Source organism: Oryx dammah, unplaced genomic scaffold, assembly GCF_014754425.2.
Source record: "Oryx dammah isolate SB20612 unplaced genomic scaffold, SCBI_Odam_1.1 HiC_scaffold_5, whole genome shotgun sequence".
Taxonomy (NCBI): Eukaryota; Metazoa; Chordata; class Mammalia; order Artiodactyla; family Bovidae; genus Oryx; species Oryx dammah.
Genome location: NW_024070189.1, coordinates 71273870 through 71521423, shown reverse-complemented (window position 1 = coordinate 71521423; position 247554 = coordinate 71273870). Strand labels below are relative to the sequence as shown.

The window sequence follows — 247554 nt, the reverse complement described above, 5'->3', positions numbered from 1 at the left end:
CAGGAGATATGCCATCTCACTTCAGGAGATATGCCATCTCACTTCAGGAGATGGCTTCAGAGAAATGTTCCCACTGGAGAACTCCTGCAAGGGGCGGGCAGGGCGGGGGGCAGGGGGGCAATGTGTTAAGGGTGCCTGTAACAGCAGAACTGGAGAGAGAGAATCCAGGGCAGGCCCAGACTTTGTGCTCCAAAGTCAAAGAAGTAAGTCTTCTGAAGGAAAGAAGTGGCAGACATGCTTGACGTGGCCCCAGAAGATGAACCCTCATTGGGAAGAGTAGAGAAGAGACATTTCTGTCCAGCAGAGCAGTTGTCCTGTCAGTGGGGTATTGCAAGGGGCCACAGACACTTGCAGGAGGGCTCCCCCACCCCACCCCCAGGGAGGATCTAGCTCCTCCTTCCTTGGAGTCTGATGCTCAAGAGTAAATCAGGTTGGAGGTATCAGGTGCCCTCTTATCTGGCCATCAAGCTTTGGGTCTGAGATGAGCCCTTCCTGGCAGCCCTCCAACCTGGATTTTTATATAGAATTCAGGTGAGACGTCTACTTGCCCATCTCCACAAGGGAATTCCTACTCCTTTTCCTGACATGGCCCTGAGTACCACTTGGAAGAGGGCAGCTGACCTAAATGACTAAAAGGAGTCCTGCACGTGAAGATCTGGGCACAGGAAGGGATGGAGGTGAGCCTGGATGCTGGAGAAACAGAAGGGAGGCCACCATGGCCAGGGCCCACACAGAGCTGCAGATAGGCAAGGGGAGGGTCGTGCTGGGGCTGGAGGCTGTGGCCATTGCTGCGGCTGCTGTGCATGTATTCCAGGAGCTGCCTTCCAGGCATGCGGTAGGTATGCACTTTCTTATCCTCTTGAGTGGGGCCATAGTTCTGGCCGTTGAATTGTGAGTGGAAGTGATGTCCTTTCTAGGCTGAGCCACTGATTGGGGGGAGGGTGTACCTCCAGAGCTCGCGTTTCCTCTCCCTCATGGGAGAGTGGCTGCTTTGTCAGCCCGAGTCCTTGAGTGAAGAAGATCTGGAGCAGTGGACCCATGAGAAATAAATCTTTGTTGACTTAAGCCACAGAGACTTGGGGGCGGTTACTACAACACAACCTAGTCTATCATGACTGCTACACACACCATCTTATTCCAGCTGAAGAGAGGGGGCCAGAACTGAATATAGAAAGAGACCCTTTCTTTTCCTGTACCCCAAACCTCATTCCCAAGTTCTCATCCCAAAGCAAAAACTGCAGGATGAAATTTAAGGAGCATGGACATTGAAATCAAACCTTGCACAGAGTCATCTCAGCTAACCTCACAATCATCGAATAAGATTGGCCCTGGGCATAGGGTTCTTTCCTCCCCCAAGCCTCAATGACCTCATCTATAAAATAGGTATAATAATGTTCATTTAATAGGATTCCTTGTCAGGATCAAAGCAAGTGTAATAGACACAGCAGAGTCTAGCACACACCATTAGGACATCATCTTATACCCTAGCCCCAATCCCAGTCTTTCATCCTCAACTACTTCCCTCCAGTACCCAAATCCTAGTCCCTAATCATCTTCCCATAATGGGGGCTGAAAATGAAGATTCTGCTATTTTTTCACCTCTCTCACCCATTTCTTTCCTGAAAGTGGGATGAGGTATAGTGTCAGAGGGAGCAGCCTGGGCACACTGCTCCCCACAACTCACACACACAGTCCTGTTGGGTAGATCAGGGCCCCGTGACACAGTCTATGCACAAGCAAATCGCAAAGCAGAGTTCAAAACCCAGAGCTGGTGGATATTTGTGGACATTTTCATCTGGGCTTACATGAAATTAATTTTTTTTTAATTTTTAGTTAAAATTTTTAAATTTAAAAAAACTTCATATACAATGGCTTCTACTGAAAATTTGGAAGATGTGGCCCCATTGGGCCCCACCCTCTCAACCTGGCACCTGGAAAAGAACCAGCTGCGCCTGGAGATGGGACCCTGTGCCCAGTCCCTCCTTGGCACTGAAGTCCAGCATCTATAGATACCTAACTGGACACTGTCTGGTGTTTTTCACAGCAGAGTTAAGAGGAAAGCAAAACATTTCTCACAACCCTTCTCTCTCAAAAGTGGGAAACAAAAGACAGACCGAGAGAGGGCCTCGTGTTTCAAGAAATATAGGAGAGCTCGTATCTCTTTGTGGAAGCGAAGACCATTCTTATGTCGCCCAGCGTGCAGCATCAATTGATTATATATCATCGACTGGCCTTTTAGAATGCCCATCGACTACAGGCATTTTAGTTTGCGACCCTGCCCTTACCCTTCTCGTTCTCCTCCCGACAGAGTAGGATCTTCTTTTTCTAACCACTCTCCTTGTGCACATGGTGCGCGTCCGTCATTTCCTTTCTCCTTCAAGGCAACCCTCTGTTTATTTAAACCCGATTAGGGTATGGGGGTGGGGGAACAGGAGGCTCCAGCAGCAGTCGTTGCTGGAGGCTCCGGGAGACACCGTGACTTGCCCAAGGTCACAGAGCTAGAAGACGGAGGCCCCTAGACTCTACCCCCAGAACTCTCTAGCTCCCAAAACCCTTCACGCCCACGTCTCCTGCGAGGTGCGCGCTCCGAACGCAAACACTGCACGTCTTGTTGATGCGCTGCGTCCTAGCGTTGTTTTCTTTAGGTAAACGGTGCCGTGGGGTTAGAGAAACCTAGGATCACTCTGAGGCCCACCTGGTTCTGTGGCTGGGACTGCGGGTGGCCCGTAGTCTGTCCTACCCGCGTACCTCTGCGCGCGGGCCAGGGCCCGGGAGCTTCCCGCAGTCCCCCTATCCGAGCCGCGGGCTGGGTGGCGTAAAGCAACACGCTGAAAGCCTCGGAGCATGGCCGGGAGGTGCGGAGTACGGTGGGGTGGGGGAGAGGGCTGCGCGGAACCGTCACCGGACACCGCTGTCCCTGGCCGCTGTCTGCAGCTTGGCGCCGCGCCGGGATCGCTGCAGCCCTGGGCCCCTCCCGGGCCACCTGTGCGCTGGCTGGCGGGCCCGGGAGAACCCGGATCCCGAGAATCGATCCACTCCGGGTTTCAGACTTTTGGCCGGTCCCTTGAGATCGCGCAGGGAGGTGGGAGGCCTCCCGCCCACCACCCCAGCCCCTCCCTGGGGGAGCCTCGGGCAACGCCGAGAGGGATCCCCAGAGCTGGGGGTGGCCCGTTCGCGCGGCGCGGGGCTGCTGGGCCCCTCCTTCCTTCCCCCGCCCCGCCCTGACGCCGCCCAGCTCCGTCGCTCCAGTCCGGGTTTTGCGGCGCCCGCCGGCCCGCTCCCCGGCTGCGGGCTCCGCGCGGCGGCTGGCTCTGTGCGCGGCGCGGCTGGCGCTGCGCTCCGCCCCGGCTGCATTGCTGCGCTCCCGGTGCCCAGGGGAGGCACGCGCCGCGTGCGCCCCGCAGCCGGCCGCCTGGAGGCAGCGCAGTCCGCTGGCATGGGCCCCGGGGGTGCCCGGGGCCGGGGCTCTGGGCTGAGGCGCTGAAAGGCGCCCTCCTGTCCGCGGGGCCCCGCGCCCGGCCCGCCCGCCTGCCCGCGGCCATGGCCGTCCTGTCCGGCCTGTGGCCAGCGCTCCTGGGCATAGTCCTCGCCGCCTGGCTCCGCGGTTCGGGTGAGTCACGCGCGCGCTCTGGGGAGGCTTGCGGGGGACCGTGCGCGCGAATGCTCGCTGCTCTAGGGGCCTCTGACCCGCGCTGCCGGACCGGGTTGGGAGCCCCCCGAGGCCAAACTTTGCGAGGCGGGACGCGGGGGCCGCCTGTCGCTGCTGCGCAGCTTCCCTGCGCGCTTCGCCGGAAGCCTGGGTTCTGCCAAGTCCAGGAGCAGCTGTCAGCGCGTGGGGCTGGCGAGTGTAGAAGCCCCACGCCTCTAGGCGGGGGAAGTTTGCTGGTTGCCCGGCCCCAGCGCAGGGTTGGGGGTTTAGATCAAAGCCCCGGGGAGTCTGGCTTGGCCGGTTAGCCGGTGAGAGGGTTTTGACCACATCCCAAGTGCCCAGGAAATTGAGGACGGGGTTTAAGATACCGTTTCCCGGCAGCATCTGCCCCAAACAGCTACTCACAATTCCCAGCTTGGCACCTGGCCGCTGCCCACGTCCGGAACACAGCGTCCTCCTCTGTCCCCGCCACACACTCTCGCACACGCGCACACTCAGGCGTGGAGGCGCAGACACCAGCCCGCGAGCCCTGGCAGTCCTGCACGGTAGAAGCACCAGGGCCCCGGGCGGCACTGTGGCTCCTGGCCTTCCTGGCGCATAGGGGCCAGAGTTGTGTGTGGGGAAGCTCTACCGCTCTCCCCACTCTGTTTCTCTGCACAACCCTTCTCCCTCCCCTCGTGTCCCTTTGGCCACCCTCACCTGCCCCATAACTCAGCCCTCAGCCCACTCCTGGGGGTGGGAGGAGTTCCCCTGCATCCTTTGTCTGCTCTCCCCGAGCTTCCTTCCACCTAGGCTGAGTTGTTGGGGCCTCCTGATGGCTGCCCGCCCCCCTGCACTTAGCAGAGCTGAGCACCTGTATGGACGGGAGGGGGTCATTTGTGTGATCAGGGGGGCATAGAGCTTGCCCTAGCAATTCTTGATTCTTGCAGCCCTGAGACCCTGGGGGCTGCCGCTGAGCCTGGCCAGGCCATTGTTAATCCCAGAGGTGTCAGAAGGGAGCACTGGGGTTCCTGAGAAAGGAAGCCAGACTGACTGGAGAGGAATGAGTGAAAGCTCAGAAAGCAGCCTGATGATTGAGGCCGATGTCCGTTTCCTTCAAGGGTCTCTGCGTAGTGCATCCTGCATCCACTGGCTAGCCGCCCTCCCCACCCTGTCCCCTTCAGTCTTCCCTCCCTCACCCCATCCACTCTCCTTTTCCATCCCCACAGCATCCCCCCACCGAATCCTCACTTTAACAAACCCCTCTGCCCATGACCTCCCCTCTGCATCTGGGAGATTGCACTACCACTGGGTGTGGGTTCCTGTTGCACACACGTGTGTGTTAGGAGTAAGTGTGCATTACTCAGGGGGCACGGGTTGAGCCACTGACTGTGGTGAGCTGGGGGGTGTTCATGCCCCGCACACGGAGGGGAGGTGTTGCTAGATACCCGGTAGGGGCCCAGGGCTTGTTTACTGAGTCAGATGCATGCGGGAAGGTTGCGTGGTCATATCTGCATGTCGCCCCCGTGAGCACGTGTGAGGGCTCTGGGCTGGCATGTGTGCCCTGGCGATGACGGGGGCTGGTGATATGTGCAGCCCGGGTATGCGTGTGGCCAGATGAGCGTGTGTGGTGGCAGGCCCGCTGCACGTGTGTGACGGTTGTGAGCAGTGGCACAGGTGAGCATGTGTAGATGAGAGGGTGATGGGTACTGGTGAGTCCGGGTGCCGCAGCCCTGGGGGGTGCTGCATGGATCCCTCAGGAGGACATAGAGTCCAGGAACCGCATCCCAGGGCCCTGGGGCACCTGTTGGGGCCTTGTGCAAGGTTGCCCAGGGCACTGGCGGGTGGGCACCAGTGCCGCAGGGCTGCCCTGGAGCAGAGCCTGCCTCCGGCATCAACCCTCAGGCCTGTGTGAGGGGCTGCTGAAAGGTACAGGGTCCTTCTTGTCATTTCGGGCTCCTTTACTGCTGGCCCCCACAGGTTCTGGGCACGTGTGCCCAGCAGGCTGGCCCTGCGCTGACCCTGGCTCCTCCCGCATCGTCCATTCAGCTCCTTGGCAACAGCAGCCAGTGAAAAATGGGTCTGAGGGAGGGACAGCCAGCCAGGCTGCAGGGGCGCTGAGGGCCAGCAGGGTCAGAGCCTCCTGCTCCCCAGGCCAGGCGCCCACCCTCTGTCTAAAGCCTGTCCCTTGGCACACTCACCCAGGCAGGTCCTCTCTGTGCCCCCACACACAGAAACCACCTGTCTCACAGGCTTTTCCCATTCATACCCGCTCACACAGCTGGCACCTGCCTCCCCGCCCCTGTGGGCTGCACACACCTGCAGGCCTCCTGGTCTCAGATCTCTGCACTCCTGAGGGGAGGGGCCCATGGGGAACTGGACCTCCTGAAGGGGGGGGGCCTGGGGGGCATCCCTGAGCCGTGGTCACTTCCTCAGCCCATCTCCCACCTAAAGGGTTGATCCAGACCCACTTTCCACCCCCCATCAGCTGGGGTCATTGGTTGCTGGGAGGAGGTCTTCATTCTTCAGGGCTAAGAGATACTCTGCTCTCACTCACCATGCCTTGGGAGGGGGGTCTGCTCTTTGGTGGCCCCCCAGGCACCCACAGGAGAGGGCTGGTCCTCTGGCCCTCCTGATTCTCCTGCCCTGTGCTGGGAGGAAATTCCTTTAGGAGCCTGGGGACTGGCACTGATGCAGGTACCAGACCCCCAACCTAGACACACTGATGGACCTGGTTCCTAGGAGCAGCCAACTTTGGCCTCAGCCAGGGGCCAGGGGACTTCCCAGGTAGCGCTAGTGGTAAAGAACTCACCTGCCAGTGCAGGAGATATAAGAGACACAAGTTTGAATCCTGGGTGGGGAAGATCCCCTGGAGAAGGGCATGGCAACCCACTCCAGTATTCTTGCCTGGATAATCCCCATGGACAGAGGAGCCTGGTGGGCTACAGTCCATGGGATCACAAAGAGTTGGACATTACTGAAGTGACTTAGCATGCATGCACAGGGGCCAGGACTCCCTTGTCTTACAACCCTTTCTCTTGCCTTGCGCTGCTCTGGGCCCCAGACCTGCAGACTGAAGCCATAAAGTCTCAGAGGCAGAAGCTGCCCTGAGCCAGGTATGAGGGATTTCTCCAGGCAAGGACCCTAGTGCTGGGCTTGGTTGCCTCCTGAGAACAAGTATACAGGCGCACACACACACACACACACACACAAACGCACACGCACACGCATGCATGCACACACACATTGTTTCGTGCACATGCCCAGACCTGCTCTTTCCAGGCCAGCCCTCTCCTGCAGTCTGTCCTCCCAGGCCCCCTCCCCCTTTCCCCCAGCCAGGGGCGGGAAACCTTCGAGCCTCTCTTGGCTCTAACCTTCTCCTTCACGCTTCATGTCTAATCTGTCACCAGGTCCTCCAGCTCAGCCCGACTTGTGACTTTGCTCATGTCCCTCTCCTCCTTTGTCCCTCCCCACCCCAGCCCTTTCCCCCTCACCTTTCTCACCTGGGCTGGTGCCGTGGCCACTCCTCACTCCCTCCCTCCTCTGCATCCTCTACCTAGACTGATGCCGCCGGTGCCCGGGCTAGAAAGCACGAGAACACCTTCTGTGGCACCCCAGTGGCAGCAGGTAAAGTCTGAACCCCGAGCCCAGGAGCCCTTAGGGAAACACCTGCAGCACACACATCCCGGGGCAGACATGTTGGCAGGTTAGGCGTCCTCCTTGACTCTGGCCATCCACACTCCCAGACAAGCTCTGGCTTCCACCCACTATATTTCCCATGCCTTGCAAAACGTGGTGCCCCCTCCCCCTACCAGCCAGCCATGATCCCCATCCTATACCCCAGCATCCTCAAATTCTGGTCAGGGCCATGCCAAGCCCTCACTGCTGCTGCCAGTCCCCACTGTGCTGTGCTCTTCTCAGCCTCCAGCTTCAATCTAGCCCCCTCCAAGAGGCCTCCCCCACTCCTCCTAAGACCTGTGAGGGGGCCATGGCCCACTGGTAAGCGCCAAGTGGGCTCCAGGACAGAGGCACTGACTCTTTAGCCCAGGAGTGGCCTGGGGCAGCTGCCAGGGGCAGCTGCCAGAGACATCTGGGGCGGGGAGGCACCTCCTCACTCGAGCCAAGGCTTCCTACAAGTATTGCCATTGTCAATGGCACCATGACCCTGTTTTCAGCCCCCAACATGCTCCAAGTCACAGCCAGTCAAATGCTTATTTCTCTCTTTATTTCCTCTGCTTGAGTTTGAGTTCTCTGGCTAGACAAGGGGGCAGTGGGATGGGCGCTGTGGCTGGGGAGTGGGGAGAAGTTTGCTCTGTCACCTCGCAGCTTTCCTCATCCCCCCCCATCTCAGTCATCCCTGTGCCTAAACACAGACTGCCCTGCTCCAGGGTGGCTGGCGATGTCTCCTGTCCAGGGCCAGGACCGGCTAGCTGATGCCCCCACACAGATGGCAAACCAGCTCCCTGGAGCCTGTGTTGTGGGTCCCTCACAGGTGCGCCCATGTCTGTGGAACAGGAACCTTGCCTGCCCCAGCCCTCCCAGGCATAGATGTTTCCAGGTCTTCTCATGTGAATAATGTAATTCTGGGTCCCAGACCTGCAAACTCCAGCCCCTGGAAGGTGGGGCTGAGAGGTTCCCCGCTCCGGTAGTACCCATACTGACCCTGACCATCTGTCCGAGTGGCCTCTTCCTCGGGCCCCACTCCAGTGCTCAGGGCTGGCATTGACACCAAGACTGGAGGTTCATTGAGCACCAAGCAGGGCTCCCAGTTCCCAGATCCAGCAGAGCCCCACCCCTGGGCCCCAGTACTCCTCACCACCCAGATGGGCACCCAGCTTCCTGCAGTCAATTCTGCTGACCCAGCTCTCCATTCCCCTTGTCTGCTCCCATGAGAGTGGCATTGAAGGGTCCTCCTGTGATTCCCTGGTGGCTCAGATGGTAAAGAGTCTGCCTGCAATGTGGGAGACCCGAGTTCCATCCCTGGGTCAGGAAGATCCCCTGGAGAAGGAAACAGCAACCCACTCAGTATTCTTGCCTGGAAAATCCCATGGCTGGAGGAGCCTGACATGCTACAGTCCATAGGTTTGCAAAGAGTCACACACGGCTGAACGACTTTACTTTTACTTGTTTTCCTGCCTCTGGGGAGCCTGTAAGGTAGAGTGGAAAGGTCAGGACTTTGGAGGCAGACAGGACAGGCCAGGTTTCAGTCTAAGCCACCTGACCTTGGATGAGAAAATTTTTTCTCCCCAGCCTGTTCCCACCTTTGGAGAATGGGGTCACCTCTGCTCCCTGGGGTTAGAGTAACGAGTTGATGGGCAACACTGAGCACCCAGGTGCACCCCAACATGGAGTGGGTACCTGTGTGCCTCCTTCCTCCATTTTCCCTGGCATTGAAGGGAAGTGAGTTAGGACAGGGTGGGGTCTTAAGCTGTGTCAGGCTACAACCTCATACATAAGAGAGAAGACCATCTCTATAAACTGTTTCACTTCTTGCTGCCCCTGGGAGAAGTCATTGCTTCTAGTTGGAAGAAGCCTCCTACCCACCCTCCATACCACCCCTTGCAGGGCACCTGCTTCAGACCCTTGATTCAAACACCAGTCCCCCCCGGGTACAAAGAACTTTGGAGTTCTGTGAAGATGGTGATTTGGGCCTAGTTTGTCCTGGATCTGCGGTGACCAGCTCTGACACACAGAACATAGCAGCAAAGCAGCGGTGGGCACCCTAGATGCAATTCAATTCTGGTTCAGACTCTGCCATTGGATTGCTGTGTGACCCTGGACAAACCACTTAACCTCTCTGGGCTGTCTTCCTCTGTATGCTAACGGGCTGGGCTAGATAACTACTGGGGGCTATGCCCAGAGAGGCTGCCTCCTGAGCCCAAGATAGACTGTGCACTCAGCAGCAGGTTCCCCCAGGAACTGTTCACACCTGCCCAGCACCTGCCAAAGCCACCAACCACGCTGGCAGCAGCTGCCTGTGTTGCCTTGGAACCAGGTGGCTGTTGCAGCAGGGCCGAAGGTGACTATGACATAGAGGTGGGAGCTGGGAGTTCCAGCGCCCTGGCAAGGAAGCCAGGTCCTGTTTAGCTGGTTGAACACCCCCCAGTGGCAAAAACAGGCCTTCGCAGGATCCCCAGAAGGTCATCGTGCCAGTGCCTGAGGCCTACCCCCTTCCCGGGGACTGACAGAAGATGCCGCAAACAGCCTTTGGCCCCCTGGGAGCCAGAACCCCAGGCATGTGTCGGAGGTGGTAGGGTGGTTGAGTTGGCAGGCTCTGGGGTCTGGGTTTGGAACAGGACTTCAACGAGGGTGAGGCAAGGGAGGGGCCTAGGATGCAAGATTTAAGTCGTGCAAGTGCAGGGTCTGACCCTGAGAGCAAAGACTTCCTTACGTCTGTGCTCTCGACACCCTCTGCCTCACCCTAGCCCTGGCCGTGGATGTAGCTCCTCCCTGTACTCCTTCATTTCTTGTCTCTAAAGTATCACGTGTGCATGCGTGCTAAGTTGCTTCAGTCGTGTCCAACTCTGTGTGACCTCGAGGACTGTAGCCCACCAGGTTTCTCTGTCCATGAGATTCTCCAGGCTGAGTGGGCTGCCATTTCCTCCTCCAGGGGATCTTCCCCACCCAGAGGTCGAACCCGCGTCTCTTATGTCTCCTGCATTGGCAGGCGGGTTCTTCACCACTAGCACCATCTGAGAATCAGCCAAAATATTATAAAAGGACCTAATTCACAGGGTCCTTGTGTGGATTAGGCAGATTGACGCATGTCCATCCTGGCATACAGGAGGTGCTCAATAAATGTGAGCAATTGAGGTGACGGATAAGGCAAAGGGCACTGTTCCTTCCTCTCCTCTTCTATAGAGAGTGGGGGAGCCCTCCCTCTTTGTGGAAGAGGGTGCAGCTAGGGGTCCAGGAAAGAGGGCAGAGGCCTGGGGATGGGGGGCTGGCCTGTTGTCTTTTCTCTGCCCCCTTTGAGGGATGACAGGGGTAGGGCGGTGATCAGAAGTCCCCTGCCCCTCTCTCTCTCCAGAGGGAGAGTGGTCATTGGCTGGGCCATCCCGGCCCTGTTTGAGATGGAGGAGACAGGGAGATTCATGGCCATCAGGAGAGGCCTAGGTGGCAGTTGTTCCCCAGAGTAGGCCACAGAGGGCATATTTGAGGTCCCACTTAGATGGGGAAGGGGACTCAACTCCCTGCCTGTCCACAGTGAGAGCACCAAGGGGCAGTGTCCTGATGGGTGAGTCCCCCAGATTCAGGCCCCTCCCCACGCCAGGATGTCAGAGCTGTGTCCCTCTGGAAGGCTCGGGGTCACCTTGAGCTCCAGGCGAATGCCTGGCTGAGGTCTGGGGAGGGGCAGTCAGTCTAGACTGATCCTTGGAGAGGGAGCTCTGGCCCCGGTAACCCACCCCTACCGTAGACCTCTCCAGCCAGGGGGGCAAGTGGGACTCCCCGTGCCGCACCCCAGCAGGTTTAGCCCAGAGCCTGCAGGGAGATACACCCCGATTTAGACCCTACCCCCTCCTTACTGGAGCACGGACCAGATGGAGTTGAGAGGCTGTTGGTTTTTCCCATATCCGCATCTTTCCAGCCCTTCTCTCCCCCTCCCCCACCAAAATAAAAAAGGGGGGTGACGGGCACTGGCAGGTAGGAATGATTCCTTATCGTCCCAGCGTGACCGGAGCCTTCCCCTCTTCCCAAACAACCCCCACCACGTTGTCCGGCATAGCTCGGCGGCCGGGGGTCCGGGGCTAGCGGCAAGCCTCCCGCTGGGCGGGCGAGCTGCGGGGCACGTGAGCGGCCTGGGGCGGCAGGTGCCCGAGCCAATGGGAACCCGAGCCCAGGGATTAGCAGTTAGACGCGGCGCCCGCCCGGGCCCTGGGGAGGGGCGCGCCCCGGGGGCCATCCTGGGAGAAGGGGCACCGCGAGTCCAGTTCCACGGCCTGGGCCCCGGCCTCCGCCCACGCCCGGCGCGGGGTAATGAGTGCGCGGTAAACTCGGCGGCCGAGCGGGGAAGGGGCGGGATCCCTCCGCCTGCCAGCCCTCCCGCGGCCGCCCGCCGGATTAGCGGCTCTTTGTTCGGGGCCTGTTAACAAGTTCCTGGCTGAGCGCTCGGCTGCCGCCCGGGGAGCAGGCGTCCAGCCTCCGGGCACGGCAGCAAGGCGGCCTCTGCGGCTCCTCGGTTCCCGCGCTCGCCCGGCTGTAGCTCTCACCCCCGCCGCTTGCTCCCGGATCGCCGGAGACGTGGCCGGGCAGTGGGCCCCTCTGGCGGCCTGGTGGGAGTAGCGCTTCCAGAGCGCTCCCCCGGCTGACCTCGTGGCGGAGAGGAGGAGATTGCTGGAGCACCTCCCGTAGGCGTGCGCCGCTGGGGTTCGTCTCATTTTCCAGATGTGGGAGGGCACGGCTTCCCGAGGTCCCGCGCTGCCATGCTAGGCAGGCCTGGGGTTTCAGGATGGGGTTCGGATGTCTCCTCCTTCTGCTAAGAGGATTTGAAGCCTGGGGCGGGAATAGGAGGAGGCTTCGGAATCAGGAACTGTCACATCGATGGTCATAATTACCTTGGTGATGGTGGCAACCTGTCCAGTGCTGGACTCTACCGGCATCTTGTGATCAGAACCGCAGGACAACCCAGGAGGTAGGTGAGGTTAGTCCCATTTGTTAGATGAGAACATTGAGCCTTAGAGAAACAGCAGAGCTGGGACTTTGTTACTGCTTGGCCTCACCTCCCCCACCCACAGCAGCAAGGAACAGAACAGAGTCCCATATGTCCATTTACTGTCAGGGCCTTGTCTGGTGTCCCGAGAGTCACAGGACCTTGCTTCTCTGCATGATCTTGGGCTAATCCGAAGTCTGCATGTGTGCTAAGTCTCTTCAATCCTGTCTGACTTTTTGTGATCCTATAAACTGTAGCCAGCCAGGCTCCTCTGTCCATGGTATTCTCCAGGCCAAGAATACTGAAGTGGATAGCCATGCCCTCCTCCAGGGGATCTTCCCAGACCGAGGATCGAACCTGCGTCTCTTAGTTCTCCTGCATTGGCAGCCAGGTTCTTTACCACTTGCTCCAGCTGGGAAGCCCTAATCCCCTGTCTCCCAGAGCCCATTTTCCCCCTACATCCTGCCTCTTCATACCACCCTGCCACCAGGGTACAGGCTCTTTCTAAACCTGGGCTGGGATGTCCAGGTCACAGGACTTTAATTATAAAAATCCCTGGGGGTCAGCTTTCCAACTTAGCCAGGGCCACACACACACAGGGTGGCTGGGACTGTTCAAAACAACTTTCTTACATAAGATGAATCTTTTGTGGGAAGCTCCCCTAGATAGTTCTTGACTTTTCCTTCTGGGGCCACAGTGGGTGGATTCTCCCTTTTCAGTTACTTAATACAAGGCCCCATCTGCCCTTTCCCAAGTCAGGCACCTCCTGTCCACTCAGCTGTTCCTCATGTAGCAGGTTCCAAGTCCCCTTCTCTATCTCCAACGTCTTTGTTAGCTTCTCTGGATATCAGTCCCAGGAGGGCATCCCACTGTGACACAATGCCCTGGCACAGACTATCGTAGGAGACTAAGTGTGTTTGTTGCAAATATTGGAAAACCCAACCCAAATGGCTTAAGCAAAAAAAGGGAGCAGGGAAGGATTTTTTGCCACGTGTAACTGAAAGGCCAGGGGTAGCTCTGGCTTCAGGCATGGTTGGATCCAGGGAAAATGTGTGACCAGGATTCACCCCTCATCTCTGCTCTGGCAGGAGAGGGAAGTGTGGCTGCCACTCTCCAAAAACCTTTCCTCTCACAGTCCCAAGATAGCTGCCAGGAATTATCAGAACTACATCCTTGCAGGCCCAATCCAGGAAAAAGTGAGAATCTCTCTTCCCTTAGCCATCCAACAAAAGTCCTAGCCTCTCCTCATTGTTCCAACTCAAATGCTGTCAGAATGAGCCAGTCCCCACAGCCAGTGGTTATGGTCGTGCAGGTTAGCTTGGGCCCAAGCCACCCATGTCGCTGTCGTATTACCAAGGCTGTTACTCACAGCTTCTTGTCCAGGGAGAAGGGATGGGCACACGATCCTCAGATTAACCAGTATGCTATCAGTGCATTTTATCCAAGTATTTAATAAAAATCCTCACTAGCTCAAAGGGCACAGCCTGAGGCTCAAAGGTGAAGACCCAACTGTGGGGCAACATTAGTCATTTAATCGGCTGTGTTAGAAAACAATGCTGGCCATTCCAAAGATTTTGCGTTCCCTTTAATGTTGTTATCACCTGGTTTGTGCATCTACATTTGCTGATCTTGAGATATGTTATCAGGTACCTGGCTGAAGTCCAGGCACACTGTCTCCAGTCCGGGCCTAACCTATCAGAGCAGTAACTCTATGATAAGGGAAGCTGGTCTGGTGTGATAGGTCTTTGGGGGTCCCAGCTTGTCTCCCACTGTCCCTTGGTCATCTGAAGCTGGCTCAGATGTGCTACCAGAACCATGCCTGGGGTCTGCATCGGGTTCACTAGGATGGGGCTGTTGCAGTGGACAACTGGTGTTGGGTTTGTATCTGTCCAGCTTCCGTTCCTGGGCCCGCAGGGACCCTCTGACCTCTCCCTTGGTATGCGCATGGTCAGTATTCAGGGGGCCAGGGCCCAGGTAAGGCAGGGTGGTAGTTTCCCTATGCTGGTTCCTTTACTGCTTCAGAGCCTGCTTTTTAAGCCTCTTTCCCCTTCTCTCAGCAACCTAGTTTCTCACTAGAACTTCCCCCTTTCTGCTTAAATCTGTAAGAATCGGTTTCTGTTGCTTGCAGTCAAAGAACATAGCTGCCGCATCCACCAAATACAGCCTTCTTGCTTCTTTGGCCACAGTCGACTCATCTGCCCCGTGACTGCTCCAGGCCTGTGCCTGGACCTGGACTGTGGTTTATTAGGACCTAGCGGCCTGAGCTCATTCACAGCAGCCACTAAGCCTGTCCTGATCTCACCTCTGGCCTTCAGTGCTTTCTTACTAGTGTTTATCCTGCCTCTCCACTTCAGTGTCCTTAGGTGTAAAATGGTGGGGTGGAGAGGCGGGCCTCCCAGCACCTCCCAACCAGTCAGAAGGCCCACCCTTTCTGGGGCCTCCTCCTCCAAGCCCCTCATGCCCCAGGTTGTGTTGGCATTTCCCACAAACCTCTGCTGGACCTAAGCATAGGCTTCCCAGCTTGGTTCTCCATTCCATGCCTCTCATCAGTGGCACTGTCCTTGGTTGGTGGCCAGCTTTCCATGTTGGGCATGTTTGGTTAGAATATACTGCCCTGACACTTTCTGAGAGTGCTTTCCTTCAGATCTTTTGGGATCACACAGCCAGAGGCCCATCTTTGAGACCCACCCTGTCCTCTCAAGACCCCTTGCTTTTAAGACTCCTGGCTGCACTGAGGGAGCTTGTCTTTGGGGTGAGTTGCCTGAAGCCTGGCACCTATAGGCTAGGATGCCCTTCGGAGGGTGGTCAGCCGCCCCTCCCCAGCAGTGATGTGCTGGTGAATGTTTAACAGTTGGCTCTCCGGGAAGGTGCAGGACAGAGCTGCCAATTTCTATGGTGTAAATACTCCCACGATGGCCTATTTCAAGCTACCAGTGTGATGTTGACCAGCTTGCAAAATTCCAGAAATTTTAACAACAGGCTCTCCTAAGCCAGAATGAGCTGGCTTCAGCATACGGCTTTCCCCTGGTCACCCCAACCCTATGAAGAAGTGGTCAGAAAAAGAGAGTGACAATGGCTCCTTGGGCCCCTCCCTGCTGGATCCATTGACCTCCCCAGCTGTTCAGTGGACTGTAGGATGGGGTGTCAGGCACTAGACGGTTAACAGTCAGGGCTCTGAAACAGAATCCTAAACTGGGTGACCTTAGATAGGTGATTTCAGCTCTCTGTGCCTCGATTTTCTCATCTAGAAACTCTGGATAATGAAAGGCTTCTACTTCGTTAAGGTTGTGAGGATTAAATGAGTTATTCTGTTTAGAACACTTAGCCCAATGCCAGACCCAGGCTGAATGTTCTATAAATGGGAGCTGCTGCCGATGCTGTGTGGACAGCGACAGGGATCTCACTCTTGGCCTCCCTCTGTGACACCCCGTTAAGTGGTGGGGGAAGCAGGTTCTTGGTTGACAACAGTGGCAGGGAGTATCGGGGCAGGACTGTGCAGATCTAGAATCTTGGGAAGGTGCTCATTCGGGGGTGATGGGCATTCATGAGGGGACCGGAGAAGGAAGGTTGATGTAGTGAGAAATGTCTCATCCAAAGGACTTGACCAGCTGAACAGCCTGGAAGCCAGGGTGGGTTCCCAGGACATGCAGAGGAGAGAGGTGGTGGGGGCCACAGCAACATTCAAGAGCCCAGACAGGCCAGGCAAGGACAGCCCATCTGCTGACCTGCAGACTAGATTGTAGCTTCAGGGCTCCCCCTGGCCACACCACTTCCTCTGTTCCCAATTGTGGGTGTCCCAAGGCCAGAGGAGGAGAGGGACTCTGCCTGAGACCTTAGCATGTGGTAGTGCTGGCCAGACAGGGAAGGGAGGGGAAAGAGCACACAGGCATTCCCTGGTGACAGCGTGTGTACAGGGGAGCCAGGAGGCGCAGCCTGGCTGAAGCAGACGGTGCCTGTGGGGGACCAGTGAGCGACAGGGCTGGCTACATCGTTGAGCTGGGGAGTGACAGGCAGTGAGCAGTGTTTAAGGAAGATTAATCTGGCAGCACATGGAGGATGGATGAGAGCAGAGAGAGGCTGGAGGCAAGGAGACCAGCCAGGAGGCTGCAGCGGTCATCCAGGCAAGAAATGACGAGGCCTCCCTTCTCAGGGATCAGGCAGTGGGGATGCAGTCAGAGAGATGGATGTGGGAGACATTTGAAGGGAGGAGCCTCTGGATGTTGCATGTAGGGGGTGAGGGATGGGAATGAGGCAGACATGATTCAGAGCTTTCAAGCCTGGGAAACTGATGTCAGAAGCAGAGCAGGCACGGGGAGCCTCAACAGGGGAGAAGCTGCAAGAGGGCTTTACAGAGCTGTGAGCTTCACCCTGCCAGGCCCTGCCTAGAGCATGGACATCAGTCAGGGACGTTGGCCACAAGTAACAGAAACTGGTTCTAGTCAGGTGAAGCAAAGAAAGTGTAACCAGGATGGTCAGGGCTGGCAGATCCAATGGGTTAACCGAGGGAGAGACAAAATCATGTCCTGGGAAAGAGGTCCTCAAAAGGTCAGGGCAATGATGGGGCGGTCCTGTGTAATGCAAGGCACTGAAGGCAGGAGGGAGACGTGGATTTGCTTTGTTCTGTATAGCCTTAGAGGGTAGGGTCAAGACCAGCAGGTCAGACATGAGAGGCTGAGAAAGACCTTCCTAACGAGCAGTGACAACTGGCCTTGGCAGGCAGGGGCTCCCCATTGGTGGGGCTGTTGAAACAGACTCTGTTGGGACCTGTCAGGGAGACTGTGGAGTGGTAGCAGGTGGCCCTGGTGAAGTCCCATAGTAAAGGGGAAAGGGTGGACTTTGGAACTGACGTGGCCCCCACCCTCAGCCCCACTCTTACTGGTTGGCCTTGAGAAGCGCCTTACCTTTGGGAACTGGGCTCTCTGGAGGGATGACCTCACCTCGTGGAATTTTGTCGTTTCTTTGGTGCTCATTGTTTTGACTACTCAACACACCGGCATAGCACTCTTCTCTAGGTGACCTCCTCTCCAACACCTTGGAGAGGTCCTGGTGGGACTGTCAATCAGGGGGCCCCACCCTCCTCCTAGAAAACACCTGACCTGGCTGGCAAATCCTAGTGGAGATCTTAGGCACGGTGATTGGTCCATAGAGGCCCTGGGACCTGGCCTAAGCCAATCAGGATCCTTCCCTTGGTTTTTCCCACCTGGCAGTGGAGGAGCCCTCCTTTTTCCCTCTGGGATCGGCAGCTGTGAAGATGCAGGCAGAGATGTTGGACCGGTGGCAGCCATTTCTCCCTTGTATGGAGAGAGCCTGGCTGCAGAGGGGAGTAAGGCCAACACACAGATACAGGTGGGAGAGGGAGCTGTCTGGTGGCCCCAGAGACTCAGGAGCCTGAAGCTTTTCCCTCAGTCCTGTGAGCTCCCCCCACCAGCCTTCCCAGTGCTTGAACCAAGAGCTTCCTGCTTTAGGCTTATGCCGCTTATGCCAACTTGGCTGGATTTCAATGTCCTATACCTGAAGGGACCCTAGCACCAGGTCTCGGGAGGAAGATATGACAATGGGGACAAAGTACCCACCCAGAGTTGGCTGGGTGGCAGTGTGCAGGGCATGGCAAACTCAAATGGCAGACAGAACATTCTAGACAATAGTAAGTTCATATACAAGTCCAGATTTGGGGATTCCCTTGAAAAGCTGGATCTGGGCGCTGAGAGCCCATTTTCCTGGGTGGGGAGGGGCTGGGACCTGGCTACCTCCTTAACTGGTGTACACCCCTGCCTTATGCACCTCCGCCCCCAGGCACCCTGAGGCTGCATTCTCACCCCGGCACAACACCAAGAAGTTGTGTACAAGCCTTCCTCCTCTCCCTTCTGACTCTAGAGCCTGCATTTGGGGCCTTAGATTTCACCTGTTCAGCAGAGGTGGCAGCAGCTAGTCTGGTGGAAGAGTCTAAAAGCTTATGGGAAACCAGGGACGGGCGCTTTGAGGGGCATGGATGGCAGGAAGTGGAGATGCAAGGCCTGTTCAGAAGGAGCTGGTCATGGTGAGCTCGAGTCCTGTTGTAAGGGGTGACTGGGGAGTGGCTGCGGCTGAGATGGAAATGGAGGATTGGGAGAGTGATTCTGAGGAAGTCAGAAGGAGGCTACAGAGAGAGCCCAGGAGTCCGGGGAGGAGTTTTGAGGACAGGGTGGCAGCTGCGAGGAGGCTGCAGGAAAAGCCCCTGCAGAAGAGGCCTGGAAAGCGTGCGTGTGCGTGCTCATGAGCAAGTGGCACCAGAAATTGGTGCCTGAGTTCCTGTGCCCAGAAGCATGAACCAGCCTTAGAGAAAGGGACAAGTCTGGTGGGCAGGGAGTAACGGCCACTTGGAATCTGAAGAGCTTCAAGAGAAGGACATTAGAAGCCAGAAAGGGATCTTTGAGGGCTTCAGAGCAGGAGCCTGGGCACCGGGATCAGGGGCTGGATGGTTGAGATTGCTTAACACTTGCAAAGCTCTTGCACACAGCTTTCTGCAGGCAGCCTCAGAGGAGAAGTGACTGCCTGAGTCACACGCAGCCACCGCAGGCCAGGTCCCAGCCCCAGCCCCTCTGAGCACAGATCTGTGCCAGGGGGTTGGGCAGAAGGCCGAGGGCCCCAGGGAGCTTTTGAGGAAAGCCAAGAGGATGGATTGGGGACAGGGCTGAGTGAAGATGCGAACACATCAGTCCTTAAGGAGGCAGTGATGCAGACCTACTGCGGACCTGTGGATACCCACTGAACAAGGCGAGCTCCATCACCACACTCATAAAAAGTAGACAGACTCAGATAATGAGGAATGCTTTCCAGGATTGGGAAGGCAGGCAGAGAGGGCCATGTAACCCGTGACCCTGGGTGAGCTAGATGCAGGCGTGTTGACTGGCATATTAGCCTGGATGGTCAGGCCTCTTCAAGGAGGTGATTGGGAGCTGAGACCCTAATGACAAGAAAGAGCCAGCCATGTGGGTAGCGCCCCAAAACTGGGAAGAGCACGATTTGTGGAGGTACACTGTGATCCAGGCACAGGAAAGTGTGGAGCTGGTTGGAGAGGAAGTGGGACTTGTCTCTGTGCTCATTTATCCCCTGTGCCCCCTCAGCTTCCCGAAAGGTGCAGTCAGAGGAGCTGAGTGATTAAAGTCCCTCTGAAGGCAGATCAAGAGAGCCCAGGCCTGGGCTGGTTGCACATCACCCTGGACTGGGAGTCAGGAGACTTGAGTCCCAGGCTGCTCTTAGTTCAGAGGGGCCCACCTTCTGCCTCATCTGAGAAATAGGGAGGATGACCTGGGCCTGGGCTGCATTGGTGCTGGACCCAAGGCCTTAGAATAGAGAGCAGGAGCCTAGTGAGGGTGGGGAGGACGGAGGATGTGGGGAGAAAGTAGGACAGGTCCCTTCACACCACCTTGCTGTCTCAAGGCCTGCAGTCCCCACTGCCTCCCAGTATCAGATATGACTCTCTAAAATGAGCTAGGGAAGTCCAATGTGGTCGAGAATCACACCCTTCTTGAGTACTTTATTATATAGAGAATCGAGGTAAAATTCATATAACATAAAATTAGCCACTTTAAAGTGCACAATTTAGTACGTTCACAATGTTATGCAGCCGTCACTTCTATCTAATTCCAAAACATTTTTATCAGCCCCAGGGGAGACCCCATTAGCTGTCACTCCCCATTCCCCCCTCTTCCCAGCCCCTAGCGAACCCCAGCTTGCTTTCTGTCACTACAGATTTGTCTATTCTGGGTATTTCATGAGAATGGAATCATACGATGTGTGTCCTTTACTATCTGGCCTCTCTGACTTAGCATGGATTTGAGGTTCATGCAGGTTGTAGCATATATCAGAGCGTCATTTCTTTTTATGACTAATTAATGTTCCATTGTATGGATAGATGGCATTTCGTTTATCCATTATCATTGGCTGATGGACATTTGGGTTGTTTCCAGTGTTGGGGCTCTTGTGAATAACGCTGCTCTGAACATTTGTGTGCGAGTATTTGTTTAAACACCCATTTTTAGTTCTCTTGGGTATATACCCAGGAGTGGAATTTGCTGGGTCATATGGTAATTCGAGGTCTCATTTCTTGAGGAATCACCAGACTGTTTTCCTCAGCACTGCACCATTTTGTGTTTCTACCAGCAGTGCATGAGGGTTCCAGTTTTCCACATACTTATGCTTATTTTTGAAATCATTAAATTCTTGCAAAGATTGTTTTTCTCCTCTCCTGGTGCCCAGCTTTGCCAGTAGCCTGAATTCATGTTTATGTTCATCAGGCTGCTGCCAGGCCAGCCAGCCCTGCCTGGTGTGGGTTACACCGCCCAGGACTGGCCTCAAAGGGCAAGTCAGGGGATTGGGACAGCTAGAGGGGGCACTTGGCCCTGCAGTGGGTCAGGCAGGCTGTCAGGGAAGGGCCAGGCCTCTCTCTGCCCTCCCGTGCTCGATCTCCCCCCACCCCCGCCTTCTTCCTCCACACACGCCCCCAGTGGGGAGCTGCCCTTGCCGCCCCTGTGCTCCGTTTTGTGTGTGTGTCTCGTCACAGGGATAAATGTAGCTACAAACAATGCGGCGGGCTGGGTGCTAATTTGTCAGACGCAGTGCGTGGCTGTGATTCCGAATACATTAACATTTTCACATGAAATCATTTCAATTTTTAGTGATTAAGAAGTATTTGTTTTAAAGCATTAGGGTGTCGACTGCAGGCCTAGGGGGCTGTTTGGGGGGGAGCCCCCAGATGTGACATCATTCATAGATACAAGCAGAGATCACATCAGTCACTGTCCCACACCCACCCGTACCCACCTTGGGTTTCCTGGGTGTGAGGCTGGAGGTGGCAAGGAAGGAGCAAGTCTCAGGACCAGGAGGTGGAAACCAGGCCCCTAACCTCAAGTAGCAGCCTGCTACCGACTTAGCTTTTTGCGGCACTTATCTGCATTGGAGGACCCTCTTTATTGGCTTGTGTACTTCTTTTCTACTTCCACCCTTATGTTAGGACATAACATTCTCCAGGGGCTGTGGCCTGCCCACTGCTCACTGTGTCCCGTGAGCCTGGAGTAATGCTGGCACTAAGTAGAAGATCAGTACGTGTCAGATGGATAGACAGGCAGGAGAGAGGACAGATAGGTGGACAAATGAAGGGGTGGGTAAATGGGTGGGTGGACGGATGGAGGGATGGGAAAGGGGAGGATAGATGATAGTTCAGGGGGCACAAAAGACCCCTCACTGTGCTGTGCATCCTGTTATCCTTGAGTCAAGCTCTGTATGGGACTTGAAGGACACCAGCCCTCTCAGGCAAGTCACCTCTGCTGTGCCAGGCTTCCAGGCACCTGGGAGGTACAAGTTCATCAGCACTAGGTCTGGTACCACAAGCCTCTGGCCCTCAACTTCCTCATCATCCCCACTCTTGAGAGCCTGTCCGTGCCTCCTTCTCCGAGTGAATGGGAACCACTGAGGGTTCCCTAGGGCTGTGGACAGACCAGCTCCTCCAGGGACCCAGCTTCTGCCCGTCTTCTTGACCAGGGACGCTCTCCTTCCCTTCCAGGGGCTTCCAAGCAGGGTGGCCCTCTCCAGAGCAACTGCGGGGGCAACTGAGGTCTGGGCATGAACAGGGACATGTGCACTGGCATGCGTGTGTGACAGGACATGCTCAGAGCCTGGCCAAGTGGAAACCAGACTCCTGCAGGCTTCACTCCGGGGGGTCACACAGGGACCCTTTGTCCCACTTGTGCACCTCCCAAACTTATGTGGTCCTGCACCCCACCCCCATACCCCTAGATCAGCAGACCCCTCCCCCACCCGCCCCAGTGAAAGGAAAATAACTGGAAGCTTTTATCGTTCAGCAGAAGCAACATCAGAAAACAATTATTGTTTTAATTACCTGCTGTCGCCGTACAAGACAGGGAGGTTGTAAAATGCGATAAAATCTTTCATGTTAATGGACTGCCAGCCTGGGCCAGGGTGCGATTTATGGGACTGCAGCTGGCAACTCCAGTCAGCTGGCATGGAGTCCCCTGAGGCTCCTTCTCCCCATCCCTGGGTCTGGGTCTCCAATGCCAGGGTGTTGTCCATCACCTTCTACTGAGACACAGCAGGGGTCCTTGCATAAAAGCCCAGGAGTGTTCAAGAGTGTCCTAGGGGCTGCATCCCCTGGAGGGCGAACCTGGTGTCAGCCCCTCTTTCCACTTCCTGGAAGCCATGCCAGTGATGGGCCAGGGCTGGCACATGGGCCTGTCTCCCTAAAATATCCTCCAGCCACGTGAGATCAGTGCCCTGGGTACCATCTTGGATTCCTGTGCTGCCCAGAGCCAGCCCTCCCCACAACCCTGCAATCTTGCACCTTCTCCTCTGCCCCCTAAGACCCCCAGAGTCTGACTGCCACCTCCTGGCAGACGTCCTCCCCCATCCTGCCCTCACCCAGCCCACCCCCACTGCTGTGCCTGCATCTTCCCAAAGCACGCTGTGGCACAGCGCTGCTCAGAAACCAGCCTGTTTTGTGCTAAACATCTTCACACATTGTCTCATCGAAGCTTCACAACCTCTGAGGAGGTGCTGTCATGATGCTCCCCATTTTACAGCCATGGAAACCAAGGCATGGACAAGTCAAGTGTTTGGCTGGCAGTCTGATTTCAGAGGGCTGGTCTAAAAGCTATGTGGAGTAGCAGTTGTGAAATGCTTGGAACAGCGCCAGGAATAGAGTTCAGGCTCCAGACGTTTTAGCTCTAATAATAATTCTTGTTGTAACATTGCCATTCAACCTGGAGCAAGTCACTTGGCTGCTTTCGTTCCACCTCACTTTCTCATCTGTACAATGGGGACAGCAATCACCTATCCTACATGATGCTATCGTGAGAGGGTGAAATAAGCCATGCGTGCGGCTCAGGGCAGAGTGTGTGATGAGAGCTCAGACCTGTTAGCTGCTGTCCTTGCCGTTGCCATGGTGACAGTGGCAGAAGTTGAGGTTGTGAAGAGGAGTTGAGTCCACATTATGCAAGGCCCCCCATGCCACACTGAGGAGTCTCTCCTCCAGCCATCCCAGAGATAGTGGGGAAGCTGCTGGAGACTCAATCCAGGAAACCACGTGATCAGGCTTTAGAAGGATCATGGTGGCCCGGTGGCAGATCATTGGGTGAGGGAGCAAAGCCCAGTACCAAGACGGTCCAAATGAGGGCTGACGAGCCCTGCACCCCAGACTCGGCAGAGAGTTCCAGCCACAGTGAAGGTGGACGGGCAGGGCTGGTCACCGCCTGGACAGAGGAGGGGTGAGAGGAGCATCAGGGGTCTGCACGGGGCTGGCCTCTGCAGAGACTCGTGCTTCTGTAGATCTCTTCTCTGCCTGGCGCCAAGCACGGGATGGCACAGCGGTGGCCACTCCCGCCTGGAGGACACGCAGTTGGTTAAGGCCCAGGGAGCAGCAGGGACAGCTGGGTAGGAAGGAGCCCGACTTGAGAGAATTTTCAGGTCATTCCCGCGGACTTGAGTGGAGCTTACTCTGGGCAGCCTCAGGGGCCTGGCGTCATCTCCAGATAGGTTTGGGTGCAGGCTGAGTGCGAATCTGCCCTGGGTGAATTTGCTCATTGATTTCTTCATTCACCCACTCATTTGTTCATTTCTCAACTCATGTCTTCAGCGAATGATTGTTGAGCATCACCTCCACTGGGGGGTGGGGGTGGGTCTGATCCAGACCCCGGGGATGCTGGGAAGTAGGGCGGAGCCATACCCACACCCTCCCAGAGCCAATGTTCTGGTGGAGGAGATGGGCCACGAGCCAGTGAACAAATGAAGAAATGAAATAATTGCACGTCATTGGGAGTGCGGAAGAGAACAAAGAAGGAGCTGAGATAATGGGTCCCCCCTCTCCTCCCTCCTTCTCTCAGGCCCTGTCCTGACTGCCTATGAGAAGTGACCCACAGCTCCCCAGCCCTGCCGAGATGCATGGCTGGCATTAGCAGGCCGTCCTGCCCGATATGTCTCCCTGTCTTCCCTGGATTACTTCCCCCATTTTGGCCATCTCTTCAGAACTCTAATATATTCCCCAGAGCCCAGGAGGGGCCATTCATTTAAAGATCTTTCTATGGAGCCTTCTCCTCAGAGGACCCTGAGGGGAAGAAAAATGCCAGGAGAGGACGAAAAAGAGAGCAAAAGGGATTTGACTTCAGAACTCCCAAGCAGCAGCACAGAGGCAGAAAGGAACAGGGCTCTGCCCGCTTAGAGACACATCTATCCCGGCATGTGAGTGCCTCTCACCCTCTTGCCCTCTACCTACACCCCTGCAGGAGTCTGAGCTCCCGCACCCTCCCCTCCACAGGAGAAGCTGTCCCCAGGTGATGGGAGATGGTTCCCTAAATACAATTCAATTCACCAGTGTCCCTCCCAGTTCTCTGAGGAGCCACATGGGTGCCATGAGGGCCCCAGTGGGGACCACCTTGGTGTGCTCCATTCCTGCAGTGGGGCCAGAGTGGCTGGCAGGCTGGGCCCACCCTGTGACAGGTGACAGTTCCAAGACAGTGCAGTGTGAAAGGTCGATGGAGGTGCTCTGGGCCCTGGTTGGTGCTCACATGACTCTCTAGGCTGGGAATTATCACCTGTTGGGGATTTCAGGGGGCAGCCACTTCTCATGAAAACATTGAGAAATTCCAAGCTCCCGCCTGGTACTGTGGGCCACCCTTGCACTCTGCAGGCACTGTGACCAGGGAGAGAGGTGATCTCAGGGTGGCATGGCTGACAGATGTTCTTGTGCCTCATGTGAGCTTGGGAATGGTGCCTGTGGCCAGGGTTGGTTTGCACACCTGGACATCAGCATTGATGTGATTGAACAAGTGTGTGCCCCTGGGTGAAGGTGCCTTCATGCATGCTTGGAATGCAGGGAGGCCTGCTCCACAAGGCCAATTCAGGGGCTACCTGCTCTTCTCAGTGTGAACGACGGCTGTCTGCCTGGTCCACTGCATACTCAGTGTATGAGACTCACAAGAACGCTCCCAGGTGGAGGCAGCTGGGCACCCTGCCCGTGGCTGAAAGAGGTCTTCATCCAGGATTCTCTAAGCACCCTGGTCCAAATTTCAGGAATTTCCCTGATCCCCTCCCAACATTTCCAGATGCTCTGGGGCCTCTGATCCATTTCTCTTATGTGTTGGCATTTCCCTGCCTGGCCCCATCCCTTTCCCTCCTGTCAAACATATGAAATCACTGGGTTTCTCAAAGAGCAGCGCCAAGTTCCTCCTCAATGTGCAGGTGTGCGAGTGAGTGCGGAGGGAAGTATGTGGGGGCAGGGTAGATACTTCTGAGCCTGAGCCTAGGTGTAGAGGCACCAGCATCAGTGTAAATAAGTGCCATGATAAATGATGTGTGTGTGTGTGTGTGTGTGTGTTCTCCAGTTGCATGTATCCTAAGTGTTCTGGAGTGTGAGTTCCACATATAAGTGTGTCTAAAAACCGGATTCATCTGGAATTTGAAGCAACTGTTTTATCATTGATAAAAAGCTGACAAAGAAGGGAAACAAAAGGTCTGAATGAAAAAACAGTCTTCTGGATAGAAAAGTGTAACATGCACTCGGCCAAGAATTGGAGCTAATCTTTTTTTTTTTTTAACATTTAAATAAAAGATCTGGAAGAGAATGTGTACAGTGAAATCACCAAGTTTGCAGTTAAATCTAAACTCTCCTGGGTAGAAGTAACATGCCAGGCTGATGAGGGATAAGCTTTAGGAAACTCTTATCTTGACAGGCAACAGGCTGGGCAGAGAATGGCCAGCAAATTTCTGTTTGGGGAAAATGATGTAGATGGTGTCTAGTGGAGGGTATTTGAAGCATCTTTCCTAAAGAGGGACTCAGAAGGGCAATAGAAGCCTGGATATGGTTGGGAAGGGAATTTGCAGTGAGCCAAAAATATCCTCTGCTCCCCACACACGAGTGAGGTATATGAGCATCCAGCACTCTGTGTGCTTGTGGTCCTGTCTCCTTAGGGGAGCACCAGCCCAAGACTGAGGGGACCCTGGGTTACAGACTGACATAGTCTGGGAAATTTATTTCTTTCCTTGACCTCAGGTTGTACCTCTGTGAAATGCAGGTAATGATCCCCAGGGCCCTCCTTCACAGAGTGGGAGAGACTGAGATCTCCCCCAGTTGATGATGTGTAGGTAACTGTAAGTTCAGTGCGACTGTGAGTGGTGGTTATTGAGAGAGTTGTGATGAGAAGGAAACTGTCATATAAAATCATTCTAGCCCACCCGGGACACCTTCAGTGTACAGAGAGAGGCTAAGAGGGAATATGGTAGAAATCTATAAAATCAGAAAGGGCATAGAGGAGGGAGTACAGCTCCTTCACTAAATCCCAGCCTGAAAGGATGAACCCCTCTCCATTGCTCACCCCCCACCAAAACACAAGAGAGGGAAGTTTAAAACCGATAACAGGAAATCCTGCTGCACTCAGCAGGGAATAAACTTTGAAAATCATTTTCCCTAGAGGTGATACAGGCTGGAAATACAAATTGCTTCCAGAAGGGTTTAGATAGGTTCATGGATAGCAGAATCAGTGTAGTTCTTGGGCAAAATTAGAATGTTTGGAGGTCTCCGCACTGTGGGGATGATGTCAGAGAGAAAGTCCCCAGCAGAGCCAAATGCCTGGGCCAGATCTAACAATACTGTCCCTGTGTGTGTGAGAGAGAGAGGGAGGGAGGGAGTCTGTGTTTAGGACTAGCTTGTTCCTCTCTCACCAGTCCACCTCTGTTCTGAAACTCCCTTTACTTCCTCCCCAGTCCATCACCCCCATTACTGTTCCGCACCCCCTATAAACTCCATCCCATGAGTTCCTTAGCCCCACTCCCAGAATTTCATTCTCACTGCTGACCTGTGTCTCTAGCTTGTCCCTGCCATCTCACCTGTCATCACACAGTACCCACCATCCTCCTCTGTGTACTGTCTCCTAGCACAGGTGCCTTGCCTGGCAGTGCCCATGAGCCAGTGAGGACTAGAGTCTCCTGCCAGACCTTCCAGTTAATGCTGTTGGCACTGCAGCTTCTCTCCCCGGCTGCCTGCCCAGAGTCCGTCTCTGCCTGGCTGCCTCTCCCTGGGTCCCCAGCAGAGGCTGGCTGAATAGAGGCTGATGTTCAGACCCTTCAGGGACCCACAACCCTGGAGAGCTTGGCCACATTAGGATGGACTGATACCTGCACTGGGGACAGGGTCACCACAAGGAACAGGCCTTCTTGGGTCTGTGCCAGGTTATCTATATTGTGCAGAAGGTCTTGGGGGACTAGGATTAGCATGGGGAGGCAAGATTATGGAGTCTTCTTCATAAGACTGTGGTTCCTAAGATTCTGTGAGCCTTTTCCAAGTCACTATGGATGGACCGAGTAAGCTAGCTGTGAGCTCTGTTTAGCACCACGGATAGCGGTCCTGGGTGCAGCAAGGATTTCAGCACCATGGACAGTCCCATGCGGTTTCTTGGCTGGCTTTCCGGGCCTGCCTCTCCAGGCTCTGCTACCCTCCTCTGCCATCTCCAGAGAAATCATTGATCCATTTGCCAAGATTCATTGGGCACCTGCCTAGTGTGTGCCAGTTTTAGATGCTGGCAACACATTAGGGGATGAAGCAAACATTTTCCCTGTGGAGACTTCATTCTCCCAGGTGTGGACACCCCACACCATAGGCTTCCACTGACGTCGCCAAAGCTTGTTCCAGGAAAGGTGGCAGTGGAGGATGAATAGATTATGCTTCTTACAGACCTGATTCTGCGGCTTAACTCTGGTGGAAGGGGGCTGGAGAGGTAGGAAATAGGGATTTGTGAGGCCAATTTAGAGGGTACTTTAGGATCTGGGAACCCAGTGTGATCTACTTGGGCCCCATGAGTCCCCAGTGCCTATGGAAATAAACGTGTCATTCAATCCATTGGTTAAATGTTCCTGATCCATCTTGCCAGTTCTATCATTTACTCTCTTTTTATGCTTCCTATACTCCAACCAAACTGGAGTCTCAGTTAAGAATCTTTTGATTATAATATGACAGAAAACTCAACTCAATACCTAAACAGTCAGTGGATGTTATTGACTCTTGTAACTGGAAAGCCCAGAAGTATGGCTTACCTTGGGGAAGGTTTGGTCCATTGACTCAAGCAATGTCACTTTGGAACTACTCTCTCCGATTCTCTACTCTGCCTTCTCTGGTGTTGGTGGCATCCTTGGCCTCCTCAGGGCAGCCCCCAACAACTCCATACTCTCCCTGTCTGGCAACAGAATGGGTGCAGCAGCCCAGCCCCTGCATCCTTGCCCCACACCATTTAGGAAAAAGCTCATTGACCAGCTTCCATGCCTCTCCCAAATGATTCCCCAGCCAGGGAAGAAAAGACAATTGGTTTAAGTCAGTCAAGGCCTACTTCCAGAGCTGGGAAGGGGGGGTCATTTCCCCCAAAACCACATGACTGAATATGGGTCAGCAGGAGATCCTCAAAAAAATAGAGCTGCTATTGGGGAAATGGGGAAGATGGAGGCTTGAAGGGCAGATAATAGGTGTCCAGTTATTGAGCATGCTATTTTTTCTGCTTTTGTGATTTTGCACCTGTTTAATCCATCTACCGATACTCTGTGCCACCTTCAAGGACCTTCCCAATTGCCCCTGCCTTCCCAACACCACTCCTGTCTCTTCCTTTGGGGAGTCACATCTACCTCTTCTGATCCCTCCCAGCGCTGTGCTTACCTCTCCCTTCTACCTGCTCACCATTCCCTGATCTGCAGGTACTGAGGGGAATGGACATGCTTCCTAGGGCACGTATGCTGGAGCTGGGTGATGGATGGCTGCTGTCACATTGGCTCAATGGGGTGAGATAACAGCATTGCTGAGCTGCCGGCTGGCTGGGGAGGGCCGGCTGGTTGGGCAGTATGGGCTGTCCCAGGTGCCGCAGCATGGGCTGTCCCAGGTGCCGCAGCATGGGCTGTCCCATGTCTTCACCCCCAGCAAAAATTTGGACTTGCCCAGTCTGCAGGAGTCCTCTCTTAGCCCCTGAACTCCCTGGCAGGGCCAGCCCAAATGTGACAAGAAAGCAGGGGACATGCATGAGGAAGGCAGACTTGCCTGAGAGTAGTGGCACTTGGGGGATGTTCAGTGGGGTCCCAAGAGAGCAGACACGAGGAGGCAGGCAGCACCCTGGGTTCCTTTTCCCACGATGCTTTCACTGCCTCCTTTTTGAAGTGTTTACCTTCTTCAGGTGTCTCTGGCCTTGCGGGGGTGAGAGAGTTGTTGAGGGAGAGGAAGCACTTGTAAAGAGCTTGTTGGTTTAAAACAGAGGAGACCAGAGCTGAGTGTCAGAGAGGGAAGACACTCAGAGGCATAGGGTGGGATGGGTAAGTGTGCGCAGGTGCAGTGATAGGGGCTGGGCTGTTAGTCTGGAGAGGGGACGGAATTATTCATTCCCACCACCGAGCCTTGCAGCTTCCCTCAGTGGGGTAACACATCAGCAGTTTTCCCTTCCATGCTCCTGTTTTAATGAAAAGTTGGGCTCAGCAGGGGAGTAGCCACATCTCCTGATCTCTTTCTCTGTTTGACAGGGATCCTCACCCTGCTCAGATGCTGATGGTCTGGAACAGAGCTCAGGGTGGCTGCGGGCTCATGTGAGGGACTAGTGGGGATTCTCTGTCCCCTGTGAGCCCTGTGAGCACTCCCTAGAGACAGCTAGTGGACAGAACAAGAGGGAAGCTTCTTGTCCCAGGCATCCCTGATGATCACCTTCTAAACCACTGACCCAGGGAATATACTAGGGCTTTCCTGGTGTCTCAGATGGTAAAGAATCTGCCTGCAATGCAGGAGATCCCAGTTCAATCCCCTGGGTTGGGAAAATCCCCTGGAGAAGGAAAGGGCAGCCCACTCCAGTATTCTTGCCTGGAGAATCCCATGGACAGAAGAGCATAGTGAGCTACCATCTTTGGGGTTGCAAAGAGACACAACTGAGTGACTAACCCTTTCAGGGGATGTATTACATCCAAGCCAACTTCAGAGAAATCGCATTCTTCGGTGAGACAAATGGGACCAGATGATGGAGAGACCTGCCCAGGTGACCCCGCATTGACAACCTTGTAAGCAGGTGGGGGTGGGACTGGGGAGAGCTTCCTGCGTCTCCATTTTTGCCCTCTTCTTGGGTGCCCCCACTGCCCTTGAGGACTGAGGAAGGGATAGCTTCTGCTCTCTGGTTTCCTCACTCTGGCTTTGGTTCCCTCCCTGGAAATCTCTGTCCGCCAGACAGAGGGCATCTCAGTCCGTTTGGGCTGCTGTAACAAAACACCACACCATGGATGGCTTGTTAGCAGAAGTTTATTTCTCACAGTTCTGAAGGGTGGGCTGTCCAAGATCAAGGCACTGGCAGATTTGGCACCTGGTAGCTTTCCTGGTGGCTCAGCTGGTAAAGAATCTGCCTGCAATGCAGGAGACCTGGGTTCAATCCCTGGGTTGGGAAGATCCCCTGAAGGAAGGCGTGGCAACCCACTCCAGTATTCTTGCCTGGAGAATCCCCATGGATGGAGGAGCCTGGCGGGTTACAGTCCATGGGGTCACAAAGAGTCAGACATGACTGAGTGACTAAGCACAGCACAGCACAAGAGCCTGTCTCCTGGTTCACAGACAGCATCTTCTTTCTGTGTCCTCACATGGTTGGAAGGGGCCAGGGAATACTCTGAGGCCCCTTTTATCCGGGCACTAATCCCATTCATGAGGCCTCCACCCTCATGACCTAATCACCTCAAAAGGCCCGCCTACTAATATCATCACACTGGGGGTTAGGATTTCAACAAACAAATTTTGAGGGATCACTTTCAGTCTATAGCAGAGGAAGATGAATGACTAGGCATTGGATGGATGCTGTGTGACTTGGTCACGTGTTGAAGTCATGGCAGGCAGTGGGTATGTCAGGAACCATTCTTGTCCCTTCTGCTGAACTTGGAATGTTCTGGGGTCAGGACAGCATGGTCATGATCACAGAGCTGGAGCTGTAGGGGGCGCCAAAGTTCTGCTCCAGTTTATTTCCTTCGAACCACAGCGCTCTCAGTGACGCAGGGTGCCACTTTTAGACACGGATCAGCCAGGGTCAGAGGGACTTGTGTGGGCATTCTACTAGCCAGACAGGGAGCTGGGACTCAGATTCCGGCCTTCAGTTCCCAGGTCAGAGATCTGCCCACCATCCCGGACCTTGCCCAGGGCTGAGCCCAGGAAAGCTCTGAGCAGCAGAATAGCCGGCGCCTTGGGGCACAGACTCTAGAGCCAGACTTCTGGTTCTGCCATCAACATTGTCATCTGAATCAGTGGTTGGTTCCCTTTCATTGCTGAGCAGTATTCCATGGTATAGATGGACTGAAACTTGTTTATCCGTTCACCGGAGCTGTTTCTAGATTTCAGGAATGACAAAGCTGCCTTTGACGGACGCGTCTTCACTTCTCATGGGAGTGGGACTGCAAAGGCAAATGGAAAGCATGCCCTTGCCAAGTTACTTCACCTCTCTGAGCTTCAGTTTTTCACCTGTGAAATGGGGATAATGATAATACCTAACTCAAAAAGTTGTTGAGGAAATTGAGATGTTATATATAAACATGTAGAATATATGTAACAAAAAGAATTTCTTATCAAGTTCAACACACACTTTCCATTTGCCTTTGTAATCCCACTCCCGTGAGAAGTGAAAACGTGCCCGCCAAAGGCAGCTTTGTCATCCCCAGAATCTAGAAACAGCTCCAGTGAATGAATAAACAAGCCACAGCCCATTCATACAATGGAATACTGCTCAGCAATCAAAAGGAACCAACCCCCGATTCAGATAACAATGTCGATGAACCTCAAAGGCATTGTGCTAAGGGAAAGAAACCAGACACAAAGGCCTACAGACTGTATAATTCCATTTCTATGAGATTCTAGAAAAGGCAGAACTATTGCGACAGAAAGCAGGTCAGTGGTTACTGAGGTTGGTAGAGAGATTGATAGCAAAGGGGCTCGGGGGACGTTTGGGGGACGACATTGTTCTATCTCTTGATTGTGGTGTTGGATACATTTGTCAGAAGTCACCAGACTGTAGATTTAAAGGGGGTGCATTTTACTTTGTGTGTCAAAATAAAAAGACAACACTGCTCTTTAAAAGCAGAGCTGGGGGGCATAGTGAACACTATACAACTGTGAGCTGCTATTATTATGATTACTGTTACAATTAGGATCACCCAGGGGAGAGCGTCCGGATCGGTCATCCATGTTCTGGATCCACCCTGGTCGTGCCCCAGCACCCACCTGCCTGCTTAGGTTGGCAGAGGATGAGCCAGGTCTTTCCTGCAGACCCGGCTCCCATGGGTGAGGACAGCCGAGGAGGGAGCTCAGAGCCAGCGCTCAGCCGTTTCCCGAGTCTGGTTTCCCTCCTGCTGATCCTGCGAGGTACTCAGTGACACGTTAGCAAGAAAGATGCCACAAGAAATAAAGTTTGTTATGAATTATTCTACTTGGGGCTAATTATAGGCACAGTGGAGAGGATTATTTACAGAGGCAGGAGACAGCAGGGAGGGAGATGGGGCCCGAAGGCGTGGAAACAAGGTGGAGGGCTGGAGAGTGAAGCCAGTGGGGAGGTGTTTGGGGGAGTAAAAGCACCTTTTAAATAAAGCTGTAACTAAATGCAGGTCCAAGCTGAAGGCAGTGTCTCAGCAGAGATCAGAGCCCTCAGGCCTTATTATGTCCTGGAGACACACTGGGGTCCCTCAGGCCACCGGGCTTTGCTGGGTGAGGTGTGTGTGAGGGCTAGCAGTGTCCCGACTGAGCTAAGTGGGTGGCTGGGGATGACCTGAGCCAGACGTGGACACCCCCTCGTTCTAGCAGGCCAAGGTAGTGGGTGGATGGCCCCACAGGGGCTGTGGTGAGCTGTGCCACGCCTGAAGAGTGTTCCCAGTGGAGGCTCCTGGACTCGAAGGCCTGGTGTGGCCCTAGCTTCTGATTCGTCAATGGGGGTAGATACCTGTGTTGGTGTGAAAATTCCTAATCTCCAAAAGTTGATTTCAACCTACAGGACACACCTAGGGGCCCGCGGACTTGCGGTCTGCAGCCTCAGAAAGCCAGCCTGGCCTCCTGTTGTTCCATTTGGAAGACAGAGGCCCAGCAGCCCAGCCCTGGGCGGCCCTGCTCACGGGGAGTCACAAGGCCAGCTCAGTCCAGCCATGGACCCCCACCCCAGGGCCCCAACGGCCAGCCATCATCACACACTTGTGTCTGTGCAGGGCGGGCTTGTGGCTCTCTCAGCTTGTCGGAGGAGCCCCACCTTTCCAGAGGACACCAATCTTGTCTCCCCCACCCCACCCCCAAGTGTGAGTAGCAGGCCAAGACTTCTCCAGTAGTGTATGCCTGGCTGCATCACCATCTACCCACTCAACCAGGAAATGACAGACTCGTCTCTGCTCCCCGCCCGCCTCCCTCCCAGCCAGGATGGTGACTCTTCTTACCCTGGCCCCCCAACCCCCAGAGGCTTTTCACATCCACTCCTGCTCTCCAGCATCCTGTTCCAAGGCAGACAGCTCCCTGCCCCCTGGTGACAGCCTTCACTCCCCTCTCTCTCCCAAACAGAGCCATCTCTCTCCTCATCTCTGATCCCATCAGCCCTGCTCCAGAACCTTCCTGGCTTTCCCAAGCTCAGTGTCCTGGTGTAGATTCACACCCTTTCTCATCCCATCCATGCTGTCACCAGATACGTTCTGCCTCAGACTCCTTACTCCTGTTGCTCCCCCAGCCCGGAATGCCTTTCCTTACTGTTCTCTCCAGCCTTTTCCCCTCCTGCCCCACCCCAGCCCTGCAGCAGGGCATGCACACTGCATTCCGTGCCCGCCCCTGGCCGAATGGTGTGTGTCCCAAAGACCCTCCATGGCCAAGACCTCAGGGCCTGGTGTGGAGCAGGTTCTCCAGAAACACAGCCATTCCTTCACTCAGAAATATGCAGTGACGGGGCCTCTGGTTCCAGGCAAACAGACAACAACAACAAAAAAAAACAAGTGAAATAGGGAACCTATCAGAGGGGTGACAAGGATGCTACCATTGATGGAGGTCGAGGGGGCACTAGGAAATGACAGGGATGCTATTTTGGCTGGGCAGCTCAGGCAAAACCGCTCCGAGCAGGTGCCATGAGCTGAGCTCTGGACAATGGAGAGTGATAGCCACAGCACCAGGGTAGCAGGAATACCAGGCACAGTGGCTCTGAGGCAGAGCTGAGCTTGGAGGGGCAGGAAAACAGATGGAAGGCTGGGTGTTGGACGATGAGTTGAAAGGACGATGGCCTGTGACATCTGAAGGGACGGGAGACCAAGAGACAGGAGAGGCAGAGCCAGCAGGTACCCAGCCAGGGCCATGACAGTGCTGTTTGTGCAGGAAGCGGGCCGTTGAGGGGCCACACAGGATGGCTGGGAGGAAGCATCCTGCAGAGACAAGCCTGAAGGTCCTGCTAGGGGATTTCGGAGTCTTCTGCTCCGACTTCCTTGTTGAAGCCTGCTGTTCTCCAGGAACGAGGAGCACACGATGAGAGGAACAGGAGGGAGGGAGGAGCCTGGGCCAAGCCCTCAAGGTGGAGGCCAAGAGGAGCTCTGGACTCAGAGGGGTTCCTTGGCAGAGGGGAGAAGTGAGGTGAGAGCCCGACTGGATGGCTGAGTTAGGAATAAGCAGGAGGGAGAGCGGAATGGGAGCCCCAAGGAGGGGGAAGAGAAGGAACCTAGGCTGCAAGGGGGCAGAAGAGTTAAACAAATGGTTTTCTTGGCTTTGATAGAGAGGAGCAGGCACCTTAGACACCCTCGGGTCTTCAAGGCATTTTACATAGCTCAGTGACACCACCTCCAGGAAGTCCTCTTGGACACCTTGGATCACACTCTCCCCCAAGTTATGTGCTCTCTTACCACCAGTGTTTCTGACTACTGGTTGTAACCTTGGACTTATGCCCCTGATATCAGGCCAGCATCTGTCTCCCACGAGTAAGCTCATAAGAGAGGGACCTGGGTTTTGCCCTTCGTGGAAAATCCAGGTTGTTACTCAAGGCCTGGCAGGAGAGGCTGAGGATGGGCAGGGGGAGCAGCTCAGCCCTGGCGGGAAGTCCCAGAGGGAGCCGAGGCTGCTGGGTGGTGAACTGGCCCAGAAAAAGGTCGCACCGACCTTCAAGTGAGCTGGCGTATCAAAAGGGGGCGGATGTGCTCCGGAGCAGGGTAGACTCAGATGCTACCAAAATGCCCTGTCTGCCGAGCTTCCACGAGACACCCACAGCCCCACCCAGACTCTCATTCCCTCTTGGCCTCCCAGCCCCTCACCATCCGTTTGTGTTGCTCTGACGGCGATGCCTGCCTTCTGGTTTGGGTGGAGATGAAGGTCGGCCTCATCCACAGCTCGCTGAAGTCAGGCCCCATCTGATTCTCCACATCCAACAGCCAGGATCCGGCCCTGGAGGGGTCTTGTTGGAAGAAAGGCTGCCTGGGTGGAACTGCCCCATTGCCAGCCTCAGAGACTGACCGGCTGTCCCTGCTGGTCCCAGCAGGAAAGCAAGTGTCTGTGACCTGGCACGCTGACCCAAGAGCCCTCCCTCCAGGGCTTCTCTTGTGGGGAGGACCCCCCCACCCAGAAACAGGCCACTGGGGGTCCCAGAGAGAGCACTGCATGGGGGCAGAAATGGGGGGCCCCTTGGCACCCACTCGTTTCCCTCAATTCATTAAGACCTGTAAATTTTCTCATTAATATACTTAAAGTTCGTTTTAAGGGAAACGAGCGCAGAGATAATTGATAATAAACCCTCGGTTAATGCCCTCGGTTTACTGTATGTAATTTATATCCGCTGATAGCGTCTCTCACTCCCAATTACCCGTTTAGCTATGGCGGTAACAGCAGTTCAGTCAGACCGATACCAACTTTTATATATTCCAGGCTGATAGCAATAAATACCCACACAGGGAAACTCACTGGGCCTACTGTATTTTTTTATTAAGATTTAAATATTCATGCAATTATTAGTGATTTATTAAGAGCTAATGACCCCTTCAAGAGGCTCTAAATATTCACCCAAAGAAGCCCTGGCCCTCCTCTCCCCCTTCTCCCCCATCTCTCCTCGCTGTCCGCCCCCCAAATCAGAGAAATGAGTGGTTCTTTCACAGCCCGGATGACATCAGAGCATCACCCATGTTGCCATGAGAGTGGCAGGTAGGTGAGGCAGAGGCCAAGGATGGGGGTCAGGCCCGGGAGGGGCTGGATTTCTTGAAGGTAGATGCCCCTGTTCCCTGCCCCATCAGATCTGGGGGACACAGGGGTAAGGAAGCCCACCAGCCCCTCTGCACCCCCACTGGTCAGTGGCCCTCCACACTGCAGCCTCCTCCAGGCTGGTCTCCAGGAGTACCCACTGCCCACTTCATTCTGCCCTTAGTGTCCCCTCACTGCCCCCTCCCCTTTTCTGTACCCCTCCAACCCTCCCGCTTGTCTGAGTCTCTGGCCATCCTGTAGGGCTCCCTTGGGAGGAAGTACACTTGCTTCTCTCCTGCTGCCCTCTCCTTCCTTTCTTTCATTTTCAAATGTTCCGCCCTGGTTACATCAAGGACAGGAGGATGTGCAGCGGTCTGGGATTCTGGGACTCAAGGCCCAGAGAGGGCAATAGCTCACCTCAGGCTGCACAGCAAGGCCCAGGGCACCTCTCCTTCCTCCACCCGACTTCCTCCAGCCCCCTCTCCTCCAGTGGCAAGACCTCCAAGCCCATTAAAGGGGCAGGAAAGATAATGAACAAACCAGGAAAACATGAAATCAATATCAGGAGAAAAAAAGTACGGCTGCAAATTAAGTGAAATAAACAAGCTGGTAATTATTTGGACAGCGGGTAATTAAAAAGGGGTAAGGGCTCATTACTGTCTTGTTGGGGTTTGATGGCTGTGGTCTAACACCCTCTTCCCAGCTCTAAGGCCATAGCCGGGCCTGAGTTCCTGCCAGCCTAGATTTGGGGGGATCGTAGCAGAGATGTTCTCTGTGGAGTGCTTACCCCCGACCTGCCTGTGATCTCATCTCCAGAAAACCTCTCTCAGTTCCCCTCTCAGGATCTGAGGCCCAGAGCAAAGGCAGGCAAGGTGGGGCAGCCCCTAACCCACCACCATCCCCACCAGGAAGCAGCTTCCTGCTGGTTCTCAGACCCCCAGGCTCTGGGAGAGAGCAGTGCCTTCAGACCTCAGCTGAGGATGACCCTTGTGATGACCCTGGGATGATAGGCGAATGACCCCTCCAGCCTCTACCAGGCCCCAGGGAAACCTCCTTTGGGAGACCTTGATGAAGGGGGGTCCCAAGGCGAAGACAGGATGATAGGGTGGATGCTGGCAAAGGTGGGAAGAGCCAGGGAGGGAAGGAAGCCAGGTAGGCAGAGTGGTGGCAGAGAGGGTGCTCCCCCTGACCCTGCTGTGACCCCAGTTCTTAGCTCTGTACTATCGAAGGAGACCTTGGACATTGTCCAGTCTGGCTTTGGCTTGCCAACTTGTTTGGCCCACACAGTGTCTAAATGTTTAAATTAGTTGTCAACATTTTAAAACAGGAAATTTCACATAAAAATGATTTCTAGCTTCTCTTGAAAGAAAAACAAAAAAAAACAAAAACAAAAACTCCAGCACCTCCTGGCTGGTCTGCCACGTGGCAGCGGTTGGCTGAGCTGAGCTGGCCCCTGGGACAGGCATCTTCACTTTCCACTTCTCCTGGGCTTCATCAGCCCCTGAAGCACTGAGTTTGCCACCCCTGATGCCGTCCCATTCCTGCTGGGGCCCAGAGAGGGCAATGACTTACCCAAGGCCACATAGCCAGGTAAAGGCAGAATGGGGACTGGCCCTGCTCCTGCCCTCAAGGAGCCCATACCCTGGGCCCATCGCTGGTAGACACACTCCAGAGCTTGCAAGTGACAAGGGAGGTCGGTTGCCGGTCGGTGCCAGAGTTGAGGCTGCCACACTGGGTGTGCAGGGGGAATGGGGGGGGGTGTCTGGGGACCCACCTTTACCCTGTGATCAGTGGGAGCTGTGGCAGGGGTTTAAAGGGCAGGATCAGATTTTCTTTCTAGAAATAGCTCTGGGTTGGCATTGTTGACAAAGCCAGGAGATGGTCACCTAAGGACAGGTTTCAGGGGCTGGGGGTGGGAGTAGCCCCAAAGTGCAAGAAAGGAAGGAGTGGGTGGGAGAGAGGTTGGGGGAAGCTAGAATGGTGGACTGTGAAGGCACGAGAAGCCCTGGCAGCCCCGCTGTGTCCCTGCCAATAGCACAGTCTCTGGGAGCAGGTTTGGGGGACCCACCAAACCCAGCTAGGGGCATGCCCAGTGTGAGGTCAAGGGGCATCCAGAGGCAGGGGAGATGTCAGCATGCAGCTCAGCTGTGAGGGGGAGTGAGGGGCCCCACTGGAGAGCAGGAGGTTGTGGGGGTGGGGAGCTATGGAAAAAGGGGGCCTCAGGAGAGGGCAGAGCACAGCCAAGCGGCTGCATGGACAAGGGACCAAGAAGGAGCTGGGCTTGCATCCACCACCTACCACCCCTGCCAATAGGAGCTGGATCTGGCATGGGTTTTCAGGTCCCTGCTGAGAATGGGGTCACTGGATGGCCTGGCCACTGGGTCACCATCCTCGTGAGGGCATCAGCCACCTGGCCGGATTTAGGCCGGAGGACAATGGGCAGTGCTGCTGTGCTCTATGCCCAGGACTTCCCACCAGGGCTGTGGCTCCTGGATGCCCCATGGGGCAGGGACAGGAGTCTGCCTGGGGCACTGCTGTGTGGCTCGTGTCCGGGGCATTTGCTGAATCAGTGTGACCTGGTCAAGGGCGTGGGGCACTGTATGGGAATCCATCCCTCAGCGTGTGTTTCCCTTGTCCCCGCCTCAGTTTTCTTGCCTGGAAATTAGAGCTTTAGCGTAGTTTGGCTCCTAGAATTGTCATGAGAACTAAATAAGAAAATCCATGTGAAGTTCACCACTGCTACTAGGGTGTGACTGTGTAAGGTGTGTGTGAGAGTGAACGTGTGTGCACGTGTGCATATATGTGTAAGAGCCTGCGTGCGTGTGCTGGGGCTGGCTGTGGTTGTGGGCGGTGTAGGGCAGATCACTGGGTGGTGCCCTGTCTCACTTCTGAGCTCCGTCTGGGGGTGCACTGTCCCGCCCTGGGCACCCTGAGCTGAGCCCTGGATGCCCTCCTGGCCCCTGCTCAGGCGGGGCTCACATTAAATCAGTGAGATATGAAACCCCACCATATCCAGGACAGGGTCTTTAATTAAATTAATTGCCGGCAACATTGTAAAAATGCTGATAGGGTCATAAACGGAGCCTCGGCAATGCCATTCATCATCTCAGACTTGAGGGGGCCATTCCTGGGCTAGGGGCAGAGGTAGCAGTGTCCTGCTGAGCACCCGGGGAGCTCAGGTGGGCAGGCCAGCCACAGGAGAGGGAAATGGGAGCAGGGGGCACAGTCGGTCTTAAGGCTGCACTCGAGAAGCGGCCACGCCCTCCTTACCTAGCCCATGTGTTTCCTTGGTGAAGGACACGGATGGAGGTGGGGTGCCCATGGAGCTGCAGGGGCTGCAGGGAGAAGGGAGCGCCTTCCAGCCTCCTGGCCAGCCGGAACCACTCTTGATCCAACCTGAGAATCTGGTCCAGCCCAGCCGCTGATGGCTCTGTGACCTTGAGCAAGTTCTTGCCCTATCTGAGCCCGTTTTCTCACTAGGAAGACAGGCAGACCCTCTCCCCACCTGCCTGCCTCCCTCATGCTCCCAGTGCCCTCCTGGCCACCCTCCCATGGCCTCCCACCTCGCAGGAAACACTTGCCAGGGAGCCTTTTGTGTCTCTTCCACCTGGAGCTGCAACAGGCCCTGACACGGCTCAGATGACTATCTCCTGCCGCCAAGCACTGGTGAGGGGCTGGGCCTGCACCCACCTGCCCACCTCTGCCAGGTGAAAGGTAGAGGAGGCCTGCCTTGCACACACACACCCCGCCACGACCACCATCGCCAGAAACACACTCACAGCCACACGCACGGCACCGGCAGAAGATTCCAAAGCAGGGAAAAGCCTTCCTTCCCTGGTTCTCTCTGGGCTGTGCGACCACATAATTACCCTGGATTCCATTCTATTTAATTGCAGCTTATTAAATTCTAACCAGCCAATTATCAGCCACAATTACAGCTTAATTCAGGGACACAATAGCTATTTTATCGTTTGTTAATCAAATGCTTATTTAGGCCTCAGCTTTATTAACTATTTCTCTGGTCCAAAGCAAGACCCTGCAGCCAGAAGGGGCCCGGGAGGGGCTCCCTGGAGGTCTATCCACCCTTCAAGCACTCTTTCCCCAGGCCCCTGATAGTTTCTAAGTCCCCTTCACGGGTGGGTTTCGGGGCTCTTAGCAATGCTCTGGACCAAAGTTGGAAGACAGAGTTTGTTCATTCATGCATTCAGCATGTGTTCATCAAACCCCAGCTGTGTGCCAGGCCTATTTGGACTATAGCTGTGAACAAGACAAGTGTGGTCTCCATTGTCATGACACCTTCCAGGGGAAGGAGACCTAGACAAAAAGCAGCACACAGGTACACTATTTCAGAGAGTGGTGGGTGCTATGAGGAAAATAGACTAGGGAAGGGGCGAGGGGCTGGTTTAGAGGGCCTACCCGAGGGACTTCCCTGGCGATCCAGTGGTTAATACTCCACACTTCCATTACTGGAGGTGTGGGTTCGATCCCTGATCAGGGAACTAAGAGTCTTCAAGCTGCATGGCACAGCCAAAAATAACAAAGGGCCTACCACAGATATGAAATTAAAAGACACTTGTTCCTTGGAAGGAAAGCTGTGACAAACCTAGACAGCATATTTAAAAGCAGAAACATCACTAGATGACAAAGGTCTGTCTAGTCAAAGCTCTGTTTTTCCAGCAGTCATGTTCGGATGTGAGAGTTGGACCATAAAGAAGGCTGAATGCCAAAGGAATTGATGATTTTGAGTTGTGGCGAAGACTCTTGAGAGTCCCTAGGACTGCAAGGAGATCAAACTAGTGAATCCTAAAAGAAATCAACCCTGATTATTCATTGGAAGGACTGATGCTGAAGCTGAAGCTCCAATACTTTGGCCACCTGATGCAAAGAGCCGACTCATTGGAAAAGACCCAGATGCTGGGAAAGATTGAAGGCAGGAAGAGAAGGGAATGACAGAGGATGAAATAGTTGGATAGCATCACCAACTCAATGGACATCAGTTTGAGTAAATTCTGGGAGTTGGTGATGGACAGGGAAGCCTGATATGCTGCAGTCCATGGGGTTGCAAAGAGTCAGACGTGACTGAGTGACTGAAAAACAGCCCCCTCAGATGTAGCAGTCAAGGATGGCCTCCTAGAGGAAGTAAAGTTGAAGATGAGACTGAGGGATTAGAGGAGGGCCCTGTGGTAGAGCAGGGGGCAGCATGTTGCAGGCAGAGGAAAGAGCTATGCAAAGGCCCTGGGGAGGGGTGAGCTTGGAGGGTTTAGAAAGCAGAGAAGGGTCAGTGTGTAAGCCAACCCTTGCTCACAAGGGGTGGTGTGATGGTGGGGGCCAGGTCTGGCTCCAGGAAAGGTCCATAACTCCTTCCCTAGGCCTGGCTTGGGTCAATGGGTGTGGAGAGCAGGCCCTCCTTCTGTGGCTATGTGACCTTAGACAAGTCCTGAGCTTCATGTTCCTTGTCTATGAAACAAGGAGGGGCTGGAAGCCACCTGAGGGCAGCCACCAGAGGTTTAAGCCTGGGCTGCAACAGCTGGTGGGCAGAGTAATCCAGTCACCCACCCCACACACATGAGGTGGCACCATGCCTAGCCCCAACTGCCTTGTTCTTTGCAGGTCAGCCCGTCTGCCCGTGCTCCCCATGACGCCTGTGTCTGTCCTTGTGACCAGGCCCCTGGAGCCCGCTGGGGAGCTGGGTGACTTTCCTCCAATCTTGGCAAGGTGGCTGCTGTCTCTGCGACACTTTCACACATGCATTACCATAGAAACCACAGTGCCACTCACACATGTGTGAGAGCAAGGGTTGGGGGATCAGCCCTTCCTTCCGAGGGACACGGCGAGGGGCTGTCACTCCAGTCTGCCACCTCCGGCATGCTCCCTGACAAGAGGGCCTGCAGTCATGCGTCCCCTCATTCACTGACCACACGCCGGGGCAGAAGAGCCTGAGCTCAGGACCATTCCTGCCGTCCGGGAAGTCCTGTGATGTTTGGAGCCACAGTCAGGGAGACAGAAGATTGAAGGAAAGACCATAGGGCCGGGAAGGGAAAGAAGAGCAGCCCTGGGGCACGCCCGGAGGCCCCAGGGGTGGTATTCCTAACCCACCTTGTCCTGGGGCCAGATCAGCACTATTTGTCCCAAATGAGGAAACTGAAGCTCAAGCACAGGGGTCTGCAGCAGGCAGTGAGCCCTAGAAGTGGCTGGTGGACAGAGCGAGGTTTTTACATGTTGGATTTAGAAAAATACTGGGGCGCACTCCCACCTTGCTGTGGCCTCGTGGCACCCCATCATCACCTCCAGGCAGGTCCGTGGCTCTGAGTTGCCACCTGGAAGCTCAGAGTCCTTCATGTAGCCCCCAGATCTGTCTCTTCATGGCCTCCCACACACCATCCCTCTACCCCGCCGCTGTGTGTGTTTCTTCAACAGCAAATGCTAACTTCACCCCTGCTTATCAGAGCCTCTGAGTGAAGTTCCCTCATCATAAAATTGCTCACATTTAAAAAATAGTAACTCACGAGGGCGTCTCTGGCTGCAGGGGTGCAGATGGGCAGGAGGGCACAAATCCCTGCTCCAGTGTGTGTCTGCACCCACTCTGCATGCTCCCCACCACTGAGGCCATGGCTCCTGCCCCTGTCTCCTCTGGACCCTGAACAACAGCTTCTCCGCTGTCCCCTGGCCCGCCTCCGCACAGTCCAGCACAGCGGGGTTCTAGAATTGACTGGAAAGAAAGCAGAGCTAGCTTCCAGACAAAGCTGAGTGTGTGTCCCCCTCGTTCAACCCTCCTTTCTGGGCTGTGGTCCCTGTCAAGGGAATCATCTTCAACATTCATTCAACAAGCACTCACTGGACACTCACTGTGTGTCAGTCCCTGGCCAGGCTCTGGGGGATGCTTAAGGGTTAGGGCGACGTCACCATTCAGTCCCTGCCCTCAAGGCACCTACAGTCTGAGTAAGGAGACAGATTCATAAAGGGTGACCACATGGTGTGGGAGGTAGTGAGGCGAGTTCAGCCAGGGCCTGTGGGAGCCCGGGGGAGGTGCGGCCAGCTCTGTCTAGGGGTCAGGGAAGGCTTCCTGGAGGAGCGGGTATTTGAGCAGGCCTAGAAGTACAAGTAGAAGTCACCCAGGCAGAGAGCAGATGGGACTGGATCAAAGCAGTGAAAGGGTCCTCACTCCAGCTGACTTCAGGCAAAGAAAGGAATCCAGGCGCAGCTCTGCCTTCCAGCTTCTTGAGACCCCAGGCTTCCCGCGGAGTGAGGAGTCGATCTCCTTTCTTCCTTGGTTGCCTCCATTCTCCAAGCCTCTGCTTCAGACCCATGAACGGCCTCCCATTTACTTGACCTCTGATGGCCTGCACAGCCAGCAGTACTGGTCCAACAGAGAGGTTCTCTCTTCCCAGCAGCCCAAACCAAATCCCAAAGTCCCATCTTTTGCAGTGGGGTGACCTGCTCATCTGGGCACCAGTTGGTGCCGCATACCTACCTCTGGGACCAGAGGTGATGTCAGCCCACCCAGACCGAATGGCCATATGGATGGAGCTGGGGGAGGGCCAGGCATTCCCTGCAGAAAATCAGACACTGTCAGCCGGACAGGGGAGGGAGACAAGGCCCTGGCCAGGATATGCGCCTGCGTTGGGAAGATCCCCTGGAGAAGCGAATGGCTCCCCACTCCAGTATTCTTGCCTGGAGAATTCCATGGACAGAGGAGCCTGGCAGGCTACAGTCCATGCAATTGCAAAGAGTCAGACATGACTGAGCAACTAACACTTTGCACAACTGCAAAGGGTCAAGATGCCAACCTACACGCTTGAAGGGAGGCCCTGGAGGCAAGGCCAGGTGGCAGCTCAGGCCCTGGGCCAATAGAGCCTCGAATGCCAGGCAAAGTGTGTGGCACATCATCCTGTGGACTCTCGTCTCCCTACCCGGGCCTGTGGAGCAGGATACCCAGGCCCCGAGCGGACCTACCAAATGCGTGTCTCCAGCTTGGAGAGACTGGGAGCACAGTGCCTATGGGTGGGGCGGGGGGGTGCAGTGCTGGGTGGACAGCCAGGAAGAGAAAGACAGAGGCTGCTAGGCCCCTAGCCCCCTCTCCTTCCTCCACCCATCTCCACACCCAGGACATTTCTCAGGGAAGTGGCAAAAGCAGGGGCTTGCCGCCCCTCCCCCTCACCACTGATGCAGGCCTGGCTGTTGGGGGGTTAAACAGGAGCAAGTTGTGGACCAGGACTGGGCCATCCACAGCTCCCAGCTGAGTGAGTCCAGATGACACCCTGCCCCCAGCCCTCCCACACTGCTCCATGGGACTGAGTCTTCACTCAGTAAATACGAGTTCATTAATTGCTTGATTAATCACACCTCATAGTTTCGTGCTGCTTTTAAAAATAAAACACTTGAAAGCACTTTCACACCCACCCTGGGCCTCAGAGTTACACGAGTAGGTCTTATCATCCCAGGCTGCTGGTGAGAAAAGGGAGGCTCAGCATCAGAGCAGCAGGATGTTGGGGTGTGGCGGGGGAAGGTTGGAATGCAGAGCCATCTCCCTTCCCACATCTCTCCCTGTGGGCCACTCTGAGCTCTCTCTGCGTCTCCCTGCAGGTCAAGAGTGAAGGGGGCCGTCCTTAGGCAAATCTGAAGTTCAAGGAGGAAAAGGGGGCAGTCAATTCAGTCACTCCACAAACACTCCAGAAATAAAGGATTCTGTAAATTGCTGAGGGTTCTGAAGCAGATAATTGTTCAATCTCTTAAGTCACGTCTGACTCTGCAACCCCATGGACTACAGCATGCAAGGCTCCTCTGTCCTTCACTGTCTCTGAGTTTGCTCAAGTTCATGTCCATTGAGTCAGTTCAGTCACTCAGTCGTGTCCGACTCTTTGCGACCCCATGGTCTGCAGCACACCAGGCCTCCCTGTCCATCACCAACTCCCGGAGTTCACTCAAACTCATGTCCATTGAGTCGGTGATGCCATCCAGCCATCTCATCCTCTGTCGTCCCCTTCTCCTTCTGCTTTCAATCTTTCCCGGCATCGGGGTCTTTTTCAATGAGTCAGCTCTTTGCATCAGGTAGCCAAAGTATTGGAACTTCAACTTCAGCATCAGTCCTTCCAATGAATATTTAGGGTTGATTTCTTTTAGGATTCACTGGTTTGATCTCCTTGCAGTCCAAGGGACTCTCAAGAGTCTTCTCCAGAACCACAATTTGAAAGCGTCAATTCCTTGGCAGTCAGCCTTCTTTATGGTCCAACTCTCACATTCATACATGACTACTGAAAAACCATAGCTTTGACTAGATGGCTTTGTCAGCAGTGTTGTCTCTTCTTAGTAATATGCTATCTAGTTTTGTCACAGCTTTCCTTCCAAGGAGCAAGCATCTTTTAATTTCATGGCTGCAGTCACCATCCCCAGTGGTTTTGGAGCCCAAGAAAATAAAGTCTGTCACTGTTTCCGTTGTTTCCGCATCTATCTGTCATAAAGTGATGGGACTAAATGCCATGATCTTAGTTTTTTGAATGTTCAGTTTCAAGCCATCTTTTTCACTCTTCTCTTTCACCCTCAAGAGACTTTAGTTCCTGTTCACTTTCTGCCATTAGGTGGTGTGATCTGCATATCTGAGGTTATTGATATTTCTCCCAGCAATCTTGATTTCAGCTTGTGATTCATCCAGCCTGGCATTTTGCATGATGTACCATGCACAAATTCAGCATATAAGTTAAATAATCAAGGTGACAGTACACAGCCTTGTCATACTCCTTTCCCAGTTTGGAAAGGAGTCCATGTCCAGTTCTAACAGTTACTTCTTGACCTGGATACAGGTTTCTTGGGAGACAGGTAAGGTGGTCTGGTCCTTCCATCTGTTTCAGAATTTCCACAGTTTGTTGTGATTCACACAGTCAAAGGCTCTAGCATAGTCAATGAAGCAGAAATAGATGTTTTTCTGGAATTTCCATCCTTTCTCCATGGTCCAATGACTGTTGACAATTTGATCTCTGGTTCCTCTGCCTTTTCCAAGTCCGGCTTATACATCTGGAAGTTCTCGGTATGTGTACTGTTGAAGCCTAAATTGAAGGATTTTGAGCATAACCTTGTTAGCATGTGAAATGAGCACAATCATGTGGTAGTTCCAACAGTTTTGGGATTGCCCTTCTCTGGGATTGTCATGAAAACTGACCTTTCTCAGCCCTGTGGCCACTGCTGAGTTTTCCAAATTTGCTGACATGAGTAGTGCAGCACTTTAACAGCATCTTTTAGGATCTTAAGTAGCTCGACTGGAGTTATGTCAGCTCCACCAGCTTTGTTCATAGTGATGCTTCCTAAGTAAGGCCTACTTGACTTCACACTCCAGGATGTCTGGCTCTGGGTGAATGACCACACCATCGTGGATATGAGGTCTTTAAGACCTTTTCCTGATATAGTTCTTCTGTGTATTCTTGTCACCTCTTGTTAATCTCTCCTGCTTTTTTTAGGTCTTCACTGTTTTTGTCCTTTATCATGCCCATCTTTGCTTGAAATGTTCCCTTGATAACTCCAATTTTCTTAAAGAGATCTCTAGTCTTTCCCATCCTATTGTTTTCCTCTATTTCTTTGCACTGATCACTGAGGAAGGCTTTCCTATCTCTCCTTGCTATTCTTTGGAACTCTGCATTCAGATGGGTATATCTTCCCCTTTCTCCCTTGCCTTTCACTTCTCTTCTTTCCTCACCTATTTATAAAACTTTCTGAGACACCACTTTACCTTCTTGCATTTTGTTTTCTTTGGGATGTTTTTGGTCACTGCCTCCTATACAATGTTAGAAGAACACATTTGTCATAGCAAACACTCTTTTCCAACAACCCAAGAGATGACTCTACACATAGATATCACCAGATGGTCAGTACCAAAATCAGACTGACTATGTTCTTTGCAGCCAAAGATGGAGAAATTCTATATAGTCAACAAAAACAAGACCTGGGGCTGACTGTGGCTCAGATCATGAGCTCCTTTTTGTAAAATTCAGACTTAAATTGAAGAAAGTAGGGCTATCCACTTGGCCATTCAGGTACAACTTAAATCAAATCCCTTATGATTATACAGTGGAAGTGATGAATAGATTAATGGGATTAGATCTGGTAAACAGAGTGCCTGCAGAACTATGGATGGAAGTTTGTAACACTGTACAGGAGGCAGTGATCAAGACAATCCCAAAGAAGCAGGTTATAGGGGTGCTAATTCAGCAAGTGTGGGTGTAAGGGCTACAAGGGACTTGGGGCAGTTCCTCTGTGAAGATCTGAGCAGAGCCCAGAGTGCCCGGGCCAGGAGGAGAAGGATTTTAGAAGAAGGAGACAGCAGAAACTGTCAGACAGGACACAGCTGGGCTTGTGTGAGGACCAAGAGCCAGGCAGCTTGTCCAGAGCAGAGGGAGTGCAGGGATGACTAGTAGGAGGTGAGTCAGAGAGGGGACAGGTGTATGTCCTCGGAGTTTGTTGGGAGGGCAGTGGGAAGCCTCTGGGGTGCTGTGTGCAGGGCAATGCAGAGATCTTCCCCGTGAGGAATGTGTGGAGGGAAGCAGGATGGCTGTAGAGGGTTGGATGGGGAGGCCTTCAGTGAAATGGGCTCTAGTGGGCTGGCCCTATGAGGTCCATCTGGAAACTCCCCCACCCAGACATCAAGTCTCAGCCAACAAGCCACCTCCTCCAGGATGCCTTCTTGGCTCCATACTCTTCATCGACTTGCTCCTGTGCCCACACTGTCCCCTGAGCCTCACTCCAGGGTATGTGCCACATTCAGGACTGGGCATGCTGCCTCCTCCACTGGACCGTGAACTCGCTCAGACAGGAGCCCAGGTCTTGCCTGGGCCAATGACAGGTAGCCCTCCTGAGATGCATGGGGGCCAGCCGGCCAGCCCCAGGGCTCACTGGAAGCAGGGTTCCCACTTCAAGGACCGAGCATCAGTAAAGCCCCATCTGCAGTTCTCAGCAACCAAGAGCCCATCAGGGATCCACTAGTAAGTGAAAGAAGTCTTCCAACTGAACTCTGAGAGGGTGGTTGGGCAAATAGGAGAGGCCTGGCCAAGGTGTGGCAGGCGGAGCTTCTGGAGAGCTGGGGGGTGAGGCTGGCGGGCCCTGCCCCTGCCTGAGGTCCCACAGCCCCAGCATCTGCATTAGGAAAGCCTTCCTCCCGTGCTCATCACCTCACAGCCAGAAGGGAGCAGGAGTGGGTACCCAAATCCTAATCCCCACTCGTCCTCCCCAGCACTAGGCAGCCTGAGCTGGGCGGCAGGGACCAGAGAAGGACAGGCTGGGAGTGGGGACAGAGGCCTTGGCCACACACTTGCTTCTCCTGTGATAACACTCCAGTGAGGATGGGTCCTAGAGGCGAAGTGGGGAAATTGGCCAGGTCGGGGAGTCCTCTTTCAGAAGAAGTGAATAGAATTGGCCCTGAGGAAAAGGTAGGAGAGAGCCAGCAGAGGAGGAAGGCGGCAGTAGGGCGTGGAGTCGTGCCTTTTTTTGTTTGTTTATTTTTTAACACCAAAACATACATTTTGTATTGGGGTATAGCCAGTTAACAATGTTGTGATGGTTTCAGGGGAACAGTGAAGGGACTCAGCCATACATGTAGTCATTCTCCCCCAAATTCTGCTCCCATCCAGGCTGGCACATGAAGTCATGTCCTTTTGAAGGCATCATGTAGCATATGACCCTGAGCAAATACAGGGTCTCATGTCAAAGGCAAAGATCTCTCGTGCTGGCAGCCTGCAATGTGGAGAGGGAGAGACCCAAGGCTCTTACTGGGCGTTAGAGAGACCTAACTGGGACGGTGAGGGGGAAAGCAGATCACAAGTGCTGACCACAAGGGTGGAGGTCACGCAGTGCACTCTGGGGCCACTGAGGGGAAACCAGCTCTGACCACCCAGGAAGCTTCCAGCAGCCCCAAGAGGGGCTGAATTTACCCCCACCCATGGCCTTACAGTGTCCTTGCCAGAGGGCATAATGCGGCCTAGAGGGGGCCCCTGGGTCCACCCAATAATGCCCCACCGGGGGCTGGGGAGGGGAGACCGTGCCCACGTGGCATGGTGGAGGCCCAGGAGAGGTGAGCTATGTCCCTTATTGGTCACAGTACATTTATTTTTCATTAGCAGTTAAATGCGGACATGAGGGATTGTGCTGGGTTCAGCGGGCGGCTGACGTGAGCAGGGCTTGGTGCAGTGATCGATAGGGAAGCTGGGGGGCCACGTGCCTTCCCCAGCCAGGACCCCTGCCCACCCAGCCCTGAGCCAGTAGGCAGAACTGGGCCATCACATCGAGCCTGTGCAAGGCGGGGCATGGGCAGACCCAGAAGCTGCTGCTCAGGTCTCTTCTGGAGCCTGTGGTGCTTGCCCCCACCTCCATGGGCTCTGCTCTGTGTGGCCTGGGGGTTTGCAGAGATGCTCTGGCTTCCCCAGTAGGCATCTAGAGAGGCTCCTGACCCACAGTGCCCCTCCTTGGGAGTCCCTCCTCCTATTCACCCTCCAGACCTTGGGAAGCCAGAGCACAGCTCAGCCTTGCCCTGGCTGAGCCTGCTGCCTGGGTCAGGGCTGCGGAGTGACAAGTGACTGTCACATTGAAGGGTCAGGATGTGGCCGCCCAGAGCCCAAGGCTGAAGCTGGGGGACAGAGTAAGTGGCTTCTCCCTCAGGCCTCAGACTCCACATCTGTAAAGTACCTGGAGGGTTCCTCCCATTTGCCAGCATCCCCAACCTTCCTCACCCTAAAACACACCTGCAGACCGGCCAAGCCCCATGGAGGTTTTTCAGGAGAGGGTGGGGCGGGACCAGAGGAGCTTGTCTTCCCAACTGCAAGTGTGGTTCCAGGCAGCTTCGCCTTCATTGCAGTGTAGCACAAAGTGCATGGAGGCGTGGGGACAGGCTGGGGATAGAGGTGGATGAGCCCACTGCTGCAGACACTGGGGGCAAGCTCTGTGCCTCAGTTTCCTCATCAGCCCTCATCCCTGAAGAGACTGCCGGGAGGGAGCTGGAGCCCTTCGCCACTGTCAGGTAAAAGCTCTGGGTGCGGATAGCAACTGACCTCGACCGAGCACTGTGCCTTTGTCCTTTGCCCCCTCACGAGAGCCCAAAGAATTGGGTACCATTCCCTGCTTTGCTGGTGGCTCAAACAGTAAACAGTCAGCAGTGCAGAAGATCCGGGTTTGATCCCTGGGTCGGGAAGATTCCCTAGAGGAAGGCATGGCAACCCACTACAGTGTTCTTGCCTGGAGAATCCCATGGACAAAGGAGTCTGGTGGGCTATAGCCCGTGGGGTCGCAGAGTCGGACGTGGCTGAGTGACTAACACACACACACACCGCAGTTTGCAGGCAGAGAAACAGCCTGGGGTTGGGGGAGTGGGGGTTACCTGCAGTCACAGCAGGTTTCTCAGCCTCTGCAGACTTTCCCAGCTCACCCCCTTGGTGCCTACTGACCAGGCACAGATCCCCTCCCCAAAATCAGTCTTGAGTGGGGGGAAGTCCCTCCTTGGAAAGAGAGGTTCCCTGTACCAGCAAGAGAGAAAAAGCAGTGTGGATGCCTCCTAGGCCCAAAGACCCAGGCCACCCATTAGAAGCCCTCCACGGGTTTTGGGCTGCAGGTGAGGAGGGTAGTGTAGCTGGGAAGCCACTGTGGGAGGCACCTCCAGACCTGCAGTGGGCAGTCAGGACCTCCACAGAAGGGGTAACTCACTCAAGGTCACCCTAGCAAGGTCTCTGAAGTCCAAGCATTTCCTTCCATATGCCCAGAGGCCCCTGTTGGTTGGGAGTGTGTGTTGGGGGAAGTGAATGCAGCCCCAAGAGAGGCCCGGCTATCAGGGGACCTGTCTGGTGGGTGTGGAGGCTGAGGCTACTCTGTCCCCCACCTCTCCCCACCCTCTCCAGGTCCTGTTGGGGGAGCAGACTGCTGAGGGTTTTACTTCCACCAAAGCCTCAGAGCCAATTACCTGTGTAATTAGCAACAAATGACTTGTGGGATAGCTGTGGTTTTCAGCTAAAATTAGAAGGAAATCCATGTTCAGTTCTCCTTAAAGAGTGAGACTTTAGGCTCAGGCTCCCAGACACGCCTTCCTGGCTCCCACCCTGCCTGAGACCCACCCACCCAGCAGCCCAGGCTCCCCCCGATTCGCCCCTCCCCACTACAGGGGCCTCACTTGTCACACTGCCATGAGCACCCCTTCACATCTGAACCTGCCACAGCCTCCCCCCACTTCATTCACGTGCTATTTTCTCAGCTCCTACTAAGTGCAGGGGCCAGGAATGGGGAGCAAGCCAGAAGCAGCCCCCCAGGCAGCCCAGCACCAGAGGAAGGGACTCTTGAGACCCCTAACCCCTGGCTGCCAGGGCCCTCTGCCTCCTCCAGCTCTCCCCTGGCACCTCCCCACATCCCTGAACTTCTACCAGGGAAGTAATGAGCCCTGACAATCGCCACAGGCTGGCACTTTCACCTTTGTCTCGTTTCAGGTCTCCACAGGTCTTCATAAGTCAGGTGTTGGGGGGTGCGGGTTGGAGAGGTGGGGAGGGCTGTTTCTCCTCCCGTTTTACACTGAGGGTTGGCGAAGGGCCCACTTAAGCAGCCCAGGTCACTGCACTGGAAGCAGCAGAGCCTGGCCCCACAGGTGTCTCCTCATGGCCTGGCCCTTGCCCCTGAGCAGGCAGGTGGCACCAAGTCCAGCAGAGCCCACCCCCTGACTCACCGGCCCTGTTTGCTCCTACCGCAGGTGCCCAGCAGAGTGCCACGGTGGCCAACCCTGTGCCCAACCCGGTGCCCGGCTCCAACCCAGACCTGCTTCCCCACTTCCTGGTGGAGCCCGAGGACGTGTACATAGTTAAGAACAAGCCGGTGCTGCTGGTGTGCAAGGCCACACCCGCCACGCAGATCTTCTTCAAGTGCAACGGGGAGTGGGTGCGCCAGGTGGACCACGTGATTGAGCGCAGCACAGATGGGAGCAGCGGTAAGGCCAGGAAGGGGTGAGGGAAGAGGGACGTGGTGGGGGGAGGGGACTTGCAGGGGGCGTCTCAGCCCCCGAGGCAGTGGAGGCTCAGAGAGGGGGCCCTGCTGCCCACCTGAGAGCGGAGGCCAGGGTGAAACTAACCAGCTCTGTGTGGGCAGGACCCCCTGTGTACACACCAAAGTCGTCTCTGGGAGGCCTACCTTCACCATTCTTCATCACTTGGTGGGGGAGTGAAAGGGAAGCCTCACACCAAAATATCCCAGGGAGCTCTGTGGATGGTGGGGCAGGTCCTGGCCGCTCCATCTGAGGGGCTGGTTGCCTGGTGAGTGGTGCCAGCAGAGAAAGGTTTGGAAAGAGTGGGTCCCAGATGACAGACGAGCTCACAGACCTCAATTCCGTGATGGTTTGTTGGTGCACTCACTCCCTGAGCAACCACTCCCCAGCTGGAGATACAACCCCGCAGAGAGGGTGGGCGGCACAGTGACCTCTCCATGAGTCCTGGGAGCTGGGGCTGCTGGGATGGGCTCTTCAGGGCAGGGACGTGTAACCCAGGTCTGGGCAAGAAGAGGGGATGGGTGTCCCAGGCGACCCAGGAAAGGATACAGCACCAACAAAGGCCTGAAGGCAGATAGGTGGATCAGGGCTCAGGGGCAAGGGGGTGGAGTGGGTGCTGGGGGCACTGGGGCCACCCAGGAGCCTCACCCATTCAGCTCTGGAGTGAGGTCACAGTGCTGTGGGATTTCAAGCTACCGAGTGACATGACTGGTGCTGTGAGTGACGCTCAGGGCCCATGTGAGGGCTGACAGGAGAGGCAGACCCAAGAAGTGCTCCTTCTGCGGGCCCCTTCATCTCTCTCCTCCAGCCCTGGGGATGGGGGCAGAGAGCCATTGTTTGGGAACCTGTGCTCCGAGAACAGGCTCAGTGGAGCTGACAACAGCCTCTCCTCCTAACTAATTGGACCCCAGTTAAGCTCATTTCTGGCCCCCTTCCCTGGTGGCTCAGACAGTAAAGAATCTGCCTGCAAGGCGGGAGACCTGGGTTCTATCTCTGGGTCCAGAAGATCCCCTGGAGGAGGGAACAGCTACCCACTCCAGTATTCTTGCCTGGAGAATTCCATGGACAGAGGAGCCTGGCGGGCTATAGTCTATGGAGTTGCAAAAAGCTGGACACAACTGAGCGACTTCACTTTGCCGTGATGCTCTGTGGAGCCCCCCACACATGCTGAGTCCTCAGGTTAAGCCCGGAGCCCCTTCCCACCTAGGCTTAGCCAGCCTGAGACACACAGCACACAGACCCTGTGCTGGGTGTGGCCACTTGAGTGAGGTCTGAGTCATAGGGCCAGCAGAGGGCACCCAGAACAACTCACAGTGATGCCAAGAGCAGGCAGGAGACCAAGGCCCAGAGCGGTGGCCCATGCTCCAGGCAGAAGAAACCGGGCAGCCCAGGAAGGAATTCCGGAGTGAGGGCTGCCTTCCATCCCCAGTCTTAAAACCACCTGGAATGTCTAGCAGGTCAAAGGACAAATGCAGGGCACAGCAGGCTGGCCAGAGGCCCAGGCCTGGGGCAGCAGAAGTGGGGGTGGAGGGGGTGGTCAGCGGGACAAGGAAGCTGCAGCCACATTGCGCTGTGGGAGGTAGGGTTGGGCAGAGGGAGGCCAGGGGACAGGGCCCTGCCCTAGTGAACATGGAAGCTTGCACAAGAATGCAGGTGTGAGCAGACAAGCCCTGAGTCTGGGCAGTGTGTGATTTAGTCCTCAGAGCCAATCTGTTGTGTTACAGATGCTCTGACTCATCCAGGGCTCCAAACAGGTCTTTTGGCCCACAGGGGTCACACGCCATCCTAACCTAGCAGGGTCAGCGGGGTCCTCAGCATGCCTTGTCCCTGAGCCTGCCTTGTCCTGGCCTTACACAGCCCTGTGCTGGCAGCAGCCTTCTTGCAGTCCTCAGGTGTCAATGGAGCACCTGCCATGTGCCAGGTCTGGGTGAGGTGCTAGGAATTTAGCCCGCAAGTCTCCTGGTGCCACTGATCCAGTTCTGCTTCCCACCCTCAGGAGGGGAACGGATAGGGTCCGTGGCCTCTCTGGCAGGTCGGTCCCCTTCCCCCATGGGCCTCAGTTTCCTTATCTGTAAAATGGGGATGAGGAGGGGCCCCTGGCAGGTTGCTGGGGACAGCTGAGAGATTTCTCATACCCAATTGGAGCCCAGCTCCAGGTCTTCCCTGTCTTCCTGCCCCATGCCCAGGGCCCAGCCTCACTTTGCAGCATCAGGAGTCCTCCTGCTGCTGAGGTAGGTCCCCCAGGGAAGGAACAGGCGAGGAAGAGGAAATCACTATAGCCTGTCTCCCTGCAGCCTTGAGGGCCTGTCCTGGAACCTCTTGGGAAGTCTCCAGGCCAGCCCCCAACTGCTCACAACCTGCTCTTTCAGGCTTCCCACATATACCCTTCCTTGTCTCCTGCCCTCGTGAGGTCTGGTATCCACGGCTTGGGCAAGACCCAGGCTCTTGCCTGCAAAGCAGTCCAGGCCAGTCCCACAAGCTCTGCTGGCCTTGCTCCCTTCAAGCCAGGCGGAGAGTAGAGCTCACAGAGACACATCCCACCCGTGGCCACCAGGGTCCCCTCCTGCTCTGAGCCTCCAACCTCAGGCCTCCCATTGCCAGCCCATTTGAATTTTCTTTGATCTTATTGACTTCTTAACCCAAAGCCGCTGAGTGCTTTGAGGCAAAGAGATCGGTTTCCCTCACCCACAAATGGATGCCCAGGCAGTGGTTGACACCCATGATACACACAAACCCAATACCCTGACCCAGGCATGCTGTGGTCAGGCAGGCATGACAGAGGCAGAGGTCAGCCCAAATCTGGAGCCCTGCATGGGGGTGGGGATGGCTGCGTGGAGAACCCAGGAGAGAGTATCTTGTCTCCCCTTTGCTTGCCCCCATTCCCCATCCAGGGGACCAGGGGGAAAGGACCAAAGCCTGAAAACTCTTAAACCCAAACCCACTGATAGTGTTAAAGTTGGAAATTTACCAAGTACTGGACTCTGGTCTGGGAGTATAATTTATTGTGTGTTAAACAAACCGACTGATTATGAAAAGCAGTTTGGTAAGAAGGTACCCTACACATTCACTTGGCCTCAGAGGCCCCCACCCCCACCCCTCCACCTCCCAGAAACACTCAGCATGCACACACCAGGGCCTCCCCACAACCCAAGCCCTCACATGCCTGCACATACCCAACATGCTCCTGGGCCTGGACCAGCAGGGACCCCCACCTTCCTGCCACCCTCCCTCAGGCTGGCATCTGCTCCCATTTACCAGGCAGGTGCAGACACAGCCGTGCCCAGAAACTGCTCCGGGGAGCCCGGCTGCTCAGCAACCTGCAGCTGGGAGGGCACAGCCCCTCACTTCAAGGCCCAGCCGGCTTGGGTCTCCCCCACCCCCAGAGCTTGTGGGGCTCAAGGGCTCTGCCTGGATCTAGAGCTCGTGGACAAACTTGGCCCTCATTTGTGGCAGCAAGAAGAAGAGGAGGAGGTGGCAGGACAGAAGAGGGAGGAGACAGGGGGGAAGAAATAGGAGCACTTTAAATTTAGTGCTGTTCTCCCTGAGCTAAGCTGCCTGGGTGGTGCGTGAGCTCCCCCCACCACCCTGGGAGACGCAGCAGTCCTTCCACAGACCTGTCCACCCAAGAGAGGAAAAGCACCTGGTTCAGAATGTTCTGCAATTCTCCCATCACTAACCCCAGAGGCTGAGAGGGAGGACCCTGTCTCCGTCCCCCAAGTAGGTACACAGCTCCTTCTCAGATGCTTGACAGAGAGCACCCCCTGTGAGGGACCCCTTCTCACCTCTCAGCCCTCACCCCACCCCTAAGGACATTCACATTCAGCACCTTAGGGTATGGGGCAGGCAGTGCCCAGAATGGAGGGATCTCCAGTGACAGTGACCTCAGCCAGAGGTGACTGCCCATCTCCTGTGAGAACTCACGGTGCAAGGGGACAAAGGTGGGTGATAGAAATATCTGGGGACCTGTGTGGGAGCTGGACAGACTCATGAGGAGGGTTCTGGGCAAGGGTCAGGGAAAGACAAGTTAGAGAAATTAAGACAGAAAACAGCCTCCTGGCTTGCCTGCTCAGCTGGGCCGCTGCTCCTCCTGCAAGGCAGCCCTAATTGAATTTCTTTGTTAACAATGGAAGCACCAGCCTCTCTCCCTCTTTCTGATAAGCCAGTGACCCGAGGGAAATTGGGGTCAGGAGGAGGAGGAATTGGAAACAAACAGTCTTTTCTCACTCCTGAGGACACTGGTTTCAGCTAAGGGCCAGGGGGCTGGAGGAGGGCTGGGGTCCCCCCTCCCTTCTGGGTCCTCAGAGGCCTGGACCCTCCCAAGACAACCCACACCTGGTTCTGGGTGTGGCAGATGTGTGGGGGCTGGGTACTGTGTCCACCCTTGAGAAGGGATCCTTCGGGCCCAGTCCATACAGGATAAAGAAGGTCCCAGACACCCTCACAGGCCAGCTTCCTCTCTGTGGGCTCTCTCCCCATCACCAGCTTTTCTCCTGGTACAAGGGGCACCCCTAGCACCCCAACCCCCGACTCCCATGAACCCTGAACACATTCTGGACTCAGACAGCTGGCAGCCCTGGGCGCCTCTGGCAAGTCACTGCCTCTATGAGCCTGTTTCCCCATCCACAGAATGGGAGCAAATACCTCCAAGGGAGCTGACTGGAGAAGATAAGCCAGCACACGGGAAACACTGTCTAAGCCCCAGGGGTCTATTATCATACTACATAATCACTGTCATTATCTTGTTAATAGCTGTTATTATATCATCACACATCAGGATCTACCTACTAACCCCAGGAGGCCAGCCAGATAACTCCGTGAAAGTGAAAGTGTTAGTCACTCAGTCCTGTCCGACTCTTTGCGACTCTGTGGAGAAGGCAATGGCACCCCACTCCAGTACTCTTGCCTGGAAAATCCCATGGACGGAGGAGCCTGGTAGGCTGCAGTCCTTGGGGTCGTGAAGAGTCGGACACGACTGAGCGACCTCACTTTCACTTTTCACTTTCATGCATTGGAGAGGAAATGGCAACCCACGCCGGGATGGGGGAGCCTGATGGGCTGCCGTCTGTGGGGTCGCACAGAGTCGGGACACGACTGAAGCAACTTAGCAGCAGCAGCAGCAGGCTCCTCTGCCCATGGGATTCTCCAGGCAAGAAAACTGGAGTGGGTAGCCATTTCCTTCTCCAGAGGATCTTCCTGACCCAGGAATCGAACCCAGGTCTCCCGCATTGCAGGCAGATCCTTTACCATCTGAGCCAACAGGGAAACCCTAAATCCCTCCTTACCTTTTGCTTTTACCCACAATGGCCCCCAGGGCTGGCCTATCTGCCTCACCCCTTCTGCCTGGGGTCCTTTAGAGGTCAGCCTCCATTGCCCCAGGTTCCTCTGTGACTATCTCTGAAAAAGCAGGAAACCCCTTTCCTGACTTTTTTTGACTCCAGGGAGACAGGCCTTGGGTGACCAAGTACTCACTCCTGACTTTCAGGAGATACAAAGGGACTTCCCCGGGAGCCCCTTCTCCAGGCAGAGGACTGCCCCCAGTGTCCGCCAGCTCTCCTGCTCAGCAGAGGGAGTGTCTGTGGTGGTGCCAGGACGCCGCAGGGGACTGGCCCATGAGGACCACATGCGAGACATGCCCTTGCTCCCCGCCCCTCCCCTCTCAGGACTGCCCTCCATGGAGGTCCGCATCAATGTGTCGAGGCAGCAGGTGGAGAAGGTGTTCGGGCTGGAGGAGTTCTGGTGCCAGTGCGTGGCGTGGAGCTCCTCGGGCACCACCAAGAGTCAGAAGGCCTATATCCGCATTGCCTGTGAGTCCGGGGCGGAGGGGCCTCAGGGTGTCACCCGGGAGGAGGTCCCATAAGAAATCCTCAGGCCCTGCCTTGACGGCTGGAGGGAGTGCTTACGGATGCCACCCAGCCACCCACTACATTCCCCCTGGGCACTGGACACTTCTTCCTGGCCTGGGCCATGGTCTCTGCAGGACCAGCGGACAGGGTCAGCCAGGCTGACCCAACTTGAGGCACTCAGCCAGGGAGACGCTTCTGTTCTGCCCCCAGATTTGCGAAAGAACTTTGAGCAGGAACCACTGGCCAAGGAGGTGTCGCTGGAGCAGGGCATCGTGCTGCCCTGCCGCCCACCGGAGGGCATCCCCCCAGCCGAGGTGAGAGGGGCTGCGGTGCTGCTCCAGGTGGGCGGTACCACTCCAGGTGGGCAGTGCTCGCAGGTCTCAGCCCCTCCCTGCCCAGCCCTCCAGGCTGATCCCCCCACCCAGGGGCCACGCTCACTCCAGGCAGGGCCAGTGCAGTCAGGCGATGCAGTGGCATGGCTCCCTCCCCCAGGTGGAGTGGCTCCGGAACGAGGACCTTGTGGACCCATCCATGGACCCCAATGTGTACATCACACGGGAGCACAGCCTGGTGGTGCGACAGGCCCGCCTGGCCGACACAGCCAACTACACCTGCGTGGCCAAGAACATCGTGGCTCGTCGCCGCAGTGCCTCCGCTGCTGTCATCGTCTATGGTGGGCCCCGGTACTGGCGGGGTGGAAGGGCTCCGGGCACAGGCGAGGCACAGGGGTGCCTTTGCGGCAACCACACATGGCTGGCTCCCTGCAGAGCCAGGACTCGGCCGACCAAGCCGTGGCCTGATGGGGGAGGATGGGGAAAGGGCTGGCTGTGGCTGTTGAGGAGCGGAAGGGCCTGTCTGGACAGAGGTGTTATTGGTGGCCAGACCATCCCTTGGCTTACCTGTGGTCAGGGGACATGGTGCAGGAGGAGATGAAGGGACAATATGGAAGTCTAAAAAAGCGACAGACCCCAGGGTGGAATTAGAGTGACCCGGGCACCCCCAGGAGCAGACAGGAGGAGGGGTGCTGGAGTCACCCTGTGAAAGGCTGGGGTTTGGGTTGGAGGAGCGTATGGGAGCTGCAGCTAGGGCTGGCTGTCTTGAGCGCCTGCAGTGCCCACCAGGAAAGAGGATGTGGAGCGGGCACTGCCAGGCCCCAGAGGGCAGAAGGGCAGAAGCGTGGCCTCCCCTCCAGGGCTTTTCTCTCAGCCCAGCTGCAGCCTGCCCACTTCCAGCTCACAACCCCTCTGTCCTGCTCTGGCCCCTGGGCCAGCGTGTCCAAGGAAGCCCCCGCTCCCTGACCCAGTCCTTCTCTGTCCGGCCAGTGAACGGTGGGTGGTCGACGTGGACTGAGTGGTCTGTCTGCAGCGCCAGCTGTGGGCGCGGCTGGCAGAAAAGGAGCCGGAGCTGCACCAACCCGGCGCCTCTCAACGGGGGCGCCTTCTGTGAGGGGCAGAATGTCCAGAAAACAGCCTGCGCCACCCTGTGCCCAGGTACCAGCGGCCGCCACCTCCCGCATCGCTCTTCACCACGCCATCTCCGTGCCCTGGCTCCATCGTGCCCACCAGCCTGCTCCCCATTGGCTCCATCCCACCCACCCGCACGCAGGGCCAGGCTCAGTCCAAGGCCAGGATGGGGTTCAGTGTGATCAGAGGCAGGGCTCAGTCTGTGTGCAGGCTCAGCCTCAGTGGAAGGGCCAAGTCAAAGGGTCTGAGGTACCATCGGGACAGGGACAGTCCATGTGGGGCAGGGCCCAGCCTGGTACTGCAGAGCCACCCGCGCCTGGGATCAAGGGGTCATCGTGCAACTGAGGACCCTCACTGCCCCAGGGCCAGGATGGCCCCTGGTGTGGGGAGAGCCGAGCAGGCCCAGCGTCATTGTGCCTCCTGTCATTAGCATGCGTCATCCAGGCCCGCTGGACACCAGAGGGCTTGCAGACTGGCAGGCTTGGCCCTGGCCCTGGCGTTGCACCAGGTCTGGCTGCCCAGCAGGACCACGCTGGCAGACAGCCTGGGCTACAGCTCCCTGGGCTGACCATGCCGTCTCCTCTCTGTCCGTGTCTATCTCATGTCTAGTGGATGGCAGCTGGAGCCCGTGGAGCAAGTGGTCAGCCTGTGGGCTCGACTGTACCCACTGGCGGAGCCGTGAGTGCTCAGACCCCGCGCCCCGCAATGGAGGCGAGGAGTGCCAAGGCACTGACCTGGATACCCGCAATTGTACCAGCGACCTCTGTGTGCACAGTGAGTCCTTTCCACCCAGGAGCCCTCTTGAGTTTGCCAGGATTGGCCCTGCCCTGCCCCGGGGCAGTGATGGCTCAGAGTCCCCTTGCCACAGGCTGCACCTTCTATTCAAAGCTCAGAACCTTTGGGGGACCCCCCATCCCTAACACACCCAACATATGCCCACATACACCCCAATACTTTCCACACCTGCCTTGAGACTTGCATACGTCGTTGGTTTTACCGTGCACACCAAGCCTCTGGGACTGTCTCCCAAACCCCTTCCCATCCTCTCCTACAGTTTTACCTCTGCCCCGTCCCCCAAGTGCACATACAAGTCCTGTGGGGACACCAGGCTTGTGAGGCCTGTTAATTACAAGGCCATAACTAACAATTAAAGATCTCTGTTGGATTTTTTTTCTTCTCTAGAACACACCCTCCCCCATTCTTTCAATTAAAAACCTAATTATCTGTGTCAATTCCTTTCTGATGGACATTTCTTTCATTATGCAAAACCCTTCTAAAATCAATATCGCTTCTTCCAGGCAGTCAATCACTCTCTCCTCAGCCCTGCCTCAGGCCTGCGGGGTAGGCAGAAGAGAAGAGCCCAGCATCCCTGCTCCTGGTCCAGGGGTTGGCCAGGAATCAGATTGGCAGAATCCCCCACCCCCACACCCCTGCCCAAGAAAGCAGATTCCCTGCTTTAGGGATCCTAGGCACTCACCCTCAGTCTCAGCTGCCCCTGGCCCCATGGCCCCAGAAGAGCCGGTTTAGCAGGGCTCCAGGCCACCCAGGGAAGTGGCTCTTCCCCACCTCCATTCTCATCAGCAGCCACTTCAGCATGAATTGAGCCAGTGAGGCATGCCGTCTGCCCGGAGTGACACAGCAAGGCGGTGGCGGGTGCAGGACTGGAATGCACGCGTTCTGACATTTCATGCCGCTGCTGCCAGCATCCCGCCACCCCCTGGTGCTGATGCCCAAGGAGCGGAGGCCCCATCCCCCTGCTGTGTAGACTGCTCACCTCTTCCTGGCCTCCTGACCCTACCCCTCTCAAGGCTGTACTCTCTCCCACAGCTGCTTCCGGTCCAGAGGACGTGGCCCTCTATGTGGGCCTCATAGCCGTGGCCGTGTGCCTCCTCTTGCTGCTGCTTGTCCTCATTCTTGTGTACTGCCGCAAGAAGGAGGGACTGGACTCGGACGTGGCCGACTCGTCCATCCTCACCTCAGGCTTCCAGCCCGTCAGCATCAAGCCCAGCAAAGCAGGTGGGGTGCCCCTGTCCCCCGCACTCGAGCCGGGGCCTCCATGCCAAGAGTCACCCACACAGGGCTGCCCCGGCAGCCCCTGTGCCACTCTGAGTCCATCTTGATCCTTGCAGACAGTCCCCATCTGCTCACCATCCAGCCAGACCTCAGCACCACCACCACCACCTACCAGGGCAGTCTGTGTCCCCGGCAAGATGGGCCCAGCCCCAAGTTCCAGCTCACCAACGGGCACCTGCTCAGCCCACTGGGCAGCGGCCGGCACACGCTGCACCACAGCTCGCCCACTTCGGAGGCGGAGGACTTCGTCTCCCGCCTCTCCACCCAGAACTACTTCCGCTCCCTGCCCCGCGGCACCAGCAACATGGCCTATGGGACCTTCAACTTCCTCGGGGGCCGGCTGATGATCCCTAATACAGGTGGGTAACACCCCTGGGTTGCCCCCAGGGAGCTCTAGGAGGCAAGACTAGCATGAGTCCCTCCTGGAGGAGGGTGGGACAGCCTTGACGTTCCTCCAGTGCCTCTCAGCCTCACCCTGAGATCTGGGCCAGCCCAGCAAGGAAAGAGGACAGAGTACTGGAGAGGATTCAGCCTCTGGGACTGGCACTGAGATGGAGGCCAGAGCTGTCTCCCTTCTGTTGCCCAAGGACACAGGACTACTGCCCATTCATCTGCACAGCCCGCCAGCCTGTGTGTGCTGGGTCCTAGGCCCCAGGGAGCTGGGGGGAACTAGTGGAGAGAGAGCAGAGGAAAAACATCCAGACGGGGGATTTTCCACCCAGCACCTCACGGAAACCCCTAGGACATCTGAGAAAGAGCCACGGTGCCTGGTGTGACTGCCTGCTCCCACCCTGACATCCTCTATTTCCTCAGTTTCAGTGACCCTGCATGGCCCAGACCTCCTCGTCCCCCTCCAGCTACTTCTGGAGCCTGCTCCCTAAACACAGGTGTTTCTCAGAGCCCCCTCCCCGGGCCCTCTCCGTGGATCTCACCCACTCCATGGCCTCAGTCGCCGTGTCTGTGTAGATCACTCCCACTCGTCCATCCCCAGCCGCGGTTCTCCTGGGTGATGGAATCGCACACCCAGCTGCCTCCTGGGCAGCTCCATCTGTATGTCTCACAACACCTTAGGTTCCTCATGCCTAAAACAGCACCGTCTCCCACCCTCCCCCAGAACCTCCTCCCTCCCCGTGTTCCCTACCTCAGGGACAGCGCAGTCAAGTTGCTCAAGACAGAAACTGGGAGTCACCTTGACCTCCTGCTCTTCTTCACTTTTGCCCCTTCACCTCCACCCCAGCTTCATTCATGCACCGATTGTATCCTTCTTTCTCCTCCACTGTGCCTGCCTCCTCCTGCTTGTGTTTCCTGTGGCCTCTCCTGGCCTAGGCCACCACACCTGCCTCTCGTCTGGTTCACAGTGGAGCCAGACTTGACCCTGTCCCTTTCTGGAGTTTCCACTTTCCCCCTCAAAGCCTGCATGACAGAACCACAAGGACTCATCCCTTGTGGCCTTCCCTCCCCCACATGCTTCTCCTGCACTTGGTAGCCTCGTTGTGCTTTCATGAACCCAAATACCCTGGGCTGCCCTTCACACACATGGCCTCTCTGCCCCCATCCACTGGCCTAACTGCTACTTCCCCTTCTGGTCTAGCAGCTTCCCCTCTCTCTCTCTGCTTCATGGTCTCCTTCAGGGGGGCTGCTAGGAGATCGTCCTTGTCAAGATCTTAGAAAAGGGCAGGCACCCAGTGGGTGCTCAGTGACCATCTGCCCCTCACTTCCCAGTGGGGTGGTGGCCGGGGTGCTGTGCACCTCTCTGCTCTCACCCAACACCCAGCACCCTTTGCTGCCGTTCACTTACCTGTTTCCCTGTGGGCTGAGCGCTCCATGAGAGCAGGGCTCATGGTTTCCCCTCAGCGTTTGCATTCGCTGAATAAGTACCAGACAGCATACCCCGCCACAGAGCACTCACACACGGGTCACTCAGACTGTCGGTCACCACCCTGGCAGCTGCACCAGGAGGCAGCACAGGAGCATGAAGAGGGCAGGAGCCACAAATCCGCCACTTCTGGCTTCACTCTCCCTCCCGGGCCCCAGCAGATGCTTTCAGATGCTGCCCCTTTAGACACTGGGACAAAGGTGAATCAGCCAGGCAGGACGCATGTGCAATGGCATCCAAACTAGGGAGGGCTGCCAAAGCTGGCAGGGTTGTTAAAGGGCCCAGCCCCACCCACAGGGGGCCGCTGCCCAGCACAGAGCAACAGAGCTGAGGTACCTGCCCAGAAGTGGCTGAGCTGAGGGGGAGGAGAGGAGCTCGGGGAGACCAGGATGATGGAGCACCCAGAGGCATAGCTAGGGGGTGGCTTCAGAACAGCAAGTGTGCAGGGCAGGCCAGGCCCAGGGCCAAGGGCCTTAACTATCAGGAGCTGGACTTATCCTGGAGGCGGGGCAGGTTTTAAGTGGGTGATGAGGGAGGGAGGTACAGCATCCAGAAGTTTCTGTACCCAGGCTAACTAGGCATGCATTGCCCACATGAGTTCCCTCAGCTTTGTGTCCACTGGCCAGCCTGGCAGTCCCAGTGGCACCTCTGTTCCCAGGCCAGGCTGGCACCAGTCAGTCCTCGGAGGGAGGCTCAGGGTGGGGCTGGCAGAGTGGGGCGTTTGGTGGCTCTGCAGCCCTAATAAACTTCAGCCCCCCCTCTGTCACAGGCATCAGCCTCCTCATCCCCCCGGACGCCATACCCCGAGGAAAGATCTACGAGATCTACCTCACACTGCACAAGCCAGAGGACGTGAGGTGTGGGCAGGGGCCCTGCCGACGGGGCTGGGTGGGCCCCTGCCCTCTCCCCCACCCAAGGTGGGGTCTGCTCTGGCCTGGCCCAAGGGAGGGCAGGGGGAGGGGTGCCACTCAACTCCTCAGCCGTCTCTCCAGGCTCCCAAGATCGTCCCCCTGACACCTTTCCCTTCCCACCCGTATTTCCCCACTTGAGGTTGCCCCTAGCTGGCTGTCAGACCCTGCTGAGTCCCATCGTTAGCTGTGGGCCCCCCGGAGTCCTGCTCACACGGCCCGTCATCCTCACCATGGACCACTGTGGGGAGCCCAGCCCCGAGAGTTGGAGCCTGCGCCTCAAAAAGCAGTCCTGCGAAGGCAGCTGGGAGGTGAGCCCGAAGCCTCCCCTGTCCCCCCAGGCTCAGAGTGGGGTCTGCCTTCCTGCCTGGCCCCCAGGCCCTGCACCCTCCCCAGTCTCTGGCCACTCCTTAGAGAGGCAGCTGGCCGCCAGCTGGCCCGTCGGGCCCTCAGAGCTGCAGCTGGCCGCCAGCTGGCCCGTCGGGCCCTCAGAGCTGCAGCTGGCCGCCAGCTGACCCGTCGGGCGCTGCCCACAGGACGTGCTGCACCTGGGGGAGGAGGCGCCCTGTCACCTCTACTACTGCCAGCTAGAGGCTGGCGTCTGCTACATCTTCACGGAGCAGCTGGGCCGCTTCGCCCTGGTGGGAGAGGCCCTCAGCGTGGCTGCCGCCAAGCGCCTCAAGCTGCTCCTGTTCGCCCCAGTGGCATGCACCTCCCTCGAGTACAACATCCGAGTCTACTGCCTGCACGACACCCACGATGCACTCAAGGTACCTGCCACACGGAGGCTGGCTCGGAGGGCTGACCACCCCTGGCCCTGGGAGGGGGGCAGTAGAGAGGGCGCCCCTGTGGGCTTGGCTGACACCCAGGGCACTGTAGGAGGTGGTACAGCTGGAGAAACAGCTGGGAGGACAGCTGATCCAGGAGCCCCGCGTCCTGCACTTCAAGGACAGCTACCACAACCTGCGCTTGTCCATCCACGATGTGCCCAGCTCCCTGTGGAAGAGCAAGCTGCTTGTCAGCTACCAGGTGAGGACGCTCGGGGTGCTTGGAGCTGGGCTCCCCCAAGCCCGCCCCCCTGACGCCGCCTCTCCGTAACCCCCCTCCCCCAGGAGATTCCCTTTTATCACATCTGGAATGGCACACAGCAGCACCTGCATTGCACTTTCACCCTGGAGCGTGTCAGCCCCAGCACCAGTGACCTGGCCTGCAAGGTGTGGGTGTGGCAGGTGGAGGGCGACGGGCAGAGCTTCGACGTCAACTTCAACATCACCAAGGTGGGCCGCATCGCATAACCTGCTCCCCACTCTGGGCCTACCTGGCCCCTCAAGCCCACCTCCTAGAAACCGTGTGGCAGCTTCCTCCAAGTGTCCCGAGGAGGGAGGTATAGATGCACATGTAGACAGAGGTAGCCAGAGACTGTGGGGCTTGGGGAGGGGGTGGAGAGGGTAGGGAAGCCACAGGATGGGAGTGGGAGACAGAGCTGGTCTGGGGGCCCTGGAGGACTTCCGTGAGAGGAGGGGCTTGTTTGGGGCTCGGAAGGATGAGTGCAAGGTAGACGAGGCAACAGTGAGGAAGCAGTGTGGAGGGTAGAGGCAGAGCAAGGAGAGCAGAGAGTTCAGTGGTCAGCAGAGGCTGGCAGGGGTGACTAGGGAGGGGTGGAGGGGGAAGGAGAATGGGGTCAGAGGCTCCTCCCCTCACTGGCTGTGTGACTTTGGGCAGGTCGCTGCACCTCCACACTCCAGGGAGCAGGAACCTGGCCCATGGTGGGTACCCACATGTGCCCTGTGATGGTCCAAGCGTTCCCCCACCCAGCATGTGGGCTGGGCTGGACAAGTTGTAACAGGTACCTCCATCCTTCCCTATTCCCAGGACACGAGATTCTCTGAGCTGCTGGTCCTGGAGAGTGAAGGGGGGGTCCCAGCCCTAGTGGGCCCCAGTGCCTTCAAGATCCCCTTCCTCATTCGGCAGAAGATCATTACCAGCCTGGACCCGCCCTGCAGTCGGGGTGCCGACTGGCGGACTCTGGCCCAGAAACTCCACCTGGACAGGTGGGTGGGAGGTGGGCAAGGAGGGGATATGAAGGCCACCTGCAGCCCAGCTTGGGCGGGGATGTGGGGCAGCAGGGGTGGGTGGACAAGATGCATGGTGGGGCCTGTGGTCCAGCCTCAGCAGCTGGGGCTTCCCCTTGGCTGACCGAAGGGAGGCCCTGTCCTCAGGTGGTCTAGGAGGGCGGAGGCGGCAGCGCCTGGTGAGGCCAGGCTGCTGACACGCTCCCCTCCCTTCTGCAGCCATCTCAGCTTCTTTGCCTCCAAGCCCAGCCCCACAGCCATGATCCTCAACCTGTGGGAGGCGCGGCACTTCCCCAACGGCAACCTCAGCCAGCTGGCGGCAGCAGTGGCGGGACTGGGCCAGCCAGATGCCGGTCTCTTCACAGTGTCAGAGGCCGAGTGCTGAGGCCGGCAAGGCCCACAACGCCTACACTCTCACCAGCTTTGGCGCCCGCCAGGAACAGGCAGAAACCAAGACAAGGCCCTTCCCCACCACCAGGGAGAGCTGCGCGGACAGGCCCCCTCCTGGCGGACGCTGTCCCCTATCACTGGCCCTTTCAGACCCTGCCCACACTCCCTCCCCTCCACGCCCTGCCCAGCCAGGCTGGCACTGCCACCTGCTCTCACTCCTCCCAGGCCCCCGGGTCCCAGGGTGGATGGCGCCTGGAGCTCAGGCTGGGCCCAGCCCATCGGTGTGTGTGTCTGTGCGTGTGATGTTACCTCTCCTCCTGCCCCAGCCAGGGGGCCACATACACACGGGCAGGCATGCACGCCATGGGCTCGGGACGTGGCCCCAGAGCTCCTGCCTGAGCTGGATCTTATGCAAACATTTCCGTGCCTGCTGGGTAGGGGCACATCTGAGGGGCTCGGCTCCAAGCCTTCGGGACTGAAGGCCACAGCTGAACAGGGGGCGGCCCCTGCATTCAGGCACACAACCACCACACGGCCATGTCCCCATGCATGTCCTGTGTGCTCCTATCACCTGTGTCCCCCTGACACGCATCTCATGCCGCACACCTAGAGGCTGCTCACGTCTCTCATGCCCGGTGTCAATCCACACCTGCCTCTCACAGGCTGTCCTTCTCCCACCTACCCAGGGACACCCAACGGCTCCTCCCTGTCCTCCCTCTCCTGCCCCCAGCCATGAGGAGCCCTGCCCAACAGGGCATGTGAATATGCAATGGGAGTCCCGGGCTGGACAATGGCAAGTGTGCGTGCCGTGGCGTGCCCATTCCTGGGGCTGGCAGGTGCCCCATGTGGGACCTGTGGTGTGAAGTTTGTGCCCTGACTCTGTTTTAAGTGCATTCGTGCACTTACACTTGGCCTTATGTACACAGCCTTGCCCGGCCGCCAGGGCACGTAGGGATTTTAGCGGACGTGAATGTAAATAAATTATATATATATATTGCTAACCCAAGTGCTCCTTCTCTCGGGGAGAACTAAGGGTCTCCCCAGCGAGGGTCACACATGACTATTCTGGAAAGTCCTGGGTGTCTGGGCCTGGCTTGGGGACAGACAGGGTCCCAGCCCTGGACCAACAGAGCTGGTTGCTAGAGACTTCTTCAGACACGGGTCCTCTGGGCAAGGCGGCAGGCAACAGCAGTGACCAGGGCTGCACCTTTGCCAGACCCATCCTCTGACTGCAGGAAGGTGACCACACAGCGAGGGGCCAGCTCCCGCACCGTGGCGGCCACCAGGCTGGAGAAGCTGTGAGGGGGAGAGGCCAATGTGAGCCTAGGTCAGTCCAGTCCCACTTGGCCGTGGCCCCCTGCCCAACCCGCCACCCAGACTCACTGAGGGTGCAGCTTGTAGAGGGTCCCATCCACCCCCACGGATATGGTCAGCTCTTCCAGGCCCCGGTTCTCACGAATCTTCTCCACCACGGCAGCCACGCCTGCCCCACAAAGCTGGGCAGCCCTCTTGGACACAGCCTGGCACACCTCCAGGACCATCAGAGCATCGTCTGAGGTCAGGGGCAGCCCCAGATCCTCCAGGATGGCTCGGACCTGTCTCAGGGCTAGGCTGTCACTAGGAACAGGAGGGAACAGAAGGGCAGGTCCTGCATGAGCACCCCCTCATTACTTTTCCATCCTCTGGGGTGGACCTCCCTCCAACCAGCATTCCACCCCAGGAAAGAGTCCTTTGGGAGGTAGAGGGACATAATATAGGCCTCAGCACCTTTCGATCTCAGAGAGAAACTTGGTCTTGAAGATGTCCTTGGTCTGAAGGCGCTGGGTCTGCTGGCCCCGGAAGAGAACTCCAAGGCTAGTCAGATGCAAGAGGATGTGGCGGACGATCTCTCCCAAGTACATGCCACTGATCATCTTCTCAAACCTGCATGAACATGTATGTGTGCCCACAGGGCTAAGGCCCCAGCCCCAGCCACCCCCAGCCACCAGCCATATCAACCAGTGCCAGCCACCACCAATCACACCTGCCTGGCCCAACCCATACCTCTGCTTGCCGGGATTGATGGATGCCTGGTCCACACAGGCATCAAATCGGGTGCTGAGCATGCTGAGAGAGCCGTCGTCCCCAAAGGCGCCCCACTCCGTGTTGATGCACATCTGGCCTGAGTCCCCATCCACACTTGTCACATTCCGGAGCTCCTCCATGTAGCAGGCATTGGTGCCTGTTCCTGCAGAGGGCTCAGATGGGGTGTCTGCATTGACTGATGCCCACAGGATCCCTTTGAGCCCCTCCCACCGAGATGGCAACATTTGCACTCATTTCCTACCCTCTCCATCTCCACATGTTCATTGGCCTGTTCCAGGGCCAGGTCAGTCCTCTTTCCTTCCTTTCTCATATCCCTTCTGCAGACCCTGCCACCACCAAGCCCTCTGGGCCTCCACTACCTCCCCTACCAGCACCACCATCAGTCCATCTCCCATGCTGCCTCAGCGTGCTCCCCAAATGCCTGTCAGTCATGTCATCTCCTGGGAGATGTATGACAGCCCTGCAGTCACACAGGTAAGAGGCCCACACCTTCTTGGACTGGCCTTCAGTCAAATAGCAGGTGCTTTAGTCAAATAGCAGGTGCTGGGCCAGGAACCAGGGACATAAAAATGAGATATGAGGAGGAGCCCCACAGTGGCCAGAGCCTGGGCAATGAGCAGCCAGCTGTGGTGCTGCCCAAACAGAGGTGCAAAGAAGAGCATCATGGAATGCCCAAGCACAGGTGAGTCTTCCTGCCTCAAAAGTTAGGAAAAACCACAGAGGGAACATGACATTTAGATATGACCTTGATGCCAAGAAGCTTACAGACAGAGGGCACACCCTGGGTAAAGGTATTTCCTTCCTCTCCCCAACACACAGTCAGCTCTAAGCAGGTGTGTTGGCCCCCGGAACTCCTCCATCCAGTTACTTATTCACACAGCAATCTGGGCCATCTCTCTCCAGCACCTCCCAGTGCCAGGCACTATGGTCAAGAAGCTCCCAGTCTCCTGTGAGGCTGCCACATACCTCTCACTCTAAGAGACGGATGTCCAAGGAGCTATGAGAGCCTTCCTCCTCCATCTAGCCAATCCCTTTTTTCAAGGCTTTCTTTTCAAAGTCTCACTCATGTTGGGACCACTTCTTTTCTGATCTTGGCTTCATTGCCCTGGCACTTAAGGTTGGGTTCAGCTCTCTCTGATGGCCAGGTGCTCTTCTGGACTCAATCCTCGCTAAACAGTCAGTTCCAAGAAGGCAGATATTTTCCCCTTCTTAATGTCTTCCTGTCCCTACATCCAGCCTCCAACTGGCCAGAGGAGAGGAGCTTAATAAAGACTTAAAATCTTGGACTTCTCAAAGGACCATCTCAACTCATTCTCTGCACACCCCCACCCCTGGGGTCCACTGCATTCCAAATACTGTGTGTGTCTTGAGCCAGGCATCCTGCTATACTTTGTCCCCTCTCATTTCATCCTCATCACCCCTTCAGACAAGGCATTGTTATGTTATCATCTCCATCTTAGAGATGAGGAAACAGAGGCTTTCGTGATTTGCCCAAAGTCATACAGGGGGAAGTGACAGAGCTAGTGTGCTGTGCTGTGCTTAGTCCCTCAGTCATGTCTGACTCTTTGTGACCCCATGGACTGTAGTCAGCCAGGCTTCTCTGCCCATGGGAATTCTCCAGGCAAGAATACTGGAGTGGGTTGCCACGCCCTCCTCCAGGGGATCTTCCCTACCCAGGGATCGAACCCTTGTCTCCTGTATTGCAGGTGGATTTTTTTTACCATCTGAGCCACCAGGGAAGCCTAAGAATACTGGAGTGGGTAGCCTATCCCTTCTCCAGGGGAACTTCCTAACCTAGGAATCAAACTGGGGTCTCCTGCATTGCAGGAGGATTCTTTACCAGCTAAGCTACCCAGGAAGCCCGACAGAGCTAGTGTTTCTACTCAAATCTGTAACATTCCAAAGCTCACATTCATTTAACAGATAAGCAAACTGAGGTTCAGAGAGCTTAAATGACTATGAGTCAGCAGTTGAGCTGGGCTAGACACCCAAGCTCCAGACTCTCAACCCAATAGTGTTCCACGGCCCCATGGGCTCAGGTTGGCATGATGCCACATCCCCAAGGTGAGGGGAACGTCCGACCTGAGGAATCAACAGGAGGCAGTAAATTAGCATCAGGCAGTAGAGGCACAAAAGGCAGGACCCTCCTCACCGACGATGAGGCCGACCTCGCAATGGGGGTCCTCGTAGCCACAGGACATCATGGTCCCCACTGTGTCATTGACAATGGCAACCACATTCAGCTCCACTGCCTGCACAAAAAAGGATGCCTCTAGTTGCTGGGCAACACGGTTGTCACAGCAACCAGCACCAGACCCAGAGGTCTCTACTGCAGAGGGCCCCCCAGCAGGCAGATGGAGACCCCTCGCTCCCTTCAAGCCCTGTTGCACCAAAGCAGCCCTGGAGACAGACTCCTTACCTGTCGGCGCCTGATGGCTTCCCGCAGCAGATACACAACGTCTTGGCCCTCGCAGTCAGATGCATTGAAACCCTTTGTCCAGTTCAGGAGGATGCCCTGGGGTGGGACCAAGGGGAGGCAGGAAGCTGGAGGCCCCCTAGAATCTCACTTTGCCTCCCCAAAGCCTGTATCCCAGCAGAATACAGTGTATAGGGTTCCCTCCCCAGTGGGAGGCTGTCTACTCTACCCATATGGCTAAGGGCCTTGCCCTCTGCCCCCTCTCAACTCCCCAGTGTGAAGAAGCCTATTAATAACCATCCAACCTACGTCTTCTATTTTTAGTGCCAGAATGCTGAGATGGTCTGAAGGTCTGGCCATTTTAAGACATCTGCCCAGAAGGAATGGTCCTTTGTAATCGGGTTAGGAATGAACAGAATGAGTGCTGTGTGTTGAGAAAGGGAAGGACAGAGAGAGGTCTAAATGACAGCAAAGTCTGCTCCTACAGAAACAACTAGCAAGAGCCACTTCAGAGGGAGAAATTCTGAGCTGAGACAGAGCTGAGTCAATGGGAGGTTCACACGCATGTTTCATCTACAAATGAGGGGTGAATGGAAGAGCCAGAAACAGACACCTGAGCAGGACAGGAGGGGACACAGCAATTCCCGGTGAGAAACTGGCCTTAAACTGTGGACTTAGTAATGGCGGCCTGGCTGTACTTGGGACTGTCCTTTTCTTATTGTGCTTCCTCTGGGAGGGATGGGGACGGGGGAACTAGTCTACCACCATTAGGAGAAATGACTGCTCTGCCCAAGTAGAAGCACGAAGAGCAGATCTGGGAATCTTGGGGCAGGAGATTTTAGAAATATTAACTGACATTTCTCCCAATAGTTTCCTTTTATTCCTTTCCCTATAGAACCACAGCTAGAGTGATCTGTGCTCATTGTTTCAAAAAGAGAAACCAGAGAGAAAGAGTGGGTAAGAGGGAGAGCCAGCTGGTGAGTAACAGCAAAGTTTCCCTGCTTCCAGATAAGAGGAAAATCCCCTGGTCAGGGGAAGGTGAGGTGGGCAGGAGTCGGAGCCAGGTTCCGGATGGCTTTCTGAGAAAGATGTCCTAAACCCTCCACCCTGGGCCTGCCACTGTAGGGGAGGGGAGGAAACAGAAGGGATTTGGATAATCTGAAAACAGAAACAGCCTCTGACCTCCTTCCATGGAGGGGAAGGTAAGGTGTCAAGAGAGATGTCAAGACCCAAGAAAGCAAGAGAGGGAGTCCAAATAGCAGGCACCTAGATGTCTCCCCAAACTCCCAGCTTGTTTGCACATTCTATACAGCAAAAGAGGAACCCCTGCCTGGATAAGGGGGGTCCCTGAATTGATTAACATTAAGTTTTCACTCCTGAAAAGAATGTTGGCTTAACATAGAAATTGAGTTCTGTTATAGAAAATGAATAGGACCGTGTTTCCTGCATGCCTGATTTTGCACACAGAGTTCTACCTGCTTCTCACACCTTTTGTTATTGTTGTTGTTGTGTCTGACTCTTTTGAGACCCCATGGACTATAGCCAAGGCTCCTCTCCAGGCAACAGTGGGATTCTCTAGGCAAGAATACTGGAGTGGCTGCTATTTCCTTCTCCAAGGGATCTTCCCGACCCGGGGATCAAACCCTTGTCTCCAGCACTGTAAGCAGATTCTTTACCACTAGGCCACATGGAAAGCCATTCTCTCTCACCTTACAAGGAATAATAAAAAAGTGCCAGGATGCTTAGACTGCAGGGAGACACAGCAGAGAGACAGGCAGACCAGCAGATAGACACTGCCCACTGCACGATCCAAAGGAAATTGGAGCACAGAGGTCCATGTCTGAGAGGTCAGAGTGCGAGCAGAGGGCAAGTGAAAATCACAGGAAGGCTGCTTGGAGTAGAGGAGGCAGAACTTTCCAGAGAGCACAGGTGTGGAAAAACCTGGTGGGCACCTTCAGCGCCAGCGAGCTGCTCACCAGAGGAGCTTTTTAGCAGAAGTTGGGGGTGTTGAGAAGACTCCTAGGAACTTGGATCAGAGGTCTGGGAGGAGCTGTCTCCGTGGCAGTCCTTAGGGGTATGCATGAGAAGTCTAGCATTCCTGATGAAGGATGTGGAGGTGTTGCGTCTAGACCTGTGTCTGTCCCTCTGCCAACCCCAGCCAGGCACCTAACCCTGAGCCAGGCTAACATCAGCAAGGCTGGGAATGGGATCAGTTCAGTTCAGTCGCTCAGCTGTGTCTGACTCTTTGCGACCCCATGAATCACAGCACGCCAGGCCTCCCTGTCCATCACCAACTCCTGGAGTTTGCGCAAACTCGTGTCCATCGAGTCAGTGATGCCATCCAGCCATCTCATCCTCTGTTGTCCCCTTTTCCTCCTGCCCCCAATCTCTCCCAGCATCAGAGTCTTTTCCAGTGAGTCAACTTTTTGCATGAGGTGGCCAAAGTATTGGAGTTTCAGCTTTAGCATCAGTCCTTCCAATGAACACCCAGGACTGATGTCCTTTAGAATGGACTGGTTGGATCTCCTTGCAGTCCAAGGGACTCTCAAGAGTCTTCTCCAACACCACAGTTCAAAAGCATCAATTCTTCGGTGCTCAGCTTTCTTCACAGTCCAACTCTCACATCCATACACAACCACTGGAAAAACCATAGCCTTGACTAGATGGGCCTTTGTTGGCAAAGTAATGTCTCTGCTTTTGAATCTGCTATCTAGGTTGGTCATAACTTTTCTTCCAAGGAGTAAGCGTCTTTTAATTTCATGGCTGCAATCACCATCTGCAGTGATTTTGGAGCCCCCCAAAATAAAGTCTGACACTGTTTCCACTATTTCCCCATCTATTTCCCATGAAGTGATGGGACCAGATGCCATGATCTTTGTTTTCTGAATGTTGAGCTTTAAGCCAACTTTTTCACTCTCCTCTTTCACTTTCATCAAGAGGCTTTTTAGTTCCTTTTCACTTTCTGCCATATGGGTGGTGTCATCTGCATATCTGAGGTTATTGATATTTCTCCTGGCAATCTTGATTCCAGCTTGTGCTTCTTCCAGCCCAGTGTTTCTCATGATGTACTCTGCATATAAGTTAAATAAGCAGGGTGACAATAAACAGCCTTGACGTACTCCTTTTCCTATTTGGAACCAGTCTGTTGTTCCATGTCCAGTTCTAACTGTTGCTTCCTGACCTGCAAATAGGTTTCTCAAGAGGCAGGTTAGGTGGTCTGGTATGCCCATCTCTTTCAGAATTTTCCACAGTTTATTGTGATCCACACAGTCAAAGGTTTTGGCATAGTCAATTAAGCAGAAGTAAATGTTTTTCTGGAACTCTCTTGCTTTTTCCATGATCCAGTAGATGTTGGCAATTTGATCTCTGGTTCCTCTGCCTTTTCTAAAACCAGCTTGAACAACTGGAAGTTCACAGTTCACGTATTGCTGAAGCCTGGCTTGGAGAATTCTGACCATTACTTTACTAGTATGTGAGATGAGTGCAATTGTGCTGTAGTTTGAGCATTCTTTGGCATTGCCTTTCTTTGGGATTGGGATGAAAACTGATCTTTTCCAGTCCTGTGGCCACTGCTGAGTTTTCCAAATTTGCTGGCATATTGAGTGCAGCACTTTCACAGCATCATCTTTCAGGATTTGAAACAGCTCAGCTGGAATGCCATCACCTCCACTAGCTTTGTTTGTATAAACCATGCAACCACAAGCCGCTTTGAGAGACAGAACAAACTCTGCCTTCAGGCCTACACTGCTCCCAGGTGCCCAGACCTAACACTGACTCCACTCTCCTGCCCACTGGCAGCCTCTAGGGATAACTAACTACGTCCTTCTCCATCCTATGTCTTTCCATGGCCCTGGATTCCAGGCCATTTTACCACATCCCTTTCACCTGAGCCTGCCACGTCTGGGAAAACTGAGGCTAGGTTCAAGGCACAGCCCTGCAGGGCCTCCAGCTGGTCCTCTCCCCAGCTCAGAAAGCCCCCTCTGGACCTCCTACCCCCTCCATGAAGAGCATGTTAGTGGAAAGCCCCTGAGGATGGCTTCCTCGGACCCCACCTTTCTCACCTGGTCCAGGCCCATCTGCCTGCACGGGAAGGAGAAGGTGAAACCCAGGGGGAGACTCTGCCCACTCAGGCCCTGCTTCTGCTGGAAGTCCACAATGCAGTCCACAATATGGTCAAAGAGCTGTGGGGTAGGAGCAAGTCAGGGAGCAGGCCACTAGGCCCTTCCCTGGCCCCTGACATCAGCTCCAGGCTGTGGGTACCTGCTGTCCAGAGCCCTGGGCCACACACTCCGGGATGGAATAGATCTGGTTGGAGATCTGTACACCTCCCGTGGCCACACGCACCAGGAGGACTCGAAAGTTGGTACCCCCCAGGTCCAGGGCCAGGAAGTCCCCACGCTCTGTGAGGCAGAGACCCTCAGCTCTAGGATGGAGCTGGAGGCTCCAGCCCCACACATGCTGTGACCCCGGGAGCCCGTGTCCCCGCTCCACGTTCAGGCCGGGTCCTTACCGCTGCCATCAGGCGTGGCCCGCACATAAGTGGGCAGCATGCGGAGGGAGGAGGCTTCCCCTTGGAGCCCCTTGGCCATGGCCTCTCGCATCTGTGCCTGCACTTCTGCCAGCTGCTCCCGGGTCAACCGGAATGGTGCCAAGGTCTCCTCCAACAGGCGCCGGTGGGCAGCCAGGCGGGCAGCCACAGCAGTCACCATTGCCACGCCCCGGCCACCCCCGTCCACAGAGGGGATGAAGGAGACATTGCAGTCGGGGGCCAGGAGCATCACTGTCTCCCGTAGGACACTGAGAAACCTACGCAGACACACAGCAGGTGCGCCCTGGCTTGGCACCTGGCCCTGACTCCCGCAGCATGCCGAAGCCCTGGGCTCCCTCACTTCAAATCAGTTCAGTTCTAAACCCATCTATGCACCAGCCATTCACCCAGTGTTCCTGTGATCCCTTCCCTTGCACACCCAAGAGAACCCTCTTTCTCTCCTTTGACCTCTTCTGGCCTCCCCTAACCCTCCGTCCATCTTTATTCTGCTAGGGAGCCATTTACACCCACTGCCTTGCATCTGTGGTACCAGAGTGCCCTCTGGTATCACACACACACACATGCTCCAGTGACCTGCTCACACAGGTTCATGCTGTATTCCAAGTACCTGGGGTGTCGCTCAAACACTCGGCCTCCGGTAGCCACAGCGATCTGAAGAGCCTGCTGCTCCCGGCTGTGCTGGAGGCGGGAGAGGACAGCGGCCAGAGCAGCAGCGCAGAGCTGGGCGGCCCGTGTGCACACAGCCATGCACACACACTGCACCCACTCAGCATCTGAGGCCTTCGGGTTCAGGCCCAAGTCCTGCAGGACAGCGTGCACACAGGCTGCCCCAGCAGAGGGACTAGCGGGGACAGGGTGTTGCTTTGGCGCTCAAGGAGGCCAGAAGCTCCCTGCCCCCACCAAAGCTCCATGCACGGCTCCCTCAGGGGAAAACCATCCCCCCAACTCCCAAGCCAGGAGTCCCTTTGTCACAGCCCCCTTGCCTGCCACACTTACTCCTCCATCTCAGCCACGTGTTCCAGGAGAATGCTGCCTTGGCTTCGCAGGACAGGGGAGGTGTGGCCGCCAAACAGGGCCCCACGCTGGGCCAGGTGAACCAGCACCAGCCGCACCAGCTCACCCAGGTACAGACCCCCAATCATCTTCTCAAACCTACAGGCAGGAAGGATGGCTGGCCAGAGCCTTTCCTAAGCCCTCAGCCCTCCTACCCCCACCTCCAAGAACTCCCAAAGAGAGCTCATTTTCTTTGGGGTCCTTGACTGAAGGGTCCAGAAGCAAATGGCCTCCTTGGAGATAGTTGGGTGTTTACCCAGACCACATTAGCCCCTCTGGTTTAGATGAAGTTCAAGGGGGCTCCTGGAAGGACCCAAGGAGGGTAGGAGACCCTTTGCCTGACTACTCCCAACCCCTAACCCCTGTCGGAGCTGGCCAGAGTCAGGAATAAGAGTTGAAAACTCTGCATTCTAGAACCTTGAGCCATTCCTTCTTTGAGACTGGCCAAGGCCCCCCTAGGATGCAAGTAGGGAGCAGGAGGTGTGGGCCTAAAGACTAGAGTACAGGAACAGCAGAGCGGGAGTGGAGCAAAGCAGTTGTAGGACCTAGAGAGAAGGTTAGGCCACCTCTGGGCACCCGGGTTCAATGACTCATGGTCCAGGGTGCGGTCGAAGATGGTCCACACTGGCCCCAGGGTCCCCTCGTCACTGAAGGAGCCCCACTCGATGCTGATGCAGACGCGGCCCCGGTCTTCGTCCAGCACTGCCACGTGCCTTGCCTCCTCCATGTAACATGCGTTGGTGCCGGTGTCTGGCAGGGACAACCCCATCAGGGCCTGCCCACCAGGCATCCAGGCCCTCCATCCACTATCACAAATGCCCGCGTGACTTACCTACAACCAGCCCAACTTCACATGGCCCGACCCCTGGCTCACAGCCCATCATGGTGCCCACGGTGTCATTCACCACAGCAACAACATCAATGCTGTAGGCCTGGGCAACAGAGAGAGGACAGAGGTTGGGGAGCCTGGGGGATGGGTGGGGCTGGGGCCCTGGATTTGATGGAGACATGCAGGGTCCCCCAAAGGTGTGTCTACCTGCCCCACACATTTGTGCCATGTATTCTGGAGGTCTTCCCACCCTATAAAGGATTTTCTTCCCTCTTACCCCTGCTGCTTGGTTCCTCTGCCCCTGTCTCAGGCCCTAGAGTTCCCAGAGGCTCTCAGCCTCAGCCACTACTTCTGGAACCCCAGTGCTCCTCACAAGACCAGGACAAGGGTAAGCAAGCATGTTACCTTGAAGGCTGCGCTGTACTCACCTCACTTGCTTGCCCTGGTCCCAGCCTATCTTCCCAAGCCTGCTCCTCTCAGTCCTGACTTCCAGCTACTCACATAGCACCCATGGTGGTGAGTCCAATGGATCCAGAGCAGCCTTTCTTAGCCACTCAGACTTCTGAAAATGCCCTTCACTGAAATTAGAGCTTCCTCCCCAGCTGCAGCTTATGCACCTGGCAAGCTTCTCATTCAGGTCTCTGCTCAGGCCACAGTGCACCCTTCCCTGTGTTCCCAGAATCATCGGAACCACCTTCTCAACAGGGACAATCTTTTATTGGGATGCTGTCCCCACTAGGCTTGCAAGGTCCTTGAGGACAGGGTCAAGTCTTTTCATCTGTTTCCCCTCTAGTCCTCAATATTTATTTGACCCTTCTTAGTCTCAGTATTCTCACCTATAAAATGAGACTGTGTTGTGTCCTTAGTCACTCAGTTGTGTCTGACTCTTTGCAACCCCATGGACTGTAGCTCACCAGCCAGCTTCCTTTGTCCATGGGGATTCTCCAGGCAAGAATACTGGAGTGGGTTATTGTGCCTTCCTTCAGGGGATCTTCCCAACCCAGGGATCAAACCCTGGTCTCCCACATTGCAGCAGATTCTTTACCATCTGAGCCACCAGAGAAGCCCAAGAATACTGCAGTGAGTAGCCTATCCCTTCTCCAGCAGATCTTCCCCACCCAGGAATCGAACTGGGGTCTCCTGGATTCTCCTGGGTTTAGAATCCCAGCTGAGCTACCAGGGAAGCCCATAAAATAAGAATGGTAGCAGTATTTACCCCCAGGGTTAAGTGGATAAAGGATATCAACAGGATAGGAAAGCAGGCCCTCCCAGACACAGCCCTATTTGCTCCCCTGCCTCTACTCACTCCCTGCCTCTGGATGGCGTCTCGTAGCAATTGGACCACATCCTGGCCTTCCACATCACTGCACTTAAAACCTTTGGTCCAGGAAATGAGGGTGCTCTGGAGGCAGGAAAGTCAGGTCAATCCAACGACATTCACGGCCCTGCAGCCCCTCCACTCACTGTCCCCATAGCCACTCAGCCTCACCTTGTCCAGGCCTGTCTGGTGACAAGGGAAGGAGAAGCTGAACCCAAGCTGCAGACCCTGACCGCCCATGGGCAGCACATCCAGGAACTCAGACAGGCAGCGGGCGGCAAAGTCAAAGAGCTGTGGAATGGGGTTGGGGGCTTAACTCTGCCCACTGGAGCCCCAGCTGCCCAGCCAGGCCCGGAGCCTATGTACTGAGTGCTCACCTGCTGACCAGGACCTAGCATCACTTCCTGGGGGATCACAAACTCCTGGCTCCGGGGCTCCACCTTGTGCCCCTCAATGCCCGTTAGGGTCACCCATAGAACACGCAGTGAGGCCCCTGTGGCCCCGAGCTCCAGCACCACGAAATCCCCTTGCTCTGTGGGCAAGCAGGTCACAGAAAGGCATGCAGCTGGTGAGACCAAGCCCTCCACCTCCCAGAAACATTCCTAAGGCCTGTGTAGGCTCATCAAGGGACCTTAGAGATGGAGCAAGGGGTAAGGAACACCCCCCACCCCCCTCCACCCACCTCTCTCCCAGATCAGAACTCTCTCTGCAGGCCTGGCCACCCATCTTAGTCTGTGCCACCCACCAGTGCCATGAGGGGTAGACCCCACATATGTGGGCAGCATCCGGACAGCAGGGGCAGGGCCTGCTTGCCCCCTCAGTGCCTGCTCCATGGAGCCCAGGAGGCTGGTCTGGATCTGCCGCAGCTGCGCCCCTGTCACCTTGAACTGCTGTAGGCACTCCTGTACCTGAGGAGAAACGGGCAGACATCTGGATGGGTGGCCTCTTGGCCTAGCCATATCCCTCAGCTCCAACCAGGGCAGAGGCCAGCCTGGCCCAGCTCACACCTCCCTTCCCTAACTCAGACCAGCAGCCCTCCTTCAGCTTTCCTAGGGGCTGACCTGAGCCCTGCTTGAGCCCCGAGAGCCTTGCTGCTCTCCCAGCAACTGTCCAGCCCCCCTCCTCACCTCTTCACACACCTGTGGCTTTCCCGCTGCTCATAGCCTGCACCAGCTCCTACACTCTCGGAAGGCTCCTCTCTGGAGGGAAGACCCACACACTTCCTCCTGCTCTATTCCCACATGGCTCCTTGTCAGCTCTCTGCAACTCCCTCCACTTCTTTGAATTCAGAGATGGTGAGGCTTCTCCCCTATCACCCCACTACTGACTAGCTCTGGTTCCCCAGTACCCAGAGCCAAGCTGCTCAGTGCATTGTTGTTGGATGAACAAATGAATGAACAAATGTGTGAATGCCTTCAGGTTCAGGGGCTCCCCTCTTCTGATACACTCCACTGTGGCACCTGGGTAAGCCTGGCCCAGGAGAGTTTGGGGGCCACACTGTGGAGGACAGGCCTCCCACAGTTTGGCCATCCTTCCCACAGACATTGACTGAGCCCCTAATATGTATCCAGCACTATTCTAAGCACCGTATGTTGCACAACCAGCTGAGCCTGCTCTTGTGGAACTCAGATTCGTGTAGGGGGCAGAAAATAAGCACAGAAACACATAATACAGTTCTGCTAGTAATGGTAGAAAAGAAAGGCAGAAATAGAAGTTCAGGAGTGACCAGGGGAGGAAGAGGTATTTTGGGATATTGGTCAGGAAAGGTTTCCCTGTGGAAATGACCTAAATGAAGGAAAGGAATGAGCCATTTGAAGATTTGGAGGAAGAACACAAAGGGATTTTCTTCAGAGCAAAGGGGATGGATGTGGGGGAAGGCTGGGCCAGGAGTGGATCAGAGTGAAGGGAGGGGCAGGCAGGGAAAGCAGAGGATGGGACACCAGGTTCTTCTCCACAGAAGCTCAGTGGAGCTTAAGAAAAGCTCCAGTACCTCAAGTCTGTGTGGGAACCTCCCCTGGACAACCCTCTGGCCTGTCGTTCCAAAAGACCTCAGCAGTCTCCTTGAGTTTTTCAGAGGGTCCCAGGCCCTGATTCCACTCTCCCAGACCCCCACCACCCATCTCATAGGAATAGAATTCTTATGACCTGCTGCCCCATCCTGGGCCTATATCTGAAAAGTACCACTCAGGCACCTGGGTAAGAAGGCAGGGAGAGCCAGGGAGGAGGAGGCTGCCCAATGAGGGAGATAGAAGCAACTCAGTCCCACCACTGCTTTAGGAAGAGAATGGTAAACAGATCCCTACAGAAGCAAAGGATTCTAACTGGAGTGCCAGATGTTCAGTTTCATATTCATGTTATTGCTTCCAGTAGCCAGGCGTGCTAGGAGAGGCTATTACTATGTCACAAATGAGGAAACTGAGGTTCAGAGGCCAGTCATCTTCCTAATCCAAGTAGTAAGGGGAAGAGTGGTACTTGAATCCAGACCTCTCTGACTACAGAGATGTTTCCAAATAAATGTGAAGCCTTGTAAAAACACCGAAAAAAAAAAAAAAAAGCTGATGAAGAAACTCCATCATCAAGAACTTGGGGTGAGAAAGCTTACACCTGAATCCTTGCCCTGCCACTTCCTAGCAATGTGAAAGTGTTAAGTCACTCGGTCATGTCTGACTCTTTGAGACCCCATGGGGTTGGGGGTGTAGCATACCAGGCTGCTTTGCCCATGGAATTCTCCAGGCAAGGATAATATAGTGGGTAGCTATTTCCTTCTCTAGGGGATCTTCCCAACCCAGGGATCAAACCCAGTTCTCCCGCAATGCAGGCAGATTCTTTAACTTCTGAGCTACCAGAGAAGTCCTGGCAATGTGGCCCTGGGCAAGTCAAACTTCTCTCTGACATGATGAGAATTACCTCTTATGCAACACCAGGAGAATAATAATACTCCCTGGCCAGTGCTGGTGGGCATGCAGCAGCCAGGAGAAGCTACTGGAGTCTCCCCCCTCAACCTCCCCCCAAGAAGAGTTCCCCCCAAGAAGAGTGGGGAGAGACCTCAGCCAGGAGAGTGAGGGTGGATTTTATGTGACTTCAATGCTGGACTCTTTGACCAACTTGCTGTGTTGGTCAGTCTGGGTCCATCACCTCACCTCTCCTCTGTCAAGCAGGAATAAAAATAGCACCCCCTTCTCAGTAATGTAAGAGGACTGAGAAGACAGTAGATGTGAAGAGGTGAGACAGTGGCCGGTCTACAGGACATGCTCAACGTGGTTTCCTTTTCTCAGAGTACAAGTTACAACCAGCCTGGGGAGCCTGACTCCATGTCCCTTCTGGAGACAGAGTCCTGAGGGAACGGACGCGGAAGGGACGCATGTGGCGCTGGGCTCCAACACCATATAGTCCTTAGATCACTACGGGAAGGGGAGCTGAGACAGAGGCCTGTGGTGCTGAGTGGGGACCCAAGGCCACAGGATGTTTGGCTGTATGTGAAGTTCCCCCAAAGCCAAAGAGAACTGTCTTTAAACTGCAGGTGTGCACAGTTGAGCCAGCAGGGTTGGTATAGGACCAGTGTACAAGTCTCAAGAGAGAGTGGTATAAAGTAAGAGAAGAGCAGGTGGCAGGCCCTAGAGCAAGCCCAGCAGGGCAGACAGCAGCAGAGTCCCTGCTCCCTTCTGGGGCCCAGTTACAGGCTGTGCATAGGGGAAATGTTTACAGCAGGGTCTGGGGCAGAGGTTGGACAAGGGTAAAGTGGGGGCATGAAATGCAGTGAGGGATGATGCCCCCACAGTGTGGACAAGCCAAATCCAGCAGATGTCAGAATGGGCTGGGAAACTAAAGAAACTGCAGGGAACAATTCAAGAACCCCTTCATGAATGCCTCCTCTGTGCAGTTCCTTTACCTCCAACAGCTCACTGAATCCGCCAGGGTGAGGGGATTAGACATTTCCCTCCATTTTCCTCCCTTGCACTGATGAAGAAACAGAGATGAAAAGATATGAAATGACTTACCCAAGTGTTTCCTGCTCAAGGGTGTGGTAGGGAAGGGCTTCTAAATCTTGGTCAAGATGACAGAAAACGAGAAACTCACTCTGAGCTAACCTAAGGTATATGCACCACAATAACCTCCAAGTTGAGTTCAGCACTGAAATAATCTCTGTGTGCCTGACTAAAGTGGTCACGTTGAGGGGAAAAAGATGTACAGGAATGACTAGAGAAGTGAGGAGAGAAAGGGCCTTAAGCTTTCTACCAGGAAAACCCTGGAGGGTCCTTTCCAGACTGAGACAACCCAAAAGTGCCAAAAGGGTTATATTTGGAGCTGAAACACCTCAGCTCAAGCTCCTGTCATGCCTTAAACTCAAAGCACATCACCTCTCCAAGCCCCTTCATCCTTATCTGTTAGATGAAAAGATAACCCCCACCGCTCAATGGTGAGGGGTGTTGAAAGAGGAAGTTACTAGATATGAAAGGCTCAGTACACTGGAAAGGGCTGCATGGGTGTGAGCCCATGGCTACGTGGTGGGGCCACTCCTGCCTGAAGAGGCATGAAGAGGCATGGGACAGGGACCTAGTGTTGAACTTACCATCTCAGAGGTGTTTGAGGGGCAGGGCAAGCCTTCTTGGGGGCAGCCAGGGGCTCCTTCCCCTTGCTGCAACCCTAGAGACCCAATGGAGTCCATGTGGTTCCACGATGGTGAGGGTTGCCCTCCTATGGGAGAAAAGGGATAGCCCAGATGAACCACGTACTCCACCGTCTGTGATGAACCTCAGAGGCTGTGAGGAAGACCCTTAACTTTCTTCCTTTTGAAGGGGACCAGGAAGGAATAAGTGGGCAGAGCTCAGAATCTCTGACCATCAAAGATTCTTTAGTAAATCAACCAGAAGGCCCTCACTTTCCAGAGCATGTACAGCAAGAGCGCACTGGCAAGGCTGACTTCTCATCCCAATGCATTCATTCATCCTGTCATTTATTCACATTTACCAGTCCCTAGTGTCTGCCGTGGCTTCCCTGCTGGCTTAGTGGTGAAGAATCTGCCTGCCAGTGCAGGAGACACAAGTTTGATCCCTGGGTTGGAAAGATGCCCTGGAGAAGGAAAAGGCAACCCACTCTAGTATTCTTGCCTGGGAAATCCCATGGACACAGGAGCCTGGTGGGCTTCAGTCCATGGGGCACAGAGTCAGATACAACTTAGCGACTAGACAACAACAAGGCCTACTGTACCACGTGCTGATGTACAGATGAAGCAGACCTAGGCCACACCCTCAGGGGCTTCACAGCTTTACCAGCGATCACAGTATGGCTGACACGGGCAGCGACAGAGGGGACTTGCTGCTGCACTGGGGAGTTCAGGGCTGTGCTAGAGGTTGGAACAAAGGGTGTGAGAGAAGTGGGGAGCGGGTTAAGATCTGCTGCAGAAGCAAGCAGGCTGGCTTGGCAAGTTGAGTGAATTTCATGCTGAAGAGAGATGGGGACAGGGACGGATCTACACTTCAGAAAAGGATTCCACTAGTGCTATGACTTTGGGTGTGTATGACTTTGCATTTGTTTCGTTATGTGTAAAAAACAGGAGATGATAGTATCTACCTTTGCAAGGTTGTCACCAGAGTTAAACAGAGTGACAATAGGGAAAATGCTTTGGGAACTGTGATGTACAACACAAACACCACGGTGGGCTTCAGAAGGTGGGATGATGCTGACCTGAAAGAGCCCTGTGCTCAAAGTTGAGGACACAGCTCTCCACAGAGCGGCAGCAGCAGACCTCTCCATCTCATGCATGCATGCTAAGTCGCCTCAGTTGTGTCTCTTTGCGACCCTAGGAACTCTAGCCCCCCAGGCTCCTCTGTCCATGGGATTCTCCTGGCAAGAATACTGGAGTGGGTTGCCACACCCTCCTCCAGGGGATCTTCTCGACCCAGGGATTAATATCTCTTGCACTGACAGGGGTGTTCTTTACCACTAGCGCCACCTGGGAAGACCCTCTCCATCTCAAAGCCTTTTTTTTTTTTCATCTGGATATGAATTAAAAGGGGACCAGGAAGTTTCCAAAGAAGACTTCAATGATTCAAGTGCCCTTCAGGGGTGGTGCACTGTAGGGCCCAAGATGGGCAGAAGGCATCTGGCCCTCTCCTATAACAGGTAAACTTTGGGAAAGTTGCCTTCCCACCATCGCAACCTCTCCCCACCTGTCACTCCCAACACATCCATGAATTTGCCCTTCCTATTGTCACCGTGATCTCCTGACTGTCCAATTCCAACCTTTTCCTCAGTCCCCACCCTTTTGTCCTCTCAGGCATGCAAAGCCATGAGACCTCTCTTCACTGCAAAGTTCTCTTCTCCCTTGGCTGCGCCCATCAGTCTTTCCTGGCCTCCTTCCTGAGTCTCTCATAGTCTTCATCAATAACTCCTTTACTTTGCTCCTCTTAAACAATGGGGCTCTCAAGTTTCTGGCCATAGCCTGCTTCTCCAATGCTTCCTCTTTATCTCACTCATCCCCAAGGTTTGATTAAAACCTCTGTGTGAAGGTTCTCAAATCTACCCCTTTTCTGAGCCAAATTCCAATGGTTTGTTAGCATCTCTGGATGCTGGAGAAGGCTCCTCAAACTCAATGGTCAAAATCACATTCATTTTCTCCTTCACTTTTCCTCATGAAATTCTTCTCCTGTCCTTCACCTTGGCTGGAGGCATTCATGTTGCCTCTATACATCCCTGGCCTTCATTCCCTCTATGCAATCATTTCTCAGGATGAAAAAGCTGAGAGTGGAAAGAGCTCCCCTGTGCGTCCCCACCTCCCAGTTCCCACAGACACTGTCCTAGACCTCCCTACTCATCTGACTATTCCAACAGTCTCCTAATTGATACTCTTGCTCCTGTGTGTCTACCTCCCCACCCTACCCACAACAAACATGTCACCCAGAGTGACTGTGCAAAAATAGACTTTATCATGTCATTCCCCAGTCCAATCTCCTCTAAGAAAGGAAGACGACCTTCACACTGTGATGGTTTCTACTGCAGAAAAAACAAGTCCCCAACGCTTTATTGTGGCATTGCAGGCCCCTGACATTGTCCTCAACCCAAGCTTCCTCTTTTGCTCCTCCTGTTCACATTCCAGACACACTATGAGCTTTGCCCCATCTCTGGCTGTTCAGCCTTTGTTCCCACCCTTCCCTAGAATTGCTGTGTCTGAGTCATTATTTCTTCAGTGCCCAGCACAGAGCTTGGCCTAAGCAGCTGCCAGTAAAACTTGCCTAACAGCTAGAAAAATTGAGAGATGGGAAGTTTTTTCTTATTCAGAGAACCAAGAAATCACTTTCCAACAAATCTCCCCAAAGTCACATATACCTATACTCTCTCTCAAATCTGTCAAACATATGTTCCACATATGTTAGAGGTCTCTTTTGAGGATAAAATGGGGTAAATAAGGCAATTATCTTCGGGAGAGGAAGGCCTAGGGATACACACATGGTGAGAATTCACTCTCCTTTCAAGGCCCAGCTAGCTCATTCATTCACTCTCTTATTCATTCCTTCTTCTATTCAATATTTATTCAGCACTTCTACATGTCAGAGACTATAAAGCTTCCCTCAAGTAACCCATGTTTACACTTCTGGTAAATGCATTCATTTGTGTCTTTTCTAGCTGAGAGTCCCTATGGTGAGGCACATGTCTCCCACATCACTAGATCCCTGAACCCATCCTAGGGTCTCATATTTGAATAACTAGGGGCCTCTTGGCATTATTCAGCTGAATCAGCTACATCGAACAGGCCTTCCTTCTGAAAGGTATGCCAGGGACCTCTACCGAGGATGGGAACCACCACTAAAGAAGAGCCAACTTAGTCTTTCCAGCCTCCACTCATCCAGGATGGCCTAAGTAGGAGAGATGAGAGCAAGGGGCTGGAACTGAGGTTGGCAGTAATTAGAGGAGGATCTTACCTGGGAGAAACAGCAGTTGGTCACTCTCCTTAGATCTGAGCTCTTCTTTCTCAATGAGACATCCACTGGCCTGGTTTGCACTCCAAAGTGAAACTCACCAGTGATATGAGTTACAATGTCACCAAGCCCCACCCTCTCACTAGACACAAGCTAATTCAGGAAGGTGCACTTCCCTCTGAGTCTGTCTTAAGGGGAGGCTGGGTTAGGCAGGACCATGGTGCAAATTTAAGCAAGATCACCACAGGAAGTTGAGAGTTCTGAACTGAGTCAAGAGCCCTAGGATATCCCCTCTGCAATGCTGGGAAGCTCCATCCATTTTACAGGCACTCCGAGTCTGAGTTTTGAAGTGGTGGCTTACCCCTGGAAAGGAACTAGAGGAACCTAGCCTGGGAAATACGCAATTCAATGGACAATTTTCCAAAACATGGAAGGACTTACTAAATGAACAAGAGGCAATGTGGGAGTACAAGAGGAAGAGACTAACCCTGCCCTAGAGTGGGCAGAAGTTGAGGAAGCTGAGCCCTGAAGGAAGAGTGGGAGTGTGTCCTTGACAAAGAGAACATGTACAAAATCATGGAGCACAAGGCAACTTCGTGGAATTGGGGTTCAGCTCCAAGGACCTCAAGATGACACATGTAGGTGAGGATATATGGTGGGATGAGAGGCAGCCAGACTAGAATTTAGCCTATAGGCCAAAAGGTTAACAGTAGGTTCACACTGTGGGACTTCGCCACCAGAAGGGGAAGAGGAATCTCAAGCTGCAGTGGAGCTGTGGGCCAGCCAGCTGGTTTTCCCTGAACATCTTCTGGAATGTGCAGAAAGCTGGGATATCACTGTGCCCAGTGTTGTGGTCTAAATAGTTTTGTCCCCCACCCCCACCTAATCCTTATGTTGAAAGCCTCATGCTGAAGGTGATGGTATTAGGAAGTGGGATCTTTGGGAGGTGAGTATGTCCTAAGGGTGAAACCCTATTGAATGGGACCAGTGTTCTCATCATATGTCACTGAGAGCTCCCTTGCCTCTTCTGCCATGTGAGGATATAAGAAGTGGGTGGTCTGCAACCTGGAAGAGGGCCTTCATTTGACCATGTTGGCACATTGATCTTAGACGTCCAGTTACCAGAACTGTGAGAAATACATTTCCATTGTTTATAAGCCACTCAGTCTGTGGTACTATTTAATAGCAAGCCAGATGGACTGAGATACCTACCCACCATGGTAACTAGACATACTGCACCAATTTCCCTCGAAATTGGTGAGCAGATACTTTAAAACTTCCGGCTACCTCATCAACAGTAACCTTACCATTAACCATAACAGTACTCGGCCTACACATGACACCAGGATGGAGACCAAGGATGATACCTATTCATTCTATCAGTCTGGGGCATGACTGGACCTGGAAACATGCCAGACATCAGCCCCTCTGCACAGTTCAGTGGGCAGCAATCAGGCAGATAAGCTCTAAAGGCAGGAAAATTGGGAATGGGGGTGGGGAGGACAGAGTGGCCATCATTCACAACATAGCAGCCTGCCTAGCCTGGGGCTCATCTCTCTCAACTTTGTTTAGTTAGGAGAGAACACAGAACTGAATGCCAAAGGCCCAGCTGTGATTCATGCTGACAGTTTGCTGTCTCCTGAACCTGAGTGAGGATACATCCCTGACAAGCAATGCCAGGGCTCTTTGTCTATATTTCTGGAAGTCCCATGTCTATTTCCTCAGCAGCAGGGGTCCAAGTACCCTAGGCAAAGTGTCAAAGAAGGCCTATGTCAGAGCCTATGCAGGGAGGAAGCAGCCTGGACTTAGGGTCTGTGAACTACTATGACAGCCCTGACTGGAGCAGAGGCATAGCAGGGATCAGCAGTTCTCTTCAGACCAGACGACCATTGACCAACAAGGGGAAGGACAAGTCCTGACAAGGTTCCTCATAGACCCTAAGTGCCAATCCCCAGCTGTTCAGGAGGAACTAAGGCAAGAGGAGAGGCAGTTAGCTGGGGGAAATGTGGGCTGTAGCCCAAGTACCATGGCTGGGATGAGAGCCAGGCCATCCTTGTTCTGAGCTGCTCCCAGGCTTGCTTCTCACAGCTGACAGTGCCTCAAGGCCAGGCACACAGGCCCTCAGGCCCAAATAAGCTTCCTGCCTTTCCCCCCATGCCCTTTTACTCCAGCTCTCCTATACCCATCAAGCTGCTCTTTATGGTTGTTTTGTTCATGCTGATCTGCCTGGATTGACTCCCTCTTTGCTCCATCCAGCTTTTCCACTTAACTTTTCCTCATTCTTTAAATTACACCTTAGACATCAACAATGCTGGGAGCCTTCCCAGACAAGCTCCTCCTGGGCCTGATCCCAGCTGAGTAGCAGCCTATTGATCCCATAGTGTCTTGATCTCCCTGTATCATTGGATTGACTACAATCTATCAATAGAATCTGTCTGCCTTCCCCTACTGCACTGTGGACTCTCAAAGAATGATTCTTATTTGTCTTTGGAGCCCCTGTTCTAGATCTAATATGAGATGAAAACTGAAGATGAAAGTTGCCCAGTTGTATCTGACTCTGCAACCTCATGGACTGTAGTCCACTAGGCTTCTCTGCCCATTGGATTTCCAAGGCAAGAACACTAGAGTGGGTTGCCATTTCCTTCTCCAGGGGATTTTCCTAACCCATGGATTGAACCTGGGTCTCCTGCATTGCAGGTGGATTCTTTACCATCTGAGCCACTAGGGAAGAGGTATCAGTTAATTTTTCTTAAATTGAAGAACTCTCCCACAACCTCAATAGTACAGGGCTTTTGAAACTGAGAGGAAATAAGTAATCTCTTCTTGCCTTCCAGGTACACATGGCTTCAGCAGCCTTCCCACTCAGGGTTTATATATTCTTCCATCTTCCCACTGGTACTACCACCTACTTACTACCTGCCTTTCCCTCACCCCAATTCCCATCTTCTAGAATGGGCCCATCCAAGCTTAAAATTCCCATTGGATTTTGTGACTCAAGTGAGGTTAGGAAGTAGTGCGGAATAGTAGAGAGAATCAGCACTGGTGTCAGACAGACCTGGGTTTGAATCTCATCTCATTTACCAGTGGTGTGAATCAAGGTGAGTTTTTACACTTCGCTGAGCTTGTTTTCTGTGTATAAAACATAAAGACTAATAATGCCTTAGGACAGGTTCCTCCAGAAGTGGACCTAATTTGAGTGTCGTTTAACTGGGAAGCAATCCAGGCCAGGGTTAGGATTAGGGTAATGCATGTGAAGTGCCTAGCTACAAAATGTGGAGAAACCCTTTCAAGTTCATACTAGTGTCAACTCTTACTTTACATGAACTAAAGAGTGAGGGTCCCTCACCTTAGTCCCAGCCGAGATCCAGGAAGCACTGACAGGGGAGCTGGAAATGAGATAGGAAGGGAAGGAAGTCAACAGAGCATACATAATTAAGCTACTGCTGAGCTGAGAGCTCCTGAGGTTCAAGCCCTGAGGGAACTCTGGGAGACATGTAGAATGAACCTAAGTGAGGTGAGGAAGCTGGGGAATTTATCCTCCAAATTCCATTTTCACTGGTTGAGGGCTGCCTCAGAGCCCTCACTTCCTAGCACTCCCAGCACTGCCGCACACTAGCCTAGAGAAGTGCTAAGGCAGAGAGTTGCAGGTCCTTGCAATAGGACCCTGTGGGTATGTAGTAGAACAATGAGTGCCCAGGGGAAATGGGCAAGGCACAGCCTCGGCTAGAGGGCTGTTATAAGGATGAAGTGAAATAACACAACCACCATGCTGAACAGAAAAGTTACCTTCTCCTTCCCCATTCATCACAATGCCTTGTGAAGTTCATGGAGTTTCCCAGCTCCTCGAGTTGGCAACACTAGCAGAACAGCTGCTTCCCATCTTTAAGAAGTAAAACAAAAACAAGAAACAAAACCCCAAAACCTGATGGCCTGAGGCAAGCTCTAGACACCCGAGTTTGCTGTGGAAGGCTAGTACTTGATGGAACTAAGGTCATCAAACTGTATCCTCTCACATCTGCACATCACCTCTCTGGCTTTTCCACCTCTCACCGTGACACTACTTAAGACATACAAAACTAGCATCACATTGAAATAACAACTACTGCCATTCACTCACCTTCTATGAGATAGATACTGCGCTTTTATATACATTATCCTACTCTTTAGAGCCCTGTAAGCTTTCCCCCAATTTATAGAAAAGGAAACTAGGTCTCACAGATGTTAACTTGTATCAGAAGCAGAGCTTCAGATTCCGTTCAATTCAGTTGCTCAGTCGTGTTTGACTCTTTGTGACCCCATGAACTGTAGGACGCCAGGCTTCCCTGTCCATCACCAACTCCCAGAGTCTACTCACTCATGTCCATTGAGTCAGTGATGGCATCCACCCATCTCTTCTGTTGTCCCCCTCTCCTCCCACCTTCAATCTTTCCCAGCATCAGGGTCTTTTCAAATGAGTCATTTCTTTGCATCAGGTGGCCAAAATTTCAAGCTGATGTCATACTCTCCACTGACTTTGTCTCTTCACTGTCTAAGGTCCCTCACACAGGACCACCAGTATTGGGAGAATAAGACAAATGAGCAAGCAGCCTTTACCAAAGATAGAGGTGGGAGGGCCTAGGGAGATGGCTGTTTTCTCCTGATTCCACATTAGTTAACAAATAAGCCTATCAGTAGTAGTCCCGCTGATCTACACCCTCCTCCAACAATTTGCCACTGATTCATGTTCTAGGGAGACTGCTCAACTATAAGTTAAATAATTCCCTTTCCAGAATCAGCCCTTTCCCTATTCTTATCTCCAGGCAGAGAGATAAACATACTACTCCATTTATAGAACTTTACCTCCAATAAACTGCCATTTACTGAGAAAGAAAACTAGTGAAAGTTTAAGTGATGGGACATAACTGATAAACTACTTCTCATTAGAAGGAAAACAGGAAAATAATCAATACTAGCATTTTTGTTAGGACTGAAGAGGCAGAGCACTGTAGTCTCACTGCCAAGGACAAAAAGTGTTTTTTATTTTTTCACTCTAAGCCTGTTTCCTCATCCGAAAATTGGGGGGAGATAATACCTACCTTATAAGGTTGCTGTGAGGATTAAACGAAGGCACACACATTGTCTAAACCATAGCAAATGCTCAAAAAATAACAGCAATTATGTGATGCCGGCCACAATGTCAGTGCCATCCAACACCACGACATGGAAGAAACAGAGTGAGCCTGCCATCCTGCCTTCTTCTAACTCTAAGAGCTTGTATGCAAAGGCAGCTAGGCAGGAAACAGTGCATTAAAAGCCTGTGCTGTGTCCTACATCAAGCTATCTCTGAACTTCCCAGTCTAACATATACTTCACATTTGTTTTAAAATAAAGGAGGGACTTCCCTGGTGGTCCAGTGGCTAAGACTCTGAGCTCCCAATGCAGGGGGCCTGGGTTGATCCCCAGTCCAGGAACTAGATCCCATATGCTGCCAAGAGTCTGCATGTCGAACTAAAGATTCTGCATGCCACAACTAAGACCCAGTGCAAATAAATGAATTAAAATATTAAATTTTAAAAAATAAAGGAAAAGAAAATTTTGGACTTGGTAAATCAGAAGTCAGGAGAGTCTGAGTGGTGTCCCATTTATCCTGTCCCAAGATCCTTTCCTGCTTGGTAGTCACCTCATATCAACTTCCACTAAGACATCGAATCAACTTGGGCCAATGCTAGTTTTCTCAACATCCTTGTTTGGTCATCTCCCTTAAGTAGTTGCTTCTGCCATTCAACATCCTCTCATCTTTGGAGTCTATCTGTGCACTGAGGATAGACCACAGCTCTGTTCTTCACTGGAAGATCCTGAGCAACGAGGTTAAGAACATGCATTCTTCTACTGATGTACTGAAATAGAAGTTACTTCCTGTTGCTGCTATGACCTCTGATGGCAAGAGAAGCAATCTCAGCTTTAGCAGATGAATATGCAAGGCATCCCCACTGGTTAATTCAGAAAGAAAAAATAATTGTATAGAAATTAATAACTTGAGAGTTCATTTACAAATTCCTGGTAAGAATGACTAGACATATTTCTTCAAAGGTCCTGTGCTCTGGCTGAGAATTCTTAACTGGGTGAGGCAGCAAGATGAAGTGACAAATCACTGAACAGTAAGGACAGGAGAACAGAAGTAGCATTCAATCCCTTGGCATCTTCCAGAATGATGTCAGAGAAGGTCAAAACAGTAAAACTGTACACTACACATTCAGTGAATATAGGCAGTATGTCAGAGACCAGTAATGGAATTCCAAAACATACAATTTATAGTCTGAGAACTAGCTCCATAATTAAAACACCCCTCCCCAAGCCCTGCAACACAGAGACAAAAAGGAAACTCTCCATCTTATTGAAATAAGACTTCATACAAACATAGATAAATATACTTAAATTTTCTTTTTAACTATACTTGAATTCAAACAGATTGTTATAAAACAAAACACTACACACAGTTGTCTGTATAGCTCATAGAAAACATAAAAACCAGAATGCTGAGTAGATGTTGGTAGTAGAAACTGTAGGGACAAAACTTCCTTAACAATGAACTGCAGGCCACTAAGGCTTAATAAACATGGCAGACTTCTATTGCTAATGATTTCGTCAACCTTCGGACCCTAGAAATTCAGGATTTCCTCCTTCTTCCTCTGCCTGGTTTGGTTTGTGTCTGGCTACGTGGCTGGACAGTAAGCTGCTTTTTAAAGTCCACTAAGCAATCTGTGGCTTCTGAAACAGAAACAAAAGACTTGATGGGAGACTCATTTGAATCGAGATGTGTAAGGGAATTCTGCATCTCTCTGCTGCAGCCTGCTTCTTCTAGCCCTGGTGAAGACACCCTAGAGAGGAGAAAAAAACATCAGAATTCACGATACTCCTACTAATAAGCAATAAGTATGTGTCTCAGGGGTATTTACATATACTACTAGCTCACATAATCTTTGGAATAATTCAATCAGATAAGTACTGTCATTTCCCTTTCACAGATGAGGACACTGGGTAAATCATACACCCAAAGCCACACAGTCGGGCAGTGAGGAAATGAGGATTCAGACCCAAATTCCCAAATTGTTTGACTTCTAAGTCAAAAGATGAGGGCTGGGTGGGGATAGACAGGCAAAAAAGAGTAAGACAGCTTTTTCTGTGCTTATATTAACATCAGGAATGAACGGAGGTAGTCATCCAATTCTTAGCGTAGACATATGAGGGTCACAGAGTTATATCAAGAATGGTCACACAGCTCCACAGCTTTCTACTTCAACTGTTTGAATACCACATTATACACAGAATACAGGACCAGGCCTGTTTCTAAAACTGACAGCCACACTTCAATGCACACCTCAACTCACCTGAAGGCCCCTGTTTCTGAAAACTTGGTCTTTATCTCTGTATCTGTGATAGGAGAGAAAAAGTAATAATTTTTTTAGTAGTGCTACAATCATAATCCTTTTCACTGTTCATGTGCTTCCTATGTTCTGGGCACTGTTCTTCATCAGGCTTATCCAGGTGGCTCAGATCTCCAATCCCCAGACCAATGGAATGTGAGCATTAGCATCCAATAGGCTTAGCTGCAGAAGTAAAGAGGTGAACACTTTTGAATGAATAACCACTGAATAAACCTACTTCAAATCTGGACTTGAGGAACAACGAGTTGCCAAGGAATATATGCTACCTGCAGATCTATAATCTGCTGACATAAAGGCAGCAGGCTATGGGGCTCAGAGAGGCAGCCTTTTTATAGTCATCAGAAGACACAACAGATTTACTTGGTGGGAATGAACTATTAGAACTAGATGGCAAGCAAATCTCATCAGACCTAAGTGAAAGTTCTTCTTTCATCTACGTCTAGTAAATTTTAACAAAAGCAACTATCAACAACAAGAACAATAATAATAATAGCAGCTAACATTTATCAAGAGCCTATTTACATCAGGGAATATATATGGAGCTTTACTAGATATAATCCTTTCAATCTATGAAGTTGGTATTACTAACTCTATGCAAAGCTACAGACTCTCAGGAGGATAGGTTGAGACACTAAGCTAAGGGTAACATGAATAATGCACAAAACATTAGGAGAGAAGACAGTAATGTCTGGTTTTCAATGTAAAAGGTATTTAGGGCTTGTGCCATTGCCCTATGATTTGGAAATGTTTTTTCCACAGTTCAACAGGCAGTAGAAAGCTCAAGCTTTATAAAAGCTGAAACAAAACACACGACAAATAAGACAGTATTTAATCTTCCTTAGGGAGAGATGATCTAGATCAAGCCTCAAAGGCCAGCTGATTGGGTCAAATGTGCACCCTGATAACTTTAGTAAAAACTGTAGTAAAAGAGGTGGTAGTGGCTATGTTTACTGGAAGGCCTTAGGCAGAAGCTCAGAAAACTGGTCCTGAGGGCCTCACCTGCAGTCTTGTACTCAGACTGTTCCAAGAGACGGAGGAGACGGCCTTCATTTTGGCCTTTATCCTGTGTCAGAGAAAAAGAGATGAAAAGGTTACACAGAGAGTCTAAAATACAACTTCCTTAGCCTAGATCATAGATATCTCCAGGAGAGAAGAGGTGTGGGGACGTAGCTGAACGGAAGTCTTTTGTTTTCTAATAAAGGAGGGTACACAATTAAAAAAAAGCGGGGGGGGGGGGGCCCTCCCTGCTGGCTCAAGTGGTAAAGAATCTGCCTGCAATGCAGAAGACCTGGGTTCGGACTCTGGGTCAGGAGGATCCCCTGGAGAAAGAAATGGTAACCCACGCCAGTATTCTTGCCTGGAGAATTTCATGGACAGGGCAGCCTGGCAGGCTACAGTCCATGCTGTCTCAAAGAGTCCAACATGACTAAGTGACTTAATCACTTTTACACAGTAAAAAAGCAAACATGATTAATAGATACATCTTTATGGCAAGAATATATCCAGGAATGGATACCAGAGTCAAGGCAAATTATTCTCAGTTCAGTTTAGTTCAGTCACTCAGTTGTGTTTGACTCTTTGTGACCCCATGGACTGCAGCATGCCAGGCTTCCCTGTCCATCACCAACTCCTGGAACTTGCTCAAACTCATGTCCATTGAATTGGTGATGTCATCCAATCATCTCATCCTCTGTCAACCCCTTCTCCTGCCTTCAATCTTTCCCAGCATTAGGGTCTTTTCCAATGAGTCAGTTCTTCACATCAGGTAGCCAAAGTATTGGAGTTTCAGCTTCAGCATCAGTCCTTCCAATGAATATTCAGGACTGACTTCCTTTAGGATTGACTGGCTTGATCTCCTTCAAGTCAAGGGATTCTCAAGAGTCTTTTCCAACACCACAGTTCAAAAGCATCAATTCTTCAGCACTCAGCTTTCTTTACAGTCCAACTCTCACATCTATACATGACTACTGGAAAAACCACAGCTTTGACTAGATGGACCTTTGTCGGCAAAGTAATGTCTCTGCTTTTTAATATGCTGTCTAAGTTGATATGGCTTTTCTTCCAAGGAGATTGCTCTTTACAGCATCGGACTTTACTTCCACCACCAGTAACATCCACAACTGAGCGTTGTTTTCTCTTTGGCTCCGTCTCTTCACTCTTTTTGGAGTTATTTCTCCACTCTTCTCCAGGAGCATATGGGGCACCTACCGACCTGGGGAGTGCATATTTCAGTGTCATATCTTTGCCTTTTCATACTGTTCATGGGGTTCTCATGGCAAGAATACTTAAGTGGTTTGCCATTCCCCTCTCCAGTGGACCACATTTTCTCAGAACTCTCCACCATGACCCATCCGTCTTGGGTGGCCCTACATGGCATGGCTCATAGTTTCATTGAGTTAGACACGGCTGTGGTCCATGTGATCAGTTTGATTAGTTTTCTGTGATTGTAGTTTATTCTATAGTAACCTTTGACCTATGATAGCTTTGGAGAGATTTAAAACAGAAAATAACAAGTTTCAAGTTAGCTTTTAGAGACAGTGTTGCCAGAGAAAAAACTAGCTCTGTGGTATAAACACATACCCATAAGCCTCAATTCCAAATTACAACCTCAAAAACCACCCCATTCATAAAGGGGTCCCTTTTTCCCTTCATGACATATTATGGCTTCTCCATCTTGGTGTGCAACGATTGCTATGTCAGTAAGTCTAGAATATGGAGCTGCTGCTTTATCTTTATCTTTAACTTCAAAGCCAAGGCTTGCTCTTCCTGTTTTCTAATCACAAAGGCCAGAAAGCACATATTCCCAGTGACCAGGGCCAGATCCTACGACTTCCTAATAATGCTAGGTACATGAGGTGTTCAGCAGAGTTGATCATGATATGTTCCTGGCATTGGGGATATTTCTAGAATATACTTTCTAGAAAGTCATTTGGCAATATGTTTCAAGAGATTTTAAAATGTTTAGATTCATTGCCCTAAGAGCTCCACTTCAGGAAATCTATTCTAAGGAAATAATACAAAGACTAATTAATCCTTTAAACATAGCGTTATAATACAAAAGAAATGGAAACAATCTGAATGTACAATAATATGAGAATGGTTAATTGACTGTATGATACAAACATTAAGAGTAATTTCAGAAACAGTTTAAAAATATGCTTAGGAAGTTTGTTATGCTACAATGATAACTGTGTATGTACATATACAATTAATTTAAAATGCACAGGAAAAAAAAGACTGGGAAAAAATTAGGCCAAAATACTAAAAGATGTCATCTTTGAGTAACTAAATTATGGGTGATAATTCCCCCTGATTCTTCATACTTTTTTTTAAACTTACTGTATTTTCTACATTAAGTGTATACTACTTGAGTATATATTACTTTTTAATTAAAAGAAAAGATAATTTTAAAAAGCACAAATCTAGTTTCAAGATAAACAGAAGAAAAGGAAAGAGGGAGGAAGGGGACAAAGAAAGCCCTGAACAGAAATGTGAAGAACTAGGTAACCTTTCCTAAAATACTCCATACATACCTTTAGGTTCCTCAGCCGCTGTGGACGCTTCCTCCCCGCAGCTGTGCATGCTCTCTCACTCTCTTCAGGCTCATGTCCTCGGTCACCTCTTGCAAGCTGGAGACAGGACTCTACATGACACTGGTACTCTCTGAGTGGAACAAGGGATTTACAGAGGTAACACTTCTCATCCCTAGCCAATCAGAAAAAAATGGAGAAAAAGCAGTTAAAAAAAAAAAAAGATTTGCTTTTGCCTCTATGCTCCTAGATACATCTCAAATTGTGTTTTTACATCTTAAAGTTATTCTATGGAGGAGAAATGTCAACCAAAGCAGAATCGCTCAGCAGGATCATCAATAAAATGAACCCAATGCCAATCCAAAGGACTGAGTGATTAGTGGTTTTCCCTGGCTGTTTCTTTGTATCCTGCTGTTGCAGCAGTAGGATGATAATGAAACAGGCTCTTCTAACTGACTCAAACAATGCTGATTGCTCTCCAGACATAAAATATTCTGTCAAACTCTTCTCAAATTAAGTGTAATAGTTTTTTCAAAGGGAAGTTAAAAATTTAGACAGAAAAGGGAACACCAAGAGCATTAAATCAAAAATGACATTTCTACCAGGGAGGGTGAACTTGTCTGATTAGTAAATTAAGTCTGTCTATATGCTGCCTTCCTCAATTCTACAGCTAGGAAGTTACTAAAACCATGTGGTTCTGCCAGAGGCTTTTGCATAACTTTATATATACAGCTATTTTAATCTTTTTATAACGTAGACTTTGTGTAAACAGAGGAAATTATGTCCTTGAGGTAAAGTTTATTGGGCATCAGTGAAAATGGAATCACTGGAGACAAAGGAAGAAAATGAACATTCATGATGTATTTTCTCTGTGGTGAGAACTGGTGCATGGCCCTTTAAACACAATTTCTCAATTAATTCCTTGGCCGGGTTAGGAAGGTACTACTCTCCCCAATGTCCTATAGCTAATAATTGCAAGGTCTGCCTGACTCATAAGATCATCTTAGTTTTACAAAGCTAAAGAAAACCTTCCAAAATTTCTGGCTGTTGCCACTCAGTTACTACAGAAAGATTTAGACTGCCTTTAAGAAAAGTTTCTCTGAGAGGTCTTTAAAATAGGAGAAATAAGTCTCTCAAATAATTAATCATCAGAGAGACTACAAGTGAAACTCTGCTTTATGAGAAAAGTTAGACTAGTGTACCTTTCAAGGTTTATCCATTAACGTAAAAAGCATTATTAATACCCTACTTACATGAGAGATGCAGCACTGTAAAAGCAGCATTAAGTTTTTGAGTCAGGTAGACTTTGCCAGTTCTGGCCACATGATCATAACCAGTTACCTATAATTTCTCTTGAGTTTCTATATCTATTTTTAAAAAGAAAAAAATACTACCATATCAACAATTGTGATCGTTATGAAGTAAATAAAGCACTCAGCACAGTGGCCGGCACATAATATTAAAAGCTCAACAAAGAGGTATTATTGTTATTGCTGTCTCACACACATTCTATTAGATGCTGGGGATATAAACATGAATGAAGGCGAGTATCTGTCTTCAAATATTATAACTCACAGCCCAGCGAGGGAGACAGAAATGTCAAAAATCAAAGAAAAAGATTAGTGCAACAGTGTGATGAATACAGTCCTAGAAGAATATCTGCATGATGGTAGGAGTCTAAAAAAAGGAAGTGGATCAGCTCTGCTCAATTGGATTAAGGAAGGCAGCTATGAAATTTAGAGTCTAAGACAGGATCTGTGTTTCAAAGAAAAATGTTTCTAATTACTAACTGCTTTAACGTATTGTTGGTGATATCTTTACTTTTAGGAGGTAGCACTTACACCTGACCTCCCCTTGCCTCTGCCTCCACTGGGAACAAATGTGCGTTCTTAGTCAAGCTGCAACCCACAACCCAAAGAAGTCTTCAATATTGCCCAACTTCTTGCAACTCAACTTCCGCACCATGACATTGCAAAATAGCTCACTACTTCCCCAAAGCACCAAACACCAAAATGAAAATTCAAAGAAAACAGAAAGCTCAGAGCAATGTGGAAGTGGAGTAGATGGCAGGGTCTTTTCAGAGTAGCAAAAAGGGACACAAGAGGGCACCAATACTGACATAAACTGAGAATACGAAAAAGAAATTCAGGCGTTAAGCAAAGATTTGATTGCCTGGTCAAAGAAACCCACAGTAAGAGAGGAACTGGTCTCTCATTCGGTCTAAGCAATGGTATGTTAAACAAGAGCTCTGTAAACACAGTGCACCTACTTACTTGTCAATGTCTAGGGAAGTCTGAGCAGTTGTCACACTGTCACGTCTGTTCAAGGCCTCTCTTTGACTCCGAGTCAACACTTTCAACAAAAAAAGATAGATAAGAAATAAAACAAAAAAAAAAGAAAAGAAAATCTGTTAGCTGGCAGTAGGCTGTAAATATAAAATGTATTGGAAGTAGAAAAGTTTAAAATTTTGTTCCAAATGGGAGAGGTGACTAGGAAACCTCTGCCTTTCTACTATAGAGAATATTACTTGCATAACTGGACTGAAACTGCCAGAAGCAAGGTATTTCCATATTTGCAATGAGATCTATTTTTCCTCTATTTGCCATTAGATCTAAAGATCTATTTCATACCAAGAAAATTTTCTGTGTACTACCTCAATTTGCAGAACTCAGGGGAAGGATTTATACTTTCCCAATGAAAATTCTGTCTGGTGTGATACATGCTCCAATAAGATGCTTTTTGATACATAGCAATGACAGCTACATCTGAGTGCCAACATTAGCTCCAATCTTTATAAAACACTGGAAAGGGTTCCATTTACCAGTGAGAAAAGCAGAGCTCAGAACAGTTGACACAATCAGTCTTTTCCACTACACTAGGACCACCTCCTCCTAATTCTAGTGAATACAGACAGCTTTAGCCCAGGTGGCATACAAATTCTTTTCTCATACCAAAAGGTATGTTTACAAAAGCACATTCTCTTGAAGGGTTTTGGAAGTTAATTAACCAACTGTTTTTCAGTCGTCATTCCTTGCAGTTAACAAGAATTATGAACATCTCACTTCAAACCTTGCCTTTGTCCCTCTTGACACCTGAAATTCCCATGACAGAAGATTTAGAAAGGTTATCAGTTCACAAAATAATTTAGGTTGTGGAAGCATTTATCTAAACCAGAGGTTAGCAAATTTTTTCTGTACAGGACCAGAGAGTAAGTAGTTTAGGTTTGGAAGGCCATACGGTCTCTGTCACAACTACTCAACTGGGCATGAGCATTCCTATAGTAGGAAGGCAGCCACAGACAACGTTATAATGGGGTGTGGTGTGTGTTAAGTAACTGCGGTCATGTCCAACTCTTTTGCAACCCTATGGACTATAGGCTTCCCATCAGGCTTCTCTTTCCATGGGATTCTCCAGGCAAGAATACTGGAGTGGGTTGCCATGTCCTTCTCCAGTGGATCTTCCCAACTCAGGATAGAATCCAGGTCTCTGGCACTGCAGTCAGATTCTTCGCCATTTTAAAACTTTATTTACAAAAACATTTGTCTGTATTTGTCTGTATTTGGCTCTGGCTGGCCATAGTTTACCTACCCTTCTAGTCCAACCTACTGCTCATAAAAATGCCTCTAAAAGTATTCCTGACAAGTGATTATACAGTCTCAACTTGACTATGTCCAATTACTGAGGAGAATTCACTTCCTCCTAGAGAAACCCATTCTACTGCTACACAATATTTCTAGCTCAATCTGCATTTACGGGCTGTATGGATACATTTACCCCTCTTTTCCACAAGTCAGTTCTTTGAACATGGAACAAGCTGCATTACTTGTAACCTTCAAAACAGGTATTATATCTAGTCATTAAGCCAATCTGTAATAAGACTTGGAATACAGATCCTTTTGAGGGCCTAAGGTAGCTCTAATCATTTTAATGATCCTCCAGAGACTGGTATTATTATTCTGTCCTATTTTAAAGGTACAAAAATAAACTCAAAGGAATTGACTTTGCCAAGCTATCACAACTAGGAAGAACAACCCAGGACACAGTCTAGATCTGTCTGATTCTTATACCCATGTTTTATCTTTCGCGTTAACCTCTACATATACCCCAATCTGTTAAATCTTCCATATGTGTGGCACCCCAAAACAGATCTAATATTCCAACAAGCAATCTGACCAGTAAAGAGAACACAAGTACCACAAGCTACCTTATCCAGACTAATTCAGCCAAGGCTGTGACAATCCTGATATTCTACTGACTTAAACTGAACTTAAAGGCAATTAAGATATATCCCCCTTCCTCCCAAATCATCTTCAAAATGCTATCAAGGTCTCCTAATTCTATATTTGGGTAACTAAATTGTTGGGTATTTTTCCCCTTCAACAGGGCTTTATATTTATTCCTGTTCTTTTCAGCTGCACATTGCAGTCTGTTGAGATCATCTGAAGTCTTGATTCTGTCATCTGATGTTATACTAGCTCTCTGTTCCAGCTCTGGTTCATCTGCATATATGACAAGCATGCTTTCTACATCTTCATCCAAGTCACTGGGGAAAAACGGTTATAAATGATTAGGCCAAGGACACAGAAAACTGTGGCATGTTACCAGAGGAGCCTATCTTCTCCTACTCCAAATTTCCTTTAAATACTTAATCAAGCAAATATTTATTGAGAATCTTTAATGTGTGATTAATTTGGAGAGATAACAGGAAATTATGAGGCATGGTCCTTTCTCTTAAGGAGCACACAATTTACTAAGGGAGACAGCACATACACTAAAATCACTGTAATACAATGTTAAAGAGATATGTATAATAAAACATGATCATATACAGAAGCAACTATAATGTCTTGTCTCTGAGGAGGATGTCAGGGACACCAGGGGACTAGAATAAGCAGTAGGCATATTTTTCACTATATAGTTTTCTATACTACTGAATTAAAAATTTTAAAAAGTATGCATTTACCTGAAAAGAATGAAAACTCTAATTCAAAAATATATGTATCCCTATGGTCACTGCAGCATTATTTACAATAGCCAAGATATGGAAGCAATGTAAGCGTAACAGATGAATGGATAGAGAAGAGGTGATATGTGCATCAATGGAATATTATTCAGACATTAAAAAAAAAGCCCTTGCCATTTGCAACAACATGGATGGACCTAGAGGCCATTATGCTAAGTGACGTAAGTCAGACAGAGAAAGACAAGCACTACATGATTTCACCTATATGTAGAATCTAAAAAATAAAACAAACAGATATAACAAAACAGAAACTGAGTCACAGAAACAAAGAACAAATAGGGAGTTGCCAGGGGTGGGCAGCAGGGGGCAGGGGGGCATGGACAGGAATTAGGTGAAGGAGATTAAGAAGTACAAACTTCCAGTTAGATAATTAAAAAAAAATTTTTTTAAGTTTCTCCGTTTTCTCTTCAAAGGGAGAAAAAGAGACCAGCTTATAGTGAGGATTTAGGCACAAATTAGACTAGATGATCTAAGTTCCCTTCAACTAAGAGATTTTATAAGTAAAAATAAAGTAATGCAGGAGAAAAACATCCTAGACATAGTTGTATAACCACCTACAAAACCCACCTCCTAGTCTATCAGCTAACCCACATTTCTCCAACTTAGGTACAAGGACTCTGAGAGATTTTATCAAGTGCCTTGCTGAAATCAATTCTTAAAAGACTGGCATTTCAGACTACATAAAACCTTTAAGTGTTTGCCACCTCTTCTCTATTTGTCCCCCATCTTGACTATCAAGTATTTTTCCAAAAGAAATACTTAGAAACCACTCCACAAACAAGGCTGGGAAAAGAAATTAATTGTTTACAGAACTTTATATTAATATGAAGGTGAAGGTGTTAAGTCACTCAGTCGTGTCCGACTCTTTGCAAACCCATGGACTGTAATCCGCCAGGCTCCTCTGTCCATGGAATTCTCCAGGAAAGAACACTGGAATGGGTTGCAATTCCCTTCTCCAGGGGATTTTCCCAAGGCAGGGATTGAACTCAGGTTTCCTGCATGGCAGGCATATTCTTTACTGCATAAGTCACCAGGGAAGCTCTCTGTATATTAATTCATACCTGTGTAAATAGCACGTTTCTGTTATTTGTCAGTCGTTTTTCTGTCACAACAACTTCAGAATCCAGAGATTCCAGATTTTGATTTGATCTCTTTACCATCCCCAACACAGTTTAGCAAAGATTAGATGTTAATAAATATTTGTCAATTTAAGTCACAGCAAGGGATTCATGGGGAAAAAGGACTCTTATTTTATGAGAACCTTTTCTGTCAGTCAGTTCAGTCGCTCAGTCGTGTCCGACTCTTTGCGACCCCATGAATCGCAGCACGCCAGGCCTCCCTGTCCATCACCATCTCCCGGAGTTCACTCAGACTCACGTCCATCGAGTCCGTGATGCCATCCAGCCATCTCATCCTCGGTCGTCCCCTTCTCCTCCTGCCCCCAATCCCTCCCAGCATCAGGGTCTTTTCCAATGAGTCAACTCTTCATATGAGGTGTGTCCAAAGTACTGGAGCTTCATCTTTAGCATCATTCCTTCCAAAGAAATCCCAGGGTTGATCTCCTTAAGAATGGACTGGTTGGATCTCCTTGCAGTCCAAGGGACCCTCAAGAGTCTTCTCCAACACCACAGTTCAAAAGCATCAATTCTTCGGCGCTCGGCCTTCTTCACAGTCCAACTCTCACATCCAAACATGACCACAGGAAAAACCATAGCCTTGACTGGACGGACCTTAGTCGGCAAAGTAATGTCTCTGCTTTTGAATATACTATCTAGGTTGGTCATAACTTTTCTTCCAAGGAGTAAGCGTCTTTTAATTTCATGGCTGCAGTCACCATCTGCAGTGATTTTGGAGCCCCCCAAAATAAAGTCTGACACTGTTTATACTGTTTTCCCATCTATTTCCCATGAAATGATGGGACCAGATGCCATGATCTTTGTTTTCTGAATGTTGAGCTTTAAGCCAACTTTTTCACTCTCCTCTTTCACTTTCATCAAGAGGCTTTTTAGTTCCTCTTCACTTTCTGCCATAAGGGTGGTGTCATCTGCATATCTGAGGTTATTGATATTTCTCCCGGCAATCTTGATTCCAGCTTGTGTTTCTTCCAGTCCAGCGTTTCTCATGATGTCCTCTGCATAGAAGTTAAATAAGCAGGGTGACAATATACAGCCTTGACGTACTCTTTTTCCTATTTGGAACCAGTCTGTTGTTCCATGTCCAGTTCTAACTGTTGCTTCCTAACCTGCATATAGATTTCTCAAGAGGCAGGTTAGGTAGTCTGGTATTCCCATCTCTTTCAGAATTTTCCACAGTTTCTTGTGATCCACACAGTCAAAGGCTTTGGCATAGTGATATGTGCCTTGCAGGACTGTTGTAAAGATTAACTATTATGTTTATTAAGTCCCTGGTACAGAAAAGGTTCCTCCCAGGGGCGGCAGCTGGGAGGAGCCTTTTCTGTACCAGGGACTTAATAAACATAATTGTTAATCTTTACAACAGTCCTGGAAGGCACATATCACTATTTGTATTTTATATATTATGAAATAAACTGACCAAGATCACAAAGCTAAAACAACAAAAAAGAAACATGGCACCAAGAATAAAATATGAGTCTGACTTTAAAGAAATATATGTTTTCTCTAAGAGCAGGCTGCCTCTCCTGGGAAATAAGATGGTAAAGGATGGGAAGACAAAAAATGATAAATGGGCAGGTGGAAACTGGCAGATGGCTGAGAGTTATATGCTAATTCTATATTAAATGCTATGATCAGAGAAGACTTGGACTAGGCCTTGCAGCTACATTTTTTCTTTGAAAACTACCACCCCTACAAAGGAGCAGAAAGGTGGTAAGTTGCTCTAAAAGAGTCTCTTACTCTGGTTTATGAGTGCTGAGAGAGCCATTTCAACTAGCTGCAGGATGAGAATTCAATATGAAACTTAAATCCAAGAACTCAGCTGCTGGTGACAACAGCCAAAGATTTCAAAAGGGAACAATGGAGTCTGAGGACAACTCCAGGAGAACAACTACCTAGGCAAGGCAAGCAAAACAGAAAGGAGGAATATCACTGAGAGCTGAGAGAGCCACTCATCAACCTACAACCATTAACTCAGGTCTTTATAAACCACTGGATGGAAAACATCCTAGGAATTTGTACTTGGGACTTGACTTGGCACTGTCAAGATACAAAGAAGCAGTGACACATAATGGAATAACGTGCATCAACTTTATAGCTGGATTACAAATCCATCCCCAAGTTGGGACTCTACTAGTTGTGTTACCTTCTATAAGTTACCTAAGCTCTCCGAGTATCAGCTGACTTACCCACAAAATGACATGATAATCAGCATCTATCCCCTTGACTTACCCACAAAATGACATGATAATAAGCATCTATCCCCTTGGATTTTGTTAAGGCTCACATCAAATAATCCAAATAAGTTTAAGAGTGTTTATGCACAGAAAGCACTCAGGGTAATATTCAGTCCAGTTCAGTCACTCAGTCATGTCCGACTCTTTGCGACCCCATGAATTGCAGCTCGCCAGGCCTCCCTGTCCATCACCAACTCCCGGAGTTCACTCAAACTCATGTCCATCAAGTCGGTGATGCCATCCAGCCATCTCATCCTCCATCATCCCCTTCTCCTGCCCCCAATCCCTCCAGAGCATCAGAGTCTTTTCCAATGAGTCAACTCTTCATATGAGGTGGCCAAAGTACCAGAGTTTCAGCTTTAGCATCATTCCTTCCAAAGAAATCCCAGAGTTGATCTCCTTCAGAATGGATTGGTTGGATCTCCTTGCAGTCCAAGGGACACCCTCAAGAGTCTTCTCCAACACCACAGTTCAAAAGCATCAATTCTTCGGTGCTCAGCCTTCTTCACAGTCCAACTCTCACATCCATACATGACCACTGGAAAAACCACAGCCTTGACTAGATGGACCTTTGTTGGCAAAGTAATGTCTCTCTGCTTTTGAATATGCCATCTAGGTTGGTCATAACTTTCCTTCCAAGGAGTAAGTGTCTTTTAATTTCATGGCTGCAGTCACCATCCGCAGTGATTTTGGAGCTCCCCAAAATAAAGTCTGCCACTGTTTCCACTGGTTCCCCATCTATTTCCCATGAAGTGATGGGACCAGATGCCATGATCTTCATTTTCTGAATGTTGAGCTTTAAGCCAACTTTTCACTCTCCTCTTTCACTTTCATCAAGAGGCTTTTTAGTTCCTCTTCACTTTCTGCCATAAGGGTGGTATCATCTGCATATCTGAGGTTATTGATATTTCTCCCAGCAATCTTGATTCCAGCTTGTGCTTCTTCCAGCCCAGTGTTTCTCATGATGTACTCTGCATATAGTTTTTTATTACTATGTAATTCTTGTTATTGCTGCTGCTGCTAAGTTGCTTCAGTCGTGTCTGACTCCGTGCGACCCCATAGATGGCAGCCCACCAGGCTCTTCCATCCCTGGGATTCTCCAGGCAAGAATACTGGAGTGGGCTGCCGTTTCCTTCTCCAATTCTTGTTATTAGTCTTCCGTATTTATTTCTTAGTTGTATCCAAAGATGTAAGCCCATCTTTAAATCAACACCTATCAGCCTATTGGATTAGGTTTTACTCTTAAGTTTTTCCCATTCTAATTTGTACAAATAAAATGAAATAACCAAAGCATCACAGAACAATTACCAATACTATGTAAGCATCAGCCCATTTATTTTCAAAATCCAAAGCAGACAAGCAATCAAAAAAAAACAAAAACAAAAAACAAAGACCTTGAACTACTGTAAACAGTGAAGACAATGGCTCCTTGAGTTAAACGTATATATGTACAAAGAAGAGAGATTTGGCAGAATGACAGAAGTTAGTCTCAGTTTGTCTCCTTCAGCCTCAAAACCACATCAGCAGAAAATAATGGGAGGCCACAGAATTGTTATGTTCCTGTTAAGACTGACTGTCCTCCAACTTAGCACTTTCTTAGTGAAATGTTAGAGGGAAAAGGAAAGGCCTGCTCCACTTGCATGTTGCCTGTCTCACTGCTGGCAGCCTTTCTTAAGAGACTAGTCCCAACACAAAGGCTATCAAAAGAACTAACCATTATCTACCATTTTGAGACATGTGGCTATTTAAATTTAAATCTCAATTAGAATTAAACGTAATTTAAAATTTAGCTAATCAATTACATAAGTTAAATTTCAAGTGTTCAATAACCACATGCGACTTGTGGCTATCATGTTTGGTCCTACTGTTATAGAACATTTCTGTCACTACAGACAGTTCTACTGACTAGCATTTCTCCTTTAAGAGATAACCAGGATTAACCCTTTATTGCCTTAAACTTGCTTACCTTGGACACCCTGAGAAATTCAAGCTTCCCATGGCTTCTCTCATCACTTGGATTCTCATTCCCACAGGACTCTAATCTGTCATCTGGGCACACTTTTCTAATATGACTGTCTCCCGCTACTGCTATCATAATAACTCCCTCTGGAATTTGGGTCACTAATCAAAAAAAAATCCTTGACGTTCTTAACCTTCTCTGTGAAAGTACTCTTCATCTTCTTGCTGTAACTAAAAGATGGCTGTCCTCTGAAGGTACTGTTTCTCCCTGTACCCTCTCAAGTACTGGCTGTTTCTTCTTCCTTACAACTCAGTACCACTGACCGGAGGTGGAGTAAATACCCTCTTACTCCTCACTGTTGCTTCCAGACTACTGGAAAAACCTCTTTTGAAGCACAAACCATTCTGCTGCCCTTGCTACTCCACCGTGAAGAAGTCATCTACTATCCCCCTCATCACCCACCCCACCCACTTTCCTGGCCATTCACTGAACATTTTAACAGATGACTTACTTTGTTTTTGCCCCTCTTGCCATCATTCTTGATGATTTTAATGCCTATATAGCTGAAGAATTAGCTGAAGAATATGCAAGTTGCAGTTTTTTGTAGTTCAACCTTAGGTTAGCCATGGTTCAATTCAGTATCTGTCCTCTCACTTCCTTGACCTTTTTGCTATCAGCTCCCATGAATGAAATCTTAGCTTTGCTCAAGTGGGACTGTGAGACAGAAGTAAGCGTAATGCCTTCAGGCATCCATTGCATGTAATGCATTAACCTCTGTCCTCTGCATTTAGAGTAGTACCAACCAGTTATGTATCATCCTTGGGACAAGTAAGGAAAACATTCCATTCATTTTCTGTATTCTGTGGTTCCAGTGAGGAACTCTGATTGAGCCTGTCAATAATAATCATGCCACTTTCAAGACCACCACCACCTATCTTTTCCAGCTCACTCCTTCTAATACTCTAATTCTAATAATCCTCCAGCCCCACTAGAACATCTAGTTCCAGGCTATCACCTTTTCATTGTCCATCATCCTGTCATATCCTCACTTTCCTTCTTACCTAACTTAGATCTCATGGTGATCATACCAACTACTCCTCTGAATATTTTCTCAACTTATTTCTACAGTTCAGTCACTCAGTCATGTCCAACTCTTTGCGACCCCATGAATCGCAGCACGCCAGGCCTCTCTGTCCATCACCATCTCCCGGAATTCACCCAGATTCATGTTCATCGAGTCAGTGATGCCATCCAGTCCATCTAATCCTCTGTCGTCCCCTTCTCCTCCTGCCCCCAATCCCTCCCAGCATCAGAGTCTTTTCTAATGAGTCAACTCTTCGTATGAGGCGGCCAAAGTACCAGAGTTTCAGCTTCAGCATCATTCCCTCCAAAGAAATCCCAGGGCTGATCTCCTTCAGAATGGACTGGTTGGATCTCCTTGCAGTCCAAGGGACTCTCAAGAGTCTTCTCCAACACCACAGTTCAAAAGCATCAATTCTTTGGTGCTCAGCCTTCTTCGCAGTCCAACTCTCACATCCATACATGACCACTGGAAAAACCATAGCCTTGACTAGACGGACCTTAGTCGGCAAAGTAATGTCTCTCTTTTGAATATACTATCTAGGTTGGTCATAACTTTTCTTCCAAGGAGTAAGCATCTTTTAATTTCTACTGTACTGCCTCGCAAAACCCAATTCTGGTTAATTCTAATTCACCACCTATTATGTGTCACTACCTAAGCAGCACAACTGTGCTGACTATGTTCATGTTATATTTAAGACCCAAAACCTCAAGCAGCACCTCAGTGTGGCCTAGCAATCCTAGTATGTGTCCATACTCCATATTCTACTGTCAGAAATTATTTCACAACTTCTATGCTATCCTCAAACTTTCAATATTCATCCTGACTCTGCTGTCACTATTCTGTTTCAATGTTGTTGTCATTGTTGTACAATAGATATGTTATGTCCAACTCTTTGCAACCCCTAGACGACAGTATGCCAGGCTTCCCTGTCCTTCACTATCTCCCAGAGTTTGCTCAACTTCATGTCCATTGGGTAGCTGATGCTAACCATCTCATCATCTGCTACCCTCTTCTCCTTTTGCCTTCAATCTTTCCCAGCATCAGGGTCTTTTCCAGTGGGTTGGTTCTTCACATCAGCTGGCCAAAGTATTAGAGTTTCAGCTTCAGCATCAGCCCTTCCAATGAATATTCAGGATTGATTTCCTTTAGGATTGACTGGTTGGATCTCCTTGCAGTCCAAGAGACTCTCGAGAGTCTTCTCCAGCAATTACATACATATGAAACAATTATATTTGTTTCAACATAACACCTTTATTGGGATAAAACTACATAGTATATTCTGAGTATATTCACAGAGTTGTATAATTATCATCACTACATATTTTAACATTATCATTAACTAAAAAAGAAACTAGTTCCCATTAGCAGCCATTCTCCTTTTCCCCCAAACTCCCAGCCCTAGGCAACCACTAATTTGCTTTCTGTCTCTATGGATTTGCTTATTCTGGGCATGTCTGATAAATGGAATCATACAATATGTGGGCTTTTGTGACTGACTTCTTCCACTTAACATATGTTTTCAAGGTTTATCCATATTGTGGCATATGATAGTACTTCATTCCTTTTTCCCCGCAGCAGTTACACCATTTTACATTCCCAACAGTGTACTGGAGTTCCAATTTCTCCATATTTTTAACAACATTTACTATTTTCATTTTTTAAAATAGCCATTCTAGTGAGGATGAAGTGGTATCTCATGGTTTTGAATCACACTTTTCAAGTGTTTGCTAGCCATTTGTATATATTCTTAGGAGAAAATGTCTTTTGTTTTAATTGAGTCCTTTTTGATGTTGAGTGGTAAGAATTCTGTATATATTCTGAAACCTAGACTCTTTATCAGATATATGATTCACAAATATTTTCTCCCATTCTTTAAATTTCCTTTTCACTTTCTTGATAGTGTTCTTTGATGCAAAATAGTTTAAATTGTGATAATTTAATCTATTTTTCTTTTGTTGCTTATGCTTTTGCATATCTAAAAATCCACTGCCAAAATCTAAGATCATGAAATTTACCCTTAAGAGAGTTTTATAATTTCAGCCCTTACATTTAGGTCTTCAATCCATATTTTGTAGATGGTGTGAGGCAGGGGTTCAACTTCTTTTTTCACATGCAGATATTAAGTTGTCCCAGTGCCATTTCTTTTTTTAATTTTTAATTGTGTATTGAAGTATAACTGATTAATAATGTTGTGAGTTTCAGGTGGACACCAAAGGGATTCAGTCATACAGGTCTTTGCAGGTTATCCATTTTAAATATAGCAATGTGTACCCATCTATCCCAAACTCCTTAACTATCCCAGATAGTTGGTGAGTCTATCTGGTAAATAAGTTATTTGTATCATGTCTTTTTAGACTCTGCATATATAAGATGTCATATGATGTTTCCACTTTCTTGTCTGACTTCATTCAGAATAACAATCTTGAGGTCCATCCATGTTGCTGCAAATGACATTGTTTCTTTTTGATGGCTGAGTAATATTCCATTGTATCTATGTACTACATCTTCTTTATTCAAATATTCCTCTGTCAATGCTCATTTAGCTTGTTTCCATGTCTTGGCTTACAGAACAGTGCTGCAAGGAACACTGCAGAGTGCATGTATCCTTTCAGACCATGCTTTTCTCCAAATATAGATGCACAAGTGGGACTGCAGGGTCATATGGTAGCTCTATTTTCAGTTTTTTAAGGAATCTCCATATTGTTCTCCATAGTGGCTATATCAATTTGCTTTCCTACCAACAGTGCAGGGGGATGGGATAGTTAGGGAGTTTGGGATGGATGGGTACACACTGCTGTATTTAAAATGGATAACCAGCAAGGACCTACTGTATAGTATAGGTAACTGCTCGATGTCATGTAGCAGCCTAGATAGGAGGGGAATTTGGGGGAGAATGGATACATGTATATGTATGACTGAATCCCTTTGGTGCACACCTGAAACTGTCACTTCTCTCTATGCCCTCTCCAGCATTTGTTTGTGGAATTTTTGATGATAGTCATTTTGACTGGTATAAGGTGGTATCTCATTATAGTTTATTTCCCTGGTGGCTCAGACGGTAAAGCATCTGTCTACAATGCTGGAGACCTGAGTTCAATCCCTGGGTTGGGAAGATCCTCTGGAGAAGGAAATGGCAACCCCCTCCAGTATTCTTGCCTGGATAATTCCATGGACAGAGGAGCCTGGTAGGCTACAGCCCATGGGGTCGCAAAGAGTCAGACATGACTGAGTGACTTCACTTCACTTCAATAATTAGTGATGCTAAATATCTTTTCATGTGTCTCTTGGCCATCCTGGTCTTCTTTGGGAAAATGTCTATTTAGGTCTTCTGCCTATTTTTTGATTGGGTTGTTTGTTTTGATGATGTTCAGCTTCACGAATTGTGTGTAGACTTGAGACTAACCCCTTGTTAGTCACATCATTTGCAAATATTTTCTCTCAGTCTGTGAGTTGGCTTTTTGTTTTATCATTTCCTCTGCTGCACAAAAGCTTTTGAGTTTAAGGAGATCCCGTTTGTTTATTTTTATTTCCACTGTTCTGGGAGTTGGATCAAACAAGATACTGCTGTGATGTATATGTCAGACAGTGTTTTGCCTATGTTTTCCTCTAGGACTTTTATAGTGTCCAGTTTCACATTTAGGTCTCTAATTCATTTGCGCTTACATTCATTGAGCTTAATTTATTTTGTGTATGGCAGCACCATTTCTTGAAAAGACTTTTTCTCCCATTGAATTGGCTAAGTAGGCTTAGCCAAAAACCTAAGTCAAAGCTGCCTTCATTCATCCTGACCCTCAGTCACAAAGTTTGACTGATTCTCTCACCAAGAGATTCTCAAATCTGTCTGTTCCCATGACACTGCTTCATTACTTGTCTTCTTATCTCTATTCTCAATTCCTCTAGTCTGTCTTCCAGAAATACTATTCCAAGAATAATTTAGGCCCAGGATTGCCAGTTGGCAGTACCCAGGAAGCCCTTCCCTAACCACTTGGCCACTTGAACAGAACTCTATGTGTATGTATCACAGCATTTTCCACACAACATTCTAATTATTGCTTTACCTATTTATTTCCCCCAGTCAACTCTCAATCACTTCAGTATTCCATATTCTTGGCATAAAATTGATATAAGATATAAATGTATATTTAATGAATCAATTAGTTTCTTATTCTCAAGTTCAGTGGAATCTTTTCTTGGCTTTAAAAACAACAGAATATTTCTGTAACTTAGATGAAAATGTCTCTAGAGTTTGATGTGAAATACTCTTCAAATAAAAAGACCCTATCTGCCTCATTCCATTCAATAAGCAAATTCACGTTCTCTCAGGTACTAGGCTTAACAATCTTATTCTACTAGTGATAGTTCCTAACTAAAAAATCCTAATGACTATGTTGATACTTCCTAAATAAAGCAACACTAAAAAAAAAAAAAAAAAAAAGGCAGGCATCACTGGGTACAAGGAACAAATGAACAAATAAAGGCTCAGAGGCTTTAATTTGGCAAATACCTGGATACGATTCCAAGTCTGTTAAGAGTCCAAAGCCAGCACCACAATACCAAACTGCCCTCTTTGTTGTGGAGAAGGCACATAGGCATTCTGTCCCTACTCAAGTTGTAGCAATTTTCATTTAAGTTTAAGAGATAAGCTTGCCTTTCTCAAAAAAGTACACTTGAATGTTGAGCAAATGACCTTAATCTTCAGTGCTGCTGTAGTTGACCCCTGCATGGTTTCTTCAACATTTTTCCATATAAGACAAAAATACTCATATAAAAATATGCTTGGCAGTGCCCCCACCACCCTGAGACTTAAAGGAAAGAATTAATTCTCAGAACAGAATTAATTCTGTGTCTTAAACTACACAATTCCTACTTAGGATATAGAAATAAAGAGTCTACACCATTATATTTTTATCAATAAAATTCTTCAATCTATGAGGTATTAAATAATTTGGAGGTCTTAGAAAAGCAATCACTTGTGTAGTCCCTACTAGTATATGTGTATATTTATAGGACAATCTTTTTCTTTAATAGTCAGCATTTTTATTTAAGCAATTTGACAATATGTAAAGATTCTGCCTGCAATACAAGAGACCTAGGTTCAATCCCTGGGTCAGGAAGATACCCTGGAGAAAAGAATGGCTACCCACTCCAGTATTCATGCCTGGAGAATTCCATGGACAGAGGAGCCTGGCGTACTCCAGTCCATAGGGTTGCAAAGAATCAGACATGAGTGAGCCACTAACACTTTAACTTTCATAAGGAATTTAAACATAATTCACATGTTCTGATCCATGAATTAAAATGTGGGAATCTACTCTGAGGAAATCACTTGAATTTAGACAAAATCATAAGACAAAGATATTCTAACAAAGCATTTTTATAACAATGAAAAATTTAAACAACCCAGTGTTCAAATACAGAATGAAATACTATACAGAAAGTTTAAAATAAAGACTGAAAGGAAATAAGCCAAATATTAACTGTAATTGCAGCAAGGAGATTAGGGGATGATTAGTTTTGGATGATTATCCTTCTATGTTGCCAATTTTTTTAAATGAGCATATATTCCTTTTATAATTTAAAAAATTATTTAAATATTGAGAGATACCCTTAATGAAATAATGGATCTGGGCAATGATTATCAATGACTCTTAGTTGAATATGCTTTCAAATGGATGGATTAGGCTGATCCCACGAATCAATCTTAATATTATAAAAGAAAGATAACCAGACAGTATGTATCTGTTATAATGATTCAATGATATAATACACCATCTATGAAATACTCTTGTTAAAAAAAAAAATCTAGGGACTTTTCTGGTGGTCCAGTGGTTAAGAATCCACCTTGCAATGCAGGGGACACCTGTTGGATCCCTGGTCGAGGAACTAAGATTTGACATGTCTTGGAGCAAGTAAGTCCCAGGCCCAACTACTGGGCCTAAGCACCACAACTAGAGAGTCTCAGAATTGCAATGAAAGATTCCACATGACGCAATGTGCTGCAACTACTGTAGCCCATGTGCTTAGAGCCTGTGCTTCGCAACAAGAGAAGCCACTAACACTGCAAAAGAATGAAGCCCCTGCTCATAGCCAACTAGAGAAAGTCTGCATGCAGCAATGAAGAGTGAGACCGAAAACAACAAAATTTTTTTTTAAATCTAAATGGAATCTGATCAAGCCTCAAATCAAAATAGAAGCTTCCAGAAAATACAGTTCAGAACAGAAGACCATGTTAAAGATGACAATAAGCACACAATCAGCAAAATTTAGGAGGGAAATTCTGAAAGACAAAAAGCCAATCTCTTTAACAAACTATAAAGAAAACAAAGAGAAGAGGATACAGAGACTAAAAGAAAATTGAAAGACACTGGGACTTCTCCAGTGGTTCAGCAGCTAGGACTCGGTGCTCCCAATGCAAGGCCCAGGTTGATCCCTGGTCAGGAATCCCACATGGTGCAGCTAAAGATCCCACATGCCATAACTAAGACCCAGCACAGCCAAATGAATTAATAATAATAAAAAGGAAAGAAAGAAACTTGCAAGACATCAACCAAATGTAATACATGAACCTTGTTTGGACCCTGATTTGAACAAACCATTAAAAAAAATTATGATAAGACTGAGGAAAGGGAGATGTTGACTGGTATGAAAATGGTACTGTGGCTGTATTTTTTTTTAAATAGTCTTTATCTTTTAGTATTACAATATTTATAGATAATCTGTCTGAAAATTGTTTCAAAAAATCTAGTGGGAGGTGGATAGGAGGAATGTTATATATAAAAAAAGACTGGTCATATGTTGATAACTAGTGACACTAGAAAACGGGTTCATACAGATTCATTATACTGCTAAACAATAAAAATTTTAAAATGGTCTCAAAATAAACCTGCTGTTCAAAGCTAATTACCAGCATACATTGGAGATATCGCAGGTTCAGTTCCAGACAAATGCAAAGCAGCAATAAAGCAAGTTGCACATTATTTTCTGGTTTCCCAATGCATATGAAAATTATATCTATACTATACTATAATCTTTTTTAATTTTTAAAAATGATTTTATTTTTGGCTGTGCTGGGTCTTGGTTACTGTGCAGGCTTTTCTCTAGTTACACAGTTCAATCCGGGATCGAACCCATGTCTCCTGCATTGGCAGGTGAATTCTTTACCACTGAGCCACCAACAAAGCACCTTCTTTTTTAAGTTTTATTGGAATATAGTTGATTTACAATGTTGTGTTAGTTTCAGGTGTTGAGCAAAGTGAATCAGATATATATATATATCTCCATTCTTTTTTTAGATTCTTTTCCCATATAGGCCATTACAGAGTACTGAATAGAGTTTCCTGTGCTATACAGTAGGTTCTTATACTGTAGCATTTTAAGCATATAATAGCATCATGTCTTAAAAAAAATAATGTACGTACCTTAATTAAAAATACTTTATTGCCAGTATATATGTATACATATGACTGATTCACTTCACTGTACAACAGAAACTGACACAGTAGTGTAAAGCAACTATACTATTAAAAAAAAAAAACTTTATTGCTGAAAAGTGCTAACCATCTTCTGAGCCTTCAGTGAGTTATAGTAGTAACATTAAATATCACTGATCACAGATCACCATAACAAACAGAAGAATGAAAAAATTTGAAATGTAAGAACTACCAATATGTGACACAGGGACATGAAGTGAGCAAAAAGCTGTTGGAGAAATGGTGCTGACAGTCTTGCTTCACAAAGGACTACCACAAATATTTAATTTGTAAACACACACACACACTAAAAGACAGTGCAATAAAACAAAGTATGCCTGTAAATAAAAACAAAAAAAGGAAAAGATACACATCAAACTTAACAATGGCTTCGGTCAATTCAGTTCAGTTGCTCAGTCATGTCCAACTCTTTGCAACCCCACAGACTGCAGCACACCAGGCTACCCTGTCCATCATCAGCTCCCAGAGCTTGCTCAGATTCATGTCCATTGAGTCGGTGATGCCATCCAACCATCTCATCCTCTGTCATCTTGGACTAGGCCAAATCATGGATGAGATTTTTCTGAGTAAAATTTTCCAGTGTTATAAACCAACATCACTTCAATTAAAAATTTTTTTTTCCACTTAAATCTTCTATAATGAAGATGTACTGCTTCAAAAAATTGTTAGGGGGCAAAATAGCATAATGACTAAGAGTAGAACTCCTGGATAAATGGCAAATTCCATCACTGACATAGGAAAAGTCAAAACAACATCATAACTTCTTTTAGTAGAAAGTAAAACTGATGGGCACATGACAAAAGGTTATCTAAGGCACCTGAAAGGACTTTCACTGGTCAAATCTGGAACATTTTGAAAAGCTGCTAGAAAGAATCAATTATGACACATTAAATTTTAAAAAATGAATTCATATCATATTTTCTAATAATTAATGGGGCTTCCCTCCTGGCTCAGTTGGTAAAGAATCTGCCTGCAATGCAAGAGGCCCGGGTTTGATTCCTAGGTCAGGAAGATCCCCTGGAGAACAGGATGGCAACCCACTTCAGAATTCTTGCCTTGTCCATTTTTCCATGGACAGAGGAGCCTGGCAGGTTACAGTCCATAGAGTCAGAGTCAGACACAACTGAGCGACTAATACTTTCACTTTCAACGGGAAAGGGGAAAGTTTCTCTTACAGAAGAATGGAAGGAATAAAAAAAAAATCACCATTTACTATTACAGTAACAATTAATTTAAGCAAGATTCACCACTGGATGCTAAAACCATGGGTGAATGTCTGTTTGGGAATAGGCTATTTATACAGCCTCAGAGTATATTATCCCACAGATGACATACTGATTACAAAATAGAAAGGTACCTTTGCAGAAGATCTGGCAGACACTACCTTAGAGAGAGGATCAAACTTAACAACCCCAATAACAAAACTGATATCATTTGCTCCCTGATGTAATATGTTATGGATTGATTATCTGTGTTCTCCCAGTACTCATATATTGAAATCCTAATGCCCAATGTGATGCTATTAGAATATGGGACCTTGGGGTAGTGATTAGGTTGAGAGGGTGAGCCTGTGTGAATAGAATTAGTGCTAGGACACAGCAAGATGCAGATGTCTGCAACCCATAAGAGGGCTCTCACCAGAACCTAAGCATTCTGGCACAATGATCATAGACTTCTAGCCTCCAGAACTGTGAGAAATAAATTTTGGTTGTTTCTGTCAGTTCAGTTCAGTCGCTCAGTCGTGTCCAACTCTTTGCAACCCCATGAATTGCAGCACACCAGGATTCCCTGTCCATCACCAACTCCCGGAGCTGGCCCAAAATCATGTCCTTTGACTCAGTGATGCCATCCATCCATTGTTGTTGCCATCCAACAACCGGTTGTTTATAAATCACTCAATCTATTGTACTTTGTTGGAGCAGTCCAAGCTGAAAAAGACACGATGCACTTAGAGGAATATAACATTCTCTTTGTTATTATTCCTGCCAAAAAGATTTTAACATAAATTTAATCATAAGAAAACATGAGACAAATCCAAAGTGAGTAATATTCTCGAAGGAAAAGCCAGAGAGGAGAAATTCCATATTCTGTGAAGAAACTCTGCCCAGGTCTCTGGCTGACTCCAGAACCATTCATGCACTAAACAGACTGCAGTTAAGGATAAATAACCAAACTGAGATTTGAACTGCTTCTCCAAACAAGAGTGTGTAGTTGATTCTAGTCCAGTGAACTGTCTGATGAAACAAAATACAATACTTTTCTGATATATAAAACACATGCTAAAATACCCACAATGTAAATTCACAAGTTCCAGGATACAATCCCTAATTATTTGACATACAAGGATAATCAGGAAAATGTGACTTGTTTTCAATTTAGAGGGGTACAACCATTTGAATGACTTCTTATCAGAAGCTATGGAAGCCAGAAGATAGTGGAACAAAATCTTTAAATTGCTAAAAGGGAAAAACCTATCAATCCCAAATTCTATATTCAGTGAAGACATCCTTCAAAAACAATGACAAGACCTTCAAACATATTTGTTGGATTGAGTGTTTTGGAGTTAAATCATATAGAATTCAATTGATGATATTTGAACAGAACAGTGCCCTATGAACAGGAAACAGGATTTTAGAAATGCAGATGAATCCTCAATGGATGTAGTACTTGAAATAAAAATGGCAGCATTTGATAATTCAAAAGATACTGATCCTAAGAAGTTGAACTCCAATGACTGAAAAAGCCAACATAATATTAATAGAACTAAAAAATCAGAAAGAAGAGCTAGATATGGAATTAAAAGATGAATTCTGATCTGATTGGTTCTCTTTGAAAACCAAGCTCAGCATTAACTTTTGGAAAAAAGTCACATTTAAAATTTCATACTAGTTATATTAATAAAATAGTATTTCCTTATTAATTCATTTATCTTAACAATGCAATGGTTAAGGCAAAGATTAAAAAATAAGTAAAAGAGTTAAAAATCAGACAAACAATTTTAAAATATATAAACTTAATAAAAAAGAATGATGATAAAATCAAGACATTTTCCAGATAAAAAAATTATTAAGGAATTATTATGGAAGTTTGTTGCCAGCAGGCCCACACTGTAAGAAATACTAAAGGCAATTCTTCAGACTGAAGGTGATCATCAAGAACTGAAGAATATAAAAAATGGTAAATATCTAGAAAAGATCATTTTCCTCTTAATTTCTTTATAATCCACAGCAAAAAACTGTAACATTGTTTTATAGGATTTATAATATATGTAGATATATGACAACTACAGCATAAAAGAAAGGGTAAGATAGTAAATGGACTTTTATAGTTATAAGATTTCTATACTCTTCATAAAGTGGTATTAACGCTAAGCAGACTGTGGAAGACTACCTTCCCCCAAGAGTAGCCACTAAAAATAGTTATAGCTTTAAAAAATAAAAGTGAAAAAAGTAATTCTATAATATATTCCAATAATGAAAAGAAGATAGAAAATAAGAAAAAAAAAAGAGACAAAAATTTAAAAAACAAAATAGTAGACCTAAATCCAATCACATCAATAATTAAATGATTAACTAAATTTTCCAATTAAAAATTAAACAGTGTCAGAATGGGTAAAAAGCATGACTCAATGTTATGGTGTCTACAAGACACATACTTTAAATATATATATATGTTTATGTTAAAAGTGAGCTTTCCTGGTGGCTCAACCAGTAAAGAATCCACTGCAATGTGGGAGATCTGGGTTTGATCCCTAGTTGAGAAGATCCCCTGGAGAAGGGAACAGCTACCCACTCCAGTATTCTGGCTTGGAGAATTCCATGGACTATACATATACAGTTCACGGGGTAACAAAGAGTTGGACACGACTGAGCAGCGACTTTCACTTTCATGTTAAAAGTAAACGTCCAAAAAACATACACCAGGCAAGCAGCAGGCATAAGAGAGCTGAAATGGCTAGAATTGTCTAGTTGTTCTATCAGATAAAATACACTTCAAGAAACAAAACATCACCAGAAACAAAGCTGGAAACTAAGTAACTTAGTGGCCACTCAGCAGTGGCCACAGGACTGGAAAAGGTCAGTTTTCATTCCAATTCCAAAGAAAGGCAATGCCAAAGAATGCTCAAACTACCACACAACTGCACTCATCTCACACACTAGCAAAGTAATGCTCAAAATTCTCCAAGCCAAGCTTCAACAGTACATGAACCGTGAACTTCCTGATGTTCAAGCTGGTTTTAGAAAAGGTAGAGGAACCAGAGATCAAATTGCCAACATCCACTGGATCACAGAAAAAGCAAGAGAGTTCCAGAAAAAACATCTATTTCTGCTTTATTGACTACGCCAAAGCCTTTGACTGTGTGGATCACAAGAAACTGTGGAAAATTCTGAAAGAGATGGGAATACCAGACCACCTGACCTGCCTCTTGAGAAATCTGTATGCAAGTCAAGAAGTGACAGTTAGAATTGGACATGGAACAACAGACTGGTTCCAAATAGGAAAAGGAGTATGCCAAGGCTGTAAATTGTCACCGTGCTTATTTAACTTATATGCAGAGTACATCATGAGTAATGCTGGGCTGGAGGAAGCACAAGCTGGAATCAAGATTGCTGGGAGAAATATCAATAACCTCAGATATACAGATGACACCACCCTTATAGGAGAAAGTGAAGAAGAACTAAGAGTCTCTTGATGAAAGTGAAAGAGGAGAGTGAAAAAGTTGGCTTAAACCTCAACATTCAGAAAACTAAGATCATGGCATCTGGTCCCATCACTTCATGGCAAACAGATGGAGAAACAGTGGAAACAGTGGCAGACTTTATTTTGGGGAGCTCCAAAATCACTGCGGATGGTGATTGGAGCCATGAAATTAAAAGACGCTTACTCCTTGGAAGAAAAGTTATGACCAACCTAGACAGATTAAAAAGCAAAGACATTACTTTGCCAACAAAGGTCTGTCTAGTCAAGTGTTTTTCCAGTAGTCATGTATGGATGTGATAGCTGGACTATAAAGAAAGCTGAGCACCAAAGAATTGATGATTTTGAACTGTGGTGTTGGAGAAGACTCTTGAGAGTCTCTTGGACCGCAAGGAGATCAAACCAGTCCATCCTAAAGGAAATCAGCCCTGAATGTTCACTGGAAGGACTGATGTTGAAGCTGAAACTCCAATACTTTGCCCACCTGATGCAAAGAGCTGACTCATTTGAAAAGACCCCGATGCTGGGAAAGTTTGAAGGCAGGAGGAGAAGGGGATGAAAGAGGATGAGATGGTTGGATGGCATCACCGACTCAATGGACATGAGTTTGAGTAAACTCTGGGAGTTGGCGATGGACAGAGAAGCCTGGCGTACTGCAGTCCATGGGGTTGCAAAGAGTCGAACAAAACTGAGCAATTGAACTGAACTGAAGTAACATATAAGTTGGCTTTTAAATCTCTATGGAAATGCAAAAGCCCAGAATGTCCACAGTAGTCTTTAAAAAGAACAAAGCAAACTTTTGCTAGCTGACATCAAGACTTTCTATGAAACTATTATAGTCAAGATATCTGGGGTACTACAAACATAACAGAACCCAAACACAAGCCTTACTTAGTCATTTGATCTTCTACAAAAGCACCAAGGTAACCCAATGTGAAAGGGAAGTCTTTTCAACAAAAAGGTCTGGAATAACTAGACATGCATATGTAATAAATAAACCTCAACCCTTACTGCAACCATACACAAAAATCAATTCAAGACATATAAGCCTGAACAAAATAACCATAAAAGAAAAAAATTAATAAATTAGACTCCATCTTAAAAGTTCCACTCATCAAAACACCTATAAGAAAATGAATAGGCAAGTCAGACTAGAAGAAAATATCTGTACAACATACTATTTACAAATGACTGGAATTTAGGGCATATAGAAAATCCCATCTGGATAATAAAAAGTCAAACAATCCAACTTACTAGCTCAGTGAATTTTGATAGTTACTTACTTCTCCCTAGGGGTGATATAATGTAATTTGCAAGGTTGCTGCAAAGATCAGGTGAGATAAGCATAACCACGCAAGTTCACAGTGCCTAGCACAAAGCAGTAGTAATAGTAGGTGTCATTATTATAAAGACCAGGAATTTGTTATATACCCATGAATTTCAACATTTTTTTCTAAACAAGAGAATCCTGTTTTCAAACAAAACCTCATTCCAAACCTTATAAATAAAATACATAAAAGTAGAGCTCTGCATGAATGGGTAGTGAAGGTGGACTATAACAACAGTATTAGTGCTGGCCTACCCACTCTTACCCCAAATCCCCAGAACTCTAGTGATCTACAAAATACACTGTGAAAAGCCAATGCGGAAGAACAGGGACATTCCAATTATGGTCTGTTTACCTATTTTTATAAATAAACTTTAATTGGAACAAAGCCATCTTGTGCGTGCATGCTAAGTTGCTTCAGTCATGTCCAACCAACTCTGTGCGACCCTATGGACCATATCCCATCAGGCTCCTCTGTCCAAGGGATTTTTCCAGGCAAGAATACTGGAGTGGATTCCCATGCCTGCCTCCAGGGGATCTTCCCAACCCAGGGATCAAACCCACATCTTTATGTCTCCTGTGCTGGCAGGTTGGTTCTTTACCACTAGTGCTAGCTGGGAAGCCCATTCACTTACATATTGTCTATGGTTGCTTTCATACTATAACGGCAGAGCTAAGAAGCTGTGACAGAGACCATAAGGCGTGTGAAGTCTCAAATATTTACTACCTGTCTCTTTAAGAAAAGTCTGCCAGATGAAACAGTGACCATAAATTGATGACTGGGCAGCACATGGGGGTTTCAAGGCACTAATATTCCTTCCATTTTTATGTCTGAAATGTTCTTGTAATTAATATAAACATATACACATAAAGTCCTTTTGCAAGACAATAATGAAAATTAAACTGGCCATTGTCTTTTCAAGAAACTGGTATGAAAGACATGTGACACTGGTAAAAGAACCTGGAAAAAACCCAAAGAGAAGGATAAAAACTATTAATGACAATCTAATCTAGCGGCTAAATTATAATTTAATTATAAATTATATATATATATTTATATTAATTATAATTAGATTATAAATCTAATTCAGAGCCTAAATTAAGATAATACTCAATGAGCTCCATATGGAGAAAAAACTCCCTATGAAATAAATTTCTCTGAATTTTACTAGTGGCTGGCTTTATCAAGGTTCCTACAAAAGTGAAATGGCTAACAATGGAGCATAATAAAAACATATAAGCTCTTTAAAATGTTTTCATAACATATACAAAAGAATATATATGCAAATTAATCACCCAACTTAAGAAATACACTATTATCAACACTGATTAGCTAACTGTGCTTCTTCCTGATTCCATTGGCTGTCTACCCACTCCTAGCAAGAAGATAGTCTCAAAATTGTTATTATTACTTTGTTATTCTATAAAACCACAGTTTTACTATAAATTCTTAAAACAAAATATTGACTATCATACTGCATTCAGTAATCTTAAATTTTTTAAAAAATCTGAATATTTCTGGATGATTCTCTGGAGTACAAGCTTTGAATATAAAGCTGGTTGCATATCTGAGTTCTTGCCACTTATCATGGATGTGACCTTGGGGGAATTATTTTCCCATCAAGCCTTCATTTCCTACTACAAAAGATTGTTGTGAGAATTAAAATAGAATATACAAAAAGGGCAGTTTCTGGTATATAGCAGATGTTCATAAATGGTAGCTATACTGGGTATGATTTATAAAGACTTGACAAATTAAACCCTTTTACTTAATGGGAAAACAAATCTATCTTGCTATCAAGTGCTCCTTTTATATTAGGCCATTAGAAAACTCCTTAGTAACAAGTCTGTGAATGGTCAATCTCCATAGCCACCACCAGAAGTAATTCTGATAGTTCATCTGTTTCTTTGACTTTGCACACATGTTTTCAGAGATGACTTATGTCATACCAACTCTGTTCACCAGAAAATAGTCTGAATCCATCAAGCAGTTTCTTCTAGGTAACTGAAAAGCTGACAAGGTCAATTCTGATGAGATCAGATTTCACGCTTGCATTCAAGGGTGAAGGATTGCACTCTGCCTTCCTAAAACTGAGGCTTATATGCGCTCCTCAATACTTTCCTGGACTGTGTGTCCCCACCTCTACACACAGAAAGGCAGAGAGAAAACAGAATAAAGTGCAGTGAATAAATATGCTAGCTCTCGAGTCAGGCAGACTTGGGTTTGGACTCAGACTCTGTTGCTTAACTATCTGATGCTGGACAAGAACTAAACCTCTCTAATACCAGATTCCTCATGGATAAAATGGAAATAACAAAAATACTTAACCTCTAAGAGTCCCTTGGACTGCAAGGAGATCCAACCAGTCCATTCTAAAGGAGATTAGTCCTGGGTGTTCATTGGAAGGACTGATGCTAAAGCTGAAACTCCAATACTTTGGCCACCTCAGGTGAAGAGTTGACTCATTGGAAAAGACTCTGATGCTGGGAGGGATTGGGGGCAGGAGGAGAAGGGGACGACAGAGGATGAGATGGCTGGATGGCATCACCGACTCGATGGACATGAGTTTGAGTGAACTCTGGGAGTTGGTGATGGACAGGGAGGCCTGGTGTGCTGCAATTCATGGGGTCACAAAGAGTCGGATACGGCTGAGTGACTGAACTGAACTGAACTAAAGACACTTATAGTTCTGACTGTGGTTCTATGAAAATTATAATGGAGATAACACCTAATATTAATTTCTTGAACTTTCTTCTTTCTTAAAATGCTCTAGATGCCTGAATTAAAACGTGTGACTAAATCATGAAGTGAGAGAACTTCTCTTTAGTAGTTTTTAGCTGTTAATATTCCTTCAACACATAATGCTTTGGGTATTATTTAGGTGCTAATAAGAGCTATTTTATTTTTTCAAGGAAGGAATAAGCACATCTAGAAGAAAAAAAACATGCTAAAAGAAATCCTGATGTCTGGCTCTTTAGCAGCAAGTCACAATGAGTAGGGATAACTAAAACAAAGACAGAGTCAAGGTTTAGAGGAACAAAATGGGAAGAGTGAAGACACTGAGGACTAGAGCAGACATGGATTGCAGTCACACTGCCATTTCACATGCCACACCATACAGTAACCTTACTGTTACGCATCATAGCGGAGCTGATACAAGGAAATGTTCTATAGAAAGGGGGAACAAAAATTACCTGAATTGAAGACAATTCAGATGACAAGCATGGAGGAATGGGACAGGACCACACAGTTCTGTTACATTATTCATACAAGAGGAGAGAGTTGCATGCAAGAGAGAGTTACAAGCAATGGAACATCACAAGTCTGGAATGGAGGTACTTGGTCTAAGGGTTCATCCAGTGGCTAAAAGTTATGATGTATTTCTATGTCAGTAGGCATTCAAATAAGACAATGGCCTCTACAGAAACACTGAACAGTCTGGAGTCAAGTCTATCAAAGACAAATCTACTTTAGATGTATTACTTCCAGCTCGTACTGACCTCTGTACTAGACCACCATCTCTTCCTACCTCTCAGCTTCCTTTTCCCACTATCAGCAGCAATGAATTTTTTACAGTTTCTCCTTGTAGCCCTCTCCCTAATTGCATGGATTCCAATACTCTTTTCTCCATACCAGTGCCAGTGATTAGGCATCTTTCTATAGGATCAGCCCTGCCTCTGCTTTAAGAAATAAAAGCTCTGACTGTTAAACACAAGAAGGGGGTGCTGTGCCAAGCTGCACAAATTTGTAAACTTGGTAAGAACTGATAGGTGGGTAGGAAAAACCTGGAAAGCACCTTTGAAGCAAGAGACAAATACCATTTCTAAAGAACTTACATAAATTGATAAGAAAAATATTAAGAACCCAATAGATACTTGGGAAAGTTCAGATAACAATTTTTCAAAGAAGAAATACAAGTTGGCTTTTTAAAAAAAGAAACAAATTCAACTGTACTAATCAAAGAAATATAAAATATAGTGAAATATCACTGATTATCTAATGAATATATCATGCTTTAAAAACAAAAAAGAAAAAGTAACATTCCTCAGTATTTGTAATGGTGTGGTGAAAGGAAAACTGTCATGTGCTGCCAATGAGAATTTAAACGAGTAGAATCTTCTGAAAACAGTCTTAAAATGTTATATATATAATCCAGTAATTTTACTTTTTGTAGTGTGGTTTAAAGAAAAAATCAGAAATTCAGACAATTTACACCTAACAAGGCTTGTTGCTAGTTTAGGTGCACATTTTCATTAAAGGTGGGGGGGGGGGTTAAAAACCCACACCCTGATATTAGTGCCTCTATTTTAGCATTTCAACTAATTTGTATCATATTTAGTCGTGTCCAAGTCGGTCTGCCTCACTGGACTGTGAATTTCCTGAATACAAATTTGAGGTTCAATCAGCTCTGTGAGCACTTATCACCTTATCACCCTGTGAACACTCCCAGCACCTAACAGAAAACTTCATTAACAGCAAATTAATCAATGACTGACTTCAAAGACACATAAACACACACATAAAGGACATGAACAAACACTAAATTTATAACTGACCTAATTTTTCCATAATTTGGAATAAACTCAATTCCATGAGATTATCATAGGAATGAGTTTATAGATTGCAGTAATTACAACCTACAATCATGCTCCTTTATTCTTTCTTCTTGCCTGGAACACAGATTTAAGGTCTAGAGATAGAACAGCCATCTTAAAACCATAAGTCAAGAAGCTACAAGTCAAGGACTGCAGAGCTGAAACAGAAAAGCTTTGGTCCTCATTATGTCACTGAGCCACTACCTCACTCCAGATCGTTATGTGAGAAAAAGAAACCTTACATGTTAAACTCACTTAATTACATTAATTAATATGGTGTTTTCTGTTATCAGAATTGATAAAATTTTCTGATAGATACTAACAGGGTTTTCTGTTATTTGTTCTGACATATTAATAAATGATACATAACCATCCACTTGATAATAGTAACTAAACCAGGGGTGGTTACTTAAAGACCATCAGAGTCTTTCTTAGATTGATTTATGGTCTCAGGAGAAAGAACTCCTTTTTTCCCATTAAAGGCTAAAACTCTATGGCTGCTGGCAGACACTATGCCTGTCCCTTAACAATAACAAAGACTATCTGTTGAATGGAGAAAAGCTGAGTCAAAAGACAGAGAAACATCATCTCAGCTCCCAGATTTGGCTCAGCCTGAAGCCTATCCCAGCCTGAAGCCTATCCTAAATTCTCTTTTTTGCTTAAGATTACCAGGGCTTCCCTGGTGGCTCATATGCTAATGAATTTGTCTGCAATGAAGGAGACTTGGGTTTGATTCCTGGGTTGGGAATATCCTCTGAAGAAGGGAATGGCTACCCACTCAAGTATTCTTGCCTGGAGAATTCCATGGACGGGGAGAGCCTGGCAGGCTATAGTTCATGGGGTTGCAAAGAGTCAGACATAACCGAGTGACTAACACTTTCACTTTTCACTTGAATTGCATTTCCAACACTTGCACCCAAAAGAGTCCTATATACTACACTGGAGTAAACACGTAAATAATTTTTTACAGGTTGAAAAAAACACCTTGTCCTATATTAACTCATATAATTCAAGTTACATTTGTCATTCTCCAACTGCTTACTATTTATTTTCATTATGTCCATACTACAACCTCACTGAATTGTGTACTCTTTTGTACACCTTTCATGTTTTCCTATTTATATGATTTGATTTTTGCCTGCTGTTTTACATTAATGCCTTTCTTCTAAATCTCTAATCACATTTCTTCTGAAACATCACAATTTATCTTTATGCCCCTTAGTAGTTTTGATTTTGCATTACAGTTATTCATGTGTATGTCTTATGTTTGGATTTGTATATATCCCCACAGGTCAGTGTGTTTCCATAATCCATGCTATTTCTACTAAACTTAAGCTACTTCCTAACAATACACCTAACTACTGACATGTATTATTAACACCTCTATAGTTAGTTGTCAACAGTAATATACTTAATTCTCCTAGATACCACAAAAGCCACATTAATACAAGTGAGAAGACTGAATGGGAGTACAAATTACATTCAGGTAGGCAAATACACATATATAAAACTGAAAAAGTCAACTCTGTTCAATTTAAGAAATGTTTTACCTAGACACATTCAGGTCTTCTGATTTTTGCTGAGTCACCCACGTCAAACCTATTCTAGGTCTCAATATTTCTCTGATATTTCTCAAGCAAATCTCCATTAAGGATTCTTACCTCTACCCGTATAGTCAAAGCTATGGTTTTTCCAGTACTCATGTATGGATATGAGAGCTGGACTATAAAGAAAGCTGAGCACTGAAGAATTAATGCTTTTGAACTGTGGTGTTGGAGAAGATTCTTGAGAGTCCTCTGGACTGCAAGGAGATCAAACTAGTAGGAAATCAATCCTGAATATTCGATTGGAAGGACTGATGCTGAAGCTGAAGATCCAATACTTTCGCCACCTGATGCGAAGAGCTGATTCATTAGAAAAGACCCTGATGCTGGGAAAGGTTGAAGCAGGAGAAGGGGATGACCCAGGATAAGATGGCTGGATGGCATCACCAACTCAATGGACATGAGTTTGAGCAAGCTCTGGGAGATGGTGAAGGACAGGGAAGCCTGGCATGCTGCAGTCCATGGGGTCGCAAAGAGTCAGACATGACGGAGCAACTGAACAACAACCCAGGCACTTACCCACCATTATGTTTCCATGAAATATCCATGAAGAGAAAATCCACTCCTAGCAGTATTCACATCTCTGTATCTAGGCCCAAAGAGTATATAGTTAACGCCTTCAGCTTTCCTAACTCCGCTAGAATCTATTTCTCACTAACTTATTCTTAGCACTTTGGCCCTAATGCCTTTCCCTGTCTTTCATCCTTCTTTTAGTTCTAGCTGAAATACTGAACAATAACAGCAGCTACCATTTATTGAATATCTAAAACAATCTAGACAGTGCTGGGTACTTTATAAAACTATTTCTGATTCTCATGACAATACTAATGATGCTAGACTAATTTTACAAATAAGAAACCTGATCCTCAAAGAGTAAAGTAATTTGTCAAATATTACCCAGCTGACCAGTATTACAGCTGCAATTTAAGTTCAGATCTACCTAGTTCCAAGCCCATGTTTCTCTCACTGTATCATATTACCAAAAATAAAACACTGGTTGTTCTCACAGCTTCTATCCTTGTCAATCAACAATCTATTCACACAGCATCCAGAGTGATCCTTTGTTCAAATATTAATTCATTTTTTTGCTCAAATCCCTCCAATGTTTCCTTATTTAAAAGCTCAAGTTCCTCACTAATGACCTATGAGTTCTACGTAATCTGTTCACTTGTCCCCTCCTCAATTATCTCTCTGGTTTTGTTAATCTCTCCTTCACTCCACTCCAGCCACACTGGCTTCTCTATCACTCCCCATACACACCAAGGCTGTTCACACCTCAGGGTTTCTGAACTTATTGTTCCCACTGCCTGTAACACTCTCTCCTCTCCACTCAAAATTCTCCTACCTCATTCCCTCACTCAGGCCTCTGTTCAAATGTCACCTTCTCAATGGAAACTTCCACACCATCTGTTTTAAACTGCCACCTCCTGTCCTCAGTACTCTCTAATCCCCTCTTCTTTTGATTTCTTTCTCTAAAATACTTATCAACATGACATATTGTAGGGGGCTTCCTGGGTAGCTCAAACATTAAAGAATCTGCCTGCAATGCAGGAGACCTGAGTTCAATCTCTGGGTTGGGAAGATCCCCTGGAGAAGGTAATAGCAACCCACTCTAGTATTCTTGCCTGGAGAATTCCATGGACAGAGGAGACTGGAGAGCTACTCTCCAGGGGGCCACAGAGTCAGACACAACTGAATGACTAACACTTTCACTTTCTTTCTCTCAGACGTATTATGTTTATTTATTGAAGTAGTCTACTACTAGAATACATCTCTGACAACATGGACTTTGGATATTCTGTTGACTATAGCTGCCATGTATTAATAGTAGGCATTTAATAAGTATTTATTGGATGAGTAAATGAATACCTTTTTTCTTCCTAGATGTTTAATAAAATGAGCCAATGATGGCTAAGTGGTAAAAAAAAAAAAAAAATCTGCCTGCCCAGGAGACACAGGTTCAATTCCTGATTCAGGAAGATTCTACATGGTGGGGTGCAACTAAGCCCATATGCCATAACTACTGAGCCTGTGCTCTAGAGCCTTGGAGCCACAACTACTGAGCCCATGTACCACAACTACTGAACCCTGCATACCCTAGAGCTCGTGCTCTGCATCAAGAAAAGCAACTGCAATGAAAAGCCTGCACACCATAACTAGAGAGTAGCCCCCGCACTCTGTAGCTAGAGAAAAGCTTGCACAGCAACAAAGACCCAACACAGCCAAAAATAAAATAAATAAAATTACAAAAAGGAAAAAATTATCTCAAAGACATTCTCCAGAAAGCAAATGTAAAGGCAACCTGCTTCTGTCACAGTTTAAACAATGCCTTTAAAGAACACTCTCTAATTTTTCCACAGTTGTGAATAGACTGCCATGTCATTGAGCAACAAACTGAGCAGACTGAGCCAACTCAACCAGAGTGTAGTATTATAATCAAATAAAACTTACAGCAAAGTTAATCAGACACATATTTAATGATATGCATAATTGTTATTGTGCTGCATGGTAACAGGCATAAATGGTAGACACTTCATGTAAATGACTCTAATTACTATTTCTTTTACACAGCCAAACCAAGCATGTCTAGGATCAGATTCAGGGAAAAACAGGAAGAAGGAGAAAGCTGGATCCTTAGCTCTGGAAAGAAAGTCCTCTCTTATTCCATCCCCTTAAGCATTTGGCTAATGGTCTCTCATCCTGAGGTAATGTGTAAAACTCTTTCCCCTCCATTGTAGGAGAGGCTTCCTTTCACCAAAGATTAAAATATTAGGCTGAGGACAGCCCTCTCTCTTCAGTCATAAGGCTGAGAGGAACCAGAACAAACACTACAGTACATGGCAAGGAAGACAGGACAGGCAAGCTGGTAGAGAAACCAAATGACAGCAAATTCACTGAAGACCTACTATATGCCACACTACTACATGTTTCACATAATTCATCTAATGCACTTCCCCTACCCCACCTTAGAGCCGGCAAGCTCAGTCCCCAGGAAAGCAGAGGAATAAGCAGCGAGAGCGACATTTTTTGTGAGGACTCCCTGCTCCAAATTTTCCTGTAAGGCCTAAATAATGTCACCAGAAAGGGTAATTTAGGTAAGCTAACATTACTAGGAAGATTAAGAGGAAGCTGTTATTTAGTGGCTGTTTCCCTTGCTTCCTACCTTATCTAACCCATTGAAGGATAAAGGGCCCCCTGCTTTCCTATGGGTTTGTCCAAACCTATCCAGCTGAGGCTAAGCCCACTATTCTCTGGCAATATCATCCCTGTTCACTGCAGCTCCCCTTTTTCCTGGTGCACTTACTGTCAAGGTACACAATATTCACTTTGTGCCATCCTATAATTAATTTCTTAGGTTAATGCTTCTCTCTCCAATGACACTATAAGCTCCTTAATGGCAGAAACCTTGTCTTAAACTTCTTTAGTAACCCACACAAGATAGAGCATCATTTTTAAAAAAGGTGTTTCTATTAAGTATTTGGATGAATTAAATAGGTAGTATAAAAAAAATAAATTTCTGGTTTTAGGTAAACAAGCTGGTGTTGAAAAGAAGTTTGCACTATTCTAACATGTCTTCATCATACTTTTGGATTTTTCCTTTGGGGAAGCGGGGAGCCTGTGCCATGTGACATGCAGGATCCCTGACCAGGGATTGAGCCCGTGCCCACTGCTTTGGAACCACAGTCTTTTAACCACTGGATCACCAAGGAAGTCCCTGAACTAATTTTTAAAACAAATTTCCTTTAAAAAAAAGTATGACTATCATTTGGGATACCTCAGACATCTTTGGATGGAGGTCTGAGACATTTGGATCAGAGCTACAAGACATACATACAGTGGCAAGAGTATAAGAGCTTCCAATTATATTGGAAAATACACTTAAATCTATAATGTTTGAAAAAGTCCTCAAGACCCAGAGTGTAAATCCAACTGAGCAGCAATACACAGGATCACTGGCCCAATGGATTCAAGAACTTGAAAGACTTCCTGAACGGATAACAATGCAAGTCTCAGTCTACTCTGGCTACCTGATGGTGTCAGCTTCTCACCAAGTTCAATGAGAATAACCTGATTCTGGTGGTATAAGTCTGCATTAGGTTTGAGAAAACTCATAAACAAGCCTGAATCAAGTATCTGGTGTTGTGAGTTGCCCCACTACACCTCATAAGGAAGAACAAGCTTAAAAGCAAGTATCATAAAGCTTAAAGATATCTGACAAAGATGAATACCAAAGCTTCCTGTTTAAGCACAAACTATCAGTGTTCTGTCTAGGAGATGTCACTAAAGTCTACTCTATACTACTTTTTACCTTTTAATTATGACTGGAAGAAAGTCATCTGTTCGTACAGCTCAATGGGGATTCAGTTTCTCAAACTCATTTATTTCTGAACCTCAGTGCTGAATGGGGTGTTGACTCAGTAAATAATAACAGTTGGGTAAGCATGTTTAGTGAGATAGACAAAACAGTCTCTCCCTTCTCTGGTCACCAAATGTCCAGCCTTAGAATTCTTTCAGTCACTAAAACTCTCTACTAAAAATCAAACTAAAGAGTTATATCAAACTAAAACTGCATCTAAAATCCTAATCCTACAGTGCTCTTCAATTAAAGGAGTTGACCAGATTTAGGTCTTCAACTTTCAGAGTATTTAAAGACTACAGTGTTATTCATAAAAATCCTTAAAAATCATGACAAAATATCTGACCTAGTAATTCCACTACTGGGAACAATAACAGCAGCTAAAAGTTCTTAAGCACTTACAATGTGCTAGGCACTGTATCGAACACTTTACCTAAAATATCTCATTTAACCTCATAAAAACCAAATAAGGTCATTTCTATTGGTTGACAGATGCATGAACAGAAACTAGCACAGGGTCACAGAGTAGTAAGTGACAGAGGTAGGACTCAATCTCAGACTGACTGGACTGTGGAGCCCATCTTTTTCTTACTACCAACCAAACTAAAAATATATCTTTAAAAAATAATCCCAAAATATAGCAACAATTTTTGGCATAAAAAGCTCAGTGTCATGTTAGTATAACATGGCAACATGAAGCATTCTAAATATATGACAAGTAAATGAAGGCACTTTGGATTACAGAATATTATATTAAATATTTTAATATAATATTAAAAATATTTTTACACCTAACTTTTAGTGACATGGGAAAACTTTAATGCTATAAGTAGAAAAAACAAAACAAAACTTTACATACAGTCAGATCTCAAATATGTAAAAAATATATCTGTACATAGAAAGATCTAAATTTAAAAAAAAGCAAACTACAGAATTATATGTGGCATGGTCCCATTTATGTACATAGTGCTTGACTCATTTCAAGTACTCAATAAATGTACACTATTATTATTATTTGTACTAAAAATGAACAGGTACTACTTTATAATTAGAAAAATCAACAAATTTATTTAAATTATAAGTTTAGGTACTTCCTTATTTAATTAATGAGAAGTGTATAACGTCAGAAAAGTTAAATAACATGTGTCTTTCTTTCCCATACCTCACAATTATACAATTTCAGATTAAACATCTCTGAGTGATGGGAACCAAGTAGAACTGAGAAAACCGTTGCAACATTTCTAATCTTCTAACGGATGGTTACATTCAACATGTTAGACCACAGAGAGGTATGCAGATTCTATTATCCTTAGATCACAGAGAGCTGTGCAGATTCTATCGTATTTAGAGTTTAGAAACGCAAGATCAGGGGTGGTATTTCAAGGGCTGTGATGAACAAGCAGATTCTCTTGGCCAATATCTCATGCTGTACCCAAACCAAGGTCTCTGGTGTACTCTTTGAGAGACAACAAAAAGCTCCAGGGTGATGCATCAGAGACATATAGGAGAGGAATAGAAACTAGGGATATTTTTCAGCTGTAACTGTCTTTAGGTAAAATTTACACACACACACACCCCTGACAAGAGACTTATTTTGAATGAAAAACAGGCAACTCTAGAACTTATTTCCTCAAGTTTCATAGGAGTTTCAGTATTTGTATACAACGTGAAATCCAAGGTCCATGGGATCACATTGATCTTTGGCCTGCCTAAAGTAAAATGGCCTGCCTAAAACAAAGAATAAGTTTGAAACATTAAAAGATGAAAGATTTTTTCCAACCCCTTGTCCTGAGGTATGTGCAACAAAATAGTATGCCAGCCAACATAGTAAAGAATGTCAAACGCACTAGAGACTTAGCTAAATAGAAAAAATCAACAACTTAAATACTGAAGAAGAGTTCTGTTGCACTATACTGTACAGGATAAAAAACCACCATGTAGTCAAAGTAAAGAGTGGCTTTACCTGTATCTTGCCTCATCAGCCCACTGCAATACATGGCATGTCGCTCAATCTTTGTGGGTGGGAAGCCTTGGTCACAAAGTGGGCAGGATACCTGGACACTAGATGAGAAGGCAGAAGTAGATATTTCTTTCTCAGCATCTTTCTTATCAACTTGAAGAACCTAAGAACATGACAAACAGCAATTGCATTAGCTTTACAAAGTATCTTTTCCCAAAAAGAACTGCAAGAGGCTCCATCCTGTATTTTAAATTACTTTCAATGATACCAATCATTTTGCCAAATTCTGGACAGTAGATTGGGAGATACACTAACACAGTTAATACTCATTCAGTGTCTGCCTACTGTGTGCTAAGCATTCTGCATGTAATAATGCTCATTTAAACCTCATGGTAATCTTGCAAAGATTACTACATTCTTTTTACACTTGAGAAAAGTATTGTCTAAAACAGTAAAGCAACTTGCCCAAAGTTACAGAACAAAGTGGCAGAGCTGAAATTCAAACCAGAGATTACTGGACTCCAAAATCTGATAGCATACCTCTCTATCCCACTGCAAGGCGCTATCCTTGTTAAGTCAGTATGCTATGTTTCAATTTGTATTAGCGACAGCATCTTAAAGACAGTTTTTCAATCTCACAAAAATTATGAAGGCAGTCAAAAGGTATAAACTCCTAATTGTAAGATAAGTATTTAGGGTGTAATTTACAATGTAATAATATAATTAACATTGCTGTATGTTATATATTAGAAAGTTGTTAGAGTATATCCTAAGAGTTCTCATCACAAGGAAAAAAATTTTCTATTTCTTTAATTTTATATCTATATGAGATTACAGGTGCTCACTACTGTGAACTTACTGTGATAATCATTTAACTATGCATGTAAGTTAAATCATTATACTGTACTCCTTAAATGCCACTATGCTGCTGCTGCTAAGTCACTTCAGTCGTGTCCGACTCTGTGCAACCCCATACACGGCAGCCCACCAGGCTCCTCTATCTCTGGGATTCTCTAGGCAAGAACACTGGAGTGGGCTGCCATTTCCTTCTCCAATGCATGCATGCATGCTAAGTCGCTTCAGTCGTGTCTGACTTTGTGCAACCCTATGGACAGCAGCACACCAGGCTCCTCTGTCCATAGGATCCTCTAGGCAAGAATACTGGAGTGGGTTGTCATTTCCTTCTCCAAAACGGAGCTATATATTAATCATATCTCAATGAAACTGAAAGAAAAAAAAGAATTAATTCCACAAACACACAAAAAGAACTGTGACCATTGTAAGTAACTTCGGACATCAGGAGTGAGGGGAAAAAAAAAGAGCTCAAGCAACACAACTAAAATTTAAGTTAAGAATCTAGGCCTCAGCTTATTCCAGTAAGACAAACCACCTCTTATGTTTTATTTGTTTCTTTTGGGTTGAAAGAGGAAACACAACTAAGACCCAAACATTTAAGAAGGCCTGAAGGCAATCATTAAAACAATTCTAACAAAGCCATTCTTACTGCCTTTTCAGTGTTTTGTAGTCATCATTTTTTCTACAGTTCCCAGTATCTCTCAGAGGCAGTTTTATTTTACCTTTACAGGTCAGAGCCAAGAACTCTGCAGTGATTAATTCAACAGTATGCGTGAGCACTGCAGCACTAATGCCTAATACTTGCTTCAAAGGACAGCATGTCCTATCCAATCAATGTGAAACTATACTGCATAGCCACTGCTTCCATTTAAAAGCAAGGAGCAACTAGGCCGTCATTATGCTTTACTATAGAAAACAAAATAAACCCTTTTCTGATACAAGAACAAAATGAGACCAAAACTGCAGTGGATAGATCATTTGAGCTCTGAGAAAACAGGTTTTTTTTTTTCTTTTTAGTCTCTAAGTTTGCTGCTGCTGCTGCTGCTGCTAAGTCAATTCAGTCACTTCCGACTCTGTGCAACCCCATAGACGGCAGCCCACCAGGCTCCCCCGTTCCTGGGATTATCCAGGCAAGAATATTGGAGTGGGTTGCCATTTCCTTCTCCAATGCATGAAAAGTGAAAAGTGAAAGTGAAGTTGCTCAGTCGTGTCCGACTCTTATCGACCCCATGGACCGCAGCCTACCAGGCTCCTCCATCCATGGATTTTCCAGGCAAGAGTACTGGAGTGGGGTGCCATTGCCTCTCCGTTTAGGTCATCCCTAAAATTTACCACCTGTGAATGTAACCCAGAAGAGTGGGAAACAGGCCATCTAAATAAATACCAAGTAAAACAATTTCTACAACTGCCAGAAAATGTTATTTTCAACACATACCTGCTTTTTACTTAGAAAGGTGGGGAGGGGGGGAAGGTGGGGGCGGAGAAGAAAGATAAGAAAGGAACCAAGAGTGGTTGAGTTCCTGTACTATGCCAGGCTTGGCCAAGCATTTTCCATATCCATACCTCACAACAACCTAATTGTCAGAGGTATCACTCGCTCCAGTATTATACAAGAGGAAATTAAGGCTTGAAAAGGCAAAGTAATCTGCTGATCACAAAATGACTAAGTGGACAATGTAGACTCAAACCCAGGCCTATGGTGACATCCAAACTCTCAGTATTTCACCACAGTATGACAAAAGCACTCCCCACCCACTTTGTTTCTGGAAGCTGACTCTGCCAGGTATTAGGAGACACTCTGGTTCTAAAATTATTCTTCTCTAGGATGTGGGGTAAGTCAAGTGGGTCTAAAAGTTCTGCTGCTGCTGCTGCTAAGTCGCTTCAGTTATGTCCGACTCTGTGCAACCCCATACACGGCAGCCCACCAGGCTCCCCCGTCCCTGGGATTCTCCAGGCAAGAATACTGGAGTGGGTTGCCATTTTCTTCTCCAATGCATGAAAGTGAAAAGTGAAAGTGAAGTTGCTCAGTTGTGTCTAACTCTTTGCGACCTCACGGACTGCAGCCTACCAGGCTCCTCTCCCCATGGGATTTCCCAGGCAAGAGTACTGGAGTGGGTTGCCATTGCCTTCTCCTCTAAAAGTTCTAGGTGCTTTTTATTTCAATCTTAGTCACTGAGATTCTCACAAACACAGGTTCCTTTGTATAAGGAAAAGTTGTCCTGTAAGTGCAAAGCCATTTGAGCAGAAGGAAGAAAAGTCAATATACCCTATAATTTGCAAATAGTCTTGAAAATTAAGTGGCAGTTGAGCAGTTACTTGGTGTTCTAAAGTTCACTAAGCATAGAAACTGGAGAAGGAAGTGGCAACCCACTCCAGTATTCTTGCCTAAAGAATTCCATGGATAGAGGACCCTGGCGGGCTGCAGTCCATGGAGTCACAAGGTGTGGGACACAACTAAGCGACTAACACGTGCGTGCACAGAAAAGTTACATGACATGAATGATACTTGTATTCCCATCCAGTACTATCCTCCTTTGTATTCCATCACTAGCTCTATAAACTGCAGAGAAGGTACCTTCAACTATTATTATAGTATTCACAGGGAGAAGCTGATCTATTATTGTTTTATTGTGAATACAAGACCACTTCCAATCACATTCATAGGCAATCCAGAAGGTTTCTAAACATTTTTATGTTTACCTAAGATTTTTCCCACTCCAGTGTTCTTGCCTGGAGAATCCCAGGGACAGCAGAGCCTGGTAGGCTGCCGTCTATGGGGTCGCAGAGTCGGACACGACTGAAGCGACTTAGCAGCAGCAGCAGCAAGTTTTTTCCCAGCACCATTAAAAATATCTATTTCAATATTAACTACAATGGAGGAGCCTCGAAAGGAAAAAAAGTACAAGCCAAGAAGCTTTTGTGAGGACTATGCAATCCGGGACTGGGTCTCTGCAGAGCTGCTTCTGCTGCTTCTAAAATACTATATGTGTATTTTCTCTAAACAGGTACTTGTATACCAAATCATGATCTATTAAATGCTGGCCTGAAGAGAAACTTCATCTCGAGAAATGGATCCAATGAAAATGAGAGTAGGTCCTACAGTTACCAACTCCCTTACCCATTCCCCGTAAGATTTATGCATAGTTTAGGAAAGTGTTTATCTCCCCTTTTATCTTAGACACAGTCTATTTAACACAGTTTACTTAACCAACTGACTAAACTGACTACAGCTGTACAGGTCCACTAATATACAAATATTTTTCAACAGTAAATACTACAGTTCTAAGACTGCGGTTGGCTGTGTTAGGGAGAAAACACAGACACCAAGGGCCCACTATAAGGTATACACAGGTTTTCAACTGCATGAAAAGTCAGCACCCCAACCCCCTTGCTGTTCAAGGGTCAACTGTATCTGAGTCTGAATAAAGCCTACAGTTAACAGACTTCTGAGTACGAGTATCTGAGACCCCCACTCAAGCAAGATAATCCAAAAATATTATTTCCAAAAGAACCTTACCACTGCAGGAAATCAAATCAAGAGGGACTACAGTTCTGGCAAGGGTATTCCAAGTACCTCAAATACTGTCAAGCAATTCTGTGTCATTAGTAAGCTGATATCACTGAGCAGCCACAGTATGTTACAAAGCAGTTCCACATGCATACTTCTACTTGTGCCAAATCCCTGCTATGTTTCACATTCTTTATCTAATTTCATCATCAGAGCAACCCAATAAAATAGGCTATTTCTGTCTACATTTTATAAATGAAGAACTGAAATTCAGAAAAGCATTCCTCTCCATTAGGGCATTCCTCTAATGCCCTCCCCTAATGCCCCAGGCATTTTCTAACATTACATTCGTCAGACTGTTAGGGGAAGCACACTGATTGAAACCACCCACCCTAGCCAGGCACCATAGTAACTATCTGCATGAGCTGTTTTACCATAGGAGATCCTGATAAGGAATACGGAACAAATAAGCCACCAACCGGAAGAGTTCGGGAAAGGTCTAAAGGAGACACCGCGTGTCCGTCCACTTCCCGGAATCCCTCTCACTAGCATCCATCTTGGCTGCGTGCACCACCAGGAAAGACTCTGAATTAGAATGATTGGCCACAGACCACCTGGAAACTAATCCCATCACCATAAAACCCGAGACTGTGAGCCACGCAGCAGAGCAGTTCTCCTGGGTTTCCTTACCCTACTGCTCTCCACCCGGGTGCCCTTTCCCAATAAAATCTCTTGCTTTGTCAGCACATGTGTCTCCTCGGACAATTCATTTCCAAGTGTTAGACAAGAGCCCAGTTTCGGGCCCTGGAAGGGGTCCCTCTTCCTGCAACAAGACTACATTATAATTATCTGTTTGTGTCCCCCTTTGAGGGCAGGAGTTGTTTTTATATTTACCTATATCTCACGACTCCAAAACAGTAACTGGCACACAGTATACAAACTATAATATCTGAACCAAATAAATGAACAAAGCAATTAATCTGACCAAGGTGATAGGGTTGGAATTCAAAGTCATGTCTTCTAGTTCCAATACTCAAGCTCCTTGCACAATAAACAAGAAATTTTGGGGTAAATGACCCTGTACACAGATTCCAAGGGCAAGAGTCCACACCCTTTGTAATACTATCATTGTACACACAAAATGCCCAGATTCTATCTTTCTAGTAAGTGACTTGTAACTAGTGATTGTGCAATAACTTAAAAACTACAGCATCTCCAACTTCCTTTAATGTTAACTTCTAAGACTATTTAGAGCATCCACAGATATTAGCCAACAGCAGCACCAAAAAGGGTGAAAAAGACCATACAATTCCATCCACTTGATGTGTAGTGCTGCAGACATACATAACTTTTAAATAGGGTTCTTGCTCTTTGCCCAAAGACTTGTTTCCTCCAGTCATGGATGCTTAAGAAATCAGCCTTGATTAGCTAAAGGCTTGCAAAGTTTCTTCTGCATGTTAAGATAACTATGATAACAACACTCTGTTCCCCCATCCCTATTGAGAAGGTTATAGTTTCTCCCTAGGATAAGAACCTGAGGCCATTTTGACACTATGCAGCAGTATCCAGCTTCAGCAGCTCTTAAATAGGGAACTCCTCACCAAAAGGTGTTAGGAAACTAACACTACAGGCATGAGGGAATCTCGGTCTGTCAGTTGTGACAGATCAGGTTCCAGGGAACCAAACAGCAGGCACAAGTCATGAAAGCAGGATTTCCACTCAGTTACCTGCAGTACAGAAACTAGGAAGGGGATCTATTAATAACTTCTAAGGCAAAAATTGTTTTCAAAAAAATGTAGAGTATAAAAAGGAATAAGAGAATGAAGCTCAGAATAAGAGAATTGCTCAGAATAAAACGTATGCACATGTGTAACCAAAAAATTTATTTTCACGAAAAACTAGTTTAAGTCTCAGGCTACTTTTCACAACACATTTTAAAGGTCTAAATTCTTTAAAAGAGTTATTGATATTTAAATTGTTTTGTCAGACTCAACATGAAAAAATATGCACTGAATCTTAATCAGGCATATGAACTTGTGTCAATCAGCCTTATGGTTAATGTCAGATATGTGAACTTAAGAAAGGTACTAGTACAAATACAGATTGACATTTTATCATGCTGTTATCCAGATTTTGCATTTCTGATCACATCTCAAAATTAGGGCTGAAAGTTAGGTCATAATATAAAGGTAGCAACTTTTTCCAAGATTGTTCATCTCTGTTACATCATTCTGTTAATGGAAAATGCTCCAGGACTTTGGAGACAAATCTATGTTCAAATTCTGGTACTATCATTATTAGCAGTTTGAATCTGAGCAAATTACTATGAAATGGAGTATTTCCTGTCACATCAATAAACAAGACTGTCATAGCCATCAGGGATTCTGGCCCTCCAAATGTGAATTTCTGAGCCCAGGAAGAACAATGCCTGCTCTCAGGAGCCATCAACCACTCCCCACGGTGAGCACTGGCTCCAGACAGCTGAGATGCATATGAAAGGAATGATTTCAGTAAGCCCAGACTCTTGCATCTTCCCACACAAAGAAAAGCATTAAATTTCTTGAGATATTTGGTTTTCCTTAATTAACAATAACCTTTTGATGTTCAGATTACCTGCTCCGTGTTAAGAATTTCCATATAACCTGACTCCTCCCCCCTAAAATTTCCCACCAAATAAAACTTAACTCTCAGCTTCTAGGTTGTGACTATTTTTTAGGTCAACATTACTCAAACATCCTAAATCTCCATTTCCCCATCTGTACTAGACATAATAAAGCATATTAAAATACAGAAGAAATGGAACTACTGTTATATTTAGAAATAGTACTGAACTCACTTTTAAGAATCTAAGATAAAAACCTAACCCACTGTCACTTAAATCTCTTCATCCAAGGTCAATACTGCATCACAGAAAGGACTACCAGTAGAAAGAAAACACTGAGAAAAATTAAAAGTAATATTCACCTCCTTATCTGCCATTATTCTTACTTCATCCAGGGTCTCTCTGCCATCTGGAAAGCCTTCTTTTTCAAGGTCAAAAGTTTCAGGAGAACTTAGCTGTGTCTCTGCAATTGAAAAAATCAAAACTTCATTAATTTTCAGTTTGTATTTTCATAGTTAAAAGAAAACACTTATTTCCTTAAGCTTAGAGTATGATAGATAATACTGCAGTAGCAATATAAATCAAGCTTGTTTCTTCTGAAAACTTTACTGAGGGCTTTCCTGGTAAAGAATCCAGATGCTAAAGCAGCAGATATGGGTTGGATCCCTGGTCTGGGAAGATTCCACACACCACGAACAACTAAGTCCATGTGCCACAATTATAGAGCCTGTGCTCTAGACCCCGGGAGCTGCAACTACTGAGCCCACATGCCACAGCTGCTGAAGCCCTGCACTCTATAGATCCTGTCTCCACAACAAGAGCAGCCAGAGCAATGAGAAACCCACACATCACAACTAGAGAGTAGCCCCTGCTCACCACAATACAGAAAAAGCCCACACAGCAACGAAGACTCAGCACAGTCAAAACTAAATAAATTTTAAAAAAAATTTTAACGCTTATCTCCATTTAAAAAAAAAAGAACTTTACTGAAGCATTATTTATATATAACAGAATTCACCAATTTTCAGTATACAGTAAGTTTTGACAAATGCATACAATGTATACATGGCATCTTTATATCACATAACCACAATCAAGATATAAAATATTTCAAGTACCCTCAAAAGTTCTTATGTACCCCTTTGCAGTCAATCCTCCTCCCACTTGGCTCCTTACAATGATCAATCTACTTTATGTTCCTACAGTTTTGCCTTTTCTAGAAAGTCATATAAATGAAATAACACAGTGTGTCATGTTCTGTGTCTGAGTTCTTTCTTCTAGCATGTGTATGAGAAGCATTCATGTTGTTACATATATCAGTAGTTCATTCCTTTTTACTGCTTAATAGTATTCCACTATACGGCTATATCACAATTTGTTTATCCATTCATCTGTTAATCCATTTGGCTTCTTTTCCAGCACAGTTCTGGCTTTAAAGTATATTTACACATTTAAAACAAAACATTGCCAATGGTAATTCTTGAGGCTAAAGAGATGATTAGAGAAGACATAAAAATTGGGAGCAGAACTACAAATACATTCTCGAAGATATGCCTTTAACTATTCTTTAAGTAGCATCTACTAATTCAACATTAATGCAATACATATTTATGAAAGAAGTTCCAGGCACTGTATAGGTTACTAGCAATAAGAAGTATTGGGTTGGCCAAAAGATTTCACTTTTTTTCTGTACAATGGCTCTACTAGCACTTGGTTGTCTTTAACTTCATTTGAAACAATTTTATTAGATTGTATTGTGACAGCTGTTATATCAGCATGCATTTTTTAAAAAACCTATCAAAACTGGTGGGTTCTGTGTAGCCATTTTAGTATTGTAGACAGAAGGAAAAAAACATTATTGGCATATCATGCTTTATTACTTCAAGAAAGGTAAAAATGCACCTGAAACAAAAAAAGATTTGTGCAGTATATGGTGAAAGTGCTGTGACTGATCGAATGTGTCAAAAGCAGTTTGCAAAATTTTGTGCAGAAGATTTCTCGCTGGACAATGCTCCACAGTCAGGTCAACCAGTTAAAGTTGACAGCAATCAAATCAAGACGTCTACTGAGAACAATCAACATTAACCACACAGGAGAAAGCCGACATACTCAAAATATCCAAATCAAGTGTTGAAAAAAATTTGCACCAGTTTGGTTATGTTAATAGCTTTGATGTTTGGGTGCCACATAAATTAAGCAGAAAAAGCATTCTTGACCATACTTCCATATGCAATTCTCTACTTAAATGCAATGAAAACATTCTGTTTTTAAAGCAAGTTGTGACAGGCAGTGAAAAGTGCATACTGTACAATGATGTGGAATGGAAGAGATCATGGAGCAAGTAAGAAGAACCATCACCAACCACACCAAAGGCTGATCATCCAATGAAGGTGATGCTGTATATATAATGGGATTCGAAGGGAGCCCTCTATTATCAGGTCCTTCTGGAAAGCTAAATGATTAATTCCAACAAGTACTACTCCCAATTAGACCAACTGAAAGCAGCACTCAATGAAAAGGGTCCAGCATTAGTCAAAAGAAAATACATAATCTTCCATCAAGATAATGCATGATGCATGTTTCTTTGATGACCAGGCAAAAACTGCTATATCCTGGCTAGGAAGTTCATTCTGCTGTATTCGCCAAAAGTTGTATTTTCAGATGTACGTTTATTTTGGTCTCTACAAAATTCTCTTAATGGAAAAAATTTCCTTTCTCTGGAAGATTGTAAAAGGCATTTGGAGCAGTTCTTTGCTAAAAAATAAAATAATAAGTTTTGGGAAAATGGAATTATGAAGTTGCCTGGAAAACGGCAGAAGGTAGTAGAACAAAACAATGAATACACTATTCTATAAAGTTCTTGGTGAAAATAAAAAATGTATCTTTTATTTTTACTTTTAAAACTGAAGGAACTTTTTGGCCAACCCAGCAAGATGGGGACCCCTCACGCTCTGGTTCAGGGGTCTGCAGCTAGTTCAAGTAGAGCCAGTTGCCTGTTTTTGAAAATAAAGTTTTAATGGGACACAGCCACATTCATTCTTCTTTATACTGTCTATGAATGCTTTCAAGTTAAAATAGCAGAGTAATTTCAAGTACTTTGTATGGCCCACAAAGCCTAAAATATTTATTATCTAGTCTTTTTATATTCGGTTGGTGCAAAAGTAATTTTGGTTTCGTGCTGTTGAAATTTGCTGTTTGATATTAGAATACATTCTTAAATAAATGCAGTTATGTTACACATCATGGTGTTGGAGAAGACTCTTGAGAGTCCCTTGGACTGCAAGGAGATCCAACCAGTCCATCCTAAAGGAGATCAGTCCTGGGGGTTCATTGGAAGGACGGATGCTGAAGCTGAAACTCCAATACTTTGGCCACCTCATGCGAAGAGTTGACTCACTGGAAAAGACCCTGATGCTGGGAGGGATTGGGGACAGGAGGAAAAGGGGATGACAGAAGATGAGATGGCTAGATGGCATCACCGACTTGATGGACATGAGTTTGGGTAAACTCCAGGAGTTGGTGATGGACAGGGAGGCCTGGTGTGCTGCAATTCATGGGGTTGCAAAGAGTTGGACACGACTGAGTGACTGAACTGAACTGAACTGAATGTGTATTTCTCATTTTATGTTTTTTTGCTAATGACTTATTACTTGCTGTTTATTTTATATTTATTTTAGACTAGGGAAATGATGTTAGACAAAAAGCAAATTTGAGCAATTTTCTTATTCAAGTTCAAAATGGGTTGTAAAGCATCAGCAACACATTTGGCCCAGGAACTGCTAATGAACGTACAGTACAGTGGCTGTTCAAGAAGATCTGCAAAAAAGACAAGAGCCTTGAAGACAAGCATAGTGGCCAGCCAACAGAAGGTGACAATGACCAACTGAGAGCAATCACTGAAGCCGATCCTCTTTCAACTCCACAAGAAGTTGCCAAAGAAAATGTCAACCATTCTATGATCATTTGCCATTTGAAGCAAATTGGAAAGGTGAAAAAGCTCGGAAACTGGGTGCCTCTTGAGCTGACCACAAGTCAAAACAATCGTCATTTTGAAGTGTCATCTTCTCTTATTCTGTGCAACAAAAATGAACCATTTTCTAGATCAGCTTGTGACGTGTGACCAAAAGTGGATTTTATATGACAACTGGAGACATCCGGCTCAGAGGCTGGACCGAGAAGATCCAAAGCACTTCCCTAAGTCAAACCTGCACCAATAAAGGTCATGGTCACTGTTTGGCAGTCTGCTGCCCGTCTGATTCACTACAACTTTCTGAATCCCAGCCAAACCATTACATCTGAGAAGTATGCTCAGCAAATCAATGAGATGCACCAAAAACAGCAATGCCCACAGCCAGCATTGGTCAAAAGAAAGGGCTTTTTTTCTGTACAATATCCAATTGCACATTGTACAACCAATGCTTTAAAAGTTGAACAAATTGGGGTACAAAGTTTTGCCTCATCTATATTCACCTGATTTTTTTTTTTTTTTGTCAATGACTACCACTTCTTCAACCATCTCGATACCTTTTTGCAGGGAAAGTGCTTTCACAACCAGCAAGAGGCAGAAAATGCTAAGAGTTCATCGAATCCCAAAACACAGATTTTTAAGCTACAGGAATAAACAAACTTATTTCTAGTTGGCAAAATGTGTTGATTGTAACAGTTCCTATTTTGATTAATAAAGATGTGTTTGAGCCTAGTGATAATGATTTAAAATTCAGTCTGAAACCGCAATTACATTTGCACCAACCTAATAGAAAGTTTGTCAACCTCTGGTCTAGACATCTATCACTTGATAAAAGAACAGAAACAATATTTCAAAAGATGACAATAAGTCCAGAAAGGAAATTTATCTGAGAACACAATCCAGTAAGTTTTCTGTTATCTACACTATACACACTATACAACTAACTGGTATTTCTGTGCTTCACAAATACAATAAGCGGCCAATGCTGGGCAAATAGTATACTTAAAAGGTACTAAGGTAGCTTCTCAATCATCAAAGAACGATTATATACATTTCTAGTGTTAATCATATTTTAATACATCATAATTTTTTTGAAACTGGTTACACACACAGATTTCACCACCTTGTTGGAAAAAGACTTATAGTGTATAGACTTCAAAATCTTCTCTATCAAGCTTTCCTGAGAGATATTTTCAAAAATGACATTTAATCTGTTAGAAAATAAAAGAGCTGCTCACTGCTTGTACCACTGTAACAATAAAAGTCCTTCATTAAGCTTTCTGTAAATGGCTGAAACATTTAACTATGTATTCAATGATAGTGACAAATTAAGAGGACATTAGCTTCATAGAAATAAATAATGTTAGCATCATGCACAACGTGGGCATGATGTTGTAATCCTGCTTCTTCACTAAGATGATGTTATAATTTGAGTATCAGACCCCGGGAACTGCAAGCAATATGAGACAAAACAAAATAGGTAAGATGGACTACTATACTCAATCTGTGTTTCATTCATCTAGGACAAATTTTTATACATAGCTTCTAAATTATATATTTTATTTTTATTGAAGTATAGTTAATTTACAAGTTGTGTTAATTTCTGTTGTACAGCAAAGTGATTCAGTTCTACATATATATACATGTCTTTTTACATTCTTTTCCATTATGGTGTATCACAGGAAATGAAATATAGTTCTATGTTCTATACAGAAGAACCTTATTGTTTATCCATTCTGTATATAACAGTTTGCATTTGTTAACCCAAGCCTCCTACTTATCCCTCCCCCACTCCCTCTTGGCAACCAAAAGTTTGTTCTCTAGGTCTGTGAGTCTGTTTCTATTTCATAGGTAGGTTTATTTGTGTCATATTTTAGATCCACATATAAGTAATACCATATAGTGTTTATCTTTCTTTCTAACTCAGACATCACTTAGTATGATAATCTCTACTTTCATCCATGTTGCTGCAAATGGCATTATGTCATTCTTTTTTGTGGCTGAGTAATATTCGTGTGTGTGTGTGTGTGTGTGTGTGTGTGTGCGCGCGCGCGCACCTGCTGATAAACATTTAGGGTGCTTCCAGGTCTTGGCTGTTGTAATATTCGTGTGTGTGTGTGTGTGCGCGCGCGCGTGTGTGTGCGTGTGTGTGCGCGTGTGTGTGCGTGTGTGTGCGTGCGCGCGCGCGCACTTGCTGATAGACATTTAGGGTGCTTCCAGGTCTTGGCTGTTGTAAATAGTGCTGCTATGAACAGTGCTGCATTTTTTTGAATTATATCAATAGTTTTGTCTGAATATATGCCCAGGAATGGGACTGCTGAATCATATGGTAATTCTTAGTGTTTTGAGGAAACTCCATACTGTTTTCCATTATGGTTGTACTAACTTACATTCCCACCAACAGTGTAGGAGGGTTCCCTTTTCTCCGAACCCTCTCTGGCATTTTGTTATTTGTAGATTTTTTAATGATGGCCATTCTGACCAATGTGGGGTCAATGGTACCTCACTGCAGTTTTGATTTGCATTTCTCTAATAATTAGCAACATTGAGCATGTTTTCATGTGCCTGTTGGCCATCTGTATTTCATCTTTGGAGAAATGTCTATTTAGGTCTCCTGCCCATTTTTTGATTAGGTTGTTTGTTTTTTGTTGTTGAGGTATATGAACTGTTTGTCTATTTTGGAAATTAAATCCTTGTTGGTTGTATAGTTTGCAAATATTTTCTCCCACTCAATTGGTTATCTTTTGCTTTGTTTATGGTTTTCTTTACTATGTAAGAGCTTGTAAGTTTTATTAGGTCCCATTTGTTTATTTTTGCTTTTATTTCTGTTGCCTTGGGGGGCTGACCTAAGAAAGCATTGATACAATTTATATCAGAGAATACTTTGCCTATGATCTCTTCTACGAGTTTTATGGTGTCTTATGTTTAAGTCTTTAAGCCACTAAATTATAGAGACTCAGGAGTCTAGCTCCATAGAGAAGTAGTTATACTTTCTTAACAAAAAGAAAAATAATGTTAGGGAAACCTTTTACCTAACTCATTTAGAAGTGGCTTATATCAACAAACAGTTGGAGTTAATTAGCAGGTTAATGACAGCAAATCATGATCACAAAAGTTATATAACCAGTGATGAAGGGCTTGATTTTTCCTCATTAACTTTCCTCTCATTAGGATTTCAATATTATTGTATTTGCAGGTTTGTCCTGCAAGATCCCAGGGTGATATCACATGCCATCATCCTTAACTTACTGCTTCCCTCTGGATGACATAGGTCAACAGGGCTAGATGGAGAGGGAGTAATGCTATTTTTTCACAAAAATGACACAGTATTCCTGAGAGCTTCTGCCAAAATCATGGCACTTGGTAGTGCCATCATTAGACAATAATTCACATAAACTTTAAATAATAAAGAAACCACTTTCAACAAAAATGACACAGTTAAACTTTAAAAATAAATAAACAAAGACTTTTACAATATGCTGTCAAATGTTTAAACTTTGGCAGGACTTTCCTAGACTAATGTGTAAACTAAGTATGAGTATCTGTGGGAAAAAACTTGAAAGAAACCAAAATAAGAAAACTATGAGTCACTCTGACCCCAACAGGTTACATGCAACCTCAGGAAAAACTAAATATGACTTATGGTAACATTTGTCCAATTCTCACTGTCCAAAGAGTTTAAACATTAAGAGGAAGTTACTCACATGAATGAGGCTACTGATAACTTATTAGCCCTCACTTTTAAGAAAAGCCAAATATACTATATATATATATTTAAGATAAAACAAATTCCTTAGAAAGTAGTAATTCATATCACAAAACAATTCTTCATATTATACAATGATTCAACTCAAGAGTTCACTTAGATAATGGATATCTTAGTTCATTTTACATTATTTTGTATATCAAAACATTTTCACGTGCAACTTTCAATAAACATCTTCTCAAACCTTAAACAAAGTACATGTATATTTTCATCATTATTATTAACAAAAGCAAAGTACAATACTTAACCAGGTTAAGTATCTATTTGGAGATTAAAAATAAGTCAATGACAGAACTGTGCACAAAATTCAATTTCAATTCAATTTCTGAACTCCCTATGCAATAGACTCCATGAATGGCAATGTAAAACTAACCAGTAAAAGCCTCAGTGAATAAAACTGCTTAATGACATGCAACCCACTTTGAGGACAACCCACTTTAAGAACCCATAAACCAAACCATAAAGTCCTCTTGGCTCTGAATGTAGAGTTAAACGCTCTGAAGGCTTTGCTGCCATCTCTGATGACACCAGTAAGTAAACAACCAGACAAAAGAGCCATGTTAATTTCAAACTGTCTCTAAGAAGAGAAAAGGTGAGATGCAGAGCCAATGTCCATCAAAATAAGTGTATGTATATATATATATACGTGTTATATGAACACATACACACATCAATCACACATAAACCTCCTAAGAGTGGGTTGGAAAAGTCAGAAAAATTAATAGACACAAAAATGTAGGGACCAGAAACTAGTAAAAACACAGTGGGGTACTTACCAGGACACACAGTGATTTCCTCTGCAGAACTCTTTGGCATAAAGGTTGAGCTTCTCTTACTGGTCAAAGCAGCAATGCTGAAAAAAGAATCAAACCCCAAGTGAATTCCCAGTAAAATAAATCAGAACACAGGACCAAAAGCAATGGTTAGTCTTTCACAAAGCCACAGGTAATCTGATATCTGCTGTCCAATACCACAAAAGCACAACAGGGAAGCAAGGAATCAGCAGTGAAAACTCCAAGTCCAAAATAGGGAAAATAAATATGCTTACAACTTTGGTTTCAGTGAAATCACTGAATGAAAAGAATCCTCTTTCGGAGTCTTCACAAAGGAAGGTTGAAGGGTAAGGACTCTCCATGGAACCACAGAAAACCAAAAAAAAAAAAAAAGTCTACCCCAATATAAGGATGTCAAAAGTGTTTTACAGTCTCCATCTCAGCCTTCTGAAAGCTAGAGTTTTGTAAACTTATAAGAGAAGATATGAAGATTCTTCTGACACAACAGGTTTTCTCTCACCTTGCAGTTAAATTTCCTATTTATCTCAAAATGTAGCTCTACATGCAACAAAAATAAGATGCAATTCCAAACTGCCCACAGCAAAAATCTGTCCAACCAAGTTGAGCATCTCTTCTGAGGAAAACACAATTATGAAAGGCTACCATCATCCAATCTTCTGGTTTACCCTGATTGCTCATGGAGTGCAATCTCTTCCTGACATAGGAGCACATGGCTTAGAGATCTGAGCATCTGAGCTAGCCCCCTCATGCTTCACAGAGCTTTACAATTAGTTTAATCAAGTATGCAAGAGAATGCTTAAAAACACAAATCCTCACAACAAGCAAGAACCACAAAGAGAGAATAACCACCACTGATTCATGATAAACTAAATCCTGATAAGAAACCACAAGTGATTACTCCCTCTAAATAAAACATCTCAGAGCATTTGTTATAAACCTAAGCCAGATACTGTATGTAATATTAGAGCTCTATTCAAAGGGTCCATCACGAAACAATTTGCTGACATTTATTAAATGGGCTAATCAATTTGAAGTCAAACCACATTGCCTGCAATTCCAACTCTCTCCTGGTGACAAAGCGTATAATCATTTATTAAAACCTACATCTGCTCTGCAGAAGGCTCACCACAACAAAGCAGAGAGGCCTGCAGGAAGCAGAAGGCCCTCTCCAGTTAAAACCACTTCCAAAACTGTCTTAACAGCAGGAGAATCAAACCAAAGTCACATTCTTTAGCTCAGGAAGAAACACCCAGTACTGTCAACTTAACCAAAAGCCTAAGAACATCAATTTAAGTAACAGCAAATGATGATTGGGCCTCAACTACTGTTTGGGAGATGACAGTTAACACAAAATTAAGCTCCTGAATAATCCCCAAAGGTCAACTAATGATAAAAGAGAAAAATAACTGGATGTCTGATCTAATTAATGCAGTTTCTAACCAATCAACCTTTCAGTTCAGTTCAGTTGCTCAGTCGTGTCCAACTCTGCGACCCCATGAACCACAGTACGCCAGGCCTCCCTGTCCATCACCAACTCCCGGAGTCCACCCATGTCCATTGTGTCGGTGATGCCATCCAACCATCTCATTCTCTGTCTTCCCCTTCTCCTCCTGCCCTCAATCTTTCCCAGCATCAGAGTCTTTTCAAATGAGTCAGCTCTCCGCATCAGGTGGCCAAAGTATTGGAGTTTCAGCTTCAACATGACTCCTTCCAATGAACACCCAGGACTGATCTCCTTTAAGAGGGACTGGTTGGATCTCTTTGCAGTCCAAGGGACTCTCAAGAGTCTTCTCCAACACCACATTTCAAAAGCATCAATTCTTCAGTGCTCAGCTTTCTTTATAGTCCAACTCTCACATCCATACATGACCACTGGAAAAACCATAGCCTTGACTACTACTGCTGCTAAGTCACTTCAGTCATGTCCAACTCCATGAGACCCCACAGACAGCAGCCCACCAGGCTCCTCTGTCCCCGGGATTCTCCAGACAAGAATACTGGAGTGGGTTGCCATTTCCTTCTCCAATGCATGAAAGTGAAAAGTGAAAGTGAAGTCACTCAGTAGTGCCCGACTTAGCGACCCCATGGACTGCAGCCTACCAGGCTCCTCCATCCATGGGATTTTCCAGGCAAGAGTACTGGAGTGGGGTGCCATTGCCTTCTCCGATAGCCTTGACTAGATGGACCTTTGTTGGCACGGAAATGTCTATGCTTTTGAATATGCTGTCTAGGTTGGTTATAACTTTCCTTCCAAGGAGCAAGCATCTTTTAATTTCATGGCTCCAATCACCATCTGCAGTGATTGTGAAGCCGAGAAAAATAGTCAGCCACTGTTTCCCCATCTATTTCCCATGAAGTGATGGGAACGGATGCCATGATCTTCGTTTTCTGAATGTTGAGCTTTAAGCCAACTTTTTCACTCTCCTCTTTCACTGTCATCAAGAGGCTTTTTAGTTCTTCTTCACTTTCTGCCATAAGGGTGGTGTTATCTGCATATCTGAGGTTATTGACATTTCCCCCAGCAATCTTGATTCCAGTTTGTGCTTCCTCCAGCCCAGCATTACTCATGATGTACTCTGCATATAAGTTAAATAAGCAAGGCGACAATATACAGCCTTGACATACTCCTTTTCCTATTTGGAACCAGTCTGTTGTTCCATGTCCAGTTCTAACTGTTGCTTCCCGACCTGCATACAGATTTCTCAAGAGGCAGGTTAGGTGGTCTGGTATTCCCATCTCTTTCAGAGTTTTCCAGTTTATTGTGATCTACAGAGTCAAAGGCTTTGGCATAGTCCATAAAGCAGAAATAGATGTTTTTCTGGAACTTTCTTGCTTTTTCCATGATCCAGCGGATGTTGGCAATTTGATCTCTGGTTCCTCTGCCTTTTCTAAAACCAGCTTGAACATCAGGGAGTTCACGGTCCACGTATTGCTGAAGCCTGGCTTGGAGAATTTTGAGCATTACTTTACTAGCACGTGAGATGAGTGCAATTGTGCGGTAGTTTGAGCATTCTTTGGCATTGCCTTTCTTTGGGATTGGAATGAAAACTGACCTTTTCCAGTCCTGTGGCCACTGCTGAGTTTTCCAAATTTGCTGGCATACTGAGTGCAGCACTTTTATAGCATCATCTTTCAGGATTTGAAATAGCTCTGCTGGAATGCCATCACCTCCACTAGCTTTGTAGTGATGCTTTCTAAGGCCCACTTGACTTCACATTCCAGGATGTCTGGCTCTAGGTGAGTGATCACACCATCGCGATTATCTTGGTCGTGAAGATCTTTTTTGTATAGTTCTTCTGTGTATTCTTGCCACTTCTTCTTAATATCTTCTACTTCTGTTAGGTCCATACCATTTCTGTCCTTTATCGAGCCCCTCTTTGCATGAAATGTTCCCTTGGTATCTCTAATTTTCTTGAAGAGATCTCTAGTCTTTCCCATTCTGTTGTTTTCCTCTATTTCTTTGCATTGATCACTAAGGAAGGCTTTCTTATCTCTTCTTGCTATTCTTTGGAACTCTGCATTCAGATGCTTGTATCTTTCCTTTTCTCCTTTGCTTTTCGCCTCTCTTCTTTTCACAGCTATTTGTAAGGCTTCCTCAGACAGCCATTTTGCTTTTTTCCATTTCTTTTCCATAAGGATGGTCTTGATCCCTGTCTCATGTACAATGTCACGAACCTCCGTCCATAGTTCACCAGGCACTCTGTCTATCAGATCTAGTCCCTTAAATCTATTTCTCACTTCCACTGTATAAGGGATTTGATTTAGAAATCATTCTAGAGCCTTGTTATTGGCATAGGAAGTGCATGTTGTTAAGACAGTAGCAGGATGTGACCTCTTTTCAGGAATAGTGTAGATGGAATTTGTGCCAAGATAGTTCCGTTAGACAAGTAAACCTCTAAGATCTCTTCCACCCTAATTCACTAGGCTTCTATGAGATGCATATTTGAGAACTGGAAGATAACGATTTCTCTTTGGCTGTGTGTATAAAAGAGCTAAAAGGTCCCTGGGAAAGCTGTTCCTATACAGTCTCACTCATGTGGCTATCTTTTATTCTGGTACTATCAGAGGAGAATTCAGACCCACAATAATATTTATCTCACCTCTGTGAGGCAGGTACAGAAGTTCCTTCTTCAGAAGTTTCTTCGACAAAGAGTCCTTGGGAAGACTGTAAAGAAAGATGTAACATCCTAAATATATAGGCACAAATGAACTGGTTTTTCTTCCTTTAAAAAAAAATAGTAATTGTTCAACATTAACACTCAGCACATAGTAATAAGAATAAAACATTTTACAAAAGTCAGTGATTTTAAGTAAAAAGAACATATTCTGTGGAATCAGAACACTGGAATTTAAATCACAGGTGAATGACCTATTAACTTTTAATCCTGGATAAGTAACATTTAAATCTGTTTCCTCATCTTAAAATAGTATTAAAACCTGCTTCACAGTGTTACTGTGAGAATTAAACAAGATAATATATACAATGCACTGTGTAAAACACAAGGCATATAAATATTAGTGAGTCAAATGAATTATGATTTCAGAAAAGCAATTATGAAGCTGTTGTTGTGGAAGGAAGAAATACAGAGAAAAGTTCAGCTCTCAATGGAAAGAAGTATCTCTTGGTAGAACCAAGACATAAATAGGCTATCCAAAAGAAAAGGTTATAAAGATTCCTTTTGCTATGAATCTGCCATATGGTTAATATTTAGCTACAAAAGATATCTTTTAAGAAACACAAATAGGGATCGGATAAGGAAAAAATTATTTTTTTGACTATTAATAGAGTTGGTGCAAATGTTAACTCGTTAAATATAGGTGCATGTAAAAGTGTGGGAAAAGCAGCTACTGCTGACTTAGGGGTACTTCTGAGGAAGTACCTGGGCTGTGAAGCTTCTTCCAACAGATATAAAGCTGAAGTTTTCAGGGTCTCCTAACAGAATATAAATAACCTAAACAAGTTAGGCACCTCTCTATCTCTCAAGTAAATGATGGAATATACTAACAAACAAGAACAGCCTAGATGAGTCCTCAGTCAAAGAGAAGATAAAGCTGTACAATGATTGGGAATGTAGTCATCATGAAAAAGCAGGGTTGAACAAAACTGTCAAAAGGACTAAAATACAACAGTAATAAATACTTTATCTTTTTGTTTGAACTCAATGGTTACAAAACACTGTTTTGTTCCTGTTATCTAAAAAAAACACCAAAAGGTAAATACTGACACCTGGTGTCCATTTAATAGAATTTTACTTTATTAGAATGACTAGCCAATCAAGACTCAGGCTTCAGAAACAAATAAGGCACTAACCAACAAGTTATGAGATACTGCCACCTCTACGTTAGGCTAAAGCACATCTCAACCTTTTTCAGTCTAATTTTTTTTTAAATTATTGTTACACCTATTATGTGTCAGGCCTATGCTAATCACTTTACACGTATTATCCTTTAATCCTCACAAGAACCTTCTGAAGTAGAAGCTATTAAATTATTTTAAAAATGAGGAATGTGAAACTTCAACAGGTTAAATTATCTCCCCAAAATCATAGAGTTGTTCAAAGTGGAGCCTGAACCTTTCTGACTCCAAATGATCTTCTTCCTAACCATGTCAATATAGAATCCCAAAACTGTCTTTATTCAATAAATCATTTTTAATTTCTAAACTTACACCTCAAAGGCAGTGATCTAAACACAGAGGCAAAGTAAGGTTCTTTCAGAATATGAAAATAAGACAGCAAAACAAGCGAACAAAATGTGATTAGACTAATCAAAATGAACAGAGAAGCATGACAGGAATGTAACTTTCACTAAGGAACCTGTGGCCTAATCAAGACGTTGTACTCCGCATGAACAAATATGCTAATGGAAATGGACAGTTTGCAACAAATAAAAAAGAAAAATCCAAAGACCCAGAATCACGCAGTGGCTTCAAAACCGTGATCTGCAAGTGAAAGCAAATAGACATACACATCATCTGATCACCACAGAATGTCCTCTGCTGTCGGGCACTGGTACTTATTAGGTCTTTTCACAGCCTAGTTAAACCAAACCTTAAAATTTCCATTTTCTGATGATTATTTCAGCCTTCCAGATCCTTCAACCTTGAAAAAGGTATGATGGTGTATTTGTATTCTGGTCAATGAAAATGTCTCTCTTCCACAATAAAGTAACAGAGATTTGGTATACATACCAGCTTGATATTTGGTTAGTCATAGTCAGTTCTCACATTTTCACACAACCTGGGAAAGAAATCCCAGTACCTGGACTAAAAATCAAAGATTAGACCCTGAAAAGTAGTGACCATATCAATATACTACCCTTCTTCTACCGGCTGTAAAGCCATTTAGATGACCCCTCCATCTTCATTAAAATCTTCTCTATAATTGCAGTGATGCCAGAAACCAGTTATCTTCTGATTCAAATTGCTTAGTCTATACAAAGTTTTTGCAACCTTCGTATAGAGTAAGTAATTTGCCCCAGGGTAAATATTTCTCTGAGTCCTTATTTCTGGGACTCTTGCTATCTCTATTAACCAAGGAGTCTCAAATATGGGCAGTTCCAGCAAAGTCATGCTGTTGTTCAGTCACTAAGTCACATCCAACTCTTTGCAACACCGTGGACAGCAGCACACTAGGCTTCCCTGTCCTTCACTATCTCCCAGAGTTTGCTCAAACTCATGTGCATTGAGTCGGTGATACAAAGCCACTGAAAATGTTTAACAAGCACATAAACTCTTTCTACCCAGTTCCTGAAAGCCAAAGACCAAGATGTGAAATTACAATTGCAAGATTTTCCTTGTTTGCTGATAGAATTAGGATATTAATTTCTCTTTGTTTTTTAAAGATACTATTCTACATTGGCAAGACTGCAGTGAACTAGGCATTTTCATACACTGCTGGAAGGAAATAGTACAAATTGGAACAACCTTTCTTAAAAGCAATTTAGCAATAAACAGTAGGTCTTCTTTTCTACATTCATAACTCTTTAACCCAGTATCTTTCTGGTTCTCTATCCCTAAAGACACAAATTAGTGTAATTAAATAAATAAAAGTTTTACTTAGATGTTTATCACAACTGAAATATTCAATAGGAAAATAATTTAAATATTATGGTAAACTCATAAGCAGCCATTAAAAATAAGATAAGTAATTTTAACATCAGAAAATGTTTGTATGTTAAGTTAAAATATAAAAATATAGTAATATGCTCACTACAGAAAAAATAGGTATAGAAAAAAGATGAAGGAATACATCATTGGATCGTAAGACTGTGGATACTTTCAACTTTGTTCTTTACACTTTTTGGCATTTTTCAAGTTCTAAGTGATTTCTAAAATTAATGTTAGTGACTAAACTGAGTATTTGCTAGGTTGTCTACCTGATCTCCTTTTACTGAGGACTGTTCCTCACTCCCCTTGAATGGTAGCATAGCAGTAGGCTCATAGCCATTTGTACAATTTGGATCATAGCCCCTTTGGGCCACAGACAACTGGGCTGGGGAGGATGACTAACTCCATATGGGCTGTAAGTCATTTCCTAGAAGTTTGAAGTTGAAATTTGGAGAGAATAATCTCCTGTAACCTGTATTTACCTTTGGGAACTGTAGGATCAATGTCTTCCACCTACTATGTATAGCAGAGAAGCAAAGGAAGCCAGTTTGCAGAGAGAAAAATGAAGCAGATATAACTATGAGGCAGGGATGAATTTTCTAAACCTAGTACCTTATCTAGGCTTGGTTTACCATTCTGTTTGAGAATTTATGAGAACCTATCTTTTTTATGATCGAGTCCTTTTTTTAAATTAAGCTAGCTTGATTTGGTTTCTTGTAGCCAAATAGTACCAAATAATAATACTATGTGTAGTATTTGGTGGCCTGTTCATGAAGTTAGAGAACTTCAACTAAAAAGCCAGCTATTAGGTTCTAGTCACTTCCAGCCTATTCTAAAGGCACTGGTTTAAAACCTCAGAACCTGTCACAAGTCTATGTTCTAAAACTCCAGCCCCTGGGATCTTTTAAGCCAACAACTTGAATTACAGTAAAATATTAAACATTCACTCTGTGGACTTAATTTATTCTTTTAAGAAGCAGCATCTCTGAATCACAATGGATAAACAAAATGTTATCATAAGCATAACTTAACTTTCCTTTGGAAGAGAGGCAAATCACTGGAAGAACTGTTAAGAAAAATGCTTTATCTTTCCACACAGCGATCTTTCTAGAACATGGATGAAGAAGGCTGCTAGGGAAGAAAAATTTCCATATATATTTTCAATCAATAACCTTCTGGTCCCTTAGAGAAAACTACCATTTATTGAGTGCCTATTATCTCCTAAGTATTATACTAGGCATTTTACAGAATTCACTTTATTCACTAAAACTATTGAAAGATATGAATAACTACTTTCATTTTATAGATATTTTAAAACTGAGATTCAGAAGTTAAATGGCCTTCTCAAAGGCAGTTACTAAAACACTAAAATAAAAATTCAAACTCCAAATCCATGCTCTCTACACAATGCAATGAAATTTCTCATCACTACCATTTCTTGAACCCTTAAGAAAGACCACAAAAAAAAAAAAAAAAAAATAGCATGACTGTAAAACAAAACCAAAACCTCAGGAGTCCAATAAGAGAAACAGTAACACAAAGCAGTACAGTAATAAAATATTCTATACCCTTGAAAATTATAGTTTATAAAGAATTTGTAATTATATGATTGTTACTACTCAGAGAAAAAACAGAACATAAGTTTAACCTACCATATATACAAATATATATCTATATAATATAACCTAGGTATCTCAGAAAAAGACTTAAAAGGCAAATGTGCCCAAATAGGGAATCGTTTTCAGTAAATTATTGACAATCTCAAGCAAAAATCAGAAACACATGATTATGTGAGGTAAAAAAGTCAACTGGAAAACTACCTGTACTTCCTATCACAGAGGACCACTTCCCCTAATACATAAAGAATGTCTATAAACCACTAAGAAAAGACTGATATAAAAGAAAAATGCCCGTAAGATGTAAACAGACAAAAAAGGAAATACAAACGGGTCTCAAGCATACATAAGAAAAGTGAGAATTAAGACTGCACTGTGATACCACTGTGTTTCATCCTCAGACTGGCAAAGATCAAGAAGTCCTGACAATAAGGTACTGGTATGGGTATGGGGAAAGCTGCTACTCATACAACCTCTATAGAAGGCAATTTAGGAACAGCTATCAAAATTGTAAATACATATATACTTTGATCTACCAATTATATCAACAAGTTACCCTATAAAATCTCCCATGTAGATGAAACATCTTATGCACAGAAGTAATAATCCTCTTCCAATTAAAAAAAGTTAATAATCACTGCAGTAGTGTTTGTAATAGTAATATTTTGGAAACAACCTAAATGTCCACCAATAGGAACACTAGATACAATAAACTCATTCATACATAGTGTATTACACATTGTCCCTCCAAAAGAAAAACAAGAAATTCTTTATGTACTGTTATGAAATGATCCCATAGAGACAGTAAATGAAAAAAGCAAGGTACAGAATAATGAAGAGTATGCTATCAGCTGTGTAAAAGGTGAGGAAAAGTATCTATACACATTGTTTGCATCACATGAAATCCTCAGAATGATGCACTAGAAAACAGTAATAAATATTGACTCCAGGAAGGGGAACTGGTTGGCTGGGGATGGGGATAGAAGACAAATTTTATTTATATCTTTTTGAATTTTGAGTCAGTTGAACATTACTATCTATTCAAAAACTTAACTTTTTAGAAATACATAGTTTAAAACAAAAAATAAACTGATGCATACATCTGATACAATAATGTTTTCAAGAATGCATAAGGAATAGGAAAAGATCTAAGGTAAGCTATTAAGTAGGAGAAAGAACAAAGTTTATACAGAAAAGCCTTCATTTTGTTGAAAAATTTACAAGAAAAAATAACTTTATATGCATAGAAGTAATAATGATTGCCTTTTGGTGCTGGTATTATGGTCAATTTTTTCTTCTTTACACTCTTCTGTACTTTCCTAACTTTTCAGAGTGAGCATATATGTGCTACTTTAAAAGTCGAGAGGAGAAGGCAACACAAAATAACCAGCTAAAATAAACCTTGTTTAATCTGTGAATAAATCATCCTTAATCACAGCATCACTGACCCTTACCTGACCATGACTGGTTGTTGGTTCTTCCTCCAACAAAAGTTTCTCTTTCAAGCTTTTAATTGGACTTTCTTGGAAATCCTTGGTTTCTGAGTGCCAGACAGATGCCCTACACTCCTGCCCCTCCGCTTTGTCTTCATCTCCCACATCTTCTGAGATGCCTTCATTTTTTTCACTAGCCTGATCTCCTTGGCCACATTCATTCTGGATCAGAGAAGGAGGTCTAGGTAACACTGGTTCCCCAAAACCTTTTTTTTTTAAGAGCTGCCTCTGAGTCATTTTCAGGCTCTTTTGATAAACCTCCAACTGGCAGAGAATGACCTTGGTATATTGGTTAGGGTCTACTCCATCAGGGCAGAATGGAATACCCCAGAAGTAGTGTACAGTGCCCCCAATGTCCTGGAGACCTTTGGCATCTGCTGGGGTAGGTAGACAGTGCCTAGATGTGTCCCCCCTACCCTGGGCAGCTTTGTGAAAAGCACAACCCCTCCCAGTACTTTCCTGTGGCTTCCCACACTGTGTGTGCTCAGCCAAGTGGCCAGTACATCTGTCAAAACATTTAACGTTCTCATTCTCAAACACTGGCTGGCTTGATTGGTCCCAGCTTCCTGAGCTGCCAGAGACCGGCTCCTCTTCAGTGTTTTCAGTGTGGTCCCAAGGCTCCTCTCTTTCCTCAGACTCGTTTCCCTGACTGATATGTGAGCCTTTAAACAGTGATGGAGGTACCAGCTGCCATATGCCTGTAGGTATTTGAGAAAAAGTAGGGCTAAGGACAAACCATTTTTTATTAAGAGGGTTTGGTAAGTTATCACTTATCAAGAATTACATAATGTGGGTAAAAAAGGCTCATCTTTGGGTTTAACCAAAAGTTGGCTTCTCCTGGGAGATAAAAGTATGCTGGATATTAGTGAGAACTCAACTACTATCTGATTTAACCTCTTTAACACCACCAAAGGGATTCTGGACATTTCTGTATATCTACTCTCAGCATGATATCCCTCTGATATGGTTATGCTTGATGAGAAGAAGGAGCCAGAACAGGGAGACATGCCTTCAGTGGTCCCAGAGTCTGTGGTTTTCTGTTGGTGGGACTGTGAAGATGGTCCAGTGGCCAGAGGTCGAGATCTGGTAGCAGAAGCATCAGAAGGCCGGCAACTCTGAAACAAGTGATCCCACACCAGACCAGGTTTATTATTAAGATAGCTATACATGAAGGGTCATAGGAAGTACAAAAAGAGGAGTCCACTGTCCCTAAGTGATTCTCCTCTCCAAAACGTAGATGCTCGATTCAAATAAATTCCACAATGTGCACTACATGCCTACTATGTACAAAGCACTGTATTAGATCACTATACTAGACCTTTTTCTAATATAGAAAAGCGAATGGCATAAAGGATGGCTCAGGATCTGCCACTGGCAAATATCTTTCACATTTAAAATAACTTCAATTACATATATTCAAATCACAATGTAATATTATTTGAAAATTTTTAATACTGCTCATTCTGTCTCTTCATAACCTACTTCTAGTTCTCATTCCTTTGTTTTCCCCACAATACAGGGAAAGTAAGCACCTTATCTTGCTCTCTTTTGGTTTCTTATTACTTAGTAACTCTTTTCAGAAGCTGCCAAATACTATGGTTCTCTTAAGACATGGACTGAAAATATGTGAGGTAGAGAACTCTTCCATATAGAATTAACAAAACACTAAATTGAGTTCACAATTTGACACAGATTTTAAAAATGATAATGGGAAATATCTGTTAATTGAAAACCCTATGAACTACTTACTACAGCTAGTTCCTAATTAGCCATGACACTGCAGAAATAAAATATTGCTGATCAATGCTCACAAACTTTTTCAACATAGCATATTTACATTCAGGCTCTCCGCAATGGCTTTCCTCAAGAGCTCCTCTTCTTCTGCCTCCTGGCTGTTCACCTCCCTAGCTTCCTGTTCACTCATTTTGAGAGCCAGAGCAAACTGTTCTTCTTCTGTCATTTCTGTAAGAAGATAGGGAAAAGAGAGAGAGTGACACCACAAACAATAAATAAGTGTGTAGACAAGAAACAGAATTATTAAACTTTTCAAGAGAAGACACTAAAGATCACTTAGTACAATTTTGTGAATAAGGAAAGCTCCAAAAGGTAAGGTACCAGTAAAGATCAGTAGCAACAGCTATAAGAGTCCAGGATTAACGAAACTGTGAGCTCCTATGAAGGCAGAGTTTCTGCCTACTTTTCTTCACTGTTGTATCTTCAGCACAAGAGAAGAGTACCTGGCTCCTGACAGGTAATATCTGGTGAGTGAATAGGAGGAACTACCTCCCAATCCAGGGTTTTTCAATACCTACCACTTCATACTGATACATATTTGCTTTAGGCTCAACATCAAGCCAGAGTAATTTTACTTTTCAGAATCTTCTGATTTATACAGTAGAAAAGAACATCTCTAAAGACCTGAGTGTCATCTGCAAACAGCATTTCCCATTAAAAGCAACTGGGGTACCCTGGAGAGGAATAGTTGACTGCAAGTCTGGAGAATGAAACATATTAATAGAAGATGAATTAGAATATCTGTCATATCTATGAGCAAAGAATCTACCAGACACCACTAGGGTCATATCAAAAGAACTTAAGACCCAACTTAAAAGGTTCTCAATGGCCAAAAATGAGACCATTGAACATCAACAAGGATAATAAATACAATGAATTAAAACAATAAGTTTAACTGGAGAAGGGAATGGCAACCCACTCCAGTATTCTTGCCTGGAGAACTCCATGAACAGAGGAGCTTGGCAGGCTACAGTCTATGGGGTCACAAAGAGTTAGACACAACTGGTTGACTAACACACAAATAAGTTTAAATCTATAAGTTCATAATAGTACTTAAAAAAAAACTAATTGGTCACCGTTGAAGAATGTTAACAATATGTTATTCAATCAACAATGAATCAATTATTTTGAAAATTGGAAAAAAAAAAGGATAGAGAATCAAGCTTTTGTCTTATTCTTCCAATATAAGCTATACTACTAGATAACCAAATAGATGAAAAGAAGCTTCTCTTTAAAGAGTTATAAGATGGTGTGGAGAAAAGGGAACCCTCTTGCACTGTTGGTGGGAATGTAAATTGATACACCCACTACAGAGAACAGTATGGAGATTCCCTAACAAACTAGGAATAAAACTACCATACGACCCAGCAATCCCACAACTGGGCATATACCCTGAGAAAAATCATTCTAAAAGGCACATGTACCCCAATGTTCATTGCAACACTATTTATAATAGCCATGACACAAAAGCAACCTAGATGTCCATCGACAGATGAATGGATAAAGCTGTGGTATATATGTGTGTGTGGTGTGTATATATATATATATATATATATATACACATATATATATACACACACATATATGTAACGGGCTTCCCTTGTGGCTCAGCTGGTAAAGAATCTGTCTGCAATGCAGGAGACATGGGTTTGATCCCTGGGTTGGGAAAATCCCCTGGAGAAGGAAATGGTTAACCACTCCAGTTTTCTGGCCTGGAGAATTCCATGGACTATATAGTCCATGGAGTCACAAAGAGTTGGACACAACTGAGTGACTTTCACTTTCACCTATATATAATTGAGTATTATTCAGCCATAAAAAGGAACAAAGTCAGTTGTAGTGAGGTGGATGAACCTAGAACCTGTTATGCAGAATGAAGTATGTCAGAAAAATAAAAACAAATATTGTATATTAACACATATATATGGAATCTAGAAAAATGGTACTGATTAACCTATTTGTAGAGCAGCAATAGAGATGCAGACATAGAGAAAAGACTTGTTAGACACAGTGAGGGAAGGAAAGGGTAGAACGAATTGAGAGTAGCATTGAAATATACACATTACCATATGTAAAACAGATAACCATTGGGAATTTGCTGTATGATGCAGGGAGATCAACCCAATGCTCTGTGACAACCTAGAGAGGTGGGATGTTGGGGGGGTGGGGGGGAGATGGGAGGGAGGTTCCAAAGGGAGGGGACATATGTACACCTGTGGCTGATTCATGCTGATGTACGGCAAAACCAATACAACATTGTAAAGCAATTATCCTCCAATTAAAAATAAATAAAAAAAATAATACTTCAAAAGATAATTATTCTAGCTAATAAATATAAAAAAGAATATTGCCATTTTATATAATACTTATGGACAAGATTCTGACAGTGACTAACAAACTACACATATGACCCAGCAATCCCAATTCAAGCAATGTACTCTTAATGATATATTTTCAACTTAAAAAAAAAATAAATATACACAGGACAGCATATTTAAAAAACAAAGACATCACTTTGCTGACAAAGGTGAGCATAGTGAAGCTATGGTTTTTGCAATAGTGAGAGGGTAACAGGCAGGAAGGCCAGGGGTCTCCAAACAGAGGAAATAGGCTGCAAGTCTTAGACATTTTTTTAATCTCTCTTTTAAGCAGCAGGAGGAAACAAACCACAAGTGTCAGATTTTATTCCCTTCTCTATACAAATTTAAAAGGTTTCCCTTAAAATTCTGTGTTGCCATGATGACACCTGGTTCCACCTGAACTTAACTTTTCTCAAACCTTGAGCTAACCAATGCATTTTTCTTATGGAAACGGTTTTCTTAAGCTATGTTAATGAACTACGTATTTATACTAGACTCTGTCTCTCTTCAATTCTGTTCTGCTTAAGATTCAGATAAAGGCTCAACAGACCTGTATGTTTTACTTATACACTATTTTCTTAATCTATGTTAATGAAACTATATATTTATGTGGAAACCTGTCTTACTTAAAGATTCATGTCAATCATTTTATGGCCCAGGATGACTCACCTGGTACCAATGTTATCTCAAAACGCATGTTGTGGGTGAGGGGCCTGGTGCCACTCTGAGACATCTCCTTTCTCTAATTAACAGCTTGCTGATATGCATATAACATACTGCTAAAGGCTAGCAGGGGGGCACTCTTCCTTTCTGGATGTCTATGCCAGAAGTTTTGTCCATCTCTTTCATACTTTAACAAAACTTTATCACACAAAAGTTCTGAGTGATCAAGCTTCGTCACTGGCCCCGGACTGAATTCCTCTCCTCTGGAGGCCAAGAATCCCGGAGTCTTTCACGACTCAGCAAGAACCTTTCATCTTGGGGGCTCGTCTGGGACCTGAAACTAGGACCTCTCATGCCAGAGGCAAGAACCGTAACCTGTAGACCAACCAGCCTGCTTCAGCAGTCATGTACAGATGTGAGAAGTGGACCATAAGGAAGGCTGAGCACTGAAGAACTGATGCTTTCGAACTGTGGTGCTGGAGAAGATTCTTGAGAGTCCCTTGAACTGCAAGGAGGCCAAACCAGTCAATCCTAAAGGAAATCAACCCTGAATATTCAGGAAAGGACTGATGCTAAAGCTGAAGCTCCAATATTTTGGCCACCTGCTGTGAAGAGCCAACCCACTGGAAAAGACTGATGCTGGGAAAGATTGAAGGCAAAAGCAGAAGAGGGTGACAGAGAATGAGACGGTTAGATAGCATCACCAGTTCAATGGACAAGAATCTGAGCAAACTCCAGGAGACGGTGGAGGACAGAGGAGCCTGGCATGCTATAGTCTTTAGGATTGCAAATAGTTGGACACAACTTAGCAACTAAACAATGACAACAAAACCAAATATGTACTACATTTTTCACTGCAGCATTGTTTGAATTTGCAAAACAATAGAATCCACGTAATGACCATCACAGGACACTGCTTGAATAAATTTTGGTATTCAAACATAAAACTGTAAGAAGAATAAGGAAGGTATCTATGCTCTAGGAATATAATTATTTTAAAGATACAGTATTAAGCTAAAAAACAGAAGCAATACACAAAAGTTTATATAGTATGCTAATTTTTGCAAAGAGTGACACAAGAAAGATGAATTAGAAACTAATTCAAATGGTTATATACAGGTAGTTGGGTACAAAGTGGAAGGGATAAGGGAGGGAGTAACATTTCTTTGACTATATCTTTTGGTATATAAAATGGGTAAATGTTAAACCTGTTTTTAAAAAGTAAAATAAAATCAGTAAGGATGAGGGATCCCTAAGATTAAATTCCAACATAAAAAAATGCACCCAAATAAATTTAAAGTGATCTTAATGAGAATTAAAACAGATCAGAATTAACCAGTGAATGAATGTCAGATGGCCTTAGATTTTCTTTATAGAGAGGTTTTTTAACTATAAATTCAAATTCTTTAATAGATATAAGGTATTTAGATGTTCTCTTTCTTCTGTGTCAGTTTTCATAAGTTATGTTTTTCAATGATGTTTTTAATTTATTTCAATTAAGTCAGCGTCTGCCTCCAATGCAGGAGACCCGGGTTCAATCCCTGGGTCGGGAAGATCCCCTAGAGAAGGAAATGGCAATCCACTCCAGTATTCTTGCCTGGAGAATCCCATGGACAGAGAAGCCTAGTAGCTTACAGTCCACGGGGTCGCAAAGAGTCAGACACGACTGAGCGACTTCACCTTAAGTCAGTATTTCTCAGTCCTTTTTTCATTACTATTCCCTGAAGAATCCTTTCTAGACCTTTTTTTCCTAGTCAAAATCTGTGGAAGTACATAATGCAATGTTTACAGGGATATGAATAGCTTTACATGATCATATAAGAAAAGAAGAAAAATTTAAAATCAGAGATCCAAGCTTTCCTCTTTAATAAGCTAAATAATGAAGAGCAAAATTAACCCAAAGTAAGAAGAAAGTAATATAGAGAGCAGATATCAATGAAACAGAAGATGGTGTACAACACAGAAAATAAAAATTAATAACAAAACTTGGTTCCATGAAAAGGTCAATAAAATTTATAAATCTCTGATTAGACTGATTAAGAAGAAAAATAAAACATGTAAGTTAACAATACAGGAATAAGAGGGGATATATCACTACAGATTCTACAATCATGAAAAGAACAACAGAATACCATGGACAATTTTATGCCAATAAATTTGACAAACAAGCATGCATTCTCAACTGGCATGATATCATCCTCAAGTGGACAAAAATTGGTTCTTGAAAGTCCAAGAAATCTGTACAGGTGTATAAGTCAGTACATAAATAGGATATATAGCATTATCTATGGCATTAAAATTTCATGGGGACAGTGGTGGCTAGGAAAAAAAAAAGTCTAAAAAGGATCCTTCAGGGAACAGTAATGAAAAAAGGACTGAGAAACACTGACTTAACTGAAACAAACAAACAAAAAAAAAATCACCGAAAAACACAAATTATGAAAACTGACACAGAAGAAAAAGAGTATCTGAACAGCCTTTTACCTATTAAAGAATATGAATCTGTAATCAAAAACCTCTCCATACAGAAAATCCAAAGCCATCTGACATTCATCACTGGTGAATTCTAACAAAAACTAGAGAAAAAAATAATAGCAACATAATTCAGAAAATAAGATATCAAGTCTCCCCAAACTGATTCAACACAATCCCAATGAAAATCCAAACAAGCTCATTAAACATAACGTAATAGAAAATTCAGAAATAGATGCACAAATTTTTTTCAATTGATTTCTACCAACAAGCCTTTTCAACAAATGGTACCAGAACAACAGGATATCCATAAGGGAAAAAAATGAAGCTTTAACCCTTCAGTTCAGTTCAGTTCAGTCGCTCAGTCATGTCCAACTCTGTGACCCCATGAATCACAGCATGCCAGGCCTCCCTGTCCATCACCATCTCCCAGAGTTCACTCAAACTCATGTCCATCGAGTTGGTGATGCCATCCAGCCATCTCATCCTCTGTTGTCCCCTTCTCCTCCTGCCCCCAGTCCCTCCCAGCATCAGAGTCTTTTCCAGTGAGTCAACTCTTTGCATGAGGTGGCCAAAGTACTGGAGTTTCAGCTTTAGCATCATTCCTTCCAAAGAACACCCAGGACTGATCTCCTTTAGAATGGACTGGTTGGATCTCCTTGCAGTCCAAGGGACTCTCAAGAGTCTTCTCCAACACCACAGTTCAAAAGCATCAATTTTTCGGCACTCAGCTTTCTTCACAGTCCAACTCTTACATCCATACGTGACCACTGGAAAAACCACAGCCTTGACTAGACGGACCTTTGTTGGCAAAGTAATGTCTCTGCTTTCCAATTTAACCTTTATCTCACACTATATACAAAAATTAACTCAAAATGGAATACGTATCTAGATGTAAAAGCTAAAACTATAAAAATCCTAAAAGAAAACACAGGTGAAAATCTTTGTAACCAAGAGGTAGTCAAATTTTGCTTAGACATGATACAGAAAGAAAAAAGTAAATATAAAACTTCTCTTTGTTACAAAAATAAAAAATAAAAAAAATTTTAATTAAAAAAATTTTTTAAGTAAAAAAGAAAAGAAAAAGGTAAGTCACAAAATGGGAGAACATATTTACAATATATATAATCTGACAAAAGACTTGTATCCAAAGTATATGAAATATCCATACTCCATAGTAAGAAAACAAGCCATCTAATTTTGTCAATAATGAACAACAGATCTGAATAAATCCTTCACAAAAGAAAATTTTGGAATAATCATTAAGCATAAGAAAAGATCATTAATCATAAGGAAAATACAAGTTAAAATGAGCTACCACTATATATCAATAGAATGGATAAAATGGAAGATTGACATTCTTACAACATGATTGTTCATTCTTAATGAAATCACTAAGTCATCAAGAAAATGTTGATGTTGATTAATCCTTTGTGTTCAATTTAAGAGAACCAAAACCATGTAATGATGCAAAATGAGTTCTTTGTAATATTCAGTCTTTTAAAGTATCTTGTATTCCCTAATTAAGAGTCCCTTGCACAGCAAGGAGATCAAACCAGTTAATCTTAAAGGAAATCAACCCTGAGTACTCATTAGAAGGACTAATGCTGAAGTTGAAGCTCCAGTATTTTGGTCACCTGATGCAAATAGTAGACTCACTGGAAAAGTCCCTGATGCTGGGAAAGATAGAGGGCAGAAGAAGAGGGAGTCAGATGATGAGATGGCTGGATGGCATCACCGACACAATGGACATGAACTTGGGCAAACTTCAGGAGATGGTGAGGGACAGAGAAGCATGGTGTGCTACAGTCCATGAGGTCACAAAGAGTTGAACACGACTGAAGGACTGAACAACATATTTCCTAAAGATTCTGGAGAGATGTAGGCTTTGCTATTACATTAACATGAAAACAAGAACTTAGTAAGGATTCTGTTCTCAACTACATAGACGGGAAGCTCCACAGCCAGACTGAGGAAGGAAATGAAAGTCCCTCAGTCATGTCTGACTCTTTGCGACCCCAGTCATGTCTGACTCTTTGTAGCCTGCCAGGCTCCTCTGTCCATGGAATTCACCAGGCAATTCTATTGGAGTGGGTTGCCGTTCTCTTCTCCAGGGGATCTTCCCAACTCAGGGATCGAACCCAGGTCTCCCACGTTGCAGGCACATTTCTTACCATCTGAGCCACCAGGGAAGCCCCCACAGCCAGACTACCTGGGTTTAATTCTTGATTGCATGCCTTTTTAGTTGTAAAATTTTGAGCAGGCTATTTATCCTCTAAACCTGGATACTGGTGCTGGTCTCTGATAATCTCCCTCCCTCTTTTTTCTTTGTGTCTTTTAATCTGCATGACCATGTATCTAGAGTAAATATAAACATACTCTTAACATTAGAATTCTCATATAAATACTATAATTTAATAAAACTTGTTTTATTTCACACACAAGAAAAACAGAGATAATAGCATTTAAGTCTGTTATGACGGTTAAATAATACATGAAAAATATTTAGAATAGTACCGGGCACATAACAAGTGTCTAATAACTGTTTGTATCAATTAACAAACTATATACTGTTATTACATTTTATTTAAAGAAATCCAAAACTTCAGATTATCGTCTTTCACTAACAATAACACCTGCCTTCCCAGGTGGCTCAGTGGTAAAGAACCCTCCTGCCAATGAGATGCAGGTTTGATTCCTGGGTCAGGAGATGCCCTAGAGAAGGAAATAGCAACCCACTCCAAGATTCTTGCCTGGAAAATCCTAAGGACACAGGAGCTTGTAGGCTACAGTCCATGGGGTCACAAAAGAGTCAGATACAACTAGCAACTAAACAACAAACAATAACATACAAGCACATAATCTGACAAAGCCACCACTACATATTTACTCTAACCACAATCAGAATTAAAAGGACATTCTTACTCACTAGTTACTGACTCTTATTTTTTATATAACCATGATCTGAGACTAGAGTCTAATAAACATCACTACTGACTAGGACATATTTTACCTAACCTCTCTACAATATAAGAAGCCAACCATTAGAAGAAAGGGAGAAACAAACTGGAATTCCAGCCAGGAGGAAATGTCAGCAAGTGTCAACATTAGAATCTCTAAGTGAATTGGCTCAACTAGCTTATCAAATGATTCTGATTATGCTCTTCAAAATTTATGATCTCCCAACATTCAGGTTGGCCCACTGAGATGTGTAAACAGGCTGTTAAAAATCCAAATAATCCAGAACACAAAAACAGATATAACCTGTAAAATTTGTGGTTATTTAAAAAGGTTGAGGGGCTTCCTGGTGGTCCAATGGTTAAGAATCCACCTTCCTATGCAGGAAATGGGGGTTTGATCCCTGACTGGGGAACTAAGATCCCACATGCCACAGGGCAACAACTCCATGTGCTGTAGCCACTGAGCCTGTGTGCTCTAGAGTCCGTACAACAAAATTAGAGAAGCCCATGCACTGCAATGAAGACCCAGCACGGCCTAAATAAATAAGTAAACCGAGAGAACAGAACAAATGTTCTGACAGAGCACATTTCATGCAACAACAAAAGATAAATTATCTTCCTGTCCAAATCTTTTCCTAAGAACTTTTTTTTGCAAAACAGACATAGCTCTGCAACTGTGATAAACTTAATATATCTACACATTGCCAGTTACAATTTAAGTTTATAAAACACTTTTGAAAGCATCAAGGCATTGTGTAGGCGCCTGTATAGATGTGCATTCTCAAACAAAGTGATACCACTTCTGGGAGTTTATTCTGAACAATCACTGAAAAGAAAAACTGTTATACACAAAAAGATGTTCATTACACTATAACCTGGGCTTCCCTGGTGGCTTAGTGGTATAAGAATGTGCCTGCAGTGCAGAAGATTCGGGTTCAATCCCTGGGTCGGGAAGATCCTGTGGAGAAGTAAATAGCAACCCACTCCAGTATTCTTGCCTAGAGAATCCATGGACAGAGGAGCATGGCAGGCTACAGTCCACGGGGTCACAAAGAGTTGGACATGACTGAGTGGCTCACACACACACACACACACAATAACCTACAAGGTGACTAACTTAAGTTTCCTAAAAACAAAGCCACTGTTAAGTTATATAAGGCATGTTAACTCAAGAGACTCCTATGTTATCAAAATACTAATCATGAAGATATATAAAAATGATAAAAGTCTATAAAAGCCATGTGAAAATATAATGGAAATTATAGAACCAATTTCTGATTCCACATGTAAGAAACCTGGAAGTAAGTCACTGCTTTGTCCTGAAGAGTAAAAAGCTATTAATAAAACAACTGAAAAAAAATCAACAACTCTTCCTGTATCTGTGAGAAAGGAGGGCACAGGGCACATTGCTGCCCCCAAGATGGAGAGACATACAAGGGAATACAGGGAGTCATGGCTTATCAGAGCAGAGATTCAAGAGTAAAAACTAACACAGAAATCAGTGCCAAGAAAATCTGAACTGTAAGGGACAAACTGCTGGGGGCTTGGTGTGGACAAGTCTGGGAGTTAAAAATTCCAGGGAAACACAGTCAAAGGGGGCCCACAGACTTGTAAGTTTTATTTCCAAGATTTTAACCAGATTCTCACAATAAATATAGGAAAAACTTCCTCTTAAATGTCCCAAACAGAGTAGGAGAGAGGTGCTATTTTGAAATTTATCAGTGCCCTCTGTTCTTTCCAGCAAGGCTTGCCCTAGTATAAACTAAGTAATCAGTCTAGACTAACAGTATAACTGACGTGTGAGAAGGGACATACCAAACTCCAACCTACTCTAGCCATCCTCTCCCACCTAAAGAGGGAGGAAAAAATTAGAAACACTTGTGAAGTTCACAGACTGAAATAGTGAGACCTAATTAGGGAACTTCCCTGGTGGCTCAGATGGTAAGGAATCTGCCTCCAAGGCAGGAAACCCGGGATGTATCCCTGCATCAGGAAGATCCCCTGGAGAAGGAAATGGCAACCCACTCCATATTCTTGCCTGGGAAATCCCATGGACAGAAGAGCCTGGCAGGCTACAGACCATGGAGTCGCAAAGAGTCGGACACAACTGAGAGACTTGCACTTCACAATCAGGGAACTACAAATATTTCCCTTATTAGCCACACCTAACACCACATTTCTAAAGGCCTATTTAGAGTAGTTTCTTTTACCTGGTACATTGTGTCCAGCTATCAAGAAAACATTACAAGTCACACTAAAAGGCAAAAACTACTATTTGAAAAGACAGACTATGCATCAGAATCAGACATGGTGCTAATGTTGGAATTATCAAGCTAGAAATTTAAAACAATTATGATTAATATAAGGGCTTTAAAGGATAAATTAGAGCACAAACAAGGTCAGATGTAAATAGAGAGATGGAAATCCTAAAAAAGAAACAAAAAGAAAGACTAAGATTAAAAACACTGTAACAGAAACGAAGAATGCTTTGGATGGGTTTATCAGTAGGCTGGACACAACTTTAAAGAAGAATCTGAGTCTGAAGACATGTTAATTGAAACCACCAAAACTAAAACATAAAGAGAACAAAGACTGAAAAGAATAAGACAATATTCAAGGACAGTGGAACAACTACAAAAAGAGTAACAAAAACATAATGCAAAACATAATGCAATTGCCAGAAGGATGAGAAAAACAGAAGTCAAAGAATTATGTGAAATAATAATGACTCAGAATTTCCCCAAATTAAGGTCAGATACTAAACCACAGATCCAGGAAGCTTAAGGAACACTAAACAGGGAGATCCCACAAGATAGCAGAGTAAAATACAGAGGCCACCTTCCTCCCCACAGATATGTCAAAAACATATCTGCGTATGGAACAACTCCTACAGAACACCTTCTGAAAGCTGGCAAGACCCCAGACTTCCAAAAAGGCAAACCAATCTCCACAGAATGAGACAGGGGAAAAGCTGTAAGACAAAAATGAGACAAAGGATTTGGGATGGGGACCTACACCTTGGTGAGGGAACCATGAAGAAGAAAAAGTTCTGCACACTTGGAAATCCCCTCACTGCAGGGTTGGGGAAGAGCTTTGGAACCACGGAGGGGAATGCAGCAACATGTGCTCAGAAGGTAAAATGGAGAGAAATCACCATAGAGATTGTTGCTGACCAGCACTTACCAGCCAAGATGCTGTTGGCATGCCCTGCTGCAGCCAGTATGGGCGGGGTGCTGAGGGCTTTGGGGGCTGGGCCCTAGGGAGAGGACTGGGGTTGACTGCTGTGAAGATACTCTGAAGTGGCTAGTATAACATAGCTGAAGGACTCCAGGGAGTTGGGCCTGACAGACAGACAGGAGATCATTGCTGTGGGGATCCTCAAAAACTGTGCACTCAACTAACAACAGGACCCAGCCTTCAAGAGTGCCATAGGTGCGACAAGCCCCAGCTGTGGACTGCGACCCCAGAGGCAGATGCGCTGGCCAGCCACCACCAAAGACGGCACAAGTGCCAGAGGTGGCAGGAGTCACAAATGCAACTTATGATCGCAGAGAGAGGCACTCAGGCCAACTGGCCACCGTCAAAACCACGGCAAGACAAGTCAGGGAACAAACTGCCACTGCGGTCCCAACCAAGGTAGCAGCTGCCACCAAGCTGTCAGCAGGAAGAGGTCACAGTCCACACCTTCCTGTGAACTTATGTGGCTTGGCTCTAACAAGGGACACACAGCCAGGGACCAACTACCCTTCAGTTCAGTTCAGTCACTCAGTAGTCTCTGATTCTTTGTGACCGCATGAACCGCAGCACACCAGGCCTCTCTGTCCATCACCAACTCCCAGAGTCCACCCAAACCCAGGTCCATCGAGTCGGTGATGCCATCTAACCATCTCATCCTCTGTCGTCCCCTTCTCTTCCAGCCCTCAATCTCTCAATCTTTCCCAGCATCAAGGTCTTTTCAAGTGAGTCAGCTCTTCACATCAGGTGGCCAAAGTATTAGAGTTTCAGCTTCAACATCAGTCCTTCCAATGAACACCCAGGACTGATCTCCCTTAGGATGTACTGGTTGGATCTCCTTGCAGTCCAAGGGACTCTCAAGAGTCTTCTCCAACACCACAGTTCAAAAGCATCAATTCTTCGGCGCTCAGCTTTCTTCACAGTCCAACTCTCACATCCATACATGACCACAGGAAAAACCATAGCCTTGACTAGACGGACCTTTGTTGGCAAAGTAATGTCTCTGCCTTTCAACATGCTGTCTAGGTTGGTCATAACTTTCCCTCCAAGGAGCAAGAGTCTTTTAATTTCATGGCTCCAATCACCATCTGCAGTGATTTTGGAGCGCAGAAAAATAAAGTCTGACACTGTTTCCCCATCTATTTCCCATAAAGTGATGGGACCAGATGTCATGATCTTCGTTTTCTGAATGCTGAGATTTAAGCCAACTTTTTCACTCTCCTCTTTCACTGTCATCAAGAGGCTCTTTAGTTCTTCACTTTCTGCCATAAGGGTGGTGCCATCTGCATATCTGAGGTTGATTGACATTTCCCCCGGCAATCTTGATTCCAGCTTGTGCTTCCTCCAGCCCAGCGTTTCTCATGATGTACTCTGCATAGAAGTTAAATAAGCAGGGTGACAATATACAGCCTTGACATACTCCTTTTCGTATTCGGACCAGTCTGTTATTCCATGTCCAGTTCTAACTGTTGCTTCCTGACCTGCATATAGGTTTCTCAAGAGGCAGGTCAGGTGGTCTGGTATTCCCATCTCTTTCAGAATTTTCCACAGTTTATTGTGATCCACAGAGTCAAAGGCTTTGGCATAGTCAATAAAGCAGAAAGAGATGTTTTTCTGGAACTCTCTTGCTTTTTCCATGATCCAGCGGATGTTGGCAATTTGATCTCTGGTTCCTCCGCCTTTTCTAAAACCAGCTTGAACATCTGGAAGTTCATGGTTCACGTATTGCTGAAGCCTGGCTTGGAGAATTTTAAGCATTGCTTTACTAGCGTGTGAGATGAGTGCAATTGTGCGGTAGTTTGAGCATTCTTTGGCATTACCTTTGTGTGGGACTGGAACGAAAACTGACCTTTTCCAGTCCTATGGCCACTGCTGAGTTTTACAAATTTGCTGGCATATTGAGTGCAGCACTTTTATAGCATCATCTTTCAGGATTTGAAATAGCTCAACTGGAATTCCATCACCTCCAATAGCTTTGTTCATAGTGATGCTTCCTAAGGCCCACTTGGCTTCACATTCCAGGATGGCTGGCCCTAGGGGAGTGTATGAACCACCTCAGACTATAGCAACTTCTCACAGGCCTCTGCTGAAGCAGGTACTCCCCACATACCCCAACTGTGTCTGCGATACCCCTCCATCTCCCCAGCCCGACTGAGAGGTGAGCCATAATAAGCTGCTATTTTCACCCCCTCTTGTCTTGGCAGGGAACAGACACCAGACCCCCTCTTGTCTTGGCAGGGAACAGACACCAGAGGGTTGCCTACAAGCAGCTGTTACTGGTATTCAGTTGTTAAGTTGTGTCTGACTCTTTGTGACTCCATGGACTGTAGCATGCCAGGCTCCTTTGTCCTCCACTATCTCCTGGAGTTTGCTCAAATTCATGTCCATTGAGTCAGTGATGTTATCTAACCATCTCATACTCTGTTGCCCCTTCTCTTTTTGCCTTCAATCTTTCCCAGCACCAAGGTCTTTTCCAATGGATTGGTTCTTCTCATCAGGTGGCCAAAGTATTGAAGCTTCAACAGAGGTAGAACCAAAATCAAAGCTAAGCTCCAGGGACTATGTGAACAAAGAAGAAGGGAAGGCACTCTTGCAGCTACAGGATACCCAGTTGTGGATGTGACTGGTGATAGAAGCAAGATCCAATGCTGTAAAGAGCAATATTGCATAGAAACCTGGAATGTCAGGTCCATGAATCAAGGCAAATTAGAAGTGGTCAAACAAGAGATGGCAAGGGTGAACGTCGACATTCTAGGAATCAGCGAACTAAAATGGACTGGAATGGGTGAACTTAACTCAGATGACCATTATATCTACTACTGCGGGCAGGAATCCCTCAGAAGAAATGGAGTAGCCATCATGGTCAACAAAAGAGTCCAAAATGCAGTACTTGGATGCAATCTCAAAAACGAGAGAATGATCTCTGTTCGTCTCCAAGGCAAACCATTCAATATCATAGTTATCCAAGTCTATGCCCCAACCAGTAACACTGAAGAAACTAAAGTTGAATGGTTTCATGAAGACCTACAAGACCTTTTAGAACTAACACCCAAAAAAGATGTCCTTTTCATTATAGGGGACTGGAATGCAAAAGTAGGAAGTCAAGAAACACCTGGAGTGACGGGCAAATTTGGCCTTGGAATGCAGAATGAAGCAGGGCAAAGACTAATAGAGTTTTGCCAAGAAAATGCACTGGTCATAGCAAACACCCTCTTCCAACAACACAAGAGAAGACTCTACACATGGACATCACCAGATGGTCAACACCGAAATCAGCTTGATTATATTCTTTGCAGCCAAAGATGGAGAAGCTCTATACAGTCAGCAAACACAAGACCAGGAGCTGACTGTGGCTCAGATCATGAACTCCTTATTACCAAATTCAGACTCAAATTGAAGAAAGTAGGGAAAACCGCTAGACCATTCAGGTATGACCTAAATCAAACCCCTTATGATTCTACAGTGGAAGTGAGAAATAAGGGCCTAGATCTGATAGATAGAGTGCCTGATGAACTATGGAATGAGGTTCGTGACACTGTACAGGACACAGAGATCAAGACCATCCCCATGGAAAAGAAATGCAAAAAAGCAAAATGGCTGTCTGAGGAGGCCTTACAAATAGCTGTGAAAAGAAGAGAGGCAAAAAGCAAAGGAGAAAAGGAAAGATATATAAGCATCTGAATGCAGAGCTCCAAAGAATAGCAAGAAGAGATATGAAAGCCTTCCTCAGTGATCAATGGAAAGAAAAAGAGGAAAACAACAGAATGGGAAAGACTACAGATCTCTTCAAGAAAATTAGAGATACCAAGGGAACATTTCATGCAAAGAGGGGCTCGATAAAGGACAGAAATGGTATGGACCTAACAGAAGCAGAAGATATTAAGAAGAGGTGGCAAGAATACACAGAAGAACTGTACAAAAAAGATCTTCACGACCAAGATAATCATGATGATGTGATCACTAATCTAAAGCCAGACATCTTGGAATGTGAAGTCAGGTGGACCTTAGAAAGCGTCACTATGAACAAAGCTAGTGGAGGTGATGGAATTCCAGTCGAGCTGTTTCAAATCCTGAAAGATGACGCTGTGAAAGTGCTGCACTCAATATGCCAGCAAATTTGGAAAACTCAGCAATGGCCACAGGACTGGAAAAGGTCAGTTTTCATTCCAATTCCAAAGAAAGGCAATGCAAAGGAATGCTCAAACTACCACACAACTGCACTCATCTCACATACTAGTAAAGCAATGCTCAAAATTCTCCAAGCCAGGCTTAACCGTGAACTCCCTGATGTTCAAGCTGGTTTTAGAAAAGGCAGAGGAACCAGAGATCAAATTGCCAACATCCACTGGATCATGGAAAAAGCAAGAGAGTTCCAGAAAAACATCTCTTTCTGCTTTATTGACTATGCCAAAGCCTTTGACTATGTGGATCACAATAAACTGTGGAAAATTCTGAAAGAGATGGGAATACCAGACTACCTAACCTGCCTCTTGAGAAATCTGTATGCAGGTCAGGAAGCAACAGTTAGAACTGGACATGGAACAACAGACTGGTTCCAAATAGGAAAAGGAGTATGTCAAGGCTGTATATTGTCACCCTGCTTATTTAACTTCTATGCAGAGTACATCATGAGAAACGCTGGACTAGAAGAAACACAAGCTGGAATCAAGATTTCCAGGAGAAATATCAATAACCTCAGATATGCAGATGATACCACCCTTATGGCAGAAAGTGAAGAGGAACTAAAAAGCCTCTTGATGAAAGTGAAAGAGGAGAGCGAAAAAGTTGGCTTAAAGCTCAACATTCAGAAAATGAAGATCATGGCATCGGTCCCATCACTTCATGGGAAATAGATGGGGAAACAGTAGAAAGTGTCAGACTTTATTTTGGGGGGCTCCAAAATCAATGCAGATGTTGACTGCAGCCATGAAATTAAAAGACGCTTACTCCTTGGAAGAAAAGTTATGACCAACCTAGACAGTATATTCAAAAGCAGAGACATTACTTTGCCGACTAAGGTCTGTCTAGTCAAGGCTATGGTTTTTCCTGTGGTCATATATGGATGTGAGAGTTGGACTGTGAAGAAGGCCGAGCGCCGAAGAATTGATGCTTTTGAACTGTGGTGTTGCAGAAGACTCTTGAGAGTCCCTTGGACTGCAAGGAGATCCAACCAGTCCATTCCGAAGGAGATCAACCCTGGGATTTCTTTGGAAGGATTGATGCTAAAGCTGAAGCTCCAGTACTTTGGCCACCTCATGAGAAGAGTTGACTCATTGGAAAAGACTCTGATGCTGGAAGGGGTTGGGGGCAGGAGGAGAAGGAGACAACCGAGGATGTGATGGCTGGATGGCATCACGGACTCGATGGATGTGAGCCTGAGTGAACTCTGGGAGATGGTGATGGACAGGGAGGCCTGGCATGCTGCGATTCATGGGGTCACAAAGAGTCGGACATGACTGAGCGACTGAACTGAACTGAACTGAACTGATCAGCCTGAGACTGTGGACTTTGGAGCAACTGTATGTCAATAAAATGGACAATCTGGAAGAAATGGACAAATTCTTAGAAAAGCATAACCTTCCAGGAAGAGCATAACTGAACCAGGAAGAAACAGGAAATATGAACAGACCAATCACAGGCACTGAAATCAAAACTACAATCAAAAATCTTCCAACAAACAAAAGCCCAGGATCAGATGGCTTCACAGGTGAATTCTCCTGAACGTTTAGAAAAGAGTTAACATCTATCCTCCTCAAATTCTTCAAGAACACTGCAGAGAGAAACTCCCAAACTCATTCCATAAGGCCACTATCACCCTGATACCAAAACCAGATGAAGACATCACAAAAAAAGACAATTAAAGCCAATATCACTGACGAACACAGATGAAAAAAACCAAAACAAAATTCTAGCAAACAGAACGCAACAACATAGTAAAAGGATCATACACCATGATCAAGTGGGGTTTATCCCGCCATAAAAAAATTAGGGTTAGGGTTAGGGGCTTCTCCAATATACACAAGTCAATGTGATGTACCATATTAACAAACTGAAAGATAAAAAGCATACCATCATCTCAACAGATGCAGAAGAAGCTTTAACAAAATTCAACACTCATTTATAATTAAAAACTCTCCAGAAAGTAGGCACAGAAGAAACCTACCTAAACATAATGAAGGCCATATACAACAAACAGTGAGAAAACATTCTCACTGTTTAAAAACTAAAAGTATTTCCACTAAGATTAGGAAGAAGACAAGGGTAATCACTCCCACCATTATTAGTCAATAAAGTTTTGGAAGTCCCAGTAACAGCAATCAGAAAAAGAAATAAAAAACATCTAGATTGGAGAAGAAAAAATAAAACTCTCACTATTTGAAGATGACATGGTATTATACATAGAAAACCCTAAAGTTGCCACCAGAAAATTACTAGAGCTAATCAATGAATAAAGTAAAGTCACAGGATATAAAATACACAGAAATCCCTTGCATTCCTATACACTAACAATAAAAAATAAGAAAGAGAAATTAAAGAAACAATTCCATTAACTATTGCAACAAAAAGAATAAAATACCTAAGAGTAAACCTACCTAAAGAGACGAAAGACCTCTACGCATAAAACTATAAGACATGATGAAAGAAATCAAAGATGAAACAAACAAATGGAGAGATACAACATGTTCTTGGATTGGAAGAATTAATATTATGATAATACTACCCAAAGCAATCTACAGATTCAATGTAATCCCTATCCAACTACCAATGACATTTTTCACAGAACTAGAACAGAAATTTTCACAATCTGTATGGAAACACAAAAGACCCCAAATAGCCAAAGCAATCTTGAGAAAAACATACCTGGAGAAATCAACTTTCCTGCCTTCAGACTATACTACAAAGCTACAGTCATCAATACAGTATGGTATTGGCACAAAAACAGAAATACAGACCAATGGAACAAGATAAGAAGCCCAGAGATAAACCCACACACCTATGGGCACCTTATCTTTGACAAAGGAGGCAGGAATATATACAATGGAGAAAAGACAGCCTCTTCAATAAGTGGTGCTGGGAAAACTGGACAGCTACATGTAAAAGAATGAAACTAGAACACTTCCTAACATCATACACAAAATAAACTCAAAATGGATCAAATATTTAAATGTAAGGCCAGAAACTATAAAGTTCTCAGAGAAAAACATAGGCAGTATATTCTTCAACACAAATTATAGCAAGATCCTATTTGACTCACCTTCTAGAGTATTGGAAATAAAAACAAAAATAATCAATGAGACCTAATTAAAATTAAAAGCTTTTGCACAAGAAAGGAAAGACTGAACAATTTTAAAAGACAACCCTCAGAATGGGAGAAAATAACTGCAAATGAAGCAACTGACAAAGGATTAATCTCCAAAATATATATGCAACTCATACAGCTCAATATCAAAAAATGAACAGCCCAATCAAAAAATGAGCAGCAGAAAAAGATATTTCTTCAAAGAAGACATACAGATAATAAACACATGAAAAAATTGCTCAATATCACTTAGAGAAATGCAAATCAGAACTACAATGAGGTATCACTTCATACCAGTCAGAATGACCATCAACAAAAAAACTACAAACAATAAATGCTGGAGAGGATGTGGACAAAATGGAACCCTACTGCCCTCTTGGTGGGAATGTAAATTGATACAGCCACTATGGAGAACAGTATGGAGATTCCTTAACAAACTAGTAATAAAACTACTATATGACCCAATAATCCCACTACTGGGCAAATACTCTGAGAAAACCACAACTCAAAAAGACACAAGCACCCCAGTGTTCACTGCAGCACTACTGACAATAGCCAGGACAGGGAAGCAACCTAGATGTCCATCAACAGATGAATGGATAAAGAAGTCGTGGCACATATATACAATGACATAATACTCAGCCATAAAAAGGAATGAATCTGAGTCAGTTGTAGTGAGGTGGACGAACCTAGAGCATGTTACACAGAGTGAAGTAAGTCAGAAAGAGGAAAACTAATACCGTATATTAACACATACAGATGGAATCTAGAAAAATAGTACTGATGAACTTTTTTATTTATTCTCTATGCAAACATAGAGAATGGTCTGGTGGACACAGAGGGGGACGGAGAGGGTAGGACAAATTGAGAAAGTATCACTGATATATATACACTATGCTTATTCACACAGTCCTGTCCAACTGTTTGCAACCCCATAGACTGCCCAGCTCCTCTGTCCATGGGGATTCTCCAGGTGAGAATACTGGAGTGGGTTGCCATGCCCTCCTCTAAGGGATCTTCCCAACCCAGGGATGGAACCCTGGCCTCCCGCATTGCAGGCAGATTCTTTACCGTGTGAGCCACCGGGGAAGCCCATGAATACGGGAGTGGGTAGCCTGCCCCTTTTTACGCTATCAAGTGTAAAACACATACTAGAGGGAAGCTGCTGTATAACACAGGGAGCCCAGCCTAGCGCTCTGTGATAATCTATAGGGGTGGAATGGATAGGGAGAGACTCAAGAGGGGATATATAGATAGATAGATAGATAAAAATGTGACTGATTCATGTTGATGTACGGTAGAGACCAGCACAACACTGTAAAGCAATTATCATTCAATTAAAAAAAAACAACACCAACCAGCAAAAATGCACCCCCAAAACTATACCAAGGCATGTAGTTTTCAAACTGCTGAAAATCCAAGATGAAGTGCTGAAAAAAGCCATAGGGAAAAAACACCTTACCTATAGAGCAGCAAAGATAAGAGTTACATCCGACTTCTCAGAAACCATGCAAGCAATAAGAAAGTAGAGTAAAATATTGTTGAAAGATGTTCTTTAGACAGAAGGAATATTATCTAGGTCAAAAACTCAGATCTACATTAACAAAGGAAGAATACCAAAGAAGGAATAAGTGAAGACAAAATAAAAACTTTTATTTTTCTTATTCTTTGTTCATAGTCTTTAATTGAAATGACAATAAAGGAAATAGCTATTTAAAACAAAACCACACAGCTGCTTCAACCTAAATTAAGAGGTGGCACCAGGTGTGGGGTTCACATTCTGGGTGGGCAACTGCAACGCAACCTCAACGATCTGGGGCTTGTCTATGATCCTGGCTGTGTGGTTACGCTTCTCCATAATCCCAATAATCCATACCTATTGGCCTTCACCATATTTGGGGGACTTTATCTCTGCACAGAACTGAGCTACTTGCTCACAAAGTAAACAGATCAGGAGGCCTCTTGACATCTCCAGACAGGTCCCATGCATAAGGCCAAACATGTTTCCACAGGCCTTGCTCTTGGATAGGAAGGTTATGAATCACAAAGGACACCTTGTTTCTCTACTGTTTGGCCAGGTTTTGTGCATGGCCCAGAATCCCAAAGCCTGTGATGTTGGTGGCTGCATGGGCACTGAATGTACACACGAGTCCTGCCACTGTCCTCTTGAGCCTGACCATGTTCATCATTGCCTCCTGGTACTCCAGCTCCACATCTTCCTGGGGAACCACTAGCTTGATTTTATTCCATTTCTCAGGAATGTCCAGCCACTGGTGCATGGCCATGATCACGTGCATCCCCAAACGTTCTGTCAACACAAGCACACCCAGCACTGCATTATCTGGCATGACAAATTCGTTGGGGTGGCAGACAGCTGTATCCACAACAACCCATGGGTTTAACACAGGGGTTTAGCTCTGTTTGGCCACCCATTATAGACATTCCTACCTCCTCTGCTGCATCTTTAAAACCCTGTATATTTAGGGGCATTACTTTATCCCTTTCCCTGTTGGTCATTTTATGACTGATTCCAAGAAGCATCAGCATGTTGTCATATTCTGTGCCCCCCATGGCACAGAGGTCACTGAGGACATTGGCACAGGCTATCCTGCCCATCATATAAGGGTCAGCAACCATGGGCTAAATGTAATCTGCAGTTTGAACCAAGGGAAGACTGCTCTGCCTCAGAGGAAAGACACAAGTGTCCATCCCAATGCCAAGTCTTGGCACATCTGCTACAAGAAATTGCTCTTCTTCTTGGAAGTGGGTCTCCTGTAAGGACTCCAGCAATTTCTGCAGGACATCTTAGAGCCCTCTGAAGCCGGAGCCCTTCAGTTAGGTGAACCTAGTTAACCAGAAGCTGTTTTCCAATTCATAACTTTCCCGATTAAAGTACTCCTGCTCAGACATGGTTCTTGAGCCCACACACCTCACAGTTGGGCTCCTCCCTCCCTCTCCTATGAAGCTGGTTTCTTTACAGATTCACGGGTTTGCTCTGCGTCCTCTGCCTCCTCCCACAAACAGGACTCTGTCACTCCCACAACGTACCAGGCATGGTACCTTAACAAATTTAAAGCAAGAGAAATCATGCAATGTCTGCTCTCAGACCACAATGAAATTAAACTAGAAATCAATTAGAAAAATAAAAGGAAAATCTCAAAATAAATGGAGATTAAACAACATACTTTAAATAACTCATGGCTCAAAGAAGAAATCTCAAGAGAAATATAAAAATACTTTGAATCAAATGAAAATGAAAACACAACTTATCAAAAGCAATGCTTAGAGGGGATTTACAGCACTGAGTGCATACACTGGGAAAAAAGATCTAAAATCAATCATCTAACAGCACTGAGTGCATACACCGGGAAAAAAAGATCTAAAATCAATCATCTAACCTTAGAAAAACAAAAAAAAAAAAAAAAAACGAGAGAGAGAGCAAATTAAATACAAAGTAAGAAAGAAAAAGTAAGAAGAAAAAATAATAAAAACTACAGCAGAAATCAATGAAATTGAAATTGAGAAGTGAACAGAGAAAATGAACCAAAATAAAAGCTGATATATTTTTTTTTTAAATCAATAAAATTGATAAACCACTAGCTAGGCTGACTAAACTAAGAGAGGACATAAATTTCTAGTATCAGAAAATGAAAGAGGGGACATCACTATGGACCTCTTGGAGATTAAAAGAATAATAAAGGAATACTATGAACAACTCTCGGAGAAGGCAATGGCACCCCACTCCAGTACTCTTGCCTGGAAAACCCCATGGATGGAGGAGCCTGGTGGGCAGCAGTCCATGTGGTCGCTGAGAGTTGGATGCGACTTGTGACTTCACTTTCACTTTTCACTTTCATGCATGGGAGAAGGAAATGGCAACCCACTCCAGTGTTCTTGCCTGGAGAATCCCAGGGACGGAGGAGCCTGGTGAGCTGCCGTCTATGGGATCACACAGAGTCAGACACGACTGAAGTGACTTAGCAGTAGCAGCAGCATGAACAACTCTATGTCCACAAATTTGATAACCTCAATGGAACAGACCAATTTCTCTTGAAAGACACAATCTGCCAACACTCACATTAAAAAAAAAAAAAGACAGTCTGACTATACCTATTAAAGAAACAGAATTCATAATTAACCTTGCACAACAAAAAGCAACAGGCCCAGGTGGATTCACTAATAAATTCTACCAAATATTTAAGGAAGAAATTATACAAATTCTCTACAATCTCTTTCAGAGGATAGAAACAGAGGGAATACTACATAAGTTATTCCATGTGACCACATTAACCCTAACACTAAAACTAGACAAAAATGTTACCAGAAAAGTACAGACCAATATCTCTCATGAACACAGATGCAAAACTTAACAAAATATTAGCAAATTGAACCTAACAATACATAAAAAGAATTATACACCATGACCAAATGGAATTTATCCCAGATGTGCATGCTAGTTCAACATTCAAAAATTAATTAACATAATGCAATGCATAAACAGAATGAAAAAAGTCAGATACAACAGAACAACTAAACAACAACAACAAAAGCAAACCACCTACTCCAACCAGTGCAGCCTGCCAGCCTGGGACATCCCATGCCTAGAAAATTCCATCAACAAAGGAGCCTGGTAGGCTACAGTCCAGGGGTTGCAAAGAGTCAGGCACTACATACACACATGAATTTGAAATTTAAAACACAATACCATTTACATTGGTAATAAAACAATGTACAAGATCTATATGAGGAGAGCTACAAAACTCTGATTAACAAAATCAAGTAAAAATTAACTAACTAAAGGGATTTCATGTCATGGGACAGAAAGACTTATATAATGTCAAGATACCAACTTTACAAACCTGATCTGTAGATTCAATATAATCAAAATCAAAATTACAGTAATTCTGTACATACAAACAAACTCATTCTAAAGTTTATATGGAGAGAAGGAAATGGCAACCCACTCCAGTACTCATGCCTGGGTAATCCATGGACAGAGGAGCCTGGCAGGCTACAGTCCATGGAGTCGCAAAAAAGTCAGATACAACAGAACAACTAAACAACAACAACAAAAGCAAACCACCTACTCCAACCAGTGCAGCCTGCCAGCCTGGGACATCCCATGCCCCACAACCCCACCCACCAAACTAAACACTGGACTGAAATGAAAATACTGCTTTTGCTAAGACATCAATGAAACGATTTGGATTAAGTTGAGTGATTACATCAGAAGAAGGGTATGGTCATCTGGAGAGCTGGCCAGTCCTGGTACATGCTCTCTGGAGTCTGTTTGTCTCCCAAGAGAAATGTGGTCTCAGACAAAGGCACTGACCACTGCTCTGCCTCCATCAGGTCCACACACACATACATGTCAGCTTGAGATAAACTCATATCAAATACTTTTTTTCACTCACTGAACCTGAGTATGACAATTAATAGTCCTTGTTTGAATAAAGACTCACTCACTTAGTGGTTGGATAATCTTACAAAAGTCACTTAATTGGTCTCAGCCTGTTTCTTCTCTGAAACGGGGGATAATCTTAAGAAGAGCTACCAGTTCTTAATGTTCCGTAAATATTTATAAAGCCCCCACTATACGCCAAGTATATGGTTGAATTTTTTTTTTAAGATTTTGCATGTAAAAAGAAGCTGATTCCAGTCTGACCCAGAGTAAACCTAATTTTCACTACTAAGAATGTGTCTCTTCCACATTCCATAGGCAATGTTCATTTGTCAGCCAACGGAAAACCATCAGCAGCAACTTTTGCCCCCAGAATTGTGATATTCTGTTTACAAAGTGTGTGTGTGTGTGTGTGTGTTTGCTTCTGTACTTAATAGAGCCTCATATAATATCAGAGCTAGAAAGAATCTTAAAAGTCATCCAGGCCAGCTTTCTGCCTACCTGGCCAGGTGGCCCACCCTATCTTTGGACAGCTCAGCTAGTAGACAATTCTTTCTTGAAATCAAATCATCTTCCCTGTGGTCTGTGTCCTAGTTCTGCTCTCTAAATCATCTCAGGAAAAAAGCTACATTTTTTCATCTCTCTCATAATAGTCCTTTTTGTGTATGTGGAGACCTCGCTCACTCCTTCATCAGAAATAAATCTTTTATCCAGGCTCAGATAAAAATTAATTAACAACTACTTCAATCAATTTCTTTTCCAAAGGAAACAGTGCCTTTATTAAGATGATGGGAATTGTCTGCCCACTTAAATCTTTACATATTTTATTGACTAATATAAATTAAGGCATTCAAAATGAAAAAAATAAAAATTTATACGGAAAGGGCAAAAGATCTAGAATAGCCAACACAATATTGAAGGAAAGGAATAAAGAAGGAGGACTGATGTTACCTGACTTTAAAACCTACTACACATAAAGCTTCTTTACTGTCTGAGCTACTAGGTATCACCAGTGGTAAAGAACCCACCTGTCAAGGCAGATTTAAGAGACCTGCGTTCGACCCCTGGAGAAAAGCATGGCAATCCACTCCAGTATTCCTGCCTGGAGAATCCCATGGACAGAGAAGCCTGGTGGGCTACAGTCCATGGGATCACAAAGTGTCAGACACAACTGAGTGAATAACACACAATCATAGTTGAGGCAGGAGATAGATGGGCCCCAGGTCAGCTATCTACAACTGGCCTCCTGTTTACATCTCCTAGGGCCGGTCATTCATTACCAGCCCCTGTTTACACTTCCTGAAGTAAGAGACAAATGGGCTCCAGGACTACATATTTATGACTGGACTCCTGTCTATATTTTAAGATCTATACCTCAATATAAAAACCAACAAGAACAGGGTAAATAACTGGACATTGGGCAGTTTTAGGGCAGGGACAGAGTGGGACTAAAACCTGTTAAAAGATTAAGAGGTCACACACTCCCCCATCCTTAGGGCAAAGGAGACACTATGCATACGCAAAAATCCTTCATGGGGTCAAAAGGGCAGGGGACGCCAGACCAAGTAAGCCTTGCTACCCCCCTTCCATAAGCCTTTTCGGTGGGATCCATCTTAACTGAAAGGTCTGTGCACACCCAGGGGAGGGTTAGGACAGGTCAGGTGTGGAAAAAGAAACCAGATAATTGGCTAAAGAAGACTAGGAAGAACTGTCCTATATAAATGACTTAACAGCCTATTTTCTGTGCTCCTCACTATGGGGGACGCCCACACCCCTTCTCTCCACGTGCACCTCTGCCTTGCTTCTATCTTAACTAAACAAACTGTTTCTCTGTGTGCTCCTCCCACTTGTTCTTATGCTATGTCTCTAATAATAAACTTTATACCTGCATTTACAGTTTTTGTCTCCATGATAAATGCATCTTCCACTGGGGGCAAAGATCCAGAAAGAAAAAATAGCCTCTAGCCTTTGCTGGTCTGGATTCCTGGTTTTCATCCACATTGCCCAGGTTCAACTCCTGGGGAGGGAATTAAGATCTTACTTCATGCCACTGCTCACTGCTGCCTCATGGAGATCACAGTGACAGCCACCTCTAGATACACCACAATGATTTGGCAACGACAACAATTATGGCTTATTTTATAAGGCTGACAATTATACTTTAAATCACCTAAATTCAAATTAATAGTGAAAAAAATTCTGCTGTATCTTCAACGTTTTGTAATAATTAATAATTCAGCTAGTTAACATACATTTTAACAAGTTCACTGAAATACTTAAACATCTCATATGACATTAAAATGCAAAATTATAGTCATTATTAAATAACTTCACAATTGAGTAACAAAGTCAGAAGAGAAAAAACTTCCAATAAATAATTTTTGTGATATTGTGATTTATAATAATATATACTGAATCTTGGCACCTGATACAGAGCTTCTAATAATCCTGGAATTTCCTAACAGCTCCTAACAACTGGAATTTCCTAAACGAAAACAGCAATAAAGGTATCTTTTGTTATTCATAACAATTCCCTTTTAGGCACACCAGAGATTCTATTAATGAACTTACTTTTGGAAAGCCCCTAAGGATGGCGGCTGGTTGCCAGGGGAACCAACCAAGCTACTAGAGGATTAGAACTTTTATTCCAACTCCCCAACCTCCAGAGAAGGAAGAGCAACTGGCTAGAAGTTGGACCAATCACCAATGAACAATGACTTAATCAATCATACCTGTATAATGAAGCCTTCATAAAATACCTGAACTATAATGTTTGGTGAGCCTCCAGGTTGGTGAACATGTACAGGGACTGAGAAGGTGACATACCTGGGTAGGTCAAGGAGGTCCCAGGTCTCCTATCTGGCTGTTACTGAGTTATATCCTTTATAATGAAAGTGAAAGTAAAGTTGCTCAGTCATGTCCAACTCTTTGAGATCCCATGGATTATAGACTACCAGGCTCCTCTGTCCATAGGATTCTCCCGGCAAGAATACTGGAGTGGGTTGCCATTTCCTTCTCCAGGAGATCTTCCCGACCCAGGGATTGAACCCAGGTCTCTGGCATTGTAGGCACACACTTTACAGTCTGAGCCATGAGGGAAGTCAATCTAGCTGTTACTGAGTGTTATATCCTTTATAATAAACCAGTCATCTAATAAGTAAACTGTTTCCCTAAATTCTGAGAGCCATTTTGGCAAATTAATTGAACACAAAAAAGGGGTCACAAGAACCTCTGATTTATAGCCAGTGGGTCAGAGGCATAGGTAACAACCTGGACTTGCAATTGTCATCTAAAAGAAGGGGAAGTCATGCAGAACTAAGCCTTCAGCTTGTGGGGTCTGACAGTGTCATATTTCCATAAACTGTAGGGCACCCAGTGTCTAAAGAGTTGGAGAAGTGCTTTGTGTAGGGGAGAAAAAAAACCTGACACATCTGATGACCAGAATAAAGTGCTAAGAGTAAAGGAGACACACAGAATTTTAGTGATCAAAACAGTAACACCATTATTGGAGCCACTAAGTGATTTTCTACATGTTATCTTCATTTTATTGATGAGGTAACAGCAGTAGGCTGTAGTGGCTTGCCTAAAGTCCACATAGTAAGTGGAAACAAGGATTCAAAACCAAGTGTGCCTAACTATGAAAGGGTACATTCTTAATTTCAACATGCTGCCTTTAATAATCAATTTTATACACTCTAGGTAACTGTGATCCCACAAATTGTAATGGAATCCAGAATTAACAAGAACCACACACATTCTTATTCAGAGAAACCTCTTCTTAATGAAGAAACTAGTGTCAATTCTATGACTATTGAAACTTCCAAACCATTCTCAACACAAAAATGAAAACATACGTGCAATTTTTCTTTTAGCCAAACACTTTGCTCTATTTGACTGTTTTGCTTTCGTTTTCTGCAATCCATTTTCCTCCTTTGGCTCCTGTTGCAAAACAAGAAACATGATCAGGTTGATTGCCATTAGAAGTAGTACTCTTTCTACCCTCCTCTACAGCTAACAGAGGCTACTAAACCTCTAAAGAATCAGTGTTTTTGTAAATGTTTTGTAACATTCTTTGTAAATGTTCAAAGAAAACATCAGAAACAGATCTTTATGGTAGAAAAAGAAAAATGTAGATTCAGAACCAATAAAAATAAAAAACTAATATACAGATATAATTATGTCATAGTCAAGCTCATATAAAAATGGCCCATCTGTAAAATACCAGTAAGTATGCACCCAAGTTCAGAGAAACTTCAATTCAATGTTTCAAAGTCAGTAATAACGTTTAAGCCCAGTGCATCCTCACTTCTTTTAAATCAGTAATTTAAAAAGCAACAGAACAACCAGGGAAAAGTATGTAACACACTTATCAGATAAAGGGCTAATTTTCCTTATATATAAAGAGCTCTTACAAATCAACACAAAGCACCCTCCCACAGGCAAAAAACATGTTAAGACACTTCATAGAAAAACATACCCAAAGAGCCTGTATGTATATGGAAATGCAATTCACAACAATTATATAGGTATCTTTTTCTAATCCATACAAATGGTAAAAATGAAAACATTTCATAAAATATTTATTATGAGGAAACAAGTACCATAGATTGGATAAAACAGATGCAAATCACTATTTTGTGCACCTGGAACTAACTAATATAGTGTTGTGGATAAATTATACTTCAATTACAGTGTGTGTGGGGGTGGGGTGGGGGGGGGCAGAAAATGCATCAAAATCCTAATGGTGGTTATCTCTACAGGGTGGGGTTTGTGGGTGGTTGTCATTATTTAGTTTAGGCTTTTACGTGTTTCTAACTGTCCACAATCAACAGGTATTGCTTGTAAAATTAAGATAAAAACAATAAATGTCATTAAAAATGAAAAAAAAAAGAATACAGGTAAAGGTGATCCCATAAATATATAACTGGGATCTCTGAAGAAGAAAACAAACAATGAAACAAACTGACATTAAGATTATAATAAATAAAATTTACAAGGGAAAAAAGGCAGAGGATGAGATGGTTCGATGGCATCACCGACTCAATGGACAGGAGTTTGAGCAAGCTCTGGGAGCTGGTGACGGAAAGGGAAGCTTGGCGAGCTACAGTCCATGGGGTCTCAAAGAGTCAGACATGACGGAGCAATTGAACTGAACTGACATATTGAAAGTTCACTCTGACCAGTTTCCTAACACATACATATAATATACCTATCTCACCTTAAAGAAAAATTCTTAGCATTCATACTAACAAAAAGGACTAGTCACTTACCAAAAAAAGGAAAGTAAATCAGACTTATCAAACATAGGATACAAAGCAAAAATCAAGAAGGCAGCATTTTAAAGAAACTCAAGGGAAAAAAGAAAATTTTAAACCAAGGATGTGGGATCTCATTAAGCAGTCTTTCAGATATCAAGACTATAGAAAAACTGTATCAAAAACATAACAACTTAGAAAATAATCTAGTCACAAGACCTACTTGACAAATCTAGTAAAAATCAAGCACTATTCAACTGAAAAATGATTAGAAAAACCTGGCAAAAGAATTGATAGTAAATATTTAACATATTTAATTTTAGAAATAAGACTAAAACAAAAGTAGAGATAAGAATAGAAAAAAACGTGTAAATATTATATGTAGAAATGACACACCTAATAATTGAGAGAAATCAGAAATGGAAAGTAAAATAAGTTCATTTTCTATTGCATGCACTATAAGTGAAAGTCCAAGGATACTATTTACAACTGACACACCAGACTACAGAGAGCTAAACTTAAAAAAAAAGGAAGGAACTATGAAAAGCATTTCTATAAATTCAGAAATAAAAAGATATACCAAAATATATGCCAAAAGCAGAGTCAAAAATCAAAGAATATAGAAAAAGAAATAAAATTAATATAACAAAAAATTAAACTCAAAGCTATGAGGCTGGGTTATAACAAAGTGATCCAGAATGGATAAAAATGAAAGGTCTAGAAGATAACAGTAATTGTGTGTGCATGCTCAGTCACTTAGCTGTGTCTGACTCTTTGTGACCCTGTGGACTATAGCCAGCCAAACTCCTCTGTCTGTGAGACTTTCCAGGCAAGAATACCGGAGTGGGTTGCCATTTCCTCCAGGAGATCTTCCCAACCCAGGAATCTACCCTGCATCTCCTGCACTGGATTCTTTACCACTGAGCCACCTACCTAAATTGACTCTCTACATATATCCTCCCAGAAAAAAAACACAAAACCAACAGGGCTTCCCAGGTGGCACTAGTGGTAAAGAACCTGCCTGCCAGTCCAGGAGACGCAAGTCTATGAGTAAACAGAACAAAGAAAGAGAAGGCTTAAGAGACTATATGAAAAACAAGAAAAAGAGATGAAAAACTTAAGAACACAGACAAAACCACCTTCAAAATTAGAATGTCTGACACTAAGACCAAACACTGGTCCAAGACGTGGTATTTCACATAATCAGCTACATTTTAAAGGGCTTGAAAGTGAAAGGAACAAAAGTGGCAACCTCAAAGACGTACTACCAATAGAAAAGAGGAAGATACACAAAGAAGAGACGGTACTCCCTCAGATTTCATAAAATAAAAAGAAAGGAGAAAAAAATGACAGGTCCTGAAGAAAAAAAAAAAAAACATGCCAACCTCTCTTCTAATATCAACAATACCATCCATAAAAAAACTAAAATGAATTACACTAAAAAAACAAAAGGGAAGCTTTTGTCCAGTAAATACAAGAATAAAAAAAGAAATTTCAAACCAAGCAACTATAAAACAGAAAGAGAAAATGTAAATAAAAACATTTAAGTTTATGAATATTCTCTAATCATCAACCCAGAAAAGGAAATTAACACATCCTAAACAAATTTTAAAGAACCATCTACAGATTAAGAAAAGCCTAGAATCAGAAAGCTCAAACCATAAACCAACAAGAAAAGGAACAAATAAATTGAAACTTGATAAAACCAAAACTGAAAATAGATAAAATCATCTCAAAAAAGAAAAACAAGGACTTCCCTGGTGGTCCAGGAGCTAAGATTCTGAGCTCCCAATGCAGGAGGCCCAGGTTCGATCCCTGGTGGGGCCCCAAAAAAGAATCTGCATGCTGCCGCTGATCTGGAATGCTCCACACTGTTCTCCATAGTAGCTGTATCCATTTACATTCCCACCAACAATGCAAGAGGGTTCCCTTTAAAAAAAAAAAGCGGGGGTGGTCTCCAAAGGAAAACAAATTCAAGTAAAAATCTGAAAGCACCACCAAAGAAATACAAGAGAACAATGAGAAAATGAAAGGAATAAGCTACAAGATACACTGTTCTGAGAAAAGAACAAGATGCAAATAGATATGAAACATTTCACATAAAAAGAAGCATAAGAAAACATGAATGGGGACACTTCCCTGGAGTCCAGTGGCTAAGACTCTGTGCTCCCAGTACAGGGGGCCTGGGTTTGATCCTTGGTCAGGGAACTAGATCCCTCAACTCACAACAAAGATTGAAAATCCCATGTGCCACAACTACGATGCAGTACAACATTCAGAAAACTAAGATTATGGCATCTGGTCCCATCACTTCATGGGAAATAGATGGGGAAACAGTGGAAACAGTGTCAGACTTTATTTTGAGGGGCTCCAAAATCACTGCAGATGGTGACTGCAGCCATGAAATTAAAAGACACTTACTCCTTGGAAGGAAAGTTATGACCAACCTAGATAGCATATTCAAAAGCAGAGACATTACTTTGCCAACAAAGGTCCGTCCAGTCAAGGCTATGGTTTTTCTAGTGGTCATGTATGGATGTGAGAGTTGGACTGTGAAGAAAGCTGAGCACCCAAGAATTGATGCTTTTGAACTGTGGTATTGGAGAAGACTCTTGAGAGTCCCTTGGACTGCAAGGATATCCAACCAGTCCATTCTAAAGGAGATCAGTCCTGGGTGTTCATTGGAAGGACTGACGTTAAAGCTGAAACTCCAATACTTTGGCCACCTCATGCGAAGAGTTGACTTATTGGAAAAGACCTGATGCAGGGAGGGATTGGGGTCAGGAGGAGAAGGGGACGACAGAGGATGAGATGGCTGGATGGCATCACCGGCTCGATGGACATGAGTTTGAGTGAACTCTGGGAATTGGTGATGGACAGGGAGGCCTGGAGTGCTGCGATTCATGGGGTCGAAGAGTTGGATACGACTGAGCGACTGAACTGAACTGAACTGCCAAATAAATAAATATTTAAAGAGAGAGAGAAAAAACATGAATGGGCTTATTTTTGCTTTAAAGCAATGTTTTAAGAATAAAAAAAATTAATGAAATTGGTTATCAGTGGTGTGAGGGATGTGGAATAGGGTGTATAGAATGGAGAAGCAAGATAACTTGAGTATATCTTTCTCTATACATTTAATTTATTCAATAAAGCAATTTTCTACATAATGCAAAAATAAAATTAAATCAACAAGAATGGGAAGAAAACAAAGAACCAATGCGAAAACAATCAGTTGGATGGTACCTTTTAAAGTACCTCAGTAACTTTATTACATATAAATAATCCAGCCACATCAATTTAAAAAAGAGATTCTCAGAACTGTATAAAATTAGAAACCTCAAACCATGTGCTACCTACAAGAAATCCAAATAAAATATAAACAAATACCTAGGTTAAATGGTGCTGGAAAAACTGGATATGCACAGGCAAAAAAGAAGTTAGATCCCTATCTTATACGATACACAAAAAAGCTAAGTACACAAAATTGATCAAAGACCTAAATATAACACTTAAAATTTTAAAACTCTTAGAAGAAAACATGGGGAAGGAAATGGGAACCCACTTCAGTATTCTTGCCTGAAAAATTCCACGGACAGCAGAGCCTGGCGGCTATAGTGCATGGAATCACAAAGAGTTGGACATGACCGAGCACACACAGAAGAAAACATAGGGGAAAAGCTTCATGACGTGGAAGATTTGGCATGACTTTTTGGATACGACACCAAAGAATACCCAGTAATACAAAAACCAGATAAACTGGACTAAATTTAAAACTACTCTGCATAAAAAGACTATCAACAGAGTACAAAGGCAACCTATGGAATGGGAGAAAATATGTGCAAATCATATATCTGACAAGCGGCTAACTGGCCACAATATATAAAGAACCCCTACAATTCAACGGGCATTTCTGTAGTGTAGTGGTTATCACGTTCACCTCATACACAAAAGGTCCCTGGTTCGAAAACAGGCAGAAGCATGTTTAGGGATTCTCTGATAGCTCAGTTGGTAAAGAATCTGCTTGCAATGTGGGAGACCTGGGTTCGTAAGATCCCCGGGCTACGCACTCTGGTATTCTGGCCTGATGAATTCCATGGACTGTAGAGTCAATGGGGTCGCAAAGAGTCGGACACAACTGAGCGACTTTCACCATTCAACAACAATATGTATGTGAATATATATAATCTAAAAATGGTTAAAATCTTAAATTACGTTATGTAGATTTTAACACTACACACACACACACACACACACATGCCATCTCATACCATACACAAAAATTATTTCAAATGGAACAAAGACCAAACTGTAAGAGCTAAAATTAGAAAACTCTTAGGGATCAACTTCATGACTTTAGATTTGGTAATAATTCTTTAGCTACAACACCAAAAGCATTAAATAACCAAAGAGAGAAAAAAAAAGGTAACTTGGACTTTTTCAAAATTTAAAACTATTGTGCATCAAAGAACATTATCAAGAAAGTGAAAAGACATCTCCTAGAATGGAAGAATATATTTGCAAATAATGTATCTGATAAGAGGTTTAACATGCAAAATAGAAAAAGAAAACTTAACCTCTCAACAACAAAAAGAAAAACTGCAAGGTATAAATGGACCAAGGACTGAACAGACATTTCTTCAAGGAACCTATACAAATGGCTAACAAGTACAAAAAAGACGTACAAGTTCATTAGCCATTAGGGAAATGCAAGTCGAAACCACAATGAGAAACCACTATACATCCACTGAAAGTGAAAGTGAAGTCACTCAGTCCTGTCTGACTCTTTGCGACCCGGTGGACTGTAGCCCACCAGGCTCCTCCGTCCATGGGATTCTCCAGGCAAGAATACTGGAGTGGGTTGCCATTTCCTTCTCCAGGGGATCTTCCTGTCCCAGGGATCGAACCCAGGTCTCCTGCATTGCAGGCAGATGCTTTAACCTCCGAGCCACCAGGGAAGCCACTAGGGTGATATAAAATTAAACATTTAAAAATAACAAGTGTTATCAAGAATGTAGAGAAAATGGAATCCCAGTATATTGCTAATGGTAATGTAAAATGGTGCAGTCACTGTAGGGGAAAAAAAGGCATGAAGAAGACTTCCCTGATAACCCAGAGGTTGAGAATCTGCCTGCTATCACAGGGGATACAGGTTCAATCCTTGATCTGGAAAGATTTCACATGCAGTAGGGCAACTAACAACTGCCCCACAACTACTGAGCCTGCACGCCCTAAAGCCTGTGCTCTGCAACAAGAGAAGGTACCACAATGAGAAGCCCTGCACCACAACTAGAAAGTAGCCGCTACTCACCTCAACTAAAGAAAGCCCGTGTGCAGCAACAAAGACCCAGCTCAGCCAAAAATAAATAAATACATAAAAATTTTTAACAGGGATTAAGTACTGTTCTATGCTACAATATGGATGAACCTTGAAAACATATGTCAAGTGAAAGAAGGCAGTCACAAAAGCAATTCAATAAAATGAAGAGTCAGAGACAATTCTGAGCTTTATAACCTGAGGCAAATGAGTGGTTCTACCATCAAATGAGATAGCAGATAAAGAAGAGTGAGAGGTAAACTTAGATGAAAAAACAGTGACTTACTTCACTGTCTTACTGGATGTGACCTACAAACAGGCAGAAATTTCCAATAAACAAATGGAAACACAGATCAAGGGAAAGATTTAAAATCTAATACAGCTGTGTCCAACAAAGCTCTCTATAATGAAGGGAAATGTTCTATACTTGCACTAAACACAGCAGACACTAGATGTGACTAGTCCAAGAGATGAACTGATTTTTCCTTTTATTTAATTTTAATTAATTTAAATTTAAATAGCTACAGGTGGCTAGTTGCTACCACATTGGACAGAGTATATCTAGAGACTTAAAAAGCTTTCTCTCACTTTATAGACATATGAAAATTTTCCCATTTGATTTATTCAGATGGTTTTAAAATATCACCATCAGTTAATACATTATAAAACTGAGGAGCTATGATCCATCCTCAGCCAAACTGTATGACTACTTTCTTCTAAGTAATTCTTAATTCCATTTACGAAGCTGAGTAAAAGCTGCATGGTCTGGCAAGATGTCATTAAAGTTCAGTCTCACAAACAAACCAGTCACAGATAAGGAGGCCTAGTTTGAGACCTACAGCTCTACTCTTTAGAATACTGACCTCTCCATCACTATCAGATATCACAATGTATACATCCTCAAGTCTACGCTTCTTCTTCACATTGACAGAACTGGTAGTTTCTACATCTTTCTTCTCCAGGTTCTGAGCTTCAGAGGCTTCTTTAACTTTTTTTTTTCTCCGTGGCATCCTTTCGTCTGAAATAGAAGGAAAAAAAATTGGAGAAGGAAATGGCAATCCACTCCAGTATTCTTGCCTAGAGAATCCCATGGACAAAGGAGCCTGGTGGACTGCTGTCCATAAGGTCGCACAGAGTCGGACATGACTGAAGCGACGTAGCATGCATGCATGTATTAGAGAAGGAAATGGCAACCCGCTCCAGTATTCTTGCCTGGAGAATCCCAGGGACAGAGGAGCCTGGTGGGCTGCCGTCTATGGGGTCGCACAGAGACACAACTGAAACAATTTAGCAGCAGCAGCAAAAGGAAAAATAATTTGCTTAAAGTATAAGTTTTCTAGATGCTATTTATCATTTGGTGATATAAAAGAAAAAGATATCTAACAGAAGTAAAATTGGATTTCTGAACTCTTCTACTAATTAAAATTTATATTTTTCCTATAAAGGAAAAAATATATATAAAATCTCATTTTTTAGTGACATTTCAGTAGGAATAATATAATAATTTATCATAGTTCCTTAAACATTAACTTAAATAACTGGCTCTCTAACTGCATATTATTATCCATCTAAAAGCTTTTTTTTTTTAAATATCAATGCCTCAACCCAATAAAGGACATCTTTTTTTAAAAATCCACTGCAAATAATCATACTAAAAGGTAAAAGACTGAATGCTTTCCTCTTAGGATAGGAATAAAACAAGCATGTCTGCATTCATCATTTCTATTGAACATTATACTACAGGTTCTAAACAGGTCAATTATGGAATAAGAAGAAATAAAAAATCCAATGGGAAAGGAAGAAGTAAAACTATTGCCTTTTGTAGATGACATGATCTTGAATAAAAAAAAAAAAAAAAAAACTAAGAAATCTACTAAAAAACCACTACAACTAATGAACAAGTTCAGTAAGATTGCTGGATACAAAGTCAATATACAGAAATCAACTGAACAGCTATCTATAAGCAATAAATAATCCAAAAATTAAATTTTCAAATTATATTTTAATAGCACCAAAAATTAAAAAAATTCTTAACAAAATTTAACAAAAGTGCAAGGTTTTCAACCAAAAACTATAAAATATTGCTGGAAGATACAAAAGATAAATGCAAAGACATCCCATGTTCATGAATTAGAAGACTTGACCCTGTTAAGACAGCAATATTCCCCAAATTGCTCTACAGATACAACATAATTCCTAATAAAATTCCTACTGGCTTTTTTGTTGACATAGACAAGTTGATCCTAAAATTCACAGAGGAAATGCAAAACAGAGGAAAAACAGAAAAAACAGAAGTCCCAGAACAGCCAAAACAATCTTGAAAAAAAGGAACAAAGCTGAAGGACTCACACATCTCAATTTCAAAACTTACTACAAAGCTATATTATCAAGACGGTGTGGCACTGGCACAAGAATAAAAATAAGATCAATGGAACAGAAGACCAGGGAGTTCAGAAAACATACACAGATTTACTGTCAATTGCTTTCAACAAAAGTACCAAGATAATTCAATGGACAAACTATAAGTCTTTCCAGTAAATGGTACTCTGACAACTAGATACCCAAATGCAAAAAGAATGAAATTGGACCTCTACCTCACATAATAAAGAACTGCATGAAACAGATCAAAGACCTGAATGAAAGAGCAAAATCTATAAAATTCTAAGGCAGAACATAAGCATAAAGCTTTGTAATCTTGGGTAGGTGAGTTTATTAAATATGTTATCAAAAGCATAAGCAACAAAAGAAAAAATAAATAAACAGGGCTTCATCTTATTAAAACCTCTGTGCTCCAAACCACAAAATTAAGGAAGTTTAAAAAAAAAAAATGAGAAAAGTATCTGTAAAGCATCTATGTAATAAAGAAATTGTATACAGAATAAAGAACTCTCGCAACTCAATAGCAAAAGGGTTTCCATCCCTATCTTGGGTTTTTGTTAATAATGCTGTAATTAATACTGGTATGCACATATCTTTTCAAATCAGTGTTTTGTTTTCATTGAGTAAATACTCAGAGGTAAAACTGCTGAATCATACAGCAGTTCTATTTTTTCATTTCAATTGTATTTTTTAAGTGGATGGATTATATGGTAAGTGAATTATATCTCAATAAAGTTGCATTTTTTTCTTAGAGAAAACGGCAAACATTGGCAAGGATGCAGAGAAATTAAAAGTTTCATTCATTCATAGTGTGATATAAAATTCTGCAGCTGCTGTGGAAAACAGCTTGGCAATTCTTCAAAAAATTAAAATACGTCTAGTAATTCTACTCCCAAGCAAACATCCAAGAAAGTTAAAAACAAGTATTCAAACAAAGACTTGCACTTAAATGTTCATGGAGAAGGCAATGGCACCCCACTCCAGTACTCTTGCCTGGAAAATCCCATGGATGGAGGAGCCTGGTGGGCTGCAGTCCATGGGGTCGCTAAGAGTCGGACACGACTGAGCAACTTCACTTTCACTTTTCACTTTCATGCATTGGAGAAGGAAATGGCAACCCACTCCAGTGTTCTTGCCTGGAGAATCCCAGGGACGGGGGAGCCTGGTGGGCCGCCGTCTATGGGGTTGTACAGAGTCGGACACGACTGAAGCTACGCAGAAGTAGCAGCAGCAGCAACAACATCATTAATCATAATATCCAAAAACAGAAATAATCCAAATGATGAATGGATACACAAAATGTGGTACATCCATTCATACAAAAGAAACAAAGTACTAATACATGCTACAAAATGGATAAGCCTTGAAAACACATTAAGTGAAAGGAGCCAGACACAAAAGCCTACAAATTATATGATTCTGTCTACATGAAACATCCTGAATGGACTAATCTACAGAGACAGAAAGCAGATTAAGATAACTAGAGGTTTGAGGAGACAGAAATACAGAGTAACTACTTAATGGCCTTGGGTTTCTTTTTGGGGTGATGAAAATGGTTAGAATTAGAAAGTGGACTTCCCTGGTGGTCCAGGGAATTTGCCTGCCGATGCAGGGGACACAGTTTCAATTCCTGGCCTGGGAAGATTCCACATGTTCTGGGGCAACTAAGCCTGTGCACCACAACTACTGAGCCAGTACTCCAGAGCCTGCAAACCACAACTACTGAGCCCACGCACCTGGAGCAGGTGCTCTACTACAAAAGAAGCGACCACAATGAGAAGACCGCGCACCACAATGAATAACCCCTGCTTGCCACAACTAGAGAAAGCCTGCACACAGCAACAAAGACCTAGTAAAGCCAAAAATAATAAATAAATCTTTTAAAAAAAAGGAACATAGTGGTAGTTGCACAACATTTTGAATGTACAAAAAGCCATTAAATTATACACTTTAAAAAGATAACTGCTAGATTTTACGGTCTATGAAAGCTACCTGCCTGGAAAATCCCATGGACGGAGGAGCCTGGTGGGCTGCAGTCCGTGGGGTCGCTGAGAGTCGGACACAACACAGCGACTTCACTTTCACTTTTCACTTTCATGCATTGGAGAAGGAAATGGCAACCCACTCCAATATTCTTGCCTGGAGAATCACAGGGACGGCGGAGCCTGGTGGGCTGCCATCTATGGGGTTGCGCAGAGTCGGACACGACTAAAGTGACTTAGCAGCAGCAGCAGCAGAAATCTACCTAAATTTAAAAAAAAAAACTTTCCCGATGATTTTCTATTATAACCAAAGCAGAGATCCACTGACTTAAATACTGATTTTAAAAGAACCTTAACTGTGTTACAAACTTCTCAAATTGTTTAATCATTCAATTACTCCTAAGAAAAATGTTACATCTCATTGTCAAAAAACATCTGGACAACCTGAGTAGTAAGGGAGGATAGTAATAAAGGACACACTCAAACTCTTTCAATCTAGTCACTCAGAATATCATTCCCTATTGTAAGAATAGAAGCTAAACACAAATTTCTTTTCTATTCTTAATGTTTATTTTTAAATGACTTAGGTCTTGAAGAAATAGAAGAAATCATACAGAATGATGAAAATATTAAACTACACATAAATTTTTCATTGTAGTTAGTATAGATGACCTACAATACCATGTTGGTTCTAGGCATACAGCAACATGGTTCAGTTATTTTTTCAGATTATTTTCCCTTACAGGTTATTACAAGATATCAAATATTGTTGTTCCCTGTGATATACAGTAAATCCTTGCTGCTTCTCTATTTTATGTATAGCAGTTTATATCTGTTAATCCCCTACCCCTAATTTTCCTTTCCCCTTTGGTAACCATAAGTTTGTTTACTATGTCTGTGAGTATGTTTCTGTTTTATATATAGACTCACTTGTATTATTTTCTAGACTCCACATATGTGTTATTATATAATATTTTGTCTTTATCTGACTTCATTTAGTATGATAATCTCTAAGTGCATTCATGTTGCTGAAAATGGTATTATTTCATTTATTCTTATGCATAATACTCCATTTTATTTATACACAGACACACATACACACACATGCATGCTCACCCCCTCCCCCAGCTCCCATTCCTCCACTAGCACATCTTCTTAAACCAACCAACCACATTGGCACCTGGGTTGTTTCCATGTCTTGGCTACTGTAAATAGTGCTGTTGTGAACACTAGGGTATCTGTATCTTCTCAAATTAAGAGTTTTCATCTTTTCTGGATATATGCCTAAGAGTGGGGTTACTGGATCACATGGCAGCCCTACTTTTATTTAAGGAACTTCCATACTGTTTTCCATAGTGGCTGCACCAATTTACACTCCCACCGACAGAGTAGGAGGGTTCCCTTTCCTCCACACCCTCTCCAGCATTTGTTATGTGTAGTCTTTTCGCTAGTCATTCTGACCGGTATGAAGTAATACCTCATTATGGTTCTGATTTACATTTCTCTAACAATTTAAGCTACATATAAACTTTTTTTTTTCCACAAGGGAAACTAGAAAGTATTTTAATAAAATGAAAACAAAAACACGAAAGCAGAATCTGTGGGATGCAGCTAAGGAGTTCTTATAGGAAAGCTGATGGCATTAAATGCTTGTATTTTTTTAAAAAACTAAATATCTCAAATCAGTGACCTGACCTTATACTTTAAGGAAACTAGAAAAAGAAAAGAAAAGCAAGCACCTCAAAAGGAGAAGAATAAAAATAATAAAGAACATGAAGAAATTGAAAACAATAATGACAGAGAAAATCTATAAAGCCAAAAGCTGACTTTTAGAATTCTGAGATTAATAAAACTGATAAGCCTCTAACCAATCTGCCCAAGTGAAAGAGAGAAAATATAAATTACCAATATAAGGTAACTGAAGGATTAAGCATAAGGATTTTAAAAAGTTTCATCACTACAGATAATATAGATATTAAAAGGATAATAAAGGGATATAACAAATAATTTTTGTCCTTAAACTCGACAACTGAAATGGAACAATTCCTTGAAAGGCACAAACTCCCAAAGCTCCATCAAGACACATTTAACCAAAAGATTTGTAGTAAGATACTACTTTCCAGGATGATGTTCAAAGCACTTGTTAGGTACTGACTCAACTCCTCAAAGAACATTCCATTCCCCTTCTTCATACTTCCCATAGTTCTCTGAGTACTCCTTTTGAATGCAGTGATTAGTCAAGTCGCTCGTTTTATCTTGGAAATTATCCACCTGATACAGTTCTGAAGCAGTCTGCAGGACACCCTCTCTATAGAGGTAGATATTAAACTGACAGTCCACCAAGACCCAGCTTCGGATGTCAAGCTTGCGATGACCAGGCTCCAGGAACAGCAGGAGCTCCAGGTATTTCTGGATCACGTGCACCTGGCCATGGTTGTCTATGAAATCCAACAGTTCTGTAGCCTCTGAGAAGATGAGGATGCCTTCACCTTTAGCTCCGGCTGATGACTTCGCAATCCAAGCGTTGCCCTCTCCCTCCTCTTTCTTTCTGTTATATTAAGTCAGGAAAAATTCTCTGTTGTCTGTCCTTGAACTATGGAGCGGTAGATGGATTCCATTCTGAGCTGGAGCAACTAGAGTCTTGAGGTTGGCTGGATAAATCACGTAGGACTCGCAGAACAATGTGCAGGACTCAGCCTGTTCTGGGCTGGTTTTGATGAGCTTCACTAAAGACGCTTTTGTGACACAGTTTGTCGGCCCTCTGTAGTAATTCACCAACTGCATCAGCCCAGGTTCACAATCCAGTCTCCCGAAGGGCAGCCGGTTTCTTTCTTCCAGCATCAGGCTGAACCTGGGGTTGTCCCACTGCAGCAGCTTCCAGTGGCCAGTGGCGAGCAGCAGCCAGAACACCTTGTTGGCACAGACGTTGCTATTCTCATCGTGCACCTCAAAGGTGTACATGGCGAAAGGCTGAGCGCCCAGCACCCCCACCCCACCAGCAGCCTCAGGGACCAGCCAGCGGGCGGTGGCTCAGCTAGGGACCAGCCCAGGCGCCCACCACCTAAACTTTTGAGTCTATATATATTTAAATACATATAGTAACAATAAAATTAGAAAAATATTTATAGCATAAATGAAAAAAGCTATTGATTATATTTAAAAAGTACAAACTGACACAAAATACTAACATCCCGTTAGATAACGAGACATGAACTGTCAATTTGCAAGGAAAAAATTTATCAAACATGAATATGTGGAAGGATTTAACCTATAACACTATTAGACAAATTTTTAGACAAATTAGACATATTTTTACTTCCTAAAGTAAAATGAATTAATTTTAATGATAATCCTGCAGTTGGGGGAACAATTCTTCAAACACCAAACTGTAACAGATATTTAAAAAAACACACACAACACAAAACTTTGTATAAACAGTGCCATATTCTAATATAAATTACTAAAATCACTAAAGTTTTCAGTTTTAACCACTCACTCTATCCCTCCTTTTAGACTTAGGTCTGTTACTGCCATAATGGAAATTACCCAAAGAAAAACAAAACAAATCTTTTTGGAGACCAAGAAAGAAACAGCTAAGACATCTGAGGTAAAAGTATAATGGAATCTGGCAAATTAAAGAGATAAATCTTAGATAAATACTTAAAGAACTGCTAGCTAAGGGTTCTTAACCAATCCACAAGCCCTTAAAGGACCTATGGTTAGGCTTCAAGGGATTCACAATCTCCTGAAACTGTGTATAAAACTGTCTTGTTTTTGTATGCTCCCTGGGAAAAATTCTTATAGCTTTTATCCAACTCTCAAAGGAGCTCAAAATCCAAGAGTTTAGAACTACCAAACCCCTTCATTTTCAGAAACAACCCAAAGATTTAAATTGATGTGCATAACCAGTCTCCTAGTGTTTTTGTGTTTAAGAATTATGACTATTTTACCTTTTTACATTTTGGGGTTTTTTTGTGTGTGCATGCCTTCTAACACTGAAAGGTAAAATCTTTGTGACCTGAGTAACAGAGATTTCTCAGGATACAAAGAGTAAAAGACACAGAATTTTTTAAAAACTGACAAACTAAACTTAAAACTTATATTCTTCAAAAAACACCAATAAGAAAACAAAAAGACCAGTCATAAAATGGGAGAAAATATTTGCAATGCATATATCTTGCAAAAGACTCATAGTCACAATATATAAATAACTCTTATGGTGGTGATGGTTTAGTTGCTAAGTCGTGTCCAACCTTGCAACCCCATTAACTGTCACCAGGCCCCTCTGTACACGGGATTTCTCAGGCAAGAATACTGGAGTGTGTTGCCATTTCCTTCTCCAGGGTATTTTCCCAACCCAGGGATCAAACCCAGGTCTCCTGCATTACAGGAGGTCTCCTGCACTGCACGAAGATTCTTTACCAACTGGAGCCACCAGAGAAGCCCAAATAACTCTCATAATGCAATAATAAAAATACAAACCAATTTTTTAAATGAGCAAGATATGGACACAAAAGCAAATGTACTAACAGTCAATAAGCAAAACAAACAGAAAAAGATGCTCCACATCATTAGTTATCAAAATAGAAATTAAAGCCACAATGACATAACACTACACACCCATTATAATGGTTACAATTAGAAATACTGAAAACACTAATGTGGGCAGGAATGAGGAATACATGGATCTCTCATACACTGCCAATGGAAATGTAAAATTTTAAGCCATTCTGGAAAACTGTCAGGCAGTTTCTTAAAATTAAATGTATACTACTATACAGGCCAGTCATTCTGCTTACTACTATTTACTCAACAGAAACAAAAACATATCACCACATAAAGACTTGTACAGTAATGTTCAAAGAAGCTTTTCACACAATGTCAAGCACTAAGAAGTGAAGTTGCTCAGTCATGTGCAACTCTGCAATTCCATGGACTGAAGCTACTCCATCAATGGAATTTTCCAGGCAAGAGTACAGGAGTGGGTTGCCATTTCCTTCTCCAGGGGATCTTCCCAACTCAGGGATCAAACCCGGGTCTCCCACGTTGTAGGCAAACATTTTACCCTCTGAGCCACCAGGGAAGCCCAAGAGATGACCCAAATGTCCATCAATAGATGAATAAACAAATTGTGATTTATTCATACAACAGAATATTACTCAGCAATAAAAAGGACATAGGCAAAAATACGAGTGAACCTCAAAATCATTTTGCTGAATGAAAAATTTCCCTGGTGGTCCAGTGGTTAAGACTCCACGCTCCCAAAGGAGGGGACCCGGGTTCAATCCCTGGTCAGAGAACTAGGTCCCACATCCTGCAACTAAGTTCAAACACAGCAAGTAAGACGCAGCACAGCCAAAGAAATAAGCCAGTCACAAAAGTAAAGGTTGTATTATTCCATTTAAATAAAATGTAACCTAACCTATAGTGATAAAAAGTAAATCAGTGATTACTAAGGTTCAGGAGTGTAAGAAGAGAAGGACAGAAGAGAGCATGAGGAAGCTTTTGAGGGTGATGGGAACCTACTGTATCATGATTTTGGCAGCAGTTTCACAAGTGTATGCAACTGGAAAATTTCATCAAACTGTATGCTTCAAATAGATGCAGTTTATTACACATAAATCATTTTGCAATAAAATTGATAAGGAAAAAATAAAATGAGACACCACTACACATCCACTAGCATTTAAAGCTAAAATTTAAAAGACTAAAAAGATCAGGCATTGATAAGAATACAGGAGCAGCTAGAACTCTAATACATTGCTGTTAGGAATATAAAGTGGTACAACCACTTTGAAAAGACAGTTTGGCAGTTTCTTAAAAAGTAAAACATACACCTACTATATGACCTAGCCATTTCAAGTATTTACCCAAAAGAAATAAAGTCAACGTTCTTAGTAGCCCTATTCATAAGAGACGAAATCTCTAAACAGCCCAAATATCCACCAATAGGGGAATGGATAAACAAATTGTGGTCTATCCATACCACAGAAAACTACTTCACCAATTAAACTACATAAAACATTATGGTGAGCAAAGAAAGCAAGACACAAATAAGTACATACCATATGATTCCATTTACAGGCATACCTCATTTTTTGCACTTTGCAGATACTGCATTTTTTTACAAACTGAATGTTTGTAGCAATCGTGTGTGGAGCAAGTCTCCCAACAGTATTTTCCTCACTTTGTATCTGTGTGTCACATTTTGGTAATTCTTGCAACATTTCAAACTTTTTCATTATATTTATCAAGGTGACCCACTTTCAATGATTTTTTTTTCATTTTTTTTTCTTTTTTTTGATCAGTGATTTTTTTATGTTACTACTATAATTCAATGAAGATTCAGATGACAGCAATTTTTAGCAACTTTTTCATTTTCATTATAGTCAATTTATAAATTTTGTGTTATTAATAGATTCAAGTGTACAGCAAAATAAATCAGTTATACATATATTCACTCTTAAGATTCTTTTTCCATATAGGCCGCTACAGAGTATTGGGTAGAGTTCCCCGTTAATTAAATATATACATTGTATGGATGTGAGAATTGGACCATAAAGAAGGCTGAGCGCCAAAGAATTGATGCTTTTGACTGTGGTGCTAGAGAAGACTCTTGAGAGTTCCTTGGACAGCAAGGAGATCAAACCAATCAATCCTAAAGGAAGTCAACCCATAACATTCATTGGAAGGACAGATACTGAAGTTGAAGCTCCAATAGTCTGGCTACCTGATACAAAGAGCTGACTCACTGGAAAAGACCCTGATGCTAGGAAAGATTGAGGGCAGAAAGAGAAGGGGACAACAGACGATGAGATGGTTGAATGGCATCACCAATTGGATCCAATAGACATGAGCTTGAGCAAACTCCAGATGATAGCGAAGGACAGGGAAGCCTGGTGTGCTGCAGTCCATGGGGTCGCAAAGAGTCAGACACGACTAAGCAACTGAACCACAACAAAATTATTTTTTTAGACTCTGCAAGCTTAACAGCCTACGGTAGAGTATAAACATAACTTTTATATGCACAGGGAAACAAAAAAATCATGTGACTCACTTTATTTTGATTTACTGCAGTGGTCTGGAACTGAACCATAGTATTTGAGGTATAACTGTGTTTGAAATTCTAGAAAAGACTAATATAATCAACAGTGGGGGGAAAAAAAACAGTCAAGTAATTGCCTCAGGCCAGGATGGAGAAGGGAGAAAAATGGCTGGTAAAAGGTATAAAGGTACCTCTTGAAATAAGTGTTCTGTATCTTGATTAAGGAGGTGGTTACATGGGTGGATACTCTGACCAAAATTCAACCACAGACTTCTGACTACTTGTCATGACAATAAAGAGGTTAATAAATCTTTTCTCAAAAAGAAACTTAAAAAGCTGACAAATTTCAGCTTGGAAACTAACTGAATGTAACAAAATTAAAAATATTTATTCATGAAAACTACTTAACTTTCAGTAAGAACACCATGAATCTCTGCAATTCATACCAAGAGCTTCTCCCATATATCCCCCGCCCCTAGATTCACCAACCAAGGAAAGGAAGGACATGAATATCAACAACTTCACTTTCACAGCTGGCGGGGACTCACTAGGTAGGAACATTTTTAGTCTATCTTAGTGGCCAATCGGAGAAGGCAATGGCACCCCATTCCAGCACTCTTGCCTGGAAAATCTCATGGATGCAGGAGCCTGGTGGGCTGCAGTCCATGGCGTCACTAAGAGTCGGACACAACTGAGCGACTTCACTTTGAATTTTCATTTTCATGCACTGGAGAAGGAAATGGCAACCTACTCCAGCGTTCGTGCCTGGAGAATCACAGGGACGGGGGAGCCTAGTGGGCTGCCATCTATGGGGTCACACAGATTCGGACACGACTGAAGCGACTTAGCAGCAGTAGCAGCAGCAGTGGCCAATAGCCTGTAGTTGGGTCCTATATGAGGCAAGCAACAAACCAGAGAATGAATCAAAGATTTATCAGGAAATTCCAAGAAGACAGAGAGCCATAGGAGGATTCAAAAAGTCTCCAAATATCCCAGACTGATGAAAGGTTGTGTACGTGCATGCAAACAGCAGACCCAAGTGTCCTCCATAAACCTGGCAGCAGGACGCTGTGCACACAGAGCAGAATCTGAGAGCCCCTGAGGGCAGTAAACGCTGGGGCAAGCTTGAAAGCCAGTACTCAGGTTCCATCCAATGCAGAACTAAGACATCATCTTTGATTCTCTTTCCCTCATTTTTCATATCCAATTAATCCTCACGTCTTACTGATTTCACCACCTATATTTCTCTTTAACCTATCCACTTCTGTCCATTTCCAATTCAGTCGCTCAATTGTGTCTGACTCTTTGCGACCCCATGGACTGCAGCACACCAGCCTTCCCTGTTCATTACCAGCTCCTGGAGCTTGCTCAAATTCATGTCCATCAAGTCAGTGATGCCATCCAACCATCTCATCCTCTGTCGTCTCCTCCTCCCGCCTTCAATCTTTCCCAGCATCAGGGTCTTTTCAAATGAGTCAGCTCTTCGCATCAGCTGGCCAAAGTATTGGAGTTTCAGCTTCAGCATCGGTCCTTCCAATGAATACCCAGGACTGATCTCCTTTAGGATGGACTGGTTGGATCTCCTTGCAGTCCAAGGGACTCTCAAGAGTCTTCTCCAACACCACAGTTCAAAAGCATCATTCTTCAGTGCTCAGCTTTCTTCACAGTCCAACTCTCACATCCATACATGACCACTGGAAAAACCATACCTTTGACTAGATGGAACTTTGTTGGCAAAGTAATGTCTCTGCTTTTTAATATGCTGTCTAGGTTGGTCATAGCTTTTCTTCTGAGAAACAAGCATCTTTTAATTTCATGGCTGTAATCACCATCGGCAGTGACTTTGGAGACCAAAAAGTACAGTGTCTCCACTGTTTCCCCATCTATTTGCCATGAAGTGATGGAACTGGATATCATAATCTTAGTTTTTTGAATGTTGAGTATAAAGCCAACTTCTTCACTCTCCTCTTCCACTTTCATCAAGAGGCTCTTTAGTTCTTCTTCACTTTCTGCCATAAGGGTGGTGTCACCTGCATATCTGAGGTTATTGATATTTCTCCCAGCAATCTTCATTCTAACTTGTGCTTCATCCAGCCCAGCATTTCGCATGAAGTACTCTGCATATAAGTTAATTAAGCAGAGTAACAATATACAGTCTTTCCCGATGTACATACTCAATATACATAACATACATAACTCAATATACATAACATATACATAATTCTTTCCCAATTTGGAACCAGTCTGTTGTTCCATGTCTAACTGTTCTAACTGTTGCTTCTTGGCCGGAATACAAATTTCTCTGGAGGCAGGTAAGGTGGTCTGGTATTCTCATCTCTTTAAGGATTTTCCACAATATGTTGTGATCCACACAGTCAAAGGTTTTGGTGTAGTCAATAAAGCAGAAGTAGATGTTTTTCTGGAACTCTCTTACTTTTTCAATGAGCCAGTGGATGTCGGCAATTTGATCTCTGGTTCCTCTGCCTTTTCTAAACCCAACTTGAACATCTGAAAGTTCATGGTCCATTTCCACTACCACCCTAGTTCCAAGCTACCAGCAACTCGCATGTGGACAATATCTTAACTAGGTCCCTTACTTTCACTCTTGCCCCACCCCCTATCCAATTTGCTCTACACACTGAAGCTTTCACCTTTTACAATTGCAAATACTAAATTATTCCACAATTTAGGAATTCCTTGGCAGTCCAGTAGGGTTGGGACTCCACACTTTTAACTGCTGACGAGGAGGGTTCAATCCCTGGACAGGGAACTAAGGTCCCACAATCCACATGGCAAGGCCAAAACAAACAAAATAAATAATATTCCACTATTTAAAACTTCAATATCTCACTGTTTCATATACAAGACATTTTTCTCTTAATATGGCCTATATGGTATGCCCTGTATTATCTGACCTCCTGCCAGATTTCTCTTGCTCTAACCACTCCCTCAGTTCTTAAGCTACATCCATACTACTTTGCTGCCACAAAGCCTTCCCACACAATTCTTCTGCATCAAAGATTCCCTCCAACACTCCCCGTTCACCTAGTTTACTCCTTCTCATCCTTGAGATCTCAGCTGAACTATGATCTCAGAGAAGTCTTCTTGACCCCCAAACTTGATCAAATCTCTTACCACATATGCGCAACGCATCAGCTTTCCCTCAAAGTAAGTAATCACAGCTGTAACTATATATTTATGCTTGTGATTTTTTAAGGAAATACCTGTCTTTTCCAATAGATTGTAGGTTTCAGAAAGACAAGGATAGGTCTAGCCCTAGGACTTAGCACATTCTCTGTAAATAATAGATGATCATCAAATACTTATTAAATAAATTACTTATACAAAATTTAGAACAATTTAGTGGTGAAATTATACTTTTCTCCTTTATCCAAACTTTCTAGTCTTAAAATTTTTAAATATTAAAAAAAAAAAACTAGCTGTGTTTCATAGTTTTCAGCTTGTAAGTCCTGTACATATTTTGTTAGATTTATGCCTAAATATTTGAGATGACTGGATGGCATCACCAACTCAATGGACCTGAGTTTGAGTTAACTCCGGGAGTTGGTGATGGACAGGGAGGCCTGGTGTGCTGCAGTCCATGGGGTTGAAAAGAGTTAGACACAACTGAGCGACTGAACTGAACTGAACGTCTCTTAGTAATTAATGAAGGCAACCAAAGATCTAAATCAGTGGAACATACATGCTCATTGATTGTAAGACTCAACATAATAATGCTGTCAATTCATCCCAAATTCATCTTAGTGTATCAGTCTCTCAGTCATGTCCAAGTCTTTGCAATCCCATGGACTACAGCCCACCAAGGCTCCTCTGTCCATGGAATTCTCCAGGCAAGAATACTGGAGTGAGTAGCCATTCCCTTCTCCAGGGGATCTTCCCACCCAAGGATCAAACCCGGGTCTCCCATGCTGCAGGCAGATTCTTCACCACCTGAGCCCCAATTCATCTTAGATTTAACATAATTCCTATAAAAATCCCTGCAATATCTTTTTGTAGACTTAGACAAGTTTATTCTAAAATTTACATGGAAAAGCACAGGCCCTAGAAAAGGCTTAAACAATCCTGACAAAAAAGAATAAAGTGAGAGGAATCACACTACTCCATATTAAGATTATTATATGACTCCAGTAATCAAAATAGTGTGGAATTGGTAGAATAACAGACATACATCAATGAAGAAGAAAGAGCTCAGAAACCATCACAACATACTCAAATCTAATTTAGTAGGGAAAGTCTTTTCAACAAATGGTGTTAAAGCAAGTAGAAATCAATCCATTGGCAAAAAGAAAAAAGAAAACCTCAAGCTAACACTTTATACAAAATCAACTCAAAATGAATCTATTAAAACCATGAGATAATACTATTGAATACACACCCATCAAAATAAATAAAATGTAAAAAGTCACACCACCAAAGTCAGGCAAATGTTCAGGGAAACTGGATCATTCATACAAAGCTGGTAGGAATGTTAAATGGTACAACTCTGAAAAGAGTTCTGCAGTTTCTTAACTATCACATAACCCAGTAACTGTACTCCTGGGTATTTATCCCAGAGAAACAAAATTTTATATTCACATGAAAACCTTGTACACAAATGTTCACAGCAGCTTTATTTGTAATAGCAAATCGAGGAAACAGTTCAAAGTCCTTCAGTAGGTGAGTGGCTAAGCAAACTGTGGTCTATATATACTATAGAACATATTCAGCAATGAAAAAAAAAAAACAATGAAGAACTTCCCTGGTAGTCCATGGAAGCTAAGACTCCATGCTTCCAACGGGAACTACTAGGTTGGTGCAAAAGTAATTGCAGTTCTGCACTGCTGAATTTGCTGTTTGATATTGGAATACATTTTTAAATAAATGTGGTTATGTAATATATCATTTTAATGCACATTTTTCACTTTAGTTTTTTTGCTAATGACATTATTACTTGCTGTTTATTTTAGAATATTGAAATGACGTTAGACAAAAAGTAAATTTAAGCAACTTTCTTATTCGCGTTCAAAATGGGTCATAAGCAGTGAAGACAACTCACAACACCAGCAACACTTTTGGCCCAGGAATTGCTAACAAACATACAGTGCAGTGGTGGTTCAAGAAGTCTTGCAAAGGAAACAAGAGCCTTGAGGATAAGGAGCACGGTGGCTGGCCCTCGGAAGTTGACAACGACTAGTTAAGAGGATCATCAAAGTTGATCCTCTTACAATTCCACAATAAGCTGCCAAACAATTCAACCTCACAAATTGGAAAGGTGAAGAAGCTTGATAAGTGGGTGTCTTGTGAGCTGACCACACATCAAAAATATTGTAAGTGTTGTCTTCTCTTATCCTGTGCAACAACTATGAACCATTTCTCAATCAGATTGCAATGAAAAGTGGATTTTATGCAACGACCAGCTCAGCGGCTGGATCAAGAAGCTCCAAAGCACCTCCCAAAGCCAAACTTGCACCAAAAAGAGGTCATGGTCACTGTCTGGTGGTCTGCTGCCCGTCTAATCCACTAAAGCTTTCTGAATCCCAGTGAAACCATTACATCTGAGAAGTATGCTCAGCAAATCGATGAGAGGCACCGAAAACTTCAAGGCACGCAGATGGCATTGATTAACAGAATAGGCCCAATTCTTCTCCACAACATCTCACCACACTTCCCACAACCAACACTTCAAAAGTTGAATAAATTAGGCTACGAAATTTTGTGTCATCTGCCATATTCATCTGACCTCACGCCAACCAACGACCACTTCTTCAAGCATCTTGACAACTTTTTGAAGGGAAAATGTTTCCATAACCAGATGCTGCTGCTGCTGCTAAGTAGCTTCAGTCGTGACCAACTCTGTGCGACCCCACAGACGGAAGCCCACCAGGCTCCCTGGTCCCCGGGATTCTCCAGGCAAGAATACTGGAGTGGGTTACCATTTCCCTCTCCAATGCCTGAAAGTGAAAAGTGAAAGTGAAGTCACTCAGTCATGTCCCACTCCCAGCGACCCCATGGACTGCAGCCTACCAGGCTCCAGCCTCCATGGGATTTTCCAGGCAAGGGTACTGGAGTAGGGTGCAATTGCCCTCTCCGCCATAACCAGCAGGAGGCAGAAAATGCTTTCCAAGAGTTCATCAAATCCCAAAGCAAGGATTTTTATGCTACAGGAATAAACAAACTTATTTCTCATTGGTAAAAATGTGTTGATGGTAATGGTTTCTATTTTGATTAATAAAGATGTGTTTGAGCCTAGTTATAATGACATAAAATTCACTATCTAAAACTGCACCTATTTTATGTAAATTTATTTATTTTTAATTGAAGGATAATTATTTTACAGTATTGTGTTAGTTTCTGTCAAACATCAACATGAATCAGTCATAGGTACATATATCCCCTCCCTCTTGGACCTCCCTCCCACCTCCCTTCCCATCCCACCCCTCTAGGTTGTTACAGAGCCCCAGTTTGAGTTCTCTGAGTTATACAGCAAATTCCCACTGGCTACTATATCTATTTTACACACGGTAATGTATGTTTCCATGTTACTCTCTCCATACAACCCATCCTCTCCTTCCTTCCTCACCGCTCCATGTCTATAAGTCTATTCTCTATGTCTGTGTCCCCACTGCTAGAGAGACAGTGGAGACTTATCCCCACTCCTGGAAATAATTTAATCAGTACCATCTTTCTAGATTCCATTTAAATGTATTAGTATATGATATCTGTTTTCCTCTTTCTGACTTACCTCACTCTGTATAATAAATTCTGGGTTCATCCACCTCATTAGAACTGACTCAAATGTAATCCTTTTTATCACTATGAGTAATAGTCCATTGTATATATGTACCACAGCTGCTTTATCCATTCATCTATCAATGGACATCTAGGTTGCCTCCATGTCCTAGCTATTGCAGGCAATGAACATTGGAGTACATGTGTCTTTTTCAACTTTGATTTTCCCAGGGTATATGCCTAGTAGTGGGATTACTGAGTCATATGGTAGTTTTATTCCTAGTTTTTTAAGGAATCTCCATACTGTCTTCCATTGTGGCTGTATCAATTTACATTCCTACCAACAGTGCAAGAGAGTTCCCTTTTCTCCACACCCTCTCCAGAATTTATTGTTTGTAGACTTTTTGATGATAGCCATTCTGACCAGTGTGAAGTGATATCTCATTGTACTTTTGACTTACATCTCTCTAATAACGAGCGATATAGAGCATCTTTTCCTATGTTTATTAGCCATCTGTATGTCTTTGGAGGGAGAAAGAAATGGCACCCCACTCCAGTATTCTTGCCTAGAGAATCCCACGGACAGAGGAGCCTGGTGGGCTGCTGTCCACAGGGTTGCACAGAGTCGGACACGACTGAAGTGACTTCGCATGCATGCGTTGGAGAAGGAAATGGCAACCCACTCCAGTATTCTTGTCTGGAGAATTCCAGGGACAGAGGAGCCTGGTGGGCTGCCGACTATGGGGTAGCACAGAGTCGGACACAACTGAAGCGACTTAGCAGCAGCAGCAGCATGTCTTTGGAGAAATGTCTGTGTAGGTCTTTTTCCCACTTTTTGATTGGGTTGTGAAACCACAATTACTTTTTCACCATCTTAATAGATCCTACATGCTGCAACTAAGAGTTCACATGTCACAATAAAGATCGATGATCCCACATGCAACTACTAAGACCCAGCGCAGCCAAAAAGGCAAACAAGTTAAAAAGAAAGAAAAAGAATGAACTACTGATATATGCAACAACTTAAGGGAATTGTGTTGAGCAAAAAAAGTCCATCCTAAAAGACTGAAGGCAAAAGGAGAAGTGGATAACAGAGGATGAGATGGTTAGATAGCATCACTGACTCAATCGACATAAATGTGAGCAAACTCCAGAAGATAGTGAAGGACAAGGAAGCTTGGCATGCTGCAGTTCATGGGGTCACAGTCAGACATGACTTACTGACTGAACAACAAAAATGTTATACAGGGCTTCCCTGGTGGTCCAGGAGTTAAAAATCCACCTTGTAATGTGAGGGACACCAGTTGGATTCTTGGTCCAGGAAGATCCCACATGCTGCAGAGCAACTAAGCCTGTGTGCCACAACTACTGAGCCAGCACTCTAGAACCCATATGCTGCAACTACTGAAGCCTGAGCGCCCAGAGCCTGTGCTCCAGAACAAGAGAAGCCGCCTCAGTGAGAAGTCCACACACGACAATGAAGAGTAGCCCCTGCTCACCACAACTAGAGAAAGCCTGCATGCAGCAACAAAGACCCTACCACAGCCAAACAATGAAATAAATAAATATATAAATCTTTTTTTATTTTCTATATTATTCCATTTATAAAAATGTGTGAAATGACAAAATTTTAGAAAACAAGCATATTGTTGTCAAGGGTTAGGGACAGGAGAGAGGATATGCAGGAAGGACATGGGTTTGGTTAGAAAAGGGGTTCCTGTGGTGTTGGAACTGTTTAATTTCTCAATTGTTGTGGATAATACAGGAACCTACACACTAATGATAAAACTGTAGTAGTTAACACACATACATGGAAACGCATAAATGAATATAAGTAAAATGGGGGAAATCTATCAGTGGGTTATACCAATGTCAATGTCAAGATTGTGTTATTAAAGGATAATTTGGAATTCCAGTTCAAGATGGTGATGTTGCAGAATCTCGAACTCGCTTCCTCCCACAAATCTACAGCTACATACAGAACAATTTCCTGCAGGGAAGAAAAAAAATTATACATACACACACACACATAACCCCATAGCTGAGCAAATCCTACACATTAGACAAACAAGAGAAATTTACTTCAAAGTAAATCCCACACCCTCATGTAGTGACCCACAATCAGGAAGGAACTCAAAGTCCCAATCTTCTCCCTGAGGAGTGAAGGGTTTGAACCCTGTATCTGGCAGCCCAACTTTTAAGAGGCACCTGAGAGACGACCCCCAATACATCTAACTTTGAAACCTGACAGCGCTTGCATTCATGAAACTCACAAGGCTATAGTAAACTGAGAAACAGTTTTCAAAGGGCTCACACACACAGAAAACCACCAAGAACCTAGCACAGAAGCCAACTGAAAAACACCCAAACTTTCTGTGAAAAAGGTTTATTTGCTTATCATAAAGAACTGGCCTGATGAGAAGGCATCTAAATTAATACACATCTAAGCACCTGCTGAAATATTATTCAGAGACAAAGGCTGGTGGGTGACATCTTTGCACTCTTCCTCTGATTTGCTCCAGCTTGTCAGTATCTCACAGAACAGAGCTTGTACCCTCATCTGATGCCTTGATTTCTGCAGTTGCCACCAGAAGACACCGCTAGATTGCTAAATTTTAGTGGTCAACAAGGCTTATGCTCAGAATCCCACAGGACTGTAGCTATCTGCCTATTTTTTTAAACATTTATTTGGCTGTGTCAGTTCTTAGTTATGGCACATGGGATCTTCATTGCAGCATATAGGATCTTTCGTTGTGGTGTTCAGGCTCTTCACTGAGACACACGGACTTCTCTCTAGTTGTAGCAGGGGCTTCTCTTGTTTTAACGTGGAGGCTCAGTAGTTGTAGTACACAGGCTTAGTTGTCCTGCAGCATGAGATCTTGGTTCCCTAACCAAGGATCAAATCCATGTCCCCTACATTGGAAGGCAGATTCTTAACCACTGGACCACCAGAGAAGTCCCTATCTGCATAATTTAAAAGCAGCTGCCTAAGAGTCTGGCTTCGAATCAGCCTTTATCTAGGAGCAGAGTTCTTCCACTTTGGGATACTGACAGGTCTTGGCACATCTTAAACTACTGGGGGCCACTGAAAATAAAGTAGGCTGCTTGGACATTCACAAAGGTTTGAGAGACAACCAAGAGCTAAGGCAAAGTTGAATGATAAGATTCATCCCCTACACAGGGTCACTCTTTCAAAACTAAACAGTGGCTATTTCATCTAATGTGTAACCAACTAATGCGTATCTAACCAACACAGAGACAAGGAAAATGAAAAAACAGACAAATATGTTTCAAGTGAAAGAACAAGGTAACACCTCAAAAAAAGACCTTAATGAAACAGAGATAAGTGATTTAACCTGATGAAAGTACAAAAGAATGGTTATAAAGATACTCACCAAGCTCAAGAGAAAAATGGAGGGACAAAGTGAGAATCTCAAAACAGAGGCAGAAAATAAAAGGAAGCACCAAATAGAAGTCACAGAGCTGAAGAATACAATGACTGAAATGGAAAATATAATGTGAAGGTTCAACAGCAGAACAGATGAAGCAAGAAAAAAAAGGGTCACTGCACTTAACGAGAGGGCACTGGAACTCACCCAATCACAACAGCAAACAGGAAAAAAAAAAAAAAAGAGTGAAAAAGAGTGAAGACAACCTAGGAAACAAATGTTGTTGTTCAGTTGTTGTGTTCAACTCTTTGAGAAATCTATGGACTGCAGCATGCCAGGCTTTCCTGTCCTTTACTCTCTTCCAGAGTTTGCTCAAATTCACATCCATTGAGTCAATGATGCCACCCAACCATCTCATCCAGTCACCCTCTTCTCCTGCCCTCAATCTTTCCCAGCATCAAAGTCTTTTCCAATGAGTAGGCTCTTCGCATCAAGTAGCAAAAATACTGGAGCTTCAATTTCAGCATCAGTCCTTCCAATGAATAGCCAGGATTAATTTCCTTTAGGATTGACTGGTTTGAGATCCTTGCTGTGGATATCAAGAGTTTTCTCCAAGAGTCTTCTCAAGAGTCTTCTCCAGCACCACAATTCAAAAGCATCAGTTCTTCGGTGTTCAGCCTTCTTTATGGTCCAACTCTCACATCCATACATGACTACTGGAAAAACCAATGCTTTGACTAGATGGACTTTTGTCAGCAAAATGATGTCTCTGCTTTTTAATACACTGTCTACATTTGTCACAGCTTTTCTTCTAAGGAGCAAGCGTCTTTTAATTTCGTGGCTGCAGTCACCGTCTATAGTGTTTGGGGAGGCCAAGAAAATAAAATCTGTCATTGTTTCCACTTTTTCCCCATCTAATTACAATGAAGTGATGGGACCAGATACCATGGTCTTAGTTTTTTGAATGCTGAGTTTTAAGCCAGCTTTTCACTCTCCTCTTTCACTCTCATCAAAAGGCTCTTTAGTTCCTCTCCATTCTGCCATTAGAGTAGTATTATCTGTGTATCTGAGGTTGTTGATATTTCTCCCAGCAATCTTGATTCCAGCTTGTGATTCATCCAGCCCAACATTTTGCATGGTGTACTCTGCACATAAGTTAAATAAAGAGGGTGACAATATACAGTCTTGATGTACTCCTTTCTAAATTTTGAACCAGTCTGTTGTTCTATGTCCAGTTCTAATTGTTGCTTCTTGACCCGCATACAGGTTTCGCAGGAGGCAGGAAGGTAGTCTGGTATTCCCATCTCTTTAAGAATTTTCCACAGTTTGTTGCAATCCACATAGTTAAAGGCTTTAGCATAGTCAACGAAGCAGATGTTTTTCTGGAATTCCCTTGCTTTCTCTATGATCCAGCTGGTACCCCTGGAAGTTCTCAGCTCCTGTACTGTTAAAGCCTAGCTTGAAGAATTTTGAGCATTACCTTGCTAGCATGTGAAATAAGCACAACTGTACAGCAGTTTGAACATATTTTGGCATTGCTTTCTTTGGGACTGGAATGAAAACTTTTCCAGGACTGTGGCCATTGCTTAGTTTTCCAAGTTTGCTGGCATAAGGAGTGTAGCATTTTAACAGCATCACCTTTTAGGATTTGAAATAGCTGAGCTGGAATTCCATCACCTCCACTAGATCAGACAATCAGAGAAGGCAGCGGCAACCCACTCCAGTAGTCTTGCCTGGAAAATCTCATGGACGGAGGAGCCTGGTAGGCTGCAGTCCACAGGGTCGCTGGGAGTCAGACACAACTGAGAGACTTCACTTTCACGCACTGGAGAAGGAAATGGCAACCCACTTTGGTATTCTTGCCTGGAGAATCGCAGGGACGGGGGAGCCTGGTGGGCATCCAACTATGGGGTCACACAGTGTCGGACATGACTGAAGTGACTTAGCAGCAGCAGCAGCAGCTCAGACAATACTAAGATGGCAATACTTCCCAAATTGATATACACAGTCAGTGCAATCCCTAATAAAATCCTAGTTGATTTTTTTGGTGAAAACTGACAAGTTGATCCTAAAATTGGCATGGAAATTCAAAATAATAATTGAAACAATCAAAACTATCTTGGGGAAAAAAGTTGATGGACTAACACATCCTGATTTCAAAATCTAGTACAAAGGTACAGTAATCAAGACAGTGTGGCACTGGAGCTAAGAATGAATGCACAACTCAATGGAAAAGAACTGACAGTCTGGAAATATATGGTCATGTCTACAGTCAACTTATTTTCAACAAGAGTGCCAAGACCATTCAATAGGGAAAAGAATCATCTTTCTAATATATGGTGTTGGAAAAACTGTACAGCCAGATGCAAAAGAATGAAATTGATCCCTACCCTCACACCATACAAAAATTAACTCAAAACAGATCAAATTCTTAAATGTAGAAGCTAGAATTATAAAACTCATAGAAGAAAACAGACAAATTGTTACAAGCTTGAACTCAATAATGGTTTCTTATATATGACATCAAAAGCACAAGCAACAAAAGAAAAACTAGATAAACTAGACATCAAAAATCAAGAAATTCTGTGCTTCAAACACACTATCAAGAAAGCAAAGGGACAGTCCACAGAACTGGAGACAATTCTTACAAATCACATATATGTTAAGGAGTTGTACTTAGAATATATATACATATATATTCTTATAACTCAAAAATAAAACAGCAAATAATCCAATAAAAATTAGTCACAGAATCTAAGTACACATTTCTTTAATGATTATTTACAGACAGCAAATAAATGGGTGAAAAGATGCTCAATATGATTAGCCATTAGAGAAATGCAAATCAAAATCACAATGAGATATCACGAATGGGTATATAATCAAAAAGATAAACAGTAACAAGTGTAGGCGAGGATGTGGAGAAATTGAACGTGCATACATTACTGATAGACATGTAAAACAGAGAAGACTCTCTAGAGAACAGTCTAGCAGCTCCTCAAAATGTTGAAATTAGAGTTACCATGCAACTCAACAATTCCACTCCTACGTACACAGCCGAACGAAATTACAATTTATGTCCACACAAAAACCTGTACATAAATATTCACAAAGCAGCATTACATGACAGACCCAAAATGGAAACAACCCAAATATCCATCAACAGATGAAGGAATAAATAAAATAAAATGTATATCAGATCCATACAATGGAAAATTATCCAGCAATAAAAAGAAATGAAGCACTGATACATGCAACAACACAGATGAAGTCTGAAAACATTATGACCAGTAAAAAGAAGCCAGAAGGACCACATACTGTCTGATTCCATTTACATGAAATACCCATACTGGTAAATCTAAATAGACAGACAGTAGATCAGTGATTCCTTACAGCTCAGGGGGATTGGTACTGATGAATTAGGGGTGTGGAATTTCTCTTTAGGGTGAAGAAATGTTCTAAAATTGATTGCTGTGATGGTTATACAACTCTGTGAAAAATACTAAAAGCCACTGAATTGTACATTTTAGTGTGTAAATTTTATGGTATATGAATTATATCTCAATAAAGCTGTTTAAAAAAATTAAGCTATGGTGACCAAGTCAGAACACTAGTTACCTTTGGATTTAGTTATCTTTGGAGGGTACTAACTGGAAAGGGGCACAGGGTATCCTTTTGAGGTGTCAGAAATGTTTCATATCTTGATTTGGGTGGCAGTTACATGGATGTACATATTGAGCTATACAATTAAGATTGGTTCACTTCACTATATGCAAACAATACTTTTTTAATAATAAATACTTGTGAGTGAATGACTATTTTATTTAATCCTTATAAAAACCTAAGAAGTATATATAATTATTATAAGGAAACTTAGGTTCAAAACACTAACCTGCCCAAAGTCACAAGGCAGGCACTTGCGCTTCTATCTCTCGACTCTAAATCCTGACTCCAATACTCCATGACTTAATCTTTGGATTTCTGATGTAAGGTATGACACATAAATATTAGATGAATTGGTGGTACTAGTGGTAAAGACTCCAATACTCTTGCCTGGAAAATCCCATGGACAGAGGAGCCTGGAAGGCTGCAGTCCATGGGGTCGCTGAGGGTCGGACACGACTTGAGCGACTTCACTTTCACTTTTCACTTTCATGCATTGGAGAAGGAAATGGCAACCCACTCCAGTGTTCTTGCCTGGAGAATCCCAGGGACGGGGGAGCCTGGTAGGCTGCCACCTATGGGGTCGCACAGAGTCGGACACGACTGAAGTGACTTAGCAGTAGCAGCAGTGGTAAAGAACCTGCCTGCCAATGCAGGAGATGTAAGAGACACGAGTTCAATCCCTGGGTCAGGAAGATCCCCTGGAGGAGGAAATAGCAACCCACTCCAGTATTCTTACCTGGAGAATCCCATGGACAGAAGAGCCCAGTGAGTTCCAGTCCATGGGATCTCAAAGAGACACAACTGAAGTGACTTAGCATACTTTATGCTATATATTTAAATTATAAAATATAATTCAATAAAATGTTTAAATTATATATATTTAACTTACTGAATGCTATATAAGGGCACAAAAGGCTAAATTACAGGTCAAAGGAAACTATTGCTATACGGAGAATAATAAGACTTGAGGTGATCCTTGAATCTAAGAGAACAGCTTGAACAGGACTTGGAAGTAGGGATAAGTATGGTGTCAGACAGGAGGAACCATAGTGCCCTAGGAAAATATCTTGTTAGATTTGAACATATTGGTTTCAATAATTAAATGTACAGGAAACACTGTTTATTGAAACCAATATGTTCAAATCTGATAGCAATGGTGCTACACCATCAAATACATCTAATTTCTTAAAAGATATGTAAAGAAACAAAAACCGTTCTCCTTAGCACAGAACCATCTACAGGCTCAAAGTGGGCTTTCAAAGAATCATAAGATAAGGGATCAATAAGCATTAAGTTAGAGGCACCCCACAGACAGATTCCAAAATTCTATTGCTTCATGACATTTAGCCACACTATTTCCATGGAAATTCTAAGAGTAAAAAAGGTCATGTGCATGCGTGCTAAGTTGCTTTAGTTGTGTCCAACTCTTTACGACCCTATGGACTGTAACCTGCCAGACTCTTCTGTCCATGGGATTCTCCAGGCAAGAATACTGGAGTGGGTTGCCATTTCCTCCTCTAAGGGATATTCCCCACCCAGGGATTGAACCCGTGTCTCCTGCAGCTCCTGAACTGCAGGCGGATTCTTCACTGCTAAGCCACCGGGGAAGTCCCTAAAGAAGTCACTGTTCACAGGACTTCGCCATGCAGCTGAGCAACAGCGTGGCCTGAGGGTCCCCCTGAGCTGTGTCTGCCACAATAAAGGCGGTCCTCGAAAAAAAAAAAAAAAGAAGTCACTGTTCAGCCAATTTAAACAAGAACTCTAACATAATTCAACTTCTATTTAAGTTGCCATCTTTCAAAATGGAAAAAAAAAATCACTAAAATAATGGCTTATCTTCAACTACTTGAATAGAGACTACAGAAGGAATTACCACTAAGTGTCTGCAAAGAAGGAACAGAGTCTAGATACCAACACTCTCTTCTCAATCATAAGAGAAACAAAACGTCTCTAAAAGAATGCAAAGGCAGGAAAGGTGACCCAAAAATGAGAGTCGTTATATTACAGTTGGTAGTGTCCTGGAAAATCTCCAATTTGTAAGATATTGTTTGTCATTTTTGTTCAACACATCCATCATCTTGATCTATGTGAAGAACAATCACTGACAAGAAAATTTAAAATCTTGACATTCTACCTACCAAACCTGTCAAACTGCTCTGAAAGCCTGGAGGCACTGGGACCTTAACAGTCCTCTCTGATTGATTGACTCTTACTTCTAAATAATCTACCATTCAAGAAATCTGGTACCAAGCTCTTCATCAACTGATCACATGAGCTTTACTGTTTCTCCAATTTAAAAAAAAGTAAATGCGCACCTACACACACACACACCCCCCGATGCTCTATATGCCTACACACACATGCTCTATTTCCCAGTTTATACTCAGCCTCAGTTTAAGACAAGTGTGTAAAAACAGAATCCAAACACAATGAGTAATAGTTATTTACTGGGTCCTTGGACACTATTTTAGGTACCTCAAATGCATCATAGAGGTTATTCCTCCCAAAAACTCTATGTGGTAGGTTTCATGATTTTAGAACACTTTTATCATGATTTTACAAGTTAGGAAACTCAAAATCAAACATCTGGTCATTTCTTAAATTCAAAATGGGAATGCTGATAATTGAAGCACAATGTATCTGATCTCAACTAAAAGGCACTGCCTCTGACAGGAAAAAATAAAGACAGTAGACTTTCACTTATTCATACTCAGTGACTATATACAAGAACACTGGAGTCAGGCTGGCTGGATTCAAAACCAGCTCAACCGCTTACACCATGTGTGTCTTTGATCCTCAGTTATCTAGTACATAAGTTAAAGACGGTAAGAGTACCTATGGCATAAGACTGTCGTGAACGTTCAACAAATGTGTATGTGTAAAAGGCCTGAAACACTATCATCGTACAGAACGGAAACATACTACTTCTGTGGCAGGCGGAAGTGGTACACGACGATCAGGATTCCCAAGGAAAATCTTAATTTCTGGGCAAAATAACCTAAACCACTAACCAACAGAAAACAGTAGCCTGGAGGAGATAGGGAGCGTGAGGAAAAAGGGGCTGGGGGACCCAGTCGACCTGACTCCCGAGAGAGGTCCCGGCTGTGAGGCCCCAGAAAGGAGGCGGCATAGACGGAGCCCCCTCCCTGGGTGCTCAGCGTGAGGAAGACGCCTTCGAGGGGTGGGCGGGGACCGGAGCCGGTCGCAAGAGACCCAGAAGGGCCGAAAGGGACCCGGGGAGAAGGAAGGCCGCACCCTCGGTTTGAGGGGAGCAGGCCCGGCAGTCGAGGGAGGAAGACCATTCGGGGTCCCCAGCGCCCCAACCGGCGTCCAGAGGCGCCCAGTATCCTGAGGGGCCATCCTCGGTGTCCTAACGGCCTACCCTGGCGTCCCGAAGGGCCGTCCTGTCAGCAGGCGCCCACCTTGGCGTCCGACGAGACCCGCCTCAGCATCAAGAGGGTCCTAACCCCAAGTCAGAGACTCCGCTCGGGAGAAGAGTGGGCCGCGCCCCCACTGAGCGAGAAGAGGAGGCGGGAAGAAGGCGGCCGGAGGTGTGCCGAAGCGGCTGGTACTCACCGACCGTCCGCGCCGCGCGGATGAGCCCCTCCGCTCAGGTCCCGTTGGCCGCGAGCGCCCGCAGCACGTCAGGAATCAGAGGGCGAGCGCGCGCGAACCTGAAACACCACGGGGTCGCGACGCGCTCTCGGAGCGGGCGCATGCGCGGGCGTCCACGGACGGAACCAACCCGCACTGAGGGGGGAGGCTGCCACCAGGACATACCAACTGTGTGAGGTGGGGGGGGGGGGTCGCCGTCAACCGGAGGCAGATTTCAGATCCATGAGTCGACTGGGCACATCCCAGTGGTCTGGCAGTCTGTTCGTTTGCTTTATCATTTGCCAGTACTTTGAGGGAAACCAAAGAGTAGTAGTAACAGAGTCCGTGAAACCCTACCGTGAAACCTTGAAAGTCTTCTCTGCCACATCAAGCCTCCTCTGGCCCTGTTTTTGCGTGTAACTTAAGTTACACTGAAATTATCTGTTCATAAGATAATGAAAACAATCTACGGATGGTAAATGTTATTAAAGTCTGACCATTTCAGGAGAAGGGACTCTGGGAAGTGGAATGCAAGGTAGAAGCATAAAATAAGCCACCTGTGGTGAAATTTAAAACTTGCTTTTTTATGACCCAGCAATTTCATGTCTACAAGTGTGCAGAAGACATGTTCATATTCAGGCCCGCTTCCTTGTGAAAAATATAAACAAAGAAGATGTACAATAAGATGTGAATGAATAAAACGATATGTTCTGTAATAAAATATTACATATAAGACTCATAAATGAGTACTATATATATCGACATTTGATAGCTTGTAAGAGTTGTTGAATAGTAATGTTTCAATAAATATGTTACTGACAATTTGGTCCTTGTCACCACACCAAATGAGATTGATGGGGACAAAGTTTTTAGGATAAAGGAAGAAGAAACGTATTGCGGCTGCTGCTGCTAAGTCACGTCAGTCGTGTCCGACTCTGTGTGACCGCATAGACGGCAGCCCACCAGGCTCCCCCGTCCCTGGGATTCTCCAGGCAAGAATACTGGAGTGGGTTGCCATTTTCTTCTCCAATTCGTGAATGTGAAAAGTGAAAGTGCAGTCGCTCAGTCGTGTCCGACTCTTCGCGACCCCATGGACTGCAGCCTACCAGGCTCCTCCACCCATGGGATTTTCCAGGCAAGAGTACTGGAGTGGGGTGCCATTGCCTTCTCCGCCATATAACCCTAGCAAGTAGCAAGTAGTAAAGAGCCTGGCCAAAAATAAACACCCAAAACTTGTTGATTGAATTGAATTAGGAAATGGGGAGATCAGAAAAGCTTTCAGCATAGGGCCAGAAATGTCCTTTTGAAGCATCTTACCTCAGAGAAAAATGTTTATCAATTGTTGTTAACAACCATCTTGCAAGCCTGAAGAGAGCCAGCCTATGGCGTGCAGCCTCTAAAATGGCCCCAGATCATCCTGCCTCCTGGCAATCACATTCTTATGGAATTCCTCCTTCCCTTTGAGTGTGAAAGTGAAAGTGCAGTCGCTCAGTCATGTCCGACTCTGCGACCCCATGGACTGCAGCCCACCAGGCTCCTCCATCCATGGGATTTTCCAGGCAAGAGTACTGGAGTGGGTTGCCATTGCCTTCTCCAGGGGATCTTCCCGACCCAGGGATCGAACCCAGGTCTCCCGCATTGTAGGCAGACACTTTTACCGTCTGAGCCACCAGTGTGCGCTACACTTAATGACTCTCTTTCAAAAAACATATAATACGAGAGAAATGCTGGGATGTCATTTCCAAAATTAGGTTATAAAAAGACTCTAGTGGGCTTCCCTGGTGGCTCATCGGTAAAGAATCCACCTGCCAATGCAGCAGACACATTTTGATCCCTGATCAAGGAAGATTCCACATGCCGGGGAGCAACTAAGCCCACAACTACTTAGCCTGTGCTCTAGAGCCCGGGAGCCACAACTATTGAGCCTGCGTGCTGCAACTACTAAAGCCCATTCACCTGGAGCCTGTGCTCTGCAATAAAAGAAGCCACACATCTATGAGAAGACTGCACACCACAAGGAAGAGTAGCCCCCACTTGCTGCAACTAGAGAAAGCCAGAGCAAAGCAACAAAGACCCACGCAGCTAAAACAACATAAATAAATAATTTTTTTAAGTATTTTCATAGGCCTGGGAGGATAGGTGGATACATAATAAGCCAAAAGTAGAGAATACTTCTGGAAAGGGAGCTAGAAGTCCAAAAATGTGTTCAGACAAAGAGAACCTTAATTTATCTGTAATGTTCTCATTTTATTTTTACAACTACTCTATAATTTAAAATAAATAAACCATATATTTATAAAGTAAACAAAGCAATCACCCAGTTCAGTTCAGTCGCTCAGTCGTAACTGAATCTTTGCGAACCCAGGCCTCCCTGTCCATCACCAACTCCCAGAGCCTACCCAAACTCATGTCCATTGAGTTGGTGATGTCATCCAACCATCTCATCCTCTGTCGTCCCCTTCTCCTCCTGCCCTCAATCTTTCCCAGCATCAGGGTCTTTTCAAATTAGTCAGCTCTTCGCATCAGATGGCCAAAGAATTGGAGTTTCAGCTTCAACATCAGTCCTTCCAATGAACACTCAGGACTGATCTCCTTTAGGATGAACTGGTTGAATCTCCTAGCAGTCCAAGGGACTCTCAAGAGTCTTCTCTAACACCACAGTTCAAAAGCATCAATTCTTCGGTGCTCAGCTTTCTTTATAAGCAATCACTAGAGACCATTTAATGATTGCTGCATCAAGGGATCTAATCTTTCTGTGTTGATCTTTTTTTTTCTAAAGTTTTTCTTGCCATTTATGCATAGAACTTCATGTCATTTTTAAAGTGTGTTATTTATTAACATTAGGAAAATCATTTGTTTATAACTCCTCATGTTCCATGTGAAAATACTACAGTTGGTGTAAAAAGCCTGGCCCCTCTCTACCTCTTTCCTCACACCTCCCAGAGTAGGACAGACTTATATGACTGATAGGTTTCAGAGAAGGAACCGCACTTGTTTTTCCCAGTCCTTTCCTCACTCTCTCTCAGATCCACCCACCTGCATGAAGCACATTTTTTCTGCTCGTCTCTGCTATAACTTTTGCACACATCACACCATCCCTCACCTCTACCGTACACACCAAGAAAAGCTGAGACTGTTTAGATGTACCCATAACATGGCAAGGGCTTCCCAGGTGGCACTAGTGGTAAAGAATCTGCCTGCAAATGCAGGAGAAGAGGTGTAGGTTTGATCCTTGGGTCAGAAAGATCCCCTGAAGGACATGGCAACCCACTCCCGTATTCTTGCCTGGTGAATCCCATGAACACGGGAGCCTGGCGGGTTGCAGTCCATAGGGTTGCACAAAGAGTCAGACATGACTGAAGCAACTTAGCACATGCACACACATGACATGGCAAGCCCATCCAACTCAGGATTGAAATATAAGCAAGCTCACTTGGTTAACACACTAATCTTTCAATCCATTCCAATCTTGGCCAAAGAACAGGAATGTTATTTATTGACCTCTTCAAACCACAATAATTAGGAAGCTGACAATTCTTTACTTTTCTTAAAAAAAAAAGTAGGGCTATATAATTATCTACTCCTATAAAACTATAGCACAAGAGAACAGTACCAACGCACATGTGCACAGCATCCAAGAAAATGCTAGAAGAGTCTCAAGTATATGCATACAGCACTTGGTTAGCCATAATGTAATCTTCTCTTTTTTCTTTTCATTTCTTTTTTTCATTTTTTGGCCTCAGCATTTATTATACCATTGGGCTCTTTCAAATCTATATTTCTATATTTATAGGGAATACACACCATTAGATAGTGTTCTTGATTCCGTTTAGAAATAAATTCTTCCTTCTCTTTTTTAAAGCTTCCATCTCAGTTTAACTGAAGAACAGCTTGAAATTGCAAGCAAGCTATTTTTTCGACCATTATAATTAACAAATACTCAAATATTTGAATCTGAATTTTTTTAGATATTATAAATCAGATTAAAGAAACATCTACCTTCAGTCATACAAAAATACATATACATAAGTTTATCCATTGGTGATTTTATTTTACTTTGGGGGGTTTTCTTTTGGCTGTGTCACATGGCTTGCAGCATCTCAATTCCCTGACCAGGGATTGAACCTGTGCCCCCTGCAATGGAAGCATTGAGTCCTAATCACTGGATGGCCAGGGAACTCCCTCAATGGTAATTTTAAAATGCTGAAAATAAATGTTCAGTCATAGGAAAATGAAACATCCAGTTACAGGACTATTGGGACTTAGTATAGCCACTATGGAGAACAGCGTGAAAGTTCCTTAAAAAACTAAAATTAGAGCTACTATATGATCCACCAATCCTGCTCTTAGGCATATATCTAGAGAAAACCATAATTTGAAAATATAAAGCACCCCAATGTTCATTGCAGCACCATTTACAATAGCCAGGACAAGGAAGCAACCTAAATACCCATCAACAGAGGAGTGAATAAAAAAGATGTGGTACATACATACAATGGGATATTCCTTGGCCATAAAAAGTGAAATAATGCTGTTTGCAGCAGCATGGATGGACCTAGGGTGAAGTCAGACAGAGAAAGACATATCATATGATATTGCTTATACGTGGAATATTTTTTAAAAGAGTATAAATGAACTTATTTATAAAACAGAAATAGAGGTTTTCTATAGAGGTAGAAAACAAACTCAGGGTCACCAGGGAGTAAGGGGAGAAGGGATAAATTAGGAGATTGGGACTGATACAAACTACCTTGAAAAAGGGCTTCCCTGGTGGCTCAGATGGTAAAGCGTCAGCCTGCAGTGCGGGAGACCTGGGTTCAATCCCTGGGTTGGGAAGATCCCCTGGAGAAGGAAATGGCAACACACTCCAGTACTCTTGCCTGGAAAATTCCACGGACTGAGGAGCCTGGTAGGCTATAGTCCATGGGGTCACAAAGAGTCAGACACGACTGAGTGAATTCACTTCACTTCACTTCACCTTGAAAAAACAGAAAGTCACCTAGGAAAAAGCCTGAAGTTAACTCTTACCATATCCTTGAAATATATAGCTCACTCTACTTGAGACTTCAGACTTGGGCAAATTAGCAGAACTTAAAGCCAAGAAGAAAAAAAAAACGCAAAGGGACATTTAAAATCTCAAACATGAGATTTCTGTCTGTCTGGATATGTAGGTCTTAGTGTGTGTCTTTGTCTTTTGATAATATTGCTACAATTAATTTGTAAATAAGTTAGAATTTAACTGGCTTAAAAGTAAGTGCTTACAAAACAAATAATTCTAAATACAAGATAAATTAAACTGAATGAATTTCTGGTTCACATGAACTGGGAAATAAATATTCAATATTAAATTAATACCTGGTATCAATATTAATGTTTGTTTGTTAATCTAATTAATATGGACATATCTAAGAATCAACACTAAGTATAATACTTTTATTATGCCTAGATTTAATATAAACTAAATAAGATCTTATTATATCATTGCAAATTTGTCAACAAGGAAAGTTTTGATATAAAAAACTTTTAAGGAAAGAAAATGCAAATGAGATAAGAGCTTTAGGTGATTTATGTTTACTGATCTATAGAGTGCTGAAATAAAGGACAGTTCATGGTTGCTTAAGGAAAGTAAGATATGTGCTTTTATTAAAAAGGTATAAGGAGTGGAATTGCATTTTACTAAGGCAAAAGGAACTAAGTCTGACTTACAGGTGGCTGTTCTCTGAATGGACAAATAAAGTGATAAATACAGAAAGGGAAAAAAAGGTTTATGGAAAGTGGACCCTGAAAAAAGAGTTTTGTGGATAGTACAAGTTTTCTTGAGAGGTTGAATTGCCTTTGAAATATTTTATTTCTGCTTTATTGACTATGCCAAAGCCTTTGACTGTGTGGATCACAATAAACTGTGGAAAATTCTGAAAGAGATGGGAATACCAGACCACCTGACCTGCCTCTTGAGAAATCTGTATGCAGGTCAGGAAGCAACAGTTAGAATTGGACATGGAACAACAGACTGGTTCCAAATAGGAAAAGGAGTACGTCAAGGCTGTATATTGTCACCCTGCTTATTTAACTTCTATGCAGAGTACATCATGAGAAACGCTGGGCTGGAAGAAACACAAGCTGGAATCAAGATTGCCGGGAGAAATATTGATAACCTCAGATTAGCAGCAGCAGCAGATATGCAGATGACACTACCCTTATGGCTGAAAGTGAAGAAGAACTAAAGAGCCTCTTGATGAAAGTGAAAGAGGAGAGTGAAAGTTGAATTAAAGCTCAACATTCAGAAAATGAAGATCATGGCATCTGGTCCCATCACCATGGCAAATAGATGGGGAAACAGTGGAAACAATGTCAGACTTTATTTTTCTGGGCTCCAAAATCACAGCAGATGGTGACTGCAGCCATGAAATTAAAAGACACTTACTCCTTGGAACAAAAGTTATGACCAACCTAGACAGCATATTAAAAAGCAGAGACATTACTTTGCCCACAAAGGTCCATCTAGTCAAGGCTATGGTTTTTCCAGTGGCCATGTATGGATGTGAGAGTTAGACTGTGAAGAAAGCTGAGCACCAAAGAATTGATGCTTTTGAACTGTGGTGTTGGAGAAGACTCTAGAGAGTCCCTTGGACTGCAAGGAGACTCAACCAGTCCATCCTAAAGGAGATCAGTCCTGGGTGTTCATTGGAAGGACTGATGTTGAAGCTGAAACTCCAATACTTTGGCCACCTGACTCATTTGAAAAGACCCTGATGCTGGGAAAGATTGAAGGTAGGAGGAGAAGGGGACGACAGAGGATGAGATGGTTAGATGGCATCACCGACACAATGGACATGGGTGGACTCTGGGAGTTGGTGATGGACAGGGAGGCCTGGCGTGCTGTGGTTCATGGGGTTGCAAAGAGTCAGACACAACTGAGCGACTGAACTGAACTGAGCTGAACTGATTGTTACTTTGGCTAAGTGAATAACTATTGTTTCACAGTAACTATAAGCTGGTACCAAATGAATTTATTTGGTTTTCTCTTATTATTAAGAGAACACAGTTTTTTTGGAATGAATGTGACTTTTGATAACAGACTGTGTGAATTTCTTTGCCTTTGAATGATTTATATTTGTTTTTAAAGTCTTTTGTTACTTTGATAAAAATGAATAAATATTATTTCATAATGATCTATGAAGATAAATTTCATTCTGCTTCTACAAAAAATTAACCCCTCATTGTCAGACTTTTACCATCTTGATGTCCTTGTAACATGGCAACAGCCTACTTGTAAATCAGGGAACTTAAAATGGGTAAACAATAGCTGTAATAAAACAGTCAGGGCTCTGGGAAATCCAAGACAGCCGCTTGGCTTTCTGGTTCCCGGACAAACTTCATTTTTTATTTGATGGGTTAAAGCCTTTCCTGACTGCAGGGTTAACGCCTTCACAAAGGAAAAAAAAGTTAAAAGTGCGTCTTTCACTCAGAGTATACTCTACCATCTTCAGTGATCAAGGCACCCACTTCATGGGACAATCACACAAGCCTTAACAAAAACTTCACAAACTTCTTAAAACTATCACTGTTACGATCAACCTCAATCATCAGGCAAGGACAATAGAATGATTAATTACAAGGGATTAAATAAACTGCTACATATGATTAAAATTTTCATGAGTTTTTGTCTGATACATTACTGGCTTCTAAAGTTCATTTTCAAATATAAAGAAGCTCTTCTCCTCAAGTGGCTGCTGCTGCTGCTGCTGCTAAGTCGCTCCAGTCATGTCCGACTCTGTGCGACCCCATAGACAGCAGCCCACCAGGCTCCACCACCCCTGGGATTCTCCAGGCAAGAACACTGGAGTGGGTTGCCATTTCCTTCTCCAATGCATGAAAGTGAAAAGTGAAAGTGAAGTCTCTCAGTCGTGTCTGACTCCTAGCAACCCCATGGACTGCGGCCTACGCGCCTCCTCTGTCCATGGGATTCTCCAGGCAAGAGTACTGGAGTGGGTTGCCATTGCCTTCTCCATTGTTAGCCGCTCAGTTGTGTCCAACTCTTTGCTACCCTCTAGAATATAACCCGCCAGGCTCCTCTGTCCATGGGATTCTCCAGGCAAAAATACTGGAGTGGGTTGCCATTCCCTTCTTCAGGCGATCTTCCCAACCCACGAATTGAACTCAGGTCTCCTGCATTGTACGCAGGTTCTTTCCCTCTGACCATATGCAGCCAAATAAATAATCAAATACTTTTTTAAAAGGTTAAGATATGGGAATTCTCTGGCAGTCTAGTGGTTAGGACTCCATGTTTCACTGCCAAGGGCCTGGGTTTGATACCTAGTTGGGAAACTAAGATCCCCCAAGCCTCACAGAGCTGCCAAAATAAACAAAAATACATTATTTAATGGTTACAGTAGGAAATTTTATGTTCTGTGTATTTTACCACAATAAAAAAGTTGGAAGAAAAACAAAAATTCATTGTCTTTGCCTCTGAATATGTACACCTAATATATTCTTTATCTCTATTAATGGGTTTCAGTCAGTCAGTCAGTTCAGCCGCTCAGTTATGTCCGACTCTTTGTGACCCCATGAATCGCAGCACGCCAGGCCTCCCTGTCCATCATCATCTCCCAGAGTTCACTCAGACTCACGTCCATCAAGTCAGTGATGCCATCCAGCCATCTCATCCTCTGTCGTCCCCTTCTCCTCCTGCCCCCCAATCCCTCCCAGCATCAGGGTCTTTTCCAATGAGTCAACTCTTCTCATGAGGTGGCCAAAGTACTGGAGCTTCAGCTTTAGCATCAGTCCTTCCAAAGAAATCCCAGGGTTGATCTCCTTCAGAATGGACTGGTTGGATCTCCTTGCAGTCCAAGGGACTCGCAAGAGTCTTCTCCCACACCACAGTTCAAAAGCATCAATTCTTTGGCACTCAGCCTTCTTCACAGTCCAACTCTCACATCCATATATCACCACAGGAAAAACCATAGCCTTGACTAGATGGACCTTAGTCAGCAAAGTGATGTCTCTGCTTTTGAATATGCTATCTAGGTTGATCATAACTTTTCTTCCAAGGAGTAAGCGTCTTTTAATTTCATGGCTGCAATCACCATCTGCAGCGATTTTGGAGCCCAAAAAAATAAAGTCTGACACTGTTTCCACTGTTTCCCCATCTATTTCCCATGAAGTGATGGGACCGGATGCCATGATCTTCATTTTCTGAATGTTGAGCTTTAAGCCAACTTTTTCGCTCTCCTCTTTCACTTTCATCAAGAGGCTCTTTAGCTCCTCTTCACTTTCTGCCATAAGGGTGGTATCATCTGCATATCTGAGGTTATTGATATTTCTCCCGGCAATCTTGATTCCAGCTTGTGTTTCTTCTAGTCCAGCGTTCCTCATGATGTACTCTGCATAGAAGTTAAATAAGCAGGGTGACAATATACAGCCTTGACGTACTCCTTTTCCTATTTGGAACCAGTCTGTTGTTCCATGTCCAGTTCTAACTGTTGCTTCCTGACATGCATACACATTTCTCAAGAGGCAGGTCAAGTGGTCTGGTATTCCCATCTCTTTCAGAATTTTCCACAGTTTATTGTGATCCACAGAGTCAAAAGCTTTGGCATAGTCAATAAAGCAGAAATAGATGTTTTTCTGGAACTCTCTTGCTTTTTCCATGATCCAGCGGATGTTGGCAATTTGATCTCTGGTTCCTCTGCCTTTTCTAAAACCAGGTTGAACATCAGGAAGTTCACGGTCCAAGTATTGCTGAAGCCTGGCTTGGAGAATTTTCAGTATTACTTTACTAGCATGTGAGATGAGTGCAATTGTGTGGTAGTTTGAGCACTCTTTGGCATTGCCTTTCTTTGGGATTGGAATGAGTACTGACCTTTTCCAGTCCTGTGGCCATTGCTGAGTTTTCCAAATTTGCTGGCATATTGAGTGCAGCACTTTCACAGCATCATCTTTCAGGATTTGAAATAGGTCTACTGGAATGCCATCACCTCCACTAGCTTTGTTTGTAGTGATGCTTTCTAAGGCCCACTTGACTTCACATTCCAGGATGTCTGGCTCTAGGTGAGTGATCACACCATCGTGATTATCCGGGTCATGAAGATCTTTTTTGTACAGTTCTTCTGTGTATTCTTGCCACCTCTTCTTAATATCTTCTGCTTCTGTTAGGTCCATACAATTTCTGTCCTTTATCGAGCCCCTCTTTGCATGAAATGTTCCCTTGGTATCTTTAATTTTCTTGAAGAGATCTCTAGTCTTTCCCATTCTGTTCTTTTCCTCTATTTCTTTGCACTGATTGCTGAAGAAGGCTTTCTTATCTCTTCTTGCTATTCTTTGGAACTCTGCAGTCAGATGCTTATATCTTTCCTTTTCTCCTTTGCTTTTTGCTTCTCTTCTTTTCACAGCTATTTGTAAGGCCTCCTCAGACAGCCATGTTGCTTTTTTGCATTTCTTTTCCATGGGGATGGTCTTGATCCCTGTCTCCTGTACAATGTCACAAACCTCATTCCATAGTTCATCAGGCACTCTATCCATCAGATCTAGTCCCTTAAATCTATTTCTCACTTCCACTGTAGAATCATAAGGGGTTTGATTTAGGTCATACCTGAATGGTCTAGCGGTTTTCCCTACTTTCTTCAATTTAAGTCTGAATTTGGTAATAAGGAGTTCATGATCTGAGCCACAGTCAGCTCCTGGTCTTGTGTTTGCTGACTGTATAGAGCTTCTCCATCTTTGGCTGCAAAGAATATAATCAGTCTGATTTCAGTGTTGACCATCTGGTGATGTCCATGTGTAGAGTCTTCTCTTGTGTTGTTGGAAGAGGGTGTTTGCTATGACCAGTGCATTTTCTTGGCAAAACTCTATTAGTCTTTGCCCTGCTTCATTCCACATTCCAAGGCCAAATTTGCCTGTCACTCCAGGTGTTTCTTGACTTCCTACTTTTGCATTCCAGTCCCCTATAATGAAAAGGACATCTTTTTTGGGTGTTAGTTCTAAAATGTCTTGTAGGTCTTCATGAAACCATTCAACTTCAGTTTCTTCAGCATTACTGGTTGGGGCATAGACTTGGATTACCGTGATATTGAATGGTTTGCCTTGGAGAAGAACAGAGATCATTCTGTCATTTTTGAGATTGCATCCAAGTACCGCATTTCAGACTCTCTTGTTGACCATGATGGCTACTCCATTTCTTCTGAGGGATTCCTGCCCGCAGTAGTAGATATAATGGTCATCTGAGTTAAATTCACCCATTCCAGTCCATTTTAGTTTGCTGATTCTTAGAATGTCAATGTTCACTCTTGCCATCTCTTGCCTTGATTCATGGACCTGACATTCCAGGTTCCTATGCAATATTGTTTTTTACAGCATCAGACCTTGCTTCTATCACCAGTCACATCCACCGCTGGGTATTGTTTTTGCTTTGGCTCCATCCCTTCATTCTTTCTGGAGTTATTTCTCCACTGATCTCCAGGAGCATGTTGGGCACCTACTGACCTGGGGAGTTCCTCTTTCAGTATCCTATCATTTTGCCTTTTCATACTGTTCATGGGGTTCTCAAGGCAAGAATACTGAAGTGGTTTGCCATTCCCTTCTCCAGTGGACCACATTCTGTCAGACCTCTCCATGACCCGCCCATCTTGGGTTGCCCCGCGGGCATGGCTTAGCTTCATTGAGTTAGACAAGGCTGTGGTCCTAGTGTGACTAAATTGACTAGTTTTCTGTGAGTATGGTTTCAGTGTGTCTGCCTTCTGATGCCCTCTTGCTTGGGGTATCTCTTCACGGCTGCTCCAGCAAAGTGCAGCCTCTGCTCCTTACCTTGGATGAGGGGTATCTCCTCACCGCCACCCTTCCTGACCTTCAACATGGGATGGCTCCTCTTACATACTATCTATTGTGCATATACCCTCAAGCTAGAAGCCTCTTGGACCACCCTCCTGGGCAAATTCTATGGGTCATGGACTCTTGAAAGACACTTTGATCCACCCCCTCCTTTGCCTCTGCGTTGGTTCAGGTCCCTCTCATGTCACGTTGTTGTTGTTTAGTCACTAAGTCATGTTCGACTCTTTGCGACCCTATGGACTGCAACATGTCAAGCTCCCCTGTCCTTCATTATCTCCTGAAGTTTGCTCAGATTCATGTCCATTTAGTCAGTGATGCTACCTAACCATTTCATTCTCTGTCACCCCTTTCTCCTTCTGCCCTTAAGGGTTTCCATTGATTTTCATTCTCTACAGCACTTGGTACTAGCCAACTTCTTTATCTCTTTCCAACTCTTTGTTACCCCATGGACTGCAGTATGCCAGGCTTCTCTGTCCTTCACTGTCTTTCAGAGTTTGCTCAAACTCATGTCCATTGAGTCAGCAATGTCATCCAACCTCTGTCGTCCCTTCCTTCTTTTGCCTTCAATCTTTCCCAGCATCAGGGTCTTTGCTAATGAGTCGGCTCTTCACATCAGGTAGCCCAAGTATTGGGGCTTCAGCTTCAGGATCAGTCCTTAATGAATAGTCAGGGTTGATTTCTTTTAGGATTGACCGATTTGATCTCCTTGCTGTCCCAGAGACTCTCAAGAGTCTTCTCCAGCACCACAGTTCACACCACTAAAAGAGTAATCAAATAATAATCAAATATCTAAATAGTTAAATACTAAAGAAAATAAAGACTAAAAAGTGGAATGATAAAAATCATTGATCAGGGCTTCCCTAGTGGCTCAAGAGTAAAGAATCTGCCTGCCAATGCAGAAGACACAGATTTGATCCCTGGTCCAGGAAAATTCCACATGCCTGGGGCAATTGGGCCAGTGCACCACAACTACTGAGCCCACGTGCCCTGGAGCTTGTGCTCTTCAACAAGAGAAGCCACCGCAACAAGAAGCTCGTGCACTGCCAGGCTCCTCCTGGGCACATTCTGTGTGCACTGCAACTAGAGTAGCTCCCACTCTTTGCAACTAGAGAAAAGCCCAGGCAGCAGCGAAGACCCAGCACAGCCAAAAATAAAAATATAAAAAAGTTTTAAGTCATTGTTCAATACAAAAGGCCAAAAAAGAGAAAGAATGAAGGAACAAACAACAGCTAGAACAAAATAAACAGCAAAATAGTAGAAATAAACACACTACATCATAACAAAATTAAATGGAAATGAAGTAAAAACTCTAAATAAAAAATAAAGATTATCTGACTGGATTTTAAAAATACAACTATATGCTATTTACAAGCGACACACTTTAAATATAAGCTCATCAAGGTTAAAAGAACACAAAAAAATACAAACAGAAGAAAGCTGGCTTAGCTAAATTATTATTGCGCAAAATAGACTTTAAGGTAAGTTCACACTGATAAAAGTGTTTGTATAGCTGAAAATACAAGTTTCTAATTGCATCTTTAGAAATAAAATATACAAAACAAAAAATAACAGAACCAAAAAGAGACAAACCCACAATCATTGTTGGAGACTCCAACACACACATGTCTCAGTAACTGACAGAACTGGTAAAGTATGTAGGGCTACAGAAGATCTGAACCTACTACATTGACATAATTGAATATTTATACAACACTATACCCATCAACTGCAAAATACATTCTTTTTAAATACAAAGGAAATGTTCACCAAAGAGACCAATATGCTGGCCCATAAAACAAACCTCAAGAGACTTCAAAAAACTGAAGTCTTACACTGTATGTTCTCTGATCACAATAAATTAAATAATAAATTAACAAGAAATCAAAAGAAGCCCCAAATATATGGAAATTTACCAACTCATTTATGCAAAGTTCAAGATCAGGCAAAACTAATCCACAGAAACAGAGTTGAAGATCATTTCTTTGGGGTAAGATGAGACAGTAAGGATTCTGAGACTCTGAATGTTCTATATCTTAATATAGGCAGTGGTTATACAGGTGAATTTATATATAAAATTCATTCAAGATGTGTATTTATACACTTTAAGTGAGCTGTATATAAAAATGTAAATTAGAGGGACTTCTCTGCTGGTTCAGTGGTTAGGAATCCACCTGCCAATGCAGGGGACACAGGTTAGATCCTTGATCTGAGAAGATTCCACATGCTGCAGGGCAACTAAGCACATGAGACACATACTGAGCTTCTGTGCCACAGCTACTAAAGCTTGCATGCCCTACAGCCTGTGCTCCTCAGCAAGAGAAGCCTCTGCCATGAGAAGTCCATACACCTCAACTAGAGGGTAGCCTCCACTTAAGGCAACTAGAGAAAGCCCGTGCACAGCAGCAAAGACCCAGTGCAAGCAAAAAGGAATTAATTAATTAATTTAAAAGAAAATAAACCGATCGCTGCTAATTTTTTTTAATGTAAATTAGAATAAAATTCCCTGACAGTCCAATGGTTAGAACTCAGCATTCTGCCAGGGCCCAGGGTTCAATCCTTGGTCAGGAAACTAAGATCCCACAAACTATATGGCGCAGCCAAAAAAAAAGCATATAAAGAAAAAAGACATTAAATTCCCTAGTACCTAAAAAATATCTAGTTTATGGTTGCATTCTAAGGCACTTCAGTTGTGTCTAACTCTTTGTGACCCCATGAACTGTGGCCCACCAGGTTCCTCTGGCCAAGGGATTCTCCAGGCAAGAATACTGGAGTGGGTTGCCATGCCCTCCTCCAGGGAAATCTTCCCTACCCAAGGATCAAACCTGTATTTCTTTATGTCTCCTGCATGGGCAAGCGGGCTCTTAACCCCTGGGAAGCCGTCTAGTTCATGGAGGATGCTTAATAAACGTTTAATGAATTTTTAAAGGAGGGAGAAATAAAGAATAGAATGAAAAGGTCTAACTTACTTTTAATATCATTTACACCAATTAGATTGGAAAGAGATAAAGAAGTCGGCTAGTACCCAGTGCTGTAGAGAATGAAAATCAATGGAAACCCTTATATTTTGCTGATGAGAATATACATTGATTCAATCACTTTAGAAAGCAACTAGGTGTTAACTTATAAAGTATAGCATTCACATACTCTCAGTTCAGTTCAGTTTAGTTGCTCATCATGGCCGACTCTTTGTGACCCCATGAATCACAGCACGCCAGGTCTCCCTGTCCATCACCAACTCCCGGAGTTTACTCATGTCCATTGAGTCAGTGATGCTATCCAGCCATCTCATCCTCTGTTGTCCCCTTCTCCTCCTGCCCCCAATCCTTCCCAGCATCAGGGTCTTTTCCAATGAGTCAACTCTTCCCATGAGGTGGCCAAAGTTTCAGCTTTAGCATCAGTCCTTCCAATGAACACCCAGGACTGATCTCCTTTAGGATTGACTGGTTGGATCTCCTTGCAGTCCAAGGGACTCTCAAGAGTCTTCTCCAACACCACAGTTCAAAAGCATCAATTCTTCGGTGCTCAGCCTTCTTCACAGTCTAACTCTAACATCCATACATGACCACTGGAAAAACCATAAGCCTTGACTAGATAGAACTTTGTTGCAAAGTAATGTCTCTGCTTTTGAATCTGCTATCTAGGTTGGTCATAACTTTCCTTCCAAGGAGTAAGCATCTTTTAATTTCATGGCTGCAGTCACCATCTGCAGTGATTTTGGAGCCCCAAAAAATAAAGTCTGACACTGTTTCCACCATTTCCCCATCTATTTGCCATGAAGTGATGGGACCAGATGCCATGATCTTCGTTTTCTAAATGTTGAGCTTTAAGTCAACTTTTTTACTCTGCTCTTTCACTTTCATCAAGAGGCTTTTTAGTTCCTCTTCACTTTCTTCCATGAAAGTGGTGTCATCTGCATATGAGGTTATTGATATTTCTCCCGGCAATCTTGATTTCAGCTTGTGCTTCCTCCAGCCCAGCGTTTCTCATGATGTACTCTGCATAGAAGTTAAATAAGCAGAATGACAATATACAGCCTTGACGTCCTCCTTTTCCTATTTGGAACCAGTCTGTTGTTCCATGTCCAGTTCTAACTGTTGCTTCCTGACATGCATACACATTTCTCAAGAGGCAAGGCAGATGGTCTGGTATTCCCATGTCTTTCAGAATTTTCCACAGTTTATTGTGATCCACATAGTCAAAGGCTTTGGCATAGTCAATAAAGCAGAAATAGATGTTTTTCTGGAACTTTCTTGCTTTTTCCATGATCCAGCGGATGCTGGCAATTTGATCTGTTTCCATGATCCAGTGGATGCTGGCAATATGATCTCTGGTTCCTCTACCTTTTCTAAAACCAGGTTGAACATCAGGAAGTTCATGGTTCACGTATTGCTGAAGCCTGGCTTGGAGAATTTTCAGCATTAGTTTACTAGTGTGTGAGATGAGTGCAATTGTGCAGTAGTTTGAGTAATCTTTGGCATTGCCTTTCTTTGGGATTGGAATGAAGGTTGACCTTTTTCAGTCCTGTGGCCATTGCTGAGTTTTCCAAATTTGCTGGCATATTGAGTGCAGCACTTTCACAGCATCATCTTTCAGGATTTGGAATAGCTCAACTGGAATGCCATCACCTCCACTAGCTTTTTTTGTAGTGATGCTTTCTAAGGCCCACTTGACTTCACATTCCAGGATGTCTGGCTCTAGGTGAGTGATTACACCATCACGATTATCTGGGTCATGAAGATCTTTTTTGTACAGTTCTTCTGTGTATTCTTGCCACTTCTTCTTAATATCTTCTGCTTCTGTTAGGTCCATACAATTTCTATCCTTTATTGTGCCCATCTTTGCATGAAATGTTCCCTTGATATCTCTAATTTTCTTGAAGAGATCTTTAGTCTTTCCTATTCTGTTCTTTTCCTCTATTTCTTTGCACTGATTGCTGAGGAATGCTTTCTTATCTCTCCTTGCTATTCTTTGGAACTCTGCAGTCAGATGCTTATATCTTTCCTTTTCTCCTTTGCTTTTCGCTTCTCTTCTTTTCACAGCTATTTGTAAGGTCTCCCCAGACAACCATTTTGCTTTTTTGCATTTCTTTTTCTTGGGGATGGTCTTGATCTCTGTCTCCTGTACAATATCATGAACCTCTGTCCATAGTTCATCAGGCACTCTGTCTATCAGATCTAGTCCCTTAAATCTATTTCTCACTTCCACTGTATAATCCTAAGGGATTTGATTTAGGTCATACCTGAAGAGTCTAGTGGTTTTCCCTACTTTCTTTAATTTAAGTCTGAATTTGGCAATAAGGAGTACATGATCTGAGCCACAGTCAGCTCCTGGTCTTGTTTTTGCTGACTATATAGAACTTCTCCATCTTTGGCTGCAAAGAATATAATCAATCTGATTTTGGTGTTGACCATCTGATGATGTCCATGTGTAGAGTCTTCTACCACCTGACAATTCAGCTCCTAGGTGTGGATCCTAAGACGCTCCTGCCCAAGTGCCCCCAAGGATTAACTATATGAATGTTAGTAGTAGCTCTGCTGAAAGCAAAAACTGGAAACATCTCAAATGTCCATCAATAGTAAAACAGATAAAGCAATTATGGTATATCCACACAATAAAATATTGTTCCCCAGTGACTATGAATGAAACATAGTTGCTTGCAACAACATAGATATTAGAAATTTAATGTTGAATGAGAAAGGACAATGACAGTAAAAAATACAAACAGTATGATACCATGCTTATGAAGCTCAAATGCAAACAAAATTAAACAATATGTTTTCTAAGCGTATATGCAATTTGTTTAAAGCAAGGAAATTATAAATACAAAATTCAAAATAACAGTTAGGAGGAGGTGGGGAAACAAAATAACATCCTAGTTCAGATTGGATGGTGACTTCATGAGTGTCCATTATATTTTCATTCTTTATAGTTTATATGTAATATTTTATATGTATTAAATATGATAACAAAATATTTGTAAATAAAGAAAAAGGCAGTAGAAAGTGTTATAGGAGCATGCAGAAAATGAGTTGTTTACTTCTTCTTGGAAGAGAGGAGACATTAAGGAGAATTTCATCTAGTAGGTGTGTCAGGAGTCCCCAGGTTCAGTGATTCACTAGAAGGCCTCAGAGGACTCAGTATATAACTGTACTCATAGCTATGATATATTATAGCCAAAAGACAAAAATAATCAGCAAAGGGAAAGGAGGCATGGGGAAAAGTCCAAAGGAAACCAAGCATAAACATCCAAGAGTCCCTTCCCAGTAGAGTCACACAGGACATAATCAATTCCTCCAGCATGAAACTATAACCCCACTTGTGAGGTGCTGTCTACCAGAGAAACTTCCCTGAGCCTAGGAATCCATGGCTTTTATCAGAGGTTAGTTGTGTAGGCACTCTGCCAAGCATGTACGAAAATTTCAGACTCCCAAAAGGAAAGCAGGTGTTAGCATAAACGATATTGCTAGCACAGTTTAGGCTCCATGATCCACTGTTATACGTTAGGGTAGTTAGAAACCCTCCTAAAATCCAAATTCCCAGGTGCTAGCCAAAGGCCAACCTTGAAAGCAGGACTTTCAGAGAACAACAGTCTCAGGCTTGCTACATTCACTTTTTTCTGCATAGTTAGTAATACTGCGGCTGATATTTGAGGTAAAACTTCAAGAAACATGTCAAATGGATAAAGTAATGTGGTGAAAGGGCATTAAAGCCAGTAGGTACAGTATATGCAAAGGTAAATAGGTATGAAAAGATGCCCTATTTGGGTAACAAACCACAGTGGGGAAGTCCTTTCAATTTGGGTGGAGCACAAGGTACTTAGGGTTAGGGTCAGACTTAAACTGAAGAAAGTAGGGAAAACCACTAGACCATTCAGGTATAACCTAAATCAAATCCCTTAGGATTATACAGTGGAAGTGAGAAATAGATTCAAGGGATTAGATCTGACAGACAGAGTGTCTGAAGAACTATGGATGGAGGTTCGTGCATCGTACAGGAGACAGGGATCAAGACCATCCCCAAGAAAAAGAAATGCAAAAAAGCAAAATGGCTATCTGAGGAAGCCTTACAAATAGCTGTGAAAAGAAGAGAAGCGAAGAGCAAAGGAGAAAAGGAAAGATATACCCATTTGAATGCAGAGTTAAAAAGAATAGCAAGGAGAGATAAGAAAGCCTTCCTCAGTGATCAGTGAAAAGAAATAGAGGAAAACAATAGAATAGGAAAGACTAGAGATTTCTTCAAGAACATTAGAGATACGAAGGGAATATTTCATGCAAAGATGGGTACAATAAAGGACAGAAATGGTATGGACCTAACAGAAGAGGTGGCAAGAATACACAGAACTATATTAAAAAGATCTTCATGACCCAGATAATCATGATGGTGTGATCACTCACCTAGAGCCAAACATCCTGGAATGCAAAGTCAAGTGGGCCTCCACAGGAAGCGTCACTACGAACAAAGCTGGTGGAGGTGATGGCATTCCAGTTGAGCTATTTCAAATCCTGAAAGATGATGCTGTGAAAGTGCTGCACTCAATATGCCAGCAAATTTGGAAAACTCAGCAATGGCCACAGGACTGGAAAAGGTCAGCCTTCATTCCAATCCCAAAGAAAGGCAATGCCAAAGAATGCTCAAACTACCTCACAATTGCACTCATCTCACACACTAATAAAGTAATCCTCAAAATTCTCCAAGCCATGCTTCAACAGTATGTAAACCATGAAACTCCAGATGTTCAAGCTGGTTTTAGAAAAGGCAGAGGAAGCAGAGATCAAATTGCCAACATCCGCTCAGTTCAGTTCAGTTCAGTCGCTCAGTCGTGTCCGACTTTTTGCGACCCCATGAATCGCAGCACGCCAGGCCTCCCTGTCCATCACCATCTCCCAGAGTTCACTCAGATTCACGTCCATCGAGTCCGTGATGCCATCCAGCCATCTCATCCTCGGTCGTCCCTTTCTCCTCCTGCCCCCAATCCCTCCCAGCATCAGAGTCTTTTCCAATGAGTCAACTCTTCGCATGAGGTAGCCAAAGTACTGGAGCTTCAGCTTTAGCATCAGTCCTTCCAAAGAAATCCCAGGGTTGATCTCCTTCAGAATGGACTGGTTGGATCTCCTTGCAGTCCAAGGGACTCGCAAGAGCCTTCTCCAACACCACAGTTCAAAAGCATCAATTCTTCGGCGCTCAGCCTTCTGCACAGTCCAACTCTCTCTCCATACATGACCACAGGAAAAACCATAGCCTTGACTAGATGGACCTTAGTCAGCAAAGTAATGTCTCTACTTTTGAATATGCTATCTAGGTTGGTCATAACTTTTCTTCCAAGGAGTAAGCGTCTTTTAATTTCATGGCTGCAGTCACCATCTGCAGTGATTTTGGAGCCCAAACAAATAAAGTCTGACACTGTTTTCACTGTTTCCCCGTCTATTTCCCATGAAGTGATGGGACTGGATGCCATGATCTTCGTTTTCTGAATGTTGAGCTTTAAGCCAACTTTTTCACTCTCCTTTTTCACTTTCATCAAGAGGCTCTTTAGCTCCTCTTCACTTTTTGCCATAAGGGTGGTGTCATCTGCATATCTGAGGTTATTGATATTTCTCCTGGAAATCTTGATTCCAGCTTGTGTTTCTTCCAGTCCAGCGTTTCTCATGATGTACTCTGCATAGAAGTTAAATAAGCAGGGTGACAATATACAGCCTTGAGGTACTCCTTTTCCTATTTGGAACCAGTCTGTTGTTCCATGTCCAATTCTAACTGTTGCTTCCTGACTTGCATACACATTTCTCAAGAGGCAGGTCAGGTGGTCTGGTAT

General features: G+C 45.0%; 3 protein-coding genes, 1 long non-coding RNA gene and 2 pseudogenes across 6 annotated transcripts in view; 1 reads left to right on the top strand and 5 right to left on the bottom strand.

Moving 5' to 3' along the window:
- Positions 1-4129, bottom strand: part of LOC120863873 — a 27811-nt gene extending 23682 nt beyond the window's left edge. Inside the window, exon 1 of the long non-coding RNA XR_005721097.1 lies at positions 4055-4129. This is a non-coding gene — a long non-coding RNA (uncharacterized LOC120863873). The remainder of the gene's footprint in view (positions 1-4054) is intronic.
- Positions 4130-49502: 45373 nt separating this feature from the next.
- Positions 49503-68085, top strand: UNC5A (unc-5 netrin receptor A). Its single transcript, XM_040241600.1, has 16 exons — positions 49503-49522; positions 51915-51949; positions 52172-52405; positions 58120-58263; positions 58513-58616; positions 58795-58975; positions 60375-60539; positions 61593-61781; positions 61895-62197; positions 64484-64571; positions 64765-64933; positions 65159-65392; positions 65502-65651; positions 65735-65899; positions 66495-66673; positions 66914-68085. The coding sequence occupies exons 1-16, from the start codon at positions 49503-49505 to the stop codon at positions 67077-67079; spliced, it is 2526 nt and encodes an 841-aa protein (XP_040097534.1). The 3' UTR covers positions 67080-68085.
- Positions 68052-89893, bottom strand: HK3 (hexokinase 3). Its single transcript, XM_040240490.1, has 19 exons — positions 87254-89893; positions 83905-84029; positions 80080-80242; positions 79712-79866; positions 79506-79625; positions 79323-79418; positions 78020-78119; positions 77754-77937; positions 77131-77286; positions 76742-76975; positions 76096-76391; positions 75846-75985; positions 75647-75766; positions 71589-71684; positions 71322-71421; positions 69128-69311; positions 68852-69007; positions 68468-68701; positions 68052-68380 (listed from the first exon to the last, which is right to left on the bottom strand). The coding sequence occupies exons 2-19, from the start codon at positions 83998-84000 to the stop codon at positions 68236-68238; spliced, it is 2775 nt and encodes a 924-aa protein (XP_040096424.1). The 5' UTR covers positions 84001-84029; positions 87254-89893; the 3' UTR covers positions 68052-68235.
- A 3714-nt stretch (positions 89894-93607) lies between these two features.
- Positions 93608-227039, bottom strand: UIMC1 (ubiquitin interaction motif containing 1). Of its 3 annotated transcripts, none has more exons than XM_040240486.1 (15): positions 226902-227039; positions 198999-199153; positions 191421-191505; positions 163220-163344; positions 162392-162497; positions 161344-162080; positions 155266-155330; positions 151148-151224; positions 143001-143101; positions 135677-135836; positions 100478-100556; positions 98208-98379; positions 95674-95737; positions 94618-94660; positions 93608-94107 (listed from the first exon to the last, which is right to left on the bottom strand). In XM_040240486.1, exons 2-15 carry the CDS (start codon positions 199143-199145, stop codon positions 93897-93899), a joined length of 2172 nt encoding a protein of 723 aa, XP_040096420.1. In that variant the 5' UTR covers positions 199146-199153; positions 226902-227039; the 3' UTR covers positions 93608-93896. The 3 variants fall into 3 exon arrangements, with proteins under 3 accessions (XP_040096420.1, XP_040096421.1, XP_040096423.1); XM_040240487.1 differs by having other exon boundaries at positions 98208-98337; positions 226902-227022; XM_040240489.1 differs by lacking the exons at positions 161344-162080; positions 162392-162497 and having other exon boundaries at positions 226902-227022.
- LOC120863871 lies at positions 183733-185315 on the bottom strand (annotated as a pseudogene).
- On the bottom strand, positions 204572-205646 carry LOC120864536 (annotated as a pseudogene).
- Positions 227040-247554: the final 20515 nt, after the last annotated feature.

Bases quoted from the DNA above. Each gene is read 5' to 3' on its own strand.
- UNC5A (XM_040241600.1), top strand. From the start codon at position 49,503: ATGGTGGAGGCCCAGGAGAG. The intron at 64,934-65,158 runs GTGAGCCCGAAG...CGCTGCCCACAG, and splicing joins CCTGCGAAGGCAGCTGGGAG to GACGTGCTGCACCTGGGGGA. The intron at 65,652-65,734 runs GTGAGGACGCTC...CCCCTCCCCCAG, and splicing joins AGCTGCTTGTCAGCTACCAG to GAGATTCCCTTTTATCACAT.
- UIMC1 (XM_040240486.1), bottom strand. From the start codon at position 199,145: ATGCCACGGAGAAAAAAAAAAGTTAAAGAAGCCTCTGAAGCTCAGAAC. The intron at 143,102-151,147 runs GTAAGTACCCCA...TTTCAATTGCAG, and splicing joins GGAAATCACTGTGTGTCCTG to AGACACAGCTAAGTTCTCCT. The intron at 135,837-143,000 runs GTGAATATTACT...TCATGTTCTTAG, and splicing joins GAATAATGGCAGATAAGGAG to GTTCTTCAAGTTGATAAGAA.
- HK3 (XM_040240490.1), bottom strand. From the start codon at position 84,000: ATGGACTCCATTGGGTCTCTAGGGTTGCAGCAAGGGGAAGGAGCCCCT. The intron at 79,626-79,711 runs GTGAGCACTCAG...CCCATTCCACAG, and splicing joins TGCTAGGTCCTGGTCAGCAG to CTCTTTGACTTTGCCGCCCG. The intron at 75,767-75,845 runs GTACCCACAGCC...CCTACCCCACAG, and splicing joins CCCAGGGCTCTGGACAGCAG to CTCTTTGACCATATTGTGGA.